This window comes from Chanos chanos, chromosome 6 (genome assembly GCF_902362185.1).
Source record: "Chanos chanos chromosome 6, fChaCha1.1, whole genome shotgun sequence".
In the NCBI taxonomy this organism is placed as follows: domain Eukaryota; kingdom Metazoa; phylum Chordata; class Actinopteri; order Gonorynchiformes; family Chanidae; genus Chanos; species Chanos chanos.
This window is the reverse complement of record NC_044500.1, coordinates 21,733,223-22,019,557: the sequence shown is the minus strand read 5'-3', so window position 1 is coordinate 22,019,557 and position 286,335 is coordinate 21,733,223. Positions and strand designations below refer to the sequence as shown.

At 41.3% G+C, this 286,335-nt stretch overlaps 4 protein-coding genes across 5 annotated transcripts in view; all 4 read left to right on the top strand.

Moving 5' to 3' along the window:
- frya (furry homolog a (Drosophila)) overlaps positions 1-6,098 on the top strand; it is a 79,811-nt gene extending 73,713 nt beyond the window's left edge. Inside the window, exons 55-61 of the mRNA XM_030778158.1 lie at positions 838-1,040; positions 1,677-1,826; positions 2,247-2,345; positions 2,889-2,972; positions 4,847-4,957; positions 5,308-5,567; positions 5,840-6,098. Coding sequence (XP_030634018.1) covers positions 838-1,040; positions 1,677-1,826; positions 2,247-2,345; positions 2,889-2,972; positions 4,847-4,957; positions 5,308-5,567; positions 5,840-6,098 — 1,166 coding nt within the window. The remainder of the gene's footprint in view (positions 1-837; positions 1,041-1,676; positions 1,827-2,246; positions 2,346-2,888; positions 2,973-4,846; positions 4,958-5,307; positions 5,568-5,839) is intronic.
- Positions 6,099-8,626: 2,528 nt separating this feature from the next.
- On the top strand, positions 8,627-27,251 carry brca2 (BRCA2 DNA repair associated). The gene is made up of 25 exons (XM_030778157.1): positions 8,627-8,660; positions 8,745-8,996; positions 9,488-9,516; positions 9,645-9,756; positions 9,865-9,920; positions 10,545-10,629; positions 11,033-11,707; positions 12,487-13,548; positions 13,984-15,372; positions 15,465-15,572; positions 15,658-15,727; positions 15,824-16,071; positions 16,359-16,549; positions 16,658-16,845; positions 17,094-17,264; positions 17,454-17,823; positions 18,119-18,274; positions 18,721-18,868; positions 18,943-19,055; positions 24,723-24,915; positions 25,267-25,433; positions 25,774-25,912; positions 26,137-26,390; positions 26,598-26,733; positions 26,881-27,251. Exons 1-25 carry the CDS (start codon positions 8,627-8,629, stop codon positions 27,249-27,251), a joined length of 6,717 nt encoding a protein of 2,238 aa, XP_030634017.1.
- A 65,158-nt stretch (positions 27,252-92,409) lies between these two features.
- Positions 92,410-192,002, top strand: dchs1a (dachsous cadherin-related 1a). The gene is made up of 20 exons (XM_030778156.1): positions 92,410-94,209; positions 169,364-169,552; positions 170,751-170,982; positions 171,317-171,553; positions 172,002-173,033; positions 173,949-174,136; positions 174,453-174,549; positions 175,390-175,547; positions 178,246-179,095; positions 181,117-181,356; positions 182,245-182,370; positions 182,594-182,803; positions 183,750-184,616; positions 185,033-185,146; positions 185,305-185,516; positions 185,863-186,014; positions 186,309-186,439; positions 186,812-187,098; positions 187,915-188,053; positions 189,412-192,002. Exons 1-20 carry the CDS (start codon positions 92,410-92,412, stop codon positions 192,000-192,002), a joined length of 9,852 nt encoding a protein of 3,283 aa, XP_030634016.1.
- A 50,521-nt stretch (positions 192,003-242,523) lies between these two features.
- Positions 242,524-279,766, top strand: arfip2a (ADP-ribosylation factor interacting protein 2a). 2 transcript variants are annotated; one of them, XM_030777713.1, is made up of 9 exons: positions 242,524-242,622; positions 248,968-249,076; positions 250,190-250,252; positions 252,068-252,148; positions 277,205-277,320; positions 277,574-277,795; positions 277,916-278,073; positions 279,062-279,236; positions 279,611-279,766. In XM_030777713.1, the coding sequence occupies exons 1-9, from the start codon at positions 242,524-242,526 to the stop codon at positions 279,764-279,766; spliced, it is 1,179 nt and encodes a 392-aa protein (XP_030633573.1). The 2 variants fall into 2 exon arrangements, with proteins under 2 accessions (XP_030633573.1, XP_030633574.1); XM_030777714.1 differs by lacking the exons at positions 250,190-250,252; positions 252,068-252,148 and having other exon boundaries at positions 248,968-249,064; positions 277,250-277,320.
- The last annotated feature ends 6,569 nt before the right edge of the window (positions 279,767-286,335 follow it).

Genomic DNA, 286,335 nt, shown 5'->3' with positions numbered 1-286,335 from the left:
CTTTATTGAATTTGAATGACAGAAATATTGATTGCACATTAGATAACCTATAACTGCCCAGTCCAATGGAAAAAATAATTTCCCAATGCATTTATGCATTTACCACCGCAGTAGCAGTGAATGACTTGATGGGCATAGTACTTTTCGGGTGCTAGCATAGCGCTTGTGCCTGACCCTTGCTCGCAGCATCGTGTTTTTTTTTTTTTCCCTTTTTCCCCGCCGCAGCCCTCAAATCGTAAGCTGGATAAACACATTCTTATTTTAGGTTAAAATGCGGATCACAGCCACACAAGTGGACACACAAGCACCTACCGAAGCAGAGTGTACGCTACCTCTTCAATGTACAAATATACATTGGACGTTGCAAAATGGTCATTGTTGGGGGAAATAAAATACCGGTAAAATAAAACATAAAAACTGTGCGCCCCCTCCTACAATTCCAGACATTCTGAGACATGAATATCAAAAGCTAAATGAAATACGTTCTAAGACTTTATATTTTACACAGATCTTTAAAAATGGTGGTTGCAATCATCGTATACCTGCGTCTGGACCAATGGCTGTACACCTACGTCACAAGGTTCCTATTGCGCTGCGAAAGTACCTACCCTGAAGTAGGAGCTAAGAAAGCCCCTCAAAACAGCGTTCTAAGAACTATGATCGTTCTAAGTTCCTGCGGTGCAAACATGCGAAAAAGGGGGTACTTTCTCCAACAGTTCTAAGAACTATGGAAAAGTTCCTCCAGTGCGAAAGCGCCTATTATCTCTCTCTCTCCTTTACAATGCACCATTTGGATGGATACACACAGTGAGTTTGGAAGTCACCGCACCCTTTCAGTGGAGGAAGAGAAAGAGGATCTGCTGGAGTGCCGTTCCTCTCCTCCTCCTTCTCCTTTCTTCTCTGCCATCCTGGCAGCATTCCAGCCAGCCACCTGTGATGACGCTGAGGAGGCCTGGCAAAGTCACATCAGTCAGTTGGTGTCTGACAATGATGGCTCCTGTGCCATTTACACTTTTCATATCTTCTCCGCCCTCTTCCAGGTAAAATCAGACCCCCTCTGCAGTACATTACATCAATAACTTGTTCAATTATTCAGTTATTAAGTATCTCTTGGTAAAGAATTGTCATAATTTGCATGACAACTACCAGTATATATCGCTGATCTTTTTGAAATCAGTGCTTTTGTTTCCATGAAGGCTGAAATCAACCTTTATCAAATTTAGCCCCAATCCAATTTAATCTTAATAAAAGAGGAAAAAATGACATAACCTTGATGAACATTGTCAAGACTACCAAAGATGAGTATACAGCATGTGTTTGTTAGATGAGTAAGACAGAGGTCCCGCCCGCCCTGAGCTGGAGGGACTTTGTCAACACCTGAGGCCTGATGTAACAAAGGGAACAGAGACAGAAACTGATCCTGTTTACAGCTCAGGCCATGAAGAATTTCTGAGTGCCATAAGAAAGGTGCACATAGGGTTAAAAGTATGAAAAGAGAGGACTGACTGCTACATAATCTCTGGATGACTCATTTAGCTGGTTTGCCTGGGTCTGCTGTGCTAAGCTGACAGAGCTGTAGTCCTTGGGTTCAATGGGCCACCAGTGTCTTTGACTCAATGTAACAACATCCTGGTCAGTTTTGGCGTGAGAATAACACACACTGTTCTGTTTTTCAGAGTATTCAGACCAAATTCTGCTCTTTAACCTGCGATGCAGCCAGTTACCTTGGTGACAGCCTGCGTGGTATAGGGACAAAGTTTGTGAGGTCATCGCAGATGCTGACGGCCTGCTCAGAGTGTCCTACACTCTTTGTGGATGCAGAAACTGTGAGTAGACGGTTTGTTTTTGATTTGCCACCCCTGCTGAAATGAGAACATTAATAATTTACACTGAAAATTTAAATAAGATAAAGTCTGAAATATTTCACTCAGTCATGCTTATTCTTGGAGCAGCAGTGGGCCTACAGCTTTTTCCACAGTGATCTATATAAAACGTGAACGTTAACAATCTGCATTAAACCCGAAAGTCCACCAGTCTATATAAATCTACCTGAAAGTAAACCATGATGAGTTGTCGCCACAAAAAAGTTTTGATGACTAGATCATATAACAGTGACTAGATTATGAGTTACAATAGTGACTAGATTATGAGTTATGACATGACAAGATTAAACCTGTAGACCCATCTCTTAACCAGTATGAATAGGTGCCCCTGTATCTTTGGTCAAATATTTCTGCCTGTTTCAGATCATCTCTTACGGACTTCTTGAGAAGATGAAATTTAGTGTTTTGGAGCTGCAGGAATACCTGGACACCTACAACAACAGGAAGGAAGCAGCAATATCCGTGTGTTTGATAAACCAATTTTTTTTTTTCTCCAATTATTTTGTTTTCTTGGTTCCTACATGAACTTTAGTTTCCAAGAATACCTCTTCCAGGGGTAGAGATTTCAAGTCAACTGATGATACTTGGAACATATTTTAGGTTTAGAGAAAATATTTTAAATTAAGTTTATATAAAAAACATTTCATAATAAACCCCTGACTGTTCACTAATGAGAGGATTTAAAGACAGATGTCTCAATATTAAAAAAGATTTGGGGAATATTATGGAGTTTTGAGAGATGGCATTCATCTTCTGAGTTCTAAAACAGTAACGCTGAATAAATTAAATTTGTCATGTGAGATACTGCAGATAGTTGTTTAACATTGTGACTCAGGCTAACAGATAACCTATTCTGATGAATGCCAGTGCCATAGGTTTGTGTGAAGATGACTGGCTGTGTCTGAGGCCTCATAGCCCTTTACAGGCAGAGACATGCAGCCTACACTGTGTTGCAGTTCCATCTGTTCTCTTATACACCACATCTTGATCCTCCTTCTCTCACAGTGGCTTCGTAACTGCAAGGCCACCTTTCCAAAATGCTGTGGGGAGGGAGAGATGAGGAGCCAGACCGCTGAATCTGAGGAGAGGGTAGGAGGTGTTCTTAACGCTCATAATGCCTCATCAAAAACATAATATGGTAGTCAGGTCCTCACAGTGCTGGCATTCTTTCAGGTCGGAGTACAAACAGCAAAAATTTGTTAATCTGATAACAGTTATGTGACCAGTTAGCATGACTATTTGTGCTGTGCACATATGAAATCTTACATTCTGAACAAACAATGTACCATATGCATGGCATGGTTACCAGTACATATATTAATATAGATTATGTGTATTAATAAAAATAAAAAGAATATTGATATTTTCAGTGATAATGGATCCAAATAAACAATGAAAACAGCCTTTCTGATGTGACTACTGATGGGAGAAACTTGGCTATTGTGGTTGTTTCAGATTCTGTTTCAATCTATCTTTTATATTTTCTGCCTTTCGATTACTGTGTGGTAGCTCAGTGAGTGAGATCCTTTCATTCCTCTGCACCTCTGACTCTTTAGCTTTGCACTTGTTTCCTAGCAACGCCAGACTGGCCCCACCCCACTGTCCTCATAAGAAATAACACAACCTCTGAGACTCTGCTGGGCTGGACAGAGTTTGGCTGAGAGAAAGAACATAGCTTGATAAATGGTTTCTAATTGACTTTCTGTCTCATTTCATTCTAGAAATAGATATTTGTTGAGAGATGTCACTGAGAAAGAAAAAAAAGAATTAAACATGAAAAGGTGTTAGAGGGACTTATCCGGTCCAGACCCTAAGGAAACTTACTTCTGCTCTTCATCTATATCTGAGCATTGATGTAATGAAGTTTTGATAGATGACGATGGACTTGCGTACTGTTTCTTATCTAGCTTATCCAGTTACCTAGCCAGCTCCTTTCTGGAGAATTCTGTGAACTCCCAAAAGGGTGCATGTACATAAGTAAAAATAACTCAGCAGAACTGCTGCACTGTTCAGTTCAACAGAGGACACAAGCTTTTGAAAGCTTGTTATGAGCTTTTCAGCTGTTTTTTTTCATCCAAATTGCTTCTTCACACTGTCTACCCATGCATGTGTCTTTTTATTACCTCCACTACCACCTCTGACTTCTCATATGAGCTTGCTAATGGATGCATGCCTTTCATTGATTTCCAAATCTTTCTCCCTCTTACCCCTCTCTTGTTTTGTAAACTGCCTGCTTTGTAGCAAATGGAATCTTTGGCAGTAAGTGAAACATTTATTCTATCCTTTCATCTTAGTAAAGTTCAAATGTTTCCTTGTTATATAGACCCTCTCAGTTTTTTTTATGTGTCTGAAAATCAATTTTTTCCTCTCTGCATTTTAATAATTGTCAGTCTGTGTCCTTATGAACATGATGAAAAAAAAAAAGCAAAAATGTTTTGAGGGGCACCCTCTAAAAGTTCTGACCGTTTATATTTTTACATTTTTGTGTTTGTTTAAAGAACACAAATACTCACAGTTGGGTGGTGTTTAATGCATCAAAGCAGTAGTCTGTGCAGTATATTTTATGTCCCCAAGGGTTTCACTGTCCCAAACAGAAACATGCATTAAGTAAAATTAATGTGTTCAGAACACCTCATCATGTTCCTAGAAATCTGCTGAAAAACAAAAAATAGCCACAATTATGTTTCCCTGATGTATAACACATTTCTTAAACATGGAGTTTATCATTTTGAATAGAGTTTAAGGCACTCAAACTGTGTTTGCAAACCATGCTGTCTTTGTCAAACTTGTTTTATTGAAGTATAAAAACACATGTTGTGTTTTATGCATTTAGTTTCATTAGGAGTTTCATTTGTACTGATTCACATGCTTAAGTCAGCATTTGAAAAATGCACTTGTGTTTTTTGTTTCTGTTATTGTGTTTAAAATCTGTCCTGATGATGTTTATTTCTCCCATTGTGAAGCAACTGGAGCTGTGTCAGCGACTCTACAAACTCCACTTCCAACTCCTGCTGCTTTTTCAGTCTTACTGTAAACTGATTGCTCAGGTCCATGTCATCAGCTCCGTACCAGAGGTAGACGCACTTTGCTGTTTGAATTTGTTGACTAATTTTGGTGTTGTTCATAGACATATTTCTGAATATTTTTTCAAACAAAAAACAGCCTCCTGCACTATTATACATGTTTGTCTTAAGGAGAATAAGTTGATATAAAGAGAGAACGTGAACAAATAAGTTGAGTTCTACAGGAACCAAGTCTGATACATACAAAAAGAACCAAGGTTTTTTTCCGTTTAAGTTAGTATGGAAGGACAAGCCTTCTTGATCAGTAAAGCTGATGTGTGAAGATCAGTAAAGATGTTTGGTGTAGAGTGTTTCTCGTTGCTCGGCTTGCTCATGTAGTGACTCTTTCCTGACTCCTTTAGCTTCTGAACATGTCCAAAGAGCTTAACGACCTGAGGAGAAACCTGCGAGAGGCAGCTGCCTCAGTGGCCCGTGACCAGGCTGTCCATGACAGATGCTCCTCTGAGCCCACCTCCTCTCAGCCCACCTCCGCCTTCTCTGAGCCCTCCACCACCTCCTCTCAGCCCATCTTCGCCTCATCTGAGGCCGCTGTGCAGGGCATCCTGGAGAGCCTGAGAGAAAACAGCTTCTCCACAGCCATCCGCTATATACAAGAGTGCAGGTAGAGCAACCACTGAAGGAAATGAATACTGCATGGTTAACACTAGCACTGTAAATTCAGTGAAGTTCAGTCATGATGGTGATGCTACTGAGTTTGATGAGTAGAGCGCCCATAGGAAAAATAATTATACTGAATATGGTAGGTAGGTTTATTTTTATAGTTAACACAGTAATGACTATGAATGACTACCAGTGAATGATAATTTTAATACTGATGATGATGAAGATGACAATGATGCTTGTGATGAAAGTAAAAGTAAAATGCTTGCACAGGAGACTATGGCCCAGTGACATCTTTGGAAGCAGCTCAGAGGACGAGACCCAGACCTTGCTCAACATCTATTTTCGCCACCAGACCTTGGGTCACACGGGCACGTTTGCTTTGGTGGGCTCCAAGCAGGACCTGTCAGAGATCTGCGGCAAGCTGATGGAGCTTAATGGAGAGATTCGGGACATGATCCGCCGTGCTCAGGGCTATCGGGCCATCACCGCCTTCCTCCCTGACTCCAGTGTTTCTGGAATCAGTCTCTGACAGAGCTCTCACGGTCACAGCCATAAGCCTTGTTTGACTTTCTGCTCCAGTTCAGGCCCCCTCCCTGCAGTCACTGCTGTGTTTACTAAGCCCCGCCCTCTCCATGGAACTGTGCTGCAGAGGAGCCAAAACAATCAGTCCTGTGTCTCAGGGGGGTGGTTAGACTCTGGAATCTCTACATGTTAAGCAATACCACAGGGAGCCAGTGGGAAACTCTAATGTAACTGACAAGCTTCAGTTTTTGTTGCACTAATGTTTATGGATGGTATGATACAGTTCCACCCTCTGTCTCTCAGCTCAGAGCTTCCCATCACACACAGTGAGGACATAACCAAGCTGAGTTTGTGTTTTCCTCTTCTGATCTCTGCTGTTTTAACTGTCAAGGGAAGATGTGCAATGCTTCACAAAAGTGAAAGACTTTTACTGTTTGTTTCTTGGATGAATGTTTTTGAACTTGTGTGCTTTTTAGGCTACTTGACTTGCAAACAAAATTATGCTGATGTTTTTTGTTTTTTTTTCTCTTCATGTTAGATGGAGCTGAGAGCAAGTATGTAAACTACATTTGTTTTGGGATGACCATGTGCACTGATTCACGCACGAACACGCGCACGCACACACACGGGTGTTTCATGTGATACATGCTGCAGATCTACTGTCACCTGGATGCTGACAAAGCTCTAGAAATCCATCACTTGCTAAAATGTCTTGTAACCTAACTATTGTTTGCTTTCTACTGTCTTTTTTGCTTCTAAGAGATTTATATATATTGAAGAGATGCTTTGAATGGATTAGTTTTATAGAACAAAACAAAGTATTCTGTCAGTATAAACTGCAAAGCATGCAAATCAGTGTACTATAAAAAGAATAGGAATATTTAAGAATAGAAGGAACTATTTTAACTTAAATTGCATTTGTATATAGTAAGTCATATGTCATATCCATGCTTTTAAGATTTTATTTTTATGGTTTTAATTTCATGTATGGCACAACAAATGTGTGCATGTAAGAAAAGAAAAAAACATGCAGATCTTCAGTGGCAATTGTTACCGTTTGTAAATATTTCTGCTTTTGTGTTGTGGCCCTTCAGATCTCTATTACAAAATAACAATGAGAATAATAAAAAAGATACATATTGCTGATGCCTGATAATGTCTTATTAAACTATACGGTGGAAACAATCATGAAGATTGTGTCAGGATCATAAAAACGTCCATAGACATTTTCCAGTCCTCCTTGTCTTTCCAACTCTTAATGGGAATCTAGGAATGCCCTGGTAAAAGTCTTGATTCCTGGTGAGTTTCCCTCATCAGCAGGTTTGTCCTTTCATGTCCTGACACTTGGCCAGGTCTCACATGATTAGCAGGTCAGGTTTTTGTAGTTGGAAGACAAATAGAGGGTGCGAAAACATGTTTGGGTATGTAAAAAAAAAAAAAAAAAAAAAAAAAGAAAGAAATTTGGGTATGTCTGCACCTTTAACAGCAACAGCAGCAGCAACAACAACAATAATAATATTACAATAGCATTTAAAGTTGATAACTGTTAACAAATAAAACTAATAAAAAGGGAGCGTGCCTTCCGGTCAGGAGGGTCAACAGAGCTTACGTCAGTGAAGTCTTATACTGCCCTCTGCCGGCGTACTGTGGGAGTTAATACGCCCACGCTAACCTGACTTCTATTGTTCCGCCAACATTTTATTTAAAGGATTTAAAGAAGAATTGTATTAAACAATTTTCTATACAGAGTTAATAAATGTATTTGTTGTCTCCCTTTGTAGTATAGACTTGACTGACGGTAAATTAACTTGACGTAAACTATATTCTTCGGCCCGTTCGTTTCTTATTCCCGCCCTCTGATGACGTATTCTGATTCTATTGGTTTAGCTAACCGGTCTTCCGTCTACAACATAAGGTGCACAGTGGCGGGACATGTTAAAACAGCGGGGTGTACACTTGATCTTAAAATTGTTTGAATTGGTATGTTTGAGTGTTTGAATAAGGATACTGCTAAGTCACCACGCTTTCTGAAGGTAAATATTATGTCTAAGTTAACTAACTCACTAATTAACTAATTCACTGAAAGATAGCTTGCTAACTGTAGCGTAAACAGCAGAGAACTTTTATTTTCGTATTTAAGAAACGAGGACAACATAATGCTGCTAAAGGCGCAAATGTTTGAACTCGTTTTACGGCGACGCCGTGTTTAACGCCTAGTTTCACTGACTTTGAAGCTCGGAGCTGTTTGCACATACCACTACTCCACTGGCATTTAATCGTGATTTTCTAATGCTGGTAGTAATGCCACCTTGGACTTTTTCTAAGAGGAATAACGTCACATCTGAAAACACAGATTCTTTACCTGTTGATTAAAGCAAATTCCGTTTGGAGGAAAGATTTGTCAGATGAATGAAGCATTGACTGACTAGAAATACTCAAATATGGGCGGTTGTTCTCTGATTTTGTCTTAACCCCTACAGTAGTCTCTTTTCAGGTCTTGTCTTAGGCTCTACGTTGAAGGGTGTAAAGGTCGTTATGTTTGAAGTGTTCAGTCAGCGTTTGGACACAGGTAATTATTCTTTTTGTATTAATGTTACTGTTTCACACAGATACAGTTTTAATGTTATTTCTCTAATGTGACTTCCCATTCAAGAGCTTGGGCAGATTAATCCTGCCTGGTTTGAGGAGTTGACTGCGAAAGCCTCACACGGGCATGGAGGTGCTGTTATTGCTGATAGAGCAGAGGTGCTCTGCCCCCTTTCATCATACGCACAGAATGATATCGGTAAAACTCCAGGGGGGGTCTTTGGCAGTCAGATGTTCTCCACACCCAAACTCTTTCAGCACAGGGGACTGTGCTCTCCGGATCTGACCCAGAATGAAGAGTCCCACACTCCAAATCAAGGTAGCGAGGTGTGATTGACAGTATGTGGAAAAAAATAATGTAAGGTGTCAAAGTCGAAACTTATTCAGTGTTTGTTGTGAATCACATAGGTCCAGTGGGAGCTTCTCACATGGTGCCATGGGCAGACTCAAGTCCATTTATATTTGGCTCTGCAAAAGACAGGTAATTAAGAGGTCAAGGTGTTTTCTGATGGATGGCAGAAAAACTGGTACTGGGGGAATTGTTTTGATGAGTATTACATTTGGACCCATGTATTTAGCATATGTATTTCCAAACTTTTTCAGTCAGCCATTTAAATCCTGTGGAACACGACAGCCCACTGAATGTTTAGGTAAGAGATAAACTTTGAGTCCAGTTGATAAGAATTCTGTGTGTTTTCAGCCTGGTTCCATTACATGATTTAAACCTCTCAGTGAAGTACTGTATTAAGGGGTCCAAAGGTTAAGGGTTCTGTGTTTGACTTGAATATTTGTGTTCATCCATAAATACAGGGCTGAATGACACACCAAAAAGCTCTCTGGTAAGACAGATGATTTTTGCCTGAAGTGTTAATGATGGTGTCTAATTATTAAATATTGAGATGATTAAAGGTATCATTAATTACCGTCACTCAAGTTTGTGGGTGACTTGAATCTTGCTGTGTTGAAGGCACAGTCTGCTAAGCGTATCTCTGAGAGCCTTGGGGCGCAGATCAACCCTGACCTGTCCTGGTCCAGCTCATTTAACACTCCCTCTGCCATAACACCCACCGTCATACTATGTAAGTAACACTGCTTAGGAACTCTGTGATCTCTGTGCTGACTGACCATTCACATATTTACTGTAGTATATTCATTTATTTACTTACTTACTTATTCTGCATTGGTAGCAAATAAAGAAGACCAGTCTTCTCCTACAAGACCTTCCCATGACAAGAATGTTATTGTGAGTATAGCTCAGACATCCAGTAAATTAAACATTTGTCAGTTTGTTTTATCTACATATTGTCTATGCTACATTATGTAACTTCGGTGGATGCGTTAAAAGTTGTTTATGCCTGATGTGTATACGATTGTTAATTTTCAGAGATATGTTTGGAATTACAGAGAGGATTTGGCAGATTGAGAGATTTTGGGTTACCCCTGGGCCTCTCCCATGCTCTCTCAGGGCCTCTTTCTGTTAACATTGCTTTGGTGGTGCTGAGTCCTGTCGTGCATCATACAGCATGTACACACTTGGCAAATGGCTATATCTGACCCAGCAGCCTTTGATATAGCTTTATCGGTGCTATAACTCTGACTGACGCCATAACTCTGACTGATGCTTGTTTAGACTTCACTGTAATTCAGCCTAATACCATACCTCAGCATTCTGCTGATCAGCTGCTTCACACAGGAACAAAGACTATCATTCTGTTTTTCCCACAAAATTTAAAGGATGTAATCACCTTTTCTGTGTATTGCTCTCTGTAAACATGGGAAAAGCTACAAGACTTTGTAGCTTTTTAATTTAAAGTGTTTCACTGTTGTTTGTGTTATCCCTTTATAAACATCTGTGTTTATGTTTTAGTTTGTGCGGGAACTTTTTCCATCAGTCACAAATAGCTGTACAGGTGCAAAGCCATTGACGGAGAACACCGCCACGTGTCCTGATGGTGAGTAATGCAACAGGAGAGTCAGGCAAAGGCTTTCTGTCACCCGCGTCTGTCACCCGCGTTTGTCTGAGTCGCACTTCTCTCAAATCCCCTTCACCTGATTGACCGTGGCCACTGCCGTCACACCCCAGCACTCACAGACTGCCATGGGTGAAAATGAGTGTGATTGGAGAATTCTCTAAAATGTGACTAAGTTAAAATTGTGTGTGATTTCCTTAATTAAAACTAGTGAGAGTAAATTGTTTCATACCATTGCATAAATTTGAATCCCTTCAACTGTACCTGGGTATTTCTGAATGTATCATCTGAATGTTAACATAAGGAATAAGATTTATAGGCTTTATATGTAATGGTATTGACTCTTTATTTTATGTTCTCTCTCCTGTGGTCATTACACCATCAGATGAGATTTGCCAAGATGATGGAGGAAAATTGTGTGGTTCTCCTGACAACATTAACAACGTTTGGGAGCAGAAGGTGCCACATGCTATTTCGGATGGGGATGTTCGCACTACTGTTGAGAATGTTCTGGATGGAGCAGAGGATGTTCTCTCCATCTTTTTCAGTAACAGTGGCCCGGCCTTACGCAGGGTTAAAAACAAGGAGAGAATTAAGAGAGCACAGAGTGAATCTGCCAAGGAGAATCCCCAGGCTCTGCCAGCGGAGAGAACCAAAGAACTAAATGAAACACCAAAGAGAGCCACGTACAAAAAACAAGGTTTTGCTGCTAGTGAAACAAATAATTCAGTGAAACTGACAGAATTTGGCTGTATACAGTGGACCCCAATAAGTTTATCTGAAATCTCAGACACCTCGGATCAGAGTTGTCCAACTCAGTCGGCTCCTCTAAACAAGTGTGTTGTAAATCAATCAGACAGACCTGATGATGTCACCTTTGACCCTGCCAGGAGCCAGAAGACCAGCCAGTTATCTGTCTCCATGGCTGAGAAGCTGAACTCTCCGGGGTGTTTGGTGTCCCCGTCTTCAATACTCATCAGAACTCCCAGGAGGTTTGTGTATCATGTTACAAGTTCCCATGCTGCAAAACCAGAAGTAAACCATGGCAGTCTTCTACCAGGTACATCAGCTTCAGTTTCACAGCAAGGTAAGGTCTTTCTCTGTTCCCGTGTACTTTGTTTAGTTAACGTATTGTTGGTGTATCCCTATATAAAATGTATTAATTTCCCCTCCCCTCATCAACAGGATATTTAAATGACAAACCACTGGACCAAAGGACACTTCTCTCAGCAGTGGCAAAAGAAAGCGGCGCAAGGTCAGGTTTGGATATTAGAAATGAACTTGTACAAAAAGGAAGTGCAACAAAGGAAACTGTTGTTCCCACCACTCTGAGTGAAGACTGTGGTTTTGACATGACCCAGCTTTGCAGGGCATTTTCTGAAAATTTCAGTCAAGATGTTGGTATAGGTGACAAGTCTGTGAAACATGGTAACACATCTAAAATGGAGGACATAGAAGGCAAAAGTCAAAGTCTTGATCTTGACTCCTCTGACCTGGATCAGAGGTTGGGATATTCTAGACATGTTGAAGATCAGTTTCATTCAGGGGTCAAAATGACAAACAATAAGATCATATCCCAAGAAGCAAAGGAGGGGACCAAAACATCATTGGATGAATTTCAGGAATACAGTGCAGCTCATGATTCTGCTTCAGATGGAAGCTTGTTTGCACAAGTGCAAAGCAAGCAGGCTGTAACCAGACTAAATCCTCAAAATGACTGCTCCCCTAATCACACATCAAAAACAATAAGCAAAGCAAAAGAAAGAAAGAGGGATGGAAGAATATCAAATCTGAGAAGTGATGTCCAGAAAATACAAAACTCTTTTTCTTCACTTGGAGAACGTGGTTTCAAAACTTTTGCAGATGGGATAAGGAATGGCTCATCCTCCCAGGAAGTAAAGAGCCTTTTCAAAGATATAGAACCCGAGCCTTTTTTAACATCATCAACTCACGATCTGAAAGGAAAACAATGTATTGAAATTTCTGAGCAGTTAAACCCAACATGTAAAAAAACAGCAGACATCAGGTCAGAAGAAAAAGGTTCTGGGACCCAGTCTCACCAGAACCTCACTCATCAGTTACTGACTGCATCACAGAAAGCTGATGTATCAGAATTGTGCAGTTTATTGGAGGAGGCTGACAGCCAGTACGAATTCACCCAGTTCAAAGCAGCAAAGCAGTGTTCTGACCCTCACCATAAGGGTTCCCAGCCTTTTGAAAAGGAGTGGGATGCTGACATCCTCTCAGGCATTGACTTTGATGATAGTTTTGATGAACAGTTGATGAGAAAACATCATGTGATGACAGGAATACTTAATAAACCCACTACCAGTCTTTGCGGTGAGCAAGACCAAGAAGAATCAAAACACAGTGTAGATATGAGTGGGTCACATGACAGAACAGGAAAAATGCGTGAGGAGGATGCACTCAGAGTGATGACTGGGTGTAGAATCACTCCTTCACCTCCCAGTGCTCACCTGTACAGTGTACCTGAATGTACTCGGGCTGAAAGTATTCAAACTACCACTAAAGGATCGTCTGATACAGATTTAGGAAAGTCATTTCATGTTGGCTTTAAAACAGGCAGAGGGGAGATTTTAAGAGTGTCGGAGAGGTGTCTCAGCACAGCACGGACTCTGTTTGCAGATTTAGATGAAAGCAGCGAGAGTTTTGCTGAAGCATATAAAAAGATGCCTGACATTGCAGCAAGGGAACAAGAGCAGTCCTGTCCCAGCTCTGGCAGAATCCTTTCATTACCATCAATCTTCAGAGCTGAGCTGGGTCACAACACTGAAAAAACCCCACAGGCCAGCAGTGTTGTGATCCATGCTAATCTAAAGCACTGTGGCACTGGAGGAAATTCCATGGGTTCTGGCACAAAAAGTGAACTTGAACTGACAAGTGAGATGAATCTGACCAAGGGGGACAAAAACGAAGACTTAAACAAGAATAGAATTACAAACGTTGGAAAAAAAACAGAAGCTGTAGACATAAAATCAGATTCAATTTGGAATCATTCTTTGAACAGCAGTTTTGCCTTCAGTACAGCAAGTGGGAAGATGGTGGAAATACCTGAGAATGCTCTCCTACATGCACAGTCAATTGTAAGAGAGGCTGCCATTTCTGAAGAGACAGAAATTTTGACACATGTTGGTGACAAGAGGGGGACAATCATTTCTTCAGAAGACCAACACAGCACCAAGCCAGTGCTAACAGCATCTCTCCGGGGTTGTCATATGCTTGAGGAAATGCTTGTCCTTTTGGACAGCTCAAATGAGACAGAAACAAAGAATGAAAGCGCAAAGTTACATTTGGATGTCTCTAATAATAATCCAGAGGGCCTTAAGCAGAAGTTTGGTAATGGATTCATGACGGCCAGTGGGAAAGGAGTGACTGTCTCAACAAAAGCCCTTCAGGAGGCAAAGACCATTTTCAAAGACCGAGACTTGGATTCCCCAGCCACTGCACAGACTGAACTGGAGAAGTCAGGTGTTAAATGTGATTACAGTAATGATAAGGGCAACTGTACAGAGGATGGGACAGGAGTGGCTGCTCCTGAAATCTCTCAGACAGCACAGAGTCACAGAGGTTTTAATGAACATCCCAGAGCAGAATTCACAACAGCTTCGTTTGAAATATGTTACTTTCGGTCCAGCTGTGGTTTCAGCACGGCCAGTGGGAGAAGTGTTTCTGTTTCAACAGAGGCAATCCAGAAATCCAGAACTCTTTTTGCTGATTTGGATGATACATCCTTTTGTGAAAATGTTAAAGAAATGAAAAAGTGTGAGAATCTAAAGATGGAAACCAGCGCTACTAATAAAGGAGGGGGTTTCAGTACAGCAAGTGGCAGAAAGGTGTTTATTTCTGAAACAGCACTACAAAAAGCAAAAAATATGTTCAATGAATGTGATGATAAAACATTTGAATCTGAGAAAATTCTTGTAGATAGTATGAAAAACTCAGCACCAGACCCTGGTCAGAAGATGTGTTTTGGTTTCAGCACTGCTAGTGGTAAAGGGGTGACTATATCAGAAAAAGCACTTCAGGAGGCAAAATCCATGTTTATGGGTTGCGATGATGATGATTTCAGTGATATTGGGGAACCAATAACATGGGGAACCAGTGGGGAAAAGAAACATTCAGACAGACACAGAGGACACCAGGAAAGAGCTTGCATCGGAGGTCCAGATGGTAAGAGCAGTAGTATAATGGAGAGAGTTCCTGTTGGTGCCAGTATTGTTCCAGGAATATCTAATAGCCTACAGGATGAGCACTTTGAGTCTGATAAGCCAGGAATAAACAAATTTGGTTTCAACACAGCCAGTGGAAAAAGGGTGTGTGTTTCAAGACAAGCCCAGGGGGAAGCCTTGGAGAGGTTCAGAGACTGTTCTGATCTTCTTGAACAACCACAGAAGTCCAAGGACTCTGTCCCTTTGCTCCCTAGTCTTACTGACAAAGGTTTTGCCCCACCCACTACTCAAAAAGACCTCTCCTCTTTGAAATCTGATCCAGTGGCTGCAGGTGTCGGCACCATCGTTGACACACAGCAGGAGTTCTCTCAGCTGGAGGCAGAGGCCTGTGCCAAAGCCCTGCTGGAGGATGAGGGCTTCAGGGAGCAGGCCACTTCAGTGAGCAGAGTAATCAGAGAGAGTCCACACAACCATGCTCCTGCCAAGCTAAACAATCGAACAAGAAAACGAATGCTAGATTCCAGCATTATTGAAGGTGAGGCTTTTTTGGTTATAGAGCTGTCAAGCTTATATGTTAGTACCTCCTGTATATTAATTATTAGTATTAACTGTTTTTCTGTTTTAAAGAAAATCTGAATCACCTTCCTTTGAAAAGACGACTTTTGGATGATTTTGCCCAGAGAACAGATGATGTAAGATGCTCTGATTGTATACCTGTGAGAAGCAGTCCAAATGGTGAGATTTGGTTTTGTAGTCCAGCTGTATGTTGGTATGTGACACTGTGGATAACATTCTTACTATCTAATGATTACTATTACAGGAACTCTTAAAGATAGGCGGGTCTTCAAATACACTGTTCCTCTTCGACCGAACGTCACACACCCAGACAGGTGAAATTTTATCTAACTGCTGTGTTGTCCTTTGTTCTCTGTATTAGATGAGATCCATTTGAAGTCAATAGGCTTCTTTCTCACTTTGTTCTGCAGGACTGCAGTGGACCACAAACCAAATAAGCCAGAAAGCTTTGCTGTTCTGAACAGCAAGCCTTGCAGTTCTAAGGCTGCATTTGTGCCCCCTTTTCGAAAAAATGGCAAGACTGATGTCCAGAAAAATTGTGTATCCCAGAAGGCAACCAAACACCCCAGTATGTTTGTTCCTCCACTTCAGAAAAAAGATGAGCGCAGTCTCCACAGTTCTCCAGACTCACACCCTATGAAGAGGCTGGAGTTCCAAAGTATCATCACAGATAATGATGAGAAGAAACTTGGAAATGAATGTAACGCTGAACAGAAAAGAGAAAGAGAAGGGCTTCTGGAGGAGCAGAATAATGAAATGGGTAACTCGTTTAAGCCCTGCATTTAACCAGAACAGACATGCTGAATGTTTGCCGTTGAATGTAATGTTATTGTTGAATGATACATTTTTTCCATGTTAGCCCAGCCTAAAATGTCATTTATGAATTGAAGTTGTACCATCATGTGTGAATATTTGTTACATTGTTTGTGCTTTGGGTGTCTGCAGGCCAAGCAGAGATTTTACAGTCAGTACAACTTGCTCGAGACGTGCAGGACATGAGAATCAGAAAGAAAAAACACCAGTCGGTGCAACCTGTGCCCGGCAGCTTGTTTCTAGCCAAATCCTCGGGGTTACCCAGGGTATCTGTCAGGGAGGCGGTTGGACTCACACGCCCAGCTCGGTACACGTCGCGAGAGGTAAAGTGTTTAGACAAGACTCTCTCGTTTATCAGCCAAAAGGCTCTGTGGGGACAGTGTTTGTCCTCATCGTTGGCTTGACAGTTGTTATTTTGTTGTTTTTTCCAGCTGTATGAGTGTGGTGTACCATACCAGGTGATTCAGGTCAGCAGTGAGAACGCTGAGTCTTTTCGGTTTCAGTTTGAGCACTTCTTTGGTCGCAATGTGTGTGTTGATGCTGGAGGTGTTAGGGTGGGAGACGGTGGATGGCTGATTCCAGACAATGCTTTGACTGTGGGAAAGGAAGAGTTCTTCAGGTTGTCATTCAATCAATAATATAGACTTATATTACTCTGTCAAGCTCTTTATACAAAATGCCAGACAAGTACATTAATACCTGCTGTTTTGATGTGTGAACTGATGAGGTTTCAGCTTTATTTAGTGGTGTTTTAGTCATCAGGGAAGGCTGGTTGGACTGCTAATTTATGGACTGTCATGTTGATGGTTAGACCACATGATTAGGACAGAGATGAAGTCTAATGAAATGAACTGTCTCCTTTAACAGAGCATTGTGTGACACACCTGGCGTTGACCCCAGGCTGATTAGTGAGGCTTGGGTGTATAATCACTATCGCTGGATAGTGTGGAAACTGGCCTCTATGGAGCGATCCTTCCCGGCCATGATGGGCGGCCGCTGTCTTACGCTGGAGAGAGTCCTACTGCAGCTCAAATATAGGTCTGTGCATTTCCCCAAAAACAACCACTCAGGAACAACACAGCACAGATCAGCATTCATTTACAAATCAGTCTCATGTTTTGTGACATTAAGACACAGTTTACTCTTGTTGGGTAGGTTTAGACGGTTCTGCAATGACTCGGTTGTAGATGGGTTTCCGTGTGGATCATATTGTTTTTGTTTGTTCAGATATGATGTGGAGGTGGACCACTGCCAGAGATCAGCTCTGAAGAAGATCATGGAGAGAGATGACACCCCAGCCAAGACTCTTGTGCTGTGTGTTTGTGGCATTGCCACATTGTCTAATGGCGCAGAAAACCCGAGCTATGCTGAAAACGGGCCCAGCCCAGGCAGAGTGGGCAGTAGAGGACTGTCCGCTATAGTCTGGGTCACAGATGGCTGGTACACCATTAAAGCCCTACTGGACCCTCCGCTCTCTGCCATGCTCCGGAAAGGCCGTCTGGCTGTCGGAGGGAAGATAGTGACACATGGAGCGGAGCTGGTTGGATCCCAAGATGCCTGCTCACCTCTTGAGGCTCCTGAATCCCTCATGCTGAAGGTGAGGACGCACTATCACTCCTTTGTAAGCGGGGTTTTCATTTACAGCCTTTGAGTCTATAGGGATTTTCCACCTATTCTTCTCCACTTGTCCCCAGTAGTTTCTGTCTGTATAGGACATATCTTAACCACCTTACCGCTGTTAACCATGTTAGGAACTCACCCGACATTCCCAGAACAGAAAAGACCAAGTAGATAAACAAGTAAACAGTATAACATAATTCAAGTTTCTAATCAGCAGTTCTCTATAGTGCAGAATTTGAGTGTTTTCCACAGCTGTGAGTCTGTGTATGTAGATTTGGGCAAACAGTACCAGACGTGCCCGCTGGGATGTCAGGCTGGGTTTTCAACGTGACCCGCGGCCGTTCCCACTCTCTCTGTCCTCGCTGTACAGTGACGGAGGTTCGGTGGGGTGTGTGGACATCGTGGTTCTGCGGAGCTATCCTACACAGGTGTGAAAAAGAAACAGTTCACACTCAGTGCTCTTTACAGTGATAAAGCACAGGTCTGTCATAACCTAAGAACATATTTACAGATGTTTGGACATAATCTCAGAGTGATGTATGGCCACTTACAGTCTGATGTAGAGGTTTGGTGGTAATGTGCACAACAGAAGACGTGTAAAGTTTCTCTGAGGTTCGATTTAACAGCCATGCTTTACGTTAACAAACACACTTCACAGGATGTAAAAATACAGAGCATACCTTGAGAAACCTTGAGTTCTTTCATTCTAGAAAGTAAAAAACTAAAGTTTGTGATGTGTAGTATTTAAGACTGATGTGTGGTTAACATTGACACAGATGGAAACAACACTATCATAAATAGCCCCCAGTTGGCATCAAGACCCTTAATCTGTCTGAACCTGCCTAGAAACTCCTACTCTTCTTGTGTCAAACAGTGGATGGAAAAAAAGTCCAGTGGAGTGTTTGTGTTCCGAAACGACCGCGCTGAAGAGAGGGAAGCCAGAAAACACAGCGAAACCAGACAGAAGGATATGGAGCTGCTTTTCTCCAGGATCCAGGCCCAGTTTGAATCTGAAGAGCGCGGTATGAATGGTCTTAAATCTGCCGTAGTTCATATGTATTTTCATACAGATCATTTGACCAGTTTGTTCTGACAGGGAAGAGTAAATGTCGTGGCCGGATGAGGACGCTCAGTGTATTGGAGATCGAGGCCATGCAGGATGGAGAGGAGCTTTATGATGCAGTGGAGGCTGACCCTCTTTATTTAGAGGTAATTATACAATAAACATCAGAGCAGTTTTTTTTTTCTTAATTGAAAATAATGCACAGTCTCTTGGTCCAGTCCAGTGAGTGAAAGCTGTGGTTTTGTCAAATGATTTAGATGTGTAGAGTAGACGTGAATCAGAGAGACGGTGGGACTGGTGTGTGAGCTGACAGGAAAGTGTTTAGGGATGTTGATGTCCAAACCTGTCAGAACAGTGCTGAATATGAATATGTTTAGATAGATATGTAACCAGCTTTGTTTGTGGACAAGCACAGTCCCGCTCCGGACTCAAACTCACGACCTTGGGAATGAGAGGCAGGCGCACTAGCAAACAAGCTAAAACTCATTGGTGCTAGCATCTGTTGCCAGCACACCTCTTGAGGTGTCGGGGAGCGTGGTCTACTCATTGCACAGCGCAGCATCCGCTGGCTACTGTTACAGATAGATAGATACTTTAGTGATTCTGAGGGAAATGTAGGCACCCAGTAGCTTATATGACACACACACACTAGAATAACAAAAACACAGCAGTGAAGTGATAGCTCTCTGTAGTGGTTCTGGTAGCCAGACTATCACTATGATGTATTATGTGCCAGTGGAGGTGGTGCAAATTAGAGCCTGACCAATAAATCAGCGTGCTGATATTATCACGTGATATTGAGCTAATTGCAGATAAATCGGTATCGGCATTTATAATGGCCAATAAATGACAATTAAAAAACAAATGAAGAGACAGAGGATGGTGTCTTGTTTCGTCCAATATGTACCTAGATTAATTCCAAACAATGACTTGCTACTACTCAAAGTATTTATTTGGTGTTTCGGAAGCAAACATGACTGTCTTGCAGGAAGGCATGTTTCACACACCCTGAGACTGTGCTGACAAACTATCTGCGTATGCTGTGGACCAAAAACAATCAACCATACTTTAGCATCCAATAGGGATACTTGTTACCATCTCATATTTATAATATTCCGTTAAACAAGTCTTACCAATATATTCTGTGTGAATATTACAAATGGATCCTTCAACCATGTTATGACACTCATGTCGGTCATGCGTGGTTTTGCTGCAGTAATGTGAAGCCGGTACTGTAACGTTACGGTAGTTGAGTGTTGTAGGCGCTGTCGACAAACTTGACTGTAGGTTTATTTGTGAAACAGTGGGGCAGTTCTAGCGAGTAAACAAACAACTGTCTTATCATTTATCCCTCATCACTTCTAAAAATGATCTGGCAACATCCCTTACAGCAGCTTATAACGCTATCCATTTCTAAATTAGGTTACAAACAAAGCTAGCTAATGCAGTGTTTCAGTGGTAGACCGCTAACATTAATGAGTAATTAAATGATAGAGTTTAAGTTATTCTGCCTAAATGAAGCAATGGTAAATATATCTGTGACTTGCATGTCTGTAGTTACAGTCGGTGCATTGGAAATTATTAAACCAGAGGACACATCTCAACATGGCTTGGTGGTAGCCAAACCAAGTTATCTAGCTTTTCTTTGAGATTGTGTAGTGTGAAATCCCAAAAGTTGCAAGTCGTAGTTGCAGACAATCAGGCATTCAACAGCAGCGTTTACTCTAGGTTAATATATTAGTTTACTGCATTATTTGTCAAAACTTTATAGTTTGACTTTTGTTCAGTGTACTATTTATGACAATGAAACAAATTTATTTTTAAACAGTATTATGTCATGTTGTCTTGCTGAGGACTCTTAAATGACTACACATAACAAATGTTAGGGAAAATCTTTGTTCATGTTATATGTTTCGGGAAGAAAAAAGAATATCAGCCCATATATCATTATCAGATTTTTAAAATCCTCAAATATCGAAATCGATATCGGCCTTAAAATGCTATATTGGTCGGGCTCTAGTGTAAATGCAAGGGGATTAACAGTGCAAGAGTAATATAGGAATGTAAGAATATAATATAATGTAATATAATAAAATATAAAATAATAGAATGTATGGCCTGGGGGACAAAAGACTTCCTCAGTCTGTCTTTAGAGCAGGACTGAGACGACAACAGTCTGCCACTGAACATACTCCTCTGCCTGGTGATTGTGCTGTCCAGAGGGTGGCGGTCATTGTCCATGATGGCCAAGAGTTTTTTAGGGTCGTTCTCTCTGCCACTGACATAAGGGAATCCAGCTCCATGCCAACCACAGAGCCAGCTCTCCTCACCAGCCTGTCCAGCTGCATAGCATCCCTCTTAATGCTGCCTTCCCAGCACACCACAGCATAGAGAAGAACACTGGCAACAACCGACTGGTAAAACACCAGCAGGAGTTTCCTACAGATGTTAAAGGACCCCAGCCTCCTCAGGAAATAGAGCCAGCTTTGCCCCTTCCTGTAGAGAGTATCAGTGTTCGCTGACCAGTCCAGTCTATCATCCAGCTGTAGCCCCAGGTGCCTGCACGTCCTGATCACCTCCACATCGACCCCCTCAGTGGAGACCAGTTGCAGTTGGCTCCTGGGCCTCCGAAAGTCCACCACCATCTTTTTGGTCTTGGAGGTGTTCAGCTGCAGATGGTTCGACCTGCACCATTTCACAAAGTCTTCCACCACGCTCCTGTACTACCACCCCCAGTCTTTCCCTAATACACCCCACAATCGCAGTGTCATCTGAGAACTTATGCATGTGGCATGACTCAGAGTTGTACTTGAAGTCAGAAGTGTAAAGGGTGAACAAGACAGGGGAAAGCACAGTCCCCTGTGGTGCACCAGAACTACTGAACACAGTCACAGTCCCTCAGCCTGACATGCTGTGGTCTCCCCATGAGGTAGTCTGTGATGCAAGTCACCAGGTGTGAGTAAACCTTCATCTCTGTCAGCTTGTCTCTCTGAAGGAGGGGTTGGATGGTGTTGAAGGTGCTGGAGAAATCAAAGAACATGATCCTCACAGCACTACTCCCCTTGTCTAGTTGAGAGTAAGCCCTGTGTAGCAGATAGAGTATGTCATCTTCCACACCCACCTTTTCCTGGTAAGCAAACTGCAGTGGGTCAAGTACTTTGGTGGACCTGAGGTCTAAGGAGATTGAGCAGCTGCCGCTCCAAGGTCTTCATTATATGTGACGTCAAGGCAACTGGCCTGAAATCACTCAGCACACTGGGGTGAGCCTTCGTGGGAACTGGGATGAGACACAGGCTGTGTCCGAAATGGCATACTACATACTACTCGCATACTAATTATGACGTAAAAGTAGTAAGTAGTATGCAGTACGTGAAAAATAAAAATTTTGCAGTACACTACAGTTACCCGGATGATGTACTACTCTGGCGAAAATTTCTAGTATACATCCCGAGCTCACTTCGCTGCCTACTGCATCCCATGATGCAACGCGGTAACCTCTAACTTTCCGAAAATTTTCAAAAAACATGGCGGACAGCAACAATGGCAATGTAGTGTAGTGCACTACACGAAACGTCTCATAATTGTACCATACTGCATACTAGCGTGGGGAGTAGTGTGCAGTACGCAGTGTATACTAGGCTAGTATGTAGTATGCAGTACGCTAGTATGCCATTTCGGACACAGCCACAGTGTCTTCCACAGTACAGGGACCCTCCCCAGTCGCAGACTCAGGTTAAAAACTTGTTTAAGGGGCTCCCCTAGTTTGACAACACAGGCCTTAAGCATTCTTGGGCACAACCTGTCCGGGTCAGCTGCCTTGCTGGGGTGGAGTCTCCTCAGCTCTCCCCAGACTTGATCTGCAGTGATGATGGGGGGAGGGGGGTTACATTGTCTGTGATGGCAGCCTGGGGGAGTGGTACATCTGCTGCTGATGGGGGAGATGAGGGGCTGAGAACTGGATAGGCGTCAGTAGCTTTGGGAAGAGGTGTGGGGGTGATAAGTGGGCAGGCTGTAGCAGCAGGAACAGGGCTATCAAACCTGTTGCAGAAGTGGTTGAACCGGTTTGCTCTCACCACATCCTGGTCTAATGCTCTACTGCTCTTCTTTTTGCAGTCCATGGTGGTTTTCATTCCATCCCAGACCTCCCTCATGCTGTTTTCTTGCTACTTCTGCTCCACCTTCCTACCTGTATGACTCCTTTGTTTCTCTCAGCTGGACCTTGAGTTCCCCCTGAATGTGCTTCAGATCTTTCCCCTGTCTCCATCTTTGAACGCTATCTTTTTCTTGTTGAGGAGTTTCTTGACGTCGCTGGTAATCCAAGGCTTGTTATTCGGAAAGCAGCACACAGTTTTGATGGGAACGACAACGTCCATACAGAAGTTTAGGTAGTCAGTGGTGCAGTGTGTGACTGCTTTTATGTCCTCACCATATGGCTCCTGCAGCATAATCCAGTCAGTAGACTCAAAGCAGTTCCTCAGAGCCTCCTTTGCCTCAGGAGACCATCTCCTGAAGGAGTGTGTGGTTGTGGGTTGCCTTTGTACACGTGGCTAGTACAGGGGCTGAAGAAGGACCAGGTTATGATCAGATTTGTCCAGTGAGGGCATGGGGGGTGGCACTGTATGCGTCCTTTACATTAGCACAGAGGAAGTCTATTGTCCTGTTCTTCCTGGTGGGGCAGTTCACAAACTGAGAAAAGGTAGACAGTGTAGAGTCTAGTGTGACGTGATTGAAGTCTCCAGAAATCTCAATGAAGACCTCAGGATGTTGTGCTTGTAGCCTCGCGACAGTGGAGTGGATGAGGTCACACGCCGTCTCTGCATGCGCTGGTGGAGGGATGTACACACTAACAACAATGGCGTGTGAGAACTCCCTGGGCATGTAATATGGTCGGCTCCTTGCCACCAGCAGCTCGATGTCCCGACAGCAGACAGTCTCCTTAACAGTTACATGTCCTGGGTAGCACCACCTGATGTCAATGAAGAGTGCGAGTCTCCTGCCTTTGCCGCTTAACTTAGTGCCCCTGTACGCTGTCACAGTAGTGAATCCAGGTAAATCCACATTTAGTGTCTGGAGTGTTGCTGGTTAGCTATGTTTCCATGAAACACAATAAATTACACTCCCTGTAAATCTTCTGGTTCCTCACCAGGGCAGACAGCTCGTTGGTCTTGTTGGCGAGTTCACGTTCCCCCATCACTACCAATGATATAGAGGGCTTGTACCTCCACCACTTTGCCACTAGTTTGACCTTAAGCTTAGCGCCAGCTCTGTAGCCCCGGGATCTGCACCTCAGTTCCTCCAGTATGGGCTAAACATTGCTGGCGTGCCGCGTTGTTCGGAGTGAGAGCAGCTGTGCCACTGAAAAAACAAGGTTTGTGCCACTGAAAAAACAAGGTTTACACCACTGTCTTACAGACAAGAAAAGGCCATTTCCATAGGATAGAACGAGATATAACTTAAATAAAAACAAACCAGTGAAGCTAAACAGACGGAGTGTGATCAAGTTGAATAATGCAGTTAACTAAGAAGTATGTAATTTCATGAACGATATTTGATCTCATTTAAAAAAAATGACTTGTTAAAAAGTTAGAAGTGAAAGACATTAAAAAAAAAAAAAAAAGTGAAAGGTCACACTACACAGACAGAGCTACTGGAGAGACTGCCTCTCATGCCGGCACCATGGCAACAATATATATACATATTTGCTATGCTAATTAAATGAATGGTGCACTATCACAAATTGTTGGAAACAAATACTACAGAAGTGCAGTTAGTGAGAGCAGGCAGTACCAGTGTGTTATGACAATGTGACACAGGCCCATCTAAGTGAGAAGCAGCTGGAGATTCTGAGCAGTTACAGGCGAGTCCTCGCGGAGAGAAGGCACACTGATCTGCAGGAGCAGTTTCGTAAGGCTGTCCAGGAGAATGAGGGGTGTTGCCCTGACAGAGACGTAACCCCTGTGTGGAAACTCAGCGTCCGTGACTCCTCAGACACACACTGCAGCAGTGGTGAGTTTACACAATAATGTAAAAACATGTCTTCCCCCAGATGTTTAGTAACTGGCTTTTTTATTTACTATCTGCCTCTGTTTTCACCTTATGTAATTCATCTGTCACTGATAACCACAGAGATGCTCTTCTCCTACATGTCAGTGGTGTATTAGGGCTATTTTCTCTGGATGTGGCTTCAGTCGTTGGTGGGTCTATATCTGACACTGTCTTTAAAACACATTTTCTTTCTTCGCAGTGTATATGTAGCTTTACCATCAGTGACTCGCTTTGTGAAATACTACAGAGCTAGGGGTCTGTGACTCTCAGCTGTTTGGAATGACTGATGCCATCATGTTGATTTAATTCCAGTGTACACACTGAATATCTGGCGCCCTTCTCCAGACCTGCGTGCTTTACTGAGAGAAGGCAGCAGGTATAAAGTCTGTCATCTCTCTACATCAGAGGGAAAGAAGCAAGCGGGCAAGGCTACCACTCAGTTCACCATCACAAAGAAAACCCAGTTTGAGCGAATGCAGGTAAGAGAGAGCATGTTTTTTCGGGATTGTAGTATCTGTGTGTTTGTTTGTCTTTGACCAAAATGCATGGTCAGATTCATTTAAAATAAACTCATGGAGGCGTAAACATAGGTGATACAGCATTGGAGGAATAGAAATGTAGAGAAATTTCATACGCTGCCTCAAACTATCAAACGTGGCTCTGTCTCCGAATGCCATTCTGAGATGTTAGCTCGTAGCCTTTGTTGTAGGGACATATTCCAATGGAAGTGGAATTTCTTTTGAGACAGTCCCTCTGTCAGACAGTGTTTATGCTTCTGTGCTGTCATTACGAGGTCATGATAAATGTCTGGTCACTCAGGTTTGTCCAGAATGGCTGCATCATCGTTTCCAGGCGAGACAGTCGGCCAACTTCAAAGATCTTCAAAACCCTGCCTTCCACAGTCCATGTGAGGAAGTGGACATTGTAGGATACGTGGTGTCCATCTTGGACAGACATGGTTGGCATCTCCCTAAATAATAAAAAACTGTTACAGCTTCTGCATATCACGTTTCCTTCTCAAAGGAGTGTGTGTGTGTGTTGGGGGGGGGGCTCTGTGTGTGTGTGTGTGTGTGAGAGAGAGCGAGAGAGAGAGTGTGTAAGTGAGGGAGGGAGGGAAGTGTCTATAGGGCTGTAAGCATGTAATACTTGATTGACCTGTTGTGTGAATTTTCCTGTGCTTAGGTACGTCTCCAGTGTTGTACCTGGTGGATGAAAACCACAACTTTGTCTCTGTGAGGAGCAAGAGCAGTCTCACTCAGTTAGCATTGGATGACCTTGTAAAGCCATTGGCTCTGCTGGCTATAAGTAACCTCCAGCTAAAACAGCCCAGGGCACCTATACCCTGTCTGTATGCAGGAGACCTAGCTCTCTTCTCCACCAGTCCCAAAGAGCCACACCTACAGGAGGCCACAGGACGACTGAAAACCTTTGCTCAGGTAAATCAGTCCCTTCCCTGTTAGAACTTTGTGTAATGTAATTTAATGAATTTTTTGTAATGTAATCTAGTGAAGTCATGTGATGTAATTTAATGTCAGTCACCACTTGTAGTAATGTTGAAAATGCGTTCCTGACTCTGTTTGGGCCTTGTGTTTGTCTGGTTCTGGGCCATGTGTTTGTCTGGTTCTGGGCCATGTGTGGAGCAGGGTCGAGAGTATTTCTTTACCCTTGCTGAGGAGAAGCTCTCCAGCCTGGTTCCCTTGGGAGGATCCAACACCGCTCACTTTCCCAGAACCCCAGGGATGCCAGTCAGGCTCAAACCAAGCAGCAGTTTTAACGTGAGTGTCTCTTTTTTATCACTTTTTCAGTGTTTGCTTTAAATCCAGTTTGATGGTTAAACACTGTGATGTCACTCAGAACTCTAGAAACCTCTAAATAATCCCACAGAGCAAACACAGAATTTCTTTGTTTGTCTTTTGCAGGGACCAGCTCCACAGGCAGAAACCGAGCTGTCTCAGTGCCTCCCAGTGAACAAGAGACCACACCCATCATTGAACACACCAGAGAACAAAGACCCTAAAACACTGAAGAGAAAAAGATCTTTGGACTACCTGTTGCGAGTTCCCTCTCCACCAGCCCTGAGCCCCCTGGGCACTGTCATCTCACCCTGTGTCAGCAAGACCTTTAACCCTCCACGGCGCTGTAAGACACCCCGGGTGGGGCACACTGCCCCTGCAGGCTGCACTGCACCCCCCCCAGTGGAAGATGACTGGGTAAACGATGAGGAGATGGCTATGATCAATACTCAGGCACTGCTGGACAGAGTGGGAGAAACTGGCGGAGCAGTGAAACCCAGTTAGCTTCAGATAGGTAGAGCACAAAGACTCCCTTTCCTGGGGTCTTGAGAACCCCCCCACAGACATAGGGTGGAGGATCTGTGTAGAGAGAGATGAGGTGCAGAGGGAGCTTGGGCGTGTTTCGTATTTAGGCCAGTCTTGTTCTGTCGTTGTGTTGTTAAATGATTGGGTTAGTGGAGGACTGTGTGGTTTCCATAGTTCTACTGTGGTGATGGGAGACAAAAGGACTGTTTGATATCAGAGAGGGTGTATACCATACATCCTCATTCAAAAACACTGCACTGTTCAGTTATAAAGCTTGTTTATGTTAACGACCATGTCAAAACTGTGAATTATTTATGATTAAAAGTGGTCTGTTACTTTGCAACTTCTCTTTTCTAACACTTTATCTAAAATGACATATGGTATAATACTGTATTAAAAAAAAAAAAAAAAGCTTTTAAAAGTGTTTTAGTTCTTAATCAAGTGGTAATGGGTGACTAAAGAATCAAGGTGTCTAGCTGGAGGATTCTTATTGCACAGAGGCATGTTGCTCCTCTCTTTTAACAGCAGGTGGCAATAGAGGTCCATTGCGGTCAAAGAAGATTGCATTCAGGGGGTTGTTTTTGTAGCTTAAAATGCACAGGATGATAAAATGTTCTTCCTTGATCCCGTAACACAAGTAATGAAAATGATATTGGAAAAATAATGTTTGACAGACTGATCTCTTTCCAAACCAAACTGACCACTATCTCATAATATGGTACATGCATCTTAGATCTTCTTTTTTTGTTTGAGAGCTGTACTAGGGCCAGTTTTCCTCTGCATGTTTGGTGTTATAGAATATTTGTATCTCTGATGTTTGTGTTACTGATCTAGATTTAGCCTCACAAAATATACAGAGGGCTGAGGCCACGTCGCTCCAGATAATAATCTGTTTAGAGCTTTTTAAAATTCAGGAACCCCATCATGTGAAGAATTCGTTGGAAAATCACAAATATGCTATATTTAACCAACCACAGTCTCTGTCAGCTATCTTCAGTGCCCATTGTCTTGCCGTTTTCAGTCCAGTGTGTGTTATCAAATTTTAGAGAATTAGCTGAACCAACATCCTCTCATTCCCATTCTCAGCAATGGCCCTTCACTTTCTCTCAGTGACAGACACCAGCAGGCCAGGGCCACACTGTGTGTTCTGACTGATCCAAAATTAGACTGAAGCCAGGAATTGGCAGAGCTGCCTCTGTGGTCTTCTCTGAAAATACCCGTGGTTGAAAATGGCATGTGTCATGACAAAGAGAAACCTAAAATCAGAGTATTTCAGGCACAGGGGTATTCTTTACCCTTAAATTGCAGAAAAACGCACAATTAATAAGGGTTTTGGGAGAGGAAACTGTTTCATACAAGTGTTGGAAAATACTTAGTGCAGTCATCCCTAGATTTCAATCATCCCTAATTCAAATTGGAGGATTAATTTGAATGCAAACCCTGTATAGATAAAGAATGAAGACAAAAAATTTTCAGCTGACGTTAGAGTTAACGTTTTATGAGCACATGTAATTGTTGGCGTTTTCTTAACCCAGTTGTTTTAGCAAGCTGGGCTTTCAGAGCGGTTACTGCTGGCATGTGACTTAAATATTCAGAGGTTTCAACTTTTCCTTCTTATCGTTTTATTGTTTGCCAGGGCAACTCAGTTTATTTTAACATTGCTTACATCTTCCCTAAAACATGGACCTTCACTAAACTGTAGCTGTTACCTTCTGTTGACAATGAATGCAATGATTCTGGGCATATCCTGGCCTGTCACTGTTTTACAGTAAATATTTTAACCAAGGTTGAGGCTAAATAGAGGGGTAAATTCATTTTGATCATTTTACTATTATACAGAGATTCAAGCTAATATTTTAAAAACCTGAATTGGACAGTGAGGGAGATCTTATTTCCCACTGACTGGTTTTCAGCCATTCACAGAACCTGAAACTCTGTTGGTTTAAAAAAAAACAAAGAAAAGAAAAAAAATTATGTATACACACAAACACACACACACACACACACACACACAAATACACCCCCCCCCCCCCCCCCCCCCCCCCCCACCGCAGATGCTCAATGTTTTATGTCTCAATGGTAAAGACTTATTTTTCAGTTCATTCAGTCAACCTAATCCTCACATGTTTATTCTGCTCTCATGGTCCAACACTGTGAGATGGGAGCATGAGATGACGGAGGTGAGAAAGAGAGGAGAGTGCAGGTAGGTTTCAGACAGCTGAGGGTTTCCTTATCCTGTCAGTGTATCTACACACTGACTCGTTTCAGTGATGACTACTCTGTTAGGATGACTGGATTACTTGGCCCCTCCACTGTAGTTTATGATGGTTTTCTGGATTAATAATCACTGGCTGAGAAATAGTACGTTAAGCGTTGTGTAACGGCTGCTAAGACCCATATCTACTTCTCACCCAAAGAGAAGAGACAGAGAGCAGGGCAGCCATATGCAACTCTTCCCATCTGCGCTGGAAGCATGCAGCAGGCCATGCATGTTATGAATGTTATAACGAATGTTATAGAATATGTGTACTATGGGAGGGTACAATGTAGTGAATGTTTTAGTGAATGTGTACTGTGGGAGAGTACATTGCATTGAATGTTATAGTGAATGTGTAACTGGAAACTGACAAACTCACACACAAGAAGAAAATGAAATGGCACGTGTAACTAACAAGGTACAGAATAACCAAACAGGGAAACTCAGAAAGCAACCACTGGAGGAATAATGTTTTACAAGGTGCACACCTTAGTTTTGTCAGTCACTTGGGCTAAGTTGTGATATAATCCTGATAACGCTGGTTGGGGTGGCTGACTCTTCCTGAGCAAGTCACCACAGGTTGTCTGCCACATGAATCACCTGAGGTGACCTCTGGTGTGACAAGGGGCCGTGTGAGTGGTGTAGTGTAATTTGGGACAGTTTCTGGATTAGGTGCTGCTGAGTTGGGCATTTGTGGCAGGTCGTACTCCGAGCTGGCTGGTGGGGATTCATCAACTTGGAGGAGCTGTCAGCAATTCCTGATGGACCTGGTTCCTTGGAATGTTATTATGTAGCTGTTAGCCTGAGGAGCTGGGCTCTCTACTCTTGCTAACCTGTCAAAACCACATGCCGTCTGCACCCTGACGGTTTGACCTGGCACTGGGCATTGCGGTCATGATATGCTTCCCCCCTTGTTCTCTTTTTGTGATAGTGGCTTTCACGTTAGTGTGGAAGGCAGGCTGGAGCATGGCTTTGGTTACCAGTAGAAATGTTCTGGTCTGTCTAGACAGAAGTCGCTGAGCAAGAGAGGGGAGTCCATCACAGGGAATGTTGCGAGCGTGGATGAGGGCAGCTTGATCCGTGCCATCATGGTCGTGCTTTTCCAGGAGATGCTTAGCGGATCTTACAGCATGCTCAGCAAGGCCATTTGATTGTGGGAAGTGAGGACTGCTACATATGTGTCTTAAGTCCCATCTGTATTCAAAGTCTGAAAAGTCCTTACCAGTGAACTGGGTCCCATTGTCAGTCATGACAGAGCGATGAACACCATGTGTCGAGAAATGTCGCTTCAGCTTTGCGATTACTGTGGTGCTTTTTATATCAGGGAGGTTGTCCAGCTCAAACCAGCCTGATTAAGAGTCCACGAGCACTAAATGCATTTTGGCATGCCATTCAAATTTGTCAGCTGCAGTGAGTGACCATGGTAGAGCTGGGATTTTAGTGCAGTTAATGTGTACTACGAGAGGGTACAGTATAGTGAATGTTACAGTGAATGTGTACCACGAGAGGGTACAGTATAGTAAATGTTACAGGGAATGTGTACTACGAGAGGGTACAGTATAGTAAATGTTACAGTGAATGTGTACTACAAGAGGGTATGGTGCAGTGAAATGTTATGGTGAATGTTATATTGAATGTGTACTGTGGGAGGTTACGGTGCAGTGAATGTTATAGTGAATATGTACTGTGGGAGGTTACGGTGCAGTGAATGTTATAGTGAATATGTACTATGACAGGGTACAGTGCAGTGATTGTCATGGTGAATGTGCATTGTTGGAGGGTACATTTCAGTGAATGTTACAGTGAATATGTACTGTGAGAGGGTACAGTATAGTAAATGTTATAGTGAATGTGTACTGTGGGAGGGTACATTGCAGTGAATATTATAGTGAATGTGTGCTGCGGCAGGGTACGGTGCAGTAAATGTTATAGTGAATGTGTAGTGTGAGAGGGTACAGTGCGGTGAATGTTATACTGAATATGTACAGTGGGAGGTTATATTCAAGAATGGAACTTGGTGCAAACAGAACTGTTTATGCCTCCAGAGAAAAAACTTACAGAAACAGGTTTGCAGGTCTGTAACTCTCAAACCTAGAGGAAGTTGTTGAAGTCTTAAATGAATTATTCTTGTGTTGTTAACTGGTTTTGTCATTCAGACATTGAAATGTAATGCCTTGTCTATAGGTCAGCATGTTTCATGATAATCATTTAAATAATGAATGTCTTTGTCTCTGCTCACAGACAGGTGACCTTATCCATCTACCACCTGAGATCTGGCACTGTAGGGCCTGCAGGATGACCTCTGAGTTGGCCTGGCCGTAAATCTCCTCTTGGTCAGGTTTTTCCTCTTTAATCTCATGAACATACCCCAGAGATGACATCTGGACATGTGGATGTTGAGTTTATATTTTCCATGAACAAGCTTTCTGTAAGAACCCAGGTCTGACTGCTCTTCAAACCCTTATCTCATATATGTAAGCACTGCCCATATTCTGTGAGTGATGTGACTTTTGTTTAGACCCATTAAGCCGTACTCACTCAGAGGACTGTGGCACTGAGACTGTGCTGGGGATGGCTAGCTCTCCATAATGGGCTCCAATGTCCTGGAAAGCCTCAAATACACAAACACAGCATGTGTGTGAAAACCTCCTACTGTCATCAGCCGTCAGCGAGTGCAGAGAGACATTAAAATAACAAACTGCAGGTGAAACGTTCAAATGAGGCCATAGAACAGGATCTTTAGAGCCCATTTTATGGATACTGTTTAAATGTAATTTTTTTAAAATGTATTTGTTTTATAAGCAGTAGCCACAAATGTTGAATTTTGTTGGGCAGTGTCTCAGTTATACTCTGAGGACTGTCTTATTTAGATATTTTTTGCTGTCAGTGGAATGATATTCATTTTCTACCTCTTACTCAGTACCAATAATAAATGTATAGTTTAGATATACATTTCAGTGGTTATGCCATTTCTTTAACCCTTTCCTGTGGTAACAGTCTGAATGCAATGCTTCAGGTCTGGGTTTTATTAAATGCAGCACTGAAAGTCAACCCTGGTCTGTACAGTGGCTGCCATTCACACTGCCCCTCAGTTGTTATGTACTGTGTAGAGTAGATACCTGGCTTGATTCATAAAGCCATGTAGCATAGCTAAAATGAAAAAAGAGAAAAAAAAAACATAACAGAGAGAGCAAAGCTGGCTCCAAGTCTGGAGTGGAGGACAAATTTAACCTCTCAGGCTTTACCTAACTGATTATGTCAGTAGGCCTAACTGTGTCAGTGAAACAGTAGGGCAATATCAAACCCTCCACTCCTGTGGATGTAGAGTTCGACAAATAACCACAGACTACTTTCTCAATCACTAATGGGTAGGTTCTTCTGTATCTCCCGCAAACATCTTCATTTCATTCAATCATCTTATTTTGTGTTGCTCTCAAAGGTGAGATATATGGGATGCATGGCCTGCACATCTCAGTCGGACTCTGTGGGTCTTCTTGGATACGTCACTGCCAATGTAACATGCCTGAGAACCGCCATTTTTGCCCATTCCTCTCAGTGAATTGCTGAAGCTGTCTCAGGTTCATGTGCACTATTGGTGGATGGACATTTCTCAAGTCCTGCCACAACTCTCAGCTAGCCTCTTGGCTGCGTCAGACTGTTTTTTTAATAGCCATAGTTTAGTCAACATATAGCTAGTGCAGTTTTGCTAATATGTTTGTTTTGATTGCTCTAGTGCTGCTCTGGTGAGTGACATGTTTTGAATCACTGGGTCCTAGTAGACTTCCAGGTCCCTCTCAGGCTACAGCAGGTTTTCCTCTAGGATTTCTCAATACTGTAATGAGGTTGCCTTCTATATTTTTTTTCTTTCCTCTGATGCAATGAAGCATCTCTATAGGATGATGTCGGCTCCTCTTTAATTGCTCACCGAGGGACTGCACTCAAATGGCTGATTGCACAACAGCTTGTTTAAGTTTAATAACAAATAGTGTAGTTTTTTCTGTTATTCCATTTTGTGTTTACAGCTCGTTTTTGACACTATGAAACATTTTTTCTTGATCACTGGGAAAACTCTCAATGATGGACATTATGATTCTATGAAAAGTGAGTGGAATAGAATGTGTTTGATAGTCACAGTGTGTAATGCAGCTCAGCATTGTTGTATTACAAAGAGAGAGCATTTGGCTATGTCACTTCATTAAAAACCGTTGGGCATGGTCAACAGTCCTATATGGACATTGAGGAGTTTGAACCTGGAGAGGAGAGATCAGAGAGCGAGAGCAGAGATTTTCCTGCCAACAGTGTGTATTTACTTTCAAAGTCCTGCCTCTGTGTTCTTCTTAGCCCAATTTACATCTCCACCAAAACCAAACAGGAGTCTGTTTCCCACTGAGAAAGAGATGGGAAGATGGCATGACAGGCCACACACAGTGATCACTATCATTAAGTTGTTGACAGTACTCCACTCCCTCCACACAAGAACTGTGGCAGACCCTAGGTGGTGCATTGTGGGACATGCATTTGTATAAGGACCAATGTGTTAAAATTCTCAGCATTGATTTTTAATATTTTCTGCAACTTGTAGAGCAAATTCAAGTCCTACTTCAACAGCATGCAGTTACTATGTCCAATTTTCCTCAGCATTTTAAAGCACCCTTACGCCGTTTGACAGTCTAGCTCACCCTGACATTAGCCTTTGGTGGAAAAGACCTCAGGTGTTTTTTCCCATTCAGTTTTCCCATGGAGACTCAGAAAATATTTGAAGAGTATTCAAACACCTGCAAGGACACGATGTTAATAAATCATTTTATTCATAAGTCATACAAGACAGAAAATTGATCTGTCATTATCAATAGCCATGATTAATTTTTTTTCAGAGAATACACAAAGTATGTCATCTATAATTTTTTACCCCATACAAATGAATTGCTCCTCTCAGAGACGTCAACTTCCCTCTGTTTTACCAGACTTACACAACATTGGGCATGTTTCAGTACTATATGAATATATTTCAAATAATTTGTCTGACAAAATCGTTTCTGGAAATGACTGGCAAGATCACATCTATGGCATAAATCACTCTGGAATACATATTTATAGTACAAGCGGTGGTTGAAAAAAATCTTTTATACTTCCAAGTCTGTCCTAAACATGTGACACTGCAGACGGGTCACAGACTCATTTTTTTTGGTCTCTGAAATTGGCTTGTACTGGCTGAAAATGAATGGGCTTTAGTGAGCACCACCCTTGTGTTTGGCCTCTCATGATGGGTCTCTGGATTGTGAATGAAAGCGCAGCCTCTGACACAGCCTTCCTCTTGATAACAGAGCTGACTGTGCTGTTGAGAAAATCAAAGATCAACCTTCTCGTGACTAAAAGTTTCGCACATTACCAGTTGCACACATCTGGGACCAGTTTTATACAGCTGTCAGTTCATAACCATATAGGCCCCAGAGTCTTCAAGATATGGCCCAGATGTGCAAAGACATATCTCACATAAGATATCTAAGGGTTAGGGAATCGGGCTTGTGGCTGAAGGGTCGCCGTTTTGATTCCCAGGACCAGCAGGTAAGCATCCACAGCTGTGGTGTGCTTGAGCAAGGCACCTAACCCCCAACCGCTGCCCACTGCTCCTGTGCCTGGTTTGTGTATGTTGTTCACAGTGTGCGATCACTGGATTCTTTTCGAATTGATTCTAAGATACAGGTGGTGCTATGGCATGGTTCAGCAGACAGCCCACCTGCAGCCGCAGACCCTGGATACTCAACAAATGTTTACAGTGGAATGCTGTGCCTTTAAATGTTTACAGTGGAATGCTCTATGGTGGCACATCTTCTATCATAGTTACACTAAGTAGTTATTTTTCATAGAAAGTGATGATAACCAAACAATACTTGAGATATTGTGGCATCTGGATTGAAGTGGGCATTCTAAAATTATACCCACTTCATGGGTATGTTTTAAAACAGTGGTTGGGAAGTCATCTTTAACATGCCATAGTAAGTAGCTTGGGGAGAGACCCACAGGACAGCAGATTGACAGCACATTGCAATGATGGCCAGAATCTGGGCTGTGGAACCAGCGTTTAGTGCAATATTTAGGGCTGGTTTTCTTTCTCCTTTGTTCGTAGCTGGAATTCCTTAAGTTGGTTTTTGGTACTTGCTCCATATAATTTCCACAAGGCATGATTGTATTTAGCTAATGCTTCACAGTTTGGAACAGTTGTGTCCCCCACATTTATTCAGTGTTTATAGTCTTTGTATCTTTATATTTTTTTAAAAAATAGTTATTTCTTGTTTCTTTTGTTGCCTTCTGGGAAAAATGATCAGAGTTATAAATTATGATCTCCCAAAATTTGTGTGCAGTAACTGCAAATATTAAATTAACTCTGAGAGCTTACATGATCTCACTGACATCAGAGTGTGACATCAGATGACATCAGGCTCTCAGATGTTATTTGAGACTCTCTGAGTAAAACTAACTCTGGCCAACATACTCTGTGTAATATGTGCTTTTTTTTTACTGAGTTCAAGATTAAAAGAAATATAGGGTGTTTGAACTCTCCCCTGAATGAGATCAGATTGTTTTTAAATGGGGTTAATGTGGATGGGAAATCTCTCAGGAACAATGGGAATCTAATGAATATCAGGTGCAGTGGGAATCTTTCCAAGAGCAAGTCTACAAAATTCCCCCTAAACCCACTGGATCTCTCAATCATTGCTTAAGTTACTGTCTGTGATTGCTGAAATAAATGTCTCAGTAGACATAAGAATTTTCCAAGTAAAATCAAAGTTCCCTCTGTTGACTGTGGCTTAGGTCAGGCCCTGTCCCAGTCCTCTCAGCTCCATTTCTCTATATCTATGCAGTGTGTCACAGGAAAAATTCTTTTCAGTTTTCTTTTTGCTCTTTTGAAATAACACACCTGCATCTGCTCACTTTTTGTCTGTGTGAGAATTATTATTTTTATATGGATCACAACAGCATTTTTTCTGCCAAAATCAAAATAAATTTAAGATGTGTAAGGTTGTGTAAAAAAAATGACCAATGTATATTACATATTTATTTATTTTTAAATATATTTTGAATAGTCCCTGGTTTGAGGGAAAGCAAGTGGACAGGTAATGAAATTCAGTCAAGTGAGCAATTAAAATAATTGGATTAATTAGATTAGACAGGGTATTTGCAGTGGCTGTATCAGGCTAAAGGCTAAATTAAGCCATGCCAATATATATATATATATATATATATATATATATATATATATATATATATGGCTACATCCACCAGCTCCTCCTGGGGGATCCCAAGGCGTTCCCAGGCCAGCCGAGATATATAATTCTCCCAACGTGTCCTGGGTCTTCCCCGGGGTCTCCTCCCAGCTGGTCGTGCCCAGAACACCTCCATAGAGAGGCGCCCAGGAGGCATCCTGACTAGGTGCCCGAACCACCTCAACTGGCTCCTTTCAATGCGGAGGAGCAGCGGCTCTACTCCAAGCTCCTCCCGGGTGTCCGAGCTCCTCACCCTATCCCTAAGGGTGCACCCAGCCACCCTGCGGAGGAAGCTAATTTCCGCCGCTTGTATCCGCGATCTCATTCTTTCGGTCACTACCCAGAGCTCGTGAGCATAGGTGAGGGTTAGAACAAAGATCGACTGGTAAATTGAGAGCCTTGCCTTCTGACTCAGCTCCTTCTTCACCACGACAGTACAACGGTACAACGACCGCATGACTGCCACTGCCACCCCGATCCGCCTGTCGATCTCCCGCTCCATTTTACACTCACTCGTGAACAAGACCCTGAGATACTTGAACTCCTCCACTTGAGGCAGAAACTCAGTCCCAACTCGGAGGGGGCAAGCCACCTTTTTCCGGCATAGGACCATGGCCTCGGACTTGGAGGTGCTGATCCTCATCCTGACCGCTTCACACTCGGCTGCAAACCGCCCCAATGTGTGCTGGAGGTCACAGTTTGATGAGGCCAACAGAACCACATCATCTGCAAAAAGCAGAGACGCAATCCTGAGGCCACCGTACTGGACGCCCTCCTCACCCCGACTGTGCCTTGAGATCCTGTCCATGAAAATTAAGAACAAGATCGGAGACAAGGTACAGCCCTGGCGGGAGTGAGTTTGATTTTGTGCCGAGAATACGGACACAGCTCTCACTACGGTTATTCAGGGACCGAATGGCTCGCAGCAGCGAACCTGGCACCCCATACTCCCGCAGTACCTCCCACAGGACACCCTGGGGAACACGATTGTAAGCCTTCTCCAGGTCCACAAAACGCATGTAGACTGAATTCCCATGATCCCTCCAGTATCTGTGCAAGGGTGAACAGCTGGTCCGCTGTTCCACGGCCAGGACAGAATCCACATTGTTCCTCCTGTATCCGAGGTTCGACAATCGGCCGCAGTCTCCTTTCCAGTACCCTGGAGTAGGCTTTCCCAGGGAGGCTGAGCAGTGTGATACCCTGATAATTGGAGCACACTCTCCGGTCCCCTTTTTTAAAAATGGGGACCACCACCCCCGTCTGCCACTCCACAGGCACTGTCCCTGACTCCCACGCAACGTTGAAGAGGCGTGTCAGCCATGACAGCCCAACAACATCCAAAGCCTTCAGCATTTCAGGGTGGATCTCATCCACTCCTGGCGCCTTGCCGCTGCTGAGTTTTCTAACTGCCTCAGTGACCTCTGCCAGAGAAATGGGTGATGACCCTCCTGAATCTTCTGGCCCTGCCTCCTCTATGGAGGGCGTGTCAGTCGGGTTAAAGAGCTTCTCAAAGTGTTCCTTCCACCATCCGACCACATCCTCAGTTGAGGTCAGGACCTCCCCATCCCTGCTGAGAACAGCCTGGACGACGCCCTGCCTGCCCCTCCTGAGTCACCTGACGGTTTGCCAGAACCTCTTTGAGGCCAACCGAAAGTCCTCCTCCCATACCCGAATTTTTGCTTCCATGACAGCCGTCGCTGCAGCTCTATTAGCATGCCGGTACCTTTCAGCCAGTTCCGCAGTCCCCCGTGCTAGCCAAGTCCGGAAGGCCTCCTTCTTCAGCCTGACGGCTTCCCTCACTGGCGGCGTCCACCATCGGGTCCTTGGGTTGCCGCCACGACAGGCACCGACAACCGTCTGGCCACAGCTCAAAGCTGCCGCTTCAACAATAGAGGCTCTGAACAGGGTCCATTCGGACTCCATGTCCCCAGCCTCCCTTGGGATCAGGGAGAAGCTCCTCCGGAGGTGTGAGTTGAAGATCTTCCGTACAGGGTCCTCAGCCAGCCGTTCCCAGTTCACCCTCACTATGCGCTTGGGTTTACCAGGTCTGTCCGGCAGCCTCCCCCGCCATCTGATCCAACTCACCACCAGGTGGTGATCAGTTGACAGCTCTGCCCCTCTCTTTACCCGAGTGTCCAGCACATACGGCCGCAGGTCTGATGAGACAACTACAAAGTTGATCATCGACCGTTGGCCTAAGGAGCTCTGGTACCAGGTACACTTATGAGCCGCCTTATGCTCGAACATGGTGTTCGTTATGGACAATCCATGACTCGCACAGAAGTCCAACAACAAAGTACCACTCGGGTTCAAATCGGGTAGGCCGATCCTCCCAATCACTCTCCTCCAAGTCTCTCCATCATTGCCAACGTGAGCATTGAAGTCTCTCAGCAGAACTACAGAGTCCCCAGATGGTGTCTTCACTAGGACACTTTCCAGTGTATCTAGGAAGGCTGGGTACTCTGAGCTGCCATTCGGCGCGTACGCCGTCACGACAGTCAGAGATTTCCTCCCTGCAACCCGAAGGCACAGTGATGCAACCCTTTCGTTCACCGGGACAAACTCCAACACAGCGATGCTCAGTCAGGGGCTAACAAGTAACCCCACACCTGCCCGTCGCCTCTCACCCCAGGCAACTCCAGAGAAGGACAGAGTCCAGCCCCTATCCAGGAGTTTGGTTCCAGAGCCAAGGCTGTGCGTAGAAGTGATCCCAACTATATCTAGTTGGTATCGCTCCACCTCCCGCACAAGTTCCGGCTCCCCCCCCCCCCCCCCCCCCCCCCCAGAGAGGTGATATTCCATGTACCAAAAGCCAGTTTCTGCACCGTAAGTCCAGTCCGCTGGGGCCCTCGCCCCATCCTGCCACCCGTGTGGCATCGCACCCGGCCCCTATTTCTCCCCTCGCAGGTGGTGTGCCCACGAGAAGGCAGCCCCACGTTGCTCATTCGGGCTGAGCCTGGCCAGACCCTGTGGCAGGTCCGACCACCAGGCACTCGTCTACGAGCTCCCCTTCCAGGCCTGGCTCCAGGAGGGGGCCCCAGTCTCCCTATTCCAGGCGAGGTGCCTGTATCTATGTGGGTGCTGATCATAAGGGCTTTCAGAATCGCTTTTTGCCCGGCCCCTCACCTGGGACCTCTCTGCCTTGGGTGACCCTACCAGGAGCTACATGCTCTAGGCAGCACAGCTCCCAGGATCACAGGGGCTCACAAACCCCTCCACCACGATAAGGTTGCGATTCCAGGAGGGGTGTGTATATATATATATATAAGTTCTCTGCTGTCTCACCAATCATTGTCATCAGTGTTGTTTACTGTGTCTGAAAGTACCTACACACACTGTTTCCAGAACCTTCTATGAAGGCTTTTTGAGAAGTGTAAATAAAATGAGGATATGTATTCATGGTGTAAAGACGATGTTTGAGTGTGTCTTTAGGTTGTGGAGATTAAGTGCACACCAAATGTATACCCACTTTATTTATTTAGGTTTCAGCATTTGATGAAACCAAGGCTAGCTGACTCTTTAGGAACTGTAAAGAATGGATTTTTAAATTAATTTGATTTTTTAAAAATAATTTTAATTAATTACATCTACCAGTTATATTTTTGTTTCTATTTTTCATTTCTTTTTATATTGAAAATAAGAAACCCTCACTGCCTTGAGTGCGTAATACCCCTCAGTTAATACTACATGGAAACACCTCTTGATTTGATGTCAGGAATACATCTTTAATATCTAATTCTCTACCAACTTAGTATACCTAGAATTTCAGGTTTGCTCCCATTCTTCTTTGTGGAGGAGATAAAGCTCTCTCAGCCTGTAGGGGGGGCTCTTTACTCATCTCTCAGCCAGTCCACATTAGTCATGGGCTGAGGTCTGGGTTATGACAGGGCCACTCTGAGGCATTAACCTTCCTTTTTTCACCCTGTCCACACTGGATTTCACTGTGTAGTTTTGATTAAATTCTCCTTTAATTAAGCAGAGCTGCCTTCAAAATACATTTGTATTTGGAACTACTGATTACTGTAACTTCTCAGATATAAGGTCTACTGTTATGCAGCACATTCACATTACAAGTTACATGTGCTGTAGTGAGTATACAATGTAACATACAGTTTACAAGATTATACAATATACTTGTACAAGATTACAAAATTATGTAACAAACTGTTAGATATATAATGCAGACAATGTGACAGTGAACCAGTTAATATACGCTGGGACAGTTGTATGTTGATGTCAGATTTGAAACACACAAATCATCTCAGAAAGAGCCATATGTGAACATAGAAGATGAGATATTGTAACAGTGGGGAATGTAATCTGATTTTAAGAATTGATTTGGAAGTGCAGCATGTGAATGAAAGAGCAGAACTGAGTGGAGGATAACAGAGCCTTCCGCTCCTTCAGTCTCCCTGTAGGGATTAAAAAAACAGCCGGAGGATATGACATTCTGTGATATTTTCTGTCTGCTGCTCTGTCTGTTACCTCTCTCTCTGTGTATCACTACAACAACAGTTCATCAGGGTTACCAAAGAGGACACCAGAGGTAACATTTATTCAGATATACAGTATGCCCCTATACACCTTATGACCCAAGACTGAATGTTATTGTTACTTTTCTCTTTAATCTCAGAGTGGTTTGTCTCCTGTCATTTTCATAGGAATGCTCCCTGTTCTCCTATTTCTATTGATAGCCTGCAGGGGCTGATGTGAAGCCATGTCACACTGTTCTGTTTAGAGGACATTGTGTCAAACCTCATAAATACTGATACATAAATACTGCATTTATTACGGTCACTTTTACCCCATGCTTGTAACTCCAGTGTTTTTACTTTTCTTTCCTCTATTATCACTTTTAAAAGTTAAAAGTGTCATCATATTCCTCAGTATGGGGATTTCCCAAGAAATCACAGTCTAAGATATGAATGAATCACAGTCCAAGTCATGAAAGAAGGAAAACTTTTATTCATCGGTGGACTGCTGCAGCCTTCTGCTCAGATTGTGACAGAGGATAAACTACACTGGTGTACTATACAGGTAAGGCCAAGGGCTGGCCAACACAGCCCACTGAACATGCTCACACACTTAAGTCCTTTTAGAACTATGGCTAGCTGTTTTGTTTATGACTTGGCTTGACAAACTCACTGATTTTCCAAATTACTGAGTCACAACTCCTGTTTCTACATGCCCATGACCTGAGTCCAAAACCAGACGACTGGGAAGTGATATAACCTCCTTCATCATAAGGGCCAAGGATACATGGAGGTAAAATTTCCACACACACCATTACTCTCCACCACCCTTCAAATGATGGTGTGTTTGGAGGAGGTGTAATTTTCTGATGTAGAAACCATACTGTGCATTTTTAGAGATGGCCTGGTCACTCAGGCTCATTGAGTGCTCCTGATTATAGTGTGTATGCGCACCGACATGCATGCAGCCTTGGTGTTGTCATAAGCACTCTTTCCATAAAACATCTGTGTGTGACTAATGCTGAAACGTGATATGATGAATGGGAAGACTTCCCATGGGCAGTATATTTATTATACATAATATAATTTTGATTTGACTTTGTTACAGACATGTAAAGCCCTTTGAAACTATAAATAGTGATATTGGGCTCTAAATAAACTTATTATTATTATTATTATTATTATTATTATTATTATTATTATTATTATATCACAGCCCCACCCTTCATGTTCTGCGCCCGCTGGTATTTTACTGTACTGTTTAATCATCTGTCAGTTATTTATAAAGCTCCGTAGGAAAGAATGGACTACAAATAACATCCAAAGGTATATTCATATTTTTCACAACGCAACAGTGGAGATGGTCTTTAAGTAGTTGAGTAACGGCTATAATACAGCTATAGAGAAAATAATCATATGGGTATACTCCTTGCAGTATCTTACAGTAATGGACTTAGAATAATGCTAAAAACGATGAGTGGTACTCCGCATTGGCATGCAACATCCTCTGGTCTCCCAGGTGACAGAATCCCATTAATGTCCCACATGATTCACTGCTTAGGCAATGCTAAACTGAATCGAGAGAAGAGCCTGCATTTGTCCCATAAAAGAACCATTAAAGAACAGGTGCAATGGTTTGATTCCTGTAAGAACCATTTGTTTTCATAGCCCATATGACAGGTACATGGTCACCATTCAGAACATGTAAAGACCAGGGAGGAAGCTGTTTTGCACGCTCATTGATATAACTTAGTAAATATTTCCAGTCAGCTCCTGTTTTTTGATGAATATTTTTTTCCTTAGTCCTCTGAGCTCTGCTTAAATTAAAAGTTTTCAGTGTGATTTATTGTGGGAGGTAATTTGAGCTGGGTCTTGGCTCCTTGGCTCCACCAGTAGACAAGGGACCGACAAATTCTACAACAATTCTTATGCCCAGGGACAATTTTAGGACAGTTCTAGTCTCTTCTTCTCCACTAGCAGTCTAACGGATTATTGTTCTTCATCAAAGTCATCTTTAAGGTGAAAATTAAAAAAAAAAACCCAACACAACAAAAAAAACACATTAAACAGTAACAGCAGCTGTTGAACGATATGGAAGCCCTGCAATGTGGATCTGAATACTTTCCAAGGATGGCCCATGGATTTGGATTAGCTTTTGGTACAACTCCAACCACTCTTGATACATTAAACTACCTCACTGCAGTTTTTCCATCTGTCTGCTCAACTTCCTTTTGTTGAAGTCAGCCAAAAACATGTCACTCAAGGAGGTCTTAATGGCTGAGCATGTGTATGTTACTCAGTCAACCATGTGTAATTTTCTGTTGTGAATAGTACATTCCACAACCAGTGCTTTGGGATGAGAATTTTCATTGACAGTGGTCTGACTGTTGGCAGATCTGTTTAGATCATTTCAAGCAGCAGTACTAAGGTAAACCACGGGTCAGTGTGTCCTCATCTCTACACAGTATATTTGTTTTATCTCAACAAAGGAAATAAAGACGCCAGGCCAGCAACACACTTTGCTGGACCTTGTTTTCCTTCTCTCTACTGGTCTCAACAGAGGAGCCAACAAAAACAATTTCCACACCGATTTCTGTCTGTCTTAATGGTAAAGGACATGGCTGAGAAAGACTTGCAATGAAGAGTGCAAAGGATGACAGATGTTAATTCTTTTCATTCAGCACTGACGGTGCCCTTGAGTCTTTCAAAGCCTTTTGGAATGATTACTGATTCAGTTCAGTTCAATTTTACTTGTGCTATAGTGCTATTTAGAATGGACATTGTCACACAGCAGCTTTACAAGGTAAAAGATCAGAAAAAATTACAAGAGAGCAGTAGATCACTTGGATACTGGGGAGCAAGACTATTCAGAGCATTGTGAGTGAGCAACTGTATTTGAAATCAATACAAAATTTAACGAGGAGCAAGTGTACAGAGGACAAATAGTGCTAATGTGCTCAAATTTTATGGTTCTGGTAAGGACTCTAACGGTTATATCTGTTTTCTCATTCCTCTCATTGGCTAACTAGCCAATGATGATATGATGTCATAATCTTTATAAGGCTTAGGTCAATGTTATGGGAGTATACATTCCCTGAGTATATACCCACCTCTATTTGCCTTTGATGATTAGTATTTCCGGCTAGTAATCCTGTCTCCAGTCACAGTTGATGAGCATCCCTTCCACTGAGTTTATGGGTGCCATCTTCACGTTTGGCATCCTGGGAGTACCAGTTTTGTCATGGTTAAGGCTATTTTGTCAGTCTATTCCTTATGTTTCTAGTGTTTCCCTTTTCCCTGTGCTGTTGGCTTGTCTTCTCTGTTGTGTGTGTGTGTGTGTTGTGTGTGTCTCTCTCTCTCTACACTTCCAGATTGCCTACACACTTGCGATCAGTCATCTCAACACGTTACAGTATTTAAACCCCGGTGTTTCATCCACTCTTTGCCAGATCGTTGTTTCAGCCTATGCGGTAGAGCTCGCTTCCCGGTCACTCTTTGGAATTCTATTACTTTTTTGTAGATTGCATATCTGTGTTTATCTGCCTGTTTTTCTCGTAAGGATTACCTCTGTGCCACTCGGTATCTCCAGTGTGCCCTTCGCCTGCCTGTCCCCCTTCAGCTCCGTCTTCTTAGTCCAACTACTCCGCCTCGCTCTCAGCTCAACACTGCAACCTCTCCCATCATCCATTTCCTTGCCTGCTGCCTCCTCTGCCTCAATTTCCAACACCATACTACAACGTGTCAATAAACTCTCATTCTTCAATCTAAACCTGAGTTGTGTTTCTGCATTTGGGTTACCTTAGTAGATTGTCACAAGTTTATGTTCCTGGTATTGGCACGTTAGTGTGGTGTTCCTTAGTATGCTCCCCTTTTTTTCTTTTTTAATCTTTGCATACTTTTATACTGCTACTTCCTTTGTTGATTGTTTTGTACATTTGTTCACTACTTCATGTTTTTTTTCTCTATATTTACATTTTGTTGATCTAGCATGAACTAGCTTTTGTGTCTTGATGGGTGAAAAGGAAAAAGGCTATCTTCATTTGGCCATGTGGTTTGACTGATATATGCAGCTATGTGTCATGTTATAACAATGGACTTTTATAGTATGTTTGTGTATAATATCATCAAGAGGCAGCATATGCAATGAGAAAAGCAGTGGCCCAAGCACTGAGCCTTGAGGAACACTGTATTTTACTTGATTGTGTTCAGGGGACTCACCATTTCTGTGAACATATTAGTAATGATCAGTTAGATTGGACCTGAACCAGGAGAGTGCTTGTCCACTTATGCCACTTATGTATAGCAGGATATCATGATCTATTGTTTCAAAAGCTGCACTTAGATCTTACAACATAAGCAAAGATATGCAGCCATGATCTGAGGTGAGGAGTATGTTGTTGAAGACCTTAACTGGAGCCGTTTCTGTCCTTTAGTGTGGCCTATAGCCTGATTGAAAAACTTTGTAAATATTGTTCTGCTACCACAATGAACATAGCTGATCGAACCTCTTTTCCAAGATTTTAGAAACAAAAGGAAGATTTGAAATAGACTGATAGCTGGACAAGTCATTTGAATCAAGATCTGCTTCCTGCTTTCTTTTAATTTTACAAACTTAGTTTTTTTCCAACAAAAAATTTGGTCTAGGGCAAATCTTGTCAAAAGTCTGTCACTCACTGTCTCTTACTGTTTTTTGTTTTTTTTTTAATTATAAACTTGCTGAAAAATAGAGACGATAGGTCGTAGACACATTGGGTTCTTCAACGCCTCTCTTTTCTTTGTCTGACTTTGTCTGTTCCTCTTTGCTTGATGGTTTGCATTGTCCACAACCTTTTGTGCACCTGACTGTCTGGGCCCTCTTTTTATGGCTGATCCTTCCAGTTGCCTTCTGTTTTAGCCACTGTGCTTTCAGCTTCAGTTTGAGGGTCTATCCTGGAACTTACTGTCATTGACTACCCTCCTCAGATGTGTCTGGTTCTACAGAAATGGTGGACATGTTGCTCACTGTCATTCACGTTTCTACTCACCACTCATCTTGCTGAGGCCAAAGGCCTTCTCCAAGCATGGTCTTGCCTTGTGTGTCTCCAGGACATGGCCTTTTGCCACTTAAAATCTATTTTCTGTGCCCTTGCCTGGCACATCATCATCAACACCATTCTCTGTGAGCTTGAAAGGTTTCTTTCAACCTATGCACATAAATAATTGAAAAGATAAATGTGAACTTGACTTATAAACTGACCCAATATAAAAATGAGGAAAATGTTTGTACTGATTCTTACACATGTTGCGACAGGTGTCTGTATGTCTGTCACAGTAATATAACACTGCAAGCCACAAAGTTGCCACACTTTGTGACAAGTTCTCCAAGTTTGGCAAGACTTCCTCCAGTGATGCTGAAGAAAAAGAAAGCAGTGGTACTGCTGATGTGGTCTCACTTGAGCAAAGTGTTCACCTGTAGGCTCACCTCGCAGGGCCAAAAGTGGCCATTTTATGATCTGTAATGTATGGGAAGAGACATTGAGAATGTTATAACATGGTTAGAATTTTTTATGGTAGAAAAATTACACACTGCTTATTTGAAGAATGAAAATAAATAATTCTTATTTTTTATACTTAATTTAATCAACAACAGAGAAATGCCAGAGTATTCTTCAACAAAATGCGTTAGACATTTGCATTAGACATTAGACATAGGCTTTATTGTCATTTCAACCATATACAGCTACTACACAGTGAGATGAAACAACTTTCCTCCAGGACGGTGCTACATAGAAAAGCACAGAACCACATGAGACCACACAGAACTACTACAGATACACAGGCTTACATAGGGCTACACAAAGTGCATGAGTGCAAACATGTCCAGACATGTATAACATGTAACAACAGCACAGACAGTGCTAGAAATACTAGGATAAGACAGTGCAAAAGACAATTCAAAAATTTCCAGACAGACAGCTACAATATCGGCTGTAATGTAAGCAGCATCTGCTGTAGTGTTAGCCTGAGACTATAATAAATAATGTAAACATAACTGCTGAGAATGTAAACGGGTACAAGTAATTTACAGAAAGTGCAGTATTAGCAGCAAGTAAAGTGTTGTACAATAATTAGCAGCAGTGGTGGACAGTGCAGTAATAGGAGTAGAATCAGTTGAGTGGAATGGTGTTCAGCTGGGTGTGAGCATGTGTGTAGGTGTCTATGTGTGTGTGTGCGTGTGTGTGTTGTGTGCGTGAGGTAGAGGGTTCCAAGTCCAGTCACTGGACTTTGAGGAGTCTGCTGGCTTGAGGGAAGAAACTGTTACACAGTCTAGCCATGAGGGTCCGAATGCTTTGGTACCTCTTGCCAGATGGCAGGAGGGTAAAGAGTTTATGTGAGGGCAGTGTGGGGTCATCTGCAATGCTGGTGGCTTTGCGTATGCAGCGTGTGGTGTAGATATGTGCAATGGAGGGGAGAGAGACACCGATGATCTTCTCAGCTGTCCTCACTATCCGCTGCAGTGTCTTGCAGTCAAAGATGGTGCAATTTCCAAACCATGTGGTGATGCAGTTGCTCGGGGTGCTCTCAGTAGTCACTCTGTAGAGTGTAGTGAGGATGGGGGGAGGGAGATGGGCTTTCCTCAGCCTTCGTAGGAAGTACAGACGCTGGGCTTTCTTGGTGATGGAACTGGTGTTGAGGGTCCAGGTGAGGTTCTCCGCTCGGTGAACACCAAGGAATTCTCCGCTAGGTGAACACCACAGGTGAGCCTTCGATGTTAAGCAGAGAATGGACACTCTGTGCTCTCCTGAAGTCAACAACCATCTCTTTAGTTTTGTCCATGTTCAGAGACAGGTTGTTTGCCCTGCACCAGTCCCATAGCTGCTGGATCTCCTCTCTGTATGCTGACTCATCATTGTAATTGATGGGACCCACCACGGTCGTGTCATCAGCGAACCTGATGACGTGGTTCAAGCTGTACAGTCATGAGTCAGCAGACTGAACAGCAGTGGACTGGGCATGCATCCCTGGGGGGTCCTGGTGCTCAGTGTGGTGGTGTTGGATATGCTGTTCCCGATCCGGACTGACTGAGGTCTTCCAGTCAGGAAGGTGTTCATGCCCAGCAGGTTAAGCTTCCCAATCAGTTGCTAAGGGATGATTGTGTTGAATACTGAACTGAAGTCCATGAACAGCATTTGAACGTATGTGCCCTTTTTGTCCAGGTGAGTTAGGGCCAGGTGCAGTGTGGTGGCAATGGCATTGTCTTTTGAGCGGTGGGGGCAGTACGCGAACTGTAGGGGGCCCAGTGTGGGGAACAACAGGGTCTTGATGTACCTCATGACGAGCCTCTCGAAGCACTTTGTGATGATTGGTGGAGTGCAACGGGATGGTAGTCATTGACAGATTTCTTTGGCACCGGGGACGATGGTGGTAGTCTTGGAGCACATGGGGAAAATGGTGCTGCTCAAGGAGATATTGAAGATGTTAATGAGAACATTCACCAGCTGGTCTGCACATCCTCTGAGCACGCTGCCAGGAATATTGTCTGGACCAGCAGCCCTCCGTGGGTTGACTCTGCATAGAGTTCTCCTCACATCAGCTGTGGCTAGACACAATACCTGGCACTGGGAGGAGGGGTGGTTTTCCTCGGCACTGCATCGTTCTGTGCCTCAAAATGGGCATAGAAGCTGTTCAGCGCATCTGGAAGTGAGGCATCACTGTCACAGACGGATGGTGTTGTCTTGTAGTTGGGGATAGCATGGTTGCGCTGCCACATGCGCTGTGTGTCCCTGCTGACGTGGAAGTGGTTGTGAATTCCTTGGGCATGTGTGTGCTTTGCCTCTCTGATGGCCTGGGATAGTTTGGCCCTCGCTGTTCTTAGGGCTGCTTTGTCTCCAGCTCTGAAGGCAGAGTCTTGGGTCCTCAGCAGCACACGCACCTCTGCAGTCATCCACAGCTTCTGATAGGGGCCTATAGTGATGGTCTTGGATATAGTGACATCATCAATGCATTTGCTGATGTAGCTGATCACTGATGCTGTGTAGTCTTCCAAGTTGATGAAGTCGCTGTCAGATGCAGCCTCCCTGAACATGTGCCAGTCAGTGTGCTCAAAACAGTATTGGAGAGTAGAGATGGCACCAGCTGGCCAGGTTGTCACCTGCTTCAGAGCTGGTCTGGATCATCTGATGAGTGGTCTGTATGCTGGGATTAGCATAACCGAGATGTGGTCTAATAGCTGAGGTGGGGGTGGGGCTCCGCTTGATATGCAGCGGGGATGTTTGTGTAAACAAGATCAAGTGCATTCGCCCCTCTTGAAGCAAAGTCCACATGTTGGTAAAATCTAGGGAGTACTGACTTGAGATTCGCATGGTTGAAATCTCCGGTGACAATAAACAGTCCATCAGGATGTGCATTCTGCAGGTCGTTAATAGCCCCATGCAGTTCGCAGAGTGCCGCTACAGCGTTTGAACGAGGGGGAATGTATACTGCTGTTATAAGGACAGCGGTGAATTCCCGTGGTAAATAAAAAGGTCTGCATCTGACAGTCATGAACTCCACCAGCAACAAGCAGTAACTGGAGACAAGCACTAAGTTCTAACACCATTCCATGTTGATGTACATGCACAAGCCACCACCGCAAGCTCCAGTGTCCATATCTCATAAGAGCCAGAAGGAACAACAAAATTAGCACCATTTGTATCCAGAGTGGCCACTGCGATGCTACTGCTGCGCCGCTACTACGGCGCCGCCATCTTGGCAAGTTTCTTGGCAAATTACTCACATGCTTCTATTAATGCTTCCTGTTAACCATGTGCTGAACATTCTGCATTAGACATGGATTAGAAGACCTGTAAAATAAATGGTCAATATAATGAAATCTGTTGACATCGCTTCTCAGTTTTTTTAATACTGATGACAAAATCTCTTCACAATAAAATGTAATTGTTATTCCTGTCGGGTGGACACTGTGTAGCTTTCAGAAAGAAAAGGACATTTGTTAACCTTAAGTGTTCCTTACTAATTAAAGTTGCAGTTGTGTAAACTCTCTCCCTCTTTCTCACCCTTCCTTATCCTTATTTCTATCACTCTCACGCTGCCTCTCTATCCCTATCCACTTTGATCCCAGTTCTCTCTTCATGGCCCAGGCCTCCCTGCGTGCAGGACCACTGCATACCAAAGCAGAAACCACTCGCTGTAACACTTAATAGACGCCAGGCTCGATGTTTTAGCGCAGCAACCCCCAGACCATTTGGTCAAATGCTGATAACGTTTAATTGCGAGGGAGACTAGATCACCTCGGGAGGTTAGTTTCCCTGTTCGTATAGTCATAAATACATGGTAAAACTTAAAAATAGCCAGGAGCCAAGTCATGAGCAGCTAACTGTATGACCATCGGTGTATCTGTGCTGTTTTTAATGATAAAGAAACCATATTTGGTCTTGTTCGGGAGCATAAAATGTGGCAGATACGAGTACGCAGATGTAATTTTACTATTCTTTAATGGGAAAAAGTTATGTAAAATTATTTCAGCTGAGCTCAAATTAATACTTCCCAAATTCAAAGTATAGATACACCTGGTCAAATATTACTCCAATACAAGTAGAAGTTGTTCACTTAAATTTTTACTTCTAGAGTTAAAGTGCTGGAATACTTGCTTTTAAAAATACCTAAGTATTCAAAAGTACATTTTCTTTTTACTGTCAATACATTGTTGTATTGTTGCCACAATACATTTACAGAGCCTAATGACTCTGAAACAACCTACTGAATGCGCTGACTTGCTTGTGGAACCTGTAGAATAAAAAGCTTGTGGAATATGCAACAAAGCCTATAGAAACACAGTTAAATCGAATGCTTCCTCCATAAAAGACGGTGTAGCTTCAGTTAAGCAGACCCTAGGTTAACTCAGTTTGTTGTAGGTTAGGTTCATTTTACTTCTACTACATAGCATTGCCTGAAATGTTGAACAGGTCGATGACCCTCATCACTGCTTGATTCCTGCCCCCCCCTCGTCTTATTGGGATCGGGTCCCTTTGTGTGACCTTACTAATAGTACTGTGCTTATCTGACAAGATTAAAACATATATTTCTGAAAAGACTTTTGTCAGTAACGTTAATTCGGCAGTGGATTCACACAGGACCTGGTGTTATGTCCCAAATGGCTTCCAAGCCAAAAGGTTTCCGTACGTGTTCACACGCTGTGTTAATGTGGTGCACCCTAATATATGCGCATTTTTGTGTCTGTGTTTTTTTTTTTGTTTTTCTTTTTTAAAGAATATTATTTATATATTAATATTGCCAAATTAAGTAGGCCTATTGTAGATGTACCTTACTTATTTAGTTAGTTTTTTGCTAACTGTAAGCAACAAAACACAAGCATTAGGCCTTAGTTTAGCTGTAAAGAGAAGAGCGGAACCAATGAGCCCAGCAGGTGTTGCGCACAGTTTTCCTAAGGTGGGGGTTTCTGCCCTCTCCTCAGAGATAATTGGGAAGAGAAATGGTGGTTCGCATCTTAACTCTTTCAGTTGGAACATTTGTGTTTTTCAGGTTAGTATACTGTGAAAACAACCAAAAACCTACCTCCCAAGGTTAAAATTTATGAAGCATGAGTGTGATGAGTTTAGTTAGTGAGAGTGAGTGTTAGTTTTCGACTGTACGAAAGTGTGAGAGTATAGAGCCGCCTAAAGCCTAGTTTATACATGCCAATGCCACCCTTACAAACGGTGGCGTGTGCCAAAAGTGACATCAAAATGACGTCAAGGCGGTGCGCTTTGGTGTTGTTTCGGCTGGTCGTGCACCTCTCGATTCTTGTAACCTGGCGCGCGCAGCGCATAGCATATGGACAAGCTGGAGGCAAGAGTCTGTGAGCAGGTCCGTCTTTAACAGGCATGTCTGCGGTCGAAAAATGTATTTATTTTCGGATGGACCTCGCCAAAAGTGAGCGGGTGCGACTTTCACGGTTCACGGTGTGACTTTCACGGACACCTCTTGTGTCACAACTGTGGCGTACTCAATGGTTTGTGATTGACATTTTGGGTGGAAGTAACAAAAATTACTGGCTGTAAACAATAAACCCAACTAACAAAAATTACTTGCTGTAAACAATAAACCGAAGTAACAAACATTGCTTCCTGTAAACGATGAATGTCAGTTGCATTTATCAAATAAACTGACAATTTAGCACTTATTTTTCAGTTCACATTCATTTTTACCCCTCTTTTTTTCAATTCACATGCATTTTCATCACCTCCATTTTTATCAGTTAATTTTTTTTACTTCCACCCTTGAGGCTACTTTCCTTAAAAGATAAATGACAATTTTGTGTTGTGAATGATGGATGTAAATGATGAAACATGGTTCTGTTTTCATCATATCACGACTCTTTTAATCAAATCACGAGATAATTTATCACTCTGTTTTTCATTTCACATCCATTTTACTGCGCTATTTTTCAATTCAGATGCATTTTCATTACCTCCATTTTTAATCGGTTAATTTTTGATACTTCAACCCCTCATAGCTGTTGAGTTTAACGAGATTCAGTGTTCGTACGGTCATGAAAAACCTGAAAAAGTCATGGAATTTGAAAATAGCAATTTCCAGCCCTAGCGAAGTTTTTGAAAAATAAATAAACGCAGAAAATTTTGGAAAAGTGTGACAGAGGGCTCTGTCTCAGGCCGTGAGCGGCGCCTTTTCCCCCCCAAACCAACCACTTTTCCATAATTGTACTTTGTTCGTCCGTGTTTGTGTCCTGTTACGTGTACGTCATTCATACATATCTATAATACACCCATTCTAATCACATATTGTGTTAGCTTCGAGGGTGCACACTCGAAGCACGCAGCAGGTTATCCGGTTCCATACACACAAACATTTCCAATTCACGTTCCATTCTTACAGTTTAAAACACCCTACAAACACCTCCAATTACACCTAAATGTTTGTTAGCGTCTTTACTGTTTGTTTTACCGTTAGCATCTTTATCAGGTTACACACGTACACAATTACCCAGATAAATGTTTGTCCCGTCTTTATTATACATGTCGCTTGGTTTGCATATTTGTATTGCGTTGTAGTGTTTGTTGGATTGTCGTGTCTCCATCTGTTTTCTCTGTTTGTCCGTCTGTTTGGTTGTCGGCGTTACAGTAGCCTGGGACTACCGGTGCAGGGGAGGACCAAACAGAACTGGTGGAATGCAAATTCATTTATTTGGTTTAGCTGGGGTGGCGCATGCGTGATGCACGTGGGGAAGGGGCCACTCCAGGGAAAAGGGGTTTTTATGTTAAAATGTAATGATCGGCTGTTACCAGCCAGAAATGGTGAAAGTGAACAATTACTGTGGAGTGTATATTTGAGTTTGTGATTGTGTATATGTACAGGGGTGAATAATTAATTGCCATTTTATTTTAAATCAACAAAGGGGAAGCTGGTATGTTCTGAGGGGAGGGGCTTACAGTACAAAAGGGGGTTTTTCATTATTGTAGGTGTGGGAGACAGGAGAAACAGAGTGTAGCTGTGGTGTAGTGAATTGAACGTAGTGAGAATTGATAGTAGCAATTTGTTTATTTGTTTATCTATATATTTTGTTTGTTTGATGGTTTATTTATTTGTTTATCTCTATATATATATTTTGTTTGTTTGTTTTCTTGTAACTATATATCCATTTTTTCTTCCTGTAAATATTTGCCGTTTTGGACATTTTTTTTTTCACTTTTCTTCACTTGGGACTGGATTTTTGTTGTTGCACTGTAAATAAAACACCGTGCACTTACGTGCTATTTGCGGCGGAGCCATTCTTTTTGTTTATTTTTGGTGTGCTTTGGGCCACCCGAACCCCTGTTCGGCGTCACCCTGCCACAAAAAGTCATGGAAATTTGCTTCGCAGACAGTCGTTTAGAGTAGGCTAAATGTGGTTCAGTAGGGCTGTAACAAATGCCACTTTTTGCCAACTGAATTTTAGCCAAGCTTTTTCGAACGAAGCTTCAAATGTCTCTGACGTGACGTCATCGTTTTGGCCTGTTGTGTCGGAATACTCAGTAATATGAAAAGAGAGATGATGAATATGAGGAACTACAAGTCTCTCTCTCTCTCTCTCTCTCTCTCACTCACTCACTATCTAAGCCGCTTATCCTAACTAGGGTCGCGGGGGTTGCTGGAGCCCAGCGGTCACAGGGCGAAAGGCGGGGAAACACCCTGGACAGGTCGCCAGTCCATCGCAGGGCAGACACACAGACAATCACACTCACACACACAATCATACCTAGGGACAATTTAGTGTCTCCAATTCACCTAACCTGCATGTCTTTGGACTGTGGGAGGAAACCCACGCAGACCCGGGGAGAACATGCAAACTCCACACAGAAAGGACTCTGGCCGCCCGGCCGGGAATCGAACCCGAGACCTTCTTGCTGTGAGGCGACAGCGCTATCCACTGCGCCACCGTGCCGCCCCTCTCTCTCTCTCTCTCTCTCTCTCTCTCTCTCTCTCTCTCTCTCTCTCTCTCTTTTTTTTTAAGTTTAACACTCTTTAATAGACATTATTTACATTATCTAATCCATAGTTCGCTGTCTGCGCGGTGTCGACGGTTGGCATTCCTTCCATAGCTGCTTAAACATTCAGAAATAATACAGTGATAATCTGCGCTGTGGGCTAAACTAAATTTAGCCGTAACTAACGATATTGTAGACCTTAATTTACTAAGATAAACATTTTACGAACTCAGAAATGAACTTACACTTTTCAGATGGTTTCCCTGATTTGTTGTTGAGTGATGGTACACGGGTTTTATCTTGCATATCTGGCTCTCCGCTTTTTTTTTTTTTTTAAATCGTCATTAAGCTTAAAATGCTTCCAAATTACGAGTCAGTATCTCCTAATTATGAATGTAGCTGCCCAATTTTCAAGTTCAAGTTCAAGTTTATTTAGAACCCAATATCACTGTTTACAGTCTCAAAGGGCTTTACAGGCCACAACAGTCAAATCAAAATATGACAATTTGCTGCGACCTCCCAATCTGCGGCACCCTATAGTGAACTATAAAATTATAAAATTCTGGAAATATAGTAGGACAGGAAAAATACTGAATTTGCTAATGTTAATTATCTTTTGAAAAATTAAACGGTAGAAGTGTCAAAAGAAGTTAAAAGTTGCCAGTAAGGGCTGAGAGCGTTACATCGGCAAACCAAAAATAATTTGGTGGTTTTCAATCCTGAAGTGAACTGTGCGTTCTTGCTAAGAAACAGTTGGGTTTATAGCAAAGTGCATAAACAATTTATGCCAGTAGCGAATGTCGTGCTTAGGCTACATTGAATCTTTGCAGAACAACACAGTACAGTACTTTAATAACATTATTAGAATTACAGGCTAACGCTCCTTCTCTGAGTGAATACATTGTGCGTTTTTTGTGCCGTAAAATGTTTGCATATGAAGAGTGTCTGGCATTGCCGGAAGCGAATTTTCACAATGTAGTTTGGCAGGGGAATGCTCATTAATATTCATGAAGAAGTGCCACCTGAACGTTGTATCGACCAAACAGGTAGCGCTTCTTTTATGAAGTCCTCCCCTGCCACACTACACATTTCAAAAATTCGCTTGCTGGAAACTATAACATAGTGCGCGCCTCAATTTCGTAATTATGAGAAAAGATCTCGTAATTATGAGATATTTTCTCGTAATTACAAGGTAAGGTGTCAAAACCTTTTTTTCTTTTGTGAATGCAATGCGCTTCCGTAGAGGTAGGAGTCACGAGCGAATGTTATTCCTAGTTTATGCACGAATTTACGACGCCTTTGATAGAGAGCAACACGACGTTTTCATTACTGAAATTCAAAAAGTGCAAATGTTTTTACTGGCAAAATTGTTTGTTAAATGATAATAGTAGGCCACTTTGACATCTAAATTTCTTGTATTTGTCACGCTGGTGGTGTGGTGCAGGACCCAAGTGCAAAGACACGATGATGAAGGTGACAAAACGGAGGACTTTACTTAAAATGAAGATCAAAATACAAGTACAAACTGAAACAAAACCGATAACAAAAGGTGCAGCATAACAGTGTGCTCTAAAACACAAACAACGATAGACAAGAGACAAGGGAAACACAAGGGCTTAAATACAAGGGAGAACTTAACAGGGCAAAGCATGATTGGTAGAAATGAACAAGGTTAATAAATGAGACAAACAGGAACAGGTGAGGGGCGGAGACAGACACAGAACAAGAGCACAAAGACATATCAAACTAAAAGTCCAAAATGGAGGTGCAGGCTGTGACAGTATTACCGCAGCGATTACCTTAAAACTGCAACCGAGCACCCTTCCTAATCTTAGACGGTTTAATTTCACAATCAAATGCCAGTTCAGTGAACGAGGCTTCAAATTTTTCAGTACAGCCCTATGGTACAGTTAAGATCGACTGAGAAAAATCTATATTGGTTAAACAATTTTTTAATATTCGGGCAGATCAGTCACGTCACTTTACTTTATGTTCTCTGCTTGGGGTAAGGCCAGACTCTGACGTGAGTTGCAGCTTGTACTTAAACGAAATGTAAATTCACGCAATACCGGGAAAATGGCGATTTAATCATGTCTGGCTTCAAACTGCAGAGCTTGTTATTAATTTTAGTTAAAATATAATGTAGTTAATTTTGACATGGATTTTTATTGTTATTTTTCATGTATACACAGACTTACACAGAGAATGCAGAGATAAAATTTTGCCGAAAAGTCATGGAAATCTATTGGTAAAAATGTGTATGAACCCTGGAGCTGTAAGCAAGCACAGTTTATTCTCGGCAGAAAAGCACAGTGAAACAGGGCAAAAATGACACAAGAGGGCAGTGAGTGGGTTGTGGGAGAAATCTGTTACACTAGACAGAAGTAGATTGTGTATTGTACATACATGTTGTCAGGGTTCCTGCATGAACTATTTCCCCTGTTGTGCCCCTGCTGGCCATGTTGGAGTTAGCTGTCATTTGTTTTTGGTTTTGTCATGTGCTTTTGTTTATTTTGGTTTTCCATGTGCCCTGGCCCCGCCCCTCACTTGTCATTGTGCTCACCTGTGTCTCGTTGAAGTTGTAATTAGTCTGTCTATTTAAACCCTGCCTGTTCTACCCTTTGTTTGTCATTTCGTACTGCTTTCCACAGTGTGTCGTGCCAGCCTTTTGTTATCTTGATTGTCTTCTGTTCTTGACCTCTGCCTGTTTTTTGACTTTGTTTGCCTGTTGGATTTTGCCTCTTCTGCCTGCCTGCCTTGCCCTGCACCTGGTTTTGAATCTTTTGCCTGTCTCTGGAATTTGCCTTTGCCTTCTGTTTTTGGATTGTTCACTTGCCTCTGACTGCTCTATGGTATGACCCCTGCTTGTTTTTTGGATTCCGATTTCGGTCAAGTGTATTGAAAGACTTTTGCCTGGCAAAATAAACATCTCATTAATTTCAGTGAGTCTGCAATTGAGTCCCCTGTTTTCCCTGACAACACGAACTGACCATAATGGATTCAGCAGACCCCAGCCAGCTTCGAGAGGTTCTCGCTCGACAGGGTGAAATGTTGGGAAGACATGAGGGCCATTTTGCCAGCATAAACCAATCAATGGAGGCCTTCTCTGCCACTCTGACCAGCATGACTTCCCAGTTACAACAGATCCAGCTGGCACTGAAACCTAGCCATGCACCACCAGTAACGTCATCCGCACCCCAGCAAACCACCCAGCAAACCCCTCCAGCTCAGCCGGCCCGAGAGCCCCGCCTGCCACCACCCGAATCATACAACGGCGAACCAGGAACCTGCAGGTCCTTCCTCTCGCAGTGCTCTCTGGTTTTCGAACTCCAGCCCACTACCTTTCCCACTGATCGAGCCCGGATTGCATATATCATCACTTTACTGTCTGGCCGAGCAAGAGAGTGGGGAACGGCAGTGTGGGAGACTCAGGCTCCATTCTGTAACAGCTACCAGGCATTTTGTGATGAGATGAGGCGGGTCTTTGACCGTTCCCAGCATGGGAGAGAGGCCGCCAGAGAGTTGCTGAGAGTCCGGCAGGGAGTCCGCTCAGTCTCAGATTATGCTATCCAGTTCCGCACTCTTGCCACCACGACCAACTGGAATACTGAGGCCCAATACGATGCCTTCCTGAACGGTCTGTCTGAGGCCATTAAGGATGAGCTAGCCACCCGGGAGCTACCAACTGGCTTTCAGGATCTAATAGATTTGGCCATACGAATCGACAACCGCATGAGGCAACGCCGTCAGGAATGGAGTACTGAAGGATCACGGGGTACCTCCAGGAGTCATGTGTTCACTCGCCAGCCTGAGTCAGGGTCATCTTCACCAAGTCATCTGTCACCATCAACTGTCCCTCCAGAGCCCATGCAGGTCGACCGCACCCGTCTGTCCGTCTCAGAGAGGCGAAGGAGGATCAGCAGCAACTCCTGCCTATACTGTGGTCAGCCTGGCCACTTTGTGTCCACCTGTCCGGTAAAAGCCAACGCTCACCCGTGAACAGGGGATTACAGGTGAGCGATACTCCTCTTTCCCGATCCCCTACCACACGTACTCTGTTCCCAGCTTACCTTGTCACTGACAGCCATAGACACATTATTTCAGTGCTCATCGACTCTGGGGCAGAGGGGAACTTTATGAACGCAGGCCTGGCCGCCCGACTCGGAATCCCTGCCACTCCACTGCAGTCCCCAGTGGAGGCCAATGCACTAACGGGAGTAAGGCTTGCTCGGATCACTCACACAACAGCTCCGGTGAGACTTCTCATTTCTGGAAATCACTGGGAGAATATTGTATTTCATTTGATTGATTCACCTCAGGCATCTGTTGTTCTAGGCCATCCCTGGCTAGCTCAGCACAATCCCCACATTGACTGGTCCCGTAATAAGGTTCTAGAATGGAGCTCCTTCTGTTCAAATCACTGCCTCCGTGCTGCTCAGGCTCCTTCAACCCCCGTTCCCTCATCTCCAGAGGAGCCTCCTGACCTGTCCTCAGTTCCTCCTGAATATCGGGATCTCAGCATGGTGTTTAGTAAAGCACGAGCCACTTCTCTGCCACCTCACCGTCCATATGATTGTGTCATAGAGCTGCTTTCTGGGACTTCACCACCCAGAGGTCGTTTGTACTCCCTGTCACCACCAGAGACTGAAGCCATGAACAGGTACATACAGGACTCTCTAGCAGCTGGCATAATTCGCCCTTCCTCTTCCCCAGCGGGAGCGGGGTTCTTCTTTGTGGCCAAGAAGGATGGGACTCTTCGTCCCTGTATTGATTACAGGGGCCTCAATGAGATCACTGTAAAGAACCGCTACCCGCTTCCCCTAATGTCGTCTGCTCTTGAACTGCTGCAAGGTGCCACAGTTTTCTCCAAACTTGATCTCCGCAACGCCTACCATTTGGTCCGCATAAAGGAGGGAGATGAGTGGAAGACTGCCTTCAATACCCCATCAGGCCACTATGAGTATTTGGTTATGCCATTTGGTCTCACTAATGCCCCTGCCGTCTTCCAATCCTTTGTTAATGACATCCTTAGAGATATGCTAAATCTGTTTGTCTTTGTCTACCTGGATGACATCTTAATATTTTCCAGATCACTCCCTGAACACATCCAACATGTCCGACGGGTGCTCCAGCGTCTCTTGGAGAATCAGTTATTTGTGAAGGCAGAGAAGTGCGAATTCCACAAGAGCACCATCTCGTTCCTGGGCTATGTGATCACGGCAGGAGGGATTCAAATGGATCAGCAAAAGATAAAGGCGGTGGAGAATTGGCCCCAGCCCACTTCCCGTCGCGACTTGCAACGGTTCTTAGGGTTTGCCAATTTTTATCGCCGCTTCATTCGCAATTTCAGTACCCTGGCAGCCCCCCTCACCTCCCTGACTTCATCCAAACTGAGATTTTGTTGGAACCCAGCTGCCGAGAGGGCATTCTCTGAGTTGAAGAGGCGGTTCACCTCGGCTCCCATCCTCATCCAGCCTGATCCTGCCCGCCAATTCATTGTTGAGACGGACGCATCTGACGTGGGAGTGGGTGCCGTTTTGTCTCAGTTTTCTGCTGTTGACGGAAAACTACACCCTTGTGCCTTCTACTCCCACAGATTAACCCCCACGGAGAGTAATTATGACATCGGAGACCGGGAGTTACTGGCTGTCAAACTTGCTCTGGAGGAATGGAGGCACTGGCTCGAGGGGACGAGTTCTCCTTTCTTGGTTTGGACAGATCATAAGAACCTTGAATATATCAGGTCTGCAAGACGTCTCAATTCCCGTCAGGCCCGCTGGTCTCTCTTTTTTGCTCGCTTTAACTTTACCCTGTCTTATCGCCCTGGTTCCAAGAACTGCAAACCAGATGCCCTCTCCCGTCAGTTTCAGGCATCTGAGGAGACGCCGGAGGTCACTACAATTCTCCCCGAGCGATGTCTGGTCGCAGCTGCTCGATGGGATATCGAGTCGGTGGTCCGATCTGCACAGCAGGGTGAGTCTGGACCCAGCTCTTGTCCTCCTAACCTCCTGTATGTTCCTCAATCTGTCCGCTCCCAGGTTCTCCAGTGGGGACACTCCTCAAGGCTCTCCTGTCATCCTGGGATCCGACGTACGGCTACCTTCATCACTCGGATGTTCTGGTGGCCTTCCATTAGGGACGATGTTCATAGTTTTGTCTCAGCCTGCCCAGTCTGCGCCCAAAACAAGTCCTCCAACCGACCCCCTTCAGGCCTACTACAGCCCCTGACAGTTCCCAAGAGACCCTGGTCCCACATAGCACTGGACTTTGTGACTGGATTGCCTCAATCTAATGGTAACACCACCATATTAACTATCGTGGACCGTTTTTCAAAATCTGTGCATCTGGTCCCTCTTCCCAAGCTACCCTCTGCTAAGGAGACTGCCCTCCTCCTCATTCAGCATGTTTTCAGGCTTCATGGTTTACCCACGGAAGTAGTGTCAGACAGAGGACCACAGTTCACCTCTCACTTCTGGAAGGCTTTTTGTAAGTTGCTTGGAGCAAAGGTTAATCTCTCCTCTGGTTTTCACCCACAGACTAATGGCCAGACTGAACGGGCCAACCAACAACTGGAAGTGATGCTCCGCTGCCTGTCCTCCCAAGAACCCTCCTCCTGGAGCCAACAACTTCCCTGGGTTGAATATGCTATTAACTCCCTACCCTCTTCCTCCTCTGGTCTGTCCCCTTTTCAGTGTTGCCTGGGCTATCAGCCCCCCCTGTTCCCTGCCCAGGAGGAGGAGGTCGGAGTCCCTTCAGCACAAGCATTCATCCGGAGATGTCTACGGACCTGGAAGCGTGCTCGGAGGGCCCTGCTTCGTTCCACAGCCAGGATAAAACTACATGCTGATCGTCATCGCCGCACGGCTCCTCGCTATCGTCAAGGTCAGCGCGTGTGGCTTTCCGCCCGCGACATTCCCCTGAGGGTGGATTCCCGCAAGTTGGCCCCTCGTTTCATTGGTCCCTTCCCCATCGCCAAGGTGATCAGTCCTGTCGCTGTGAGGCTGAGACTCCCCTCCACTCTCCGTCGTATCCACCCTACATTTCATGTCTCACAAGTTAAGCCCTTCATCCGCAGCCCCCTCTGCCCTGCTCCCAAGCCCCCTCCTCCCCCCCGCCTCATTGATGGCTCAGAGGCCTTCACGGTGCGCCGTTTATTGGATGTGCGGCGCCGGGGTCGCGGACTTCAATACCTCGTTGACTGGGAGGGCTATGGTCCTGAAGAGAGGTGTTGGGTCCCAGGTCGGGACATCCTTGACCCCACACTCATCCAGGAATTCCACCGTCTCCATCCCACACAACCCGTTGGGACGCCAGGAGGCGCCCGTAGGAGGGGGGGTACTGTCAGGGTTCCTGCATGAACTATTTCCCCTGTTGTGCCCCTGCTGGCCATGTTGGAGTTAGCTGTCATTTGTTTTTGGTTTTGTCATGTGCTTTTGTTTATTTTGGTTTTCCATGTGCCCTGGCCCCGCCCCTCACTTGTCATTGTGCTCACCTGTGTCTCGTTGAAGTTGTAATTAGTCTGTCTATTTAAACCCTGCCTGTTCTACCCTTTGTTTGTCATTTCGTACCGCTTTCCACAGTGTGTCGTGCCAGCCTTTTGTTATCTTGATTGTCTTCTGTTCTTGACCTCTGCCTGTTTTTTGACTTTGTTTGCCTGTTGGATTTTGCCTCTTCTGCCTGCCTGCCTTGCCCTGCACCTGGTTTTGAATCTTTTGCCTGTCTCTGGAATTTGCCTTTGCCTTCTGTTTTTGGATTGTTCACTTGCCTCTGACTGCTCTATGGTATGACCCCTGCTTGTTTTTTGGATTCCGATTTCGGTCAAGTGTATTGAAAGACTTTTGCCTGGCAAAATAAACATCTCATTAATTTCAGTGAGTCTGCAATTGAGTCCCCTGTTTTCCCTGACACATGTAGAAAATTATCTCTCTTAAGAGATATACCTTTTGACATTTATTTTCGTGTAGGAAAGTTAGGCAAGCAGTGCTTGTTTTGCTTGCCCTGATGGCACACCACTGATGGCTTTGTATACCTGGCCGAATATATCAACCAATGGAACTTGTGAATGTAGCATCAGAAGATGCACTGGCATGGCAAGCACAAGCATGACACACCCTTAAGAACAGAAAGATTCATAAAGACTCATTAAACTTTTTTGCCATACACTGGTTAACACATCAACAGAATAATTTTTTTTAGGAAAGCACATTTAATTTTGAGCAGCATAAGAATAATCCTGGGATGACAAACCACTGATCCGGGGCTGGAAGTACTAATGTCACTGCAAAGAATACACACATGTACAACCCCACACTTATTCACTCACACATACACACACACATAACACCGTACTAACTGACACACACGCATGCGCACACACATGCACGCACGCGCGCGCACACACACACACACATAACCCTACACTGATTCACACATACATAGGGATGCCCATGTAATCAATGGAAGTTGAAAAGCAGCGGCACTGTTTCAGTCAGTGAGGCCTTACCCTCTGTCTGACACACAACTGACAGTTCTCTTTACACAACCATTTTACATCCTGTGGTCTTCTTCATGTACATTTATGCACATTTATGAAAATGAAAGTCATTTAATTTAAAGACATTTCGTTGATTGAGACAGAAAAAATCTTGCACTAAGAAAATGTTTTAGTGTCCTTTAGTAAAGAAGGCCCTGATTAGGCTCTACCTAAGTGAAGGAGTTGTCTCCATATGACTGGAATGTCAAAACAACACACCCATTGTTTACACTGGCACATGAGCCGGCTGGCATCACAGCACTGCACAGTGCAAGAGTGGAGAATGAGTGACACTCACACTGAATACACAGCCTCATCCATGGACTTCATTTGGACAAAGCAAACCAGACAATTATTTACATTTCTGTGTCTGCCCACTGTTTATGGAAAGAAAAATGAGAGAAGACCAGTCCTTTGTCATGGCACACTCATGGCCATGGCTCTGTTAACATAAACCACCTACCTGTCTGAGTCTTTGTCCTCCTCTATACAATGGTCAACAGAACATTGTGTTGTCATCACGTGTCATCAAAGTCATGCTGTTCTGTAAAATAAAATGATCTGGGCATTTATTTAGACAAAAACAGGGAAATCTTGTGTATTGGTGATGTAAGAGGAGAGAGTGGGTTTGTTGATATGACATAGATGATCAGTGAGCTGAAAAATGTTGTCATACAGGCCTCCTAATTTCCACAAATGGTTGTAGTGGCGAACCAGTGGACAAGGGCCATGGGAAGAAAAAAGCCCCAGAATACCACCACTAAATACTCCCCCCAGCTCCTCTCCACAGTTGTGTGAGTACCCTAAACCTCACTCTGGCCCCTACAATATGTTGGATAGTCTAAAGAGTTCCCCTGACTTTGGCAGATACTGTGCAGGCCACTTGTGTGGGTTTAGGAAACCTTGGTGAAGACACAGGCTGAGATGGATGAGGCATCCTCACCTCAAAGGAGTGAAAGATCAGTCAAAGCCCAGTCCACCTGACCCGTCAGACCGGAGAACACACATCCATCACAATTCCAATTATGGAATCCCATTACACAGAGACAGATGGAGTTTTACTAAAGATCCCCAGCCAAACAGAGGCTGGGAATATCTCTATACTCACTTAAAAACACAGCTAAACTTACAGGCACAGAGAGGGGATGCCCTTCTGTCCGCAGAAATGTAATGTGAGTATATGGTACTTTATCAGTGGATTTATTTTGCTTGTTTGAATGAAGTCCTTCAGAGAAAAAGATTTGTAAAAGCCCAAAATGTAAAAAGGTTATTCTATTTTTGACTTGATGCAGAGGTCCAGAATTTAATCATGACCAATAATATAGTAACTGCCAAAAATCCAATAAAACATAATGTATTAAGTCCAGTAATGTGACAACTGGCCAGTGATATAATAAATATTAAGTAATTTAATACCATTTTGGTTGATAATGTACTTACATTAATGAATGTATTACATCATTGGCTGGTTATTGTACTATTGTCTTCATTACCATTTTTCTTTTAAAGAATAATGTAATATCGATGATACTATCCCATACCTACCTGTAGAAATCCTGGAATCTGTCAAGTTCACCCTTAGTATGGACATGACTTCTGATATTTAACAGAGTTTATAACTCTTCCCACGACCTACAAAGCCCATTTCTCCCTGTAATTATACATCTGAGATTCACTTGCTGACCATTTAAATATTAACAAGAAACGCAACAGCAAAAAACATTTTTACACGTTGTGTAAAAGACTTTTCACCAAGTCTTATTCTTACTCTATCAAACTTGAAGCATTTGACCTGTTTTATCTGAATGTTATACTGTCATTCATTAAAACCTTATTACTGGTATAATAATGTAATAAGTTGCTGATAATGTTATTTCAGTATTGGCCATGATGTTGTATTACCGTTTCATAATTTAATTTCATTATTGGCCAATTACTACACTACTGGTCTTATTACATTACGTTTTATTACATTACTGGCAGTTTGGCCTCCATACTAAGCCAATAATGTAATAACTTGCCCATAGTGTAAAAAGTTTTTACACCGTGGGCCTTATTATTGATTTCTGATGGGTGTTGTTTTAGTGTCAGTGACTGAGGGAGAAGCAAGCCGCTCGTGGAGATCTTTGATGAACAGGACTGTTGCTCTTCTAACTAACTTTGCAAAGAGGGTATTGAATGTATGTTTATAATACACTGATAAGAAAGCAAAAAGAATAAGCAAATGACAAAGTCTTGTTTATTCCTCCTTACCGCTCATATCTTTTAAATTCAGGGAAAGGCAGTTAGATGCAAACAGTTGATATGAGTGTTTTGAAGGGACTGGCTCTGTGAGATCTCAGACTCCATTTAAATAGGCCTGAACCCTGCACCCCACTCTTATGGGCCTGAACCCTGCACCCCGCTCTTATGGGCCTGAACCCTGCACCCCGCTCTTATGGGCCTGAACCCTGCACCCCGCTCTTATGGAGGAAACAGTCATTTCTGCCTTTTTTCAACAAATTTAGATAAGCAAAAAATAAAATATGAAGTTAGTCATGTGGCTGGCATGGATTCTGGGCCAGGTGCTTTTGATGGTGGGATCTTTCAAGAGGCTCTTTGGACTGTGGAAAAGTCCTCCGATAAAAAATGGCCTGTCTCTTCATGCAGTGCTCTGGTGTTACAGCCCAAATGAAAGGAGCAGTCTTTGGTCACGCATACTGAAACCTAACAAAACATTTTAACCTTGATCAAGAGTCAAACCAATCTCTTTATTGTTATTTTTCTTATGGAGACTCACTCACTCGCCTTATTGTCAGATAATAACTGGCCATCCCTTATCTGACATGGTCATATGACATGACCTAGATATACCTAATAAAAGGTCAAATGCAGTTGTAATTACTATACCACTGGTAAAGCTCAGTTATGAGACAAACTATTAAGGTATGACATAGTTGACTGAGCAACATCCATAGTAACCTCAGGGTGTCTAATGTGTCATAAAAACCTCTTCTATGTGTCTGAAAACACATATTGTGTGTTCTGTCATGATATGAGAAATATTCCCTCAGTTATGACACACTATGGTGTTTTCCCAAGCAATGATACTTCACAGGGGACAAAAGCAGTGAGTATCTGCCTGTCATGAATATTATATAAATCCCTGCATTTTCTGGCTACACGCAGACGGTGCGGTAGACACTGAATTTTCACTTATCAGGACAGGCCATGTCACAGAGAGATGAGTCAATGCTGGAATGTGTTGTTAATGAAACATTAACAAGCCTCACAGTTATCTGCTTCTTCCTCTTGTTTTCCTTGAGAGGAGTGTTAGTTTGTGTCATAACCAGGCTATGTCTCTGGCTGTGTACAGTTCTGCTTAGATGTGCTCTCTTATTGAATAAGTTATGTTGCGTTAATAACACAACCCTGTCCATTTGCTGCATAGTGACCACGTCAAATGAAGTGTTACCAAAAACAGTTATTTTTTTTAGCACCTCCAAACACTGAAAAACAACAAAATAACAGCAAAGCAAGATAACTGAAGCTGCGGAATTATGAGCCATGACAGAGGAGAGGGCAGGAAAACAACCCTAATGTAACATGAGCTGAACCATGCTCTATTCTTTTCCAATTTGGAGAAATAGTGAAATGGAGGTTGCATGAAAACACATCCTACTGTTTCTGCTCTGGTTAATCTCAACTCCACAGCTATTATTCCTGCACTCTGCATTCCCTCTTTTCTTCCATGAAGATTTATTGGTTCCCTTTTTTAGTGCTTCACTTTTCTGGGGCAAAATATAGTGACACTAAACAGGGAGCCTATAGAGGTGCTTTGGTCTGAAGATGACAGAAGGGTTAGAATATGGTTCCTATAACAGAAACCAGCTGTCAGCTCCTGCCCTCTACCTGTCAGGCTCTCTTTCTCTCTCTCTCTCTCTCTCTCTCTCTCTCTCACACACACGCACACACACACACACACACACACACACACACACAAACATAAACATACACATGTTCACACTCGCACACACATCAACACAAACACCTACTGACATTCTAGAATCACACCATGCACATACATCAGGAAACCTCTGTACATAGCTCTGAAAATAATTTATCAAGCCTTTTCATCCCAGGATGTGTGAGGTCAGATGTTTTCATGTCTCTTAGAGCCTAATATTCAGATAAATGAACAGATATCTGTGCAGGTCACCATGCTAATGTATAAACATCTCATTTCACTTTTAAAGGTCTAAGTTATGACATAGCAAAGTGTAGGGGATGGTGGTTAATGTTTACTGCTGTTAATTCAATTTGTGACTGGAGTGGACAAATTATGTTAATAGGCATATACGTTATTTACTAATAAGTTCTGAAGGAAGTAATGAAATCTTGAGAGTTAGCATAGCTTGTGGACAAGAAGTACAAGCTGACATGGATAAAATATAATGAAGATTAATGAGGATAATAAGAAATATAAATATGGGAGTTTTATAAATTGATATAATGTGAGTGAGAACAACCCAGGCCAACAAACTTATCTGCAAGCTAGAAATGATGGAATGCAGAAAGGACAAGAACAGGTCTCCTATCTGTCCATAAGACCTAATGAATTTATTCTCCTTCCTGTCAGTCAGATGTAATGGATTTATTCTAGCTACAGTTAGAGTTGTTATCAGAGGTGTTTGTTACACAAAGGCAGGAGATGGAAAGGCCCAGGCCATCTCTAGCCTGGAGGTTAGCTCCAAGTTCTTAAAGAGGATGAGACTGACTCTTGGTCTACTAGGGTATGGAGGTTTGATGATGAGGACATGGGGTCCCATTGGACCCCATGCTTTGCTGAAGCTTTGTCTGAGATAACGAAGAATTAGACACCAACAGCTTTGTTGTCTCAACAGGTCACTGTTGATTGGGGAGATATGCGACCTTGTTCCACGGCCTGACTGTGTTCCATGGGTAACAGATTTCGGTAGGGGATCAGACACAGCTGCAGATGGAGTCATTTGGACACTGATGAACTTAAACTCCTCAACCTCAACATAAAAAAGCTTATTTCCATTTTGAGGTGAACTGTGGGAGTGTTAGGGAGGCACTGTTCATTAGCTGTCAAAAGTGAAGATGGTGGGAGACACACCACACTTTTCACTATCATTGGCATGAGTCCATGACAGTTTGAGACAAGAGGTTCCCTTAAAACGTTCACGACACAAGAATCAAAGACTTATTTACAAGGCACATTCCACAATCTCTGTCTGGAATTCAGCTTTGAAACTTCAGCGAATATGTCACTCTGTAATGTCCCCCCAAACTCAGAACCCTGGCATCATGGTGTATCTGTGCTTGTGAACATGCAACGTAGTTCTGCTCTGTTGTAGTACCATTGTGAAACACAGCACTGACTTTGGATCATTGTAGGGATCATCACAAACCTGGCCAGCTCTGTGGTGGAAAATCTGATTGATGGTTTCCAGACTTTCTACGGTTTATGGGGTGGGGTGAGGTGGAGTGGGGTAGGGTGTGGAGGCTGTGGGTAAAAATGTGCCTTAGAAAATCTATCTGAATAAGACTCAGGAGTGAAAATCACCACCTCCTGCTTCTGGTTAGTGTTTGTCCATCTTAATAAAAATGCATGTGAGACTTTTCACAACACAAAAGCCTGTCTCTGAGTGACCCAGCCCCCATCCTAACAAACACCCTGTGTGGAAACCCCAGACTGGGCAGATGTGAAAACTATCAGAGGGGTATCAGAGCCAAGATGGAGCTGTCACAGCACGTTCAGGTGAGGACACTGTGTAGCACACTCTCAAACAGGATGTTTTCCTGGACACAGATGAATCTTATTTGTGGAACAAATTTTACTATTCAAGTGAAAATCAGTTTAGTTATGGACTAGGCTCCATCAATTTCCAAAATCTGCTTCAATCTGACACATATCTATGTGATTTAATAATGTAAAATAACTATAATAATTACCTGAAAGTTGTTCAGACTCTCACAGTTATTGTCTTGTTGTCATGTCCACGGTGTATATCTACTATTTATCTACTATTAGGTATTGTTTATGTATTCCACTGTTTCATCTGGTAAGGAGTTACATGGAAAAACTTTGGCAGAAAATTACAAGCAAGATGAGTTTAGTCTTTCTGTGAGTTGTTTCTTTAGAATAACAGAAACGAATGAAGTATTTTTATAAACTTCATGTTTTATTGTCAGGCAAGCTAACAGAAAACAGGGTTTAAAAAAGAGAGGTCTTCTCACTCAGGCCTGTAGGATCCACACATCCTGCTTTCAGACATATTGACCGCACATGGTCTCGTGATAGATATCTCTAATCAGTGCTGCCACTGTAATGACCCCAAGTACTCCTAACGTCAGATTTATCTTGCCCTAGACTTTCATGCTAGTTTGCTGGCAGTGGCAAGGCAAAAATGAAGCAGTGCTTTTTAACAATTTTCTGAATTTAAATGTTCAGTCTGTGTGTTAAAGAAATATGAATTTATTTTGGTCTGATTCTGAGTTTAGCTGCTATATGGTTTCACGCAGACAGATATTCCATGTGTGCACCAAGCCTGACATCATTGATTTCTACTGACTTGGACGGTTTCTCTTTCTAATTCTCACTGCACTCTCACTTGTCTCTAAGCATTTATCAGTGGCTTACAATGTTTAATTTATTCATCAGTTTAATAATGACTGAGACAGATTTCAAGCTGTTGACTTTATTTAGAAAGGTTTTATTAACATTTATTTTACTGCCTTATTAAAAACTTGACTAAAGTTGTGAAAGCTCCATCTGGCAGAGACAAATACAGTAATGATGCTTGTGAGGAATTGTGGCTGACAGTTTGGAGGGCTGCAGGGAAGTCTCCAGCGCAAACCATTTATGTTCTCTGGCCAACGTTCGAACAACTTCATAAATACAGCTGATAGAAAATAAAAGTTTTTGCCCTCATAAACTTGTAAATGGGACACTGCTGATAAAAAGCATAATATGGAAAACTGTCTGTTATGACTGTAATCTGAAACAGATCTTTCATGGCATCACAGCGAGAAAATATCTGCTACATGTTACAGTCTTGGAAGTATATCTCTCAGATTTCACAGGAAGGAAACAAAGTGATCGTTTTTAATTTAACAAGAAATAACTGTGATTCTGTGAATAAACAGAAGGCAAGGCAGGAGCAGTGCCACTATGACAGCTGCTATTTCTCCAGTTGATCCTATACCATCATCATGTTGAAGGAATATCTCTCAATGTGAGCTGAAATATGTGCCTAATCAAGGAACTGCTTTTGACAAATGCAGTACTCTCTTTGAAGAAACGTCATTATTTAGTAAAGAACACCAAAAGAGACATGAAGCAACAACATTGCACTCATTTAATCTGTGCAGCGCATAGTACTTGATTTTTTATGAGTTGGAGTGAAATGTTGTAGTGTGTGGTATGATCATATATAATCTCATGCACATATTGTTTATGCCAAAGAAAAAATAAATCAAAATGGAATGCTTTCTTTAGGACAGTACTCTTTAAAGCATTACAACCTAAAGGTTATGCTCGCAGATTTCTGAGATCAGTTAAAGCAGGAGTCAGACGAACATTCCACCATCCCAAAGCACAAATTGTGGTAGATGCTAATGAATTTATTCCATTTGTTCACACATATTCCTCTGACCTAAGCTCAGTAAATAAAGAAATCAAAATTCATTTTTTCAGACTTTTCAGACTCCCGAACTGATTCTAGCTGACAGACGCAATAAGAACCTCAAAGACATTCTGGTGCATGCAAAGCCGCACATGGAGTCCCAGGAGGCCAGCCCCTTTTACATACACCCACCATATATTTTTAATTCTATCCTGGGAAAGGGGGCACCTTTAGCAGATAAGATTTTGTTGAATACAAAGAATGTGGTCTATGTTTTAAAGTGTTGTTTTTGTGGGGCATTATATGAAGGTGAAACAAAACATTCCATTAAAGACAGGTTACAACAACATCTGCGTTTAATTCAGCAAGGGAATAATAAAAAAAAAACACTCTATATGTACATTTTCAAACCCATGGTGTGGATCATCAAAAATTTGGGTGTAGAGTCTAATAAGGATTGGACTACTCAACAAAGACAATAGGTGGAGATACAATAGATCCATAAATTGAATGCTATTAATTCATTGGGTCTCAACAAAAAGTATTAAAAAGATTAAAAACATTTAGAGGCTAAAAACTGAGCTTAGGACTTTTTTCTTAAAGATTTTGGTGCCATTATTTGCCTACACCGAGAAATATAGACTTTTTTTCCTTACTAGAACCACATTGAGAGATATGGACTCTTCTTACAAAAAATGTCCCTCCCCAACACTGACACTGACACTGACCTCCCAGACAAACTCAGTGAGTCCTATGGGAGATTTGAACAGTCTCCAATCAAACCTTACTCTTCCCCCACCCACCCCCTCCATTCTACATTCGGGAGGAGGAGGTGAGGGCCACGTTCAGGAAAATGAACAGGAGGAAAGCAGCAGGCCCAGACAGGATCAGTCCAGCAGTACTCAACCTCTGTGCAGCTCAACTGGCCCCCATGTTTACTAACATTTTAAATACCTCCCTCCACCAGTCTACAGTTCCACAGTGCTTTAAGGATTCAACCATAATCCCTGTGCCAAAATCAACCAAGATCTCCTGCCTCAATGATTTCAGACCAATTGCCCTAACATCTGTGGTCATGAAATCATTCGAGCACATCATTCTCTCCTATCTGAAATCCACCACCACCCCTCTGATGGATACTTAATAGTTTGCTTACCGTGCCAACAGGTCTGTTGAAGATGCTGTTAATCTAGCCCTCCACCACACACTACAACACCTAGAGTCAGCCAGCATCTACGCCCGCATCCTATTCGTCTACTTCAGCTTGGCCTTCAATATAATAAACCCGGTCAACCTCTTCCATAAACTGCTGGACATGAACATTGACCCCTGCATATGCCACTGGATACAGGGCTTCCTGTGCAGAAGAAAACAGAGGGTTAAGATGAACAGCCTTTTAACTCGCCCTCTGACCCTCAGTACAGGCGCTCCCTAGGACTGTGTCCTCTCACCCTGGCTCTTCTCCCTCTACTCAAATCACTTGGTATCCAGTCACCATTCTCAAATATGCAGATGACACAACCATAATTGGACTTATAACCAATAACAACGAGGACCGATAACGTGGGCAGGTAGCCCAAGCAGTCACTTGGTGCTTGGATAACAACCTCCAGCTAACACACAAGAACTCTTCATAGACTTCAGGCACAGACCCCCCCCTCCCCCCATTCACAGGGGAGCCCATAACCATCACGGACTCAAATTTCTTGGCACCCACCTCAGCAATAAACTCAAAAGTAACATTAATACTGACAACATTACCAAAAAAGCCCAGCAGAAACTGTTTTTCCTAAGACAGCTCAAAAAATCAAAGTAAAACGAAGCCTCTTCCTTCAATTCAACACAGCCATCAATGAGAGCATACTCACCTCATCCATAACGTTTGGTATGGCAGCTCGGAAAGTCACGCAAAAAACTGCAGCACATAGTCAACAGATCATACAAGATTATCAGCACCCCCCTCCCATCAACTGAATCACTTTATCACAAATGCACACTCAAAAGAGCAAAAAAAAAATCATCTCTGATCCCTCACACCCTGCTCACCACCTCCTCCTGATGATGCCCTCCAGGAGGCGCTATAGGTCCCTGCCTGCAAAAACATCCCATTTTAAAAACAGTTTTTTCCCCACTGCAATAAGGACTCTTCTCTTAAATCTCCTGTACCAATGTCATAAATATTGACCGTTAAATTTGTTTGTGGCATCTGTGAATTTTTCTGTGTCAGTCTTGTAAATATCGTTTGTGAATATTGTCTGAGAATTTTGTTGTATACCATCTGTGAATATTGTCTGCTAGGCTAGTCAATGTCTCTAATGTCTAATGTAATGGTGAATGATTAATGTGATGTGAACATCTGCCTGTGTTTGATGTTACTGACACTGTAGAAGTGAGCTTACCCACCGAAAGCAAATTCCACCAACCTTGGTGGTGTGGTCATTAAAATGATTCTGATTCTGATTCTCTTTGTATCATAGATACATACTTTTCCCATGATGCTGACTTAATATTTATGTACTTCATGACTGTAAATTATTATGGTATATAACTTTTTTTACTAAAATAAAAAAGGGGGCAGATTTCTCTTTATTTATTTATTTATTTTTTAAAGGACTTAGTGTTGATATGGGTGCACAAATAGGTAAGGGCCTGTAGTGACACAGTGGGATTGGGGGATGGCTGGCCATCGTAGGGTCCAGGTTCAATCCCCAGTGTGTCCTTTTTTTTTTTTTTCCTCATCCCCTGTTGGGGACCTGTTGTGGCGTGGTGGATTGAAAGGCTATTTGGAGATTTTAGGATCTGGGCTTGAATCCCGCTCTGTATATTCTTCTGAAAAAACTCTCCTGACCTAAACTCAGCTCTTATCCCAACCTAGGCCCTAATTCAAACCCTGACCATAATCCCAACACTGACCCTAACCCAACCCAGCCCTGACTGTGACCCCAGCCCTAACCCTAACCCAACTGGGACTAAAGAAAAGACAAAACAGTCGATTTGGCAAAGAAATGAACAAGAAATTAGACGGAAATGGATGAAGAGAGGACTGAGATTATCAAAAGAAGACAAAAACCATCAAAAGGTCAGCATTAGAAATAATGCCATTATTAAACCAAGAACAATAAAATAAGACAAACAACGACTTGTAAAGACTAGCAAGTCACCAAAAACCCAAGTGGACATGGGACACAAGTCGAGGATTGATTGCCCTTGGCTGGCCGCCTCAGAGGAGGGTGTATAGTGTTGAAAGGCTGAAACACCCGATGAAACTGAGGTACACTACTGATGATATGTCCTAAAATTTAATAAGGCTTAGGACTTCTCAACATTTCAAAATAGGATAAAATAGATTAAATGGAGTAAAATTCATGCCCTTTCAACCTCTAACTCTTTGAACTTGGGCGTGGAGGTTGAATGGGAGAGTAAGACATGCCAAGCCCGGCGTGGAGGGTGACCTGCTAAGCTTGCGGCCTCACTCCTCATCTTCACTCTTCTCATGTGACATTCTCCTGCTTAGGGGATCGGAGAGTTACATGCATCGACAAAAAATCAAGGAACAGGTGTTCAGTTTAACATGTGCCGACCCGTGCCTTCACTTCAACGCTCCATTGCAACCGCTTGGTCTAGAAGGACCAAATGTGGGGAGCGTCCCCGGACAACGTCCAAAAACCTAACCATAACCCTAAGCCAGCCTCAGCTGACCCCAGGCGCTTGCCGATGCCTCTGGCTGGAAGAGGGGCTTCCACTTGTCCACCGGACCTGCCGCCAGGCCTTTGGCATGTCCCCGATCCCACCTGTCCGGTTGGGCCATTTCCGGAGCCCGCAGGCACTCGCAAATGCTACCGTTCAAAAGAGCAGCCCTGAACCCCCCCCTCCCCCTCTGGCGCCTTCAGAAAAAAAGTCTCTAGCGCCTCCAGTCTCTGGCTGGAAGAGGGGCTTCCGCTCGTCTGCCAGACCCACCACCAGGCCTTCAGCGATTGCCCAATCTCACCCGTCCGGTTTGGCCGCTTCTGGAGCCCGCAGGCACTAGCAAGTGCTAACCGTAGGTTTATTATATCAGCCTATGTTAACCACAGGTTTATGATATCAGGCTATGTTATCATAGGTTAATGACAGCCTATGGTAACCACAGATTTATGATATCAGCCAGAGATGGGGACTCGAGTTTGCTTCTTGGACTCGCATTGCACTTAAGTCACACACACAGTGACTTGCAATTTGACTTGAGACTCAACAAAAGACTTGTGACTCGACTCGGACTTGAGATTTGGGACTAACAATCTTTATTTTATTCTTCATTTTTTGGGATTAACAATCTTTATTTTATTCTTCATTTTTTGGCGCATCAACATTAAGGAAATGTCTGACTAGTTGGATCTCATTCCCTCCCTCATTCTCACGTGTAACTTTATGCATGTGCGTGGCTACAGATGACTGTAAGCTGCAGCAACAACACCATAACCACGCACATGCATACTTGCAGCTGCGGTGCCATTTGTGATAACCTTTGGCTATGATGCCTTCACACAGTGCTCAAACAAAAGAATGACTATGCAAGGTGTGCGGTATCAAAATAAAGCATGCTGGATCGACCACATCAAATTTTATCAGGCACCTCAAAACGCAACCTGATAGGTCAGTCAGTCACAAAGACAGGTTAACGTTAGCACCTATGGACGGTTAGCAAACATGTTAGCTCAGCATCAGCTATCTAACATTAACTTGTTACTAGCTTTGTAACTGTGAGAGGTTAACTTGATTAGATTGGTGATTGGTGTATTTTGAAAAGATGAGTGAATGTTGCAAAATACAGTTATTAACTTTTTAAAGGAAAGCTTTCATTGTGTGTTTTTTTCATATTGAATTGCAATAGCCTGTTTAAAGTGATCATATAACAAACAACTAATCAATGCTGATGCTGCATGCTAATATATAAAGGAGTGATGATAATGCTGCACGTGCTTTGATTTCCTTAGATATGGCAATGCAGTGTTCTAAGCAGACCAGATGGCGTGCAACTTGATAGAACACTCTTTACAACCATAAGAGACTTGACTTGGATGCTGGCTCAAGAACTTGAGACTTGACTTGGATGTGCAAAAAATGACCTATGAGCATCTCTGATATCAGCCTGTGTTAGCAAAGTGTGTCTTCAAAACTCTATCCTTGTATTAGAACCTAACTTTAGAGATTATTTCTCAGGACAATATCCTGTCTTGACATACTAATATTATTAAATATTATTGACTATTAAATAACAAGACTGGACTTCTGTAAGTCGAACCACAGCGCACATGCACGAACCACGTGGTATGCATTGACACCTGTATAAAATAAACAACCCCTGAAAGTTCCAGTCTGCTTGTGACGTCAGTTCGCTGTTACACATCGCTTGAAGTAGTTTTTTCTGTTGTAAAAATGACATTCGAATGTTCAAAAAAAGGGGGAAATGCATCAATTTGAATTTTGTTGAAACTGAACAAAATGGCTACTGAAAAATGTATTCAGTCAATTCGGACAATTGTGTGTCAGTTGTGCAAACATCATAATCATTTATTAAAAAATAATAAATAACCCCATGCACACACACACATTTGACAGGGTTTCCGCCAGGATTTTTTCTTGCCAATCCAGTGTCTGGAAAGAATTTATTTTACCAGATGAATTTGAAACTTACCGGTCACATTTCAATAACAGTCTATGTTATAAACGCAAATATAATGTACACCTAGGTTGATGAAAGAGCCACAATGACCTCAAATCAGTTTGACTGTTAGTAACGATTAAGCAAAATAAACAGTAACGATTGAACAAAACCTCAACATTAGCAGCTAAAATGTAGGCTATTATGAAACATCTGTAACCTGTAACATCTGTAGCCTGCTTAAAAAAAAGGCTAGGCCTACATGGCATAAAATGTAGCCTATAGGCTACTAGGTAACTTGTGTCTTTGCAGCTTGCAAGGCTGTTTATATATATATATGTATATGTGTGTGTGTGTGTGTGTGTATATATATATATGTATGTATGTATGTTCACTGCCCCCTAGTGTGTTAAGATTAATAAAGGAACATAAACTTAAACTTACAAAAAACTTAAAAAAAAAAAAAAAAAAATATATATATATATATATATATATAAATAAATATATATATATTTATAAATATACATAAATATACATATATATAAATTTATATATATGTATACACAAACACACACACACACACATATATATGTGTGTGTATTTGTGTGTGTGTATTTTTTTTTGTTTTTTTTAAGTTTATACACACACACACACACACACACACACACACACGTGTATTTTACCAGGCAAAATCCGATAATTACCAGCTAACAGAAACCCCAAAGTCTGAGTATTTGAACAACAAAGGAGGAGCAACATGTAGATATGTAACATCAAACAGGAGAAAAATATAAATATGTAACATCAAATATCAACTCACCGTAATGCAAGGGTTAGCTAGAAGGGGCCCCACTTAGGTTTTTTTGGGGGGCAGCAGTGGTGCACTGTATAGTGCGCTTTATGGGGGGTTTAAGAGGGTTTACAGTTGTCATTGCAAAATGTGCTAATAGGAGCGGCCGTCGGGGGCTACTTTTCCCAAATTTTTTTCGGGGGGCCCCAAACGTTTTCCTGGTTTGCCTCTCCTGATGGTGCGCCCCTGGTCATCATTACTATTATTAAATTGTTATTAAACAATCATTAAAATTGAATTACAGCATTACAGTCTCATTATTTAATAGCCACACCTGGTATGCAATGTCAGTCTTATAAATATGTCTTGATATTTTCTCTTCATCCATTTGTCCTTACGACACAGCCACCAGATAGTACATGGAGGCTTGTAGCAGAAAAACAGGTTCATATCAAAATAGAATTATGATAGGGAATCCCACTGAATCCTATCTTGTCTTGACAGCTTAGAGCGGAAAGGCTAAGTCGTCGTGAACTGCTTTACACAAACATTTGCCCTTTAACTACCAGCTGAACTTTGACTGAATCCTTGCATTTAATGAATGATAGCAGCTGTAATGACCCTGATCTAGTAAATAGTTGAAGTGATTACTGTTGTGAAGAACTAAATGGTTTTGTTTGCACTGGATCTTGATTATAGCCACTTCAGGCATCAGGTCTGATATGAAATTGGCAGATGTCCAATGAAGAATTTCTTGGTCTCTAAACACTGCACTGTTTATTTATCTGTACTCATATACAAGTGTGTGTGGTCTGGATATGACAACAAATTTACAGTCAGAAATTTTGAAAACATAAAATGTCATATTATCAAGGTCACATCTTGTTTGTCAAAGATAAAAAAAAAATTGTTTATTTTAATCAATGTATAATCTAGTTATATTAAAAGTCTACTGCATATACTCATTACATGCAATATGCAACACATCACCAATGCTTAAAGAGAAATGCCACATACTGGCCATGTACACGCTGTTTAACATAAAACATACAACGTGTCTTAGGACATGTGAACTGGATAACTCTCAACAGATGAACTATAACAATGCTAAATCTGTAGCTGTGTAACCACACGAAGACCCCCATATGCACAAAGCAAATCCTAGTAGCTGCCATTGTTACAAAACACGCATAGATATGGCACATAAGAAAAGATACTATTAATCTGCATGTATGCAAACAGCCCTAAATAATCTACACACCTCAGAATAATAGACTAGGTCTTTATAGGTACTAATAATGTCATTTGTCTAGTGATTTACACCTAATGCTGATTTGAACAACATTGGGTGCATTTAGTATTTAGGCATTGGATTGCATTGCTTATAATATTGCAATACTAGAATACAGAGCCTATCATACTACACTGATTCTATGTCATTTAAAAACACAGCAGATAGTTTTATATTAGGCCTGCATGTTGTTTTAAATACAGAATGTATAGAAAACGAAACTTGAATGTCTAACTGAAACTGAATGTCTAACTATTACATTTCTATGGACCTTGGTGGACCTGGACCATGGTCCTGCAGAACTTGACAGTTCTCATCAGTTTTGTCTTGCTCCAGAATGGTGTTGTAACGACCTCGTCTCCTCCCGCACCGACTCCAGCCATTCAGCGATCGGCGTCGCCGGTTTACTAATCATCGGCTTGTCCCTTCATCACCTACACCTGTTTTCACTTTTGTTTTCCCTGATTTCCCCCTCTTTATTAAGCTCTCTGTTTCACTCTTTCTTTGCGAAGTCTACACGCACCATATGTGTATTCTGAGCGTCTAGAATCTGTTTTGGATACCGTCAGTATTATTCTGTGTTGTAACCCGTTTGTCTTCTGTCTTGTTTGGAATTCGTGTACTCGCTTGTTTTTTCATTGAAATTTCATCCAACTCTGCATTTGCGTCCGGCTACCTGGTGATCTCGTTACAGAAGACTTCGCCTTCACATGGACGCAGCAGAAATTCCCCTTCCCATGGAAGATGATCCAGCCCCCCCGGCGCGTCCCCGCCGAATCCAGCCCTGGCCCAGTTGGTGGCAGATCAGCAGCGTGAGTTGTTCCACCTTTGCAGCGCCCTGGGTGATCTAGCCCGTCATGTGGAACGTTTGACTGTATCGCTGCCTCGACCACCCCCAGCTCCTGCTCCTCCTCCTGCGCCACCTTACAGCAGGGATTTATCCGTCCTTCAACCTCTCCAGCCTCTGCAGGCTTCTTTGTTGAGAAGAAGGATGGAGGTCTCCGTCCCTGCATCGATTACAGGAGTCTAAATTCCGTCACGGTGAAGTACCGGTATCCGCTCCCTCTGGTGCCGTCAGCCATCGAACAGCTTCGGGGGTCCCAGTTTTTCACTAAATTGGATCTCTGAAGCGCTTACAACCTCATCCGCATCCGAGAAGGAGATGAGTGGAAAACCGCATTCAGCACAACCTCTGGCCATTATGAATATATGGTGATGCCTTTTGGTTTGGTTAATGCACCCTCTGTCTTTCAGGCCATGATCAACGACGTGCTGCGGGACATGCTGGGGAGATTCGTCATAGCTTACATTGACGACATTCTGATCCATTCTGCCACTCTCACCGAACACGTTTCACACGTCCGTCGAGTGCTGTCCCGCCTCCTCCAACATCACCTCTATGTAAAGGCAGAGAAGTGCAGGTTCCACCAAACCACCGTCTCCTTCTTGGGATACGTGATCGGTCCAGGGGGGGTGAGAATGGACCCGTTTGTCTTCTGTCTTGTTTGGAATTCGTGTACTCGCTTGTTTTTTCATTAAAATTTCATCCAACTCTGCACTTGCGTCCGGCTACCTGGTGATCTCGTTACAGGTGTGGAATTATCCTTGTTCTGAGACTTTGTGGAAACCAAAACTTTTGTTGCTGGTGACTAAAGACTCATGTTTTCAGATCATTACTAGAACATGGGACGGTTTTCCATGTGATGGAGACTTGCTGTTGGTGTCACGCTGGAGGTGTGGTGCAGGACCCAAGTGCAGAGACACAATGATGAAGGTGACAAACGGAAGACTTTACTTGAACTGAAGATCAAAATACATGTGCACAACAGGAACAAAAACCAATAACAAAAAGGTGCAGCTTGACAGTGCGCAAAATACAAACAACGATAGACAAAAGACAAGGCAAACACTAGGACTTAAATAGAAGGAGAAACTAAACAGGGCAAAACAGGATTGGGTAAAATTAACAAGGTCAATAATTAGACATTATAATTAGAATAATTAAACGGGAACAGGTGAGGGGCGGAGACAGACAGAGATCAGGCACACAAAGACATGACAAACTAAAAGTCCAAACTGAGGTGCAGGCTGTGACAGTTGGTTCTCTTCAATGCAACATAAATGCACTTCTTGCAGTAACAGTGCCATTAGCAACAAAGCTGTGTTCACACTTGAAACTCTCTTTTGGGGTTTGCTGCAGTATTGTATGAGTTGAATGTACACCTGACTGACCTGCTGCCCTGTGATGGCATGGTGTTGTTGATTCTATTACATGGAGATTATTTTGGATACCTTATTCTTATGCATGAGAGAACAGTTGAACACAGTTCTCTTCTTCCCACTGTGCTCTGCAGTAATGTGAAAAACATCGTGTTTCCTTCAAGGGTAGGACTGTTCCCTGTGTGCTCCTACTCACAAATCAATAAACCATAATGGTAGAATCACCTTGTTTCAAGAAAACAACCTCTCTGCTATAATCCATGTTATTGCCATATAGGAGTATTCTTTCTGGTGTTTTTTTCTCTCAGGGGGATATGGAGCTTAACTGCTCCATGCTGGACTCTAAGCCAAATATGTCACTAAGCACAACCACATGCCCTGATTCAGAAATCAAAATATTGCTCTGGATATGAGAAGATTTGATATTCTACATGGAACAATTTTCAACAAAGTATGACTTTAAGAAACCATGTAATGTATTTAGCAACAGGACAACAGGTTTTTGTTGCTGTTGTGGTTACCTTATTGTTCTTTGTTAATGTGCATCCCAGAAAAAGTGGCAACTTAAATTTTCTTCTTCCCTGGGGGTATTTGTCACAAAGCATAGCCACCGACTACTGGATTATCTAAATACATGTGGCCTCAGTAAGACAAAACTGTCCCAGTCAAGCTTAATCAATGTCAAAAGCCACCCTCCAAACAAATCAAGTATTTGTAATTAAATGAAATGGATGTTCATGTCTGTGTCCATAATTAGACTTTGTCCTGGAAGCTTGCTTGTCTGCCATGCACTAACCTAAATAGTTTGTGTGAAGTCGTGTAGATGGATGATACTAGCATTTTTTAATTTAGTACCAAAACATCTGTGCTTGATGTTGGTGCTGTTGATACCAGTGGGTTCTTCTACACTATGCATACTGAGGCAACCACAGGCCACTTCAGTGACAGCATGTCTTCTGACACATTTATGTTCAATGTCACAGTATAATGCATTACTCAGGCAACATCTGTCATGGATTCAGTATGATCTTGATGTCTGGGATGGTAGGCCCTGAAAGAAATTCCTGCAGTAAGCTGAAGTTTAAAGGCTGTCAACCAAGTCTCTGAAAATATTTGGTATCTAACACTTCTCTGTGGCAGTCATATGTAGTTATTAACCATTGAAATCTAGTCTCTCTATGAAAGACAAGTAAATATGCACAAAGTGATTTTTTCATAAGCTGTCCACAAATAAAGTGAGACAGACATCCTCTGCTTTACTGAGAACGTGCAGCTGATATGAGCTTCTTCTTCGTCTTCTCTGTTAGGCCAGTTTGTTGTGCTGATCAAAACGTGTACCTGTGGCATGTTTAAAAAGTTTGTATTGGCACTGTTTTTGCAATGTACAGCATTACTTTCTTGCACTGAAAAGCTGTGCCATTACAATGTTATGCTTTTTATTAGCCATCGTCTCACTTGTAGCTTAGCCGTGCATATCTTATTGATCTCTAACACAGCAGGTCTAACCTATGAGGCTACATGTCTTACATCCAAAAGAGACTGCTCAGGTACAGTCTTGAAACTTTATGCAGACTAATACTGAAATGAAAAACAATGGTTTCCTGAGGTAAGAGAAACAGATTTCATACATGAATGTCACAGTATGATGAAGTCTCATGCATGGTTGCATTTTTGTTTGGAGTGCAAAGGAGAAGCTTTTCACTGACAAAATTCATAAAATCAGTTTATCATCTTATCATTTTTTCATCTTATCATCATGTCTTACAACAACAAATTCAATTATGCTGTAAAACTTCAGGTGTACATATATGCATGTGCATTATGGAGCCATTGCTTTTATTACAAAAGAACAACCTCTAGTGATGTGTGGTTGCAATCCCAAGCATCCAAAGTAGTGACGGCAGCTGAAAAAGACCAAACGGAGTGAACAGCATGCAAAAAGCTGGCTAATAGGGAAATACTTACTTAAATATTTTAGGTGTTGCCCATTGCTGTGCGTGTGTGACTGTTGTGGCCATTTGCTGTGGAGGCAATGCCCTGGTGGCAAAGAGGCTCTTATACGGCCCTGCACAAACTGACAGGAATTCAGCCGTGAATCTGTGTCTTTTGAAAGAACAGAGCAGATCTTTTTGCCGCACAGTCAGTCCAGTAACCACGACGATCAGTTTGTCACAGTTCTTTGTCGTTATGCTTTTGGACCATACGTTTTCAGTCTGCTCTGATACATCATTTGCCTTCGTCTCCACAAATAGTTTGCGTTCGGTTTTGTATTTCATTCACTATAGAAGTTAACGTATTTTTAAAAGTCATGTCTAGACACATTTAATATTTGATGGTTGTTTCATAGTTTTCCGCAATGTAGCCTGTGTATTTTCGTTTACGCACAAAGCAGATGAAATCCACACTTCCCTCTCACGCAGCTTGGTGGCCCCAAAGTCTGGAAAGAGTAACTTTCTATTCCCCCTGAGCGCCCTTTCCCTTCACCGCTCACCGAGTTAATCTACACGTGGTGAATAAAATATTCAAATAAGATTGGGAGGGATTCTTCACTAAGGTGTAGGATTTCACTCAAGGCGCCCGAGCAAGTGCGCTTTCAGCTAGGGTTAGTGAATTGGAAACTGTTCCCTTTGCAGGGTAGATGGCTTTGTGCAAGTTCCAACGTTAGGACTATAGAGACAGCACCACTTCAGTGTCTAGATGCAAGTCGCTTCACCTTCTGGCCAGGACAAGAGAGCCGCAAAATAGAATAACAGTTTGGACTTCTATCCAAGCACTTTAAGGATATACTTGCTGCTTCAGTGAGATGGATATAATTTGAGTGGATATTCACCAGAACATTGCGTTTCTCGAGGGTTTTCTTCGTGGGCCAGTTTAAAGCGAAACGTGAACTTGAGTACACAGACGATATCAGTCAGCGGAGGTGTGTTGTACAGCAAACCAAGAACAGATGACTGTAAGTGCCCGTTACACTGATGTCAAGACTGATAAAGAACCCACACGTAATGTCAAGATCTCACTGAAGACGTCTGGGGATGTAGTCGCTGTCACATAGTTAATCTAGCAGTTTTTCGTTTATTTGTAATATTATAGTATCCCAGTTTTTCTAATATTGCAAAAATCTTTTCTGCAATTTAGAAACAATTTACAGGTTCTTTAGTGGTGATGGGCAGCCGTTCTCAACCACGTGCTGTACTTCGATACAGATGAATGGGCGAGAAATTTGGACGCTCTCAGAGAAATTTGTCAGTCTAAGTGCACGTCAAAGAGTATGTACTGCTTATTATAGTTGTTTGCAACAAACTTTCCGGCAGTCCTTGCATGGTTTGTGGGATGTCTGTAGCCCAGTATTTTGGTTTTGTGGAACAGCGCATTTAGAATGAACATTTTCCTGAACTGGTTGAAATCTTAAATGTAGAAAATGTACGATATGAGTCTGTCCTACCTCATTAAGACAGCTTGTTGCTGCTGCAGAGGTGATCACATTTCCTGACATTCATGTAGCCTATTCAAATACTAATAAACTAATATTCTCTCTCTCTCTCTCTCTCTCTCTCTCTCTGTTTTTTTTTTTTGAGAATTTTGTACTGTTTAAGGCAAATGCACAGTTGGAAGCAAGTAAGAATGAGAACAATGAGTTCTAATCCTTTTAGGTTACTGATACAGCAAAGTATGTTACAGTAATCAACCAAGACAATGCCACTCTGAGAGCTATGGGAGCTATACTGTTTTCACAGAGATGTATTGCCATCAGTAGTTTTGGCTCAGTTTATTCTCTGGAGAATCAGCTTCTTCTCCATGACTCACACTAGTAGTCACCCAGGTTGGTTTCAGAGAGAAAGGTGTGTGGGATATTTCTGCTGTGCAGTGTGACTCATTAGAAATCATGGGAAATAAACCCACGGCACTCTCATATCTTTACCACATTAATCAACATGTTGATGACTGGTATTTTCATTCACTTTAATGAATACATAATGAATACATAATTATGTAACTGCAACACAGTTGTTTTGACAGTCAGTTTCTTTATGTAAAGAAAGACTAAAGAAATCACACTGAAGTCCTCAGAAATGAGATTATCTTCATGCAGGTTATCCCATGAAATTAACTGAGCTACAGTATTAATCCTGAATTCATCAAATAACACACTTTGGATTATCACAGTCACTCAAGTTTTCAAGTGAAATTGGACTTGCAAAATAGATTATGATCCACATTCTGTTTAACCCTTATGTAGTTTTTGCAAGGTGATTCGGTGAACTTGGTTGACATTTCTGGGCATATGGATGTTTTTGTGGATGGAATCATTTGGAATCAGTGGAGTTCTTTTGTTAGCCACAACAGTCCCAATCCTCCTGGTAAAGTAGAGACAAGTAATATAAGGATGAATATTAATATTTGGAGAGTGAATTGGTGTTTCTTTGCCAAATAAATTCCTTTCAACTCAGTTGGTTTCCTTTTCTCCTAATTACTTAGCCTCATCTTCTACTTTAAGTTTCATCAGTAGAGGAACATAGAGTCTATTCCATCCCTCAGTCCATTCATCAAATACATTTATTCTCTTGTTTTGAGTATGGTGTGATTTTCAGTGACTGATTTGTGTATGTAGTTCTGAGTAATTGGAGCAATGCCAACCGTAAAAATTTGATTATACTTGTAATCACCGTATTTGGTTGTGATCATTCCAGAGATGATGTCATGTAGCCACACTTCTGAGTCAATAAGCAGGCTGTGCTGGCTCATTTTAATAATGTCTTGTTTAGAGGAGAGCTGCACAGATGTTTGAAATGAGCTTTGTAGTAAAAGTCAAATTCGTTATTTGATTACAGACTGGCCCAAGGAAATAAATTGGGGCAGGTAAAGCTAGGGTGTCCCCCATTTTAGCTCAGGTAGCCAAGTTCCTCCAACCTGAGGAAAAGTATTTCATTCTCAAGCTTGTGTTTACTTGAAAAGTTACCTTTTTATTTAAATTGAGTTTACAAAAAAATGTGAAATGAGTGAAGCAACTTTGGGTTCTGTGACAAACCTGGCAGGTTTATGACCCATGAGACTGTCAACTAATTTAGCTAATTTTGCTGCCAACTCTGTTGCTAACCATGCTTTGCCTTGGGCTTGCCACTTTGACTTTGAGTTTCTTTGATTATATAACATTTATTGTTATATAATCAAAGAAACTGGTTAACCCCATTTCCCCCCTGAATGCTAGGTTCTTAAGGCTTTTTCAAGATTTGCCAGACAGTAATGGTCTCTAGATAATTAGACACACCTCTGCTAGAGCCTGAGATCAGTCATCCTTATGAACCATGCAGTGTTTTAGTTTAAGTCCTCCAGAGATACTTAGCTTACGCTGCTGGAACACTACATGGCAGAGACTGTAATGCAGTGTCTGTCTTTCTCATTGAAAATATAAGGTGTGTCTGCACACATGTTTAAAGCAGTTCTGCTGAATGATGACAAATAGCTAGCACGGGAACCATGTTTTTAGTTGGACATTGGCATTTATGGGTCCACCCTTGTCAATGCTGGAGCCTCAAACAGTTATGACCACTCTCCAAAAGGTATTGCCTGACATTTGTGTTGTCTGACAGATTGAGCATAACTACAAAGGCGGGTTTTTTTTGTTGTTGTTTTTTTTTTTTTTTTTTGGACACATCTTTCAATGGCAAGGAACACAGAACACCAGTAAATCAACAACATACAAATGTGATAATTGCTAAGATTCAAATGCTAGGGGGAAAGAATTATGATAAGATAAGATAAGATAAGATAAGATAAGATAGAACTTTATTCATCCCGAAGGAAATTCTTGTGGCAGAGGTTGCTCAAAAAAATTACAACTACATAAGAATAAAACAATGGAGTAATAAATAACATCTGTGCCTAATACAATAACAATAAAAAGTGAGATAATTTAGTAAAAATAAGTACACTAAAACAAAAAGTAGAAAAGTGATATTGCACATAATATTCAGAGTCATATTGGCAGTGATATTGAAAAGTAATAAATAGTAACTATTGCACATGATATTGAAAAGTAGTGTCACACATGATATTGAGAGGTAAATATTGCACATGATATTGAAAAGTAATATTGCCAATGATGTTGAGAAAGTAATATTGCGCATGATATTGATATTATTGTTCTTAGTATCCGATTCTTCAGCAGTCCTCTCTACAGAAGGCTAGAAAGACAATCATTCTCGATGTCCGGTCAGAATATGTGGACAGTGCTTAAAGATGGGACATGGCTTGAAGTAGGAATTGCAATTTTCAATTTGTGGACTGAGAATTGATGGAATCAGTGGGGGAAAGATCATGAAGGTCTTTTGTACTTTCAGAGGTAACCTGAATTCCTCTCCCCTCACCTGATCCAATGGAGTAACTGTGATTACACCTACCTCCCTTGCTTAATGTAACACTGCTTCATCCCAGATGGCTCACTGTTTTCCATTAATGACATTAAAATGATCACGGTATAATAACTCCAGAGTGGGTCTCTTCAGATGATAAATGATGAGTGATCTGAAATTTACTCCAAACACACAGATGAATGTGTGACACTCTGTAGCTGTATTAATATTGTTTGTGCTTTTGTTGACCATTTTTAGGATGTCCCATCATTGTGGAGTAACTGTGTGATATGTGCCTCTCTGGCTCCTTTTGTTGAGTCTCCGGCATGTCTCCGTCTCCTGGCATGCTCCGTTACCTCAGAGAATGTCTTGCTCACAAGCCCAGAAGTTTTATTGGAATTAACTGGAATCACAACATGGGATTTGATGCTCTTTTGATAATCATGTTGACTGAGCCAGTCACTGTCTTTGATTTCTCATTGAACAATGCATAATCCCTCCCTTTAGAGAGAAATGTTTTAAAAATATTGTCACAATCCCTGACAGAGTGTTTGTACGAGATCAAGTGATATCCTCAGTGATGATGTAAACTTGAGTAGTGTAAATTTGGCTAACCATTTGGCCAGACCTTTTTTTTTAAATGGAAATATTTATATGGCTGAGCAGTGAGAGCGATTCTGTTTCTTTATGGTGGACTGAGGTTCCTCTCCAGCCAAATATGACCGCCTCATTTCCAGTACTGTTTCTAGCTCTTGCGTGTGTGTGTGTCTGTGTGTGTTTTTATCGTCACAGGAACCCTCTCAGGGTATAGACGATGTTGACAAAAAGGAACCAGAGGTGTATCTGCCTAAAACAATTCCAACATATTGTGGTAGCCTGAGCCTAAACAGAACCTCAGATTTAAGTAAAATCAGTGGTTATACCATATGGACATCTGTGAGAATGGAAATGTTCAATTGATAACTGAGCTTGCTTTTTCTGGTCTGTTTTATCTGAGTTTAATCTTCCTCAGTGAATACAAGATGTGACGGATTTATGTTGAAAGGTTCTGTTATTCTGATCTGTGAGATTGTTGGCAAGTTTCTGTGATATACATGCACTTTCTATAGGGGAGACACTGGCATTTGTTTAGTTGCTTTTGTCAGATTATGTTTTGAGCACTTTGAGACAACAGCTCAGCACTCAACACTAAAATGTTCCTGGCAGTTGGTGTCAAGGGCCTGCTAAAGGACCTCAGCTTTAGCAGTGTCATACTTAATCATGTCAAAGCTTTTGGCAATTACAGATCATTTTTTAACCCTGAAAAAGAAGTCACACAAGCCTCGTTACCTATAAAATATGAAGTCATCCATCAGTCCTGAGGAAAGATATATTTATAAAACATCCAAATTTTGTGATCATACAAACAATTAATTAAACGGTGATAAAAGCAAGACCTTGTGTGATAGAATTAGATCCTCATCCTTGTTTCATTGATTAAACCCCATGTGGTGGTTCGCTGGACATGCATTAGGGCTAATCCTAGATGAAAATTTGACTGTTGTACTGACCATTGATAAAGGTTTTTAGTCCTGACAAGGTTAACGCTGTATCTAGAAAACCTGACACTGTGATTATTTAGGCTCTACTCCATTGTTCTAAGTAGATACTTAATGAATAAAAGCTGTTGTTTCCTTTGAGCTTAATTTAGACTTTCTTTCCACAGGTTTAGTTAGTGCATCTTATACATCAACAGATATCCAGCAGCGTGAGTGGTGGCATTACCAGGGGCCTTTCAGTTTAACAGGGTTAACTTTTACTGTATCACAGAACTGAAACTGCATCAGTTTAATGGATGGATGGACAAATCAGGGAACAAATATATAAGTCTTTTTAATTCTCAGTAGATTCTATGACTGCACAGCCAACCATTAATTCCGAGAACACATTATATTTCTGTTTCCTGTGATTTGAGACAAATGAGCATAATCAAATGACAAATGTTGAGTTAGGACTGTACACACACTTTTGTATTGCAAGATTTACTGTCTCATGATGTGGTTTCAAAGCTCAGGATTAGCACCGAAAACTTTTTCCTTTAATTGTTTCAAGAGCTCACAGAAAGCACTTTGATCAGTCTGGCTTCTCGCACTTAAGACAGTTCAGTTTCCTAGACTCAAAGTCAAAATGGGAGTCTCTTTCCTCATACCATATATTTTAACAGGGCAGTAAATGAATAAGAAACATTTTTTTCTGAGGTGACAGCACATGGGTCTAGCCTGAAGCAGGAAATTGATTTTTTGGCTCTGTATAAGAAGAACATGCCTGTGTGTGTGAGTCTGTGAGATCTATTAGCCTGTGCAGACTTTCTGAGACCAGATAGGAGGGGCCCATCCCATTGCACTCACTTACTGAACAGATTTTCAAAATTAAAAAAAAAAAAAAAAATCAGTGATTCTGAGAGGCAGGAGCTTGGCAGTAAAGCAAATCACTACCATCAGATTTTTTGTGGATGTTGCAATTACAGAGAACTGCTCTGTGAATTGTACTACTTTTGAGTTTGTAGCAAAGGCTGCGGGATGAGTTTCACTAAAATAAGTGTTTGACACAGTTTAAATAAGTATTCGACACAGTTTGATTATGTATTTGACACAGTTTAAACATGCATCTCAGTTTTGTCTAAATGAATTCTACATTGTAGATTTATGCATGAAATTTAGAACTCAGACATCCTTTGTATTTAAAGGTATACTATTTAAATACGTTTACTGTGACATTATTACATTACTAAGGAGGTTGGGTAGGAATGGGGTGGTGCATGTAAAAATGTGTTCCCATGTGTTCACATATACCTGTGTGTCTTGTGGAAGCACATGTTTGTGTCTCGGTCCCAATGCTGACAGATTGAAATTAGCTTTGGAATCCTGTGTGCACAGGGCATGCCTCCAGGAGATCCCAATTACAATGGTGCAGAGCTAGAGTGAGCACAGGGCAGACTGTGTGGAGCCCTTCTGCCTGCTCCTTCACTCAGTCAGTCACACATACTCGTGACTACATGGTCCCGATAGACCACCATAATCAGACACATTAAAGGCCACACACACACACACACACACACACACACACACACACACACACACCATAAACAGAAATGTGTGTGTGCGTGTGTTTGGACTGTTGTCATCTTCTTGGACATTAATTGGCATCGGACATTAAACAGGGTTGATTAGTGCAGTCTGAGATCTTACATGAATGATAAATGAGATGAGAAAAAACCTCTTTGAGTCACTGATTTAAACAAATCCTGTTAAAACAACTGGGGGAAACTGCATAAGTTTCTGTGGTGAGGACGCCTGTCTATGTTTATATTTGAAGAATTGAAGAGGAAATAAAGTGAAATGAAATGAAGTGAAGATACAGAGCATATTCATTTAACTCTGATGATGACACTGGACAGGAGCCATCCTATCAGAGCCATCATATCAGAGGCACTGTGTAACATGGTCAGTTATTTCTAATTGTCTGTAACACATTTGTGGTATTTGTTTTGTTCTACGAATAGCTACAGAATTCTGAAAAAAAAAACATCTCTTCACTGTGTCTCTGTTTAATTATATTCATACCCTTGATTTATTATACTGGTTTCCAGCCAGAGCTCTGCAGCCGTCCCTGTTTTAGAGTCCGTCCAATATTAGACCATCTGTATCTGTTGTCTGTTAGCATTGCATGCTGTGATGCTGTTAGCATTGCTGCCTGTGAGGTTAACAGTGTACTGTGAGAAAAATGCCAGTGATGCACTTAGCTGTACACATGCAAGTAGACCACTAAAAAATCTCAATTAAAACAAAGGTTTGACAAATCAAGTAGTGGATTTGAATACGTTGTCAGCATTATATATATATATATATTTTTCTTAATTTATGTCTTTGTTTTGGGTAAAACAGACATTGGTATAGTTCATTACTACTTTAAAAACAAGTTCTGTCTAAAGTTCTGTTGCTTTTTAATCTCTTTTTTTGCTACAGAAATTTTATCCCACATTTTAAGCTCAAACCAGCTGAATGGAGTTTTTTTTCCCCCTAAGAAGTACATACAAATATTTAAGCTCCTGTCTTATGCTGTGTTTATAATTCATTCATGACTATCATAGCACTAATCCTGGAGTCCAAAAAAAAGACTTTCTCTGTTTTAAACAGCCTCACAGGCTTGTGAGTCCATAGGCTGCAGTTTTATGGATGGTAGATCACTAATGCACGGAGTGACGGAGTTTACAGGCTCAAGAGTGCATTGACTGTATTGATGTTAGGTCATTTATCAGATTTGGTTGAGTGGTATTGGGGCTTTATGAGAGTGATTAAGATTTGCATTCATATAGAACCAGGTTAACACTTGTTTATTTTTGCATCAAAGAGAGGTGGCAGTTTTATGCCTTTCCAAATAAGAAAAGTATTTTTGTGTGAGCTATACATTTTTCTGTAAGATCCTTTACTAATTTACTCTCCACAGTTTTTGCTGGATGAGGACATTCCCTAAATTCACAACCCAAAAAGGAACAAGTGACCTTGGAGCACTCAACCGAATGCAGGGGCCTCTCACACAGGTCACTCAGCATCAGGGCTCAGACCGAGCCTGTGAGTGCATGTCAACATTTAGTCAGGTCCCAGAGTCTGCATAAGAAAGACTCAGGCCTACACTGAGGTACCAGAGGGCACTTTTACACAGTAAAGCAGCCCTGAGTCGGCCCTGAAACCAGACTTGTTCTAATTTAATTTGACATGGATGTGGGGGCAATAAAATCCCTGCCTGTGTTTTCCCTGGAGACATATAGTAACCTTGCTTAAATTTTTTCTTTTCTTTTTATATTGAAGTGTCCATATGGGACCAGCAAGGTACTGGCTTGTTAAAGGGAGACTAATACAGGAGAACTGTCTGAGTGAGGCTGTTTGCTCTTTGATGAGAGCAGAGACCATGCAATGCGCAACAGACCTTTAACAAGCAGTCCATTTTACTCTGTGTTTTAACCCTGCATTTTAACCCTGTCATATGACTGAAGAGACCAGTAGTGTTTAACCTTTTGAAGGCATAGCTTCACTGACAACTAATTCTCTGTTGTGAGAATGCCTCTGAGATGAGACACTGTGTTGTAGTAGGATGGTGATAAACTGAGACTGTAGTTTCGTGTACAGTTCTTCCTGCTGTAACATCCTTTGTCTCATTCCTGTAGGTATGGTGAAAAGCAGTCAGAATGAAGCCATTGCTGAAGGGTTTAGTGAGTTCCAAAGCAGCTCCGTTTCATCGTGAGAGGACGTATAGTAGGAGGATTTTGTTGGTGCTCTGTGTGGCCTTAGAGCTCATCACTGTTCATTCGTCTGCAGTGCTGGGCACTCTTGAGCTGCAGTTGGATGAGGAGCAGCCGGCAGGCACAATTGTTGGTGACATCAGTGCTGGATTACCACCTGGTGTCACAGCGTCCCTCTTCTTTATCTCGGATCATGAGGGCACAGGTGTAGGAACTGACCTGGAGATTGATGAAAGCACGGGCATTATAAAGACAGCAAAGGTTCTGGATCGAGAAGTCCGTGACCGCTACAACTTTATTGCTGTCACTGTGACAGGTGTGGCTGTAGAAGTGACTATTTTTGTCAATGACATCAATGACCACGCTCCCTTGTTTCCCAGACAAAGGGCCACTTTCAGAATCCCTGAACAGACAGCCATTGGCACCAGGTTTCCCCTCGAACCAGCCTTGGACGCCGACAAAGACCAGCTGACCACTCAGGGTTACCTGATAGCGGACGGTAATCAGGGACAGGCCTTTCTCCTAGAGACCAAACGGGGCTCAAACGAAGTGCTTTACCTTGACCTTGTGGTCAATGCTATTTTGGACAGGGAGAAAGGGTCCTCCTACACTCTTCTTCTAGAAGCTTTTGATGGTGGTTCACCAAAGAAAATGGGGCAGATGATCTTAGATGTGACTGTGCAGGACATCAATGATAATGCACCTGTCTTTAACCAGAGTCGCTACGACGCTACAATCTCAGAGAATCTTCAGCCCGGTAATAATATCCTACAGGTTTTTGCCACAGATGCTGATGAGGGAGACAATGGCTTGGTGTTTTATGAGATCAATAGGAGACAGAGTGATCCCGACAGCTACTTTGTCATTGACTCACAGACTGGAATCATCACTCTAAATAAGCCTCTGGACTACGAGATGAGAAAGGTCCATGAGCTGGTTGTTCAGGCCCGGGATAACGCAACCCACCCAGAGGTTACAAATGCATTTGTGACTATCCATGTAAGGGACTATAATGACAACCAACCCACCATGACCATCATCTTTCTCAGTGAGGATGGCTCACCGCACATTTCTGAAGGTGCCCAGCCAGGTCAGTATGTCGCTCGCATATCTGTGACCGATCCTGATTATGGAGAATACTCCAATGTCAATGTATCTTTGGAAGGTGGCGATGGAAAGTTTGCCCTGACTACCAAAGACAACATCATTTACCTAATCTGTGTGGATGAGATTCTGGACCGTGAAGAGCAGGATTTTTATGAACTGCGGGTCATGGCCACTGACTCTGGCACCCCCCCATTACGGGCAGAGTCCTCTTTCACCATTCAGGTGACAGACATCAATGACAACCCCCCTGTGTTTGACCAGGTGGAATACACTCAGGTCATTCCTGAAGTGGTCTTTCCTGGGAGTTTTGTGTTACAGGTTACAGCCCGAGACAAAGATCAAGGTCCCAATGGGGAGGTCCAGTACAGCATTCTGCATGAACATGGCAGGCACTCAGAGTGGTTCACTATTGACTCCATCACAGGCATCATTATCACCCTCACCCAGCTAGATTACGAGATTGACCCCACACCCACTTTGGTCATAATGGCCACTGATGGGGGACGGCCAAGTTTGTCCTCCACCGCTGTGGTTAAAGTAATCTTACAGGATATAAACGACAATGAGCCCATTTTTGGGAGCAACTTCTACAACGTGTCTATTAAGGAGAACACAGCACCAGGAACCTGCTTCATGGAGGTAGGATTTCCAGTCACTTCTTTATGTCTGAATTATTTTATTTTTCTCTGAGCTTATTTTCCTACACTTTGCTTAAAGACTGGGAATAAACTCGACTTCTGTAAAAGCATGTAAAGATTCTCATAATACCTTACAGTGGAACAAGTAAGCATATTAATTTTAAGAAGTTAATTTGACCTCATCATCATTAATACTGCAACAGAGGTTGATTTTGAGAGGAAGTCTGTTTAGATTGGAGAGATTCAGCCAGGGAGTAAATGATCCCAAATGCTACTTTGTCATTGACTCAGAGTAGATTTGTTGTGCATTGGCTGTCCTCACCTTTACCTCTGCTGTGTTTTCATTGTAACAAAGACACTGCAGGGGAGTTGATGTGTTGTAATGTCTTTCTCTGGATTACGTAGAATAAGGATTTTTACAGTACTTACAGTGTTGCACAGTCTGAGGAGTCATTTCATGGTGCAAAACATTGCATGTCAGGAAAAAAAGAGGAGAAGCAAACTGTTGTTTAATTCCATTGATGAACTACAGGCTCTAAAACCAGACTGTGGCTGAACATAATTACATCTCATTAAGACTTATTGTTTTCTCAGGTTGTTGTCTGCTGAGCAGAAAAAAAGCTTGTTTTCTTTCTCTGCTTTTTATCAGTGGCTGGTTGGAAACTTCAAAGTTCTCCTTTAATCAGCTGCTCCAGTAGGGAACTTTGGAAAGGAGAGCACAAGAAGTCATTTTGTAGTAAATCAAAAAATGTGGAATTCCACAAAGTCACATATTAATTGAATTCATGTTTTAGTTGAGTTTGTGGAGGATTTACCCTGGCGGGGGTTGAGACGCACTCTGCCGAGCTGAAAGAGGGCCCAGCAGACGGGATCTTGGCTGTGGGATCTCCCCAGAGAAAGGGAGGAGTGTGGAGGGAAGAGTCTTCAGCACAGCCTGAGTTATTTTGGCTGTAGCAGAAGAGCAGAGGCTGTGCGGGGTCGCCATGTGGGTGACATCACAGATGAGCGAGAGCAGCGAAAAAACTCAAATTGTTTATGATATTCCCTCAGATGTGGAGCTAGAGTTAGAAATGGAGTATTTCTTAATGGGAGAATGAGAGTGTTATGTAGTTGTGTTTCGTCTGACCTGTCCCACTGCTTTTCTCCACTTCCATTTTCATCTTAGGGCATTGATGAACTGACAGCCAGGAGAGTCTTGGTTCTGTCAAACATTTTGCCAGACCTTGAGAGGAGGTTTGTTAATAATCGTTGCTTTGACTATCTCAGCGACTGAGCCAAGTGCAGGGCTAAAGTCCAGAGCTAGCTGTTTCTGGCCTGCCATCCCTGAGTAGCAGGGGATGGAAATGATACACAGGCTGAACAAACTCCTGCCAAATCCACATCAAAGTATCACAGCACGGCATTCGACAGAAGCCCTTTCCCCCTTCATTACAAATCTTTACAAACGTTCGCTCTAACTTTTTCTTTGCGAAAACAGCACAGTCCTTCCAGTTGCTTCTGGAGTAACAGCACTAAAGTGTAAACCCTGACTTGCACTTCATTATGGTTATAATGCAGTTTGGTGCCATGTTTTTAATTCATGTTAGATTAGGTCACTGAAGCTGTACCATTTTTATGACAAAACAATGAATTTTTTACAAAAGCATTGCATAGTCCAGTGGTTTTCCATCATCATAACAGAAGTTTATTCTCGCTTTGAAATTCGTGTGTCTTTGTGCATCTCTATGCATTTGAGATCTCTCTACGCAAGACACCGAGGACTTTTAGCCAGAGTGGAGGTAAGAAGGCAAGACAGAAAACATATCCGTCCTTGAGCTGAAGCTGTCATAGAAGAGAAAGGATAAAAGGCCTCTGCCTGGTAAAAAAGTTTTAGACTGATGTGGTCTTGCTGCTGTACTTGTCTTCTGGGGTAGGACACTTCACACTGTGAACAGGCGACCATTCACTCTGTGTGCCACAGCTAGCCTTGGCTGACCAAGCTATGCTGAACAGAGAATGAAGAGAAAGGGAGTTTTTCACTCTGTCTGAATCAGGCAGCTGCATAATTGGTACATTTAGTTGAGACTCCCTTTTCTCAATGAATTGAATCGAGAGAGCTGTGTGGGAGATGGAGTGTGGTTGCACTGTGGGTCATCTACGCACAGTAAGGCAGGAAAGGCCTTTGTCCCATTTGGATTTAGTGAGCACTTTATACAATGGCCCGTTAGTGGGGGCTTGTTAGTGCCAAGGTTTATTTCCATAGCCTCTTTTTTCTCAAGATGTATTTTCTTTCATTCCTCCAGCTTTCTTCTTTTTCTAGGTGTATTTCCACTTTGTCATTGCTTTTGTTTCTGGCATGCTAAAGGATCTCTTCACATGCACAGAATGGTTCTGTTTGTGACAAGTAGAGATGGAGCGACTGTGTTTGAGACTAAGAAAGGCCCCTCTGTGTGTTTGGGCTGTTTGACGATGGGGTAGCTCCAGTGGAAAGAGTAGAAGGGTCTCAAGGCGGCTCACGGCATGAGGTATCAATCCCAGTGAAACCCTTACAGAGGGGCCGGAAGTGACCTTGAGGTGGGGGTGGGACTGTTTTGCCAAATCCTTATCTGATCTCACTTCAGAGCTCATTACCAACGTGTGAGGACAGACTGAAGCCCCTCAGTTCACACCAACTCCTCACTCCCTTAGACTGGACCCATCATCACCAGGGGCCCCAGAGCAAGCTAAGAGGGGCCCAGCACACTTGTGAGTTGAATGGAAATACATTTGGTGGTTTCTTAAGGGCTGCAACTTTTTCTTTCTTTACTTTTTTCTTTTTTTTTCTTTTATCAGTTTCTCCCTAATGATGCTTTCTGTCTCAGCTGTGTCTTGGCAGTTCTAAGGCAGACTGAACTCCAAGCCCTAACGCTGTCCTTGAAAAGACATCACCACTCTAATGTTCCATGTTTCACTCAGAGGCTCTGATTGGCCATGTCCATTAAACAGCACATGCTCAGTGCTCTTTGGTCATGAGGCTGTGATACAGACCTGTGCCTCTTTGCCGACCTTTTTATTTTTCCAGTGTGTATTTTGGTTCGGGACGATTTGAAGCACATTGCTCATTTCACAGGATGCAGAGATGTGCTTTCTTTTGGGCAGAGATGTACTTTCTTTTAGGCAGCAAAAGCTTAAGTGATGGTGCTTTTTTCCCCTTCTCCTCCAACGTGAAAGAGCTCGAAGTACAGGAAAAGGCAGGAGAACAGTTTCAAAGGCCCTTGAGAGTTGGTGATAGCGAATAAGAAACAGAGAAAAAGAGTAAGGAAAGAGAGAGAGAGAGAGAGAGAGAGAGTACACCACTAATAAAAAATGGAAAGGGTTATTTAAATGATCTGTTTAAACTTCAACTCTTTTTTCTCTCTCTTTTTCGGAAATGTTTGCACATTTTATTCTGTCCTGAAAACTAAAATTCAGAGACCTGCATTTACTCTGGGAACTGAAAAAAATGAAGATTATAGATACAGTATTTTATTTTAGAATTCCAACTGTCATTGAATTGTTTCTATGCTGTAGTTTATAGCTGCTCTGCCTTTTACTGTGATTGTGTGAGCTCTCTACATAAGTCATCTGTATTGATGAAACGCTATAAGTTCTCATGACTACACACACACACACACACACACACTGGAGATGTCTCTGTATTTATTCAGTTCCATTGGAAGGTGTTTGGCATGTCTTCATATTTCTCTTCAGCTTAAAGCTGTAGCCTGAAGGAAATGAAGAGATTTCAGCAACTGATGTTTCACATGTTACTGATATTGAACCCATAAAGGGGAAGCAGCAGCTAGTATGGCTCTTTAAAGAGTTTCTGTAGTACTGTAAGGCTTAAAAAAATTAGATGTCCAGTTCCTTGTCATCATGCAGTATAGATCCCGACCGATAAATCGGGGTGCTGATATTGAGCTAATTGCAGATAAATCTGTATCGGTGTTTATAATGGCCAATAAATGACAATTAAAAAGGACACGGAAGATGGATCCTTCAATCATGTTATGACATTCATGTCATCCATGCCTGGTTTTGCTGCAGTAACGTGAAAGCCGGTGCAGACAGTCAAACATCAAAATTACATTTAATGTCACGATAGTTGAGTGGTGTGGACTAAGCTGTTGACAAACTTGATTGTAGGTTTAGTTATGAAACAGCGTGGTAATTCTAGTGAGTAAACAAACAACGGTCCTGTCATTGCTCCCTCCTCTCTTCTAAAAATTTTCTCTGGCAACATCTCTTACAGCAGCTTATAATGCTATCCATTGCTAAATTAGGTTACTGACAAAGCAAGCTAATGCCATGTTTATCAGTGGAGAACTGCTAACGTTAATGAACGATTAAACTGTAGCATTTAACTTATTCTGCCTAAATGAAGCAATGATAAATATATCTGTGACTTGCATGTGTGTAGTTACAGTCAGTGCATTGGAAATTATTAAAGCAGAGGGGACACGTAAATAAAAATGAGCTGAACAAGTATCTAACATGGCTTCGTAGCCAAACAAAGTTTCTCTTTCAAACGTGTCGTGTGAAATCCCAAAGTCCTCAATATGACATGACTACAGTCATGTAGTATTAGATGCATTCAACAGCAGTGTTTACTCTAGCTCACTGTATCAGTTCAAAGCATTATTTATCAAAACTTTAATATATTTTGTCATACATTTGTTCAAAGCACTACTTACAGCAATAGAACAAGTTTTTAAACTGCATTATATCATGTTATCTTGGTTAGGCCTCTTAGATAACTACACATAACAAATGTTAGGGAAAGTCTATGTTTATGTGATGTGTTTCTGGAAAAAAAAAGAAAAGAAAAAAAAGAATATCGGCCGATATATCCTTATCGGATATTTAAATCATCAAATATTGAAATCGGTATTGGTCTGATCCTATATTGGTAGGGCCCTAATGCAGTAGCTCCCGACACCCTCTCTGAAGCATGAGTGATTTTCTCAGTTTCCAATGACTTGGTCAAATGATTTTGTAATGAACAAAAAGGACTGTCATTTCCTAGCTGCACTTACCTCCAGCCAGCAGTGCATAATGGCAAACGTTTGAATTTTAAGTGTCTGAGTTTCCTCAATGACTCTTAGACTGGGTCAGGGAACAGTTGTGATTAATTGTATGAATTGGAAGCTGGAGGTAAATGAGAAATGAAGCCTGGATAGCTGTATGTTCACCAGTATAAATCAAGCACAAGAGCATGCACTCCGAATAGAATACTGACCATTAATTCTTCCCAAAGAATTTTTTCACACATTCTGGTCTGTTTTATTGCTTTGTCAGTCTGGTTTGACAGCCTAGACACACAAAGGAAATAGCTTTCTGGTCTTTGAAAAATTTTGTGGAGACTTGGGTGAGTGGATCTGAGAGATTCTTTAAAGAGCCCAGTACGGTCTGTAAAGAAGACATGGAAAAGTTTTTTGTTTTTTTTACAACTGAAGTGGTAAGAATTGAAAATTCAGTATGACTTCTTGAACAGCACACTGGTCCACTTTCCTCCTCCCTTATTGCTAAAGGTAGGGCTTTTCTGTTTTTGGTTTAGGAACAATAACGCTACCTCTGTGACTCCTATTTGTCCCTATTCCTCTTACCTTCTGTTAACAACTGTACCACTGTGACTCCTGTTTGTCCTCATTCCTCTTCGCTCCTGTTAACTACTGTACGTCTGTGACTCCTGTTCGTCCCTATTCCTCTTCCCTCCTGTTAACTACTGTACGTCTGTGACTCCTGTTCGTCCCTATTCCTCTTCCCTCCTGTTAACTACTGTACCTCTGTGACTCCTGTTCATCCCTATTCCTCCTTCCTGTTAACTACTGTACCTCTGTGACTCCTGTCTGTCCCTATTCCTCTTCCCTCCTGTTCGTTACTATGCTGCAGTGACTCTGGCTTATGTGGTTTAACAGTATTTATACAGAACAAACAAATTACAGGAAACTACACATACTACTTAATGTGTTCACAAATATAATACTTCCCCAAGCACTCAGTTCAGATCCAAGTTAGGCCAACAGAGCAAGTATAAACAGAAATGCACATCTGTGCAGGGCCTTCCATGTTCAGGTCGGAGAGAGCTCCACTCAGGGCTGCTGCATGCTTTTGTATTGTGTACACATGCCTGTTAACTCAGCCTGCACTATACACAGGGTCAATGTCAACAGAAGATTTCAATTTTTAAGTTTTGCATATTATAGTATGAATGAAAGCACTAGTGCTTCTGTGTTGATTACTGAGAAATTCAGGATGTTTGTGCTGTAAAACGATGCCGTGGCAACAGAGACGGAAGAGTTACACACATTTAGTGGTTTGGTTCTGGAGTGCCACAGTCGAAAATCTGAGGTTAAATCAAAAGTCTGTGCATGCCAGTTGATGACCAGTCTTCAATGGATCTCTTTGATGGGAACGGTGGTTTAGCCTGTGTTTGACGTAGCCAAATGAATGATAAATGTAGTCTGGTTGCTGAACCCTCAGAGTTATATCGACAAAAAAAAAGGCATTTCCTGTGTGCATATCATGTTTACATTTTTCTAGTTTAGTGCTACATTTCTTTTTGTTATGTTCAGCTCCTCTTGTAAACTATCATATTATGACTATTATCATATTAGAACATGTGTCCATATACACAAACAATCAGAACCAGTGAGATCAGAACATTTTTTAATGAGCTGAATAGAAAGGACAATGTGATCAATTTGCACAAAAAACTAAATTGATGTTGTAGTTGGTTCTTGATAAACCCTAAAGAATTGAGCTGAAAGTCAGCATGCCTCATTCTGAGGAGTAAGTGTAAGTGTGTGTGTGTGTGTATGTGTTCGTGTGTTTGTGTGTGTTGTTTTTTTATATGTGTGTGTATAATTTGTGCTCTGAGGAAACTGCTGGTGTGACTGTTCACTGCTGATCAAGGCACATGATAGCCACTGCTTTCTCCCTCTCCCCTCGCATCTGGAGAAACACAGGGAGAGTCGGGGCAGGGGGAGGGGCAGGGGGGAGGGTATAGGGGGCTGGCTCAGGGCTCTGTGGCCTGTGGGCCAGACTGTCTGCTGCAGGTGAGGCCAATCTCTGAAGTCTCCTGCCAAGTTTCTGTGGAAAGATGTAAGCATGGAGTGAAAGTGAGAGAGAGAGAGAGAGAAAGAGAGAGAGGGAGAGAAAGAGAGAGAGGGGGAGCGAGAGAGAGAGAGAGAGAGAGAGAGAGAGAGAGAGAGAGAACATGAGCAGGTCTCCAGAGGACCGGCAGGCCCCTGGCTGCTGAAGAAGAGCCTTGGTTCTGGATGAAGCTGCTGAAACATCTCATTGGTCTTGTGCTGAAGGGGTAGAGTGTCTTTTTGTTCTCTCATTTGCCTCTCATCTTTGTCCTTGCTTTCTTTTCCCCGTAGCACTCTGTCACTCCCTGTCTCCTGGTGAACACATTGCTTATTTTCATGCATGTTTTAAGTGCACGGGATTCAAAGGACTGTGGTGTGGAGAGAGCAACACACACACACACACACACACACACACACACACACACACACACACACACATGCACGCATGCACGCAGGCACATTTGTGCACATACTCATGCACATGCTTTTGTGCATGTGAACTGCCTCTCTCTCTCTCTCTCTCTATCACTCTCACTCTGTCGCATACATAAACATATGCTCATACACACAAAGATACACACATGAACAAATATACACACATACGCACACTGTGTACAGTGTCATCTCCAGATCACTCAGGGTCCGTTAATACTACTGGCGAGAACTATACTTGCTTTTAGTCAGTGTCCAGGTGTGCATGTATTTTTTCTGGAACTATCACACAGTATAAAATTATATCTAATCTTATCACCCCAGGATGACAACTGCAGTAGGCCACTCCGTCACCCATGGAACCACCTGTGGTTCCTTTGTTGGCAGTGTCTCTGCTGCATAGGGGACACCTCTCTCAGGCGTCTGGTAAAGATGAGGATATCCTCATTTTTCCTCAGGGTGATGGATTCACACTGCTGAATATGATACCTCAGGGCTTTGGCAGCAAACACTATAACCCACAGTTATACTGGTGGGTTGATGTTTTTGGTATGTGATTTCTTTTTTTTTGGGCGCGATTTTTTTATTAGTGATTTATTTAATAATTACTTTAAGAAAAGTAGTAATTCTCTGATAATTCATTCTCAAAGGCATCAATACTGCACTGATGATTTCTCAAAGTTCAAATGAAGAAAGCTCTTCTCTCCCAAACCTGCAAATCGAAATAAACGTTCCTCTACGTTTGTTATCTGACGCTCTTTGAATGACAGCCCAGACTGAGCTTTAATGAGGAAAAAAGTTTAACTCTGATGTGTATTTGGACAATCTCTAGACTTTCCACACTCTGCAGTTTGCTGAACAGACTCCAGGTACATGTTCATTACTGGGAGTGATGTTCCTCCTCACAGTTGAAATGTCTGCCCAGTCTGTACTCGTTTTGTGATTTACGGTCAGACTGGAACCTGTTTCCGCATGAGAAGCTGACATGAAGGGCATTTCACTGTGAGATATGTACATGAAAGGCTGTTAAATCTGCTTTTGTTCTGTCAGCTCATTGGCAGATACATCAGTAATCAGCCAGATTAGACCACATTGCCTCATATATTTCTGTCTGTGTAAAATCCTAACATCTGGCAAAATCTTGGTAATAACTCAAGCAATCTGCATGGTAGGCATTTGCTTCACATGTCACAGTTATCATATTTTACCAGTTTTTGGGCTGTGTTACCATCTGACATATGGATGTTTTCTTATGTTGATATTTACTGTGTTCCTCAAAACCTTTACATTAATGTACATAACACACAAATGACTGCAGTGTATCTCCTTTATAAAGAACATTCATTATTTTTTAGATAAACCATTTATTTGGGGGTATTTTTTTAAAAAGTTAGAAATGTCAAGCTGGTGTAACCATCTAAACAGACTCTCGTAATTCTTTTTATTAAGTTCTTAATCGGTTAATAGTTTGATATAAATTTATGGAACACAAAAACAGATTAGAAAAAACAGCATAACAGTCCTGGTTAAAAGTCTTATTATTTGACAAACTTTTGTCCAAAACCCTTATTGTATATTGTCAGTCAGTGGAAACAATATCAGCTAATTACAACTATGAGTTCCGAAAGTTTCACACAAACCTTAGTGAACTCAGTTACATCAGCTCAGGTTTCATAACCTCATGTATTGGAGAATGGTGTGTTGACCATGAAAACATTGCCGCATTATATTAAGCTGCCTCAGTTTATACCACCCCCCCCCCTTTTTTTTTTTACGCCTACTTACTATTCTGGTTTGTGTTTTTATTTTAGAAATGGTGTAAGCGCTGTGGTAGGAGTGAGAGATAATGAGCAGTAAACAGTGTTAGTAATTGTGTTTGAGAGAAGGTCTATGAGGTGTGTGGTCAACAGGGTGCGAGTTAGTGGCATTTGCTAACCTCTTTGTGTTTGTGCTACCAAGCTTAACATTAGCTCTTAGGTAATGACTCTGGAGAAAGCAATTACTGATTTCCTACTCTGTGATGATACACAGAACAGTGTATTGTGTGGGGGTCGACTCATTCAGTTGGCTTATTAAGTGTTATCTAATAACTGACTTTTTCACTGTACGTTAGACCAAAACTGTACAGTTACGCACATCTGACAGCATCTGACTGATAAATCAGATCAGATCAGCTCTTTTCTTTTCTTTTCTTTTCTTTTCTTTCTTTTCTTTTCTTTTCTTTTCTTTTCTTTTTTCTACTTAAATATAGTCTTAAAACAACAGAAACAGTATGAATAGATATTCTTTTTGACTTAAACAATACTTCCAAAACTAGAAACCATGATGAATACTGACAGAAAGATATATAAGGCGCATTTCATCACTGACATTTATGTAAACATCTGTGTGAGTCATTTGCCCTTATTTTACGAAATGAACATACTGGCGTACGGTCATTTCCATGCAAAGCTTGGCATTTATCAATGTGGATGTGAGCTGAGCGGGGGCTATGATCAAAGCTCACATCAAGTCCCAATTCATGTGCGCAAGTTTTCGACTATGGACTTGCAGTGCAGCATAGTAATATAGTAATAGCATCTGGCTGAATCTGAGAATTGTTATTAGACCATATATTCTGACTGGCATCTAAGCGTATGCAGCCACATATTCATCACTAAAAAATATGAAGCCTATGGCAAAATATTTTATTTTGTAAAGGCCTACATTGACTATGTGTCATATATCCCAAACATAAATAGGTATTTTCAAATTGTTTGCAATTAACAGTGTTGACAGTTTTTTGATATAAGATTAATTACTCTTTCATTTTGAGATAGCCTACTTGTTAGGCTTGACTCCTGGTGACAAAATTAGAAGCAATTAAATTTAAGCAATTGAAAACAATGGGAAGGCTAACCGATTTGCAATGTGATAGGTTAGATGCTTATTCAGTCACCTGTTTACGTATAATGTATGACTATATTACACATCCCCATGCTGTAAACTCTAGGAGCGAGGCCTCTAAACTGAGAAGATATAGGGGCATGATATTTAAAAGACAGTTGTTTTCAGACAACACATTTATCAAAGCCCGCACATTCTTATGCTTTGATTGGTGAGATACGAATGTTTCATGAATCACATGTGTACCTTGTCGTAAGATGACTGCACCTGGATCTGTGCTGGTTTCTACATTAGACTGATAAATGAGGCCCATTTTGAGCATGCCAGCCCATATCTGAGGTGACAGCTGATTTTCTAAGTGCTTTTTCAGGTTTCATTTGAAGGCAGCTGAGAAAATGTGGTCTTTGTTCAAAGCAGTGGCATAATTTCAGGCAGTGCTATTACCTAATATTGCTTGTCAAAAACTGATATAGCACTCAAACTGTACACTGGCCTAAACTCCTTAACCACCAGGCAGACTAGCTGTATAGCTTATCTGTATTGGCTGCATAAGAATAAAAAGTCTTTACTCTTTTAAAGAATGTGTGTATGCAGACTGCAAGCGACCTCAGCGACCCCCAGTCCAGCTCCTGCAGGTGCAGTAACGGAGAGAAAAGTGCTGCCATGCTCAGACAGCCTTGAGAAACAGAGTAAAGCATTTAGCCGGTAGTGTAGTCATACCATCCTTTCCTCTGTTCAGAACCACATCAGTGAAACTCTTGTGGAATGCTAACTCAGGACTGCAGTGGTTGCTAAAAGCTGATTAATTCATGAATGGTTTGACTCTGTTAAAATGGTAAGGGATGGAGAGGGTGCTAAAGGGAATGGAGGTATCAGTTCAGTTATTTGTCTCCGTTAATTTGCTACAGATAAACGATTGTATTGTGATACTGAAGGGATTTTTATTTGAGTCACTCGCACACACAGATACACACACACACACACACAAGAAAAAGGGGGTTTCATAGTTTTGAAGAGAGCCCTTCCATTTTAAGTAGCAGCTGTCACTTTGCTGTCTGGGCCTCAAACTCTGACATAACCAATTCTCTCTTTCTTTCTTTCTTTCTTTCTTTCTTTCTTTCTTTCTTTCTTTCTTTCTTTCTTTCTTTCTCTAGGCAACTGCGTTGTGTTGAAGATTTCCCTTAAAGAGACACTTGCTCCAGTGATACAGACATAATGACAACAAAGCATTAGGAAACACTCATAAAATAATTAGGTTACCATGAACTTAACTGACTGAAGTCCATTATCATGTAGCAGTACCCATTACAGTGTTTTCACTCTTGTAACAAGAAAACTGAAGAGAGATTTAGTATTTTTAAAGTGTAGTCTCTTCAACGGCTTATCTTCAGACTGTAAAATTCACATGATGGTTCTGATCCAGTGCTTTTATTTGATATGTGAATATGATAAAGACTGTGATGAAACACATTTCTGGTCTTTTAGTGAATGAACAGATTAAAGAAGTGCTCATAAATTTTACTGCTCACTTGTCAATGTCCATATTAGTTGTCTTAAAATGTTTATCATTGTGTTTGTTGGGTTAGAGTGGATTATATCTGCTCTGAGTTAGCCTGAAGAAATGTCAGCTGTAACATTTACATGCCAAGTTGTGAGAGGGAGGCCAAGAATGGAGTATTTTGGCTCTGGATTCTCCTACCATCTAATCTAATGATCTCACCATCTCACCTCTGATTTCATCTAATCTAAAAATCTCACTTCTCATTTCATTAGCACAGCTCGCAACCCATCTGAAAGGGCTCTGCTTTCAGTCCAGTCCTGAATCTCAGGCCATCCCTGTGTCAGGCCATATCGTCAGGCCATTCCTGTGTCTGGGTTTCTGTGGAGTGTGAAGTAGGGGCAAGGAAAGTAGGATATACAGCTCTGAGGTCTCAGCATAGAAGATGTGAGGAAATGTGGACCTTTCTGTAATGAGGTGTGTGTGTGCATGTGTGTGTGTGTGTGTATCCATAGCCTTGACTGATGGAGTGTAGGAGCTGGAAAAATTTATGATGCCCTAAAAAACAAACAACCAAAAAAACAACAACAGCAACAACAACAAAACAGGTGGGTCACAAATGAAGGCAAACTTACTGAGCCATGGCACTATCATCCATTCTTTTCTCCAGAGCGATAAACTGTCACTCCTCTCTCACAATAAATATGATGGACGTTAAACTGTCTCTCTCTTGGCGGGAGGAACCTTTGGACTCCTCACAGATCTGGAACTGAAAAGCACCCGTTATCCTTTTCTTCACCTTCTCTAACTCTTTTGCATAACCACTCCATTTTTAAGGACCAACTTAGAGGGCCATATCAAGAGTACGCCATTGTTAAATGGCTGGAAAAGTACTGAGTGACCCTGTTTCCCAGGTTTTCTTCCCCTCAGGCAGAATGGTTGGAAGACCAGGTAATAAAGTGTTTAATCATTGTGTTTGTGTGAGAAACCTCAGGCGTGGAGTAAAAGGGGGGGAGGCAGGAGCCCAGGCATCTGTTTGCAGTGGTCACATCTGGGCCCCTGCATTAAGACCACCCGCTGCAAAGAGCACCTGAAATCTGTGTAATGTATTCTCGTCTGCTCCATGCTCAGGGAGCACTGAATCTCTCTTACAGATCTGTCATCTGCAGTACCATCTGCACTTTGAAGTGTGGCTTCATATAATGCTGTCTTACTATTAAATTACTTTTCTTTTCAACCAGTCAGTTCTTCAAAACCATGCCTATCTCACCACATCTGAGTGCCTGAATGCTTGACTTTGCTGATGACGATAGGATGTGTAAGTTGCTTGGATGTATTGAACAGTCTCCTGCGGACATACGTGAAATTTCCGTCTCTCTTTCCAGATGTAATGCTATAGGTTGCCCAGAGAAAGTGCATGTGAATTAGTGGAGAGTCTGTTGTGCTAGAGCTCCAGTAGAACAAGGAAAGTGTCATGGTGTTCCAGAGGGGTGGAATGACTAACATTTCCTTACAACAATATTCTACAGATGGTGATAAGATCACTGGCAATATTACCAGCCCAAGTAATTTTTCTTGGTTCTTCTTAGATTAAAGTAAGCAGTCAACCCAATTCACACTATCAGCTATTTCCTTCATGAGAATCCGGATGTGATGTTTAATGCACAAAGCAATTTCACCTCCTGTTTGAAGTATTGTCGACAAGTGCGCTTACTTTTCAAAGCAGTTTTTTTCCTCTGTTTTTCAGCATTCATTAATCAGAATACGAGCCACATTTCATTGCCCTGACTCATCTGTGACTCTGATCAGGTTGTGACAGAATTTCTCATTATCTCAACAATATGAAAGACTTTTTAATGTTAAATGTATATTCACGATCATAAAGCTTCTTATTTCTGTATGCTTAATGTATTATTAGTGTGTCAGCTCTAAAGATATAAACCTCATAAGATGTTTTCCTTTTATGTATTATGTCTATTATGTCTATTATCTATTATTATGTTATGTACAATAGATATTAAAACCTTATAGAAAAATTAATAAAAGTGGATGATTTGTAAATTGCTTTGGAGCATTTTATATGAATAGAAAGACAAGAGTACAACCTGTAAAGTTTCTTTGAGATGTAAATAAGACAAGCCTCAAAGCATTGCTAGCATTAGCTTTGCTCTGAGTTAGCGTACCATAAATCACTGGAGACTGAATGCGTCAGTCAGCATGGCTGTCATCAGTGTTTGTGCACACTAAATTATTTATGAGATTGTTCTGTGTCAGTTTCTCATGTGTACAGATCTGCACATCTCTGAGAACACCATCCCAATCTCAAGCCAATGCGCTCTAATGGAAATCCACCAGTTCTGCCTGTTTTTGCTGCTTTGTGTAGTGAAAGTTACACAAATCCATCCACATTCTGTGGAGAGTGTGTTAGCATAAGTCAGAGGTCTACTCTGGGGGTGGAGTTATCGTTTCCCCTCTTAGAGTCTGTGCTGCTTTTATAGAGTGGTAGCTGTGGATATGAAGGCTGACCAGAGTAATCCTTCGGAGTCAAATGTGTACGGATGAGTTGGGTGCCAACTGAGGGAGTCAGTGCCATGATAAGCACTCAGCACGGAGTCATTCCCTGGAAGGTTGGAAGAGTTCATTCGATGTCTGAGAGACATGGGGGAGGGAAAGGGAAAAGGAAAAAAGGGGAGAGTTTGAGGAAAAGCTTGTGGGGTCTCATCATGCCTGCAGTCTCTGACTCATAATGAGATTTACAGCCCCAAATTTAGAAAAAAAAAGTTTTAAATATGACCAAGAATTTGTGTTAAGACCTGATCAAATGACACAGAGCAATTTATCACAGACAAACTGCCTCCATTTCATGAGCTCTCAGAGTAGCCACCCTGGGAAGAGAGAACAAGGAGAAAAATTAATTGTGAATGAAAATGAATTGCGAAGGCACTGGAGAGAAAATATGAGCTCAGGGAACAAAGAGCAAGAAGGGGAATGATTGGCATGCTGTTGAGAGGGTTCAGTGAAAACATGAGAGTAAATTAATTGAGAGAGACTCTTCAGAGGTTTGAGAGGAAGGAGGGAGGATGAGGGAAGAAAGTGATGGAGAGAGAGAATAACAGAAGGGTGAGAATTGGTTAGAGCTGGGAAGCCTTTCCGGAATGTTTGTTAAAAGGGAGGGGGCTGTTCTTAGGCTGTGTTTACCACATGTAGGGTGACGGCCAAAGCTTCCCGAGATGGAGCATAAGTGTTGGTTACCATGGCAGTGGAGAGGGAGGAAGGGAAGAGAGACTAAACAAGGAGCCCATCATTTTGTCAACAGGGCACATTGTCCCTCTGAGGCTGGTCTCCAGTGGAGAAGGTATTGTTAAAGATCTCCAGAAGGACTGTGTCTACAGTGTCTCTGGAGTGAACGTCCAAATATAAAGACCAGATTTAAAGAGTGCCGCACTAGTTCACCCACCACTTCTTTTATTCATTGTCACTGTTACCTCTCCAGTTAACTAGGAGAGCAAAGCATCCTTCTCTTTGTTGTTTGCTGTTGTGCTGAACAAGACTGATGTATGCCTACAGGTCACCCTTATCCATTAGAGGTTAACATCTCTGGTTCTCTATCTGGTTGTTATTTACTGAGACAGTGTGTCGGCAAGTGTGTACACTGTAAATCCTAACAATAAGCTTGATATCACGTTTTATGCATCTGCTGAATCTGGCATGGCTGCTTGTGACTTGTGAGGGTTTTGTTTGGAGTAGCATACTGTGAACAGCGAGCTGAGTGTGTTTATCTAAAACTGGTCTGATGTATGGTTGTCTGACAGTGGCATTGCCTTGACTCAGGCTGCAGAGAGGTAAGCTTCATCTCAGTCCCCTTCCCTCCTTCTCACTCTTTGTCTTTACTGTGTGTCCATCTGAGAAGTCCCACTCACCCTGTGAGTCTCCGCAGGAAACTGATAACACACATGGGCGGTCTCCCACCACACAGATTAGACTGAATTTGTCTCCCACTTTCTGGCAGACAAAGAACAGTTATCTGGACAGGAAGCACATCCCGACAGCCACACTGTATTCCTTAATCCCACCAAGCTGGCTCTGCCACCACTACCTGCTAGTATGCCACGCTGCAATAAACTTGTTCATGCAAAAAGTCTCCTCTATGATAAGTGAAACCAGTATGATCCACTATCAGTATGTAAAGGGCGGGCCAAGAGAAGGGCACAGAGACAGGAGTGGCAGTGCAGAATTTTGTTATTTTTTGGAGGAAGCATCAGTTCATTGTGAAAAAAGAAGAAAGTCCATTAAACATGGAAACCGAAAGTGAAACAAAATAAAGTGAAAAACAAAATAATTCTATACAACTAAACAAAGTCTGCTCTGGCCTCCGTTGAAAGAGGTCTAAAACCAGCAGAAACAAGTTTAGCCTTTTAGGAAAAATAAATAACCAGTGCTGTGGTACACTTTAACAATGGACAGGGGCAAAAAACAGGAACAAAAGACAGGGACAAAAAAAACAGGGAGCTCCCACACACATACATATAGTTTGGTGGCTAGCACCAAACAACAGACAGAGGGGCTGACAAACAATAGAGCATGACTAATATATAAATATATAAGGTTATAGTCAAACAAATGTATAAACTGAAATTTAATGTTATTTAACAAATAATCTTATTAAAGAAAACAAAGAAAAACACGTTAAGAACAATTAGGAAATACAGGGTGATGTTTGGTCCCCTCAGGTAATTAAACATGGTATTTCCCTCCACGTTGCCGCTTGGAACTCAATAAAAAGCTGGTGTTTCCACATGTACCCCATTCTTAAAAGTCTTTATCCTGAAGGACAACTATAAATCCATCAGAACTGCTTGGATAGTGAACAGAGCAGCAGTTGTTTTGCATTATGTTTCATGTGTTGCAATCAGATCAGTGCACCCAAGTGCACTCCACACGGGTTTCTGTGAGATCTCAGAGAGGGAAACGGGCAATGCGAGTTGCGTGCCAGTGTGTTCCTCTCTTATCCAGGAAGGTGGGACCAAGAGCAGTAGGGTTTGGCCAGTGTTACGTCAGCAAGAGAGTGATGCACTAAACTTGGCCAAAACATACAAACAGAGAAGAGTTCTGGGCATGGATCAGCAACAGACACAGCCCTAATCAAGTCAGACCTGCCACTGGCCGCCAGCCGGATCTGCTAGCAATTCGCTTCTTAATTGATTTTTTAGAGTGATTCATTTGAAAGGAGTAGGCATGGCTTGGGTGTTTGGATTGTGCTGTACTTGTCTGCTTTTCATACTCTGGAATCAGGACCTGGAGTCGTGACCAGAATAGTGATTACGATGATGATGAATATGGTGATGATGATGATGATGATGATGATGGTTATGCACACCGTCATTGTCTATAGTGGTCTTAGGGACAATCCATTAGCCACCAGTGAGCTGCAGTCCAGCAGTAAACAGCTTATCTCCTTTGTGTTGGAGTTGGAAAGGATCTGCTCTAAATGAAATACCATCTGTGCTGTATCCATCAGACCAGCTGTTTTAGTGGAGAGAAGCGTGAGTGATGGCCTGTGTTGGGTCACAGGGCATGCGTATGGCAGTGAGCAGTAGAGGAGAGAGGAATAATCAATAACACGCCCCAGGAGGATGTTACGATATGTGTTATTGTACAATAAGATCTGTGTTACTATACAGAGGAAACTTTTATTTACAGAGAGGAGGTGAATGTCTCAACTGCAACACGATGCCTTTGTAACAGTTCAGTCATTCTCTGAGTTGTGAAATGAATTTTCATTCAAGAACTGCAAAGTTCTGTGACCAATGCAGTTAACAGTGATTATTAGCTTACTGGCTTTCTCCCTCCAGATGAGAGATAAGGTATTGCATTCTCTTACACTTTAAAACTTATGTCTTTATACTGTATCAGAAACATGTAACCAAAATATGTGACAAACCAGACAAAGTGGGTTGCTTTTTTTTCAAGTCTTTGAAACTGATTCTTTTTCACACTGGTGGTCACAGCAGAGAGTGGTGTGGCTTTTTTTTTCTCCCAGTGTACGTATAGCATGTATACATGCAGCTCCCTGCTGTGTTCATTAGCCTGAAGACTTTGTCTTGTTTTGTTTTTTTTCATTGGCTCTGACTTTGATGTGATGACTTGCAGTGAAAACAGTTCTTTCCCCTGCTAAGGGCGTTTTTTCCACTCTGACTTCTGTGAAGTTCATGGCTAGCTTGTGTAATAAGGCTCATTATTTTCGGCTGGTGAGACAAGCCCTTCTGAGCAGAGGGACACACGCCTAAATTTGGTGTGGTCTCCTAAAAGACCCTGCTGTGTGGAGAGGGGGGATTAGCCATTTTATGTCAGAAGCTCTTTGAGTGGAAAGAGTTACATATGGCTTTTTCACAGACATATGCAGAGCCATCAGGGAAGACAGCGGAACATATTGCTCCTAACGTTCAAAGTATGGATATTTGTCCTCCTCCTCATCCCCCACAAATAGAAATAGGAGTGCAACTTTTTTCTTTTCTTTTCTTTCTTTTTTTTTTAATCTGCAAACACGTTTTTTGTTATTCAGACTGTAATGGTGCCTGTCTCAGCTTCCAAAGTGAGATTCAGCTGGGCCTACTTGACTCTACACAAACACATCATCTCATTTCCCTCCTCCACGCACATGTCTCTCCAACTGCACATCTGTCTCCCACTCCTGAGTTTCTAAAATTAAGCGAGAAATAGAGAAAAGCAGAGCATTGCATTTTATTGCTTTTATTGCTACTTCTCCAGCTTGTAAGCCCCAAATAATGCAAGTGCTCTTTAAATGAGACAATGCAATACACCCTAATATGGATATGAGGCCCGTGGCATCTTTGAGTCACACTACATTTTCATACATGTGACATACACCTCACTACATTCGAAAAGATGATGGCTTTATTTTGCAGTTTTGAGGAGAGTTCATGTTATTTACCACTTATTGGTCAATTAACACCCCCCCCCCCCCCCCCCACACACACACACAGTCTTGTTTAAATCAAAGCCTTTTTGTCACCAGAAGCTCAGTATGGCTTGAGAGCTGTGGATGATGTGTTCCTATTAGATTTGAACACCATCCCATTTGCCTTTTGGCTCATATCACAAGAGGTGAGTGATACCCAGTACAAAAGCTATTCATATGAATTCAGACAAGTCAAGCTCTTTCTGATACTGTCTACATGAGAGAGCCTGTTGGAATTATGTTGTCATGGAGACAATTGGCCACAGAGAGTAAAACTCTCTCTCCTCTTGTTTTAATTCTTTGCCTCTTTAGCTGTTTTCAGTCATTCTGATTACCTTACACTTACTTGAGTTGTTGGAGTGGGTGATCTTTATTACATTTGAGTTCTTTGTGCTGTAAAGGGATTGAGTTATATATTGAGTATATACTGAGTATATGTTGATTATATATTGACTATATACTGTAATTCGTAGGAAAATCAGCTGACGTGGTGGATGTGTATGACACAAGTGAAAGGTGAAAACAGTAATCTATACTTCTGCTCCTGAGGGGAAAAAATATAGAGGTGTTCCCACTTAGCCACTAAGATTAGCGTTTGTTAAAATGATCACTGCTTTGTTGCAAACGTTTTTAACATTTTAGCCTTTGTCATTATAAACATTTATTATGAAGTTTCACTGGATTATGACACATTCACCAGTGTCTGAGGTTTTAATGGTCTGAGGTGTCTGATCAGCTCATAGACAGACAGAGCCCAACACAGACAGTGAACTGTGTCTTTAGCTTAGTTCCTTTTGAGTTACACAGACAGTGAACTGTGTCTTTAGCATCTGAGTTACACAGAATGGTTCTACTTTCATCTCTGCCTCAAATGTAAAAGCAGAAGATGATACAATGGCTTCATATTGACTTCATTTATTCATTTCCTTTACTTTGTGAGAGATGGAAGAGATGAACTGGATGAATGTCTAGGTTATAATGGTTAAGATTAGGATAAAAGGTCAGGAAAGCTGATCTCAGGTCAATTGTTAGACTCACATTGTTACATGAGTTGGGGGAGGTTCCCAGAGAGAGCCCATCTAGATGCTTTATCTCACTGTCTGAGAAAACCAGGTCTCTGTCACAGCAGTAAGTCTGTTTGTGTCTGTCCAGCATGTGAAGTAGGATCATTGGCATTGTAATGGTAAACTCTACTTCGACGCTGCTCGCCCCTGACCAGTCACACATGTAACAACAGTCTACGTGAACTGACTCCTCATGCTGGATTAACTGGTTAAGCACAGCAATCCCTTTCACTTAGGCACTCACACATGACATTTAGTGCATTTGAATGGGACTCTGTGAAAGACCGTGAAGTCTTTTCAGCGTTACCATACCATCTTTTCCTCCATGCTGTTTTCTGTGACTGTCAATCGAACATACTTGGCAGCCTTCAAAGAGTTCACTTTCAATGCTTTTCTTTTTCTGAAGTATCAAGACATCCTTAAGCTTCAGGCCTATTCTGAATATTAAGGATGAGAGTGGAGCTACCATCCATGCTGGCAAACAGCTGATAGAGAATTCAGCAGCACATGTGCTTCAGCCAAAACCAGAGTAATGTATGTGTACAGCACTTTCCGCCAAGACGGTGACAGGGAGTGCTGGCTGTTTTGGCAAGTGGTGCTGCAAAATAAATACTTGCAGAGAAAGAAAAAAATAAAAAAGAGAAAGTATGAGAATGTGTTGAGATCCAAACCAGAAACTGATGCCTGTGTCATTTTCCTTAGTCACGCACAGAGAATCTGAGTCTGGGATCAAACAGCATGAGGAAAAGACTCAGTGGTAAAATCGTAGCTGGTAAGTGAGGTGGAAATAGGGTTTATGTAGCAGAAAGAGAAAGGCTGACATTGAAAAAGAAAGAAAGAAAGAAAGAAAGAAAGAAAAGAAAAGAAAAAGAAAAGAAAAAAGAAAAGAGCCTGGATGGATCTTGAAGAGGCCGCTTGCTAATGTAGCAGGCGCCACATTGTTGGCTCTCCCAGGCTGGGCCACTCTCTCTGCCATCTGCCAGTTAAAGCTGTGACTGGGCTGTAACTGGGCCCCACACAGACACCAGCACTGGGCTCATCTAGCCTCAGATACTGGACTGGTTTTTGATTAATACCCTCATCATTTTTTGGTTTTCTGGTTAACATTTGCTGTGATTTACGGTCATGTTCACTAATGATCCAGGATAAAAATGATCCATCTTAAATCTGAAGAGTGATCTTAGCATGGCGTTATTGAGGAAAAAAAAGAAAAAGGGTTTTCTTTTTTCACCATCATTTCCTATCCTTAAAAAGTTTGTATTAATTGCGTTCCAGTCATGTATGTGTGTGTGTGTGTGTTCAGCATGTTAGGTGCATCCTCCATGTTTTCTAGAGTTATTATAAAGTGGCAACATGATGTTATGCAGACATTTGACATACACTTGAGATTTTCAGGAATCATTCTCTTTCAGGAATCATTCTCTATTTTAGTCTTTGACAGGTTGTGCCAAAAAGATCACTTTCAAAAAAAGTTAGTTGAATGTTCTAAATATTCTGGAACATTGAATAACACTGGTCAGTGACTTCCTTGGTTACATGGCACAGTCCCCTCAATCTGCTCCCTGTAAATCAACATGATACAGATAAAGTCCTGGACAGGAGCCGATGGTAATCAGAGTCTTCCAGAGGCAATGGTTTTGTCTGCTCTCCTCATAGTCTTCGCCTGAAAGTGATGAATAGAATGAACCTGGTCACCTTTTCCAAGTGTGTCACACTGGATGAGTTTTACAAAGACTGGAGTGTTACTGTGTAATGATAGTAGTCCTGTCAGAGAGGGATGACACTGTCACAGAAATGCCACAGTTAGAAAGGAGGGGCAGCACAGTAGGCTTCTTCATCTGGAGTGCGTTTCAAGGAAAAATATTTTCATAACTGTTTGAAATTTTAGAATTTAAGTGGATTAAGGGGAATGTACACAACGGTTTTTCCTACTATCCTCCAGGAGACATCTGGATCACATTAGTCTTTCTATGGACAGTATTTCATTTCTCTCTGTGTGTCATTTTGCCCTCAGAGTGTATGTATGGATGTGTGTGTGTGTGTGTTTTGTGTGCAGTATGTGTCGGGGGAAGGGGGAATTGTTTGATTTTATTCCTTATCTGAAGATTAAGGAGAGTGTAAATAGGCAGTGCAGACAGATGTTTGCGCAGCAGTGTAAGTGGATCAGATTTTTTTTCTGATACTCTCGTTGCCATGGAACAATGCAGTAGTCTTTCCTTTCCAAATAATTATGATATAATTATGTTTCCTCTATGCGTCCTCTCAGACTAAAAGCATAGTAGCAGCTTGATAAAGCCGCTTGATAGTGTTAAAAAAAAGTCAAAGGATTTAATCAAATGGCTGATTAATCTGCAAAATATATGGTGTAAAGGACCATGTAAAAAGGTGTCTATGTGGGATACATTTAAAATAGATGCGTGTGTGTGTGCTTGAGTGTTTGTGTGGGTACGTGTATGTGTGCGTGTGTGTGTGTGTGTGCGTGTGTGTACGTGTGAGAGAGTGTGTGTGTGTGTGTGTACTCACTAAAGCATGACTTCCTTGCTGTTCTCTATTAGGAAGAGCAGGTCTCTGTGGATTAATGTATTACTGGGGACTCAAAGGCACATGTTTTGCTATAGGAATTTCAAACTTAATAACCTGTCCTTAGCTAAGCACCAGTTTCCTCTCTCTCTCTCTCTCTCTCTCTCTCTCTCATTCATTCATTAAACCCTTTAAAAATGCCCCACTTTCATCAACACCTCCAGTTCACAGGAGACTCAACTTGTACTTTTTCTCCACAGAACACTGTTCTCTGTGCTGTCTGCATTAATCTTCTTTTCTTTTTTCTCTTCTTTTCTTTTCTTTTCTTTTCTTTTCTTTTTTTTTCTTCACAACACACAAATTACTATGACACAATACACATTGTAACCCCCCCAAAACTTCACTGAAACTAGTGTATTTGCTTCATTGTGCCACATATATACATTTTTGCTTTACATTTGCCATTTTCTGTTAGCAATCTGTGCTCAGCAGTCCTGCCACATAGGTACTGTAGACTATTTTAATACTGGAGTGTAGCAAGTTTGTCAAAAGTTATTAGAAAAATCATATAACTGATATCAAAACGGTCCAGGCGATGAATATTCTGTGGTTATTCTTTACCTCTGTGAAATGTAGACTTGTGTAATCTGTCTGTTGGAAGCCTGAGGACACCATCTCAGAAATATCAGTATCATTAACCACCTCCTGTAAAAACCAATGCTAATATTCTTCTCCATCACACTGCATAGGCTGACCAAGAAGCCATCCAGTTATTGCTATAATTCTTTTATAATGTCATTAGTTTGGCATCAGCACTTTCAGTGAAGTTTTCTGGACCGGTTATTGATTCTATGATTCTATGGAGGAGACCCAGTCCTGTTATGAAGCAGAATGTTAAGACTCCTTCATCTGGTAGCAATCTCTCGCCCTCAGCAGTTTCAGCCACCAAAAACTCTAATCCATCAGCCTCTGTCATCTGCCGCAGCGGAATGGAGAGGGGGAGTGTAAACGCAGGGGAAGAATGGATTCTCATTTAAAGCAGAAGAATGCCAACATGACCTCTGCTGTTTGCACTTAATTGCAATTGAACCAGATGGGTAAAAGACAAACAGTCAAACAAAGACAAACAGTCCTGAGTGCCAGATATTTATTTAGAGATGGATGCCATCAGCCCAATGCAATGCACAGCTTGGGTCTGCGCTGCACATTATTTTTTATGACAACACTGTGAATTACAGTTAGAGGACTTCACTCTTCTTCTTCTTATATTGAACACATTGACTTTGACTGAGAGGCAACTCTTTCGTGTAACAGATGCTGTCACTATGGTCTGTTTGCTTAGCCCAGTGAAAACAGGTTACAGATTCATTAGGATCCTGTTTCAGCACTGAAGAAAGGTGCAAATATGATGAATGAGCTTTGTCAGGGAAAAAAATTGTAGACCTTTTAAACACACACTACTTACTCATAGTAAAAACACTATCATAAAATTTCGTCATCATCAAAATATAATCGTGGTTCCTGCTTGTCCATCACTCTCATACGAGAGTGTGGTTTGTACATATATCATCTCTGCTTGGTAAATTTGATAATTTTTTCATCTTTGGAATTTAGAACAAATCTGTGTCACGTTTTCTGAACCCATGTGTTACTATGTTGAAGTGTATGGCTCTAGATTGTAGGGCTCTGTGTGATTTGTAAAGTAGGAGATGTGTGATTAGTAATGTAGGAGATGTGTGTGTGTGTGTGTGTGATATGTAATGTAGCAGATGTGTGATTAGTAATGTAGGAGATGCGTGATTAGTAATGTATGAGATGTGTGATTTGTAATGTAGGAGATGTGTGATTTGTAATGTAGGAGATGTGTGATTTGTAAAGCAGGACATGTGTGATTGGTTGCTGAAGGGGACTAACTTAGCCCTCAACCACCTTCTCCAAATCTTCCCCGTCTTTTCCTCTCAAGCTGAAGAGCTAAAGAAGAGGGATATAAAGTAATAGTAGTATTCCTTTAGTAAAGATAACAATAATCACTCAGTGTCTCTGTCTGACTTACACACACACAGACACACACACACACATGCAGTGTTCTCAACAGATGAAACAGGCATAGTCGCTGTCTGTGTGTGTCTTGTCAGGATGTGCGGAGGTCAGTGCATGTTTCTGTCTTATGTGTGATGGGGGCTGGATTTCTGTCCTTCTCTGTGTTCGGGGAGAAAATGAAAGGTTTCTGAATAAAGACGTCCAAAATGAGGTAGTCAAAGCGATCCAAAGGAGTTCCTCCCTTTTCCAATCCGCAGGACAGCTGTAAGGTGCTGTGTTAGTCTCAGTTGTTTGAAACTCAAGCCGGTGTGCAAATGTGCCCTGAACCACTGAGTCTGTGTAGAGGTTAAACTGTTCTGTGTCCTAAACCACTGAGTCTGTGTGGAGGTTAAACTGCTCTGTGCCCAAAGGCAGGACCTCTCACTGAGAGACTTATCGCTCCCGGCGTAAGACATGGATGCCAGACAACACTGTCGGGTGTCATGAAAAATTATGTCGAGCTCATAAATCTGTATCCATCCATCTCTCTCCCCTGCTGGAGCGACGTCGCATCTCCATCCTTCTCTCGCTCGTCTGGTTCACCTCTGCTGTTTACAGAAACCCTTTGAGGTCTGACCCTCTATTTCTCTGGCTGTTTCTTTGGGCCTGACTGGTGTAGCTGTCAGTTAAGGCCTGTGTGATCAGATGTGGGCTGTTGTACTTATTACTATACTCACTTATACTATACTTAGTGTTTACTGTTGCAATTAATTAATTACAGTTTGATTGTGTAAACGTGCCAACTAGTGCTTCGTTTGAGAAGAATATAGCAATTACTTGCAAAGAAGCATGGTGTTCCCTAGGTTTGTTTGATATGTGGAAATCCAGAAATCCAACAAACTCTCTTGAATTCAGCTTTTTGTGTGCAAATGAATGTGAAATTTACTTGACACAGAAAAACTGCTCTGCATTCCTGACCTGCTGGTCTATGTTTTCTGTGCCCAGAGCTGTATGGACGTTACTTTACTGAAGGAGTGGTGTTCTTGCACAGCCTAACGTGTAATGTATAATATCCAATGCTGATTTACAAAGAATACAACAACTGTTATGGGAGGGCAATGTGTGTATTCCCACAATTATCTTAGAGAAAAAAGAAACAAAGAAACAAATTCCTTCTTCAAGAATGCCAGAGAGCTCCAGATGCAAACAGATGAGGTAAGCCTATAGCCCAGCATTTGTTTGTATGACACATACAGAAAAATAGGCCCAGAGCTAACCTGAAGTAAAGAACCACTGCACTCTGACATGGTTTTCACTCATTATGTCAACCCCCCCCCCCCACCCCTCCCCACACTAACAGCTTCCCACATCCTGCAGCGCACTTGGGGGTTGTTTGTAAAACGGTAGGAAAGCACAACTCTGGCGGGGACAGGGCAGAGAAGAGCAAAGTCTGCAAATCCAGCCCCACTCCACCCCGTGCCCCCGTCCCTGAGGGTTCACCCCTGCCAGAAGAGTGGGCGCCTTGTTTTCGGGCTGTCAGAAGGGCCGGGGTCAGGGGATCTGCATGTCAAAGTGAGTTAGTCCAGTCGTCTGCTTAGGTCTGACCAGACAGGGAAAAAATATTTTTCCAAGATTGTGCCCAAATCATAGCCTTGCTGTTCTGTGTGATGGGGATGCTACTGGAGCTGTGTCGCATTCCTCTTTCTTTTGTATTCCAGTCCACTGATCACTTTTGAGGGTGCATCTTTGGTTCAATGGTCCAAAAAAACGTCCTTCATGAGCACTGCCAGGTGTTATTTTCTTTTGCTGAGTGAGTCTTAGTGGAGAGCATGTTTGTGTTTATGAAATGGTGATGTTTTTGACTGATTAGTGACACAGTGGTTAAACATAGCTCTTCTGTTTGCCTGCTCTTTTTATGCGGTGGTCAGCTGGAGTTAGTTAACAGTTATCTGCAGGATGCACAAGTGTGATAATCTGTGTGCACTGACTGCACAATTCCCAGTTTGGCTGCTGGGCGGCCGCTGTAATAACTTCCACTGCACCAGTATTATCCTAAAGTCCATGACTTGGGGAGGTGTAATTGGCTTTATACAAATAAACTGTGTTTATGTCAGATTTTTGCTCTGTTTAAAGTGTTGTTGCATTTAAAGCTTCATCCATCATTTTTAAGTCCCAGAATGAGTGAATTTCAAGGATGAGATGCAAGCAGTGAGGGGCTGAAGTGTCACAGTGTTCTGGAATAGATTAAGATTCCATTAGAGACCATAAATTCAGTGTTTTCCGGGGTGGTGTAATGGAGCACTTTCATGCTTGAGTGAAATTTAATGTGTCTAATTTGCTCTTGACAAAAGAATTTGGATGTGTCATGTCAGCTGCCAAGACTTTAAATACTATACTATGGAGAACAATTCAGAGATAGATTCATTTAAATACTGGAGGGACATCTTATTGTTTAGGGTTTAAAAAGAGATAAGCATTTTCCCAGATAATACACACACTTTGTAATTAATAATATGGATACATCTGTGACATGACTGTGATGTCTGAGCATGCAGTTACTATCTTTCATATTTAATTCAACATTTCTTCTGATGTATCAGCTACCACAGACATAAAGCAACCAGAGTTTTTACAATCTTGTCAACACGTATTTTTTTTCTTTTTTTCTGCACAACAGTAGATGATTCTGTGGCTCCCTTGTTGTTTCTCTCAGAAGTTTCATTTGAACAGTCCGGGAGTGATAGGGAAGCGTGACATTGACCATGACTGTGACCGTGACCACGAGCATTATAGTCTGTCTGGCTTTTCATAACTCCTGTCCGCTCTTACGACAGGAATAAAGAATAACATAACTAGGAATAACCAGTTAACTGAAATAATAGCTGTACATTTTCTCTTTCTTTCTCTCTATCCTTCTTACTGGTTTTGTCATAACACTCAGCATAAGGGGGAGATGTAGCATTTTGTTTTTACTCCTTTGGCTCATGCCATCCAAACTGCATAGGACAGTGTATGGTGGTGTGGCGGAATGTAGGGTGATGTGGGGTAGTGTAGTGTAGGGTAGTGTAATAGAGTGTACGGTAGTGTGGGGTGGTGTAGTGGAGTGTAAGATAGTGTGGTGTGGTGTATGGTGGTGGAGTGTAAGATACCGTGGGGTGGTGTATGGTGGTGTGGTGGAATGTAGGGTGATGTGGGGTAGTGTAGTGTAGGGTAGTGTAATAGAGTGTACGGTAGTGTGGGGTGGTGTAGTGGAGTGTAAGATAGTGTGGTGTGGTGTATGGTGGTGGAGTGTAAGATACCGTGGGGTGGTGTATGGTGGTGTGGCGGAATGTAGGGTGATGTGGGGTAGTGTAGTGTAGGGTAGTGTAATAGAGTGTACGGTAGTGTGGGGTGGTGTAGTGGAGTGTAGGGTAGTGTGACAGATCTAATCTCCCTCACGTATGGACTGTTCGCGTGAACTGTTTAAACAAAAGGACTGGTTTACACGCACAAGCATACTCATTCACATTCACACTATAACATGGACTGAGTGCAAACTCTTATCAGATTATAAGCAAAATCTTTATTGATCATTGTCATTGTGATTTTGTTGCATGTGTGATGTCCAATGTCTTCATTTATCTTCATTTATTTTCTCTGAAAAGAATTGCGCAGAGAGACTAACGTTAGCAGTCAAAATACTTCATAACTCTATCGAGGTGTGCAAATTCTGTGCTAGAGTGAGAAAATAATTGGAAAAGCTATTGCAGGCTTTATGTCTTGTTTTCTCCTTGCAACAATTCTGTAAATAGTGTATATATTTTATTATTTTGGTTTGGTTTTTCTTTTTCTTATTTTTCCCTGTTTATTTGTTGGCACATAAGCAAATTCACTGGGCGACAATCCACTAACCACCAACTTGACTCCTGCTGCCTCTTTGCTTAAGACAACTCCGCAACAGGTAGTGTGAGTGGTGTAGGGTAGTGGAGTGGAGTGAGGGGTGGTGTAGTGTAGTGTAGGGTGGTGTAGAGTAGTGTGGGGTGATGCAGGGTGGTGTAGTGGAGTGTAGGGTGGGGGTGGTGTAGTGGAGTGTAGGGTGATGTAGTGGAGTGTAGGGTGGGGGTGGTGTAGTGTAGTGTAGGGTGATGTAGTGGAGTGTAGGGTGGGGGTGGTGTAGTGTAGTGTAGGGTGATGTAGTGGAGTGTAGGGTGGGGGTGGTGTAGTGTAGTGTAGGGTGATGTAGTGGAGTGTAGGGTGGGGGTGGTGTAGTGTAGTGTAGGGTGATGTAGTGGAGTGTAGGGTAGTGTGGGGTGGTGTAGAGTAGTGTGGGGTGATGCAAGGTGGTGTAGTGGAGTGTAGGGAGGGGGTGGTGTAGTGTAGTGTAGGGTGGTGTAGTGAAGTGTAGGGTAGTGTGGGGCAGTGTTTTGTAGTGTAGGGTGATGTAGTGGAGTGTAGGGTGGTGCAGTAGTCCTGTGCCTGGCTGTGTACAGTCAGCGGGAGCTGTGTGCTTGTCTTGCTAGTTCAGACAGGACTATGGGTGACTTTCCTGCAGCAGGAGTGCTTGGGCTGAGGTTTTTTAAGAGGATGTCTGTCAACAATGACCCTGTGTTTGCCAGCTGCTTTAATCACAGGCTCGACCTGTATGAAAAGGTCACGTCTCTGGACCTAAAAGCAGCTAATCCTAAGGCTTGCTCAGACTGTCAAAGTCGACAAACATCGAGATCCAGCTGTCATCTAAATTAAAACCAGATGTGTTCACGTGTTGTCTGAATTAAAAACTCATCTTTCATCCAGGCCTTCTCTAGGACTATTCTTTATTAATCAAGTGTTAGGATATGACTTTGTTAATAGTAGTGTTATGACTGTGTTAGTGTTAGTTTTAGAATATAACTGTATTAGTGGGAGTGTTAAGGATATGACTGTGTTAGTGGGAGTGTTAAGGATACGACTGTGTTAGTGGTAGTGGTAGTGTGCTGTGCAGAGATATTTCACATACATTTTTTAATTTTCTTTATGAGTTGTTTTCCTATTTTCAAGTTCAAACCCAAGGTCCTTGCAGTACTGGAATGGAGTATGTGAAACTGCACATATTGCCTCTCATGAGTTTTGAAGTTTGAACATGTGTCAAACTTTGGAAAACACAGAAGACAACAACTGCTCACACTTATGCCAGAGAATATACTTACGCAAAAATGGTTGTTCAGTGTTTACTTATTCACTCTATTATTCTCACTCTCTCTCTCTAGTTCTGGAGTTTCAGTCCAATGGGACTAAGCTTGGAGAGGCATACTCAGACTGAATCAAACTCACAAATCTCTGTGAAAGATGTCTACCATGGCCTCACAAATGTCTGAAGTTATAATAAAATGGATGTATTTCTAATTGTGAAATGGTTTAATTGTTTTAGTCAAGGAGTTCCCCTGCTGACCACTGCAGGAATCAGTGCTTAGACTTAGACTTGTATTTTCAGTGACAATATCTGTAATGTGTTGAGCAGACAGCTAAATCTGCCCTGTTTCTGAATGGTGATGGCAAACTGAAATGTCCTGGAATGCCTTTGTGTTATTACTGAGTAAATACAATGTCATAATCACTCAAACAAGCTCAGATTAGAAACATACATGTGTGGTGAGATGTTATTGAATTCATATCTCCCTGTAGACTGCAGTGAAAATCCTGACTCTGTTTCTGAATAAGGAGTTTATCCACGGTAAAATGATGAGAATCCGCTGGAGTGTCCGCAGCTCTGACACCCACAGCTCCCACTCATGGTAAACTGGAGCTGCCCTCCTCTCACTGAGAGGAAACAGAGATGACTGAGGAAGAGAGGCAAAGCGGGGAGATAACGAGAGAATGGAAAATGAATAAAGGCAACCCTCCAAGGGATACCTCCCCATCCAGATGGATAGGCCAGGAAGAAGAGGAGGGGAGAGCTGAATTTTTTTTTTAAGGGTGGGTCGGAGGGGGGCATAGTAATGGTGCTTGGTTTATGACAGATGGTCTTCCCAACGGCTCCAAAAAAACCACACCTTCACTCACTGACTCCCGGGAACTCATCCCTCACACTGCACCAGTATTAATATTGTAGATATCTCTTATTTTTCAGTGAACACTCAGACCATGTGGTATTTTTATACAAACATTGTTTCTGTGATGTTGTCATATTTTTTTCAGACCAAGTGAAACTGTGGGACTCTTCTACACTGACAAACATATTATACAGCTCTTTACACTGATCGTGTTTGTACACTGGACAACTGATTATGTTTGTATACTCTCTCTCCCTAATTCTGTCTCTCTCTTTCTTTCTCGCTCTCTCTGTCTGTTTTTTATTCTCTTTCTCTGTCTCTCTTTGTGCCATGTTCTGACTCTTTTTCAGAGCGGAGTTGTGTTTGTGCCCCGGGCCGATTCAGGCGGCCTTCTCTGGAACCGTGAGAAAATGCTGGCGCGCGATTGGATTAGCTTTTGAACACTGCGTGGGCTAATTAATGAAAATGACCCCGGCACAGAAAGCGAGCCTATTGTCTTCACTGTCACAAAGTCCTGGCCCCATCAACACAGAGACTAACAGGATTTATTCTCAAGACACGCCAGCCATCCCTAATGTGTTGGCCTAGGAGACCACTGGGGTGTTGGCAGAACTGGTCTGTTTGTTCTGGTCTAATGTGGTAAATACATTCAGTGCTGCCAGCTAGCAGTTTAAGTGTAAATGCAATAAAGTACAAGTTGAATTGTGTGATTGAAAACAAATGAGGTTTGTGGTGAGGACTTCAGAGCTGCTCAGTCAGAGACTCGGTTGGCCTGTGATATCAGACACTACTCATGTGCCTGAGGCTACAGTAAAGCCAGTAGGCAGCAAAAAAGACAGAGAGATCTAACAACAACACAGTTCTGAAATTTAAAACAAAATCAATATGTTTTGAAGGTTAATTTGAGAATCTGTGGTTAAGATCAAACTTTAAGTCTGTTTCTCTTTCTTTCTTTCTTTCTTTCTTTCTTTCTTTCTTTCTTTCTTTCTTTCTTTCTTTCTCTCTCTCTTTCTTTCTCTCTCTCTCTCTCTCCAACCCCCATTCTTTGTCTCCTGGGTAGACTGAATGCCTGCACTCTGATGGATCTGGAGGAAAACAGATCTGCAGGGCATATAGCAGAGCTTTGAGGAGGTGTTATTCTGTTAAATTCAGAAACTCTGGAATTACCTTTGAATTCAAAGGGCTCTTATCTCATTATGGCTGTATGAACAGTGAAATCAGACCAGGGTTGGGCTGCAGACTGGGGTGTTGATATGACTTGTACATGTTTTTTGTGTTCTTAAACTATACAGGTCTTTTTCCTGACTGACAAATCAGCCAGAAATAATACAACAGGAACAATGTCTCTAAATCATTATCTTCCATTAAGAACATTTAGACCTCTCCCAGTTATAACTTTCGTAATCTGGCTAATCAGGGGCTCAGTGATAAATAGACGACATTAATCATGACTGATGGAGGCGCTGACAGGTCAGACAGATGATGTAATTAGTAGTGAACAATGCATAGTTTGCATAGCTGATCTTTAAAAAAATCAACAATGGCAATGTTTAGCATAGGCAAGAATAGCTTGCTCAGAAACACTGAACTGAATGCATTCAGTTAGAGTCTGCACCATTAGCTTGTGTCAAGACATTTTTCATTCATTGTCAGCTGGTAAAGCCATGAGTTTGTCTTCATGCCCGTGAGGTATTAATCTATACTCTCAGAGGAATGTGTGGAATCTGGGTTTTCAGTGAAGTCATTATGGTTCAGTGCCCTGTTCATCTCTGCCAATGTCTGTGCCATTCACGTCAAATGCCCACTGAATGACAGCTCTGTCTCCTAGGTAACCACCCCATTGTTCTACTCAGATAACAAACTCTGCTCTGTTGGCTCTGCTTTTCTTTCACCATGCCTTCTGTTTTTGACTTTCTCTCTCTTTGTCAATGTCATTCTTCTTCTTTCTCTCTTTGTCTCTGTCTCTGTCTCTCTCTCTCTCTCTCACACACACACACACACACATACATTCACTATACTGAGTGTGCATGTAGAGGGAGGCAAAGATTATATGGTGAGACAGGACGCTGCTTTGAGAGGTTTAGGACTATTATGGATAGAGAGCTGAGTCAATGTTTTTCCCTCCCAGGTGTTTGACACTTTAATGTTCTGTCAGATTGCTGGTTTCTTAACATTTTCCAGTAGAGTGATATTCAATCCACATTTTCCCTGTTGCTGTATTAAATCAAGGCTTGAAGCCAAACATTTTAATTCACTCTTGTTGGAGAACTTTCATAGCAAAATGACACCAGCGTGAAGACCTTTTTCACTTCCTACATTCACAGTGTTAGTGGGGAGGTGCTGACCTCACAAACCACAAACAGAGATTATGTAGACAGATCACAGAAGCACTCAGAATGTGAGGATGTGAGTGTGGGCTCAGCCCCAGTACAAAAACACACGCACACATACACACACACACACACACACACACATACACACACACAAACTCTTATGATTGTTAAGCAGTGAGGGCAGAACATGTGGAGTAAAGCAGCCAAATATCTTCAATAACCTGCACTCAGTGTGCTTCCACTCTGCCTCGTATTGTCATTCCCTTATTGTACATTCACAGATTCTATTTTTGAAGTATTTTAACACTTTCATTTACCTGTGGTTTTGATGGAAAGGATTTCTGACTTTCTCCAAAACAATTTCAGATGCAATAAATCTCTCCGGGTCAGGCATTCAGTCCATTTTCAGTATCAGAACTGGCTGGAACAGTAGTGAAGAGATGCATCTTTGAGAAATGTGTGGTTATACAGAAGGGAAGGCAGTGCTTTGACCGGACCAGCTGAAGGCAGATGAAGACTAAAGACGTGTAGCAAGATTTTAGAGCTGACTGACTGATGTGGATGGTTGCATATTTATCTCGGTCAAAGAGAAATTGAGGACAGACTTTTAACCGTAAATATGACAGTCATGTGATCTATTAATTATGATTCACAGTTCTTCATACACACATTGATTATGTGTGTATGGTGCATTTCTGTAATTGACTGTAACTCCTCTCCAGACTACAAGTATAAACATAGACTTGTGTCTGAAAAATGCAGCACTGACTCTTTTGACAAGTTTTTGTGTTACAGCTCGAGATTTGGTAAAGTTTTTGGTAATTTATTATTAAATCTGATGTTCTTTAGATTGCAGTCATGTTGTAGAATGCGAAGAGAGCATAAGCTATGTTTCTCCCCACACTGACCTTATTTTGCATGACTCATATATCTTGCAAGAACACAAGGTGAACTTACAGATAAGTCACTGTGTTTAATGGAGAAGATCCAAGTCTCTATGAAAATCACATGCTCACAGACAAATATGACATTCTTGCATTAAGGAGCTTACATCTTCATTTCCCTGGTTAACTGATCTGAGTTAAAAACATTTATCACATAGGAGTTAGCACCACTGTTCATTGTGCTGCCTCTAAAGCAAGGGAGAAAAGCCCTTGAGATGAACTTTATTGCAAATGCCTTTATCCTTGTATTTCATTCACCTCTACATGATATGACGTCAAATGTTTCTTACATTCTAGCTAGTCGTAGCATTTCCTGTCATGAAGCAAGATAACAGCAGCCTTTATTGTGTGCGTCAGCGAGTTAGCGATAGTGCTGAGCTGTGTTAGGACTGAGTTAGCAGTTTGTTAGCAATGACTTAGTGGTGAGTTAGCCGTGTGTTAGCAGTTAGTTAGTGGTGAGTTAACAATTTGTTAGCAGTTAGTTAGCGGTGAGTTAGCTGTGTGTTAGCAGTGTGTCCCAGAGCCTCAGGCTGGCTTTGCTTTTTGTCTCAGTGAACAGTCACAGTATCACACAATATCCCACTTTTTTTGTGAGATATTGTTTTAATTTTATCACCAGACCGAGGACTGACAGCTTAAACATTAGACTATCATTTTACATGTATATCTATTGAGATTTCTTAAACTTGTTATTTAATTTTGCATATTCAGACCTGAATCAGGTTTTTATTGTCCAGGTTAACCACTGTTAGGCCAGCTGAAGACACACTGAAGACGTTTTTCAGACATTGTGTTGGGATTGATAGCATTCTAGTCCTGTGTTAAGTTTCGCTCTGTTCCCGCTCGGTAGTGTGGGTAGGAGGTTGTACCTGGACTGCAGAGTAAAAAAAAAAAAAAAATTGTTCTGCGGTCAAAGATATTCTTGAATGTGTTCACAGCACTGCTCCTTATGAAATATTGGTGTTGTAAATAAAAGCCAAACCAAAGAAAGGCTTATGGTGGAACTGGTCTCTCCTCAGGGACAAGGTTTGAAGCCTGTCCAAAACACAATGACTGGACACCTCAGGCTGTGTCAAATTTGTTTCACAATTGGGTTGTCCTCTGAACTTCTGCCCGCAGGGGTTTTAAAATGATGTTACAAGTCGTTTGGAATATCTAATATACACACGTACATAACCTCACATTAAACGCTAATTCCAACACAAACTCTGTTTTGAGTTCAGCTTTTGGAATTCAGTTTTTAAATAGAGAGGAAATGTATTTGTATCCTGTAGTCAAGGAAGCCCTGTACTGGCTTGCTTGTGGATGTGGTACATTTCAGACAATACTCATTTTTACCAAGCTGCTCAGACTCAGAGAGATTGTCCTTGGCTTTGCTTTAATGGAGGAAGCATGTTTTTGCACTGCGATCTCCAGCCCAAAGACTGTCCCATCAAACATGCTGCGTGTAAGAAGCGCATCATCTCTTTATTTACTTCACTGTACTTTCCTTATCACTGGGCTTCATAATCAATGGTTACCATGGCAGTCCGACATATTATGACAGATGCAGTCTCCCTCCAGCCTTCCCAGTCACACTGAGAAGAGAGGTTCTGTGTAACCAATGCAGATTAATGATTTAAGAGGTAATGAAAGGAAAACAGCCCATACATGCCATACACAAATGAGGCATCAGTTGGTCTCCTCAGTTTCTGGCTGTGGCGTGTACACAGTTCCATTTGGAAACATGGCATGAACTAGTTATGAGAAAGTAAATGGGATTTATACTCAAGAGTGAAGCAGAAGGAGGGAAGCTGTGTGTGACAGCCTGACAGGAGAAGCTATTTAATTGGTTTGAAATGATTGTATGATATCTCTTTCTGCGACATAATGAAAATGCATCACAGTCATGTTTTATCATAATAGCCCTTTATTTAAAGAGCATGTCATAAATTAAACACAACTGTGAGATTGAGGACAAAGCTGCAGTTGAAACAGTTGTTTTACTGTATTCTTCTCCTGGTTTTATCAGATCTGGAGGACAATGGTTGTCCCTCTCCATTCTGTCTTCATTTGTTGTCACACGAAAATGCTTCTCTTCACAAATGAACCCAACAGATTCTCCTCATGGCTCGCACCTGGTGCTCTCCCTCTGCCAAAAAACATGCCCCTCCCCCCACCCCAAGATCATCAGAATGAAGACTCCTTGAAAGGTCATTTACCGGGTTATCGTACACCCACACAACTTAGCTCCACCCCAGACCAAGCCCCACCCACTCCCCTCCTAAAGGAGCCCCTGGAACTCATGTGACATCTGAAGTCTGAAACTATCAAAAGACTTAAAGTGTTTTCTTTCTTTATTTTTTTCCCCCCTGTTGAGCCAAAGTTCGAGAGATCCCATGATTTAGCATTAATCCTCTCCTGTCCCTCCTGTTTTTCACCCCAGAGCATAATATGCTTTTTCTTTCTGCCAGTACTCTGTTTCTACTTTAACACTTTTAACACTCAGAAACAGTTCTCTCAGTGCGGAGGAAGTCAAATCCCTCATTAACCCAATTCTAACAGAGCACTGAAAGATTAGGTTTTCACTTGTTGTAGGATCTTTCTTATGTAAATTGTAACAAAGGCACCATAGACACAAATTAGAGTATAAAGATATGGAAACATATGATTTGAGGATACCAAGACCTAATAGAACAAAGATCTACAGCATGCCCATCTGTCTCTGTATAATTCTCTGTGGGTTAAGGCTCACAGCTTATATGACCTTGAAGGGCTGACCTCTCTGAGGATCACAGATACTGCAGGTAGAGAAGTGACTGAAAAAAAGAGTCATGGGTGGATGACAGGGTCCCATCAAGCCATAGTGTAGATGTGCCCATTCACAGGGAAATTCCCTTGTAATGCTGATATCAGTCATTTTGAGTCATTTTGAGAAAGAAAAACAGCACATATGCTATTAGCTAAGAGTCATGGAAGGCTTTGAAACTGAGACACTTGGTTTGGAAGATTAGATTTGTTTTTCTTGACGCTAACTTCAGGTTCTCTCTTTTTATTTTTTACTCCTTACACAGTTTTGCAATTTTCTTTGGTTTTCTAGATCAATTTTGTTCAGACTAAATTTCACACTGTGTTGTGTTCTGTCTCCAGGCGGCTGGTCTGAATGAATAGTGTGGCATTTTTCTCATCTCTCATTTGCTCCTCAAGTACCATAGTAAACTATTCCCTGTATCAAACAGCTGTCTCTTAGGGTGCTTTCACACTACAGCTTTTGGTGCAGACCCGGGTCCGCTTCAGCCCTTGGTACGGTTCGTTTTGTTGGTGTAAACACTGCTTTCTGAACTCGGGTGCGGACCGAGGGACCATACCCGAGTCCTCCAAATTCGGGGGTCTGGGGTATGGTTCACTTTAACTCGAGTGCCGTTCGCATTGGTGTGAAAGCTATCTGATCCAAAACCAGGAAGTAAATGCTATTGATGATGTGTAATTCGTTTTATTAATTAATAGGCAATTTTCAAAAAAGCTGAGGATCTTAAAAATAGTGACTAGAGGACAGTTACGTGGCAATTCACGCTTGTCGGATCTAAAAACTTTTCGGAAAACAACTGCAAGTAGCCACACTCTTTGCTCACCTTGAAGGTATGCGTGTATGCTCTCCAAAGCCGCTGTCTCTGCAAAATCCTCCTTATCCGAGCTGCTCGCATCACTCTCAGACAGCGGGACGCATTTATGGCAAAGTGAAAATACCGAACACGGTTATTTTGGTGCTGACACCATATTAACAAAAAGATGAATAAGAAAACAAATATAATTTGGCTTTCCATTTAGCCTCCCTTTTGCGTCGTTGCTTCGCGACATTGGTAAATAAAAGCTGCACGTTCCTTATGTGTTGATAGCGGAAATGGACCAGGGTCATCAACAAAAGATGTAATGTGAAAGCAGACCAGCGGAGGCGGGGGGGGGGATGGCACTCGGGAACAGACCAGCAAAACGGAACAAGTGTGAAAGCAGCGTTAGTGTTGGGCTATTCTCTGTCTGTCATTGATGTGAAAACACTCGTTTAAAATGTGTTGTCTCTTGGCTGTGATTATATTGTGGTTATATTGTACTTGCCAACACCTGAACACTGTTGCTAAGGCAACAGCATGAAATGTATCTGTTTAATAGAGCAGGCAGCTCAGACGCCCAGTTTACTACAAACAAATTCCCTCACACATGTTAAGAGTATTTATCATAGAGGGTTCCATCACAGGTCTGTCACATACTAGCCCATCGCTGGCGGGTTAAAGCTGGGTAAATGCATGGTTGAGGTTATGAGAATGTCATTGGAACATTCAAATGAACCGTCTGGCCACCTCATGATTATTCTCAATAATGTGAAATTATGGCTTTTTATGTGGTCTGATTTTCTGAACCCATTGCCCTCTTTGCAGCATCAGCAGTTTGCCCTCTAGCAGATGAAATATGAGCCTGTCAAATGACTAGACTGCTGTAATTCTGTGCTGTGAATTGGTCTCCAGCATCCAGAAACAGGAAATTTTCCTAAACATTAGCAGAGATAATAATGCAAGCATGATGATGTGAAGACTCTTCCACCAAAGCAAAGCTTTGCATCTCAAATCAAAGACCTGTTTTTCCTCCAGATTGTACACTCTGCTCTGTAACAGTATGAACCCTTCAGGTAGTCTTGCCTACATCTGCGTCTCTCTAAACATCATCTGTGTAGAGGTCATCCAGCTGCTTTTAGTGTAATTTTCATTTTTATCTGTGTAGAACCAAATGTACACATGGACGAGTGATTATTTACTCTAACCAGTATTCATTTTCTTTGCTTAGATTCTCACAAGATAATGAATGTTTAAGACCTGGTGGAAAAATCCCTCTGGCCTGTTCTCTGTGTGAGAGATGAGAGGAGCTGATGGTCTTATTGATGAGGTGTGGAGGGCCAGTTTATTTCAGCATGTATGTAGCGGAACAGGGTTTGCCAAGGTCCCCCTCTCTCATGCTTTCCTCTTTATCTCTGTCCACACCCTTTTACAATCTAAATCCAGTGCCCCCCCTTCTCTCCATTCTTTTCTTTCTTCCGTTTTCGGTATTAGTGGCAAATAAAAATAATGCTTTCAGGGAAGTGTGTGTGTCTGTGTGTGTCTGTGCTTACCCTCCTCCACAGTGGCCTTAATCGGTCTAAGTTGACTTTGATTAAGTTAGGCCAAGAGCTCTCCACTGTCACTGTACCCTCTCTCTCACTCTCACTCTCTCCCTTCCTCTTAATGAAAACTCAGTCTGGATACTGCCGTCTGCCTTCACATATCTCAGGTCAAAGCAGTGTGGAACATTCAAGGCAGTATCCGGACTGGAGAAATAACTCAGTTTTATAACAGAACTGCTGGCCCCCACTGAAAGGCTTCTGAATGGAACGTACAAAGCAAAAGTTCACTCCATGGCGTGGCCTGCTTTTCATGTCACAGGTGCTTTTAAAATCCAGCACGATGTCCAGTACTGATATAAAGAGCACATGTCATATCAACAGGCATTTCAGCTAAGGCCTTGTCCCTGGTTTCATAAATCCTATTCTGTTGTTAGTTTCATTAACCGTGAAAAACGCAGCTTTGACAAAGCACATATGGGGCATTTCTCATAATAAAATATTTTTGTTTTTTAATAGCTCAGGACGTGATAGGGACTGTGGCTCAGGATGAAAGGAAAAATACAGGATGGTGGGATGACCTTCAATGAGTGCATGTTAAGTTTCGTCACTGTTGAAATGAAGCACCTGACCAGAGCCCCATTCCTCCCTCTCCGCTGCATCTGTTTCCCTTCTTTACATCACCCCTAAATGCACAACAAACACACACACACACAATCCACTGCAATAACCCTTTCACACACGCACACAACTCTGTGTGTGGGTTCACAGCACTGACTCCTCCCCTTACATCCCTATCTGTCAATTCATTCAGTTAATCTTTCACAAACAAGCCAATTCTCATTTATTCCTGTTATTGTTTTCTCGAAGTGTGGGGTCAGCAATTTCTGCTGGGAATTCTCGCTCAGTCTGAAGGAACATTTTAAACAAACCATGTCCTCTTACTGTGTTGTTGACTCTGCAACGCACGATTGGAGTAACGTACAAAAGCACTTCATCACACACATGTTCATTATGTTGGGTGTTGTTGTGTTCAGTGACTGCCACTGTTATTTATATGATATAACTCCACACTAAGGAAACTATGTCCACACACTTTTATTGTGGTGCCTTCATAGTGATACAATTAACCCTGTTCTCTAAAATAGTATCACAATAGAATTTTGATGCCAAATCGGCATTATTCTCCAAAAGAACGTGTGTGTTTGTGTGTGAGCGTGTGTGCATGTGTGTGTGTGTGTGTGTCTGTGTGTGTGAGTGACTCAAATATCTATGTGCATGTGCATGTGTGTGTTTGTCAGTTCGTTTGTTTGTTAGTGTGCGTGTGTGTGTGTACATGGGTGTGTGTGTTTGTCAGTGTGTTTGTTAGTGTGTGTGTGTGCGGGTGCTCTAATGGCCAGAGGCATTGGGAAATGCGTGACATGGGCAATACTTCAGCTCTGGCACATTTCAAGGTCTGGACATCACACCTCCCGTCCTCCTCACTGATACCCATATGCTCTAACTCTCTTAACTGGCATCATATTCACTGTCTTGTCCTGTTAAAAACTGGCATCATATGCACTGTCTTTCCCTGCTAAAAAAATGGATAGTTTCAGTCAGGGTTGGACCGGGTCATGCAGTCGACCCAGGAGCAGAGGTGTCCGTTGGCCTACGCCCCCACCCGTTTTACACCCCAGCATGTATCCCAACATTATGTGTGCTCCTCAACACACAGATTGTACTGCAGAATTCAAACATTGCTGGCATTGTTTTTGATAAAGTTACTATGTAATGGATATAACAACCAAGCAAACAGGAGAAAATCTACTGACCTTGTCAGAGTTAGTTCTTGTGGTGGTCTCAGCATCGATTGGCTGCTGTCCTTCGCTCTCACAGAACATTACTTTACAGCCACTGGTGTCGCTCGTGCCGCTGTCACTGGGAGCACAAGAGATTTCCTTTCATTCTCTTTACTTTCATTTTTCTGCACTTTTGTCCATTTTTGGAACTAAATTTGTTTTGACAGGGAGCTAACAGCACATTATTTTCAAGGTCAAAGTGTGATTCGATGAGGCAGGACAAGACCGAATCGCATGACTCTTCAAAGTCAAAGACGTGTCATGTGGCCATATCAACCAATAAGGGAAAGAAACTAGCCCATCCAATTTTGCAAGGGTGGTTTAAAACAAATATCATATGAAACGTTACCACATAGTGCCCAGTGTCTTTGTTTTTTTTTCACCAGGAGACTGGCCTGTTTGGGCACTCGAGTTTTCCTGTCTCTCCCACTGGCCAGGCCCTGCCTAGTTTCTACTCTGTGATGTGTTTCTGTGGTACTGTGGGCTCTTGCATAAGCCAAAGCTGTTTAATGTAATACTTTTCTGGGGGGACATGATCAAATATGCTAGAGCAATAAAAGATCCAGCTGTTCACATCCAAGCACTGTGGCCTCAAAGAGTCGACAGAGCCTGGCTTTGAGCACGGATTTAATCAGAAATGTATCTGTTTTTACCACTGTGAGCCATCTGAGCTGCCCATGGTGAGGCCTCTGTGAGACAGTAACAAACACCTGCATGACAAACATAACCAGTATTGTTATGGTAATGTTATTATAGTAATGGTAATATTATAATGGTAATGATGTAATGGTCAGTGGATAGACTACACACAGTGAGATGAGTAGCTGTAATTATTATCAGTGAGTTGGTGAACTCTGCTAAGCTCTCCCTCATGATGAATCAGTTAAGACACAGAGCTGAGAGCTGATCTGACAGAAGACAGAGGCAGTCCTATGTTTGGGCTCCACTGAGATGGATTTGTTAGGAAGTGTTACTGGTAATTATTCACTTGATTTTTCCCTTGGAAAGTCTCTGTGATGTGGTACAAAGTTACTAGTAACAAATGCAAGAGCTGTGATAAAAATGTGCCAGTTGATGACTACTTTTTATTTTGTAGTCTATGACATTTTTTAGTACTCAGGTTTTAAATTACACTTTCAAGTTCAAGTTCAAGTTTATTTAGAGCCCAATATCACTGTTTACAGTCTCAAAGGGCTTTACAGGCCACAACAGTCAAATCAAAATATGACGGCACCCCCTGACTTAATCCTCATGGCGGGCAAGAAAAAACTCCCCAAAAAGCCAAAAGGGAAATGGGAAAATGGAAGAAATCTTGAGGAGGACCACAGAGAGAGGAGACCCCTCCTTGGCCAGACAGGTGTGCAATAGGTGCCAACCACGTGGGCAGTTACAATTGAAAGTAAATTGGGGCATGAACAAAGGGGATGGCGATGTAGACAGGAGGCTGACGGGGGATGAAAGATGATAACACCAGGATGGATCAGTCCACAGGGCGGGAGGAGTCAGGATCACTGGTGTCTCAGGGGTAGCATGTGTGGCTCGACAGAGAGAGAGATAGAGAGAGAGAGACACACATTGTTAGATGTTCATTTCCACATAATGGTTAAGGTAAATATACATCGTGTGCCGAGTGCAGGCAGAGACTCCAGCAAGACTAACTAGTACAGCATAGTTAAAAGGGAGAGCTAGAAGGTAATACGGACATGATGGCACTCTGGGACACAAGGCGGCCACCCACTCCACAGTCAACAAACCTGAGTGAACATGTTAGAGCGGGGGAGCGACAGCATCCAAACATCCCAGTTCACCAAACAATCTATGCCCGAGAACCCTCCAGATCTGCTCCTTTGCCTAGTAAAGAGCTGTTAGCAAAAGGCTTGGCTAAACAGATAAGTTTTCAGCCTTGACTTAAACATAGAGACTGTGTCTGAGTCTCGAACATTAATTGGGAGGCTATTTCATAACTGTGGGGCTCCGTAAGAGAAGGCTCTGCCCCCTGCTGTAGCCATCATAACTCGAGGTACCAACAAATAGCCAGCACCTTTTGATCTAAGTTGGCGTGGTGGATCATAAAAGACCAGGAGTTCGCGCAGGTACTGTGGTGCAAGACCATTTAATGCTCTATATGTTAATAGTAAGATTTTATAATCAATACGAGATTTGACTGGGAGCCAGTGCAGTGTGGATAAGATAGGGGTGATGTGATCATATTTTTTGGTTCTAGTAAGAACTCTGGCTGCTGCATTCTGAACTAACTGTAGCTTATTTATACACCTATTAGAACATCCAGACAGTAAGGCATTACAGTAGTCTAACCTAGAGGTAATGAAAGCATGAACCAATTTTTCAGCATCTTGAAATGACAATGCATTTCTTATCCTGTTAATATTTCTAAGATGAAAGAAGGCTATCCTGGTAATATTATCTACATGAGCTTCAAATGAAAGACTGGGGTCAATAATTACACCAAGGTCTTTTACTGCTGCACCTGATGAAAGAGAAAGGCCATCCAGAGAAACTATGTGATCGGAAAGCTTACTCCTAGTTGCATGTGATCCTAGTACAAGTACTTCTGTTTTTTCAGAGTTGAGTGAGAGGAAGTTCGTAAGCATCCAGTGCCTAATATCCTTTAGACATTCCTCAATTTCGTTAAGTTGGTGTCTCTCGTCTGGCTTCGCTGAGACATACAACTGTGTGTCATCAGCATAGCAGTGGAAGCTAATACCGTGTTTACGAATAACATTACCTAGAGGTAGCATATATAAAGAGAAAAGCAGTGTGCCTAAAATAGAACCTTGCGGGACTCCAAACTTTACCTCAGTATGTGCAGAGGACTCACCATTTACATCAACAAACTGATAACGATCAGTCAAGTAGGACCTAAGCCATAAGAGGGCCGTTCCCTTAACTCCAACAACATTTTCTAGTCTATCAAAGAGAATGGTATGATCAATGGTGTCAAAGGCTGCACTGAGGTCAAGCAACACAAGCAAGGAGACACAACCCTGATCAGAGGCCAGTAATAGGTCATTTGCAACTTTAACCAGTGCTGTCTCTGTGCTGTGATGAGGCCTAAATCCTGACTGATACAGTTCATGGATGTTATTCTTATGTAAGTATGAGCATAACTGCTGTGCTACAGCCCTTTCTAGGATCTTGGAGATAAAGGGGAGGTTAGATATTGGCCTGTAGTTGGACAACGAACAGGGGTCAAGGTCAGGTTTTTTAATTAGGGGTTTGATAACTGCTAGTTTAAAAGATTTAGATACATAGCCAGTGCTAAGGGAGGAACTGATTATTTTTAGAAGCCGTTCGATGACTTCTGGTAGTATCTGCTTAAGGAAACATGTAGGTAAGGGATCTAGTACACAGGTTGGTGATTTTGATGAAGAAATTAGTGAGGTTAATTCGGTCGCCTGAAGGGGAGTAAAACATTCTAATCGCTGATCTGATATAGTTATATTGTTATCTACAGTGTTAGTGATCAAATTATCTGGTTTAAAATTTATAGCCTGGATTGTTTGCCTGATATTTTCAATTTTGCTGTTGAAAAAATTCATGAATGCATCGCCACTGAATATTGATGGTGTGCCCGTTTCCGAGGTGCTCTTATTCCCAGTTAGTTTTGATACGATATTAAATAAAAATCTAGGATTATTTTTGTTGTCTTCTATTAGGGTGGAAAGATACATTGATCTAGCGGCACTAAGAGCTTTTCTATAGCTCAGGAGGCTCTCCTTCCATGCTAACTGGAATACTACCAATTTAGTTTGGCGCCATTTACGTTCTAATTTTCGAGTGGTAAGTTTTAAGGCGCGTGTGTGCTCATTATACCAGGGAGCTATTTTTTTCTCTCTGATTATTTCTGATTATTGGGGCCACGTTATCTAAGGTGTTGCGGAATGTTAACTCTAAAGATTCAGTTGCCATGTTCAAATTCTGTGGGGTGTGACAGTGTTCCAATCAAAGTTGATAACTCTGGGAGATTATTGATAAAGTTCTGCGTAGTAGCTGGCGTAAACGTACGTTTATTACGATAGCGTGGCGAGGTGCATATATTATTACTAAGAAACATTTTGAATGAGATGAGATAATGATCTGAGATAGCTTCAGATTGTGGAAATGTGACTATACTTCTTACATTTAATCCGAGTGTTAGTATAAGATCGAGGGTGTGGCCACCATTATGAGTGGGCCCTATGACCGTCTGATTAATCCCTACTGAATCTAGAATGGACACGAACGCTGTTCTCAGAGGGTCCTGTGGGTTATCAAAATGAATGTTAAAGTCTCCGACAATTAGAGCTTTGTCTAAAGAAATAACGAGGTTTGAGATAAAATCTGCAAATTCACAGAGGAATTCAGAGTACGGCCCAGGGGGTCTATAGATAATAATTAGTGTGATAGACTGGGTAGACTTATTTTTTGTGGCTACATATGTTATGTTTGTATAAAGAACTTCAAACGCATTGAATTTATGTAGAAGTTTTTGTATGATGCCTGGGTTATCATTATAAATAACTGCAACACCTCCTCCTCTGCTAGTTACACGAGGCTGGTGTATATAACTGTATCTGGGAGGACTAGCTTCATTTAATGCGACGTACTCATTTGGTTTGATCCACGTTTCTGTTAAACACAGTACATTAAACTCCTGATCAGTAATAATTTCATTGACAATGAGTGCTTTAGGTGTAAGAGATCTAACATTTAACAGTCCTAGCTTTAGATCGAAGGTGCTGGCGGTACATTCAGTATGATTTAAATCTATGTTAATTAGATTACTAGAACAAATTCTCTGAGTGTTTCTACATTTTCGTATAGGTCGGGGAACAGACACAGTCTCAATATAGTTTAACCCGGGTGACGACTCTGTGCAGCTAGCAGACGGTTGGTTTAGCCTGTTTGCCTGCTCCCTGGCCTTGGCTCTGGATTGTCACGGATTAACTGTTCTGAGACTATGAGCTATGTTACAAGAAATGAGAGCAGCACCTTCCCGAGTGGGATGGACACCGTCCCGCGCTAAGAGGCCAGCCTTGCCCTCAAAACTATTCCAATTGTCTGTAAAGCCCACATTGTTGTCAGAACACCACCTGGACATCCAGCAGTTCAGCGACCATAACCTGCTGTAAGCTACATCGCCTCGCTGGATTGGGATGGGGCCAGAGCATATTACTGCATCGGACATCGCCTTCGCTAATTTACACACCTCTACGATATTACTTTCAGTAATAGGTGTATATCGTTAGCTCCTACGTGAAAAACTATCTTTGAAAACCTGTGCATACTTACCACTTTAAGATTACTTGCTATGTCCGGCGCCCTGGCTCCCGGTATACAGCTAACTAAGGCTGCTGGTGCCCCTAAAGGTCTAGCTAATTTCACGTGCCGTAGAATGGAATCTCCTATAACCAGAGCTCTTTCAGGTTTCTCAGCGGGTGTTTCACTGAGGAGGGCAAACCTGTTTGACACGTGAAGCGGGGAGTGGTGTGTCTCCCGTGGGCGAGCCTTAGCGTTAGCTTTGGCTTTGCACTTATGCCGCCGAGTCGTCACCCATTCGCCCCGCTGTGAGGGCTCTAGTGCCGGAGTCGGGGAGCTGCTAACTCTTCCTGAGCCATCCAGATTTTCTTTTACAGGAACTAGGCTATTCTCACTCTCACTAAGCCTCTCTAGCATCTGGATGCACATCTCTAATGCTACAATCTTCTCCGTCAGGGAGCTAACTAATGCACATTTAGCACAAACAGAGCTATTATTAATGACGGAGGAAGAATGGCTAAACATCCTGCACTCGACACACTGAACAGGCTGAGTATTTGCCATAGTGAAAGTTTCACGTACCTTAGTCGGAGATTTAATTGGTTTTAAATTATTTAAATTAGGCAGTTCACGCGTTCATTAGTATACCTAGCAGATAGGCTACTCTCAGCCATCAAAGCTTAAATCATATAGTTCAGTGGTAGGCTACCAGTTGAACCAGGGTTCTGTGGCAATGATTAGTGTTTACTACACAAAGCTGTCAGATAAATCTGTGTTGGCTGGAACTACTGTGACACAGAACTACACTGGGATATGCAGCTGTAGTAAGTTCATAAATAAATAAAAAACAATAAAGTTCTGAGTGACAAAAGTCAAATGAGTGGAGGTAAAAAAAAACAAAAAAATATAGGAAAAAAATCTGACAATGGACTACAGCCAATAGAGAGAATGCATAAGAGTGGGTACACAGCAATGCACTGAATCCACTGCAGTACCTGAGTGCACTGGCAGGAATAAATAAAGTCAGTGGTTCATTACACCACTGACAGCTGAGGGCTTTGACCACTGGAGTGCTGAGCCAACCGAAGACAGGCAGCAGATGAGAGTGACTGTAAAGATGTCCTCTTGGATCATGGTTTGGTCATGGATGTGGACTCACTGGTGCAGTGTTCAGATTAGATTACAGTGCTCATGAATGTGGACTCACTGGTCCAGTGTTCAAATTAGATTACAGTGCTCATGAATGTGGACTCAATGGTCCAGTATTCAGATTAGATTACAGTGCTCATGGATGTGGACTCACTGGTGCAGTGTTCAGATTAGATTACAGTGCTCATGAATGTGGACTCAATGGTCCAGTATTCAGATTAGATTTCAATACCCATGGATGTGGACTCATTGGTCCAGGATTCAGATTAGATTACAGTGCTCATGGATGCGGACTCACTGGTCCAGCATTCAGATTAGATTACATTGCTCATGAATGTGGAATCACTGGTGCAGTGTTCAGATTAGATTACAGTGCTCATGGATGCGGACTAACTGGTGCAGTGTTCAGATTAGATTACAGTGCTCATGGACGTTGACTCACTGGTCCAGGGTTCAGATTAGATTAGATTGGTCATAGAGTCGTAGGCCTTGAGAATGGCCTGGAGAAACTTTGGAGCACCAGAGCACCAGAGCCACTGGTGTTGTGTTTATTTAGTCATTACATTAAAACTGTGCACATTTGGGTTTGGTTCCCTGTTACATTTATCCTAGGGCTCAGGAAATGACATGACCAGCATGTGACCTGGAACGGCACTGCTTTCATGAGGAGTAATTCATTCACAGAAAGATAAGCAATCAATTGCTGGCGAATGCACGAGTGTATATGCATGAGTGTATATGCAAATCCATGATGCATCAAATCATGGATTTGTTTTTGAGATTTTTCCATGAAGAATTGTTAACAGTTAACCATGCTACAGCTGAAATGTTAGGAGAGATAAGGAAATGATGCCTTATGAGTCAAGAGTGATGTCTGCTCTGTATCTGGCAACTGGTTGTGATGGGTTTCATCTGTGTCTGCAAAAGTAGGAGACGGAGTCATAGGAGCCTAAATGATATAAAATCAAGATAGAGTTACACTGCAAAAATGTACCACTTGGAAATGGCATCAGTTCGGATATATGTTAGACTGAATCTCTGCCCAGTCTGAGGTTTGATTTGTGTAGTTTAAACAATCCTTTCAGATTCAGTGATCACTCCAAAAAATGGACCACAGCATTAAGCTTCCATAAACATAACCATCTCACATTAAATCTTAAACATTAGATTTGTGCCCACTGAAAACTTTCCATCAAATGGTTTGCTTTAAATGATGACGTTAGTGTGGGTTGTTTGAAGATAATTTGCTATACTTAAAGGCCTCTGTGATATTATATGTTCTTCATTACAGAGGCAGCCCTACATGTATTAAGAATATAAAATTATAATGTGGACTTTTAGAGAGGGAGAAGAAAGTGGCTTAAAATGGCCTTTTTGGATCTAAGACAGTTTGGTGCCAGAGTGGTTGCAGTGATTGGATTACATGAGACAGGTTAAAATTGCTGTGAGAAAAACCCTGCTTACCTCCTAATGTAGATGTCATGTTTCTTCTTATTTCTCATGTCTCAGGATGATTTTCAGAGATAATGAACTCCCCAGAAGCCAAGTCCAGAAAAAAGAACTCAAATGCCAAAAGCAACCCAAAACACAGCCTCACGCACAGGCTGTCTGGTTACAGGACAATGACATGTTCAGTTAGATAATTGGGTTCAGTGTCCACCAGTCAATAGTTCATTTAAATTCAGCTCACAAACTGCAGCCACCCCCCTCATATTTTCCTCATATGTCATTGATACATTTGACTTTATTTATTTTAACTTCTGTGCTTCTGCCACCAACCATCACGTAATGTTCCAGTTTACAAGAGAGACCAAGAGTGCACTATCAATTCTAAAATCTGGTGTCTTAATCCATTCATTCAGACAATACTGGGTGTACTGTGCTGCGCATTTAAACACAGTACATGTGTTACACACCTCACTCATGAAGGGGAGAAAGGAGGTCACAGGTCACAGGTCAGGAAGGGGCAGCTGGCCATTTAGGTGACCTCTGACACTGGTAGTCTCACCCAACAAGTGATGAGATTAAGGGTGTTTCTGACCCAGCAAGTGATGAGATTAAGGGTGTTTATGACCCAGCGAGTGATGAGATTAAGGGTGTTTCTGACCCAGAAAGGGATGAGATTAAGGGTGTTTCTGTCCCTCTCCTCCCTCCTTAGAGACCATCTGGGCTGGACTATGTGTGGAGGGCTATCAGTGAGAACATGTGAGTCATGGTAACATGGCCTGTCTAACACAAACTACAGCCACTACTGAAAACTCACAATGGTCACTTATTAAACCCATTAAAAGTAGAAACAGTAGTAGCCTTCAAGACAATTCTTATGTCTAGTCTTTTTGAGAAGTCTAAGCTGCAGTGTCTGGGGTTCCAAATGTTCGCTGCAAATCCTTCTCACATCCTCAGGCCACGGTGTTCACTGCTGTTTAAAAAGTGGACAGTAATGCTGTGCCAGAGAGAAAAACACATTGGTCCATGCATCATGCACAGCTGAATGTCACAAGTCTGTGTTGTTATGACTGGCCAAAGTATTAGGGGGCGAAACATTCAGACAGTTTGCCGCATTAAATCTGTGTTAATTAAATCAACTTTGTTGATTGTATTTCCTTTCAATGTCCAAATGAAATCAAACCTAAGTTGTCATGTGCACACCGAAAGTGCCTCCAAACATGATTTGAAACATAAACAAATATCTCTATTTTGTTCTGGTCTTACGAGATTTCCAGACCAGATTTTCTTCTGCTTGTAAAGGGTAGTTACACTCCTGGTCTCGGTTGGAAGGGGCTCTAATCAATAGACAAACGGTGACAGTCTGTGTGTGTGATTAATCAGAGTTCAAAGCTGTGACACCCTGTTGTGTTGTTGGGAACTGATCTCTGATCAGTCTATGTTGAGTCTTTTTCTGCCATGATGCACTTCACTGGGACCTCAATTTAATACAGGAGTAATACACTAATACAGGAGTTTCTAGAAGCAGCATTTAAAGCATCATGGGTTGTATTTCACTACAGTTTTTATGACTGAGAACAAACCACAAGTTAGTGAGAACAACTGATTTTATCAGTGAAATTTTCACATCTATAATTCACAGTATATTGAAAGTAATTATATTTGTGTATGCACCAAGCAAACACCACTCAGACTCTGAAGGGCTTTGTCCAATTAAAACCAGGCATCTTGTCCTCTTTCCCCCTTCTCTACTATTTGCAGCTGGACAAGCAGTTAAATCTGAGACATACTACAGATACAGACGTCCAATAACAATCCAATCCAATAATAACGACTTCTCCTCCAGCTAAACTGAAAGAGCCTGACTCAGGGCCTCTGACGCACGTTTAAACAGAGGCTTAAGTGCAGAGTCTGCACACAGTCATTCCAGACTCACTTCATATCATTGGCTGACAATGCACTTAATATGAGGATTACAACTTAACCTTCACTATGTTAACCTTTAGTAATAATTTGTAAACTCTCTTGTAAACTTTTTCCTGGAGCTTAGGTTATTATTCGTTGTCGAACTATCTATCTATCTATCTATCTATCTATCTATCTATCTATCTATCTATCTATCTATCTGCCCGTAGTAGTGGGTGTCTGCATGTCTGTGTATCTGTGTGTCTGTGTATATGTACATATCCTCATATTTTACTCATAAATCATCTTGCTTAAACAGAAGTCCTGTTTTTCTCTTTTACTTTAAACACAAGTTTGTCATTGGTGGAATGTCCAGTTCGGGAGAGGCTGTATGACCCCTGTGTTGGAGATATCTGCTTCTTTACTCACTAGCATGTATGCCAATGAAATGAGATAATCTGATCTAAACAGACCCTCTGGGCTTTGCTTGACTTTGTGAGCTGACAGTGTTTTGATAAGGTGAGTTAGACTGGCCTCCTTTGGAGTGTATATACGGCTAATCGTAAAGCAGAGAGAGGTGGCATGAGCACGTGCCAGTGTTTGGTGCACTGTGTTTGTCGTTCAGCGGGTACAGCTGTTTATGCCATGCTCCCAGTCAGCTTGTGTGACGTTAATGACCCCTAAACCACTCACCAGAGTGAGGGATAGTCCTGCAGCCTCCATGTCACACTGCACGTCCCTCCTTACTCAATTTGAGGACTTCCAGATGCTCTGGAGCATTGAGGTAGTGGACACTTTGTTTTTTAGTTGCTAAAACCAGTTGTTTTGGGTGGTGCATTGTTATCTAACATGCATCCACAACAAGCTTTAAAAAAAAAAAAAAAAAAAAAAACTTAGCAGGCAGTGGGTAGTGTATACTCTCAGAGGTTTCTGGAAGTGAATGATCAACATTGGACTTAGGCCCTTTCTACTGTCTTTGCTATTTAAGAAGACAAATATTGGACTAATTTTCTTCCTTTAGCTATAATTCTAATTGATCTTCCACACATATTGAATTTGAGAATACAGAGATCTGTTTTTACATAATTTGTTTTACATAATTTGATCTCCTTTAAGTGACTGTAATTAATTTCTGTGATTTACTATTGGGACATTGAGTCAGTTTCCATTCTGGTATAATACCATTGTATTACCCTCAGCGCTGTGGTGACTAATAGAGTTGAACAACAGAATTCAAACTGGATTTTTTTTAAACCACATTTTTGTTTAACCTAGGCTTTGCTGTTCCATAGCAGCACCTCTGCAGGTTCACACAGAATAAAAGTGTATGATGGTCTTCCCAATAAGAATACGGTTTTAAGGTACAAAACTACAGTTAGACCTTCACATCTTTCAGGTAATGCTAAATGATTATGACCATACTGGACGCAGTTTGACAGCCAAAAGTTTTTAAACCCATGAATTGTGACTGGCACTTTGTTGACACAGTGGCAGCAGTCACCTCCCTTTTTACGAGTTTGGTGGTGAAATTTGGCATCTTCAGGACAGCAGAGACTGTGATTAAACTATCCTGCTGTAGGTCCCTGCCTAGCCCTAACGTAGCTTTCCATTGTTGTTAGGATCTTGAGCATGAAGAGCAAGAGGCATGACCAAAAAATAGGAGATAGGAGTTTGTTTGTGTGTTTGTGTGTGTGTGTATGTGTGTGTGCATGTGTTTTTGTGTGCGTGTGTGTGTGTGCGTGTCTTTGATCTTGTTTCTTGTCTCAGCTGAAAAGGTGTGCTGAATTTGGTAATGTTGATGTGAGAAATACTTGGTTTGTATTAATGTGTTGCTCTGCAGATGCTTCAGATTGGCAAGAGCTTATGATGTAACTGTTTCTACTGAACATAGGCTGCTGCATCCATGGGCTGCCAGGGCAGGGCAGCGTGAGGGAGCCTTAGACTCAGCGTTTTCAGACTGGCATAGGACAACGTTTTCAGACTGGTGTAGGACAGCGTTTTTTGGACTGGCATAGGACAGCGCTTTCAGGCTGGCACAGGACCGTGTTTTCAGACTGGCCGAGGACAGCATTTCTGAGAATGAATTGTGACATCAGCTTCACTAGTGCACACTGTAAATTTCAGCTTGTTCTGGTTTGATTTTCCTTCCTTCCATAGGTGATGTGTAGGAGTGAATGCACACACCCGGTATGGGTTTGATTCTTAGACTAAGAGTCTATAGTTCCATGTGTAGAGCGACTGGTCCATACAGTGTCTATTTGAAATGTGAACAGAATAGGGACCTCTCTGCCACATGTTCCACGCCAGTGAGAAGAATGTTTCTGGGCATTTCTTGAGAGAATTTGTTTGTTCTCTCATAAATGTATACTTTGAACCTAACTACAAATTGGAAATTACTATTGCAAATCCAAAACATTTGACAGCCATAACAGAACCATATTGCTAAAACCCACATTTACTGTAGAGCTTAAGCCAAAACGTCATGCTGAAAAAGACAGAGCCCATAGAAATCACGCATATTAAGCAATGAGTTGATGCACTCAACAGAAAATTAAAAAAGATCCTAAAATTAATTTAAGATGATGCCATCGGAGTTTGTCACCCACGCCAGTAATGCTGACAGACTGGGGAAGGACACTGTAGTGAAGATACATGTTGGTGTCTCCTGTGTAGAAGCCTGTGTCTGTTATGTGTTAACTTCCTGATACACATCATAAACAACCACACAACAACTAGCTGCTCCATTACCATCTTCTCTGATTACAGTTTTTGTCAAGCCCGAGATGAATTTACTATAGATGTAAACATTCCATAAACACAATCCTTTGGTTATAAAAAGGAAATTTGTGCTCATAAAAAAGATTTAAGCACTCAAAACGTATTAAAAAAACAGAAAAGAAAAAGGAAAAGAGAAGAAAAAAGTGCTCAGCCCCTCTCCAGGCTCTTGCCATTTCACAGTGGTGCTTTTTGGAGTAAGGACAGAGTGAGGAAAACCGGTTCAGATCTGGCTCCCTCTGCTGAACTGGACTCAGCCCCTCATCCCTCAACATTCACACTGTCCATCCAAAACCGTCTGCCACAACCTCCGCATACCAAGACTTATTCTAATTTATAGCAAACATTGCAGTAAACTGTACATTGAAGTTGCATGGACCCTTGAAGTAACACTGCTGTTCTTTGCTGAAGTAACACCGTGTGAGCCAGTATAAATTTACTGAGCTACTGTCCAGTCTTTGTCCTCCATCTGTCACACTTGGCCCTCCACCTTGGTTGCTTATTTGGGGGGTAGCAAAAAAATTGTCTCCGTGGCAACTGATCAGCAAACCTGTGCTGGTCTGTCTGATCTGTGCTCACACGTCTGTGGTGTGTTCATATACCATGCTTTGCAGTGCTGTGCTAAACCTAATCTGCTCTCTCAGTCTCCTCCATACACTGAGTATGGTTCTCATTACCTTGTTCCACCACTCAGCTTCACACACACTGCAAGTCTCTCCCCTCCTGGATCCACTTCTGGAGACTGAACTCCAGGTAGACTATTATCCTAGGCATACAAATATTACATAACACCTTTATGGGCCTTAAAAACTAAATTAAAAGATTATGTTGACATTATCACAGTATCATTGTAAATGAACTTGTGCTGATATTATCACAGTATCATGGTCAATGAAAAGAAGAGTACGTTAGAAAAGAGTTGTTTTCCTGGACATTTAAGGGTGTGAAATGCCCCTCTATTGTGCAGGAGGTTGATATAATGTTATAATGGATGGAACTGTTGATGTACAGACCAAGATAAACACAGCGATCCAAATGGGTTGGTTCAGACCTAGACTGTCAGCGGAGGGACCCTGAGGTTCAGACAACAGTTTTGTTCAGGATTATTTTCACTCAGGCCTGGTTCCTCTAGGCAGGCCCATTCATGGGTTCCATGCCTGGATTTCCTCCGTGCTGTTTGGTTCTCCACTGACCCGGCTGTCTGTCTCTGACAGTACCACACAGATGTGCTCTAAGGGAGTGGCTTGGTAACTAACTTCTGGGCTTGGTACAGGATGGCTACAGTTATGTAAGGTGTGTTGTAATGACCATGTCTTGCTTATATACATGTTTGAAAAGTGTTAAAAGAAAGTCTCCCTTACAGATCACCTGATTATATAGAGGGATAAATCTGTATGAGTCAGACTTGTGTTTCAAATTTAGCATCACAATTTATACACATGCTTCCTGAAACTGTTCTGAGACATATTTTCGAAATATGAATCACGTTCTTAAAACTTACTGCTGTCACCATGTCTCTTTATGACTCTGTTATGCACAGTGGATGTGTAATTGATATGTTGTGTTTGTATGGACGCAAGACACATATTATGAAGTTATGAAATTCACTTCTGACCATCATGAGCATGGTGATAATGCCATGTGTCATCTGCTTCTGCTCCTTCTCCCAATGTAATCCTCAGATACATGCACCAGACACACTGTCTCTGTAAGATGACGTCTCTGGTCATCAAGTTTCCATCACAGCATTTAAAGGCTGGGGTTGTGTATAACGCGGCTGTGAAAAACCATTGTCAGACCTCCGTTGAAAAATCAGCTTCTCTTCACTGTGGTTGTTTTTCTGAGATAAATGTCAAGATGAATACAGCAGACCTCATGTGAAGCTCTGGAAGTCATATAATAGCAAACAATTTTACAAGCTTTGGAAATGCTACACCCACTGAGATGACAAGCCAGCAACCCCCCCTCCCCCTGCCACCCCCACATCCCCTGGCCTTATTTTGCTTTGTAATACCAATGTCCACAGCTGTTCCAGGAGTTTGTTGTTTAAAATGAGCACTGAACAAAGACTAGTCATTTTTTATCCAGTGGGCCCAACCAGGGAACAGAGTGCTTGAGAAAATAACCAAACATTTCTTTTGCTTCCTTTTTTTTTTTTTAGAGAGAAGTTCTCTGATTCACAGTGACTTTGATGTTCATCAAAGCTGTGCTGACCCACAGCCTTGAGAGGGGTCGATATAAAGCAGCACATTTCTATAGGAGTTCTCATCATGTTTACAAATCCTGCCAAAGTAAAACCTTCCCTGAAAATGAGCTCTCAATGAATTGCAGTGGGAGGAGTTTGTGTGATGGGGCAAAGCAGGGAACATATTCATACTCTGGCGTGGTCTGAAATGAACCCACTTGACTGGCCATTTCCAAGACACTCCCTGCTCCAAACTCTGACTTCCCTCTCAAATCAGACAGAACAAATCAAACACTTACTGGACTGATCATCAGGCATGGTGAAGAGCACACATCCTCACTCCTGCATTTATCTCAGAAAGCCCTTGACAGACTAGCCATTCTTGGCAAAGTCAGTGCTGGTTATGAATCTTGCATAGATTTTTTAACTTTTTTTTTTTGTAGTAGTAGTAGTAGTAATTTATTCATTGTCTGTGTGTAATTTGTTTTAGATCTGTGAGAAGCTGGCATGTATAAATGCATTACTTTGTGTCTTATGCAAAAATAAGTGCAGAAAATTTACGTCTCCCTCACGAATCCTTTATCTGTACTCTTTCACCCCGCTCCAGTATCTCATCCATCTCTCTTCCCTTTTCTCTCATTTCTCTCCTTAAATGGTTTGATGCTTTAATCACCTCCAGCTGTGAAAGGCAGATGAAAGACAGACGCAGGCAGTCATGGAGGGATGAGAGGAGGAGAGAAAAAGGAAACCCAACCCCTCTGCCTGTCAACACTCTTCCCTCTTGTAATGCAACATTACCATTCCTCTGTTTTCTGACTAGGCACTTGCACTTTCCACCGTCCTGCACCAAAATGACAGATATAAACGAACAGGCCCACCTAAATGACAGGTATAAATGCACAAGGCCACCTAAATGACAGGTATAAATGCATAGGGCCACCTAAATGGCAGGTATAAACGTACAGGGCCACTATTGTGTTAGGACCACAGGAGCTCTGGAGACTTACATTTCCTGTTTGTGTCCTCAGTCTTCTGAGGTTGTTTGCAGCTCTAACATAACACTATAGACCACATTATTGTACACATTATTTGGGGCCATCAAGCTCTGTTCTGCTCCAAAGAGCAGTAGAGAGAACTGTTAAGATCAGTAAAGAGGTGCAGAGAGTACTGATATGAACAGTAAAGAAGAGGTGTTAAAAACAGTAAAGTTTAGAGAGAGCTGTTAAAAACAGTAAAGGAGAGTAGAGAGGACTGTTAAGAACAGTAAAGGAGAGCAGAGAGAACCGTTAAGAACAGCAGATGAATACTGCCTCTGACCCTAAGCAAAAAGGACTTAACATGATCAGAGCATTTGAGCACCATCCTGGAGGCCTTCCATGTTGTTTAGCAGCTGGCTGAAAGAAGAGAGAGGACAGTTGGGAATGATTTTCATATTGACTGGACAATGACTAATGATGGAAGTTCTGGCCAGAAGTGCATAACTCTGAGGCTTTGGGACAGAGTACAGCTACAGCATGTAAGGGATGAATACAGACACTCACTGCGTTTGATAGACACATGATGTTACACAGTGATAGGGTAATGCAGCAGGTCGGCCTGAGTGGACTTGTGGTCGGAGCATAGAGATTGACGTGTCTGGAAAAACGCTTGGGCCACGTCATGCCGATCCATTCCGCAGAAGGAACGCACTAAAATATGGTCTGTTAATCTGCTCTTCTCTGAGTGACCACTGGTCTTGGTTTGCTGAACTGATTTAAGTGCTTTATGTAAAGGACATTGTGACCCCTGAACAGTTAGGCCCTTGAAAAGGAAAATACATTTAAATTATGCAATGAAGGATGGAGAGCAGGGGCACCAGTGGATATATATGCAATGTTTATATCGTACACATAATCCCAAAAACCATGTTCTGGTGATCCTTCTTGTGATGCATCTGTGATGGACATTTCTTGCAGAGCTTTGTGTTTAGGCTCAGTTTTGACAGCTCTGCTAAAGGATGGAGGTGTTTTACATAAGTTGTCTTTATAACCACTCTCATGCTGCATGTTCACCTGCAGTGTTAGAGGTATGTGAGAAATCAGTCGAGATTGTAGAATTGGTTTTCTGTCGAGGTAAGAATGTGTAGTCATGAGATAGTGAAGTTTAGCTGTTATGCATAACACACTGCTTTGGCATGTATGCAGATCCAAGATCAGATTTTCAGTGAACCCAGTGTCACACAGTTGTCCCTTGCCAGTAAGTAAGCCAGGCCACCACAAGAATCTCAGTAAATCAACATCCTCATCAGGAATCCTGACTTGGTGGAACATTCCCTCGATGTCTGCCATCACAGCTACAGGTTCCTGTCGAAATCTGAGATTTACACCCAACAAGGTGTTCGTAAGGCCTGGACCTTGCAATAGCTCAAAGACATTCAAAGAAATGCTTTCAAAAAGGAGGAGGTACAGTCGAAGACCACATGGATTGTCTGTTTTCTTTCATGGTAGACACCGTAGTGAGGGATATACCACAGTCTTCCATCATTCCAGAGGAGATGTTCCTCAGGCACTCTTTCTGTATGTCCTTTAGCCAGGACGTCATTCATAAAGCTGATATAGTCATTCCGAAATGCTTCATCTTTCTGAAATCTTCTCAGAAGATTTAGCGCTCTCTGCTCTGCTATTTTCCTGTTATTAGCTAGGCAGATGTTATCCTTGCGGAACGGAAGTCGTGTCACGTAGTGGCCACCCTTTTTCATGATGGAGTTGTCAACAACTAAAAATTTCTTGTCCTCAAATGAATATTCTTGCTTCTCATTGTAAGCTATCTCTGAGAAGTCCTGATTGAATTGTTGAACCAAAAGGTCTTCCAGTTTAGCCACAGAGATCCTACTGGACATTATTCGTTCTCGGCCATGTTCATCTGCAGGTGCAGTTCTGCTAAGAGGTCCGTTAACGAACCATCCAAGACATGTCTGCACTGCATATGGTCCATCCTCTTGACTGTTAATGACCTTCAGTGGCTCCATTGCCCCAATCAACAGATCGACACCTGCTCTAATGGAGCTTAGATGAACATCTTTCAAATAAGGCCATCCTCTTATGTCCTCCTCTGTTTGGATGTTCTCCTGGCTAACAGGAATGGTGCTTTGCATGAAGACCTCTGGAATCTCTATGAAATTATTGCTATCCAGGCTGCTTACTTCCAGTCCGCTCAATCTATAGGTTTTCACAGGTTTTTCATGGCCCATTGTTCGGACTAGGACCTCGGTTTTTCTGCCTCTAACAAGCAACTGGTCCATTAACTTCTCAGTGCAGAAAGTTGCGGAACTTCCGGGATCCAGGAACGCGTACGTTTCGATGACACGGCTACCTTTGGCTGCCTTCACTTTTACAGGTAGGATCGCTAATTTACAATCCAATGTGCGGGTCCCTCTATGTTCTGTGGACACCATAGCAATGGTGACAGGATTGCTGCTTTTAATGGCTGTGCTGCCATTGTCTCTCTTAGCTGCCATGGGTGTTCTTATGTCCCCTCCAGTGCCCTCAGGTGAAACTTTCTCCATATGTAGAACAGTGGGGTGTTTCTTGTTACAGGAATGACAGGTAAGACGCTTCTTGCGTGTTTTACTTACATGTCCTTTGATAAGACAGGCAAAGCAGAGTCCATGTTTTTTTCAGAACATCGATTTTCTCCTTGTGGGGAATCTTTAATATTAAATGGCAAGATTCCATTACATGATCTCCACTACAGAAAAGACAAGGGTTGAGAGAGGCAGCTCTGTTATTGACTGTACTGATGCTTTCTAGCTTGTTTTCTTTTTCCTTGGTGTTGGATCTTATGTTGATTTCAGTGTTGGCAACAACGGGTCTTACAGCAGTGACAAAACTTTTCTTACAGCTGGATTTCAAGTGAAGCAGTTCTGTTCTGGATTTTATTATTTTCGTGCTCCCAGCCGGATCTTGGATGTCCCCGAAGACAGGATCTTGAATAATCTTAGCCTGTCTTTCTATAAACTTAACCAGATCATGGAACCTGGGTCTTTGCTGTGTTCGTTCTAGTATGTCATATACCGCTGATCTCCATTTTTCTCTAAGTTTATAAGGGAGCTTCAAGACAATCTGTTTCATATTGGACGGCAAGTCAAGTTCTGTCATGTACGGAAGATCCTGGGCTACGTTACAACAACTTCTGAGATAAAGGGCATAGCTGTGAAGTGCCTGTCTATCATTTGTCCGAATGGTGTTCCAATTTAATGCCTTTCCCATGTAGGCAGTAGTGATTTTGAAATCAAAGTGATGTTTAAGTAGGCGTTTTGCTTCAGCATAACCTATTTCAGCATCCATATGGAAACAGCTTCTAACCAGTTCCTTTGAGTGTCCAGAGGTGTACTGCTCCAAAAAGTACAGTCTGTCTTCATTACTGCTGGTTCTATCCTCTATGTTATGCTTAAAAGCTTGCATGAATAACAGAAAGGTAAGAGGGTTGCCATCAAACACAGGTATTTCCCTTTTTGGGAGTGAGACCTGTTTTTGTTGCATTGCAAGCAGGTCTGCTAAGTCACATTGCCTTCACATGATGGACATGAGATTATGGTTTTCCACTACTTCGTCTGTAGGAGCGTATTGTTGGGCAAGAAATTCTGTTGTTCATGAATGGTTCTCTGCAATGGTGGTTTATGTATAGTTCTCAGGTCCACAAAATCCAGAGATGATAGACCTGCATTTGTTCTGCTTAATGCAGGCAATTTTGGCTCCAGGTGCTTTTCTAAGACAGGTGGCTTGTCTTCCAAATGCCTTTCAACATATTTGTTCATTCCATCTGCAGGTTTAGAAGATCTTGTTGAACTGCATTCAGAATTTATTTCAAAATGTTCCAAAACTTTTAATTTGGCATCCGTAGCAGCAAGATCTGCATTCAGTTCCAGTGATTGCATTTTAAATTGTAACTGAACCTTTTCCATTTCCAGTGCATGTTTACTTTTGAGAACCTCAGCTCAGGCCAGCAGAGCAGCTTTGTCCGCAGCAATTTTTATATGTGCTGAAGATAAAGATGATGCACATGAACTGGTCTTTGATATTTTTGATGCCTTTGATTTGATTGAATGTTTTGATACATTTGATACGCTGTCATGTGGATCAACAAATGTGTGTAGGTCAGAGTGACATTTTAACCATGCATCAGCTTCATCGAGACATTAATTAAAGGTAACCTCATACAAGGTAACCTCATACAAAAGGTAAAGCTCATACCAGTGAAGTGTTTCATTTTCTCTCAAATCATCTGCCAACAACTTCTGAACTGACTCATGAACAAGTTTAAATTCATTCAGCACTTATTGGAACTCAACAATACTTTCTTTCACATTTTCGACACCAACATCACCTTGAATAATTGCTTTAATCTCATTCATTTTACGAGTACACACCCCAAGTTTGCCTCGGCGCGTCGCGCTGAGTGCTTTAAGGCACATCCATTTCAGCACTTTCATGTTCCTCAGTCATCATTTAATACTTTGTAGTTTTATTTCTGTGTGTGCAGCGATTTACTTCGTGTGATTTTATCCAACACTTGTTCCAATTATCGTCGATATTTCATCTGTGCATTTAGCGGTCCTGTGTTCGTTTATTGGTTCAGTATTTCAAGCATGAATCGCAAAAACTTTTTAAGTTGATTCTTTGCTTACTGAGCATTAATTGCAACAACACCAGTCTCACTTTTCAGTTCGAAATTTCAAACAATGATTTCTGTAACATAATCACTCCGTTGTGTAGATTGCTCTCTAGGCCTCATCAAACATTTCGAAACATTTGCATAATGTTTGATTGTGAACCAGGGTCAGAAAAGAACTCAGCTCTGAGCAACTTGTTCAATGCATCTGATGGGTTACTCACGATGGGTTACTTAACTTCATGTAGTGGCCTTCCAATGCCACTTCTGAGGGCGGTTAAATTCAGTCGACACGTATTCTTATTTTATGTGGGTTTATTTACAATAACAGAAGAAACAGCACAACGGGATCTCAAAAGAATTTCGTATTTGAATTTGCACGCTTGTATATACGTGGTCAAAAAACTGTTTGCCTTTACGCCCGACCTGTGCCACCTGTTATTCTGACCTATATAGAACAATTTAATAGTTCACGCTCTTTTAATGGTTACGTTAAACTAAATGGCCAGGCAAGACGTCATTTATGAATATTCACCAAAACATAAAAATTAGTTCAGTGATCATGATAATTACTCGGCATGTACCCAGCAAACACAATATTTCAAAAGTTCAAAATGGCTCCAACAGTTTGTTTGTCTGTTTTGTTGTTGTTTTAGATGCCACTGGTCTGGTTTTAAAAGCCAGGATTTACTTAAAGTTCAAAAAATAATTGTAGATTTTTGATCATTTTAAGATTAAACAGTTGAGAAAACCCATTGCATATTTTACAGCTCAAAAAAGCCAGTAGCCTTCTTAAGAATCATTATCTTAAAGAGCTATCGTTTAGTGTGTGTGTGTGTGTGTGTGTGTGTGTGTGTGTGTGTGTGTGTGTTTGTGTGTGTGTGTGCGTTTGTGTCTGTGTCTGTATGTCTGTGTGTGTGCACACACTATAATGATTGCAATTGTCACTGATTGCTCTTGTGTCTGTTAGTGTGCTAGTAGTGTGTTTAGTTGGTATGTTAGTAGTGTATTTAGGTAATGTGTTAGTGGTGTGTTTAGTGGGGATGTACAGAGAGCCCAGTATTTGTTTCTGTATTTGTTGTTGCAGCAAAATAATTTGTATTTGTATTTGTGCGAATGAAAGTGGAAATAGGTGTGACAATCCTGTTTCTGTTTTTATTACACTTCTAATTTTAGGATATGTAAGTGTTCATATGAGTGTTCCTCAGTAAACTATTATAATAATTACTACACTTAAACTATTATAATAACTATTATAAAGTATTACAATAATTATGAACACTTAAATGTAATATGGGTTTATGGTTTCTTAAACATAGCAACAAACATGTATAGCCATAAACATCACTGAAAAAAAATCATTTAAAAACTAACATTCAGTAACTAATCCACACTCAAACCAATAAACTAAACTCTAAACTAATAAATGCCAATGTGAACATTACTGCTAGAATAGCTATAAATAGCGCTCTGTTTCTGCAGTGTGGCATCTGCAACCGTATGACACACAGGCTGACTGACTGAGCGCAGTGTGTAGGTGAACTAGCTAGTAACTACACTGCCAGCTAACGTAGGCTAATCTCCTTCTCTCGGTCAAACAAACTCCGCTTCACATATTGCAGGTCCAACAGGAAAACAAAAGACAAGTAATGATATAATAAACTACCTCAGCAAATCAGTTAAGGTGGGAAAAAAAATCAAAACAAAATAGTGGCGTAGCAATGTACTATGTTTTGCCTATACTTTTAATCAGGCTGTGCTGCTCCTTTTCAGTCTATGCTCCCACTCCCCTGCTCTGTCCTATTGTCTTCCTGTCACGTCAGCACAAGCAGGCAGAGCACAAATACCCACCGCAGTCATAGTTGTGGGGAACACTAGCTTTTTTTTTCTTCCTGATAAAAAATATTTGTAAAAATATTTTTCAAAATAAATATTTGTAAAAACTCACTATGTGTGCTTTGCTGAACACCGTATTTGGATTCAGCTGCACCCCTAGTGTTTAGTTAGTGTGTTAGTAGTGTGTTTAGTTAGTGTGTTAGTAGCGTGTTAAGTTAGTATGTAAGTGGTGTGCTTAGTTAGTGTGTCAGCGGTGTGTTTAGTTGTTGTGTTAGTAGTGTGTTTAGTTAATGTGTTAGTGATGTGTCTAATTAGTATGTTAATGGTGTGTTTAGTTAGTGTGTTAGTAGTGTGTTAAGTTGGCATATTAGTGGTGTGTTTAGTTAGTATGTTAGCAGTATGTTTAATTAGTGTGTTAGCAGTGTGTTTAATTAGTGTGTTAGCAGTGTGTTTAGTTAGTGTGTTAGTAGTGTGTTTAGTTAGTGTGTTTAGTTAGTATTTTGGTGGTGTGTTTAGTTAGTGTGTTAGCAGTGTGTTTAATTAGTGTGTTAGCAGTGTGTTTAGTTAGTGTGTTAGTAGTGTGTTTAGTTAGTGTGTTAGCAGTGTGTTTAGTTAGTATTTTGGTGGTGTGTTTAATTAGTTGTGTTAGCAGTGTGTTTAGTTAGTGTGTTAGTAGTGTGTTTTGTTAGTGTGTTAGCAGTGTGTTTAGTTAGTATTTTGGTGGTGTGTTTAATTAGTGTGTTAGCAATGTGTTTAGTTAGTGTGTTAGTAGTGTGTTTAGTTAGTGTGTTAGCAGTGTGTTTAGTTAGTGTGTTAGCAGTGTGTTTAATTAGTGTGTTAGCAGTGTGTTTAGTTAGTGTGTTAGTAGTGTGTTTAGTTAGTGTGTTAGCAGTGTGTTTAGTTAGTGTGTTAGTAGTGTGTTTAATTAGTGTGTTAGTAGTGTGTTTAGTTAGTGTGTTAGCAGTGTGTTTAGTTAGTATTTTGGTGGTGTGTTTAATTAGTGTGTTAGCAGTGTGTTTAGTTAGTGTGTTAGTAGTGTGTTTTGTTAGTGTGTTAGTAGTGTGTTTAGTTAGTATTTTGGTTGTGTGTTTAATTTGTGTGTTAGCAGTGTGTTTAGTTAGTGTGTTAGTAGTGTGTTTAATTAGTGTGTTAGTAGTGTGTTTAGTTAGTGTGTTAGTAGTGTGTTTAGTTCTTGCAGTAGTCTAAGATCTCCCAACTCCCTCCCCCCTTTTCCTGATCTGCTTCTGCCACAGGGAGGGCTCTTGGTGGGGTGTGTCATATGTCAGAAACACTCGAAATGTCAACCCCTAATGAATCCCTGGGGAAAGCTGCTTTTTGCTGGAGTTCTGGACGGATGAGGGAGAAGGCAATGGGAGGCATGCAGTCTGCCCCACTGAAAACCCTCACCTCTCTGAAGTAAAGCCAGGACCATAGAGAGACGGAGAGAAAGAGCCATAGATCTGTAATAATAGCTATAATAATTCAGTGCCTTTACTCCACATCCACTTACACCATTCACTCTCTTCCCTTTTCTTTTTTACTCTCTCCTGTCTTTCTCATCTCTTTCCTCTCTGTTTCCTCAAGCTCTGTTTCCCCATATAGATTCAGAATGGAGCAGCTTTCATGGTTTCACATCTGTCATTGTCTATGACATACACTGTCCCAGCTCTTTCAAAACAAAGACATTGTTCAAAGAAAGTTTGCCACTGAACATTTAAGCCAGATCAGGAGACGTAGCCAGAGACAGTGTTCACTGGACTGTCAAATTGGAGAGGATCAGGTTAGTCTAGTAGGACCACTACATTGGTTACAGTGCATGGGTAGTGGGTTTTCTGGCTTAGAAAAGCATGGGCAGTTAACTTCATAGCAGGGTTAGTTTGACTTGACTTGTGTGAATAGTCATTAAACCATAACCCATGCTTTACATACAGTCTCACGAGCCTCTCAGGGTCCAGACCTATAACTTTTCTGCCTTTTTTTCACTTTTGGGGGTTATTTTGCAACACTGATATGCTTAAGGCCAACAGTCTTGACACTTGTTCCCAAAGCCTTGATTAGTATTAGACTGAAGGGCACCTTACAAAACTTTAGGCCTTGCAGACCCTCTGGAAACTGGACTGGACACAAAGCGTTTGACTGAGGTTTGACCAACCCGCAAAATCTAGTCTCAAGCCCCCAGTACTGGTAGGTTTCCTTACAGCTTTATCAGAGCAGTGAATGCAGAGGGGGAAATATCTGCTTCTCTCATTTGCTATAAATAGAAGCCTGCTCCTCCATGCTCTTCCAACCTCCTAACTACACTCAGCAACCACAGAGGAACCCTGGAACAGCCACAACCTCTGACACATTACCAAAAACCTAGAGGGCAGAAACATAGGAATCCTGAAGCTTTACAGCAGAAAAAAGAGTAGGCTGGAATGGTGGCTGAACCACAGGGCACCACTGTTGTCTTTGGATGACTCTGTCTTGTTTTACAGTCTATGGAGCACCTAGCCAAATTCTTCTCCCTCCACCCGTATGAGGACTCCCACCATGTCTCTGTCGTAGGATCAGAGTGTGGATGAAGAGAGACTGGATTCATGCTGAATTCAGCATTCCTTCTCTCTTTTTGGCTCTCCAAACGAGGACAATTGTTTTTGACAGATAGACTATATTGGGTAGAAAGAGTCAAGCATCTATCTAAAAGTGAGGGGTATTAGTATGACACCGCTATGAAGGCAGACAGTGGGAAGAAAGTGTTCTATGACCCAAAGGCTTTAGATGAGTGATTTAATAGACAGTATATATCCATCATCATCATCATCATCATCATCATCATCTATGTATCTGTTTCTCTCTTCCCTCCCTCACCCATCCCTCTCTCTTTTTCACACACACACACACACACACACACACAGAAAAGGAGAGGGGAGAGAGAGAGAGAGAGAGAGAGAGAGAAAGAGAGACCGCACCCGTTTGTGTACACCCTTCAGGGCCCAGAGGCTGCTGAAAAGACAGTCAGTAAGTCAGTTAGTATGATTTCTACCACTGCAGCACATTTTAAAACATGCTCTTAAAATCATGGGCTTGCGTTTCTCCAGAGCTTTCCCCCCAAATGTACTATATCCACATTTTTGGGTCGATGGAAAAGGAAACACAAAACCTTATTTTCAATTTCTGCTTTCAGTCTTCTGTCTCTTAGCAATCAGGTGCTAGATTACTGTGAGCTCATTTTTCAATTTTCCTATCATAAATGTGTAATGTGGCTATTGTCTCAATGCCAAGAGTTTTTAAAGGTGGTTTGCCTAGTAAAATAAACATCTCATGCCTCGTTCTGAGGCAAATGGAAAGCGACATGGAGCTGTGTTTTGCCATGTATAGATCTTTCACTCAGTAACTACCATGAACGGGTCAGTCGTTGAAAGGAAATATTTTTCTTAGAGTGCTGCTAAGTGAACATTTTTGTTTGAGGGTACCGAGGTCTATGTAACCCTCAGCTACTCTCCTCTCTTTCCTTAAATGCACCAGGCTTTTCACGCAAAACGGCCTTGTCCATGAAGCAGATCCCTGGTCAAACCACCATGCAATGTTTCCCACTTTGGTGCCTCAGAGCTCTAATGGTTTAGGCTCACTGGTGTCCAACTTCTGTCACGCTAGCATTAGAGGAATAAAGCAGAGTAGTCCAGTATTTATTAATATCTTATTCCCTACTACACTGTAAAATATTTGACAAAGCTCAAGGGGCACTTTTTTAAGATGTAACATCTCTGTTCATTTTGAGCTCCCAGCCCCTGTTTTCCTGTCGTTTATTTTTCCTTTGTTCTTTTCTGTTGCTTCTGCCAGGGCTTGAGCTCTCTGGCTCCAGTGCCCATCTCTGATTGGCATCAGGTTATTCTCAGATAACCGCCCTCTTCTCCGACAATAATCCCACAATGTTATTGGTAATATGTTGAGATCAAGGCTTTGAACCGGTTCAAGGAACTCAAACGAAAACCAGAAACAATCGATATTTCGCTAGGAACAAAAACAAAACCAGAAATGTTATATTTTTTAATATTCTGGAATAGAAACATTTACTTGAAATAACGGTAATCCGTTATTAATGTTATATTTTTCATTCTTTTATTTATTACAACAAATTAAAATATGTTCTGCTCGCTATAATTTTGGTGCAGAGTTTACTTCCTGTCTTCCTCTGAACGTCACTCACGTCTTCAGATAGCAGACATAAATTTGCCAGCGACACACGGTGATATAGCGTGGAAGTGAAATGTGGTGTGATCTCCCTGTTTGCAACCAGAGGAAGTAAATATGCTATGCATCTTATAAAATGGTCTTAGACATTGACTTCATCAATATTTGATAGATAGACTACCATGTAAAGAAAACTAATGTTCGAAATAGCTAGCTAGCTCCAGTTAGGCTAAACATAATGTGCATAGTTGGAGACAGCTATACTGTTATACTGTTTTGACCATAGAATGTTACTGTACCTGGTGTAAGTCTCAAGAGGTTTTAAAAAGGTGACTTCGTGAGATATATGTTATTGTCGGTTGGACCTCTACTTGTACTCCAGGTTGATTCGGAGTGTTCCTGTGAATAAAATAAGAAGTTTATCATTATTCATGACAACCTGTCAATGAAACTACATGGTGTCAGAAGCAGGATATCTCCCGGTGTGACCGGGTTTCTCGGAAAACTCATCTGAGCCGGTAAGAACAGTAAAACAGTTACCGCTCTGTCAAGCCCACATGAAATTGGCAGATGGATTCAGACGTCCAGACCCTCTAGTTTCTGATGGAAATGTGGCAAACTGGTGCAAATTTGAATGTGAATATGAAATATTCATTGCTGCTGCACACAATGATAAACCTGCCAAAACCATAGCCTATACTCCTCAATCTTGCAGGACCCGAGGCTATAGAGAGAGAGCTGTCATTCACTTATACACCTGGGTCGGTGGACGAGATCATCATGCTGGTGGAGTCCAGAGAGGATCCTGAATGCCTGTAAAAGAAATTCAAAGAGATATGTGACCCAGAGACCAATGTAATAATGCAGAGGCATAACTTCAATACCAGATATCAAAAACCTGGTGAAGCTATTGAGGCATATGTGATTACATTTAGGAACCAAGCTAAAACCTGTAGCTTCGGTGCATTACAAGATGTGCTCATACGAGACAGATTGGTTTGTGGCATTAGCAGAGACAGTGTCAGACGTGCCTTGCTTAAAGAGACTGACCTCACACTTGGTAAAGCTATATGCATTTGCCAAATAAGTGAACTCACTAAACAACACAGTAAAGCCCTCTCTGCACCAAAACACGGGACAACTGCTGCCAGTGTAGATGCTGTGCAAATAAAATGAAGCAGCAAATTCAAGGGTAAAATGAAACACATGACAAATCAGAAAATCCAGCAACAACAATTACAAGCTGCAAAAATTGTGGAGGCACCCACCCAGCCAAATGGGAATAATGTCCAGCTTTTGGACAACATTCTCACAACTGTAAGAAGCACAACCACTTCAAAAAGCAATGCAGATCTGCAAGACTGAGCAAATCAAGCAGACAGGTGAATCAGCTGTCAGCTGAAACAGATTCAGACAGTAATGACACAATTACCATTGAAGATCTGTCATTATATGACGACAATGACATAAAAGAAGGACATTGCTTTGTAACAGTTAATGACAAAACTCTTAAACTGAAAGTAGACGCAGGGGCCAAATGTAAAGTTATTTCCCTAGACACATACAAAGTCATTAGGTCATTAAGCACACTGAAACATTGTACTGGCCACATAAACAAGTTAGACTTGTTGCTTTTGGCGGAGCTATGATCAAACTGTTTGGCGCAATAACTCTACATTGCAAGCTAAGCGAGCAGCCATACAACCTGCAATTTCAAGTTGTGATTGAAAGTGTACAATCCATTCTAGGCCTGCAGGATAGCCTAAGGATGAAACTGGTTAACTTTAGCCGAGGGGTACACCACATAAAAACTGTTAAAGATCAAACTCTATCGCAGAGAGTGTTTCAGGAATATGCAGATCTGTTCAGAGATGACATTGGCGACTTACCTGCGACTTACTCGATGAAAGTAAATCCAAGTGTGACACCAGTTGTTAACCCCTCATGGTGCGTCCCTGCAGCAATGTAGGAAAAGATGAAACAAGAGCTTCAGAGAATGCAAGCTCTAGGAGTGATCAAGCCTGTGGATAAGCCCACAGAATGGGTCTCCAACATGGTTGCCACGCATAAAAAAGAGACTGATGACGTGTGCATAGAGCCAAGAGCATAGAGCCAAGAGACTTAAACAAGGCATTAATGTGCTCTCACCATCCCATGCGCATGATGGAAGAGCTAGCAGCACAGATGTCAAGTGCTACTATCTTCTCCGTCCTCGATGCTAAAAGCACCTTCTGGCAAATCAAGCTGGATGACGCCTCATCTCTCTGCACAACATTACACCTTACAATTCCTGAAAATGCCATTTGGAATTAACAGTTCCAGTGAAGTTTTCGAAAGAGCGATGGAACAAATATTTGCTGGATATCCATGCGCATAATTGTGAACGACATAATCATTGGTGGCAAAGGAATTGAGGAGCATGACAAGAACCTAAAAAAAGTGTTGTATTACCAGACAGGTAAAGCTCAGACTCAACCCAAAAAAGTGCAAGTTCAGGCTCAAGGAGGTGAGCTATGTGGGACACATATTCACAGACAAAGGGCTTAAAGTGGATCTAACAAAAATCACAGTAATTATTGAATTTCCAGAGGACAAGACAGCACTCCAACATTTCCTTGGGATGATTAATTACCTAGGCAAATTCATCCCAAACATAAGTGAACTGTCAACACCACTACGCCAACTGTTGGACAAAGATGTGGTTTGGAGCTGGATGCAACATCAATAGGATGCTTTTGACAAACTCAAAACATGTCAGCAGCCCACCTGTGCTTCACTATTATGACGTAAAAAAAAAACAGTGACTCTCACCTGTGACGCATCCCAGCATGGTCTAGGAGCTGCCTGCCTCCAGCATGGCAAACCTGTGGCATATGCATCACACATGCTGACCCAAACAGAGACAAGGTACGCACAAATAGAGAAAGAGTTACTAGCAGTGGTTTTCACCTTATGACTACATCTATGGCAAACCAGTTGTAATTGAAACCAACCACCAGCTTTTGGTCACTATCCACAACAAGCCCTTCCATACAGTCCTAGCACACCTCCAATGCATGATGTTAAGACTGCAAAAATTGAACTTGACTCTCATCTACAAAAAGGGAAAACACCTCTACCTGGCCAATAGCCTTTCACGCACACCAAGGCGTGATGTCTGCCCCCAAAAAGAGGAACAGCAAGAGTTTGAGGTAATGACGGTTCAGCTGATATCTCCGCAGCGGTTTGAAGAACTCCGCGAGCACAGAGCTGCAGATGCCACCCTCCAGACACTCACCTGCTTCATTCAGAATGGATGGCCAAGATGTGTATGCAGTGTACCTGTAGAGGTGAGACCATTTTTTAGTTTCCGTGAGGAGCTCACTGTTGAACACAACATCATCATGAAAGGAAGTAGAGCGGTTATTCCCACATCGCTGTATTCTGAATATTTGAAAGCATTACACAAGGGACACCCAGGTGTGGAACCTACAAAGAGAAGGGCAGGGGAAGTGTATTCTGGCCATCAGTAAATGTTAACATTGAGAGTGCCATTCAGGTTATGCAGTATCAGTAACAGCCTTAAGCCCCACCAACAAAAAGAACCACTAAAATTACACGCAGTTCCTCATCTGCCCTGTTCTGTTGTTGCCACAGACATATTTGAATGGAACAGCCACCATTATCTTGTGCTTGTGGACTCATACTCGGGATGGTTGGAAATTGACCAGCTCAGCAGCTTATCACCCCTATGCGTGATTAATAAGTTAAAACACCACTTCTCAGTCCACGGCATATCCCAGAAATTGTACTTAGGTAATGGCACTCAGTATGCAAGTCAAACCCTCTGTGACTTTGCCAGATCTTGGGACTTCCTACATGTGACAAACAATCCTGAGTAATCGCAATCCAACAGTCTCAGTGAAAGAGCTGTGAGGAGCATGAAAAAATTGTTAGAGACGACAAAAAGAGATGGGACAGACTTCTATCTGAACCTGCTAAACATATGGAGCATGCCCAAGACAAGATCCTGGGTTCACGCACACAAAGACTAGACGGACTTGAAGAACCCTGCCCATCTGCAAACAACTGTTGAAATCAGCAGCAAAAGCAATGACCAACATTATAGCCTAGCTCACAAAGAAGCACAGAGCACAGAAACACAAAACCAGCAAGCCACTAGCTCCCCTAACACCAACCAAGTGGTAAGACTCCAAACACAAAAAAGACATGACAAATTGACAAAATGGGAGTGAAGGAGAAAGTGTGACAAGCCACGTTCATATGTGGTAGAGTCTGAAGGAAAGGAATACAGAAGCAACCAATGTCACATTCTGCCAGTGGTGGAGCCACAACCTCCAAAGCCCATCACACATGCAAATGAACCAGACTTGTCACAACACACACCTGAACCACAGGTGAACAAAACACAAATTACTGAAAAGCCTGACAACACTGAACATATGCTATCAGGACAATGTCCAAAACTAACAAGTGCTGAAAAGACTCCCAGTACAGTGTTACAGAAGTGTGTAGAGACACAGGACAAAAACCTAGTTCAGCCTACTACTTCCACATATCTCACTAGATTTGGTAGAGTCTCTAAGCCAAATAGAAAGTACCTAAACTAGACAAGACACAAAGTGAACCTTAACATGTGAGACGAATGTGAATTGTTCCGTTTATGCTGTCATTCATTGAGCTATGAGTTTTGTTGCAGTGTGTAACTGTGTTATAGCAATGTACTTTAATTTTAAGATACCCATTTTCAGTTTCACTTTCAATTATAAGCCTGGCCAGCTGAATTGTTATTTTATAATACATAGTAACAAATTTGGGAGTATTTAGTGCAGTGGGTTTTTTTTTTATTATTATTATTATTTCTGTTTGAGAACCAAACCTAACGAAAGGGGATGTAGACTGTACTATTAAATTGTTGGCTGTACTATTAAATTGTTTTGACCCTAGAATGTTACTCTAACTGGTGTAGGTCTCGAGAGATTTTTGAAAGGTGAACTTGTGAGATATATGTTATTGTCGGTTGGATCTCTACTTGAACTCAAGGTTGACTCTGAGTGTTCCTGTGAATAAAATAAGAAGTTTATCATTTGTTCATGATTATCTGTCAATGAAACTACAATAGTCTGTTAGCAAGCTTGTTAACTGCGGTGTTAAAATGACATAGTTTCTCATTTTTTCATAAGTTTAAGGTGTAATGCAAAACCGGAAACGTTAAAATATCGATTCTGCTTGGAACGAACCGATTGAAAAAAAAAATTCTGGTTTGAAGCCCTGGTTGAGATTGTGTTTTAACTGCAAACTTATGAACATGAATAATGTCTGTCATCACTATAGCTCTCAGTCCTGTCAGTACAATCAGACTTGAGTTCAGTTGACTTAGATCATGTGGATTATCTCTTCATGCAAGAGCTGTTATGTAATACAATTAGACCCCTCTATTAACTTGTCCTGCATTAAAGAATTATTGTTCTCTTCTCCAAATTATGGGGAAAGAAACAAACTTTTAATCCTGTTGGCATCTCTCCCTCACAGAAGGTGCAAACTAATGCTTGTGAGTAATTATCTTACCGGGACCCGGGGCCAGGCTGTGATGGGTTCTGCTGTTTCTGGAAGTTATGTACTAGCTGGCCACGTAACCGCTGCCTCTCCAATGACTCTTCACAATTACACGTTACTTTTTCTCTGAGCTGTCGAGCTGAGTGCTGAACAGTGTCTTTGTAGTATTCATAGAGATCACCATTTACTACTGTATGTCTTACTGAAAAGTTTGGAACTACAACTGAAAAACTGGAGTTACCTAAATGAACAGCTTTGTGGATGATAAAAAAAAAAAAAATCATTCTGACAGTTGATGAGTACCAGTGATTATGTGGGTCATTCTGTCTGATTTACACATCTGGCACCTCAGGTTGTTCTCAGATCATTTGTTTGACATCTGGAGCAGGTAAAGTTTACCAAGAATAGTTGTCATGATGCCGTGGTGATTTCTGGTTGTGCCTGTCCCAGTTGTGTACAGTCAGACACAACCACTGACCTCGTCTCTGGTTGCGTGTGCAGTCTGTGAAAGTCATTCTGTCTTTCTTTCACTGCCTCCACCCCACGCGTTGCCAAGGCTATGTGCTTGGCTTGAGTTTTGACTTGGTTGCTTTGGGTAAATAAACATAGAGCAGAGGTGCTCTCCGGGTGCTCCAAGCCTGCTGCAGAAACAATATGCAGAACTGTTTTCTCATTAGTATTGCACTGTTATATACCCAGTAGGTCTGCGTTGTTAGACAATAATATTGGTTATTATTCTTGACTGACAGTATCTGATGTTACTGGACACAATTTACAGAGCAACACACAAGTATGGCTTAAGTATTTCTCACATCAATATTGTTTTTTTGTTTTATTGTAGCACAGGGATGACAAACAATACCCTCCATATTGATATACAAATTTTTTGTGCCACTTCTATAACATAAACAGCTCAAAGCATGCCAGCACAAAGCGATTTCAGTTTAACTGATAGCCTCTACTGATACTAGGGATGTTCATTTTTCAAATAAATTCTCAGAGAAAGTAATGACATGGTTTAATTGCCTGACTTTGATTAATCTTGTGGAATTTTTGAAATGCTAAATAAAAGCATGCAGACCCAGCAGTGTAACTGTATAAATAAATTTGATTGAGACAATCATCAGCACTTCTGTTCAATGCTGAAATGAAATTCAGCCCAGTAACTTACATACTGTTCACACATGTCGGAAAACCAGCAGTCTGAGCAGCGCACACTGCATCTGATATTCATCAGTTTGACTGAAATATTTACACTCAGCACTGCAGTGTGGAATGATTGCTGCCAGGCTGGTGTATGTATGACACTGTGAATGGAACCACCATTAATTACTGTGTATTACACAGAGAAAAAATTACACAGCAAATGACTCTCTTTACTCAGCCATTCATGTCCATGAATAATGTTTTCTTTGAGCTTTTCTTAGAACATACTTACATTTTGGAAAAAAAAAGTGATATGATTTTTATGAAATGACGTTTTATATTATGCAATTTCTAAAGGAGAAGCACGAAATAACGTCACAATAGAAATACATCTATTGCTCGCCTCCCAGGACACACAGTAACACAGAAAAAAAACTATTACCTATATATCAAGCATATTATCTACAGTAACACAGTTCTCATTTACATATCACCAAGAGTAACCCAGTTCTCATTCACATATTGCCCAAAGTAATACAGCGCTCATTTACATATTACCTACAGTAACACAGCTGTCATTTACATATCACCCACAGTAAGACATTTCTCATTTACATATTACCCACAGTAACATAGTAACCAGCTCTCATTTACATATCACACACATTAACACAGATCTCATTTAAATATTACTCACAGTAACATAGTAACACAGCACTCGTTTACATATCACCCACAGTAACACAGCTCTCATTTACATATCACACACAGTAACAGTTCTCATGTTCTCATTTACATATTACCCACAGTAACATAGTAACACAGTTCTCATTTACATATTATCTGCTGTAACACAGTAACACAGTTCTCACATATCACACACAGTAATACAGTGCTCATTTACCGTTTACATATCACATGTAGTAATACCCAACCCTGAGACCTTGTGAAGCACACGTTGGTGATATCATGTGCACAGATGTTCAGAAGAATTATTTTTGTATTTGATTCACTGAAATTGTTTATGAGAATAAGTCAGAGTATTGTCAGGAACAACTGCATGGACTCAGTGTTCTCTGTGTAGCTTTACTTCAAACTCTGTTCTCTATGTGGCCTTATTTAAAACCTGATTCTCTATGTTCTCTGTGTGGTTTGTTAAACTCAGTTCTCTATGTTCTCTGGGTGGTTTGTTAGACACAGTTCTTTATGTTCTCTGGCTGGTTTGTTAAACTCAGTTCTAGATGTTCTCTATGTGGTTTATTAAACTGAGTTCTGTATGTTCCCTGTGTGGTTTATTAAGCTCAGTTTCCGATGTCCTTTGTTCTGTGTATCACAGGTTACTGCCACGGATGCGGATGGTGGCTCATTCGGCTCTGTCACCTACTCACTGGGCTCTGGGATCAGCAGCCTGACCCCTCCTCAGTTTACCATCGGCAAAGACAGTGGACGGATCTGCACCAGCATGGTGTTGGACCGTGACAAAGGACCAGTTAGTTATGACTTCACTGTGACCGCCGTGGACGGGGTGGGTGTTTGAGTGACTGTTACTTTACTGTTAACCTAACTGCAGTAGACAGTAACCTCTGAAGAGATGTGAGAGTGCTGGTAGGGACTGCACAGAGACAATATCCATTTACATCTAAACAGGCTGTGAAAGAGGGGAAACAGGAGAGTGCCCTGTATTGTAACTGTACACTTAAAGACAATTAAAGTAATCACAGCTGAAGGACCCTTAAAGAGCTTTAGCCAGTAATATTTAATAAGCTGGAGACTTGCCCTGCACAGGCCTCCATGTCCAGAATGTGAGCGCTGTGATGTGATTGGCTCTTAAACTGAGACAGGCAGTGAGACAGGCAGTTAGATAGACAGTTAGACAGGCTTCTCTGCTGTGGCAGGTCTGCTGCCTCCTGCTGCCGTCTCCAGGGAAATGATCAGTCTACAGCTCTTCACCATAATAAGAGAAAAGTTCCAGTTTGTTTTTTTTTCACAGTCAAGTTCTTAAACTAAAACAGGTCTAGTGTTGGAGATTTGTTGCATTCTGCTTGCTTTAATAACTGAGTTTCAAGACACTAACAGCATCTGCAGCTGAAAACTCTAGAGGTATATGAGGCACGGTTTGGCTGGTTTATTTTTTGGCCTCAAACATCCTAATTGTTTCCAGCTATGAGGACACTGGTCACTGGTGTTAGCATCTTACAACTCAGACATCACAGTCTGAGGGATGTGACAAACCCACACAGTCAGAGGGCCTGCTGATGAGACTCTTAAGAACTGAATGTTGAAAAATCAAAAAGGACGAGCCTGCCTTTTAAGGAAATGTTAAGAAACCGTTGCTTTATGTGGTTTTGTGTAACTGTCAACTGTTAAATCATACTAAAAAAGTACCATCTATGGCATTGATGATGCAGAGGTTGTGTGTGGCACATTAGGAGCCTTGCAGAGGTTCTATGTACAGTTTGGCGTGACCTCCAAACTTCACCCCAAAACTGAAGCTTCATGGAGCTCTGTGGAGATACCACAGACATCACAAGGATAATGACTGGTTACTAACAAGAGTGAAACTAGCCAACCCTGTACATTCACAATTAATTTTCTTCAACTTTCTCAGTGGTCATGCATCAGCATTACAGCAGACAGCTCCAATGTTTTAGAGAATGCCTTGATTATCTATAGAGCTTTAGATTAAAATAAACAGTGTGGATGGGGCCTGTGTGTGTTCTCAGGGTGGACTGAACTCAATAGCCTATGTGAGAGTGGACTTGGTGGACATCAATGACAACACTCCGACCTTCTACCCCCTGACCTATGCCGTCAGCCTGAGTACCCAGAGTGCCCCAGGAACCTCCGTTGTCAGGGTGAAAGCGCATGACCCAGACAGTGGGGGGAATGGCCGCGTGACATACCGTACGGTCTCAGGAGGGAGCTCCCCGTTTTTCACTCTGAACAAAGACACAGGTGGGAGCATCTCCATGGCAACAGACTGGTCTTGTCAAAAGACAGGGATTTTTGTCCATAGTAATGGGTTTGTTTGGACTGATGAGTAAGTAAATATCTGTAGAGTGAACCATTTTCTCTATAGGCTAAGCATTGTAACAGACCTTAACTACAAGTCAAAAATAGATTCAATACTGTTAGTTCAGTCCATCTGCACTAACTGACTCCTGGTGTACTCGATCTAAGGCATCGCATTGGTTGGTGTGTTTTGATCTTGTGTTTATATGACTTCAGTGATTAACAGTGTGTGGTATGGTGCCTAATATATCCTCTGTCCTGTATTTTGTGGTTGCAGGAGTTATATCACTCTCACGCTCTCTGCACGGGAAGGCCAACTCTGTCATCTCCATGGTGATCTCTGCCCAGGATGGAGGTGGTCTGAGTGCCCCTGTCAATGCCACAGTGAACATCAGCGTGGTGGCAGGGCTGATGGCAGCCCCCGTGTTTGAGCAGATGCAGTACTACTTCACCGTGTCTGAAGACGCACTACAGGGCACACAAGTGGGCATCGTGCGAGCCAGCAGTAAAAACGGTGCGTGATCAGATACAAATATAGCCCTTTATTGGATCGATACATCCCGCACCACCCCTGCCCCCCCCCCCCCCCCCCCCCCCCCCCCCCCCGCCCCCCCCAACCACACACACACACACACACACACACACGCGCACCGCACACACACACACACACACACACATCTACTCACCTACACAGACATCTGTGTCTGTCAATCCAAACCATGTGTCTGGCTGCATTGAATGGTCTTGTTTGGTTTGACTCTCCATTGTTCACACTTAGATTTGGCATCAGTCATATGTTCCATTTGGCCATTTTTAACCTTTACTTTGGACATCTGAGTCTCTCCAGTACAATCTTTAATGATGAAAATTAATGTGTACTGGTACTAGGCTGCTGCGTCTTGGGGCCGCTGTGGACAGATCTGTTTCTGATGGGTTTCTGGACATCCTCTTTCTCTCTCCAGGTGTCTCTAAGGATATATCCTATGCCATCTGCTCAGGAGATCCCAGCGGTTCCTTCACAGTGGACACCGAGACAGGAATCCTGAGGACCAGTCTGCCCTTGGACCATGAGACCCAGCCCACCCTGGAGTTGGAAGTCCAGGCTCACAGCGGAACCCCCCCGGCCTACAGCCAGACATGCGTGCACATCACCGTGGTTGATGTGAATGACAATGCTCCTGTCTTCCTGCCCTCGTCTTCTGAATCACTCATCCTACAAGAGTTCACCAAACTGGGCACTGTGGTGTACAAGGTCCTGGCTGAAGACCGTGATTCCGGACTCAACGGCCAGCTGACCTTTGACCTGGTCACCAGCAGCCCGCAGAGAACCTTCAGTATTGATCGCAGCAGTGGAGAGATCCGTCTGATTGGAAGTTTGTCCTATGAGACCATGCCTCGCTATGACATGCAGGTAATAGCCAAGGACTGTGGGGCTCCACAGCTTAGTGCCACCCTAATGCTCATGGTGCATGTGCAGGCAGAGAACAGCCAAGGCCCCGTGTTTGACACCCTCATGTACCGTGTGGAGCTTATGGAAAGCACCTCCCTCAACACTCACTTCTTGCAGGTGCGAGCCCTGAACAGAGAGGGCACAGGCGGTACAGGAGCAGGTTCTGCCTTGCTGCAGTACCACCTGCATCCGGATGGGGATGCAGCAATATTTGGCATTGACTCTAACAGTGGGTGGCTCTTTGTGAAGAGCTCTCTGGACAGGGAGGCCAAAGAGATGTATCTACTCACAGTTCTGGCCTCATCTGGACAGGGCGAGCTGAAGAAAACCGGCAGTGCCACCGTGCGAGTGTCAGTAACTGACGAAAATGACAACTCCCCAAGGCTGAGCCAGGAGAAGGCCTTCCTGGCCGTGCAGGAGAACCTCCCCGCTGACACAGGTTTTGGCCGTGTCTCTGCGACTGATCGTGACGCAGGCCTCAACAGTCGCCTTACTTACCGCCTCCTGCATCCCAGTCGCCACTTCCAGATTAACTCACAAACAGGTAGGAACCAGTACAGCCAAGTGGTTTGACAGGTGCTTGACCACTCATTGTGTTTATAATGACTTAGCACAATAAGTGATGAGTTGAATGAGGAGCGGTGGAGTGATGAGTTGAATGAGGAGCGGTGGAGGGAATAGTTGAATGAGGAGCGGTGGAGTGATGAGTTGAAAGAAGAGTGGTGGAGTGATGAGTTGAATGAGGAGCGGTGGAGTGATGAGTTGAATGAGGAGCGGTGGAGTGAATAGTTGAATGAGGAGCGGTGGAGTGATGAGTTGAGAGAAGAGTGGTGGAGTGATGAGTTGAATGAGGAGCAGTGGAGTGATGAGTTGAATGAGGAGCGGTGGAGTGAATAGTTGAATGAGGAGTGGTGGAGTGATGAGTTGAATGAGGTGCGGTGGAGTGAATAGTTGAATGAGGAGCGGTGGAGTGATGAGTTGAATGAAGAGTGGTGGAGTGAATAGATGAATGAGGAGCAGTGGAGTGATGAGTTGAACTAGGAGTGATGTTGAATAAGGAGTGGTGGAATGACGAGTTGAATGAGGAGTGGTAGAGTGAATAATTGAATGAGGAGCGGTGGAGTGATGAGTTGGATGAGGAGCGGTGGAGTGATGAGTTGGATGAGGAGTGGTGGAATGGTCCACTGTACTGTAATCAGTCTGCTGTAGCTGCGGGCACATTCTCTAACCGCACTTCTGTCCCCACAGTGACTGAACAGGGTTTGTCTGAGCAGCTGAGGCATGCCATCTGTGCCATCAAAGTCTCCTTTTCTACACATTAATCTCTCATGCCCATCTTATGCACATCCGTGAATTCAATCATTCATTGATCCACACATCTCGGTCTCTCACTGTCTGTCTGTCTGGCCTCCCCTGCCAATCTAGCTCTCTGTTAATTATTCATTCATTTGTCATACAGGGGAAATAAGTACCAGGATGGCTTTGGACCGGGAGAATCAGTCGAGTTACCAGTTGGTGGTGGTGGTTCAGGATGCTGGGATGCCTCCTCGCAGTGCCACAGGGACTGTCTTTATTACAGTGCTGGACGAGAATGACAATGCACCTGCCTTCACTTACGCTCAATCTAGGGGAGAGATATCTCTACAGGTATGAGCTCCCCAACCTGCAGATACCTTATTCTTATTCAACACCACAGTGAACTCCCTGGTCTTCCGATGGATTTTTTCAACCAGCAGAATATTTTATGAACTTTGCAACTTTACAAAGGATCAATAGAATTAATAGTTATTATTCTTTTGCAATTTTTTTTTTTTATCTAAAGCTAAGCTATTGTCTGAGTAAATTCCTGTGGCACTGAATGGCTTTGCTCCTTTTCCTGCTGCTCTCAGAAGCGTTGAGATGTCCATCAGTAGGGTGATTGTGCGTGTTGCAGTACTGTGCAGTCATCTTTTCCTGTGTGTAGGTGATGGAGGGCCAGTCTTCTGGGGTTTTGCTGGGTACCTTACATGCAAAAGATCCAGATGAGGGGGAAAATGGGACCATGTTCTACTCCATGTCAGGTGAGAGAGGGGGGAAACTAAATGACAACATTTTTACTTTCGAAATTTTCCCCAAATTCTAAAGTAGTTAGGTGATAAAACAACCAACTTCATAGGGGTTTGGGGGCATGCAACTATGTAATGTTGTCAGTTAAACATAAAAAGCCATCATAAGTGATCAAATAGATTCACTGCACATTGGTAAACAATATGATCCTTGTAACAGTAACTTAGTTTAGTAGACTTTTAATATGTCATACAGCATGTCTTAATACTAAGTCCCATAACATAGACATACCTGCCTATGTCCTAACTGTACAGAAAATATAGCACATTGGTTTAAAATTTCAGTTTTAAGATAAACTAAATCTTTTCCTGCCTTGTACAACACAGCACAGAGATGCATCACACTTATTAACAATGTGTGTGTCATGTTGTTCACCCAGTTGCTTGAAATTTTCATTTTTGTCAAATGAGTTTTTAACAATTTAGTGATATTTATGCCCAAGAGTAAACCAACATGTACCCAACTCAAGTCAGTTTCCAGATGTATACCAGTGGCCAATACCTGTGGAAAACTGTTTACTTTTGTGTACTCATTCTTTACAAATGAGCCATTAAACATTACATAACATCGCATTACATCAAACATTAAAATGAAACATTCTCGTGTAATAAAAGTGTTACAACATGCTATTTCTCTTCATTAAATTACACTCACTCTGTCCTTTGATTAAAGATATGATCTAATGCTTAAGTTAGGGCAAATAAGGGAGAAGCCAGACATGTCATACTCAGTATGCTGCGGAATATAAAACACTGGTCTGGTAACACAGAGTTTGCTTTTTTCCATCGCTGCAGGTCCAAGAGCAGAACGTTTCTCTCTGAACCCAAACACCGGGGAAGTGCGCTCCTCCTCTACTCTCAGTTTTTCAGAGAAAGCTGAATATATCTTCAGTGTGACAGTCATGGACTGTGGCACACCTTCCCTCAGCTCAACCAGTACTCTCAGAATACAGGTGAGCCCCCCAGGAGCCAGCAGCAGGCGAACACCCAACCCAAACTCTTCCACACCGATCCCAGCCAGAAACACCAGGTGGTTTAGATGTTTGATGTGCCTAGTTAAGGCATTGTTAATGATGCAGAGGTGAATCCTCCATCCGTGCCATGGTTCCAGACTGTGGCTGCATTCCTTGGCTGGGTGTGCTAGCCAGGGATCCTCCCTGTTGTTGTTTAGGTTGTTGTGACTGCTGTCGTGCAAACAGAGGTTTCCTCCATGTTGTTTAGCTCAGCAGTTCTAGCATGGAGAGCAGCTCGTAATGTGGAAAGATGACTGAGTGGCTTCAGATGTACTGGAGGAAGTGCGTGTTAGCTTCATTCTCCAAGAGTGAGGATGCTGCCACAGGGGGAGAGGGGTGGGGTGGGAGATATTATGAGTTTGTGGGTAAGTGGACATGCCTCTCTTGGAGATAAAATGGAGAAAAAAGGGATATTTCAAGCAATTCAGTCCTACTTGTTTCTAAATGACACGCAACTTTAATAAAGTTGTGCTACAAATTTTGGCTGAAACACTCAGCATTGAATTACGTGACATTGTTAGAGTTGTGAGTCAGAAGAATAAGTTTTGCAGCTCTGTGGACTGTGGTGTGAAAATCTTTGTGAGCAGCTCAATCACACCCCTGTAATTTTAACAGATCCTTATGTCCAAATACCTCCGTTATCCCTCTTCCTCTCTAAAACCCAGAATTTATTGTGTGAAAGTGATCTCCCTAAGTCCTGCCGGGAAAAGCATTCTAAATTTGGTTGCTCAGAAGGATGTTGAAGCCCTTTCACGCAGAAGTGGTTTACTTCTCTCCCCTGTTTTGTTATTGTCTGTGAATTTTCAAGAGTGATATTGCCATGTGAAATGTTGAAAGCAGGTCTGACTGAACTATTCCCAGCTGGACTGCGATGTGTACCAGCTGTAGTATTCTTAAAACAAGGTCAAGGTCAACAGCTCCAGTGTTTTTCTATATGGTAGCCTTTTGAACAGACCTTTCTCTTCAGATAGTCCTGAAAACTTATTTGACTCTCACTAGTTCATGAAGAGGGTGGTGATAACAGCTACTGTTCATAATTGATATGTTTTTGATTAAAAAAGAGCTGGTTAGGCCAGGTTTAACATGCTTTTTTTTAGGTGTCATTGATTTAGACTCTCGTTCCAAGAGCAGCCAGGCACGGAGGACATAACCTCATGTTCACTTTTTGTGAGAATGTTCTCTATCATTCAGTTTGTTTCTTAATGCTGAGTTAATTAATCCATCATAAAACGTCTGAAAAACATTGAGCTCTACGCTGTCATGTTGTTGAATGAGCCAAGGCTGCAGGACTTTGTTTTCTTCAAACCACTTTATAAAGCTTCTTATTAATCATAAACATCAGAGAACAATAAAACCACAAAGGAGTGGTTAGCCAGAATTATGAAATATGTGCTGTTTTACAAATTGACATTAATGTAGTAATTAATGTCAAATTGGCATAAAGAACAATAATTATTAATTCAGGCTTATGACTACTGTTTATGTAGTGAATATTCATAGCACTGAATATATGTTGGAGTGTCACAGCTTGATTAAAAATCTAAGCCATCGATAGGTGATCCTGACTCCTCCCGCCCTGTGGACTGATCCATCCTGGTGTTATCATCTTTCATCCCCCTGTCAGCCTCCTGTCTGCATCGCCATCCTTTACATCCTTTACTTTACAACCAGAGCTGGGTGTCAGCTACGGAAAGGATACATATTGCATGTTTCCGTAATTGGCAGTTAAGAATTTTGCTTTGATGTTTTCTGAGTGCTCATCACATGTTGTGTGAAATGAGGTTACGTTGAATTATATGCCCTTCTGCTAAATTTAAATGCTCTTGCAATTTTTTTGTTTTGATTACATTTACTTTAATCCTTCATTATTTTTTCCTGGCAGAAATTAACCCATTTCATTAAGTCTGATTAATGCCAGCAGGCATGTTGCTCAAGCCTGTTAAAAATTGCCACAAACTTTTATTCCTGAGACAAAAAAATAGAATATGATCTACAACGTCTCCATTTTTAATTTGACTGTAGAGGTTTGATTTGATTAGAATTAGAACATTAATTTATTGACATTAAGGGCAGTTTCAGAAAACACCATTTTAGACTCCATGGGCTGAGTCTGGCTGTTGGTGCTTTACTGAGAACAGCTTTTATATGAGTTCATTACTTAACATAGACACTAATTATATTAACAGTCAAGTCTTTTCCTATCAACCTTTTTTAAGAATCAATAAGAATCTGGCCCAAACTTATTATGACAAACACCCCCCCCCCCCCCCCCCCCCCCCCCCCCCCCCCCCCCATTTAGTTTATTTTTTTCTGTTTTCTAGCCATCACTCAGCACCTGTAAACAGTGTTGTGTTTATAATAAGGTTAGCAAGAAGTGGCATTATTTGTATTTGTCAGGAATGGAGGAAAGCCAGCTCTGCATAGTCTATATTGAAATTCTTGAGAGAACTCCATGGGGGCTTTGACCTGTATATATTAATTCTTTGAGTGATATAATTCAGTTGATCAAGTACCCTTAGATCGAATGATTGATTAACTAAATGAACACGTTGGCATGGCGCATAATTCAAAACATTCTTGTTGATAGAATGCTGCAATTTTAAGAACACAAAAACCCTTTTCTTCCACCTGTTAACAGGTTTTAAGTTCAAGCAAAAGCTCTCATCAAACCAACACCCGCTCTGTACACATCAGCTTAGTAGAGGGAGCTAAACCTGGATCTGCGATTGGTTCTGTGCGATCCCATGACACACAGACACTTCCTGAACCAGGGGTGATCACCTATACAGTTGTTGGGAGCAAAGACCACGATGGCACCTTCATGGTTGACCGTCAGACGGGACATGTTTACCTTGCCCGAGAGCTGGACTATGAAAAGAACTCTTGCTACACCCTCCAGGTTGAGGTGGATGACTTTTCCACTCCCTTCCCCAGCAGCCATCTTGTCCTGCTGGAGATCACTGTGCAGGACAGCAATGACCACTCCCCACAGTTTCTGGAGGACCTTATCACCATTGTCGTCCCTGAGAACATGGAGCCTGGGTCGTCCATCTACACCTTCCAGGCCGTGGACAAGGATGGGAGTACACCTAACAGCGAGCTGCTTTACTCCATTCAGCACCAGTGGCCCAACATTCAAAATCTCCTGATTCTGGACCCCAGCAGTGGGGTGCTTTCCTTAGGGCAGGTTCTAGACCATGAGGCCATCTCTGCAATCTTCCTCGTGGTCCAGGCCACCGACTCACCCCTTAACATCAGTCAGCAGCTCCGTGGTTCTGTGACAGCTCGAGTGTTTGTTACAGATGAGAACGATAACGCGCCTGTCTTCACCTCACCCAGCATGGTCAGCGTGATGGAGGACCAGCCAGTGGGGTTTGTGGTGCTCCACATCATGGCCAGAGACACTGATCTGGGCGAGAATGGCCGAGTGTCTTACCAAATCCTGTCTGGAAATTCTGAAGGGAAATTCAGTCTCAATCCCAACACTGGTAAGATGTTTCATGAAACCTGCATTCTCATCAACCACTGTAACACTGTGTCAGTAGCATTGCTCAGGACTAGCATGAAGCATTAGTAGAGCTGAAGCAGCCTGGCAATCTTAAATGATTTCCCTTATGTAGTTTAAACCCTTCTAAAATGATTGGTGTCTGGGAGGGGCAGGAAATAGGCCAACGACTCAGTAAGTGTTGAAATGTGGAAGAAGAGGATGTGCTATCAGTGCCATAAAGCTTTTCAATCACTACACAGCTTTCCAGTCCAGTTTATGAAGTGTGTTAGTGTAATACATATTCTTTATGACCCTCCGATGTCTCTGACTCCTCTTCCTGTCCTGACTCCTCCTCCTTTAAGGTGCCGTTAATGGTTCCTGTGCTTCCTAATCCTACTGAACTGAAGCACTATCTTTCAGCACTTGTTTCTTTCAAGCCAAAGAGCCAAGTGCTTTTCCATGCCAGCAGTGTAACTGACACACACCCTTTTGGCTCCGTGTGTGTATGTGTGTTTGTATCATTCCCAGAGAGAGAGGTGCTGCATGCTCTCAGCTCTGACTGCTGGTAACTGTTTCCAGCGGTCTCTCACAGATGTCTGCTCAGAGCTTTCTGCAAACACGATAACTTAAGTGTGGTGCAATGTTTTGTTTTATTTTGTTTTGTTTTTTCATTGAACTTTATTGTAGTTGCATGTCAGCTCCGCCCGTCAGAATGCACCACACATTGCCCAGAGCATGGAAAATGTTTAAATATTCTTCATTCCCAAACAGGTAACAGAGATACTGGTCAAGCACTGGGATTACCACAAAAGATGTTGTGTAACTGCTGTTTATTGATATAGCATGGGTTACTGTGGCTCTCCAGAGACTACATGACGTCACCCTGTCTTAGTTACGTTTGTTGTTCCAGGAAAAGTGAGAGTACTTGTCTTTCAGTTTCCACATAAATAGCATTAGATTCACAAGATGATCTGTCCCATCTTGCATTAACTTCACAGACTAGCAGACACTGGAAAGCAGATCATCTCTGTTTCTCAGTTGTACTCTCTCTGTTCCCATCTGTTATCACTGACAAATCGTATGGGAAGATTGTTGGGGAGTCAAACTGACTGAAAATGTTTGAGCCCATAATTCCAACCACATTAAAAGCTCAGGGGCAAGTTAGCTCAGCAGTTGGGAGATAGAAGAAGGAGGGTTAAAAAAAACAAAAAAAACAAAATGAAAACAGCCCACAGTGCCTTTATTCCCATGTGTTTCGCTCCAGACTGGTGGTTGTGGCTCATTTTAAGGCATGAAATTGAAATTGGATCAAGGGGAACACGGCTCTCACAGGATACACAAACGATAGGGCAAGAGCGCCCTTAATTTCTGCAGAGCACGGCAGGCAGTGCTGTTGCGTGTCTAGAGAGAGTGTTTACTCTTTGCCTGCTTGGGATGTGGTGTTCGCTGTGGAAAAACTTGTAAACTGCAGCCAGATAGTTAAGCTCTTACTTAGGCTAGACCACACTCAGGTAGACATGCTCAAATTGAGGTTATTCAAAAACTTGTTTTTTTTTAATCATACTTTCGCACGTCTCTGTTTACACACCTCGTTCTCTACTCCCTGCGGACTGTGTGTGAGGTCACCTGCTGTGGTGTCAACCTCAATAATCTTCTGAGGCAAATCACACGGGAGTGTGCTCTGCGTGGTCTGGTATTGCAGGTTTACATGTGTGTGCATGGGGAAAGGCTTGTGGAATTTGTAACTATGCTGGATGTTGAACATGAATTTAAACGGTAGTGCTATTATACCCAGGATAATGATTTGTTCAAATGCAGCACAGTGGTTTTTCCTCCTCACATTGCTTCCGTTGTCCATTTGGTTCTCCGCCTTATCATACCTTTCACCCAGGAGTAATTGTCATGGTTAAGACACTTTTGACTGGTAGGAGATCCCCATATAGCACAGTATACTGGAACGTAAACCCTGCTGTGGTGTTTTGGGGAGCTGTTGCTGAAGTTGGTTGACTCACCTTTCTGCAGGATCTCTGTCAATTCTCAAACCATTGGACCATGAGCAGCAGGACTTGTATAATCTGACCATAGTATCAGAAGACCATGGAACCCCACAACATTTCAGCACCCAGCTGCTGTCTGTACAGTTGATCGATGTGAATGATGAAGTTCCTCGATTTGAGAAGAGTGAGTACAGAGCTTACATTAAGGAGAACCAGCCCCCAGGAACCACTGTTCTTGTTGTGTCAGCCACAGACCTTGACCAAGGTAAGTGAAAACTCTGCCTTACACTGTGGCCAGTCACTATGAGATGCCAGACAATGACAGTTATACATATGGACAGTGTCACTGTGTTAGTATTACCATGACTGCAGACCCATTGTCATATTTGGTTTAGGATTTTTTTATGTCTACATTAGCAATTGATTATGCAAACTGAACAAGGGTTGCTTCAAATCTGTCATTCATTCATTCTGTCCGCAGAGAGATGAGTTCAGATGTATCTGTGATTAATGACATTATGGAAACATCAAGGCCAGATAGTGACATTAGCCTGAATTTCCTCTGAGAGGAAAAGTTCAATAAAACTTCTCTCAGCTAGCACGACACAGGAACAATCCTTTCACTGTCTGATTGTTTATGACCTCTTGGCTCTGTCCTCATGTGCACTCATGCATTCTCAAGCTAAGCACATCATCTTCAGCAACATTGCATGTTTTTAATTGTCGGTGATGAGGGAGGGCAATTTGGGAGGGTGGGGGAGAGAGCATGCATTCTCCTGGCCTTAGTCAGGGACACATAAAACAAGCCTTATAAAATCGCTCCCCAGGAGCAATTAATGGAGTAAACAGGTGACGCTGCCAGGGTACTCGCCGCTAGCACGCAATCTGGCACCCCGGCACCAGGGGGAGGTCCGGCAAAGCCAACTGCCTAGGCAGCAAAAATAAACTACAAACAAATAAAACAGGGCATGCTGCTGTGTGTACCCTGTTCCATGAGAAATGTGAATTTCTTGCTTTTGGGGTTTTTATGTTTTGCACACACGTTTTCTTGTGATCTGTGGCACTCTCAGTAAAGTGTTGTATCCACACAGCACAGGTTATGTACTGACAGTGGGGTTTTTCTGTTTTTTTTTTTTATCGCTCTTTTCTACAGGGACCAATAGTCAGGTGACATATGGAGGTATTGCTGAAGATGGTTTCAGTATTCATCCAGTGTCAGGTATCATAGTGACAACTAAAGCACTGGACAGGGAGATGCACGCACACTACAATCTGACAGGTACTCCCAGCAGGCAGATCTGCTTATTTGCAAGGGAAAACGTGCTCTTCTCTTGCCAGTTTGTCAAGTGTGCATTAAACAGCCTTAGTGTGTGAATACAGAGATTTGATAGTGCCAGTTTTATGTCTTAGCAGTATACTGCTGTGGCTTTAATCACAAACAGAGAGGGTTTCTCTGTCACATAAGGAAAAATCACCCATGTTCTACTCTGTCCTGTAAACAGTGTATGCTAAGGATGGTGGTCTCCCACCTAATTTTGCCAAAGCCACGGTGCACATCACAGTTGAGGATGTAAATGACAACAGGCCAGTGTTTGGGAGGATGTACTACAGCCTGGAGGTGCCTGAGAATGAGGAGCCAGTGGCCCTGTTCACTCTGAGAGCCACTGACCCAGACTCTGGCCACAGAGGAGTGGTACAGTACAGAATCATTGGTGAGAGTCACATCTCCTTTACCTGCATAATTATGATGTGAATATCTTGTAATTGCTTGTGTGTGCCTGTAGTAGTCTCACACTTGAGACTGATTATAAAACATAAGTATATGAAAACGATACAAACAAGAGAAGCACTGTAAGTCCACCCATCAAATATGTGTAAAACTCCACCCATTAGACTATAAAGTAGAGGTGTAATGGTTCACCCTATTCACAGTTTGGTTTGTGCCTCAGTCTTTGAGCCACAGTTTGGTTTGTATCACAGTTTGGCTTGAAAGAAAACTGGACATAAGAAAGAAGAAAAGAAAGGTACATAAGAAAAACAAGTTTCCATCAGGATATTAGATCTCCTTTATTTGTTTATGTGGATTCATATGTGCCGATATGACATTATTTATGGTCTGACTAATATCACCTTGTGTTTTGTTGTCATTAAAATGGTTGACATCAAAATTAAAGCTGTAGTAACTGTCCACTCGGTTAAAACACACACACACACACACACACACACACACACGACACGTTAAGCATGGCACATATTTTTCTCATAGTGAGAAATGAAAAGAAAAAGAAACAGTTTATCGTCATTCTTAATCATCAAAATCTTGAACAGTCTGGAATGTTCTTGAACAGTCTGGAATGTTCTCCTGTACTAAGAATACATTTTTGCAATGATTTGGGGTCATGTTTGAAAGAAAAATACAAAGAGAACTTCGCTTGCACGAGCTGAGGTTCGAAGAAAAAAATCTGCAGTTCACCACATATGTGTTGTCAACTAAACCAGGAACTACAGAACTGCAGTTTTTGGATTTGATACAAAACCATTACACACCTACTATGAAGGTCTTTTTCTGGCCTGGGTCGTACTTTTGTAATACTATATTTAATATGTACCTCTTCATGCATCCTTAATATGTACTCATTTGAACTCTTGTCTCCTTAGATGGTGACCCCTCACATGACTTCCATCTGGACAGGAGGTCAGGAATGCTCTCCACCTCCAGACCTTTGGACAGGGAGAACAAAGACAGATATACTCTAACTGTAGAGGCCCAAGATCAGGGTACACCTCCTCTAACTAGCACTGCTACCCTGGACATCAGTGTCCTGGACCTCAATGACAATAGCCCTGAGTTCCAGAGTAGCAGCTACATGGTGGAAATTCCTGAGGACACCCCAGAGGGCTCTCCAGTCCTGGAGGTAACAGCCACTGACCAGGATGAAGGTTCCAATGGCCAAATAGTCTATTTCCTGAACCATGAGTCCCAGGGTATGTTCATAGCCGACCAGCACACGGGCCACATCATCACCGCAGCGACACTGGATCGGGAGAAGAAATCCTTTTACAGCTTCCACATCTATGCCATAGATTCCTCCGCCACTAATCCTCGCAACACTTCCACACAAGTTACCGTCCACGTCCTGGATGTTAATGACAATGCTCCATTCTTCATCACAGACCCCCTCATCATTAATGTGTCCAGCAGCGGTGTCTCCAGCCATGGGGTTTTAGCCACCATGAGAGCTGAGGACAAGGACTTTGGGGCCAATGGCTCAGTGTTCTACCGCTTTGCCAACGCAGTCAGGAGTTTCACCATTAACTCACTCACAGGGGACATCCAGGCCACTGAGAAACTCCACACTCTGACCCAGAGTCAGCGAACCCTGATTGTGGAGGCCATGGATCAAGGCAGCCCTCCTCAGTCGTCTCTGGGCGTAGTGGTAGTCCACATCATGGAGCAAAGCTATAGAGGGATCCAGTTTTTGCGCAATACCAGGGACGTGAGTCTGCAGGAAAATGCAGTCAGAGGTCTGGGCCCAGAGCTTTCACTGAGTTTTTTTTTTTTTTTTTGCCTTGTGCTTGACAGCTTTACGTGATTCGAGAGGCCAACATTTGAATATGTTTTAAGGCTTTGCTTTAATAATAGCATAATGAGCAGCTAATATGTTTAAAACACCTGATCCACTTGTATAATAAATGGGCCAGTCTTCTGACATTTTTAATTTGCAGGTGGGCTATCCACAGACTTCCTCATCCAGTTCCCCTTCTATGTCACCATGAAATGAAAAAGTGGAGAATTAAAGTTATTTTAATGTCAGCAAAGGCAGACATGATATTGTAAATAGCTTGAGTAGTTCTGTTCCTGTTTTTAACTAGTGATTTCTTTTTTTTTTTTTGGCTGAGCAGTTAATAAATTACATGCATATCCATCTGTCTGTATTCAGGCACTGCTGTTGTGCAGACACAAGCTCAGTATCCAGATGGCTCCCGCAGTGGCATTACCTACAGCATTTTCAGCGGCAACAAACTACGGTCCTTTAGCATCAGCCCTACCTCAGGTATAGCAATATGGTAATACTTCATATTTTGAGTTACTTGTAGATTTATTTAACTTCACATCAAGCTAGAAGGTCCGTTTTACTTTGGTGACTTTGCATACACCTTCTCAACAGGTAAACTGAGTTCGTTTTGAACTGTGCTAATGTGTTCCTTTCAGGTGAGATATGGGTTGAGAACTCCACCAATTTGGACTTTGAAGAAACCCCTAGACTCCGTCTAGTGGTCAAAGCTGAAACTGCATCTTCCAGCTCCTTCATGGCAGTCAACCTAATGCTGCAAGATGTCAATGACAACTTGCCTCGCTTCCAGCTCCACAATTATGTTGCTTACGTTCGGGAAGCACAGGGCTATGATTTCCCCATCATTCAGGTACAGCATTCTTTCCCTGATGTTTCAATTTTTTTTTCTTTTTAGTGTGAAGTTGTGGAGTAAAAAACCCAATTGTCCTTCACTGGAGAGATCTGGACATTTTCAACATAGTCCAATTTTCTCTTTCTCCTGCTGTTTCTCAGTGTTTTCGTTGCCTTAGCTGAACATACAGTCTCAGCTGTTCTTTGTGGCTGCAGCCCTTTTGCTTTCTCCACTTTTTATTTTTTTTTAACTCAGAATCCAAGAGTTCCAAGTCCAATATTGCTCAGTGGCTCAGGTTACACCAGAGCAGCTGTTGCAAATCTATCTTTATTTTCATTTGCTATTTCACCGGCAATTTCCTCAGGTGCTAGCTGATGACCTGGACCAGGGTCAGAACGGGCAGGTGACCTACTCCATAAGGTCATCGTCCAGAAGTGACCTTTTCAGGATAGATGCTCTGACTGGCAGTGTCACAACTGCAGCCATCATGGACAGAGAGATCTGGACAGAGACTAAGTATTGGCTTGTTTCCTGACTTTCCCTTTAAGAAAGCCTGTTGTGTTGTGTCATCCTTTCTCCTCAGAGCTCCTCACCTTGATTAATATTGTTTGGCCAATGTTTCCAAGACAGGCGTATGAATCACTTCCTTACTTGTTGCCAACATAATTTTGAAAAACTGAGCTTTCACTGCTTTCTTAAATGGGTATGACATCAGCTGATAAAATAAAGTAGTACTTGTGCAAAATTTTCCAGAGTTTGATTGTTTTTTTTTTTTTATCCTAATATTTTTTATATTGTGTACAACCTCAGGCTTGTTGTCATAGCGACGGACAGGGGCACTCCACAGCTGGCTGGCTCCGCTACTCTGACTGTGATCATAGTGGATCTGAATGACAACAGCCCCACCATCCCCGTGCCCCGTGAGGTGCGGGTGCCTGAAAGTGAGTCACCTCTTCTGTGAGTTCCACAGAACAGATGATATCAAAGAGTTACAGCTGTTCTCTGTTTTGGAAAAAAAAATACATCAGTACACTTGGTGGTGAAAATCTCAATGAATTATGAGTCTACATTTTATTTTTTATTTTTTTCCCAATTTTTCCCCCCATCATCATGTCCTATACAACCAGTGTAGTGTCAGATTTCCATTTGTGAACATTGATGGGAACATGTTGTTTTTACATGAATAATCAGAAAATGAAATATTCAGTCAGTGAAAATACATTGTACATAATGTCTCTGTTGATTAGCATTATATTGTATTAACTTGATATCCAAATGTGCAAAACCTCATTATCAGTTTCCTCTCAATCTAGGCACTCTAACTGGCACAGTTATCACCAGGGTCACAGGAAATGATGTGGATTCTGGTCCAGCCCTTTACTATTCCCTGAAGCTGGACCAGAATTCCCAGGGGAAGTTTGAAATACATCGATATGGAGGAGTAGTTTCTCTGACTGCCCCTCTGGATTTTGAAGAGAGGACATGGTACACTGTGACTGTACGGTCCTCTGATTCTAAACACCACAGTGAAGCCAATCTGACCGTTCTGGTGGAGGATGTGAACGACAATGCCCCAGTGTTCAGCCAGGACCTTTATCAGGTATGGTTAACGTACATGAGAGAAGGTGATCCCCTCAAAGAGTTTTTTAAAGTTTTTCATTTTGTGATTTAATGGCAGGGGTTCGGATGTCAAAATGAAAAAAGACCTAATAATCCATGAGATTCAGTGTAGTGTCCATGTACAGAATACTTACATAGAAGGCTGTTTAAAAAAAGACATTTTTTAAAAGAGGATGTCTGTAAAACCAGCAATTGGTGTTAGTACAAGTTAAATATAGTTTTCATGTGGGTTGAGCAATCATGGCTATGGTGAAAGATATGTGACATTAAAGAACAAGCCTGTGGTCAACACTCCAGTCTTCAGGCACATCTCTAATCATGAAGGCACCCATAGTTATATTTATAATTTATTATATTATATTCACCTTCTAGCCCTGGCCAGGGGAATGACTCACCAAGGAAGTTGAAATTTGTGTGAAATCCATTGCTACATAACTTGAACACAAACGTTAAATGTATCCATTTTCAGAGATCAGTTGTGATGATTCCAGAACATTCAGTGCAGAATTCTTAAATTCCACATTCTTAAATTTAATAAATATTGAACCAAAGCATTAAATAATTTTCCCTTAACACCTTATGCTCTTGTACACTTATACCTTACAGTTCACTGAAACCTGGATGAACTCACTATCTTATATCTTATTTGGTTTGTAAGTTCAAGTTGTGAAAGAATGACATAGCTTGAATATCTGCACATTTTAATTCAGAACCACTCTTTTGGCTTGAAAATGTCCATTTTACAGTCAAAAGTGTAGTTTTGTGAATTGTGTGATTGTTTGTGTTTGTCTGTCAGGTGACACTAGCTGAGCATTCAAAACCTGGAACTTCAGTGATCACGGTTACAGCCACTGACCAGGACTCAGGAGAGAACGGCAGGATCACATATAGAGTAGTATCAGAAGGAAAAACATTTTACATCGACCCAAACAATGGTAAGGTTGAGCCCATTAATTTTTTACTTTCCTTCTCAGAATTTATGTATATATTTCTTAACATTCTGTTCTGTAGGTTGGTTTCAACGACATGCCATTTTTTGCAATATTTCAAAAGCAACAGGACTTGGTCAAGTACCATGACCCTGTTACATTTCTAAAGTTTTTAATTTCTTTAATCTTCTTGTCATAACTTTTGATGTGACTGGGAGAATAATATGAGAGTAAATGACATTTGAACCTAAAGTTGCTCTTAAAATTACATCCTCTTGAAAATGAACTAATACAAAATAATACTAACATACATTGTGGTTTTCCAACAGAAGGAAATAATTTCCTTCATTAATTACTAATTTGAATCAACTCACCTTACACATTTTTTAAATTGTGTTCTCAAATTTAATGTCATGATTACCGATATCTTTGTTTGCAGTACTTCCAGTACCCTTCTCTTTCAAAGATAATGACCCAAAGCCTTTTTCTGTAATGCATTTTGGGACTGGAGATACACACTGTGATGGATCTTTGGCCATTCCTTAGTACACAACATTTACAAATTTGTGATGTGCCTTAGTTATGACTGCCCTCTGCAGTCCAAACCAAAGCTTTTTAAAGGGGCTTAACTCTGTAGAGTGAGATAGTCATTGCAAATTGTAAAATGTTGACTTTGTCAAGACTTAACTGTTCCTTTGTGTATTTTGGTGTGTTCTTGGGGTCACTGTCTTGCCAAAAGATCTAGTTGAAGTTTCAGGCTTATTGGAGATCCAGTCAGATCTTCTCTAACATGTCTTGGCACTTTGTGAAGCTTGAAAGGCCCCCAAGACCTGTTCAAGCAAAACAGCCCTGTACAATCAAGGATTCAAAACCATATTTTACCATAGTTTACAGTTGACAAAATAACCTTATCTCATCTTACTATAATACTTGCTTTGAAACTGAATGCAAATCTGGTTTTACAAAAATCAAATATTTAGATTGCGTTTTTTCGTTTACTTGTTTTTCTGTCAGTTAAGTCTTCCTTTTTATCTGACAATAATTCAAAAGAGCCTTGGCCCTGAGCTTTATACTTAAATTGCTTAAGCATACGTTTAGTTGCAGCAGGCGAGTTTGTTTGGTTTTAATTATAAGTTGGAGAACGGTAATTTGGACTTCTCTTTCTGAGGAAAACATCGCATCTTACATTTATTGGTTATTTTATGCAGCCTTTTGACCATCTTCATCAAGATAATCAACAGTAATTGTTGCAGGGGACTGTATCCTACCTCAGAGCTTTTCTCTGCGATCAAACTTTTTGAGTGCTCACGTCTTTCTTTTTAGCTTTATCAAAATACCACTTAAAATTTAATGTTTTCACACAGGTACTCTGTTTATCAGACAAAGGGCTGAATTTGACTCAGAACATCCATCCTTCATGGTGGTTATTGAAGCTCATGATGGAGGCATCCCACCACTGACTGCAGTTACCACTGTTCAGGTACAGGTGTCTGATGCCAATGACCATCCTCCTGTATTCCAGCAGACTGAGTACAGAACCACTGTGTCTGAAGACAAAATCCCAGGATCCATAATCCTCACACTGGAGGCAATAGATGAAGACCTTTCCAAGGAAAACTCTGGCTTTGACTTTGCCATTGCTAGTGGAAATACAGGAAATATCTTCCAAATTGAGGGCAGTGTACGTTTCCTTGAAGGCAAGGGCTTTCAAACAGTTGGCACCCTAACCTTAGCTGATGGGTTAGACTTTGAAGCAGTGTCTCTCTACAATCTCACTATTGTGGTTTCGGACTATGGGATCCCCCAGCGCAGTTCCAGTGTGTCAGCCTTAATAATAATAACTGACACCAATGACAACCCACCTGCCTTCACTCGAGCAGACTACAGTGTTGTTCTGAGTGAGGGGGCGGAGCCGGGCTCAGAGATACTGCAACTGTCCGCTGTAGATCCCGACTCTAATGACGAAGTCCATTACTCCATCAGCTCTGGAGATGAGTCTGAGCTTTTCTCATTAGACCAGAGAACTGGAGTCTTGCGCCTGCTGCAGCCCTTAGACTGTGAAGGACAGTCCTCCCACACACTCATTGTCCAGGCCTCAGATGGGCTTGGACACTTTGCTCTTGTTCCTGTCAGCATAGAAGTAAAGGATATCAATGACAATAAGCCATATTTCGCATTAAGCACATTAACAACAAGTATTCGGGAGAACCAGCCACAGAATGCTCTTGTCACTAGGCTCCATGCTATTGACCATGACACAGGTACATATGGCCAGTTGAGATACTACATGATGGACAAGTCAGGCAGTGCCAAGGAGTCTTTTGTGGTCGACCAGACTTCTGGAGAGGTGCGAGCTCGCTTTCCTTTTGATTTTGAAAAAGTGAATTCCTTCAGTTTTGTTGCTTTGGCAATGGATACAGGAAATTATTCTGCAACTGTCACAGTCCAAGTGTTTGTGACAGGAGAGGATGAGTATGACCCTGTGTTCACTAGCTCAGAATTTTCCTTCTATGTGCCTGACGGTGCAAAGAAAGGACAAAGCATTGGACAGGTGCAGGCCAGTGATGAGGATGGGGGAGTGGATGGCATTGTCCTCTACACTCTCTCTGACATCTCACCCTACTTTGAGGTCAACAAATCTACCGGAGTCATTTCCCTAAAGATGGACAGCTACAGTCGGTATGTGAGTCGCTCCAAAAGGGAGATTCGCCAGATATCCCTAGATCTAATTGCTCATAGTCCTTTGGAGAATTCTCGCACAGCTTCAGTCAAAGTGACCATTGATGTCACTCACACATCGTTTGGCTTGGACACCAGCATAAATCTACTTGTTGTTAGTATCACTGCAGTTTCTTTAGCTGTCGTTGTCATTTTGATCCTCATTGTTGTGGTGCTCTTCTTTTTGAAATATCATCAGCAAAAAGATCAAGATGCACGCAACAGATCGGCACCCCCTGGTACAGTACTGGAGAAGCTGGAGGAAACAAAAATCCCTGGTAATGACAAGATATATCATCAGACCTTGCCTGGATATGCACCAGTTCAGAGTGGGAGCACTGGAGGTTCCTATATTCGGGGAGGTTCTCTAGATCCTTCCCACTCCAGTGGGCGAGGCTCAGCAGAGGCAGCAGAGGATGACGAGATCCGGATGATTAATGAGTATCCGCGTGTTTCCAGCATCTCCTCTTCCATGCAGGAACACATAGCAGCTCGTGGACCTGATTCTGGTATCCAACAGGATGCTGACCAGCTATCTGACATCTCCGGGGATCCAGGAATGGATGCAAACCAGTGGTTCAAAGGGAAGAAATTGGGAAGCCTCAGTGGGACGCTTGTCTCAGGCCAGCTTCCAGTCTATCGGGACGAGGGGGGTGGATACCTGGGTGTGGGAAGAGGCCTGAGCATTTCACATCCTAAAGACTACACTTTCCCAGAAGATGGGAAACCTTCAGCGAATGGCTCTTTAACAGCAATAGTGGCGAGTGATGAAGAATTGCGGGGCAGCTACAACTGGGACTACCTCCTTAACTGGTGCCCTCAGTTTCAGCCCCTGGCCAATGTCTTCACAGAAATTGCCAGGCTGAAAGATGAGAATGCTCCGCCACATCCCCGCCGACCTTTCCAGCCCAAAGCAAAGACTGACCCCAAGCCCAGAATTGATCCCCCACCCCTAATCACCTCAGTGGCTCACCCTGGAGCCAAAACTGTCCCTCCAAAGCCTGCCATCGGACAGATTTTCCCTCATTTAGCCCCCTTGCGGCGATCGCCCACTACCCATGATAGCTCAGTGTCTACTGTTGCTATGCCACCCAATTTTTCTCCTTCTGTTGCCCCATTAGCTACCTGCTCCCCAGCCATTTCACCCTTTGGAGTTACCCAGGGTCCATCTGCCTCCGTCATTAGTCCCAAAGACAGTTCTCTGGAACAGAGTGAAGAGGCAGAGCTGAGAATTTAAATTTTTACACAATATGTATGTATATATACTGATACTTGCATCAGCAGTCAGTGACTGACTTCAGGCCCCAAATATGACAAAGGATACCACTCAGATATTTGACTAGAAATGTTTCCAGCATGGCTGCATTATGTACAACACATACAATGTCGCCTCACTGGCTGGCCAGGGTGTGGTGCATGATTCATGAAGTGTAACTCATAAACTAAAACTTCAGTTCTGTTAAGTGCTTTCCTTACCTTTGGGCATTAAAGGATATGCTCAGCTGCTTAGCATTTGCACATTGAAAAGGAGGGCCAACATTGATGTCATTGTTTTATGAGAAAAGACAGTTTTGTATTTTATATTTTTGTACTGCTGTTTACTTGTTTTTGACTAGAAGATGACATTACCAATGTCTAAAGGTTGTCATAACCTCTTATCATATTGACATACAGTATTTGTATATTTGTAGCTGTAAAGTATGTTTGAAAGGACATTTGTTCTAGTTGGTCTAATTAAGTCTGCATTATATTGTGTTCTATACCATGCTCTCAAAAATATGAAACTCTTGATTTGTGTTTGAGGAACAGTATTGTTGTCTCATCAATATTTATGAGCAAACACAGGATCCTTCCTTGGGTTAATATACCTTCACAGCATGTTTTCTCAGTGTGAGGAGTGAGTCTGGCCCAGTACATTGGCTCTGCAGTTCAGCATTAACTGGGAGCAGAACACAGTACTTATCTTATGTCACACATTGAAATGAATACTCTAGAATTTTAATGGCAGCTAACAGCTAAAGTTTCACACATTTTACACACATTTCAGAGTTTAATACTGTACCAGGTACACTGTGTCTACATACAGAATCCCCAAACTCAATTGAACTGGAAAATGCTTTTTTGGAGTATTTTTGACACTACTTCAGACATATATAAGCAGAGCTGGTTGTTTTATCTTGACTTCGAGCTGAATGATTTTTAGCTGAAGATCAGTTTATGTTGATTCATAACTGATCGATTGAAAATCTGAAATTGATCTGTAAGGCCAGGAATGATCCCTGAATTCTTCTGTCATGCCAAAGTTTCTCATCCAATTTGTCTTAATTAGACTAGAATTAGAGTAAGAAATGTGTTGTAGCAGGCTTTGAACTTCACTCTAACTCCAAAGCCAAAGGGTATTTTTTATATATACAACTGTATTTCTTTCTTGTTTTTTCCTTTTTTTTCTTGTCTTTATCCTCAATTAAATGTGTTCAAGACAACACGTGGTGACGACTGTCATGTGAGCAGTGTTTTGGAAATCTCAGGTGAAAAATAACCTGTGCCACCCTTCTGTGCCAATCAAGACAACCATTAAAAGTTTTAATAACTGATTTTTGTCTCAGGTTTGTAAGTACATATATATAGCCTCTAAGTTGGTCTGGATACCATAGGTCTTCATTGAAACAGTTTAACAAGCTTTGGTAAGATAACCTAATGTGTGTATACTCACCACAGTTTAAGTGTTAGGTATGAAGGAAATATGGAGATTTATCAGCTGGTTTTGAGTGGGGGAAACCTTTGGTTATAAAGAGTGCCATTAGAAAAAAGAAAATAAATGTTTTCAAGAAAACGTCTTTGACGCAGTTCAGTGCTGCAGTTATTTAGCTAATTAATTATATTGAAATTGTCAAAGCTTAGTGGTAATTGAAAGAAAAGTGTTATCACTCTGTTTTTGTGATAACATTTCCTGCCATCATCTATTATCACACAGGTTAAACAGTTTCATAAAGTTTTTTTGTATGTTCCCTGTTCTGCAAACATCAATTTAACTGTGAAATATGCCATATCCGTGCTGCCTCCTCTGAAAATTTATTATTTTCATTTATCTGCCTTAATTCATTTCACCTTATTCTACCTTGTCTTACCAAGATTAGAGTGTTGTGGTCTAAAGTTTACCCTTTGATTTTAGTGACATTTCACCATACCAGTTATCACAATCTGTTTTATCTCTCCTTGTTTATTAAATTAGATCTTGTTAGAGCTTGTGTAAAAAATTAATTAAAAAAAATTCATGTCATCTAACCCATTACAAATCAGAGGAAAACATTTGTACTGTAAAGTGCCTGATTAAAATACATTCATAAGTAATATATCTGTATCTCACTGCTTTCCTTCAGTTGTTTATGAGGGTAAATAGGTAGGACAGTAACATATGTGGCTTTAGTCAAGCTTTGAATATATAGTGTTCTTATGGATGGGCAGCCCGTGTAGGAGATTTTATTGATTCTACAGGCTCACCTGTTTCCCCTTTAATCAAGAAGATTTGAACTCCAAACCTGTAAGTCTGATCCTCTAATCCACCTGCATCTTGTTGACTGTCCTTGTCTGGGAAGGCGGTGAGGCCTGTCCTTGTCTGAAAAGGCGGTGTAGCCTGTCCTTTGAAGGTTTTCATAAAGAATGGAATGGTAGCTAAGTCTGACAATTCACTGTGGCATGAACACCTCGACCCGCAGCTTCAGCAGAGAGCCAAATGAACACCAGATGCACAGCGCCTAGCTGAGTGAAATGTACCTGTAGAATTTGTATTCTTCAGTTATATTCAATCCGTTATGGTGAATCCATAGTCAAAATATGAAATGTTTATTGCCTGTATCGTAAACAAAAAGACAGATGCAGAAATTCAGGCATTGTCATTTGGGTAATATGGATTTCCAGAAGATCTGGAATTTCATGCTCAAAGAAACTTACTGTAGCAATGGACCCATAAAATATCCGATTATTCTTTTTGTCCTCCAGACGCTTGAGAATGAGGTCCCTCAGGATGTGACTGCTCCTGAGGTCGAGTATACAGTAAAGTGGACTTGCCATGTTAGCTGTGAAACCTGAGTCTGATAGTTACTGCACCAAGTCAGACAGTAGCTGCTGTAAATTAGCATAAACTCCAGCACAAAAGGATAGGTAGTAAAAGATGTTTGCTTGCGCTAGTAGTTTCAGTCAGTGATGTTTTTACGCCTCGCTCCCTCTTGGCTTTATCATTTGGTATCTCTGACATAATGAGTCTTTTACTCTTACCTTAAAATCATAACCTTAGTGCTACACCAGGTCAGATCACAAGCCACAACCTGTCCAGTGGAAATAAGGAAGACATACACTACAGGTAACGATTTTTTTTTTTTCTCAAAATAAATTCCTATTGTACACACGTCCATTCACTCATTCATTCATTCATTCATTTTCTAAGCCGTGTATCCTAATTAGGGCCGCAAGGGGTGCTGGTGCAGGGAAACACCCTGGACAGGTCACCAGTCCATCGCAGCACACATGTCCAGTTCTCTAGTTTTGTGTGTGTGTGTGTGTGTGTGTGTAAATAGGGCTGAAACAATAAAAAAATTCTCAAATAAAAACCGGGTCTCAAATAATGTCTGGGTTTCAAATTATAGCCGGGGGTGCTGCTTGTTTGGGCCAATAAAGGCCGGTTCCAAATAAAGGCCGGTTAAAAAAAAAAAAATACAGAAAGGCTCAAGTGGTAAATTCATCATATTTCCACAGCATTATTTACATCAGTACAACAACATACAGTATTTATACTCACCACTCTGTTGCTATTTGTTTTACTTTTTAAATACCATACCGTTAGGGTTCTAACTTACATGGATTGTGGTCACTGTAGGACTATGTGTGTTAATGGCCCATTGTTAGTATTCAGGGACATCACTGCAAAGACTCTCTCTTTCCTATTTCCTATGCGTTATGTCATTATTCCTGTGAGTTATTTCATATAACAGCACGTCTTTACAATACTTGGAAAAAGTCACGAAAGGGTAAAATGTCTGATTTTAGATGGCGTAGGCACATTAGGGACATGTCGGCCAGTGAGCTAGAAACAGAGGAACAAATTTTACCGACAAGTAGCCTAATGGTATATCTGCCATGCGCTTTATTTTTCCCAATAATTAAAACATTTGTTTTACAGTCTGTAGTTTGTGATCCAGTATTTTATTATTTGTGCATTTGTGGACCAATACAATTCAATATGAAATCGAAGCTTGATTGTTTTGTTTGACTTTTTTCCATTGGATATCTCATAGACATTACCATATATTATTCTTTCTTTGCCTGCTGTTATTATCAGCACCATATCATTATAATCTGACACAAACTGCCTGTAGTAGACCTGATATTTTTATTCTTTAAATACAGTACAATATAGGATATATCTGAGTAGTAGGTATACCCATAAATCCTTTAAACAGTTAAACATTACTTCAATAATACAAAATACACTACTAAAAAAGGACAAATCATAAATGATGGCCTGTCTCTAATAATAGCCTGTCTCAAATAAAGGCCTGGTTCCTTCTTCGGTTTAGGTAAATAAAGGCCCTGGCCAATATTTGAGAATTTCAGTGATTAAATATACACTAATTATTACTACACTCAAGTTTGTCCTCCCACTCAACAGAGCATCAAGGTCAGGTGAGGCATTTACACCACATCATTCACACTAGCAGGTGAATACCAGTGATAGAACCACACAGCCAGACGAGACATGACTGAAATGAGAAAACTCCATCTGCAATTCTGAAACTTTGCCCTTTTAGAGCATACAGAACCCAAGTCCTAGTAAGAGCTGACGGTGGTTACATGCACATCCGCTCAGCATGCTTTGATCTGGTCGGACGCTTTAATCAGCGTGGGTGGAGTGACTGGCAGAATTCTTCGCATAATGTAAGCTCATTGCCATGACTGGCCCTGTCAGCCCACTGTGATGTCTAGGATATGCTTTACACTGGAGTCCTGAGGTTAACTTAGGCAGTGCAAAGCGTGCTATGCTTCTATCATATGATGGGTCCCGGGTCATCATATGCTGTTCGAATTAGAGGGTGCAAGCAAGCCCAAGTAGAACATATCATTTTTATGTAAAGTAAAAAGACCCGGTAGGGGACCAGAGCTCACACAGTCAACTTGTACACAGAATATATATGTTGATATTTTTGTATTTTATTTTATGTGTCATATTTTTGTTCAAATGAGGTGAAACCTTTACTGTTAAAGTTATTCATGGTTATCTGTGTCAGAACTTGTAGTAATAAACTTTCTCTTCTTGGTATTAGGAGTAATCAAAGATATTGAGATTCCCTGATTAACAGAGTTTTTGTTTTTGTATCACAGCCTCTAACTGTGCCATGATGAAGACAGCTAAAATGTGAGACATTTTTTTATCTCTGCACTTCGAACCCCTTCATGGCTTCTCATGGCCTGTGTCAGTGGAGAGGGCTAAAACATATCCCTCTGTTTTTTCGTTCCAAAGGCTTTTAAGTTCCCTGGCTGAATGGAGCTGGCATAGGCTTTAAAAGGTAATGAGTTTAACTACTGGTGCATATGATGATTTTAACATGACTTGTGCTGACCGATCCCTGTCAGCCTTTTGTCTCATTTTTAAAAGAACCTCCTCAGAGTGACACCAAGCTAATCACACCTGGCAACAACTTGATGTTAAGTCATCCCAAACAGGTCCTCTCTTTCAATACAGGATAAATATGACAGGGGTGTTCTGCGCTTTTTAATTCTTCTCATGAAACAGTGGATCATCTAGCAACCCAAAACGGAACCATATGAACCATATGAGCCTGTCCAATGGCCTCTCAGAGCAAGGAGCCACACTAAGTATGAGTTTGTCTGTCTCAACATAGATGCCTGTGTTTTAGAAGGATCTTCAAATTAGGGTGGTGCTTGTGTTGTAGCAAATACGTTCCTATGTTCTTATCCCTCTCCCTTTTTGGATGGTCATCAGGAGTATCAGGTATTAGGGATTCACAGGCCCTCTTCTTTTTCCCAAAGAGCCTTGGGAGGGACTTTGGTTTCATCCTCTTGTCCCCCCATTCCCCTCCTGTCTTTTTCACGATTTGTTTTTTCCTGCCTGCTCTTCAAGGTCTTGTCAGGCTACTTTGCGTGACTACAAGGAGTGAAAAAAACTACTCTCCAAAACCCATTGGCACGCGATGCCTAATCTATTTTTGGAGCCTATACTTTTTTCTTTTTCGTGAACAACTCTGGAAAAAAAAAAAAAAAAACAGCCAAGGGGGAAAGAAAGCCAACGGTGGGGTTGAGAGGGGGTCTGGTTCTCATTTCAAGACTGCCCTGCCTCTCTCTCTTGGCCCTGCCAGTGCTGGAACCACAGCAGTGGGGAGAAGGGTGGCTGAAACCAGGGAGGTGAGCAAATGAGCAGGCCTAGACTCCAGGGCTGCAGCCGAAGCCCTGTCACCTAGCAACCACCGCTGCCTGGTTCCTATTAGCATCTGCAACTGCTTGTGTTTCAGGCCTCTACACTTTGCTGTATTTTGACTCATTTTACCCCCCACTCATCTTTTTTGGTGAATACTGGCTCCCCAGTTTGCCGTGAAGATATTATTGCATTGGTGTACTTCATTCACTCTCAATTCATTTTCATTAGCTTGCCTCTGGCATAGGAAAGGTTGATTCAAAGCTGGCAGTGTGCAACATAAAGAAAACTAAAACAAGTTTAGTAAGTCATAAATGCATAAAATATATGAATATTAATCTATTTTATCATTATTACCATAAATATAGGCTACATTACTAAGAGTTAAAGTTTGGGGTGGCCTAGAGATATTCATGTTTTTTTCACTTTCGCAGAGGTCCTGCACCACTAACCCGCGCGAATGAGGAGGGCCAACTGTATGTTATTAAATTAGACCTGGGCTCTTAAGCCAAAGACTGAGAGCAGGACACTGTTGCTTTGAGGAATGTTTCAAACAGAAGACAGGTGAGAAAGCATAAAAACATATTATGATGTAGTAAGATAACCAATGATGAGATCTTGCAGAAAAACTGTCTTTCAGTTGAGGTAATCTTCAGTACTTACCATGCCAATCTCTCTTGACAGCTGACTCACATATTTTTGAGAGTAAACAGTCTAGTCCAAAGGTCATGTTTATGACAACATATTTAATAATGAAAAGGGAGACATTTCTATAAGTTATTTGGCTGGCAGATCTGGACTTTGGAACATGATGGTTTCTTAACCAAATCATGCAGAAGTGTGTGCTCCAGAGCATGGCAGCAGTGGAGTGAAAATGGAGATATTTGTGGTTGCTGAGAATAAACTCTTACAACAGACCACCAGCGCCTTGATGACGCCACGTGTCCTCTCAGCACCCTAAGGATGATCCTCTTGATCTTTTTTTTTTCCAGACAAAACCACAAAAACCACCATGCCCTCAACTGGCTCTGGTGAAGTCGAACCAAATGCTTGGTGGGAGTTTGTCCGCCTCAGAGTTGTAGAACTGTTTACACTGTAGTCAAACTCACAGAGCTTGACACACTTACCATTCGCCTTGATTATTTTCAAACCACTTGGCTAATGACAAGAAATACACTGGAGTTTCCACTGGTATCATAGGTTCACCATGTGTTTATTCATTCAGAGAAGAAGGCAACATAACATTTTTAAAGAATCTTGTTCTCCATTTGAAAATCTTCAGGAGAAACTTTAGCTCAGGTGCTCACTGCAGTTTACCAACAATGTGTTTTTTTTTAACACTACAAGACCTCATGTTTGCTACATATATATATCTGCATGCACCAAAGCAAATAACAAACTATCTGACCCCATGCAGACTGTAAGAACAATAACTATTCCCACAGTTGTCCACTTCTCAATCATAATCTCTATACTAACAAAGCCAAAATAGTTTAAGAAAGTAATCCTTTTTTTCTGGGCAGCTTTAACTTCTTTAAGAGGCGTTGGCTTTAGAGTCTCTTAAAAGTAAGTTACTTTATTGTCATGTTGTTTTTCTTGAGTAGCTCCCATGTTGATTTAACCTTGCTAGTAAAAGTTGGACTTGTTTTCTTTAGTTCTCTATCTCCATGGGACTCTTATATTGAGCCTGGCCTTTTGGGTTTGGGGAGAGAGTGAGATTGATGGAGTGAGCACAGACAGCTTCCAGTTCCCTTCACCATGCAGTCAAATGAGAGAGGAGAAAATGAGAGAATGATTGTTTTGTTCTCCATTGGAGAAAATGCCACTTCACGCAGTCTGAGAGAGGAAGATATTCAGCATGATGACATCTCCACCCTCCCAGTCCTGACAAACATCCCTGTGACCCTGCAGACAGCTAAATATACCTCGTCTTTTCCAGAGTGTTTTAAAGGAAGTGGTTTAAAATGTGCATTTTCATAAAATGGGCCTTTTATTTTGGCTCCCAGGTTTTACAAGTGGATATTGTCAAGCCACCCTCTGAAAGGGCCCACCTGCTCCTGACCAATCTCACCAGCTTGTGTTCATACCTGGATTATAGCTTTTGGCTCACACACAACAGGATGAATTAGTGCTGTACTGTTATGCGCTATGTTATCCAGAAGAATTTCCATTTCTCTCTTGTTTAATTCATAGAGTAGACCAGTGTTTCCAAAATTTTCCCTTTAGAGGCCCCACCCATTTAGCTCCTTTCCTTTTCCCTTACCACCATGTACGATTATAGTAAGTGTTGTTGGCAATATCATTCATAGTAAAGATAAACTTAGATGGAGCTAATCTATGAAATGTTTAAAACCTCCCATGATACAGACAAGAGAACAATGGCAATCTACAATCTGATGACATTTGTTGCAATCTTTTGTTTTGTTGCAGTGTTTACTGCTTGTCCTGATTAATTAATGTGTCAGTGCACCTTCCAGTACAAACTGAACTAAGACAGTTTTTTTTTTTCGTGGAACAAGGTTACTGGTTATCCTTTTAAATGTCAAACCGACTGAGAAGAATTTGACTTGGCTCTTGAGACTACAAATCAAGATGATATGGCAGAAGAGCAAAAATGAGAAAAATAGAACAATGCTGGAAGACAGCTCAGCAGGATTTGTTGGAAAAGAAGGCAATCAAATCCCATGACACATTCCAGAAAGTTCAGAGCCATCACTTTTTTTTAAACTCATAGTAAAGTGTTTGGACCACAGATCATGTATCTGCATGCATCCACAAACCCCCCCCCCCCCCCAAGGAACAGTGATGTTATATCTTTCACATGCAATACTGGAAATCTGACTGATAATTGTGTTAATAAGCCTTATTCACGTAGGTAATATTTTTAATGAATAATTAATAATATATGTTTCATATTTAAGAATTCAAACCATGAATCCCAGCTGGACCAACTTTCTCCTGGCTCACAGGAAAGGAGAGATGCAAACTCTGGTAAACTCCTCCACATTGGTTTTAATAAGCAAATTTCTCTCTTGGTCACTGTTAAGGCTTGGCATTGCCAATTGTGACAGCTGCATTCCTGACGCTGAACTTCCCAGATAACTCTTTGTGAACTGCACTGTGGAAAAAGTTCTTATTGTCATTCCTCCTCTTATTGTAATTCCTCTAACGCTGTTTGACTGGCATGAACATTATTGCTGAGCTGTTCAACTTCTTATACCCATCTGAGTTTTTAAAAAGCGACTGTCATGGGTCATTTTTTATTTGTGGGGTGAGCTTTTCCAGACTGGGTCAAATTTACCCAAGAAACCCATTATGGGCAAAAAGTTTCCATTTTGATGTATGCCTTTTTCGATGATCCCCATGTTCTCGATTAGTTGAGGTCAGTTTGAAAGTAGTGTGGCTCAGGGCTAATGAATCAGCTTACCTTTGTTGTCATCTTTCTCCCCCCCTGACAGTATTTTCATTTCCTGGGTGAGATTAAAGTACAGACATGCTAGACAAACCAGATGAAACCAGACCAAATTAAACAAATAAGCCCAAACTAAACCAGACATCCAGGGAGGCCCAGTCAAAGGTGCATTAAGCTGTGTGGTGCATAAGCTGTGTGGTGCAAGGCTGGCTTCAACATCCCTACTCTGAAACTTCACAAGAAGTTCACAAGAATCCTCACTGCTTGTGAATTCAGTAATGTCTAAACACTGTATTATAGTGATGTCTAAACACTCTATGTTATAGCGATACAGTGTCTGAACACTCTATATAGTGATGAAGTGAAATATAAATCCTGAAAATGCACTGATCTCCTTCATTGTTAATTCAGATGCTTTGTTATTTTACCTTGCACACCATTTCACAGGACTCATCCAAATGCAAAGTAGAACCTGAGTAAATTAGGATGTGTGCATTCAGTAAAAGTGACCCAGTTTTACTGATTCTGCCTGACGCAAGTCGAATATTAATATTACAAGCTCATTTTTCATGGCAGATGGCAGAAAGGATTATCCTGATTGGAGATCCCATTAACATGCAGGTACTCCCACACAGTCAGGTAGTTTATATCATGGGGGCTTTTGACCCACTTATAATCCACTCTCTTATTTTCCATGAGCATTCTTGCCTGTGTATCTGGTCTTATACTGAACTTGGCGGTGGCACTTATGCAGCAGCCAGCTCCATAATGACTATTTACTTAGTTTGTGTTGTATCACACTTGGAAGTCACTTTTGGATAAAAAACATCTATTAAATGAATAAACGTATTGTAATGTAAATGTTATGTAGTCAGAGAAAGCATCTTATTTAACTGTAATAAAGAGAAGTCCCTCAGTCTGAGTAGTCTGTAGTTAGTGTTGGTTTGCATCCATAAGATTCATCATTTTATCTTACAGTGTTGGGAGAAAAACAATTCATCTTTGTAAACCAAGGGGAGACAGGAGCTGGGGGAGTTGTTTGCTGGGAGACCACAGACACCATAATCCACCTCTGGTGATTTCGCCAAGTATCATATGCATGTGCTGTCAGATGAGTGAGAAGTTTGACGTCTTTGATTTTTGGAAATTTACTCTGCCAGCACATAATTCTGAGCATACTTATTGATGAAAAACCCTTTTTCTGTTCTTCAAAATTCAGCACAGGTTTCAATAAACTCAGTTCAATGTTGGTGAAAAACATAGCTATTGAATTTTTAAGCCTTTCTTTGCATTGATCATCACTGGGAAAACACCCGTTTTTACCTTGTCCTGGAAATGGCCCTTTTTGATTGGCATGGATTATTTAGATAATATTTTGAACCTCACTGGCATCCATAGGAAAATTGCTGTGCTCACCTGCCACATAACTGAGTGTGCAGCTCCACAGGACTCTGTCAATCATATGATTCAGTGTCATTTGATTCACACTGTGACTTAAACAAACCTGTAATTTTTGGGAGCTTAGTTTTAAACTTATCCTTTTTTCTCATTTTAATACATATAATGCGTATACTTTTATGTCTGTATTCATTTTCTTGTTAACCTTTTTCAGATAAAGGATTAACAGTTACTGAAGTGAACTGACGGGGACTTCAGGCTTGGTCAGTCAGACCTATGTAGGAGACATAGCACTGATAGCTCTGCCCAATATACAATACAATATGTTTCTTTTGCTTTCAGCTGAAAACAAGTGCAAGTGTGTAATCTATCTGAGCTTGAACATCTTGAATGTTCACAGCTAGAACCATTTGATGCTTGTTTATTTAACTCTGTCTGTAATGACAAACAACAGTTCTGCTGTGCCCTAAGCCTCTAGCTCATTAGCCCTGGAGTAAAATCCTTACCATGCTTTACCCTAATCACAAACTCAGAAGCAGCCTTCTCTCCTTATCTTCTCTGCATTCTGAACACTCTTTGAGACGAGAGCAAAATGGATGAGAGTAAAGATCCAGAAACATGATTGGTTGTACCCATTTGGCTGTTAGAGACATCAATGTAAAACAAAGGAAATGAGGCAACATGAGGAAACCCAAGCAGGGTGTTGGTATAAAGCCATATTGTGAAAGGCAGACTGACCCAGAGAAGGCCATCATACCCTTGGCATTTTAAATTCTCCTTTATTCCTTCCAGAATGTTTTCTGTCTCTTTAAACAGTTGTGTTCGTTTGGGTTTGTGGTGACCGTGTATCTCTGACCACTTAACATGTTGAATATACAGTTCTCTCAATGTTAATGGAGCTGTTAACCATCCGGATTGCTTCTTTAGACTTTTGTTTCCAGAGGACCGCAAATGAGGAGCATGTTTACATCTAAACTTGCTTCCAGTATTTATTCCAGGATATAATCTCTGCTCTCTAATATCAGCAAAACAACATGCATTTACTGCCAAACATCCCATGTACAACACTGAAATAAAATTTTGGTGTGGATAATTTTATCTCAGTTTTCATGGAACAAATAAATGTTAAGTCCAATTTTTCATTATTCCCTGTAACATGTAAGTTGAATTAAAACCTGAACTGATGAAAACTACATCTATATATTTTGTCTCCAGACAGAAGTTTTAATCATTTTATGGAGTGACTTACCAGTCTCCTGAGAAAAAAGCCCTCACTTTAAATTTCATAAGTGCACTCTTGGCCCAGTCATCTCACCATTGGTTTGGCACAGACGCAGAGGAGCAACCCCTTAGCGCCTTTGCTGACTGACTGGGGTTTTAGCTGAGAGTCAGGTGAGGTTTCAGCTGCTGTGGAACAGATACGCTGAGTTGGAATGGAAGGGGAGTGAGTGAAAGTGTTAGTGTAGAGTGGTGGTCGACTGTTCAGGCGGCTTCTTGAGGACTCTGTGAGACAAATCCCTCAGCACAGGGACCTGAACATGTGAAATCAGTCAGCCAAGCTGAGAAAAGCAGCCAGATGATCACAGATGGATTTTCCATCGCCAGACAAAGGCAAAAAGCCTATGCGTACTGTAGGTGATATTTCTGTAAAGACAGGCTGGGTTCCTGTTTGTGGACCGTTTGTGGATTAAACAGTGAACTGAGTACAGACTGTAACTGTATCAGGAGAAATGCAGTACTTATTAAATCAATTACAAAATCTTCTGAAGTGGCAGCTCAATTATTGTCACTTTGCATTTTCACTGTCTTCATTATTCAGTAATATGTACCATCGCTTTTTTAATCAAAGCAATTCAGATTGAATGAGATGCTTTATGTCAAGATATGTAGTTTCAAATGGACATACTTAAAACGCTTTATGTGCGTCTGTAGCCAGAGGACAGAGTGGGAAAAGGCGTCTTGAAAAAAAAAATATATACCTTGAATTATGTTTCACTGAATTAAGTTTTTGACATATTTTGAATGTAACTCATCCATGGCTGTTTGGATATATTCTTAGAGTAATGCACAGACAGTTGAATAGATGGGCTTACTAAAGCTACATGAATCACTTCACTATGAATATCTCAGAAATGCAGCTGTGTTATAGCTCTGTGAGTTTACCTGAATGTTGTAGGTTGCAGAAAATTACGAAGTTTTGACAGTCTAACACCTGTATAGCTCAGGCTGTAGGCTGTAAGGGTGGACTCAGCTGACAGTGAGGAGAGAGCTGGATGTCTGTTTGGTAGCCCTAACTCTGACTTATTGAGATGATTAAGTTCTGAATTAAAGCAGTTTTTCTTCTTCTTTTTTCCCACACACAGGGAAAGACAAAGAAACTTTGATTTTAAAGTTTGTCAGAGTTTACCTATACATGTCCGGCAAACACTATTCTATTATATACTGCTTGGCTGTGCACTGAACAAAGAAAGGCTGACATCACTTTTTCTGTTGAAAATGTGTACTTATTAATATTATGACATTCATGAATGAAAATGAAAACAAGTAATTATTGATTTCCTTTGGGAAACACTGAACCCAAAGGACAGGAAGGTTTTGGTTTACTTTTGGTAGTAGGTTTGTGTGACATGGACAAAAAAACCTCTCAGTGTTTTCAAGAAATCTGTCAATAACGAAACGTAGAGATTTTGAGAATGAGATCTCTGTTCTAGCAGAAGGAGATGATTTCTGAAATAAAATGTTGATAAAAGCTTCTTCCATGTGAATTCTTCTGCTCTTGGTGAGACAAAACAGAGAGACACTCTAAAATATGCTGTGGTAAATGAGTGAACCACCCCCTGGGGTCACTGTTTTGGGTTTTGAAGAATCTAGGGATGACTCCCCACAAGTTTACAGGATTAGACCCTAGTCTCACCCCAGTCAGAAATGCAGGTGTCGACTGCCTGGCATTGTGCTGGTGAAACTGTCTACTGGAGACTGTCTGTTCATCAGCTATCTCAGAAATAAGAGTTCATTGACCAATTCAGTTAAAAAAAAATATTTCTGCTGTATTAACTGTGTAGATGCTGAATGAAAGAACTGTTTAAGGTCAACAAATGTAATATTACAACACCATAAAGGCAACTTTTAACTCACCAATTCCTTCTGAGCATTGTTAGATAGTTAGCTGGGTTGGGAGATCCATCTACCCAGCAATGTTGGTGTAAAAAGCATGACATAGATGGTTTAAGACATAGAAATATCATTATCCTGTGTTGATTAAATTACATAAATGTGTAATTTCACTGACTAGCTGTTACTGAGCAGTTATTTGTTGTGGGCATTGCTGTAATTTGTCTGGGTTGATTGGTCATGGCCTACATAATGACTTTTAGAAATGTACTTTTTTGCATCGGTGAAACTGCTTTTGGAAGATGCAATTAACTACAATTCTGCTGATACAGTTTGTTCACACATTATGTTCACCCAGGAACTCTACAGAAGTGATCGAGGGTAGAGGCTGGGGTGTTGAGTGCTAGTGGAGTGTTTATTGTATATGGTGTGTATCGTGTGTTCAGGTGTGTATCGTGTGTGTGGTACATGCAGTTAACTAGATGTTTGTATAGTATACTTGTGTCTTCATCGTATTTGCAAGTTTAGGCTGATTACTGTGGATATAGTAAAGAACTTGAGCAATGCTTATCAAGACACGTGTGTGTGTGTGTGTGTGTGTGTGTGTGTATGTGAAATTAATGTTTGATGTTAACTGAGTATGTTTAAAGTGTGTTGTTTCCAGTGCATTTTATGAAGTTTTCATGACTGTGTATCTGGTGTGTGTATGCTGTTTATAGTTTGAGTTTTGTGTTTGTGTTAATTATAATAAGCTTAATACAGTGGTGAGGGGCAGTTTTTTGATAGCGTCAGCATTGCTGAGTGGTTACTGTGGCAATATTCTTCAATGGATATTTACAAGAAGAAGAAGAAGAAGAAGAAGAAGAAGAAGAAATGATAATAGAAAAACAGTTCATTCAGCCTTAATCTAACAATGAGTTTCATAATTTGAAAAAATCACTTTTTCAAGCTGAATTATTAATAATAAGAAACGCGAATGGAAAGTTTGTGAGCAAGCTTTGCGTTGGTTTGAAAAAGCTAAGCATTTAGAAGCTAAAATAAACTTCCCAGCCTTCCTGTTGAGACTGGCAACATTGTTGGCTAGAGCTGTAATTGTGATGTGTTAAACAGAAAGTGATATTTTACGAAAAACAAGCCTAGTGTTTAACAGGGCAAACAAAACATGCCATAATCTTAAACATGACATGAACTTAAACTAAAACTGAGGATGCACCTAAATTAAATCAACTCACATGTTTGAAAAAAAGGAGGGAGAAGAGGAGAAAAGTGTTAGCGTCTTCAAGTTACACCAAAACCCAGTGATGTAAAACTGCTTTAATATGGTTCAGTAGGGACCATAGAATAGCTTGGCTTACCACAACATTATACCACTGCTTCACAAACCTGCACTGAAACAGACAGACTCATGTTTGGTTTCAGGTTTCGGTAGTGGCAAAGACCATAGTGTACCGTATTGCTTGTGAATCCTTAACTGTGTACAAATAAGCAAGAACAAATAACATCTGTGTCTAAATTCATTCTCAGCAGAAACAGGCCTGTGCTTTTGAAGATCAGTATCTGTGTGGTTAGTTTAATGGTCTGAGATGAATTGAAGAGCCCCTGTTTGGTAAGTATCTGTGATATACAAACGTGTGTGGTCATCAGCTTAATGGGCCAGCAATAATAATAACTTAATGTGGGAACTTGAAAATGACACATCATGTCATTCATTATCATGAGCTCAAGTTTGAAGTTAAGGGCCAGAGTTCTTGAATGCATCTTTGACATTTAAAATATTTTTCCAATATTATGGTTAGCACTGTACATGAACGGTTCTTGCTTACTGAAACAGAGGTTGGGGGAGTATGTGTTTGATTTTGTGGAGATGAAGAGATGCAGAGTGAAGGTGCCTCACTGAGTTCTGTGGCATGAATTGTATGCTGGCTCAGTCTCAGGAGAAGTGCAGTGTGGGGAAATGTTGAACGGCAACTATCCTGAGAAAAACTCCAAGACCTGTGAAGATACAAATTTGACAGCTGACTAGATGTTTTTCTCTTCAAGCTGTTCAATTCTGAAAGCATGATACAGTGTGCTTTATCCAACATTGTGGGGCAATAATGAGGTGAAGACAGACATTCTTTCAAACATATATACTTAATATCCTAAAACTGACCAAATAAAAATATTATTTCTGGAATACAGATCAGTTCAGTCAACGATGACTTCCATGAATCTAAGCAAAAGACTTTGCAAAGGTCCTAAGAGTTATATTTACAGCTGACTAACACATCTCTAAGTATGATTAACTTTCACGTTGTCTGAAAACTGCAGTATCTCCATGTTTAACCTGGCAATATCTTGGCTTGACTGATAAAATTTCTCAAAAAGTGAAAAGAGGAAATGGGTTTCCTGGATTTTACAACAACATATCTGTTGATAATTTGGTCTGTCAACCTTGTAACTGTGCAATGCCTGACAAATTGTTTACTGGTTTTCCTACTGTTGTGCTTCGAGGCAGACAATGATCTTTACCTTCTTTCCAGAATGGATGTACATCCAGAATGGATCTCACCCCCTACATGTGGCCAGTAACAAATTCTGTTTTCCTGATACTGAAATACTTAGTGCATCAGCATATTCTCTTCCACAGTGACAAAAAAAAAACAAAACAAAAAAAAAAAAAACATGAAAAAATGAATTTTCTAAATTCTAATTTCCCAGTTTGGAGATAATCAAAATAAAAAAGCGTTTTTGATGTGCTGAATTATGTTTTCAGGGACTTCAGTGTATTCAGGACAATGGAAATACCAGTATAAAGTGTTTGTGTGGTGCTTCAGCGATTATAGAAAGGTTGGGGAGTCTAATGAAAGTCTGCAGCCACAGTCCTGCATGAGAAAATTCCATCATTTGGTGTTTTGTTAATGTGGTGTAAAACAATGTCCCCTCCACAGCTCTAAAATCTCCCTTAAGTGTTGTGTTCTATTAAGACTGCTGTCTGAGACAGATATGTCATATGGTTTACATTAGTGTCATTCTCCTCATACCATCCACTGACCCCCTCATTCAGTGTAACCTAGGGTATTGTCATCATGGTACAGACTACTCCCATCACTTTAGAAATGTTTCACAACAGTCTATGATGTGGATTACAAAATGGCATCTTCCTTGACCTCTAATGGGCTTATAGTAGATATAAAGTTATCCATAGTAGATATAAACCATGCCAGGAAAGGACTCCCTGGTTCTCCATAATGGCAGAGTGGCCTTAGTCCCTTCACTGTGGGAAACCTTGGGCCTGTAGGTTTCTTCAGGTGTGTGTTACACTCAGACTTGTAGGCTTCTTTAGGCATGTGTTACACTCAGGCCTGTAGGCTTCTTTAGGTGTGTGTTACACTCAGCCCTGTAGGCTTCTTTAGGTGTGTGTTACACTCAGGCCTGTAAGCCTCTTTAGGTGTGCATTACACACAGGCCTGTAGGCTTCTTTAGGCGTGTGTTACACTCAGGCCTGTAGGTTTCTTCATGCACGTTACATTCAGGCCTGCAGGCTTCTTTATGCATGTGTTACACTCAGGCGTGTAAGTTTCTTTAGGTGTGTGTTACACTCAAGCCTGTAGGTTTCTTCATGCTTATGTTACACTCAGGCCTGTAGGTGTCTTTAGGTGTGTGTTACACTCAGGCCTGTAGGCTTCTTTAGGTGTGTGTTACACTCAAGCCTGTAGGTTTCTTCATGCTTATGTTACACTCAGGCCTGTAGGTGTCTTTAGGTGTGTGTTACACTCAGGCCTGTAGGCTTCTTTAGGAGTGTGTTACACTCAGGCCTGCAGGCTTCTTTAGGCATATGTTACAAATGTACTGACCTTCTTGGTGAGATTAAAGTGAAGGATGACTCATCTGATCATGTGACTACACTGCTCAGTAGAGCACTACGTGTGTTATCACCATTTTACATTTTACCTGTTTTGCCATTGTAAGGGATTATACACTACAACCCAACCATTGTATTCCTCCTTGTGAAGGGAGGAATCCTTAAGCATGACGATAATTGCTTAATTAAGTCTGTAATCACGCCTATGCTAAAGCACCTGCTTCCAGTTTACTTTGCAACCTTTACTCATGCACGTGTTTCCTTTATTTTGGCAGTAACCTGTAGTTTCCTCATATTTTAAATATATGACTTGTTTGAAACCTAATTTCAAGATAATAATGGGAAGGTTTGACACAAAGGATAAGGAACCAGCAGAGGGAATAAACAAACTCTCAGTCTACAGTAGGGAATTAATGACTATTGTGGTAATCACATTATTTCCCATTGTCTAAATGTGTGTGTACTTTTAATGTGAGTCTTGCATGGAAATTTTCTGCCCTTCATGTTTTGTTTTATTTTCCATCCACATGTTCTCCATATGCCAAAACTGTTGAACTGGCTCTTGCTCTCACTCTCTCTCTCTCTCTCTCTCTCTCTCTCTCTCTCTCTCTCTCTCTCCCTCCCTTTCTCTATCATTGTTTTAGCAATGTATCTGAATGCGAAATTCTTTCCATTAACTGACAGTGCAGACAACAGTCTGAACTTTCGATGAGGTGCATTATTCACTGGTCCTACTTGTTTAATGACACAGAACGCAGCAGCCTCTCCCCAGCAAGACCTTTTCCCATACTACACATGCTTTCCCACTGTGAAGAAGAACTCTGTCCTTTAAGCCAGCTAACAGAAAGAAATGACCAGAGAGTAGAGTAGCTCAGACCACACTGCTTTCCTTGGATAACCGAGGGAGGGAGGGTGGTTGTGAGGAGATAAACATTAATATTACTGTTTCATCTTTAGGAATAAATCAGTAATCAGTGATTTGTACATATCATTGACAGATTCACTGGACCTGTGTTAGATAAATTGTTTTCAATGTCTTCATGTAGCTAACAGTCATCTGAAGTAGCAGTGTGGACTCAGCCTTATGAAACCTTTTGTCTCTTCTCTAACTAACAAACTTCTTCTCCCACCTAATTGATCTTCTTAGTCAGACCAATTTAATGGCAGTTCTCCCATTCTCGTTTGTGGTTTGATCACGTTTCCAGTTGCTTTGTGAAGGAAATGAAGCTATTCCAGAAACTCCAAAGTCCATGTCCACTGTGAGCCAAACAGATCTGAACCCAGGACTCCCTCGAGAGGATAAAGCGGTAAAATTTCATTCCTGGCAATAAAGGCACTTGAGTTATTTCTTCACTAATGGTTTTGAAAGAGGTGGTGATGGCTTGTTCATCACACTGGGATAGTCCTTACCCTCATCCAGACTGGACCCTGTTGTGGAGAAGAAAATAATCGGGATTCTAACCGGAGGGGCTGTATGTGTGAACAAAAATGTCCGAATCAGTCGACTCGGATTCTTAACGGACTTTATTCTCCCTAGTAGAAACTCCGTTTTCTCTTCATTTGGGTCCATGTGTGAATAGAGTGGTTTATACACCGGAGTATGCACAGCGAGCAAGTGGGCATGTTCATGCCGTTTCTAACATGCGACTGGTGTGAAACTGGAAGAATACAAACATCCAAGGGTGAAGAAGAGGGGTCATTTACATGAAGACACCAACGACAATGTCTAACTGGAGAGACGAGGAGAATCGGGAACTTCTATCGGTAAGGGCCGACGCCTCGTCTGCTTTTTTCGATTAGTTGTAACCAAAACACTACGATTTTCACAGAGTACTTTTTGCGTCATGTCCTGCCTCCTGCACGCTCTACCCAGGCACCCCCCCCCCCCCCCACCTAAACCAAACGGAGTATTTCAAGTATGTGTGAAAGCGTCTGACTCGGACTATCTGCTGCTGTGTGCTGCATGTGTGAAAGGGCAACTTCGGACATAATGCTAACCTGATTCTGCGGTTATAGTCTGTAGTGCATATGTGAAAACAGCTTTTTATTCTTATGTAGGCAGAGATACACTGAGCAGAGGTTACAAAGGTCCATGGTTTTACATCCACTCAGCTCCCCAAGAGTTAAATACAAATCCATTCAGAGTGAAGACCTTAATCCTAGGGTAATCCTTGTGTATTCAACATGTTTTATGAGTCATTGAACATAAAATAATCTTCAATGATACCCCATTTAAACCTTCAGTGAATCAAGTCGTTTTGAACTTGTGCTTTGACTAAATTCTCAGTTGCACATATAGAACTCCTCATATAATCATCTACTGTGAGTCCCTTCTGAGAACTTGCATGACTCAGGAAGACATAAACTCACCATGGATTGTGTAGAATGACAAGGCTGCCATCTCTAGTTTTAAGCCTTGGGTCTTGTGTATAGAGCAGGTTATGCCATGTTAGTCTTAGAGGAGTGCCTTTAGGCCGAATTCACATGGTCCACATAGGTCTCAGTGCACCAGCCTAGAACTGACACTCCGTGCAGCCCTTAACAGATGCCAAAGGGACAGTGACTGGTCACATCAGTATTGGGAGTAAATCAAGCTGAAGTAAAGCTTAACACTGCATTTGGTTCTTTCACAAGTTTCTGCTCTCACAACAACCATAAATACATCTACATGCCTTTTGTTACTGTTTTCTTACACACTTGAGCAACTATGCAGATTTGTGTGTTTGTGTTTTTAATAGCGTGTATCTTTCTGTCTTACAGTTTCAACTGCATCAGTCAGAACTTTTCCCTTCTCTGGAGACAGCTGGTGAAAATCTCCAACTTCAATTATAGAAACTCCCAAAAGCAGAATAATCACCTCTGTGTTTTAACTGTCTCAGTCTTACATGGATGTTGGTTTGTGATCAACCTTTGAAATTTCATCGATCAGTGGTATTTGGAGATTTCCCAACCCTGCCCTCAAAGAAGTCGTTTTTTCTCCCTTTAGTGGTTAAAAAGGTAATGTTGTATCAATTCCTAATGAAAAACAGTGGTGTGTGGCTGAAAAATGTCAAGATGGCACACGTTATTTGGACTACCTGTGGCTATATTTTTTATATTGATCTTTTAATGATAATATCCTCTCTCGCACTCTTACAGCAGGTTCTACGGCTCTAAGACTCTGCAGGGTCAAAGGAAAGATTAAATTCAAAGTCTCATAGTATCCAGTGTGTTTTCAAAGCTGAATGGATTCACCAATGGCATATGAAGGAGTGGAGATGTAACTTAAACAATACAAGACAACAGGTTAAAAAAAAAATTAGCCAAAGCTTAAAATAAAACTCATTGTCAAAGAAAGGAAGAGAACATCTCCCATTTCATCCACTACTCTCACTGTGATTTGAGTTGGTTTATGGTGCGAGCCTGCCATGCCCTGTGTGTGCATGTCCTCCTAAACTACATGCTTCACAGGCGTTTAAGCCCTGCTTTAGGCAATTAACCTCACTACCCCAGCCTGGAACCAGCACCGTGTGCCAAGCTTCTTGTCCGTCTGAAGGCTCTGTATCAGGCCAGGGACCTGGATCAGGCCCAAGCAAGAGAATACCGTCCAAACAAGTGCGGCAGACTTCAAGTGGAAAATATTCCATCCTGCCCGCCCATATGTTTTCACTTTACATCTCAATTCTCCACCTAAAGTAAAGATGCTTTCTGTGTTGGGCTCTCACTTTCATGTCCTCCAGGAGGAGACACAATGCGTAATGTCTATCAAATCTTTAAATCTTTCACATCTAGTGTCTCAACAAACAGAAAACAAACCATTTGCACTTGTATTATTGAAAGTTCTGGTCTGAAATAAGAGTTGTATATTTCTCTGCTGTGTTCCTTCAACACCATTGTATTCCCCCCACCCCCACCACCAAACCCTTAGGTGCTCTGTTCTCTGTTCTGATTTTACTCAGGAGCCAGAATATGTCACTATCAATTCATCAGACAGTACAGTAGACTGTTGTGAGTCCATAAGCTGAATACAGGCCAGTATTCACAACAATGCACACAATTAAAACATACAGTACATCTCACCTCTTCTGCCAGTTTCTACATAGGTGGTCTACAGACTGAGCTCTGTGCTCAGATCTAGTAACATTTGTTAGCGGGCTTGGATATGGTTTTGTTGAAACCAAGACCTGGATAATACCAGCTCCAGAATATTCAGAATATTGTATCTTAACCACCCAAAACACACAATTCTCTGTACCTGTACTTCCCACTTAATATTGTGAGAAAAGCCATTTTTCTTTGCACATCAGATGGAGCTTTGATCTGCAGTGAGGTCTGAGAACCCAGCCCTGGTCAAAACCTCTAAACCCATTACATGCTTTAACACAAATCTTATTCAGACATCTCCATGGGGATTCCATCCTCCTTTGTTGTTTTGAAGAAAAAAAAAATAGAGGCGATCCAGAAGGCCTTACCATCTCGTGGAGTAGCTCCAGACTTTACCAAGGAACTGTAATTGATTTTTTTTTATGTTCATAGGGGATTTTGACTGTGCCAAACTGATTTACCGTGGACAGAATCAGGGTGTTCCTACACAAAGACCAGAAAGGAACACTGGTAACTGATCATGTTTTGCAGTTCTCCAGAATCTTCTTTGTCTGTGAAGCCACCCAGGATGAGAGAGGATGGCAGTCTGCTGCATTCAGCTGTCTGAAACTGAACTGACAAAGACAGCTGCCCTTACAAACAGCCTCCAGCCATGGCCCAAGGCCCAGCCAGTTTGGAAGAGAAATTTCTTCCTGGATGTTTGTTCAAAGCCTTGCTTTGAACTTGCCAGTTTCTTTCATAACTGCAATTGTTGGTTCTTATGGCCTCACTCACATGTAAGAGAACATAAATTCTGTTTTGAATTTCACACAAGATCTCATAGTACATCATAGCAAACCACTGGCTGACAACTTACCTTCATGCATGTGACAGACATATAAACAGTCTGAACAGCCATAGAATGTGTTACTGATCCAGGCCCATGCTAATAGTATCCATGATTTAGTACTTATAAGCTGACTGGTCCAGGCTGAATCATGCAGTCATAACCACAGGTACGGCTGCTAACGTTTAGCGGCTAATGAACACATCACATGTTCTGTGGTTCTCTGATGAATATTTTGTTCTATTGTTCTGCCATCAGAAAAAGAAACCGTTTTTAAGGAAGCTAATAACATATGTATTCTTGTTTTCATATATATATATATATATATATATATATGTGTGTGTGTGTGTGTGTGTGTGTGTGTGTATATATACATATATATGTGTGTGTGTGTATGTGTGCGTGTCACGGCCCTCTGGGCTTTGCCCCTTTTCCCCCAGGCCGTGGTATTGGTTCTTTGTGTTTCCTGGTAGGCATGCTGGTGGTGTGGCAGGAGGCAATCAGCCCAATTGGGTACACCGGCGCGCAGTTGTACTCGGGTTCAAAAGCTCTGCCCCTCCACCTCTCCCTGCCCCTCCTCTCCTTTCTTTTTGTTCGTTTTAGGTTGCCAGGGTGGACGTTCATTTTGGAGGTGGCCGGTCGGACCGACGTGTTTTCGTTTATTGAACTTCTTTTGGGATCCTTGATGGCTCGCATTCGTTTTCTTTTGTATTGATTAAATAAATTTTGTTTGTTAAGCCTGAACCGCATTCTCTCCCCCCTTATTTATTGTTGCTCTCACCTTGTGGGCGTAACAGTGTGTATAATAAGTTGTTATTTAATATAAGATTTATTTTTATTTATCTTGTATCAGATCAAGTCTATTTAGTTTGCCTCTCCGTACAGTCAGCGCTCATAACATATGTAGCATATATTATATGTATGTATATTACATATACCATAAAAAGAAACAGGAGAGTGGAAAACCGTTTTGTATGGATAAGCGCTCTGAGTTTGTACTGAATTAAAGCAAACTCTTATACACTTATTCATACTTATTCACATGCACAGATAGTTTAAACAAACCATCTCAGATTTGGGTAGCAAATCTTCCTGAGTTCATGCTAGCCCTGGTGACCTTAAATTAGGCATGCATCAGTTCAGAAGGTCTTAAACTGTGCTTTGTTCAGTCTTGTGGGAAAGAAGACTGGGGATTCAAAAGTATGAGGAAAAATAATAATACAGATAGTGTTTAATATTACTTCTTGACTTGTGAAAATACCAGTGTTTGGCTTTTATCTTTTTCAGTGAGGAAGACATCCATGGTGTGCCTTGCTGGAATTTCCATGTTGTCTTATGCTGTGTCTGTGCTCTCGTGCCAAACACAACATTATGGCGAGATGTAAATTGCGACAGAGGGGGAGGAAGACACATGTCTGAACCATCAGGGCCAAACACCTACACTGAACTTGGCCTGACAGGGTGCTTAGTACTCAAGGAACATTCTGGAAAGATGGAAATGAAAGATTTCCTTATGGAACAAAAAGCCCCAACTTGGCTCTCACTGCAGCTCTATAAGCAGGGCTGAAGGAGTGTGGCTTTGGAAAGAGCCAGTAAGTGGAGAATAAAAGAAAATAAGTATACAGTCTTTCCACACCTTATGAACACAGGTGTGCTGTAAGTTATGACCACTAGTGGTACCACTTTACATTGACTACATTAACATGAGTTATCCATGAATGCATCATGAATGCTTAACGTAAAAGTGGTTTATGTAAAGCATTACCAGGTTAGATCTGAATACTGCCATAGATTAGTACATTGTATGTACATTAAAATATTCTTTGACTCACATCAGACACTATAAGCAATTAACAGAAAAACATAAAAATGATAAAAATCACATGCATAAATGCCCATGTCCAGTATCTGAAAAATTACTACAAGACCCATTATTTTGAGTTTTAGCATCAGCAGATAAGGAACTCATTCCGTCTTTCTTCAGCTGAGAGGCAGTGAAGACCAGCAGCGGCAACAGTTACATCTCAAAATGAAGATGGTTTTTAAAGGTTGATTGTACACATTTCTTAGAAGATAAAGTTGTAAGTGATACTGGAATTCTGTTGACACATTAGAATGACATGTGATCTATCTCTTCCTTTGGCACCATTATGTTAAACAGCACCGAGAGAGAGATTCGAGCCACCACAGAGATGCCATTACTGTATGTGTGTGTATGTGTGTGTATGTATTTGTGTCTCTGTATTTGCATGACAGAGAGAGAGAGAGAGAGCAAGAGAGAGGGAGAGGGAGAGACAAACAGAAAGAGAGAGAGAAACCGAGACAGACTGAGAGGCAGAGTGGCTTTGCTGTGGAATACCTATGCGCTCTAGAGCGAATGGTCTGTGGTAGACAGGGATATTTGCTAAGAAAACTCACCTGCCTCTGTATTCACTGAGGAGGAAGCCAGCCAGCTGCAGACCTTCACCAACTTCTCATGTTGAGTGTGTGTGTGTTTGTCCAAATCAACTTTGATGGCAACATGTCCCACTGAATCAAACCAAAAAGAGGATCTATTGTTACTGGGTTGATCCAGTCATTCAGTGACCTTTAATTCATGTAGGAATCTGTGTATCTGTGATGCATACTTACAGGAGGTCTTAAACATGTGTCGGGATAAAGAAAAGTCATATTTGTCATGTTTTGCTCCTGAGGGCATATGCTTGAACAGAGTCTAAATGAGACTGTCAGATCAGTGTGGAAAGCCAGCTTCAGTGTAAGGAGGCCAGAACGGGAGTAAACTTTGCATGAAATCTCATGCCAACTAACCACCAAAAAATAATAACAGTCTATTAAAACAAGGTTAAATAGTTTTTGTCTCACTTTGAACCTTTGTACCTAGAAAAACCAAAAAGTGCACAAACACAGTGGCTTGAGGAATAAGCATTTCAGTATTTAGTCATGTATGTAGTGTCCATGCACAACTATAGAAACGTCACATTATGACAAATGCTTCCTCAAAGCTATTAGGGTATCACCTTCATCACAGCAAACATCCTTTAAAAAGTGTTGTTTTCATCATCTGTTCATCTCAGGTTAGTTGACAATACATGTGCAAGTGCCCCTATAAGAATAAAAGGTTATGTTGTGGACAGATGCTAGCTGATCTTTTGATCTTTTGTCAAGGTAGTGAAAACTCCTGGCAATGTGATCTTTGGAGGCATTGTCCCCTTAAGACTGTAGTAGCAGTAGTGAAAACTCCTCGTGATGTGATCTTTGGAGGAACTGTCCCTTTAAGACTACCGTAGCTGTTGCAGTAGCATGCTGACCCGGTGCCGTGCGAGCAGCAAGGCCTATAAAACCTGAGCAGTGAGAACAAAACACCACCCAACAACACAGCTGCCTCTGCGGCCATAGCAAGGAGCTCCAAGTCCTCCAATTAAAGTCACCTGCATAATCAAAAGAGTGAGCAATGAGAGGTCACAGACAAACATATTAAGCTGTTACAGAGCTGTAAATGCCAGAAAGAGCTTGTTGGCATTTTCATTTCTTCATATGGTTGTAGTGTGCTCTACTTGCGGTTGGCCCTAGACACACTGAACGTGCAGGCGGGGAGCTGAAAATGTGGGTGATTTTTAGAAGCTCTTCCTGTAAGTTACACACCATGTTCCTTACAATTTACACACAGCTTACACGTCATGCTCTTTACAGCTTATGCATATCCTCTCAATTTAAAATAATGAAAGTGAGTAAACCAAGAAAAACAAATAAAAATGAAAAAGGACACAACTGGACTGTGTTTACTTTTCTTTATGGCTGTAACACACTTCTAAAATATACTGCATTATATTCACTCACTACCACCATCATCATCATCATTATTATTATTATTATTATTATTATTATTATTTTTATTATTATTATTATCATTATTACATATGTATGTGCATGTTTAAATGCAATAATAATAATAATAATAATATGTTTATATATAAATGGGAGAGTGAGTTGTCTCACCCTTTCCTCGCCTAATCTGCATTCATTCAGGAGCGTGAACTTTTTAAAATAAAACAAATAACGCAGCAGAGCAGGGAGGGAATTACTTACCGTTACTGTGACCTAAAGGCTCCGAAAAAAGCACTGGAAATTTGAACAGCTTTACCATTTACCTCAGGAGGCTAGAAATTTTACTCAGGTTGCCAACTGTATTTAGCACGAAGTTAACGGAAAAAAAGAAAAAAATTGGTTTTACAATGTTTAAGTGTGTACCTTCCCCCTTAAAATGCTAGACCAACTTAATAATTTATTTTGTGAATTTTATTCAGAAATGGTAGCTGGTATGTCAGAGTGAATATACTGATAAAGTGATCGCTGTCAGCTGACATAAAATGAGCGTATACTACATCCTGTTTTATAGAGTCTTTCAGTATCGTTTGGTTAATATTGAGAAGGTATTGAATTTTGTGTTTCTGGCAGTGGTGGAGGAAGTACTCAAACATCGTACTTAAGTAAAAGTACAAATAAACAGACAAAAATGTACTCTAGTAAAAGTAAGAGTACCACATTAACCTTTTTACTTGAGTAAAAGTAAGTAAGCACCTGCTTTTATATATACTTAAAGTATTAAAAGTAAAAGTACTTGCTGAATGTATACCCTAATGCTATGGTCTACAATATCATTAAGTGTGCCTACTGTATGTATATTTTGTTTAATACATCAATAGTATGGGCTGTGCCATTTTAATTAACAATGCTGCAGATGATGCTACTGATAACACTGGCAAACAATCTCTTATCAATTATTTGAAAGTTTATTGTTTTTATTGTGTTTACCCTCTGTGACACAGTTCACACTTGGACTTACGATTCTGTGAATCAGAATTTCAGGGGTGATCTGCAGAGTTAAATGCCATTAAGCAAAATGAGAAAGAGGACTGATTATACCTTTGAAAGTTTTTATTTAACTGTAAATAAAACCAAACACATTATAACACAATGCAAAACCATTGTGTTATATTGACTGCAGTAAACACATTCAAGTCAAAGTTGTCTGCCTGAAAAAAGGGGCATTAAACACACCTAACAAAGGAATAGGCACTGATCCTAACAAAGGATTTCAACATATTATTTATTACAAAATTTACACTTTTGCCAGACTGTTCTTACAGGAGATGGAAATTTGATTTGGCTCAATATAAGCATGCCAAGTAGGGTTGACAGTCTGACTTTTAAATTCCATTTCAGTGTAATTAAGACAGAGGTATCTTTAAAGTAATTACTACGATGTTAATCCTGTCATTCTATAATACCAACTAATTTTAAACCTTAACTCTGAAGGAGCACAGGGCTAAAGAGCCCCTAGCCACACGAGCAACATAACCACATAACCACAGCTGTTCCCGAGATCTAGCATCCAAGCAAACACCCAGGACCAAGACTACATTGCGTTAGCATCATGCATGTGTTACTTGCCAGTTAACGCTAGATTATAATAATTTAATCGTGTTTACTTGTTGCTAGTGGTGCATTTGAACAAGAGGTTAGCTAAGGTTACATAAGACTTCTCTAACCTAAATTAATTTAACATGCAAAAGTCAGGTAGCGTTAAGCAACTTAATTTACCTCAATATGTTTCTTCAAATTTGACAGCGAATTTTTGAAAGCTAGTATCTCATGTTTTCGAGGGAGACAAAGATGGCACAGGAATCTCCATGAATCATTTTTAGAACCGGTTATCTCAAACAACCCTTTTAAATAAGGCCATGGGTGGCGCATGTCTAATGGCTGAATCTCCGCGGTGGCCTCTCTCGAATCCATTTTGGGTGTTTTATCACCGGTAAGTGCTGCTGCTGATGCTGCTGCTGCGGGCGCACCAATTCCCCTCTCGCCATTGATTACTTTAAAACTAACAAACAAACAAAAAAACGCAATGTGACTGTAACGTGTAACGCAACGCATTGTAGAAATGTTTGTAGTGGAGTAGAAAGTGTAGATATTTGCTGTAAAATGTAGTGGAGTAAAAGTCAAAAGTACCCACAAATAAATCTACTTAAGTAAAGTACAGATACATGAAAAATGTACTAAAGTACAGTAACGAAGTACTTGTACTTCGTTACATTCCACCACTGGTTTCCGGTTTGTTCCTGTGCGACTCTCTATGAGTGAACTGCCTCTGCTCTATGAGTGAACTGCCTAATTTCAATACCAACACCTAATTTAATACCAATCAAATCTCCGACTAAGGTTCGTGAAACACTCACTATGGCAAATACTCAGCTTGTTCAGTGTGTCGAGTGCAGGATGTTTAGCCATTCCTCCTCCGTCAGCTCTGTTTGTGCTAAATGTGCATGCCCTGACGGAGAAAATTGTAGCATTACTGAACGTTCACACTGAGAGCGGCAAGAGCGTCAAAAGTCGCTCAAACCTCCCTGCCAACAATGCTGTTGAACACTGTGGACGATCTGACGTTGATGAAATAGGCGGGTACAAGTTCCTTCGGAAAGCTTGGTTATGCAAATGTTTTTTAAAGGGGCCACAAAGAAAACAAACAGGTCGAGCAGTATCTTTGTGCTGACTGACCACCAGTAGGCTATAAGTTAACCTTATGAGATATTTTAAATGTGAAGGTGAGAAATCGATCGATGACAGAAATAAATTAACAATGCTAATTACATATTTCTTAACAAAATAAACTAACGAAAAACACTACTCAAAAGCTTTTTTGTTGTGTGTCTTTTGTGTTAATGCTAGGCTAGGTCAAATTCCAGCATGGAGTTTTAGGACACATTTACTAGCCTTGGTCTTTAATTAACACTAACGTTTGTGCATAACCTACATTATAGTACAACATGGGGAAACCTGCCACAGATATAATCAGTTTCTCCTCCATTTTGCTTAGGACCAAAAGTTTTGTGGGAACAATAGTTTATACTGTTGTGTCCTCTAAAATTCTCTAGAGCGGAGCACTTCCAAATTCCTACTGGTTGCCGCCAAACCACGTTATATCTCACTACCATAAAGTTAACCGAACTTCAACTGTGTTTTGACGCACAAACTGCCCTTGCTGCGACACCCTTTGCCGCGACGCTCTTCGCCGCTTAAAGACGCTGGCTCTCATAGAAAATGACTTCCGGTCACTTTGATGCTCTCACCGCTCTCAGTGTGAACGTACAGTTAGAGATGCGCATCCAGGTGCTAGAGAGGCTCAGTGAGAGCGAGAATAGCCTAGTTCCTGTAAAGGAAAATCTGGTTAGCTCAGGAAGAGTTAGCAACTCCCAGACTCCGGCACTAGAGCCCTCACGGCGGGGCGAATGGGTGACGACTCGGCAAAGCCAAAGCTAACGCTGAGGCTAGCCCACGAGAGAAACACCCCTCCCCGCTTCACGTGTCAAACAGGTTTGCCCTCCTCAGTGAAACACCCGCTGAGAAACCTGAAAGAGCTCTGGTTATAGGAGATTCCATTCTACGGCACATGAAATTAGCTAGACCTTTAGGGGCACCAGCAGCCTTAGTTAGCTGTATACTGGGAGCCAGGGCGCCGGACATAGCAAGTAATCTTAAAGTGTTAAGTAAGCACAGGTTTTCAAAGATAGTTTTTCACGTAGGAGCTAACGATATACGCCTATTACTGAAAGTAATATCGTAGAGGTGTGTAAATTAGCGAAGGCAATGTCCGATGCAGCAGTATGCTCTGGCCCCATCCCAATCCGGCAAGGTGATGTAGTTTACAGCAGGTTATGGTCGCTGAACTGCTGGATGTCTAGGTGGTGCTCTGACAATAATGCGGACTTTATAGACAATTGGAATAGTTTTGAGGGCAAGGCTGGCCTTTTAGGGCGGGACGGTGTCCATTCCACTCGAGAAGGTGCTGCTCTCATTTCTTGTAACATAGCTCATAGTCTCAGAACAGTTAATCTGTGACAATCCAGAGCCAAGGCCAGGGAGCAGACAAGCAGGCTAAACTGACCGTCTGCTAGCTGCACAGAGTCGTCACCCAGGTTAAGCTATATTGAGACTGTGTCTGTTCCCCGACCTATACGAAAATGTAGAAACACTCAGAGAATTTGTTCTAGTAACCTAATTAACATAGATTTAAATCATACTGAATGAACCGCCAGCACCTTTGATCTAAAGCTAGAACTGTTAAATACTAGATCTCTTATACCTAAAGCGCTTATTGTCAATGAAATTATCACTGATCAGGAGTTTAATGTTCTGTGTTAAACAGAAACATGGATCAAACCAAATGAGTATGTTGCATTAAATGAAGCTAGTCCTCCCAGATACAGTTATATACACCAGCCTCGTGTAACTAGCAGAGGAGGAGGCGTTGCAGTTATTTATAATGATAATCTAGGGGTCATACAAAAACCTTTACATAAATTCAATGCGTTTGAAGTTCTTTATACAAACATAACGTATGTAGCCACAAAAAATAAGTCTACCCAGTCTATCACACTAATTATTATCTATAGACCCCCTGGGCCGTACTCTGAATTCCTCTGTGAATTTGCAGATAACATCTCAAAGCTCGTTATTTCTTTAGACAAAGCTCTAATTGTCGGAGACTTTAACATTCATTTTGATAACCCAGAAGATCCTCTGAGAACAGCGTTCGTGTCCATTCTAGATTCAGTAGGGATTAATCAGACGGTCATAGGGCCCACTCATAATGGTGGCCACACCCTCGATCTTATACTAACACTCGGATTAAATGTAGGAAATATAGTAACATTTCCACAATCTGAAGCCATCTCAGATCATTATCTTATCTCATTCAAAATTCTTCTTAGTAATAATATATGCACCTCGCCATGCTATTGTAATAAACGTACATTTACGCCAACTACTACGCAGAACTTTATCAATAATCTCCCACAGTTATCAACTTTGATTGGATCACTGTCACACCCCACAGAACTTGATCAGGCAACTGAATCCTTAGAGCGTTCCGCAACACCTTAGATAATGTGGCCCCACTTAAAAGGAAAATAATCAGAGAGAAAAGTAGCTCCCTGGTATAATGAGCACTCACGCACCTTAAAACTTACCACTCGAAAATTAGAACGTAAATGGCGCCAAACTAAATTGGTAGTATTCCAGTTAGCATGGAAGGAGAGCCTCCTGAGCTATAGAAAAGCTCTTAGTGCTGCTAGATAAATGTATTTTTTCACCCTAATAGAAGACAACAAAATTAATCCTAGATTTTTATTTAATATCGTATCAAAACTAACTGGGAATAAGAGCACCTCGGAAACAGGCACACCATCAATATACAGTGGCGACGCCTTCATGAATTTTTTCAATAGCAAAATTCAAAATATCAGGCAAACAATTCAGACTATAAATTTAAACCAGATAATTTGATAAATAACACTGTAGATAACAATATAACTATATCAGATCAGCGATTAGAATGTTTTACTTCCCTTCAAGCGACCGAATTAACCTCACTAATTTCTTCATCAAAATCACCAACTTGTGTATTAGATCCCTTACCTACACGTTTCCTCAAACAGGTACTACCAGTAGTCATCGAACCTCTTCTGAAAATAATCAATTCCTCCCTTAGCACTGGCTACGTACCTAAATCCTTTAAACTAGCAGTTATCAAACTCCTGATTAAAAAACCTGACCTTGACCCCTGTTCGTTGTCCAACTACAGGCTAATATCTAACCTCCCCTTTATCTCCAAGATCCTACAAAAGGCTGTAGCACAGCAGTTATGCTCATACTTACATAGGAATAACATTCATGAAATGTATCAGTCAGGATTTAGGCCTCATCATATCACAGAAACAGCACTGATTAAAGTTGCAAATGACCTATTACCGGCCTCTGATCAGGTTTGTGTCTCCTTGCTTGTGTTGCTTGACCTCAGTGCAGCCTTTGACACCATCGATCATACTATTCTCCTTGATAGACTAGAAAATGTTGTTGGAGTTAAGGGAAAGACCCTCTTATGGCTTAGGTCCTACTTGACTGATCGTTATCAGTTTGTCAATGTCAATGGTGACTTCTCTACACATACTGAGGTAAAGTTTGGAGTTCCTCAAGGTTCTAAAGGAACTGTTTAGAATTTCGAGGGTGCAGCCAGGTAGGAAAAGTTTCTTTTCCATGTATGTATGTTTTTTTTTTTTTATTGTTGGTTGGTTGGTTTGTTATAGGGCTGAACAATTAATCAATTTCAAATCGAAATCACGAGGGATATACATTATCCCTTACATGATTGATTGTTCTATGTTCTATGCCAATTAAAAATGTAATAAATACATGTTGGAAGCAATTCCATATCTTTAAGTTATCATCTATGCATTAGAATATAGAGCAGTTAATATTTTGATGGTATCTCATGTGGTAATGCTCCATCACATGTTTTAAACTATTACACAGTGAATATTGAACTGAAGCTTGACCCTTAAAAATTATATAGAAAATCAAATTGAAATCGCAATATCTGTCAGAAAATCGCAATTAGATATTTTCCCCAAATTATTCAGCCCTAGTTTGTTATAATAAAATTCAAGGTTCTGTTTTAGGCCCACTGCTTTTTTCTTTATATATGCTACCTCTAGGTAATATTCTTCGTAAACACGGTATTAGCTTCCACTGCTATGCTGATGACACACAGTTGTATGTCTCAGCGAAGCCAGACGAGAGACAACAGCTTAACAAAATTGAGGAATGTGTAAAGGATATTAGGCACTGGATGCTTACTAACTTCCTCTCTCTTAACTCTGAAAAGACAGAAGTACTTGTACTAGGATCACGTGCAGCTAGGAGTAAGCTTTCCGATCACATAGTAACTCTGGATGGCCTTTCTCTTTCATCATGTGCGGCAGTAAAAGACCATGGTGTAATTATTGACTCCAGTCTTTCATTTGAGGCTCATGTAGATAACATTACCAGGATAGCCTGGATTTGTGACGGCTACAGCAGGGAACAGAGCCTTCTCTTACAGAGCCCCACAGTTATGGAACAGCCTCCCAATTAATGTTCGAGACTCAGACACAGTCTCTATGTTTAAGTCAAGGCTGAAAACTTACCTGTTTAGTCAGGCCTTTTGCTAACAGCTCTTTACTAGGTAAAGGAGCAGATCTGGAGGGTGCTCAGGCATAGAATGTATGGTGAACTGGGATGTTTGGATGCTGTCACCCCCCCCACTCTAACATGTTCACTCAGGTTTGTTGATGGTGGAGTGGGTGGCCGACTTGTGTCCGAGAGTGCCCTCATGTCCGTATTGCCTTCTAGCTCTCCCTTTTAGCTATGCTGTAATAGCTAGTCTTGCTGGAGTCCCTGCCTGCACTCGGCACACGATGTACATTTTCCCTTAACCTTTTTGTGGAAATGAACATCTAACAATGTCTCTCTCTCTCTCTCTCTGTCGAGCCACATGTGCTACTCTTGAGATACTAGTGATCCTGACTCCTCCTGCCCTGTGGACTGATCCATCCTGGTGTTATCATCTTTCATCCCCCTGTCAGCCTCCTGTCAGCATCGCCATCCCCTTTGTTCATGCTCTAATTTACTTGCAATTGTAACAGCCCGCTGGGTCGGCACCTATTGCACACCTGTCTGGCCAAGAAGGGGTCTCCTCTCTCTTTCTCCCATTTTCCCATTTCCCTTTTGGGTTTTTGGGGAGTTTTTTCTTGCCCACCATGAGGATTAAGTCAGGGGGTGCCGTCCTGTTTTGATTTTGACTCTTGTGGCCCGTAAAGGCCTTTGAGACTGTAAACAGTGATATTGGGCTCTAAATAAACTTGAAACTTGAATTTTATTAAATGGTTTTCGATGTTGATTGAAATGTGAATGTATTCATCTTTAAGTATTGTTGGGGTGCTTTGTTTTACTGTCATTCACACTAGTTCTTACAGCCCAGATTATCTAACCAGGCCAGATTTTTAAATCAGACTGAGACATACTGTGAGGATAGAGCATCTGAGTCACCCATGAATATGTTCCTGGGGGTCCAGGCCGGAGGATGCCGTACTGAACTTTGGGTTGGTCGCCTGATTCCTGGTATGGCAGGCGAAGACTACTGCACTGACTAGACGTTGCACTAGTTTGATGTCATCTCTCTTTTTATGTAAAAACATACACTGACAGTGTAGATGGACTGAAAGAAATCACTAGGATTTCTTAACATATTTATTTAATGTTAATGTAGTTTTATCAACAGTCTCATGTTTAACTGTGTTGGCAGAGTTGTATGTGTATGTATTTTGGATGTTAAAGGAACTGTTTAGAATTTCGAGGGTGCAGCCAGGTAGGAAAAGTTTCTTTTCCATGTATGTATGTTTTTTTTTTTTTTTATTGTTGGTTGGTTGGTTTGTTATAGGGCTGAACAATTAATCAATTTCAAATCGAAATCACGAGGGATATACATTATCCCTTACATGTTTGATTGTTCTATGTTCTATGCCAATTAAAAATGTAATAAATACATGTTGGAAGCAATTCCATATCTTTAAGTTATCATCTATGCATTAGAATATAGAGCAGTTAATATTTTGATGGTATCTCATGTGGTAATGCTCCATCACATGTTTTAATCTATTACACAGTGAATATTGAACTGAAGCTTGACCCTTAAAAATTATATAGCAAATCAAATTGAAATCGCAATATCTGTCAGAAAATCGCAATTAGATATTTTCCCCAAATTATTCAGCCCTAGTTTGTTATAATAAAATTCACTGTATATGGCTTAACTCATCATTTATTCTTGCACAATATATTTGGCTCCTTTTTGTAATTCTCCTATGTTTTGCATGTTGTGTCACTGCTTCAGTTATCCAAACTAACTGGCCCAACACAGTGCCATTTGGGAGGACATTTCAAAGACAGGCTACTTTGTGTCATCATAGATGCTACATATACATATCATACATAGATGTAAGTATATGTGTGTATAGGTATACTTATATATGTGTGTGTAGGTATACTTATATATATACTTATATACTTATAGGGATTCTCTCGAGCTGCTCTGGAAGACATGAGATCAACGTTACAGGTATGGTCAACACCTGCACCAAAGTCTTGTCACAACCTGCACCGCCATTTTGGACTTTTAGTTTGCTATGTCTTTGTGCTCTTGCTGTGTCTGTCTCCGCCCCTCACCTGTTCCTGTTTGTCTCGTTATTAACCTTGTTTAGTTTCAACCAATCCTGTGTTGCCCTGTTTAGTTCTCCTTCTATTTAAGTCCTAGTGTTTGCCTTGTCCATTGTCTATCGTTGTTTGTGTATTTTGCGCACTGTCATGCTGCACCTTTTTGTTATCGGCTTTTGTTATTAGTTTGCACTGTATTTTGGTCTTCATTTTAAGTAAAGCCTTCCGTTTTGTCACCGTCAACCATCGTGTCTTTGCACTTGGGTCCTGCACCACACCACCAGCGTGACAAGTCTCAAGCACAGCACAGCCATCGGAGGCAGAGGAGGGCTGTGAATACTGATTAGAATTAGTGACTAACTCAGGACAAGGGAATACTGTCCTGGGGTATTCATTAACCACAGGTCCGCGATTATGTTGGCAGCATAATCCAGCAGGCAAGGGGAAAGGTTTGTCATCTGTCACTCAACACAATGCCAATGATATCACAGTTTACGTGATGTGTCACTTAGCACTGGCTGCCATGGAGCTCGAAACGTGCAAACTGACCCTTCAAATGAGGGCAACACCATCGGTCAGAGCAGCAAAGGGGACATGCAAGTAACTCAGACTTAAATAACCAAACACATTCTGTAATAATTACCATACTAATCCATTGCTTTCAAGTTCGCAACATAGTCATAGGAATAGTGATATAAATGATGATGATGAAGACAAACAAAACTGTTGGTTCATTCACACATTCTTGGGACTCACCCATTTCGGCATGTTAGTATAAATGCCATTATAAATTTGATGATGTAAAGTGATGTGTAATCTGTGAAAGAGAGAATTTTCTATCAGAACAAGCACAATGGTGCTGCATTAAAACTGCAAGTTGCACTTGTCTTTGTTAAATAGTGACCAGAAATTCATACAGGAGTTTAACGACAAGTGGTGAGTAATTCAACTCATTTTAGTGAACCAGTTCTTTCCAATAGTTCGAGAAACTGCAAGATCCAACACAACCACCATTTTTTTAAGATTTCATACATTTCAAAATGGTAAAATAAATCAATGTATCGATAAACGTGCATAGCCTAAGACACGTCAGTTTAACATCAAACAATTACATGCATGTCCTTAAAATCCTTTTATTTATTTCCTTTGAACAAACAGTGCTATTATTTAATTGTTGAAAAAAATGTTTCGAATATCAATCAGGTAACATAAACCAATACGTCGCATTTATCGGCTACACAAATATTTCTATTTAGACACACAAAAGCGAGCCTGCATATCTTTAGTCTCTTACCTTGTTTCCGAACTGTCAAAGGTTGTATCTGCTTGCTAGGTCTTGTGGGATACTGGAACAGTGTATCCACTGTATCGACACTGTAACGACCCAGAACATGAGTTAAGTCTTCGGGTGTCTTCGGGAAGACTCATCTCCTGCATTGGTGTATCTACTGAATCGACAGAACAACCTAGAATATGAGTTAAGTCTTCAGGTAGACTTGTCTACTGCATGAACCGTCGAACTCGAGCTTTCGAACTTGGTCTGTCTGAGTTTGAACTCGAGTTTTTGAGTTTAATTCGAGTTTTCGAACTCGGGTTTTCGAGCTTCCTGGTTACAGAGCTGCAGAGCTTAAAGATTAAAAAGATTAAAAATAATTACTTCACTAGAGTAAATATAAGCACTTGTCAATTTAGTAAAATAATTAGTCAATTTTCTTAAGAGATGGGCATTACTGCGACCTATTTGTTGGGGCGAATTAGTCCACACTTTCTTGCTCTTTGCTGATTGTTATTGGCCTGTTGCTGTGCACACTGCGGAGTGATACCAATGGTTTCTGACCAACTGCGTGCAGTTGACTTGGAGCAGCTAAATTAGAAGAGAAAAAAAGAACAACTAAAAAAATAAAAATAATAATAATAAAAAGAAAGACTCCGTTATGCTGGTGAACTGGTATGGACGACTCACTAAAAAGAGTAGATCAAAAAGAACTGCACACCACTATTAGTGACAGCATTCACTTCATCTGTTGGTAAACACCAAACGTTAGTAAACTCGCTGGCTACAGTAACTGGATTGAAATACAGTGAAGTGAAGTGAAATGAAGTGAAGCGAACTTAGATCCTAACCTGGGCAAATTTAACTAACATTTAACCTTGACATGCAACTGAAACATCTGATTCTCTCTGCTCTCGACTGAACAAACACAGTCAGTTACTGTAAATTGTTGCAATGTACACAAATCTGACCAACCTTCAGGCAAACGCAACGAGGGGGACTCAGCAGCCTAAAATGTCACCTGATTACATTTGAAACACAAGTAAAATCACAATCAGAAACATAAAACATAAAATGATATTATTATTATTATTATTATTATTATTATGAAGAGAAAAAAGACTATGTAGGCACCCCTGACATAATCATCGATATAGCCAGTAGCGACTTTCATTGGGAAATATAGCTGCAAGCAGCTATGAGGGGGCCAAGCATGCTGAAGTAATTGTTGAATTGTTGTGCAGACCTCAGGATCAAAAAAGGCATGAATTGAAATAACAATCATGATTTTAGACCAAATGTGAAAAGTAACGAGCGAAACCATGTTTTTCATTAATTAAAGTGCCCACTAGTGGTAAAATTGGGCAATTTCTTTCTGGACTCCTCTTAGGTGGGGTCTTGAGTCAGGCCATAAAGTTTAGTGTAAATGCATCAAAGCATTGATGGGATATGGGCTCACTTCCTGTTTGGCGGCTTCACTGCCGATTTCGATTGGCTGTTATGGTCGAATGCTTTGGAGAATCAAAAACCCATTTGATAACTCTTGTGAGGCTTAGTCTGAAGAAGATCTTTGACAAATTTGGTGAAGATTTTGCAAAGTTTGTCTGAGGAGTAGCGAAAACCCCCCACTTTTTTTTATGAAATCCAAAATGGCAAAAAAATCCAACATGGCAGAAATTGATGTCATTGATTGCGATGATCTCAGCTTGATGTAAAGAATCCAGCATTACCTCATTTTTAAATTTTTCTCATATCCTTCAAGAGTCATGTGTGAATGTGCCTCCAACTTTGAGCCGTTGGTGGTGCTAGAGTGCTGGATGGGCAGATATGAAATTTCCTGGATAGAATCAGGGTAGGAGCCCTAATCAATGTGCCACATTTCACAACTTTTTACCATACAGTGCTATGAAACTGCCTTATTTTGTGGCCTGTGAAAATTTTTTAAACATTTTGATAAAATCCAGTGTGGCAGCCACATCAATTAGGCTGACAAGCTGCCATGTATTGGCCTTGGGACCTCCCACGGTATGACCAGACACATGAATAATTTATTTAAGGTGAGCACATCAACAATTATTAGCCAAAACACATCTTTGCTTATTATAGCGCCCCCCAGTGGTCAAACGACAGAGAATTTTGTTCTTCCTCAGAATAGGGTCCTGAGTTCATATACCAAGTCTGGTTTTGATACATCAAACCATGGCTGAGTTATGACCTCACTTCCTATTTGGCAACTTTGCGGTCAAATACAATTGCAGAACAGGAAATGGCAACATGTCCAGACCTCAGCATCCACAAAGGCATGACTTCAAATGACAATCATGACTTTAGACCAAAGACATGAAGAGTAAAGAGCAAAAACATGTTTTTTTGGGGTTTTTTTTTAATGTAGCGCCCCCAAGTGGTAAAATGGGGCTATTTTTTCTGGACTCCCTTTGGGTGGAGTCTTGAGTCTGTCCACTGAGTTTGGTGTTGATACATCAAAGCGTTACTTTGCCGCCGAATTTGATTGGCTGTGACAGATGAATGGTTTCAAAAATCAAAAATCCATCTGATAACTTTTGTGAGGCCTGAAGATCATCTGTGCCAAATTTGGTGAAGATTGGACAAAATTTGTGGCCTATGAAAATTTTTTAAACCTTTTTAAAAAAAATCCAATTTGGCAGAAAATCCAACAAGGCGGAAATTGATGGCATGGGATGCAATTCGGCTGGACCCAAGGAATCCAATGATACCCCATTTTTGAAAATACGTTTCAAAAGTTACGTGCGTAAATGCACCTCCAACTTTGACCCGTTGGTGGTGCTAGAGCTCTCGAAGTGTGGACATGAAACGTGGTGAAAAGAATGAGGGCACTGTACGGTTCTAGGGGCTGCCATAGACTCCACTGGCAGAAGAAGAAGAAGATGATGGAGAAAAGGCACAAAGGGTGCGCACGCAGCTTTGCCCCCAAAAAGAAAAAGATGTGGAAAAAAGGTAGAAACTAGGGATGTCTCGATCAAGTTTTTTGCCCCCAATCCGAGTCATTTAATATTGAGTATCTGTCGATACCAAGTCCCGATCCGATTCTTGTATTTTCCTAGGTAATATAGTTGCACAGTGCACATTTCAAGTACATTAGTTATTAAAACTGATTCAATGTATATGCTTGACAACTGAACAGCAAATGCATTAAGAACAAAAAATTGCCTGCGGCCAAGCTGTACCTTTTTTTATTACTTTTTGTATTTTACAAAATAAAAAAGTAAACCTTCTTGTGAAGCTCCAGTAGAGCAGTGTCTGAAATGTGGTGTCAAGAGGGGTTAAGTTATACCAGAAAATATATGTAAGTGTTCAATTTTATTTAATCTTACAAGAATTCAAGTGGTTAAGTTGTCTAACGGTCAGGTACGTTGATACTTTTTCTGAAAGTCTCTTTTTTGTTTGCTATCATTATCAATCCTTAGCATTAGTTAAGCGACTGCATTGCTCTCTGTGGTCGTTAGTTTAGGTTATCTCGCATACATCTCATACAGCTAAAGCGTTAGGTGTTTCAATTTTGAAATGATACCTCTGTTGTTATTAGTAGCCTTGAGGATTAATGTTGTCAGAGTATGCTGACCTAAAAAACGTTCAAATTTAAAAGTTAAAAGAAAACCCATTTGCCTCAATTTGCCGAACACACCTCTGTATTCACTACCACATGGGCTGGTCAACCAAAGCGATTAATTCAATTACCCTCTCGGTAATCTTTTTGGCCCTGTCGCTGTCTCGACGAAATTTCTCTTTCCTTTTAAAAGTATATCCTCCAATGTGTTTTGCTTTGGAGCAGCCTTTGCCTGTGTTACCTAAGTGAACTCACTGTGTTCTGCTGAGTGTTTATTTTTTAGGTGCCATATCAAAGTGGTAGTAGCCTGTTGAACGCCGCTCTGTGTTACTACTGCCTCGCGAAATGGTCGTATTGCAAACATTACAAGTGGCTGTTGGACTGCTTTCGTTTCCCAATTTAAAACATATCCACACTGCAGACATTTTAGTTGCGTCCTGCCACATATTATGCTCTCCATTTATGACACCTGTGTGACAGCTAACGTAAAACAAAGGATCGGGCTTAGGGTGGTGCTCAGTAAAGCCGATACCGATCATTTAAAAAATGCCTTGATTGGCCCTGATACTGATCTTTGAGATCGGACCAGGACATCCCTAGTAGAACACAATGGGGGCCTACGCAGCTTTGCTGCTTGGCCCCCAATGATGGAGAAAAGGTAGAAACACAATGGGTGCCTATGCAGCTTGCGTTGCTTGGCCCCCAAAAAGAGGAGGAGGAAGGAAAAAAGGTAGAAACACAATGGGTACCCACACAGCTTCGCTGTTTGGCCCCCAATTAGTCAGTCACAATAGTAGTAGCCTACACAATAAATGCACACAGCACGCCACACCTAAAGTTGACAAATTGGATTTAGTCCTCAGTGCTATTTTGAGCTTTGTGCCCCGCTGAATTGGCAAAGTATACGGAAAACTAATTCTGTGAGGCAAACCAGAAAACAAACATACGGTGAATCAATGCTGATTCATGGTTAGTCCTGTCAATTTTGATAATCAGCTCTTTTTCTACGTTGAATCGACTTTGGATTTCCGACAGGTTTGGATTTGACAAAAATAGTTGAAAAGTTGACATTGTTTCAACACTGAAATCAGTTTCACCTTTTCTAGGGGAGAACATAACGTTCAGTCAATGGTAAAGTTTTATCAATCAGTTCAGTAGAAGTGAGCGAACCGAACCCTTGAGTTGCTACAGATCAATAGGAAAAACAATGTTTTTAAATGACCACTCTTCCAGACTAGATACTAAGTCAGTGAACACCCTTAAGTTCATTCTAAAATTATAGCAAACAAGACTGTCTGCTTTGGCTCCTGTCACTTTTGTGCTCTGTTAGTGCTGGTGCCCACTATATTTCCCTTACAGGGTTTTATTGAACCTGTACCACTAATCATGGACCAGGCTTTCCATTGCAACTGTCTCATAATTAGACATGCATTTTACTGTGAACATATCCATTTTGCACTGTCACTAGGTGTATATCTACCCAGGTACAATTTAAGATTTTGATGATGAGAGCTGCGTCTTCAAAACAGTGAGAAAGAATGGCATTAACTTTTTTTTTCTGTACGAGATGATGTCATCCATTATAAGCAAAATGTTATGCTTAGGCTGTCCCACAGCCTAAACCAGTCACTGAGAGGCATATGATGTTGGATGGACTAGAGTATCATCCATGATGGATGACAGGATGTAGGTCTAATGATACTATTGGGCATTTTAGATCGACCATGTTCTGCTTAGCTTCAAGGTTAGATTCTGTGATTATTTGTTAGAAAAGTTATAATTTTTCCTAAAACAAATGTTGACTGTGTTTTTGTTTGTTTCACATACTGTATTTCCTTGACATGTTCAGAAAACTGAAAAGTTAAATCACTTTGCTTGTATTTAAAAAAAAAGATTCTTGTCTAAAGGATTAACTAAATCAGTTAATTTGATACATACCAATACCATACATTGTGACATACATAGTAGTGTTGGTGTGCAGAATAGTCATTCTGTGTGGATATTTTCATCCAGGAGAAAATTCAGGAGATAACTAAGCCTGACAGATTGTGCTGTTTAGGTTTGGCTGGTAACACTTTACATCAACTACATTTACATGAAGCATTCATGAATGCATTCATAAATGACACAGCAACGTTGCAATACAATGATATCTCATTTTGACACATTTAGTAAATATCTTCATTAATGTCGAATGATACTGTAAAGTAACGGAATAAAACCACACTCACTGATGCCTAACGTACACTTCATGGTATGCCCACAAATAAACTAAAATATACATTTCTTCTTTTCAGGGAGTAAATGTGACTCCAAGCACATGGTACTGAAATGATATCGATATTACGTTTGGTACTGATCCCCTGTGTTCATGATTCATGACTCATATAAAAGCTGTGCAATTCAATGATATTTCATGTTCCTCAACGTTAAATGAAATATTCAGTAACGCTTTATGTACTGACTTGATATAGTAAAGTCACTGCTGTTGATCATTGAGAATATGTTCAGTAATGCTTCATTGTACTACAAGCCTTCAAAATATTTTCAGTAAAGTGTCATGAACTAATTCTGATGTAGTTAATGTAAAGTCATAGACATTCCATAATTCAGAATACATTCTTTAACCTTTCAGTGAAGTGCTTCTCAATATGTTCAGTAAAGTCTTGTGAATTCATTAAACCAACTGTACTTTGCCATAGCCTACTCATCTGTCCAATTTGAGAGAATATGCCCTCATCAGTTGCACGATTGCATCTGAATGTAATTAAAACTATATCAGAGGATGCACACTCATATGAACTAACAAGCCACTGTTAAAGTGGGCATATTTGTCCTCACAACTGTAAGTGACTATAGACTATATTACCTTCTTTCTGGACTATCATTCAGTATGACGTATAAAAGAACATACGTGCAAAATGATAGTACAGTAATCACAAAAGACAGTTGTCCATTGGCACATTAAATGCCAATAAGTAGAGTTAATTTCCAAACACTCCAAACTGAACACCATCACTAATAATCTTACCTTTGGAAGGCCCAGCTGCACAGTCTGGATGTTACTCAAGCTACTTCCACAAGAACAGCTTATCTTCAGTCAGCTCTGTGACTTGTTTCTCCAACTGTCCTATTCTGCTTGTTCAGCCACTGAAGCCTCAGTTTTGTATCTCAGCTGAAGCTGTTGGTGCAGTTGGATGGGAGACATTGGTGCTTAAACAGTTTCAAAGTTGAATTTGTTTGACATCACCTGTGGAAGATCTCTGCTAATTTGTTTTTACAATGGTGTAATACTGTGCAGTCATCTATATTGGTTAAAGCTTTGTTAGTAATAGTAATTTGTAGTAGTAATTTGGTTTGGTATAACCTACTGTACAAAGCAGGTTATACCAAACTGCTAGGCCAGATTAAGTTGAATCAACTTTTAAGTAAAAGACAATACTCAGCATTATATTCAACACAAACACTATCAAGCCATCTTTTTAGGCAACTGGCTAACTATATGCTACATCAGTTGTGCAAACTGGTTGCTTGTCTTAGCCAGGGTCTTATCAAAGTCCCTAAAAGACTGAGGTGTTAATGATCTACTGTGCAGAGGTGAAGAGTTCATTCATGAACTTGAATTGGCCGCTGCAGCTGTTGTTTGAGACTCAGCAGCATGTAATGGGTGGATCACACCCTTCTTTTGTAGATCACACCCTGCCTATGGGGGTATTAGTAAACAGCTTCTTACCCTGGACAACTGAGAAACCAATGGGTCTGAGTCCCTGTCTCAGTACCTCAGTCTGGGGATGTTTATGCCAGTCCTGCTGTGTGAAGTGACCAGTGTGACTCACTGATGTGTGAATGTATAAGAACCAGCTCCTAGTAGATATGGTAAGGTGGGATTTAGCAACTGTAACACAGTGATAGTGACTCACCAAAGTAATAAATATATATTGTATGAATGTACAGACCTGACAGTTTGTCCCTCATTCCCCAAACCTAGCAGGACAGGTGAGACATCTCCATGAGGGATGCACCGATCTGACTTTTTTCATTCCTGATACCAGTACCTGGGGTTTGGGTATCGGCCGATACCGAGTACCGATCCGATAGCAGTGTTTAATTAATAAGCTGTATGCCTCACTGTGTGGAAGAGACTGGGATCACTCTTTTATGTGTAAGGCAACATCAGGCTTGACTTAAACATTGCCTTCCTAACTTTGTAAAACAAAATGTAACAAATAAATTAAAAAAAAAAAAAAAAAAAAAAAAAAAATATATATATATATATATATATATATATATATATATATATATATTTATATATACATATATGTATATATGTATATAAATGTATATATACACACACACACACACACACACAGACACACACACATAAATTTATTGAATTGTTCTTTGTTATTAAAAACTTTTTCTGTTATCTTTGTCACTTTCACACTAGGGGAGTTTCTCGCGTCTTTGCAATGCACCCGACAAAGTTAACTGCTTCTTCTCGAATCGTCGTTTTTGTTCTGTTGAACTCATCATGTAATTTGGCACAATGCTTCTGGAGGTTCTTGCCCTGTCCATACTAACCTGGGTAAATTTGAAAACACATATTTATTTCTCCGTTTACCCCCTCTATCCACACTAAAACAGTGTTTTCTGGCACCAAAACCTATACTTTTCTAAAAGACCCTCTGAGGTGCATAAATTTGAAAATGCCGGGCTCACGTTGTGATGTGGACAGGGAAAACGGAGAGTTTCAGAAACAATGATCTATGGTTGCCATGTGGTTGCCATGACACTGGCGAAAGTTTGTGCCACCAAAACAAACATGATGGGAAAAATGCATTCTATCAAATTTGCTAATCTTCAACTACAGATCATCAGACTGTACAATGCATTGCTCCAACGTAGAAGATGTGCTTTATATTTGCTGTGTCTAAGAGATGGAGAACAACCGCAACGGCTATTCATACACACATGGAGCGGTGATTTTGGACGCGACCCGGCCAAATAAATAGTTGGTGGGCTCAACTTCATAATGGCGTAACAACAAACACTAAGGCATTTCAGTGTTTTGGTACGGACGCAGAACATTTGGAAAACGGTACGAAAATGATAGTGCGGAAAATAGAATTGAACAGATCAGCCCCATAGATTGGCCCCACTGTCACCGATACCCGATCCAGCTTGAGTCAGTATCGGACCGATATCCGATATCAGTATCGGATCAGTGCATCCCTAAGCTCCACTCCAAGGCAAGTACGCATCTAGTAAAGAGACAACATTCACCAAAACCAAAATAATACTAGTATATATTGTTTAAACAGGCTTTTAGTTTCAAACAGCTTTTATCTTGATAAAATAAAACAATGAACTAAAGTCACAATAAAGTCATAAAGTCACAAATATGTCACAAAGTAACCACAGCAGCCATAAACACAAGACTGCTTATCTAAAAATCCCTCCATCATTTAAATATTTCTCTGAAGAATTCCATGCCTTGATTCAAGGAATAAGGTTTAGGGCAAGGGTGTCCCCTTCTCTTGAAACAGTCGCAGATGAGAAATCAAAATTCACAGCCCTCTTCTGCCTCCTGTGACAGAGGGGTTGAGACTTCGGAGCAGTAATTGACTATACCTGTACCATGGACCTCACATCCTCCAGAACTGTTTGAGAGAAACCCCCCGAGAGGACCAGGAATCCAAGCTGCCCGACTGAGTTACAGCTGCTAAACTATGCTGCCAACTCACTCGCGGAGCTTGTTGCTGCATTGATCAGGGAAGTGCTAATGAACGCAGTTCAAGTCTGCAGCAAGTAGAGGAGACAGAGTAATGTTTAAAGTAGAGGTTTAAAGTAATCTTTTAAAAATAATGGTGTCATCAACACGCACACATAATAATCCTTATATGCAAACATGCATTTATACATAATACTATATATAAGCATACCTGCACACATACAGTATACTTACATCTGTGTAATATATAGGCACACCCACATGCATGTATACTTACATGTCTATCTATCTATCTATCTATCTATCTATCTATCTATCTATCTATCTATCTATCACTTTAATATATATATATGTATATGTGTGTGTGTGTGTGTGTTTGTGTGTGTATGTATGTAGCATATAGATAGATAGATAGATAGATAGATAGATAGAAAGATAGAAAGATAGATAGATAGATAGAAAGATAGAAAGATAGATAGGTAGATGAAGTAGCACTTAGCTTTAACAGCATACTGGTATGGGGACCAAGGAGATTATTTGGCCCTGGGCCCACGAAAGTCATGAGAATTTTGCGAATTTCACTGTCAAAAGCAATTGAAAAAAAAAGCACAATGAATGAATAATAAGAATTCATGTAAAATCAGTAAGAGAAGAACATTAAGTTTCATTGGTGCTTGTAATCATATGATGTATTTTTAAAGGGGATTTTGAGTTTGATGGTCACAGTAGGAGCCTGGATGTATATTAATGATAAATCACTCTGGCTCTGATTAAATCACCTGCAAGAGAGAGAAATTTGACAGCATGTTTGAAATGGCATGTTACTAAAACTATTAAAGGATCCGCTCCATATGTTATAGACTGTAAACACAGAGCAGTGTTTGTAATTGTTTTCCTTGGGAATAATGACATAGCAGACAAGGCGTCTTGGACAGAGTGGTTTGCCATGTTTTACTGCGGTCCTCGATTCCTGGTGTCTGTGCTGATTGCTGTGGAGGAACACAGAGGACTGTGTGAAGACGCATACCTCACTCACATCTGGGGGCAGGCTTAATGGTCATTAAAACACAAAACAGAATATTTACTGAATGAGAGTAAAGGATAAGTGGAGCAGCTGAGTTTTGTGTTAGGTTTTGAAGACACGGAATCAGTAAGGGACATGTGTCTTTGTAGAGCTTCCAAACATGAGGCATTTAAACTTAAGAGGGTTGCTTCTGAATTTATAAGAACCACTAAACTTCTACATCTACTTTGTGTAGCTTTTCATGTACACAAACGTCAGTCTGAATGTCATCTCAGGCCCCAGGTCTGAGCACTCAGTGTTTACTGATAAAAAGAGAGCTTCATACCTTAACGGATATTCTCTGTTGGTGCTCAGATATCATTACATAAATAGTTAAGCTTTTTTCACAATGCTATAATAATCAGGATGACAGGTTTAATGTATTGAAACTGAGGGTATGTATCATTTATCACAGTAACCACAATATCAAATGATCTATACATTTCAGGGACACATATGAAGAGATGCATGTGTGATCCTTTTACACAGAAGGGTGGTGTATATTTGTGTCTTCAGTATGTTCTGACACAGGGAGACTTTTTGTCAAAGTGGGCTAAACAACTGTGTGAGAGTGAAGTGGACTGTTTGACATTCCTGAGTAATGTGGAGGTGAAGGATGTTAAGTGTAAGGAAGCTCTGATATTCCTTTAATTCATTTGTTAAACAAAAACTCACTCTTTCAGTTTCTGTTATAGCACCTTTAGCTCCAGGCACATTCATCTTTCTGAACCAACTGTCACCATAAACAGACTTAAGACAGCCGTCTGTGCATTGTAAACTGATAAATTTCTGCATTGGAAATATTTTGGCAAGAATAAAATTGCTAGCTCAACATGGATATAATGCCTCTGAAGCGATTTTCACACAACATCCAGATGAATATGTTTTTGAAATGTGAGATTCTTGGATTTGAATGGTGTAATATCAAAAGTACTGTCTTTGAAATGAGAAAAGTAAAAATGAAAATATAAGATATTGAGTACCAAGAGTCCTTTTCTTGATTAACTTATTATTTACTCATCTCAGTCACATAACCTGTTGACTGCTGATCCCTGTAGAGATCATGACATATACTTATGTTTGTCTTTGCTATCAGTAACAAATGAACATATATCCTTGTGTGGAGTTAATATAAAATGTCTGTCTAATCCGTACATCAACATAGATACATCAGTGCATTTCGTCTGGGTGATACAACTGTTACAGGTTTACTCCTATTTGTTCTTTGCAATACTGGAAGAAAAATATTACCCTCTACGAAAATTTCTTCACATCCAAAAGAAATAATGTTATATTTTAAACTAGTTTTGGCCTAGTTTTAGGGATATTTCACTTCGACACATTAAAAAGTTAAAAAAATCCAAGTATATGAAATCAATACATAAAATATCTGATGAGAGTACAAGCCTGCCTTTCTGTAAAACCACAACGCATAATTCCATAACGATGTCTTAGGAGAGCGTTTGTGGTTGTAACTGATATTCACGCATCCACAGCATAAAAAATAATCTTGGCCAATCACATGAGCCATTACATAAAGACAAGAAGCTGATGTACCCTCTAGTAAATACGCTCCAATTATTCATCAATCAGTCGATGTTCGTATACTGATTAATCGGAAATCTTGAGGTTATCGGTGTAGACTTCCTCTCGCAGAAAATTAAGCTGATTTTTCTGAGGCAATAGTGACACCATCTGGCCATGAAACGATATTGACCACGTCACACGTTTGGACTACGGTTATGCTTTGTCATACTTATTTCAGTTTTCAATATTACACGCGCTGTTATGGCTTCACAACTATGCCAACAAGGTTTAGTATTTAAATCGGCTATGAAACGGCCATTTCTGTCGATATGCGTGGCCAGATTTACTGGCAGAGAGTCGGAAAATAAACCCTACGGTATTCTGCCGAGGAGGAAACTCGTGTCGTCAGTTCCGTCAGTACTGGAGAGGATTTGTATTCGAAAACCTATGAACGATGTAGGAATGTGTCAAATGGAAATATCCTAATTAGCAAACATTCAGTAAAGTCCAGTGAATGATCTTAGATGTAATGCGGTTTTTTTTTTAATTATTTATTTAAAACGTGTGCAAACGTGAGCTAGATACTATCTAGTGTTTTAGCCGAATCGGGAGCTGGACACAGGTAATACCAGGCATCACCACAACCTTTGCAGGAACCGCTGTGTCAAAACTCGCTCAAAGGGAGACGATTTGTGTCGGTAAGTCTGGCTGATGCTGAAATAGACTGACCACAGCCAAACATTTCTGTCTTATTCTTCCAGTTATTGCATGGAGTTGTAACACCCTCGTTGTTTGGAAAACTGTTTGTATGAGTTTTGCCTTCTTGCACTGTTTAAATGAACATTTGAGGTTTTCGCAATCAGACCCTATAAGCTTGCCTCGGTCGCGCAAGCTAGTTACGTGTCCGTGACAGGGGAGGGTGAGAAACTGGATACGTGTCATGATCTCGAGCTGCTCCTATTTAGAAACTACTGGTATTGGCTGTCGCTTCATTATATTGTAAGAGACTGCCCAAATTTCAAGACAATTGTTGTGCATAAATGTATTATACAGATGTGTGCTCGCTAAAGAACAACTGACCGACATTAAATTTAACCACTGTCGATTAGCCAATGAAAAAGCCATATGATAAGGAGTGTTATTTATTATCATTAACACATACGAGAGGAAAGCTACCGGTTTACTGTCAGACCCCTTGGTTGTGTAAAAGATCTGACAAACATGGGGCCTCTTCTAAAACAGTACATTAAAGGTTTACAGTATCCGAAAATTACACATTTACGCTGTTGAAAATGCATGGTAAGCCTATTGTAAATTATCAAGAAACAGCCTTGTTTTATGTTATGAAGTCAATATGTTTGATGTACATTTTGTTTGTAGAAGCGTATCATGGCAGACAGCATACTGAGTAAAGCGGCCACCATGGAGATACCCATCAACAGTAACGGGGACGCAGGAGCCCTCACAGAAGATGACAGCCTTGAACAAGTGTGTAACTCTAATTTTTGTTTATCATGAATGACATTCTTCACATGACAGTGCACAAATGTTTAGTAACCACAAACTTCATATATATTTATGATCTACGTGTGTGAGGCCTGAGAAAGGTTTGGTTATATGTAGAGGATGAAAATGACTGTGTTAATACGGAGTGTCACAGTGTGACAGTCACGTGTGATGTTTCCCTGAGCATTCTACCAATGACCTTTAAGAAAGGAGAGAATCTTTAGTTGTCCATCCCAAAGCTGGTGATAGTATGACTCTGAATGTAAGAGTATGATGCTTTGTTTTCACTTATTTTCTAAGTCTCACTCAGCTCCAGGCTGCATAGCCAAAAGACCCTATTTAGGTACTGTAATTCTTCTTCATTTTTGAACACTGAAGTATTTTTCATCCTTCTTCTCAGAACGATGTTGAGGCCTTTGTGGTGAGAGCATGCTGGTTTTCAATAGGTCTGTGTTATGAGGATGGCAGATGTTTAGCAGCAGTTTAATATTGTGGCAGAAAATGTGAAACAGGAACAGATTAAGGGACTGGGATTTCACTCTCCTGATTTTCATTCGCTCTCTTCATAATCTTGTACCCAAACTCATTATAAAGCATTATTTCATACTGAAAGGTACTGAACTTTACTTCCCTCCAAACTAACTACAAACCAGATCCATCAGCTATAGACATGTTAGACCTGCTTTATGAGTTTTAGTGATTATTAAATTTGTCTGTTTTTGCCAGATCATACATGATGTCATCTGTTGTGTATAGGGTTTCATAAAACGACCTCAGTGTGAGTGATACCATATGTTTGTACAGTTTAGTTCACAGGTACTCTAAGTTTGAAACATAATAGCTTAGTTAAATCTGAGTGATTTCAATAGGCTTTCTCTATGTCATGCAGTCACAGTCAAGAATGTTGGTTAGCATGTTAGTTTGTCTCTGTCCTTTCCCTTTCTAATCTGTGCTCTGTTTTCACTGTGTTAGTCTGTCTCAGATATTTGTTCTGTTCTCTCTGTTACTCTGTACCTGATCTGTGTTCTGTTCTCTGTGTTAGTCTGTGTCAGATCTGTATTTTGTCCTCTGTGTTAGTCTGTGTCTGTGCTCTGTTTTCACTGTGTTAGTGCTGGGCGGTATGACCAAAAATATGTATCACGGTATTTCTTAAGATTTCGGGGTTTTTAACGGTATTGTTTTTTTTTTTCTTTGCATGAAAGGGCCTTGATATAGATTTGTATTGGCTTATTCTACTGTCTAAAGCATTTTAATTTCATCATGTGTAGTGGACGCTATGGACATAATTCATTCATCTGTTTTACTGCACGTTCCACACACACAGTTATATTGTGTGCCTTCCTTAGTTAGATAGTCATGAGCCCTTTAAGAAATAGCATTTTCTAGGTTACTATAGCTGCATTTGTTATTGTTTGAGCAGTGCCATTTTCGAGCTCAGTTTTGTTTGTGCTGAAATAAAGGACGTGCGGCCGTGTATTCAAAGAGAAATTGTCCATCTCTGTTTTCCTGACTTGAGACTCACCTGTTGAAAACTTTTGAACTTTCTGACACTGAGAGAGCCAGCCGGCTCTTCTCTCTACAAGGCCTCGGTGACAGCAAGCCGTCTAAACTCATATACAGAATGCTGGATCTCCTGGGAGAACACAAGCCCAACATCCTCTTCATCCGACTGATTCTTCAACAGTTACCTTCTTAGGTAAGGGCTGCTTTGGCCAGCAGCACCATCACTGACTGCCGTGCTCTGGCTGAGGAGGCTGATAAATTTTTCCTGGCTGGTCAACAGCACTGCGCAGCTGCGCTTTTTCCTTCTCAAGCCTTTTCACCACTGCCTGGACACACAACAGTCGCTGCTGCTCAACGGCGGCAGGACCCGGCCTGTGTTTTTATCACTCAAAGCCCAGCGGTGCCGATCTCCATGCAGTTTCAGTGTGGCAGTAAACACTGGGGCTGGCACTCAGTAGTGGCCATGAGCGTCAGCTGAACTGGCAGGCTGCTGTTCATCCAGGACAACACGTGGCCTTCGATGATGCTGGCACCACACTCCTGTGTGACATCTCTGCAGGTCAGCCCCGGCCCGTCATTCCAGCTGGATGGAGGTCGTGTATTTTTGACACTGTCCATGGCCTGGGCAGGAAGACATCCCAAAGACTGGCAGCAGCCAAGTTCGTCTGGCACAGGCTCAAAAAAGAGGTGATGGCCCCTGCCACTCTCCCACGGTTTCACTTACCTCCTCACCATGGTGCACAGGACCACTCAATGGCCAGAAGTCATGCCACTGTCGATGACGATGTCCACCAAGGTAGCCTGGATGTTCATCTGGACCTGGATTGCTCAGTTCAGCACACCATCTGACTTCTCCTCTGACCAGGGCTCACAGTTTACATCCGGGCTCTAGAACGCAGTCCCAGAGAGCCTGGGGATGCAGCTCCACTGCACCACCGCATACCACCCGCAGGCCAACGGGTTGTGCGAGTGGTTTCATCGATCTATGAAGGCTGCTCTTCGGGCCACCCTCAAGGACAGCAGTTGGGTTGACAAGCTCCCGTGGGTCATGCTGAGCCTCATGACCACCCCTAAGGAGGACCTCCAGTCCTCATCCGCTGAACTAGTTTATGGCTAGCCGCTGTGGGTCCCAGGGGATTTCATTTCCAACACCATGACTCCCTGGTCTGTAACCCATCAATGGACCATGCTCCTGGATAACGCCACAGTTTTTTCTCACCAGTTGCCACTTCTTAACACAGCCTCCCACAGTCTCACGTCCCTGCAAGTCTGCTGTTGGCAGAATACATTTTCATCTGCCACGACACCTGCTGTGGATCTCCGCAACCTCCCTACAATGGCCTGTTCCTTGTCCTGGAGACCGGGGACGAGTTCTTTGTGGTTGACGTCAGCATCAAACTGGAGTACATTTCCGTGGGCCGCCTCAAACTGGCCCACCTGGACTTGGACTGACCTGTTGGACTGGTCCAGCCCCCTTCTACCCTGATCCCACCCCCCAACAAGGCCCCTAAGACTCCTCCTGCGGGCGCCCTGGCCCCCGCTCCTGTTCGGCGGAACGGTTATGGCCAGGCCATCCACCCCCCTACACGTTGACTTTTTCTAATAACTGCAACGGAGTAAAAACAGAACTTAAAGATAAATAGATATGCCAACAACTGTAACACTGCTTCCAGTGTGCCAGTGGTAAAGATAAATTTTGGTTAATGGTCCTCTGTTTATACTAGATTAGTTAATACTATTAATATTAATATCACTTAGCTGTAACCACAACCTTATTTTGGAACCTGAACCCAGTAAAATTACGGTTATCCTGAAAATCTCTGTTTATAGCTCAGCACTCTGAACACTGAACCTAGAAATTATTCAGAATAACTCTTCATCAGCCATACATATGGTAAATAACAGCATTGAAGTAGCAGGTACAGTAATACTCTTCGAATTCAATACTTCTAGCCAACTAAGTTCCTGACTCACCACATTAAGTAACTTGGAAATAATTTATCACATACTTAAAGAGTAGGAATGTGAGCGTACATGTTTATTACAACGATCATATTCAAACGGTACAGAATGAATCTAATGTTGAATAAATTGCGATTCAGGTGGAATTAAGGCACATCCACTATACACACACACACATACAACAGCATCTAAACTACTCACTAGAAAACAAACAATTAACGGTATACAAGAACAATACCCTCGCTACCTAAAGTATGTATGAATGAACAACTACGCGAGTGTGAGGCATTACTCATGAAGAGGTACACCACGCTTAACCCAAAGAACTATCTGAGTGATGTTCTAGTGGAGTTACTTATACATGAAAGGATAGTGAGGGAAGGAGAGGAAAAGGGAAGAAGAAGAGCAGGCCCAGCCACGTTCAGGTATGGGAGACCGGTTTCTGAGGTTGGCAGTAGGAGACCGTGAGCGAGACTTCGTGTTAGTGACAGGAAAGTCTTTTAGCATCGCAGATCTTCTGTAGTGGTGAGCCTAGGCCAGTTCTTCACAGAGACGAGCAGGACAGAACGAACGGACTTTCGGCTGATACAGCCGGAGCTCAAATGAAGCTAAACCAAATTGTAGTGCATCAGAACCCAAAGCTGAACTGTAAGATAGCAGGAGGTTTGACATTTTATCTGATTTGCAGATGGGGGTGGGGGGTGGGGGTGCGCAGCTATCCTTTTGGGGGTGTCTCTGCCTGAAAGGAGGAGACATTCCTTGGAACTTGGAAAGTATTTCTTTGAGCTCTGTTGAAATAATTTTACATAACTTGTTCCTATTAAAGTATAGTACATTACATTAGCTTACTCGTATCTGCGTTTTATGCTTCCAAATATGGTTTATTTATCATTAAGAGCAGCACAGTTTCACCAATGGCCAGATAATTTGCCACTCGTTACTCGGCTCCTGTTTATTCTTAAGTCTTACTGTGCTTCATGTCTATAGAAATGGTTATGGTTAGTTTAATTTTCCTTTTGTTCTACCTAGTTTGTGCTCGAGTGGAGCAATGCAGATGGGGCCTATGGCATGGTCTGAGTTCCATTCTCACTTCCCAGAGGTAATCTTGTCTCCCTTGCAGTTAAATGTTATCAACTTTTAACCAAATGGTACAGGGGTTGCTGCGCTAAAACATTGTGTTTGGTGTCTGTTCGGTGTCAAAGCGAGTGGTTTCTCTTTTGGTGTGCATTGGTCCTGAACGCATGGAGGCCTGGGCCATAAAAGAGAGAACTAGGATCAAAGGGGATGGGGTCAGAGAGGCTGAGTGAGAGTGAGAGAAAGAGATAAGGAAGGGTGAAAAAGAAGGAGAGAACTGTAACTTTAATTACTAAGGAACACTAACGGTTAACAAATGTCCTCTTCTCTCTAAAAGCTGCAGAGTGTCTGCCCAACATAAGATAGTTCTATAAACACTATTAACTGAACTACAAACCAACAAAAACAAATATCCCCAACTGACAAAATTAGCAAGGGCATACTTGTGTGTCCCCGCAGCGTCTATGCCGTCACAGAGGGTGTTTTCCACGGCAGGACTTACAAACAGACTGTGGTCCTGTCTTCAACTCGACCATATGTACATGCTCATTTTTCTAAATAAATGGAAAAGGCTGCAGGCCTGAACAGTTGCTCAGATTAGCCTTCATGAAGACAGATTCCTTAGAAATGAACATTCATGTCATCATTGCCATCACTTAGGTATGTTCAGAATTTAGTCATGTTCAAAATCACTATCTATATCATTGTGGCTTAGGTGAGGTCAGCTGTCACTATATGAGAAATACAGAAATAAGTCTATCATTTTCCTTTATTGCGGGCAATCTTCAAAGAATGGTCGAACAGTTCCCAGTGAATATCGAGTAGTATATTTGCTTGAAATGCCCATCCCTATAATTAATTGCTGTGTTCTAAAGTTATAATCGTTAGTAAGAAGGGTACACACAGTTAATAAGGGTCCCCTCTTAATACACTCTTCACAGCGCTCCATAGCACTTCTATCAGCGAACAGTGTTATGTATTTTGTTGCCTTGTGAAGTGTTACAGCTGTTGTTTCAGCTATGCTACGGTGTGGCGGTATATGAAAAATCATACCGTACGGAACATTAAAACCGGTATACCAAATGAACCGGTTTACCACCCAGCACTAGTCTGTGTCTCATCTGTGTTTTGTTCTCTGTGTTAGTCAGTCTGTCTGGTCTGTGTTTTGTTCTCTGTCTGTGTCTGATCTGTGTTCTGTTTTCACTGTATTAGTCTTTGTCTGATCTGTGTCATGTTCTGTGTGTTAGTCTGTGTCTGATCTGTGTTCTGTTTTCACTGTGTTAGTCTGTGTCTGATCTGTGTTTCATTCTCTGTGTTCGTCTGTGTCTGATCTGTGCTCTGTTCTCTGTGTTAGTCTACTTTTAGTGTGTGAGATGGGTCTCTGATGGGTCTAAGTGAGTTGGTATGTGTCTGTTGTTTACCTGTGTGTAATGTAGTGAACAAAACGGCTGCATGAGCGCCAGTCACAGAGAATTCACTGAACGTGTATTTTGGACATAGGGCAGCTGTGGTCTAAAGGTTAGAGAACTGGGCTCGTGACTGGAGGATTGCCGGTCTGATTCCCAGGACCAAAATCCATGGCTGTGTGCCCTTGAGCAAGGCACTTAACCCCAATGCTCCCCGGGCGCAAGGCATGCTGCCCACTGCTCTTGCATCTGGTGTGTGTGTTCACTACTGGTGTGTTGGATGGGTTAAATGCAGAGGACAAATTCACTGCTCACTGTTCACAGTGTGTGTGTGCAACCACAGACATTTACATTTACATTTATGTGTATTGTTCTCATACAGGACTTGCAGCAGGTCATGGTGTCGGGACCCAACCTAAATGAGACCAGTATTGTATCCGGAGGGTACGGAGCTGCTGCCGAGGGGATCATACCCACCAGCTCCATTAAAGGTGCCCTGCCCATTTTATCTTTCACTTATCTCTGCCTTCACACAGTGTCAGGCCCTTGGATTAGGAAAAATTCAGTGCTCTTTTGACTATTTCCTGACGGTTGTGTGAGGGGAAGTTTGTGTGACAGGTGACGGAGCAGCTTAGTAAATGAGTATAGTGAGTTAAAGATTAGTGCTGGCGCACTGTCGCATCTCCCTCTGATTGTGTGTGTTTGTGTGTGTGTGTCTGTGTTAATGACAAACTCAGTGTTTATCTCATTGTTAGGACGCTCACACAGTCCTTAGATTTGGAGATGGTGGATGGTACTCTGCACTGTGCTGACATTTGTCCCTTAATTTCTGGTGTTGTTTGTTTTTTAAATGCACTGAATTCTCAAAACAAACAAACATAAAACCCAGGGTATGTTCATGAAAATACATTAAACAGTATCATCTCACGCAGTCAGTCACATGCAGGGAATTTCTTTCAGGACTGAGACCTGCTGTCTTGAGGATAAGCTGTCTCACAGCAGTTTCTCTGCTCTTGTCTGTCTGCTGAATACCTGCCCCTGATATTATTTTACTTTTGTGTTGGTTTTAATGATTAAATTTCTGTTAAAATAAAGTAATTGTCATAACCTATGGATGGAAAGATTAGCAGACCTCTTTGGTTGTGATTCTGTTCACTAAATGTCTGGCTTTGATGTAAACTGCATTGCGTCAGATTAGTGACAGAGTTTATAGACAGTGTTCATATTTCCAATGCACATTGTAAGGGTCTGTATGAGTGTGTATTGATTGAGGCATAAATTAAATTCTCGTAAAAAAAAAAACAAAACAAATTGTTGTCTTTGGTGTGTACTGAAAGAGAAGGAGCATAGAACAAGACATGTTCCTCTCATTTCTTGTCACATCTTACTTTCATGTCCAACTCGTCTCATGAACAGCCAGGATATTACTTAGCTACTTCATCTGTTTGGATTTTAACAGAACAGTTATGTACAACAATTTAGAGCCTGGCTGTTTTAAGGCACATTTGAAAATATTTTGAGAATTTGGGCTATTTGAATCCAGGCCTGTGCTCATTTTTTTCAGGCTTTTTTTCCTAAATGTTTTTTGACAAATCTCTCCTCAGGACCAGCTATTCACTTAAACCCAGTGTATCTGGAGCGGAGACGGGGCAGTACGCACAAACCAGGTGCCTGTGCACACATGCACTGACCCACAGAGAGCTTGTCTCAGCTCTTTAGTGTCACTCTCAGCCTCTTCTGTCACAGAGCCTCTGAATCAGTAGGCGCTTTCGGACCGGACGAACTTTTTCATAGTTCTTAGATCTGTTGGAGGAAGTACCCCCCTTTTTGTGTCCACACTGCAGGAACTGAGGACAATCATAGTTCTTAGAATGCCGCTTTGAGGGACTTTTTTTTAGCTCCTACTTCAGAGTAGGTACTCTCCCAGCACAAGAGGAATCATGAATAATAAAAGTGTGATTGGTGCAGACGTCTATGTTGATTGCAACTGCCATTTTTAAAAATCTATGTAAAACGTTAGCTATGCAAACAACAGCTCTTTATGACGGAGCATTAGGGCCACATTGAGGGGAAATTTTTTTTTAGACAATTTCGAGAATAAGGTTGTAAATTACATGAATCACGTTACAATTTAATGAGAATAAAGTCGTGATTTTACAAGAAAAAAAGTCAGAATATTACGAGAATCAGGTCGTAATTTTATGAGGAAAAAGTCACAATATTAGGAGAATGAAGTCGTAATTTTAGGCTATGTATTGTTTTAGAGGGGAAATATCAGAAGACCTGCCTGCCTCCATGGTGCTGATGTGCCAAAAGATTGAGTATTTCATTATTTGTGAAACCTAAAGTATAACTTCACAAGAGGCTCTACATTCCTCATTTAACACAGGCGGCAGGCTGCTCTTCTGATATTTCCCCTGTAAAATAACATGTAGTCTAATATTAACGACTTTATTCTCGTAATATTATGACTTTTTTTCTCAATTACGACTTTATTCCTGTAATATTATGGCTTTACTCTCGAAATCTCAGATTTTGAGTGAAGTCCAGGCTTTATTGAGGAATATGCGAGGAAATACAACGCAATTTTCATGTGTCTAGGCAAAATATAAAAATCTTCGCTAGCATTTCCTCTCAACTTGCCACATTAGGCATCGCTATACCAACAGCTGGCCCGGCTTATGTCACTTCAGTGTCCCTACTGGCGGTGCGCATGCAATAAGAAAAAAAGCCCTTGAAGGTTTGTAGTTCCCAGGGGAGCTCCCCAGTGGTTAGTTCCTCTCAATGAGTCCCTAGATCTGTTTGGTCCAAAAGTGGCTAGTGCTTCAAACAGACCGTTGATGAAGTTAAAGTTGTCACAGGAGGTCTTTGGCTTTTTTCTACAGAATGCACTGAAAAGACGCATGCTGTGTGATGATGTGGAAAAATTAACAACACTAACTTTAAAAGAGCACGGCATTTTTTTGTGTGGAGATGTTTCTTTGAATGGTGCAATAATATGGCTTATGTCTGATATATGAAGAAACATAGAGAATAGGCAGCTTAGCAATGAATTTTGTAAATGTTAAAAAGCATGTTCATGTTAAGTTGATAATCACTTTTTTTCAGCTCAGATCTTTCTTATCATCTTTCTTATCATTTCTCTCCTCTCTATTCATACTTGTCTCACAGCACAGCACTCTTCATTCATTTTCATCCTTTGTTCTTTTCCCCACTCCCTGCATGAAAAGATGTTCATTTTCACTCTGTGTTAACTTGTTAACAATGTAAAAATTTCTGTACAAATGATACCGTGTATGATAATTCAATTTTACATTCTTTTACATATTAACGTCCTCTTCTAATGACGTCTGGTTGTCTGCATGAGTCATGTCCATACTGTTTAAAATCAAAGCTGAAATGATCAAAGAATCAGTTCTGTCAAGATTAATTTGAACCATCATGCCATCTTCACCTCTCCATCTTTCTCATAACTGTTCCAGTCATCCGCTCAAAATGCACAGTTGTCCCTGCCAGCCAGTCAGCATCCAGCTGGGTAGCCAAACAACCAGCACATTATCCAGGTATTACCTTGTCTTTGTACCACCCCCACCCCACTGTATTTCCCCTCTCTCCCTCATTTCCCATCTCCACATCTCACTGTCATTCTCCTATGTTACACCTCAGACTGTCTGGAGTATTAGGCCAGTGATTTTCCACTGGTAATTCACAGATAGAGGCCAGGTTGGGTTTGGTAATGCACACCTGCTAACAAGGCAGTAGTAATTTGTACTATATTCCAGGATGGTTTTTAAGATGTCTGTACCATAGCTTTGGTCGTAGTTTACATAAAGAATCCTCAACTGTCAGGGCTGTCTAACTGAAAAAAAATATTTATTGGAAAAGTTGAGTAAGCTACACTTTACATGACAAACATAAGTAGATTATGCTGTAAGAGAATTGTCTGTGTTTTAAGAGAATGGACTGTGCTGTAAGAAAATAGCCTGTGCTGTGAGAGAAAAGACTGTGCTATGACAGAACTGTGCTATGACAGAATGGACTGTGCTGTATGAGAATGGGCTGTGCTGTAAGAGAATGGACTGTACTGTAGGGCTGGGTGATTAATGAAATTTTATTTTCAGCGATGATTTTGGATTCCAACAAACAAGATAATAGAGATAAAACAATTATTGTGCCACATTATTTATTTAAATGTATATATCAGGGTTTCCGTTAGCCAGTAACTACCCGTTTTTGCCAGGTAAAATTTATTTAAAGAAAAACAAAAGATGATAAATTAAAAACTTTCCGGTCAAAATGTCCAGTAATATATATATATATATATATATATATATATATATATATAATTAAGATGGCGCTGCAAAGTCATCTGGAGGAGGAGAGAGTGACAAGGCTTATGCACATTGAAAGCTGCAAAGACACTTTGGACAAGTTTGATTTCAAGTCGGCAGCAGAGGACTTTGCCACAATGAAAAAAAGGAGAAAATAAAATGTTAACTGATAAACTATAGGCTACATTTGATGCCATGTAGACCAATCCTTTTTGTAACTGTAACAGGGGTGTGTCTCTATCTCCTATCTCCACCTCCGTTAATGTAGTTTCTGTAATCTGCGTTTTGTTCGATGGTCTGCTTGACTTTGTCAGGGTAATGATCACACTGATGATTCCAGTTGTTGTCCAGTTTTATTCAAAAAGAGATACCGTCTGCACAAGTTAACACGGAACGAAAAAAAAGTTTGACATACAGCCCTCACATGCACACCCACAGGACATCAGCAACCTCTCCTCAGTTCAACAATCACAGACTGACAATTAACTACATAATAATGAATGAACACAACATACGTGCACAAATTAACACAAAACGAAAAAAAAAAAAACTTGACATGCAGCCCTCACACGCACACCCACAGGACATCAGCATCCTGATAGCACAAGAAAGCATACAGGAAACCTCCTAGCACCGTATGAAACACGTGTCTAACAGTAATTGTGTAAAATATGAAACTACAGTATTTGTATTTGAATAATAAAATGTTTGTATGTTCACTAACTTTAAATACACAAGTATGGCTGCACTGTGTAACATTTGAATGCTCACTCATGCTTGGTACAAATCGGGCAGCAATAAGTAGTGTTTCCAGTTACGTAGTTATGCGCATGTCCAGACTGGATTGTACGGACAATTCAGGGTACGGACGGGGTACTTACAGGTGTAAATGCAGTCTCACAGATTACATGACACGCCCATTTTACTACACAACACACGTAACCCACAGCCCTAACCATAACAATAGTGGGCGTGTCATGTAGTAGGTGTGTGGTGTAGTATTGCAGGTCTGCAGTTAGACCTACTTGAAAATAGCTTTAACACTAGAAGCGCCGCACCGGTTTGACCTACTTATAGCGCAGCTAGGCGGTATACCTTGAAGTTAACGCGTGCCGGTCATTTGACCGCTGTGACTACCTACTAGGAGCGCCGTGCTGGTTTTACCTACTTATAGCGCAGCTAGGCGGTCAAAAGACCGCTGAGTCATTAGACAAGGACACTGTTACTGACACATAATGATCGCTAGATGGCGCTTCTTGCACAAAGCAAATAGTTTGCTTACAAGATCAACTCGCGTTCAGCCAATGTATCATTCATTTCAGTGTTAATAGTCGGTTATTGTTTCATTAGAGCGTTTGTTGTCCAGCCCTTCCATCATTCATTCAACATAATGTTTTGATTACTTATTTGTGGCAACCGTGTTTCCAAAGGCATAAATTCCGGAAGAAGTCTTGATCAAATTTGACTGAGAAAACCATCTGAACAAGACTGGTTCAGGCAACTTTTTCATAGTATTTGTTTTTTAATATTTAATCTTCTACCTTGGAGAATTAGTTTATTATAAGGGATGTCACACATGTTGCGAGTTAGACTGCGGTTGGTCTGTAAATACGTAGCCTGATTTTATCAACATCCAGTTGTCAACTGACAATGATCACGTCATTGTCCCTAGTGATTAATTTATTGTAAGGGCACGGTCCAGGTAGTGCAAAAAATTAGAGACAGTTGTGATTGTAAATTAACTATTGTAGGGAGCGATTACAGATTTGGACATTCAAATTGTTGGGCGACATGTCTGGGGACGGAGTAAGCTATAAACTGGACTTCATGCTTACTCAGTATAACAACCTATCGGAATGACAAGACAGGCAGTAATTGGTTGAGAATTTCAATGCATGTAAATCAAAACTTATGGAAGTTTAGAGTGTGAGACTGCTTTGGGTGGTGCTGGAGAAGTAGACTAAAGCGTTTCAGTTTCGAACTCGTCTGTCTCCGTGAAATTATCGCTTATACCACATAATAAGCCCAGCCAAGCATATCAAGCTTTACACTTGCATTTTAATAAATTGATTATCTACAACTAACAGATCATTCTATGCCATGATAGAAGCAAACACTACGACTTTTCAAGGCATTCAGTGGGCTATGAGTAGCCTAACACCTAGCCTGCCAAGTAACCGATGAGTAACACCTCCCAACCCCCTCCCAATAGAGTGCCACAGTCCATTGTTAGTCTCCCGCATTAGAATGATTTGGCCAGAACTAGTTCATACCACGAGTAGCCTACCCCCGTCTATCAGCTAAATCTCAGCTAATTCCACACATGTAATAGAAAATGTAGGCACAGCTTAGAAATGAATAAATATGCATGGATGTTGTTTTTACAAAATATGTATGTTGCAATGGAATTTCATAAACAAAGCTGTGTCGGGTGTGTAGGCTTTTAGAATAAATAGCGTAGCATAAGATGGCCAAATTTTTACCATTTATTGAAACTAAATTACAGCACGAAAAAAAACCCTTCTTTTTGGTAAATCGACAGCTGTGTAGTTTATTTACAGTAAATACTTAAAAAAGAATGAATTATACATTATACAAGATAGTACATTTTTCACTGTATGCACTAAGTAAATAAATAGATAACAAAGTACTTTTCGAGCTATTTAGTATCCAATGTGTCGGGATGCTGTAACCCCTTTTACGCAGCCTGTTCAAGCAGGGAATGTTGTACCTCGCTGTTTTGTGTTCCCATTTCAAGTGGAGAGATATTCGACCGACAGCCTAGAACAATAGCCTAGGTGTGATCCCAACCCCCTCCTAACGACCGTGTCATGAATCACTTGGTCAGCTGACCAACTCACAAGTTCCCTTCAACGTAGACCAAAAGATTGTTTGCCAATGCCAACGAAGTGAAGAAATTTTCGGCCTAGTGCCAGCCTACTGTTATCTTTCCCTAGATAGGGAATTGCGTTCAACATGTATTTTGTTTCAACGTCAGCAGCCACCCAGAATTTAATAGCAAATTAGCCCAGTTTAATGGCCATGTACTGTGTGAAACGACACAGTAATGACTTGATAGGGAACAATTGTTCATCTACAGTTATGTTCTCACTAGGTGTGTAAGAAGCAATACTTTATCGAAAATCTAATATCGAAAATTGATCTGTCACAAGGTGGGCAGCCCTTGTATTCTTGTCATCAAAGCGCAGATAGCGCATGATATGTTGGAATCTTTGTCGAGACATCTGTCTCTGAAAATGGGATTTCCCAACTTAGCAGACCAGTAGTCGTCCGGGTTCATGCTTTTACTGCCCGTAATACCTCTCAAATAAAGGAAACCCACAGTTTGAACTTATCACCATCATTTCGATCAATTTCTGCTTCAGAGTATTTCTGAATCTTTCACCACATTTCTGTGTCAATCAAAAACACTAACCTGCTCAATGGACTTGTAATATTGTCCTTGGCATAACATGTGGGGCCTGGGGTTTCCCTCATGATATTGCACTCTTGCGCTCTACCACGAGGGTTGCCAGCAGTTTGTTCAACCTATACTGTGCCGTCTCTTGCGTAGGGTGTTATTATATTGAATGAATTAGCATTCGCAATTCCTGCCAACTATCTAAGTCATATAATAATTAGTTACGCCCCTGTACGTGAAACAAAAATGCGTTTATTATACGTTTACCTGCTTTACAAAACATTTGCATTTTAATATTGTAAATTATTGTTGCAGCTCTAAAATAATGTAATGTCATGACGTGAGAATAAAGCTTACCATAGTCTACACACGAACTATCAGTCATATGATGACTAATTATGCACAGTTCAAGTAGGCTAGTGCAAAAATTAGTGACAGTTGATATGCCCATGTAGGCCTACATGAAACAAAAATGCGCTTAATAGTTATTAAATTATTGTCGTCATTTTTGCACATTATGTAATATTAATTTATAACTCTTATAACTCTTGATAGATATATATAAAACTCTGATATATATATAAAGACAGAAAACTAGTACGAGCGAACCCTTGCAACATCTGAAAAGAGAATCGCAGCCCTGAAAGGCAGGGAACAACATGGCCGAACGAGAGGCTGACAGCAATTTCACAGAAATAGGAGCAAAATAGCTTTAAATTAGCTTGTACCGGGGTGATATTGAAAATTTAAGGATGCTGGGTGATAAAACGCACAAATCTAGGAAAAGTCATGAAGGGAGGGTCCTGAAATTTGACCGAGTGCAAAGATTTTATTTTTTTGGGGGTCACTGCGGTCAGATGACCGCCGCTCGGCGCTTCTAGTAAGACGTCACAGCGGTCAAATGACCGGCGCTCGGCGCTTCTAGTGCTAAGGAAATCCCTGTGAGTAAGGGGATTTTGGAAAAGTGACAAAATAACGCCCATGGTAGTAAAATAACTGCTTGACTCGCATTCAATTCAGTTCAATAAAATGCATGTGGTCTCTGTAAAGACTTTAGACCCATTATATCTCTAAAATATGTCTGTTGCCATCCCTCTGCTAACAGTGAAAAACAGGACAACAGGTCAACATAGCAAGCCACTTAGCTAATGCGTCACCAATTTCACAAGGTGAGCAGAAGCTAACCTTGCTAGCTTTAGAAGCTAGCTTTACTGTTCGGGGGTCACAAGTGTTGTCACAACAACCATGCAGTTAACTTAAGTAAACATTGATTACCTAAAGATTTTTTTTCTTCATACATTATCAAAGACAAATGTGATCATACACCAACACAGAGCTTAAATGATATACATTTTTGACACACAAAACAGTTCACCTAATTACACCATAACCCATGATTAAAGCAACTTAAAAAGTCACACATGCGTGGAACGGATCCGGCAGTGTCGTAAAAGAGATTAAATTATGCGCCTGTAGTGATTTTAGTGCATGTGCAGACCAGATCATGCTTCTGGGAACAGACGGGGCACTTACAAGACGCCTCTCGCTATTTTGCTCGTTCAACCATGTTGTATCATGACTTTCACAGCTGCAATTCTCTTTTCTCCTAGCAGATGTCACAAGGGTTTGCTTGTGCTTGTTTTCTGTCATTCAGACATGTGAATAAGATTTGTATTTATAGCAGCAAAAGAGTCAGCGATTGGAAGAATTCAATATCTAAATTTCAATTAAATTATGGACTGGCTCTGAGTTGAGTTTTTCGGATATTAAGTTATTAAATCGTAACTTTGAGAAGCCACGCTTGCTAGTTATGCGCGTATTTTGGATTTAAAATGATACAGATTAGGAAGTAACTCTAGAAGTAAAACAATATAATTTTTAAAAATGGACAAATGTTCTTGAAGAATTTTCTTTTTGATAATTAACAAGATGGCTGATGATACTAAAAAAAATGATGGCACACAGGTGCAAACTGAATTGGAGGAAAGGGTACCTGTTACAGAGAAATGTGAATCGGTTTTGCGAAATAGCAGAAAGATCAAACTTGGACAACTTATACGCAGAATGAATATTATCAATGGACTGATGACAGCTGATGCAAATGTCAACGAAGTGAAAGAGAATGTATTAAAATATAATGATTTGTTGGAGGATTTTGAAATTATTCATCTTTTATTGAGTGAGAATGAGCGAAAAAGCAATCAAGAATTGTGGTATACACCTAAGAGAGTCAATATTGAAACGTTTGTGGATGAGATGGATCAATGGTTATCTGCACGTGAGGATGTTGTCACTGAAGATTCTGAAGCCCATGATGTCGAAGTAGATCCAAACGACAGCGTTTCTGTGGCGATTCCTAAGAACACAGATGATATGAGATCACAGATCGCTAACCTATTCAGCTTTAGGACGCACAGAAGCGGACAAGGCTGCGCTAGAAGTGAAGGTGGCAGAATTAAAGGCGAAACATGCCATAGAGGATGAGGAGGAAGAATTGGCTAAAAGGCAGGAAAAATTAAGGAAACAAAAGGAAATGTTAAGCCTTACAAGCAAATTAGATGCAACTAAGGCAAAACTTGCTTTATTAAGAGAAGTAGAAGTTAAGAGTAAAGTCTCATGTGGTGATGGAATGAATATGTATTTGGAAGAAATGCTAAAATTACAGGAGACAAAGGAACTCGTCGGAAAGGAACCCGGTGAACTAAAGGTGAACAGTATGCATGAACACGCAAAAGGAATCCAAAATATTAGTGTTAGAACTAAAACTCACTCCTTCCCTCCTCAACCAGTGCAACTTCATGCCCTGACAGAACATGTGCAGCCTCATTCCCTCTCTACAGTGCTGCCCAGTACCTTGCTCTCTCAACAGATACAGCGCTCTCATACCCCTTCTCTGCAAACTTTACCTCAACAAACCAATCCACATCTCGTTTGCAGCCAAGCCAACAGTCTAGGGGTGATGTGCAGTCAGTGGTCACCTACTCGGATGGCACTCCTTTGGGGCCCTCACAGGACAATGCTCATTTTTACAATATTCTGCAGAAGCAAACTGACATTACAGCTTCTCTGATAAAACAACAGGACCAGTTGTCCTTACCACGGAAGGAGACAAAGGTGTTTAATAATGATACAATGGAGTACAGGTCATTTATCAGGTCATTTGAACGCATTATAGAGAGCAAAATCAAGCATGCAAAGGATAAACTGTATTATTTAGAGCAGTGTACTTCAGGTCAATCCAAAGAGCTGGTGAGAACTTGTCTCTTCTTGGAACCAGAGAGAGGCTCTATGAAAGCCAAGGAATTGCTCCAAGAGCATTTCAGAAATGAATATATAATCTCCAGTTCATACATTGGTAAGGCTTTGTCATGGTCCCCCATCAGAGCAGAGGATTCCCAAACCCTGAAATCATACGCTCTGTACCTCAGAGGTTGTTTAAATGCCATGGAGGAAATTGCTTATATGGATGAGCTAGATTTGGCTTCCAATCTAAAAGAGAGAGTAATGGAGAGTAGTAGTGTGTAAACCTCAAGAAATGACAAACAGTAGAGCCAAATTCAAAAACTTAGTTGAGTTTATTGAAAGACAAGTTAAAATCCTGACAGACCCTGTTTTTGGCAATATACAAGATCCTTCACCTAGAGCTCGAAGCATAAGGCCTACACACACAAGATCTGTGAAATCTAAATTCACTGATAAAGGCTTTACAAACAATGCAGCTACCATTGATTAACCCTACATCTCCCAAACAGCGGAATAGCGGCTCAACAATCCATAACACACCATTTTGCCTGTTTTGCTCCGGAGACCATCTATTGAGCAGTTGTTCTTGGTTTAAAAAGAAACGACATAAGGAGAAGATCTCATTTTTGAAGGAAAGAGGCATTTGTCTTGCAAGTCTCATTTCAGGTCACATGAGCAAAGACTGCACCCAGCGTCATTCATGTACCGTTTGCACAATGCTGCATCCTACAGTACTGCAAATAGGAAAAGTTGAACAAAACAAAGGAGCAGAAAGCCAGGAAGCAGCTAAAGAAACAAAAACAGAAAACAGCACATTGCCAGTTTCTCTTGGGGCATGTGGCCATAACGGGGCCGGTGGAGACCGGTGTCATGTCCATCATACCTGTGAAGGTAAAATCAAACAAACGCAACACAATAATTCAAACATATGCATTCCTTGACCCTAGCAGTTCTGCCACATTTTGTATAGATAAATTAAGGCACCAATTAAATGTAGAAGGGAAAAGGACAAACATTCTGTTGCGCACAATGGGCCAAGAGAGAATTGCATCTACCAATGTCATCTCCGGTCTGGAAGTGAGTGGACTTCATGACAATGTGTTTATAACCCTGCCAGAAGTTTACACAGAAGCAAAGATTCCTGTAACGAAAAATAATATTCCCAATCAATTTGAGTTAAAATGGCCTTACCTCAAGGATGTTAAAATTTTCACCATTGATGCAGACATAGACTTGTTGATTGGTACAAACACTCCTAAAGCAATAGAGCCCTGGCAAATTATAAATAGCCACAGAGAAGGTCCATACATAGTGAAAACATTGCTAGGATGGGTAGTTAATGGTCCATTAAGGGCGGGAACTGGTAATGACATTCCTTCTCATACAGTCAATAGGATCTCTGTTCATAATCTGCATGAGCTGTTGATAGCTCAGTATAATGCTGATTTCAATTAAAGATCTTGCGAGGAAGCAAAGGACATGTCCACTGAGGACAAACATTTTTTGAAGATTGCTGATGAGTCAGCCAGAATTGTGGATGGACACTATAGTATAAAACTACCTTTCAGAAAGGATGATACTGTACTTCCCAATAACCGCTGCATTGCTGAACAATGTTTAAAGAACCTGAAAATGAAATTCAATAGGAACCAAGCATTTAAAAAAGAATATGTCATGTTTATGACTGATGTGATCACTAAAGGATATGCTAAAACAGTGCCAGAGGGACAGCTGACAAGAAAGGATGGAAAATTGTGGTACCTGCTCCATCATGGGGTTTACCATCCAAAGAAACGGAAATTAACAGTGGTTTTTGATTGCAGAGCATCTGTCTGTGGGGAATCGTTACACGCAGAATTACTCAAAGGCCCTGATTTAACCAACAGCCTCATAGTTCTCAACAGATTCCGTCAGGAGCCAGTTGGGTTGATGGCAGACATCACTGCAATGTTCCATCAAGCGAAGGTCAGTGACACTGACTTCCTGAGGTTTCTGTGGTGGCCAGAGGGGGAAGTGTCGCAACCTCCTGTGGAACACAGGATGACGGTTCATTTCTTTGGGGCAACTTCATCCCCCAGCTGTGCAACTTATGCACTCAGGAGAACAGCTGAGGACAACAGAGAGCACTTCAGACCTGAGGTAATAGACACAGTTCTAACTTTTATGTTGATGATCTATTAAAGTCAGTACCCTCTGTGGAGAAAGCAACGCAGCTCATTACTGATGTCACTGCTGTCTGCCATAGAGGAGGTTTTTATCTACCAAAATGGACCACTAACAGCCGAGAGGTGCTGTCATCCATTCCTGTAGAAGAAAGAACAAACGAAATGAAGGAACTAAATCCGGACAGAGATAAACTCCCAACAGAAAGGGACTTATGTCTACAATGGTGCATTGAGAGTGACAATTTCACGTTTAATGTGTGCCCAAAACCACAGCCACTCACAAGGAGAGGAATGTTATCGATGGTCTGTTCAATTTATGACCCCCTTGGCTTCTTGACCCCCCTCACATTAACAGCTAAACTTTTACTACAGGAACTATGTAAGATGAACTTAGACTGGGATGAACAGGTGTGCATCTGTGAGCAATGGTTAAAATGGGCAGCTGGTCTGCATCAGATCTCAAGGTGCAACGGATTCGGATTAGTAGTGCATGCACAATTACATCATTTTGCAGACACCAGTCACCAAGGTTATGGAACTGTAAGTTGTTTGAGGCTTGTGAATGATAACAACAACATTTATGTCACCTTTGTATTGGGGAAAGGACGCATAGCACCCCTCAAAAGAATGACAATACCAAGAATGGAACTTGCTGCTGCTGTCTTAGCTACAAAAGTGGATAAGCTACTCATATCCAGTTTATAGCTTCATCTTGACCATTCCATGTTCTGGACCGATAGCCAGTCTGTGTTAAAATACATATTGAATGAACACGCCAGATACAAAACATTTGTTGCCAACCGAGTTGCAGCAATCAGAGACGCACAGACTGTCCTCAGTGGAACTATGTTGATTCTAAATCCAACCTTGCTGATGATGTGACGAGTGGTCAAACCATAGACAAGTTCATAAACACAGAAGATGACTCCATGGTCCAGAGATTCTTTGGGCAGAGAAACAGAATGGCCAGTCGACTTTAAAGCACAACTCCAACTTTCACAGGATGAACCCTGAGGTAAAAAGAACACATACGTAAATACAATCTGCACCAAGGAAGAAACAGCAACACAGAGACTGATAACACATTTCTGGACGAAACTAAGGACTACAGTTTCCCTGTATTTAAAACTAAAGGAGACATTGAAAAGGCTGGTGTACAAAAGAAAACTGAGTGAAGAGAAAGTGGTACAAGAAGTATGACAAAAACATAAACGATCACCACAAAAAACATAACCGGTCAAAAGTAAGGCTTGAGGACTTAAAGAAAGCTGAAGTTGCCATAATTCGTTATACCCAATCTCAATTTTTCCCAAAGGAATTAAAATGCTTACAACAAAAAACATCTGAAGTGAAGAAGGAAAGTGCACTCTACAAACTTGACCCAGATGGCATGATAAGGGTAGGGGGTTGGCTGAATAGGACAGTTATAGGGGAGGAAAGAAAATTTCCTCTTATAATCCCAAAGAACTCACATATATCCACACTCATTCTGCAGCATGTATATAAGACAACAGGGCATGGTGGAAGGAGCCATATGCTGTCCGGACTTCGCAGAAGGTATTGGATCATTAATGCGAATTCGGCAGCCAGGAAAATTTGTCTAGGTGTGTTGTTTGCAGACAGATACAGAACCGAATTGGAGAACAAAAGATGTCTGATTTGCCTCAGGAGAGACTCCAACCTGACTTGCCTCCATTCGCCAACACTGGAGTAGACTGTTTCGGACCAACTGAAATTAAACGAGGAAGAATTCTTCTGAAAAGGTATGGTGTACTATTCACATGTTTAACAAGCAGAGCAATACACATCGAAGTAGCCAGCTCTCTAGACACCAGCTCGTGTATCAGTTCCTTGAGATGGTTTGTTTGCAGAGGGCAGGTGAAATATATCAGATCTGACAATAGAACAAATTTTGTTGGAGCAAAAAGAGAACTTAAAGATGCATTCTCCACAATGAATCAGGATAAAATTCAAAGAACGTTCATAGAACGAGGCATACAGTGGACCTTTAACCCACCAGACGCATCCCATCATGAGGCATATGGAAAGGCTCATCAGGTCCATAAGGCAAGTGCTCTGTTCTATTCTGAAACAATAAACCTTGGACGAGGAGGGACTCCACATGGTTTTATGTGAAGTGGAGGCTATTTTAAACAGTCGCCCTCTAACGATGGTTTCAGATGACCCACAAGATTTACATGCACTAACACCTAATGATCTTTTGCTCCTCAAAGCTAAACCCATTCTCCCATCTGGTGTCTTTGACAAAAGTGATCTGTATGCCAGACGCTGCTGGAGGCAAGTACAATACTTGGCCAACCTGTTTTGGAGACGCTGGACACTAGAATACCTGCCACTTCTCCAGGAGCGCCAAAGGTGGAACAAAACAAAAAGGAACTTTTGATGTGGTGATATTGTTTGGGTGGTAGATCCAGCTTCACCAAGAAGATCATGGATTTTGGGGAGAGTACTTGAAGCCTACTCTGACCATAAAGGCCAAGTACGCATTGTAAAAAATTAAAAACCCAAACTAGTGTGATAGAAAGGCCAATTACCAACGGTGTCTGATGTTAGAAGGTGAAGAATAAGAAGCCCTCAACATCCAAGATGACTCAAAAGTGTTTGGTATTGTACAACATTATACTTATTGTTTATAAATATTAAGAGTCATCAATTCAAGGCTCCTATTTTTATTAATTTTGTAATTGTTTTGTTCACCAAATACAGTTAGGGGCCGGTAGTGTAGGAGCCATTTATTTGATCTTTTATAATGCTTAAATGAATAAATTCTTTTGCACTTCTGTTCTGTGAGTATGTTCCCTCTACAGGTCAAGAGGTCTTTAAATAGGAAAAGGAGGAGGCAGAGGGTGTGGCTGACTAGGAGCACACAGCTTTTGACCTCTACTTTAATTTCATTTTATTTTACTGGTTAAATGACCTGTCACATTTCAAGCATGCAATAAACCAGATCTTAATTTTGGAAATTCCGATGGACCTCATTTTTGCAACAAACAAGCATCAAGAGATTCCCTAGTCAACAGCAATTGTGGCTTACATATGGAAACAAAATTAGGATAAATGGTCACTTCAATATGTTTAGTTCAGGGTTTCCTCTACGATTTTTCCTTGCCAGTCCGGTGTCCAGAAGGAATTTATTTTACCAGACAGATTTGAAGCTTACCAGTCATGTTTCAATAACAGTGTATGACACAGGAAGAAAACACATGATTTTCGTAAGGGTTTTTTTTTTTTGGTGAAACACTGTGTCATCTGTAGTTGTAGAGAGACCTCCACTGATTTTATATATATATATATATATATATATATATATATATATATATATATATATATATATATATATGTATATATATATATATATATGTATATGTGTGTGTGTGTGTGTGTGTGTGTATATATATATATATATATTCCACACAATGTGCAAAATGACAACACTACCTTAATTTAACAACTATCAAGTGCATTTTTATTACATGTAGGCCTACATGCGTTTATTAGTTAGTCTCTAATCTTTGCACTACTTGGACTAACTAATCATCATACAACTGTGATAGTGACTATGTCAAGCTCAGTTGTCATGACATACCATTATTTTACAGCAATTTACAATGGGAAAATTCAAACTTGTTTTGAAAAGTGGATAATTAATATACGCATTTTTGTTTGACTCAATTCTCATGTCATGACATAACTTTTTATTGCAGCACTAAAATAAAGTAATCGGACAATATTGTGATAGTCTGGTGGAGCTTTTCCTGGGGAAAGGAGGAAATGTGATAGACAATTTTCTTCACTTGTTTTCATTGGCAAACAATCTTTTGCCAAACAAAACTACCATTTTGGCTCAATTAATAAAAATAGACAACAGATGTCACCCATGTACACAGGCACAGACTGAAAGATTTTCTACCATGGTCCTGAGGGCTGGAAAAGTCAGACTCACAACTTACCAAGCAAAACCAAAGAAAAATCTATGCATCCTGAGTTTTTGTCTAATCTGTTGGCATTACTACATCACAACATCTCCTTTTACATATAACTGAAGCCTGGAACCCTGATCAGTGTGACTACATTCTTACCATAGAAGTTATAACTATTGACAGAGTGAGAGTTCAACACAACAACTCTCTGTTTGCTAAACTTAAACCTTAAATCTTATGAAACAAAATGTATTTACTCAAAATTAGTAACACAGAGAATGTGTATGGTTTAAGCTAACATAATTTGCATCTCCATCCCACCCAGGTTTTTGTGTTTGCTTATTTTTTAGACAACATAGTCTTTGGAATATCTTGCTGATACAGATAACTATGAATGTTTGATCTGGTTTTGGTGTGTTGAAGGGGTGGGTTGGTAGGTGGAATGGCTATGTCCCTCGCTTAAAATTGTGTAGTGTCTGCAGGGACATCTGAGACAACTCTAGTGTCCCAGCTGCCATCATCTAGGGTAGGTTGGCTTTCATTAGGGCTTATCCTGAGGTGTTCCTGCACTGGATGAATGTCTCTCCTGTTCTGGCAATATTTCTTGCCTTTCACCAGCATTACATATGAGTGGGCACTGAGTTGGTCAATGCAAATTCCAAGCACCCATGTGCTAGTTGGATTGTTGGGGTGGAGAGGAACCTTTACTGTCTGTCCTTGAGTGATCCTTGGCAAGTCACGAGCATGAATGTCATAGTGCTCAGAGGGGGATTATAGTATTAAACGCCCATCTGAAATCAATGAACAGCAGGTGTGTATAATTCTCCTTGCCAACGTCCAGGTGGGAGAGGGTAGAATGGAGGACATGGGAGGATGGCATCATCAGTACTTCTATTGGACGGTAGGGCGAATAACTAAAGGGAGTCTAATGAGCTGGGCAGAGATGAGCAGATGAAGTCCTTTGATGAGTCTCTCAAAGCATTTCATCACTACAGAGGTCAGAGCTACAGGGCGGTAGTCATTTAAGGAGGCTGGGTTGGTTCTCTTGGGTACAGGGACAATGGTGGATGTTTTTAAGCATGTAGGGACAACAGAATGAGCCAGGGACAGATTGAAAATACAAGTGACATCGGGGTTAGCTGGTTAGCACATGATTTAGCACCTGTCCAGGGATGCCATCAGGGCCGGCTACCTTCTGCTGTTAACTCATCTCAGAGCTCTCATCAAGTCATGCTCTGAGACATAGAGTGGGCAGTCCTCACTAGTCAGGTTGCCTGGTTCAGTTGCATTAGTGTTAGCTGCGATGCTAGCAGTGCTAACACAGTAGCGCTCGCGCTGCTGGTCTTGAAGCATGCATAGAATGTTTTAAATCTTCCAACAGTGAAGAGTCCCATGTCAGTGTGTTTTTGTCCTCTATAATCTGTGATCGTCCGAAGTACTTGCGACATGCGTCTGCTGTCGCAGTCGCACAGTTGAGCCTCCATGTTGTCCCTGTACCACCTCTTGCCACTTTCACTGCTTGCCTGAGCTTGGTAGGACTCTGCTTTGTATTGTGAAATGTCACCAGAGCTGAGCCAGCGGTGTGTGCTTTCAGAGCCTCGCGGATAGTTTTATCAACCCGCGGTTTCTGGTGAGGAAAGACCGTAGCAGTTACCTTGGGAATGATATCCTCTATCAATTTGGATATGAAGCACATCACCACATCTGTAAACATGTTGACGTCATCAGAGCTTACCCGGAAACATGTTCCCAGTCAGCGTCACTCCAGCGTGTCCTGTGGTGTGGCCTTAGATTAGGCAGACCAGTGTGGGGGATGTAGCTCCAGTGGGTGGGGGGATGTAGCTTAGTAGTAGTAGCACATGCTTGCATGTATGAGGCCCTGGGTTCAATCCTGCCTTAGCCTGAGTTTGTATTTCGGTATGAGAAAGATGGCAGCATGGTCAGCCTTACTGAAAGCTGGGACAGGAGGTGGCTATTGTAGCTGTTTTTGAACAGAGTGTAGCAGTGGTCCAGTGTATTTCCACCCCTGGTTAGACATGTTACATGTTGAAAAGGTTTGGCATAACCTGGGTGATCTTTGCCTTATTAAAGTCCCCAGCCACGATGAGGGCTGCGTCTGGGTATTTGGCATAGTTTTGGTATAGAGTTTGTTGATAGTATCATGTAATGTGAATAGAGCATTGTACATGTCCGCCCATGGTGGAATATAAATGGCAATAGTGATGATCGTTGAGAACTCCCAGGGCAGGTAGAGAGGGTGACAGAGGATCGCTATGTGTTCGAGATTAGGTGAGCAGGAGCACGACAGAACAGAAATATTCCTTGGATCACACCAGTTGTTGTTGGTCATGAAACGCACTCCATTACCTTTAGATTTGCCAGATTCCTTTGTCCTATCCATGTAAAATACAGAGAATGTATCGGCTGGTTGAACAGCATGATCCAGCACCGCAGGGGAGACCCATGTCTCTGTAAAACAAAGGATGTTGCAGTCCCGCATGTCCCTTTGGAAGCAGACCCGGGCCCTGATGTTGTCCAGCTTGTTATCCAAGGATTGAACATTAGCAAGCAATATACTGGGCAAGGGTGGATGGTGTGCACTCGCCCATAGTCTGTTTGGAACTCCGGCACGTTTTCCTCTGTGTTTCCTCTTCCTGCTTTTCCACAGAGGCTCATTTCTATTGTCAGGATCCGCGTCCTAGAGGTCTCTTTCAGCCAAGTGGGGCAATCGCTTGTGACTTCAGAAAAAAGGTATGAAGTTACAGTTGCAAAGTTCAGAAGTGTGCTGCGGTCAAAGGTGATTAGTGCAACGGGGGAGGTAAAAGAACTCAAAAAAACTACATAAATAACAAACAAAAAGCACAGTCTAAGCGGAGCAGTCACGACAGCAACTGCTCTCACCCGTGCCATCTTGAATCTTGAACGTCCCATCCAATATTCAAAACAGTGTTTGTCCCCACCCAATCTTTTCCACGATTTTGCTTTTAAAAAATATGAATAATTTGTCGGTAGGAATTCAGTTTCTCAACTAACCTACTGACAGAGGGGACAAAAAACTTTTAGCTGACAATTCAGTTGCATAAGCATAGATGTCTCTGTTGTTATGGCAAAGTTTATCAATGACCCAGAGCAAGCAGCATTGATAGGGATTGTGGGGATAGTGACATCTTTCCATGCACAAGTTTTCCATCATGGATAAAAAGGAAGGGGAGAACAATCTGATGCAGACTAGTCCTACTCAATGGCCATTTCACCCATATTGTTCTCAAGGATTATATATTTGTGCTTGATTTTTATTTTATTTTTTTCATAGTTTCTCTTTGATGTTCATATGGCAGGCCCATGCAACACACACAACACATACACCATTTCCTTTAATGTGCATTAGTAGTAGTAATCTATAGTTTATAATGGATTTGATTTTTTTAACCTGTTTTGTATTTTTATACCTTGGACTCTTATTTATCAAAACTTTATTTTGTTGTATTTTTGTTCTCTTTGACAATAAAACAAGTTTATTTTAAACTGCATTGTGTCATGTTATCTTGGTGGAGGACTCTTAAATAATATACACATAACAAATATTAGGGAAAAATCTTTGTTTATGGTATGTTTTTCTAAAAAAAAATAATAATAATAAATAAATAAATAGATTAAAAAGAATGATCGGCCGATATATCATTATCGGATTTTTAAATCCTCAAATATCAAAATTGGTATTGGTGTTAAAATCCTATATCAGTTGGGCCCCATTTGATGCTGCTGCTATGGTTTATGTGTTCTAGGTCTTCTGAGGTCAGACCCAAGGCATACACTGAGGATGGTATCAGCATTTGTGAGTGTGTCGTGTGTGCTTGTAGTTCTTTGCCCAGTCTATACAGAGGGTGTAGCTGGTATCATTGTAATCTGAGCAACATTTGTTGTAGTCTCTTGGGTTCCATGAGCAATGGTTTTTTGAAAATTGTTTCAAGGGGCTTGTGATCGCTCAGGATGGTTATGTGGTCTCTGCCATACAGGTGCTGGTCAAATTTGTGACATGCAAAAACAATAGCAGGCATTCTTTTTCTATTTGCTCATACCTCTGCTCTGTTTGGGTCAGCGTCCTGAAGGCAAATGCAACAGGATGTCCTTTGTGCAGAAGGGCTGCTCCGCCTTTCTCACTGGCGTCACACTGAAGAGTGGCTTCTTCATTGAGATTGTAGTATTTGAGGACAGGGTGGCGTGTGACTACATCTTTGATATTATTCAGGGCCGCATCATGCTGTGGAAGCTAAGTCTATGCAACGTCTTTGTCAGTCACACGCTGAGTGGCTCACACAACATCTGATAGGTGGGGCGGAATTTGGAAGATAGCTAACAAATCCAAGCAGCCGCTTGAGATTTCCATATCATATGCTATTTACATGTTCTGGATAGTGGCTACTTTGTCTTGGTCAGGGTGTAAGCCCTCTGTTGTGAGTAGGTGCCCCATGTATGTCACAGTGGGACACTTCAGCCTGAGTTTCCTTTTGTCTAGCTTTAGACTCACTGCCCCAGCCCTTTGTCGGAGGGCTGCTATGTTTTTGTTGTGATCCGCCATTGCGTCCTCTGTGGTCTCACCACACCCATAGAAAAGAATGTCATCTGCAATTACGGTTACACCTCTGAGGCCTTGTTACACCTCATGCTGTCTCCTCTGATATTCTTCAGCTGCTGGCTTGATTCCAAATGGCATTCTGAGCCATTTGTTTCGGCCTAGAGGTGTCCAGAATGTGGTGAGATAGCTGCTTGTCTTGTCCGACTTTATTTGCCAGTAGCCATCTTTTGCGTCTAGGACTGAGAATACTTTTGCATTCACTATTTCAGGTAAGATCTCCTCTATTTTTGGCATCGGGGTAGTGTGATCTGAGTAGAGCCTTGTTCAATGGCCTGGGGTCAATACAGACACGCAACTTGTCATTCTTTTCCACAACCACCATGTTGTTGATCAATAGTGTTGATTGTCTGACTTTTTTTATAATCCCCCATTGTTCCATATCTTGTATTGCTTTTGCTACTTTTGCTTTAACACTTGAAGCGCCGAGCACCGGTCATTTGACCGCTGTGACATCTTACTAGAAGCGCCGTGCTGGTTTGACCTACTTATACCTAGAAGCGCCGAACGGCGGTCATCTGACCGCAGTGACCCCCAAAAAAATAAAATCTTTGTACTCAGTCAAATTTCAGGACCCTCCTTTCATGACTTTTCCTAGATTTGTGCGTTTTATCACCCAGCATCCTTAAATTTTCAATATCACCCCGGTACAAGCTAATTTAAAGCTATTTTGCTCCTATTTCTGTGAAATTGCCATCAGCCTCGCGTTTGGCCATATTGTTTCCTGCCTTTCAAGGCTGCAATTCTCTTTTCTCTCAGCAGATGTCGCAAGGTTTCGCTCGTACTAGTTTTCTGTCTTTATATACATATATCAGGGTTTTATATATATATCTATCGAGAGTTATAAGAGTCATAAATTAATATTGCATAATGTGCAAAAATGACGACAATAATTTAATAACTATGAAGTGCATTTTTGTTTCATGTAGGCCTACATGGGTGTATCAATTGTCACTAATTTTTGCACTAGCCTACTTGAACCGTGTGTCATCAGAGTCATCATCAGAGTGCCCACCTTGTGACAGATAAATTTTCGATATTAGATTTTCGATAAAGTATTGCTTCTTACACACCTAGTGAGAACATAACTGTAGATGAACAACTGTTCCCTATCAAGTTGTTACTGTGTCGTTTCACACAGTAAATGGCCATTAATGAAAAAGTTGCCTGAACTAGTCTTGTTCAGATGGTTTTCTCAGTCGAATTTGATCAAGACTTCTTCAGGAGTTTATGCTTTGGAAACACGGTTGCCACAAATAAGTAATCAAAACACATATGTTGAATGAATGATGGAAGGGCTGGACAACAAACGCTCTAATGGAAACAATAACCGACTATTAACACTGAAATGAATGATACATTGGCTTGAACGCGAGTTGATCTTGTAAGCAAACTATTTGCTTTGTGCAAAGAAGCACCATCTAGCGATCATTATGTGTCATTAACAGTGTCCCCTTGTCTAATGACTCGGCGGTCTTTGACCACCTAGCTGCGCTATAAGTAGGTAAAAACCAGCAACTGCGCTCCTAGTAGGGTAGTCACAGCGGTCAAATGACCGGCACTCGTTCGCTTCAAGGTATAAGTAGGTCAAACCGGCACGGCGCTTCTAGTGTTAATGGGAATAGGGATCCGCCTGGGCAGCTGCTGTACAGCAGAACAGAGGAATCAACCTTTAGGTGGAGCTCTCCTGGAGGCAGCCAAAGGCCATCAAACACATCTTCATAGTTGGATATGAGTTCTGTTCTACCTAGTGTGTCCCACGTTGCGGCTTTTCCAGCATCAACACTGTTTACCACCTGGTTGTTGCTTATTTGGAGTAGGTTGAGTCCTCTGACAGGTTTCAGCTGAGAGCAAAGGAGTTTGTGATGTCTCCATCACTTGAATTTCAAGATGTGTGTGGAGCCATCATGTTCAGCTTTGAGATCACATTCCCCTTTGGTCTTATAAGTGTACCATTTCAACTTTTATTTATTTTCTCCTCCTAACACAGTGTGCAGTTTGTCCCACCAGCCCGGATTGTCTAGTCTTGTCTGTCTTGCCCCATCATGTCTTGTCAGTCTTTTATGTTTTGTTGTTCAACCTTCATACATAAATACATATATACAAAGAATGATGTATTTATCTTATTTATTTGGTTGTTAATTTTTTTTTCCTTCCCCCTCTTTTTTTTTTCTTCCATCTTGTTTTCTTTCCCCTTCTCTTCCTTTTTGACTTTATTTGTGGTTGATCTTGTTGTTGTTATTGGGTTTTTTTTGTTTTGTTTTTTTTGTTTATTGTTTGTTAGTTTGTAGTTTGTTTGTTTTGTCTTGTGAAGTATTGTTGTACTTTGTATTTTTGTTATCCTGTTTTCAAATAAAAAAAAAAAAAAAAAAATTATAAGTGTGCCATCATACAACTTCAGTGTGGCTTTGCTGGGTAGTAAAGGTGAGTTGCCATGAATTAGGTGTTTGAGAGTACGAAAACCAGTTACATTGACAGTGGAACCTGTATCTAGCTGGCATTTTAGGATGTGGTGGGGGTCATAGTTAAGTGGTTTGTCACTTTGTGCTTGTTCGCTTGCATGACATATGTCAATAGCTTTGATCAGTGTGAGTTTTGGTTCCCATAACAGGCATGCTTGTGCGCCCTAAATCCTTCATGCGTATAAACTAATCTATCACAGATTAAATCTTCTCTCAGTTCGCCAAAATCACGTGTCCACTAACTTTCTTAGTTTGGCCACATATTGTTCTGCCGTCCCACACTGGCTTTGTTCGCAGTCATTAAACACAAACCTTTCATTAATCACATTACTGGTCAGTTCAAAATGCTTTTGCAATTCATCCAGAATTTTTGTCAGGTCATCCTGATCTGCTGTCAGCATATGTAGGTAATGTTGGAGTTGGTGGCATTCCTTTCCCATCACCGATAAAAGTGTGGCAAGTCATAATGTTTCTATCCTTTTTGTCTAGTTTTCCCACTGTGCATGAAAGAGCATCTAATTGTTGTATGCATCACCATTCGTCCATGGCCTCGGGGACAAAAATGTGATATGCCATCCTTGAGCTGATTGCTTGTGGGTTTGTGGTCGAGAGCAATTTGCCGGTTATGGATATCTAAGCCTGTCAAACTTGCTCACCTGTTGCTTGTTCAGTCAATGTAGGCGTGTGATGTTGGTCCAAACTTCTGACATCACGTTTTGTGATGCCAATACAGAGGCAGCCACTTTAGTCAAACGACACAGCTTTATTTCAAGCATACTACTCAGGAAAGCCATACACACAGAAACTGCTGGAACTGCTACAACTGCTTGATTTCCTTTTATGCCTGGCATTTCTGCTACCACTTTTTGTTAGAACGCCATCTATTGGCATTACTTCATCACAAGACGTAGCACAATGCATCTTACAGTTTCAACTGATGATGCCGCAAAGAAACTGCCCGAACAATTTCCACTACAACAGCACTAAAGTTATGGATCAAATGGCACGGCTGTATTCGGTAGGGAGGCAGCTGCCATTGGCCTGTAGCTGTGTTTTAAAACCTCTTAGACCTGGCTGCATGTACAAACAGTGCATGAACGTTACCATAAGCAGAAGGAAATTTATTCTCGAGCTGGTGAAGGAGCTGTATGCGCAACAGAGAATGGTAGCAATAGCATGGTATGCGCAACAGAGAAAGGTAGCGGTGGCAATAGCATGTAAGCGACTTTTGCCGAAACTCTTTCCTATGCCTGTGAAAGGAGACAGTGTCAAATGGCAGATGTTCAGGGAACAAAACTTGTGACATCTGCCAGACATGTAAGCGCTTTATCTGTGGTAAATGCTCCAAGAATGCACCAAAGCTGAAATGTTGAATAGAGCGATGTATGCATCGTGAGCACAGTTTAGTATATTGTAGGGAACTTGAGTTGGTCAGCAAATCAAATGATTCATGACATGGTCATTACAAGCACAATGCAGACAGCTGCAGTTGACAGTGGTGCAAAGAAACTGATAGAGACTATTTCCTTACTGTATCAAGTCGGCAGATGTTCAGGGAACAAAACTTACATTTCTGGAAGATATGTTTTGGTAAGCCAAATGTTCACTGTCTATTATCTGTTAGTTGTGGTAGATAATTGATTTATTCAAATGCAAGTGTAAACCTTGAATCCTCAGGTGTTATTATGTGGTGTGAGCAATAATTTCACGGATACAGACGAGTTTGGATCTGAAACGCTTCACTTATCCAGCGCCATCCAAAGCACTCTCACATTCTGAAAACATCCCAGCAGCCCCCTTGTTCTCCCAACTCCCCCGACTCCAAAACAAGGCAGTATGGGAAATGTAAGCTGGTCAGTGATGGGCAAAATTTAGAAATAGACCCATTCTCAATTCTTACACTACTTCCCCCTTTCGGAGAATAAAATGTCCTCGTTTCAAATACATCCTGCAGTAATTTCACAGAGAAAGACGAGTTCGGAACTAAAACACTTTAGCCTTCTTCAGTGCCACCCAAAACACTCTCACTCTAAACTTACGTAAGTTCCATTTTAGACAAATTGCAACTCTCAATCAATCACTGTCTGTCTTGTCATTCCAAAAGGTTATATTCAATAAGCATAAAGCCCGGTTTATAGCCTATTCCATCACCCGACATGTCGCCCAACAATTAGAATGTCCAAATCTGTAATCTGTCGCAACAATAGTTAATTTACAATCACAATTGTCTCATTTTTTGCACTACTTGGATCGTATCCTTACAATAAATGAATGACTAGGGACAACAACGTGATCATTGTCAGCCGACAACTGAATGTTGCTGAAGTCGGGCTACGCATTTACCGACCAACTGACCAACTGCAGTCTAACTCGCAACGTGTATGATGCTCCTTATAATAAATTAATTTTCCAAGGCAGAAGACTAAATATTAAAAAAAAATACTACGAAAAAGTTCGAGTTTATCAAGACTTCTGGAATTTCTGCCTTTGTAAATAAATAAATACATAATCAAAATATTATGCTGAATGATGGAAGGGCTGAACATAAACATTCTAATGAAATAATCACAGACTATCAACACGGAAATGAATGACACATTGGCTGAACGCAAGTTGATCTTATAAGCAAACTATTTGCTTTGTGCAAGAAGCACCATCTAGCGATCATTATGTGTCAGTAACAAAGTCCTTGTCTGAAGACTCGGTGGTCTTTTGACCACCTAGCTGCACTATAAGTAGGTAAAACCAGCATGGTGCTACTAGGAGGAAGCCGCAGCAGTCAAATGACCAGCGCTCAGCAATTCTAGGTATATTTAGGTCAAACCGGCACAGCGCTTCTAGTGTTAAACAAGCTACAGATGTTACAGGTTACAGATGTTTCATAATAGCATTTTAGCAGCTAATGTTAAGGTTCTGCTTAATCGTTACTGTTTTGCTGAATCATTACTGTTCATTAAATAGTCAACTTATTTGAGGTCATTGTCATTCTTTCGTCAACCTAGGTGTGCATTCTCTTTGCATTTGTAACATAGACTGCTACCAAAACGTGACCGGTAAGTTTCAAATTTGTCAGGTAAAATAAATTGTTTCCAGAGATTCGACCAGAGAGAAAAATTCCTAGTAGAAACCCTGGTATATGTGTATATTTGTTATTTATTATTTACTTTATTTGTTTATCTCTTCTTTTTTCTTTTTCAGTTGAATTATATGTAAAATTCAAGAAAATCCACTGTTAAAAGGACCAGTGTTTTTTAGAAGTTCAAAAAATGCATGATTTTCCAAAGTCAATGAGTAACTGTGTTAAATAATCACGATTTTAGTATTGACCAAAATAACCATGATTATGATTTTTGCCATAATCAAGCGGCCCTTCTGTGTTGTAAGAGAACGGACTGTGCTATAAGAGAATGGTCTATGCTGTAAGACAACTTACTGTTGTAGGAGAGTAGACTGTATTGTTAGAGAATTCACTGTGCTGTAAGAGAACTGACTATACTTTAAGAGAATGGACAGTGCTGTGTGAAAATGGACTATGAGTTGAAGTTTCAAGTTTATTTGTATAGCGCTTCTTACAATCAAAATTGTCTCAAAGCAGCTTCACAGCGATCAGTGCCTAAACCCCCAGTGCGCAAGACCAAGGCAACAGTGGCAAGGAAAAACTCCCGACTGAAGTGAATAGGAGGAAGAAACCTTTGGAGGAACCAAGACTCAACAGGGGGAGTCCATCCTCCTCTGGCTAGCACATAAAGTAGACATTTACAGAGTAGAATCAGTCCAGGGTAAACGGATTCAATGATCTATACAATTAAAGTTGAAACTTGACTTTCGCAAATTTTCGCAAATTTGTGTGGATTCGATTATTCGAGAGTCTTCCATCGATAATTAAATGGGAATTTTATTTTAGTTTTGTGGCCTGCTGCGGAAAATCACAGAAGACGCACATAGACTAGAAAATGTAAAGAAAACTAAAGAAAAGTTTATTAAGTCATAAATGCAGTACAGTGTATTGTTTTACTTTTTTTGTGGGTGTTAGATATGGTCAGCAGTATCAAGAGTTAAGGTTTGGAGGGGTCTAGAGATATTCAAGGTTTTTCCACTTTCGTGGGGGTCCTGCGCCCCAATCCCCCCTGAATGTGGTGGGCAGACTGTATTTACAGTATACAGTGATTTGTTTACAGTATAAAAGAGTTAATATACAAGGTCCTAGGAGTTCTAGGCTGTATCAGATATAGATTAATTTGATAACCAAGGAGTACTGATAAGAGAACTACAAGAGAACTGCTTGGCAAAGGGATTGACTGTGCTGTAAGAGAATGGATTGTGCTGTGAGAGAATGGATTGTGCTATAAGAGAATTGACTGCTAGGTAAAAGGACTGATTATGCTATGAGAGAACTGACCATGCTGTTTATTCTTCCTGTTAGCCAGCAGCATGCATCACAGTAACAGTAACCCATCAATGACATCAGAGGAGATGACACGAGGCATCGCTGTGGAGAAGTTTGACACCATGAAGAAATGGAGCATCAACACCTACAAGGTACAGACAGACCTTATATGTCTTGTTGTCTCTGTCCTCTTTCATTGCCATGTGCCTCTCTATTTCTGTCCATTCCATGCTTTCTCACTGGTGTATCCACCTTCATTCCAGTCATCTCACTTTTTCAGTTTCATATCACTGGCTCCATACTTGATTGTTGTTATCAGTCAAGTGCTCTCCCCTTTCAGATATCTCCTCTGACTGTCTATGGTCCATATGTTTTTATTTTTCCTCTTCCTTCTCCAAACGCCAGTGCACGAAGCAGATGTTCTCGGAGCGTTTTGGGCGTGGTTCTCGTACCGTGGACCTGGAGCTGGAGGCTCAGATCGACCTTCTGCGCGACACCAAGCAGAAGTATGAGCAGATCCTCAGACTAGCACGAGTGCTCACCAACCACTTCTACAACGTGGTCCAGACACAGCATGCCCTTGGAGACCTTTTCACCGACCTCAGTCAAAAGTCTCCAGAACTCCAGGTACATACATGCTAAGAAAAACTCAGACAGGTTTGGATCATGCTGGTTTTGAATATACTGTTCATGCTAGTTTTGAATATGATGTGCTGAATGATTTTAACTGAATTTAAATCTCCCCAGGATGAGTTTGGCTACAATGCGGAAACACAAAAATTACTATGCAAGAATGGGGAGACATTACTGGGAGCCATTAACTTCTTTGTTTCCAGCGTCAACACACTAGTCAACAAAACCATGGAGGATACTCTGATGACCATCAAGCTGTATGAGAATGCACGGTAAAGCCCTCATAAGACTTTAATATATTCACATATGGGAATGGACTGTAAGACATAGTTATATCCATATATGAGAATGAACAGTAAGGTTACTAGAAGACAAAAATATACTCACATGTGAGAATGAACAGTAAGGTTAATATGAGGCATAAATATATTCACAAATAAGAATGAACAGTAAGGTTACTAGAAGACATAAATATATTCACAAATAAGAATGAACGGTCAGGTTACTAAAAGACGTAAATATATTCACATGTGAGAATGAACTGTAAGGTTAATATAAGACATAAAGTAAATATATTCACATGTGAGAATGAACAGTAAGGTTACTAGAAGACATAAATATATTCACATGTGAAAATGCAGGGTAAAGTCATAGTAAGTAAATATATATCTGTGTGAGGACACATTAGAAAGAACATTAAATTGTCCTTACACGAGTCCCTCCACAAAGCCTTGTTGTCAGTCCATTGTGATTGGGTCATCTAGAAACATGCTTGTGAAATGTTAATTGATAATCATTATGTTTTCTTTATTGTGTGTGTGTGCATGTATGTATGTGTGTGTGTATCCCTTAGCAGAGTAAACCTGTAATAAGTTTTCCATGCCATAGACTCAGTGACTTCTGCCATGCTGTAGAAACAGACAGTGATGTGTTCTATACTGTAAAAACAGACAGTGATGTGTTCTATGCTGTAGAAACACACAGTGATGTGTCCTATGCTGTAGAAACACACAGTGATGTGTTCTACACTGTAAAAACAGACAGTGATGTGTTCTATGCTGTAGAAACACACAGTGATGTGTTCTATGCTGTAGAAACAGACAGTGATGTGTTCTATACTGTAGAAAGAGACAGTGACGTGTTCTATGCTGGAGAGACAGACAGTCATTGATTGATAGCAACAGACAGTGAGATGTGTTGTGCTGTAGAAGGAGTCTTGGTGTGGAGGTTTCAGTCTGAGCATCCCCTGTGTTTTCCCAGGCTGGAGTTTGATGCATATAGGACTGATCTGGAGGAGCTGAGTGCAGGCCCGAGAGACGGCACAACAATGATGCGTATAGACATGGCCCAGCAGCAGTACCACATCCATAAAGACAAATATGAGCGTTTACGGAGTGATGTCACCATCAAACTCAAGTTCCTGGAGGAGAATAAGGTGAGTGAGTGAAAGACCCCATCTGGTGTTTTTCACTTATCTGGTTTTGGAGTTAATTTTTTAAAAAAGTTACGTTTTTTTAAAATCCTGCTCTTAGTAGTAAGCATTATTTGTTTTTTGCTTTAGACTTGTTTTGTGTCAGAGTATTAAACTATGCTGTTGTTTTTTGACAGAGATTCAAACTGTGTCATTGTTTTTTTTTGTTTGTTTGTTTTTTGTGTTAAACTGTACTGTTGTTTTTTGTTTTGTTTTTTTCTGACAGTGTTAAACTGTGTTGTGTTTTGTTTTGGATTCTTTGATAAAGTGTTAACTGTGTAGTCTTTTTTTTTTTTTTTTTTTTTTTATGAAGTGTTAAACTGTGCCATGGTTTGCAGGTGAAGGTGATGCACAAGCAGCTGCTGCTCTTCCATAATGCCATCTCAGCGTACTTTGCTGGAAACCAGCAGCAACTGGAGCAGACCCTCATACAGTTCAACGTGAAGCTCAAGCCCCCTGGCTCTGATAAACCCTCATGGCTGGAGGAACAGTGACTCCACTCTTAATGTAGTGGACACACAAGATTACACAGAAACAGATGGATGATACATGGATGGATGGATGGAAAGAAAGATAAAGGAAGAAATGGGAAAAATATATTTGTACGTACAAAACCAGTGGGAGGTTGAGTTTTGGCTAGTGATTAAATGAAATGATGAGGAGGAAAAAGATTCCTGTCTTTTCTGTTCCTCCCATTTCTGGTCCTCCTTTTTGTTCCATGTGTCGGCTGAGCTGCAGCTTCAGATGTGTTAATGACTGTTAAGCATGAAGTATTACTGACTGTATTCCTGACAGTATTCCTGATTATATTCATGACTGCACTCCTGATTGTTTTCTTGACTGTATTCCTGATTGTATCCCTGACTATGTTCCTGATTATATTCCTGACTGTGTTCCTGACTATATTCCTGATTATATTCATGACTGTATTCATGACTGTATTCCTGATTGTATTCCTGACTGTGTTCCTGATTATATTCCTGATTATACTCATGACTGTATTCCCAACTGGAGCAGGCATTACAAGGATCTGTAACAAAGAACAGTTTTTAGCCTAGTAGACATGAAACAGAGAAGGTGTTTCCTGTATCTATAAATGAGAGAGTTATGAACAACATACAAGCTGTAAAAATGAATCAGTAGGTCCTTACCATACACATGTATGTGAGAAAACAGACAAAGCTTAACCTTGAACATAAAAATACAAGAGAATATAATTTTATGATACACAGTAGCATCCTGTTTTTATAAACCTGTTCTGTGCAGTACATTTGAATGAGAATTACAAGCATGAAGAGGATGGTATGCAGCATAAATACCAGTCACAGGAGTTTGAGAACTGTGCTCTTGTGGTCCATATACAGAATTTGTGTTGTCCCCATTCAAATGCAAGCTTAACTGTGAGATAAAAGGCAATGAGTGCCATACATTATGATTTACCATCTCCAGTGGTATTGACTCTGCTCACACATTGGTGAACGTTCTCTCCACAGGTAGAAAAACACATCTGATCAGAAGTTTACCTCTATAAACACATGGGCTGTGATTGTATGAGAGTATGAAACCTTGTGGACAGACCTAATGATTGACTTTTGAATGACTTTCACTGTTTTATAATGGACTGAAGTCTCTCACTTACTCAGCTGAGCTATGACTGCACATTAGAGGAACAGTAGAGCCAGAGGAGAACACCAGGCCTAAAGCTGGATCAGGTGGTATATTTCAGTAAAACACACAGATATCTGTTACCCGGTGGCAAACTCATGATTTGTTTTTGTTTTTGTTTTATTTTATTTTATTTTTTTTTTACACCAAAAGAAGAGTTTGAGTGATTTTTCTTTTCATCAAGAACCGTGATATGCCAACTTTATGAGAAAGACAGCAGGACATTCGTTTTTACAGAGCAAAAGGCTGTTTGCCTCAGTTACCGCTGTTTGTCAGAACGCAACACAATCACAGTGGGGAGTTTCTGCTCAGTGGGGATATTGGGAAGATCATATCTGCTCTGCTGGTTGCATGTCAGCTGTCTTCTCTAGCTCCATACAGTAGGTCACTTTTTTGGATGACATGTTAAGCTTTACACAGATCTGACCTTGGGCTTTTAATGACCAGCTTCTAAACTGGTGCTCAGAGAAATCTTCTGTTTTATTAGGTTTGATTTTAAAAAACCAAGACACATTTGTGAGGTGGTCAGTAGTGGGATGGTTGTGGAGATGACACAGAGGTCTGTCGTGCCAATGGTATAGGGAAATTTTGGTTAATGGCTCACTGTGAATATTAGACTTAATAATAATATCACTTAGCTGTAACCACAACCTTATTTCAGAACCTGAACCCAGTGAAATTACAGTTATACTGAAAAACTCTATTTATAGCTGAGCGCTCTGAACAGAATAACTCTTCATTAGTATAATAAATAACAGCGTTAAAGTGTCAAGTACAATAATAGGCTACTCTTCGAATTCAGTACTTCTAGCTAACGAAGTTTCTGGATCACCACATTCAGCTACTTAGAAATAATTTATCACATACTCAAAAGAGCAGGAATACCGGGAGCGAAACTTCGTGTCGGTGCAGGAGAGTCTTTTCGCGTCGTAGATATTCCGAAGAGACTGCCGCAGAGACCCGACGGAACGGATCCGGACTACATGGTTGACACAAACGGAGCTTCACTGACGCTAACCTGAGCTGTAGTGTAACTGAACCTGTAGCGTACGAACTGTAGGATAGCAGGAGGTCTGGCATTTTATCTGATTTGCAAGGGGTGCTGTTGTCCTTTTGGGGTATCTCTACTTGAGAGACAGTCTTTGGAACTTGGAAAGTGTTAATTTGAGCTTGGTTGAAATAATGTTACGTAACTTTCCGTCTTAAGGAATAGTAAAATTATATTAGCATACTCGTATCCGCGGCATTTTATGCTTCCGAGCGATATCAAACATAGCGAACGGTATTTTGACGAGTTGTGCTACCTATCCATATGTGCTACTTAGCAGTTCTGCGCATGCGCTTAGGGTTAGGGCTAGGGCAATCGATTCGCGCTACGGTAGCATTTCTCGACAAAGCAACACAACTCGACAGAACAACGGCTTAGGTTCATTGACAGCTGGAGAATCAACTGTTGGTTAACCGGTCAGTGTTATCTAAAAGCCCTATAGCACGTTTACGGTTATATCATTGCGAACAGGTTCAATATGCGCTATCATTCTGTAGTGTTGTACAGGTTAGTTTACTTTTCTTTTGTTCAATACAGTTGGTGAGTGAATTCCATTCTCACAGGGAAACTAACCCCTGAGGTGATCTGGTCTTCATTGGGATTGATTGTTATCAACTTTTGACCAAATGGTACGGGGCTTTTGCGCTAAAACATCAAGCCATGGTGTCTGTTAGCTCTAAGTGGTTTCTACTTTGTTATGCACTGGTCCTGAATGCAGAGAGGCTTGGGCCATAAAAAGGGTCAAAGGAACGGAGGGGGAGGAAGAGAGGGTCAGAGAAAGAGAGAGAAACGGCGACCTGCGGAGAGTCTGTACAATGTTAAATCTCAGAATAACCGAAACATTTATTAGCTCAAGCATTGCAATGTAAAAAGTCTCTCCTCCACTTGCCGCCCAACAGGTCAGAGCTGTGATATTTGGGAGTGGACAGTGGGGTAATTTCCTTGGCCTGGCTGCTGTCATGCTTCACCTTTTACTAACAGCCAAATTATCAGCTTTCTTTAGCCCCAGAGATCCATGGTGTGATTTAAGCCACTCTCAGCTCTAACACATCACATTCAGCATCCTAACTAATAATTAGGTTTATGAGTTGAACAAGGGCTTTCAGAGCAGGTCTATATAAAACTATCCTCTGAATTCCTGGGACCATGGGATCCTGGTCTGCGTGATGAGGGCCTGTTCAAGCACTTTGAGTTTTTCTGTCTGTCATTCAGGGTAGCTGCAGAATGAAAAAGCAGTAAATCAGTTTATTGAAAATTAAGGCCTTAAATGATGTTAAAAAGTCTGAAATACAGCTCCCAGAGATCTTCAATATGTAACTCATCATAACCTTATAATTGACTGATTGCTTGGATATTTAAGCCTGTCAGAAACAATGTTACAGGCTACTCTGGAGCTTTCTAATGAGATTTGGGAAAAGTAACATGAGCACAGTACAGACATGTGTCGTACTGAATCCTCACGCCCTGCCAGAATTGCAATCCCTTTCTCCGTTACTTGTGCACGTGGTGAATATCTGCGATTTTTGTCGTTCAAACATCAGTACTTGCAGTTTCAACAAACTTTGAAATATATGTTAGAGTGAAACTGAGATGGGCAGTGAACAGTCAATTCTCATCATGCTAATTTAATCAGAATGAGGGTGACATACACTAATTGGGCCTCATTCACCAACCGTTCTTGAGAAGAAATTTGTTCTTAAAACCTACTTACACAGTTTTCTGACATTCAGCAATGTTTTCTTATTTGGGATTTGTTCTTAGGTAAGAACATAATCTACACACACTCAAGAGCACACAGTTATGCACATTCAACTGCTGACATGTTTGTGCAAAATAATTGTTTATTGCGTTTTCTTCAATTCTACAGTTATATTATATTGTAGGATTCAAATACAATAATATTTTTTGTCATTTATAATATTTTTTAATTATTATTTTCATTATTTTACAAAGCGTTATGATCTTTTAAAATAAACAAACACTACACTAACGCTTCGTGTAACAATCCAGAATGTAGTGCATTTATTCATACTCTTGTACAATGAACAAAAAGAGCAGTATGAGAATATAACAGTTGATGGAGACTGTGATAAATGAGCAGTAGTTTTACATACACTACTTACGGGTTATCTCATCTGAAACCAGACAGGTTGTAAAACAGGTGTTTGAGAAACAGTTTTACTTTGGATATGGATAAATGTTAAAATACCTGGACAGAGCAGACGCGGCCATCGTAGCCTTTGCTCCTGTCTGCTACTGTACGTGCGTTGCATTGAATAATTAAAGTGGGAGCAGAAGTGGTGGCTCAAGCTACTTGTTGGTTGTTAGAAAGAACTCATTACGAGAAATAAATTACGAATTACCCGGGACCTTCTTGCTGTGAGGCGACAGCGCTACCTGCTGCGCCTCTGTGCCACCCTGCAATTAGGCAGTTTTTTCTCTTTTTTTAATGTAGCTGAAACAGGCTTTCTGTGTGTGCACATCTCCCTGCAGTCTCATGCCCTTTTATGGGGATTGGCAGGATGTTTACCTATGCCAGTTTGAACAACTGGCACATGCTTTCAGTTTACGAGGAAAACAGGATTCATCATTATAAGAACAAACATGCAAACAATTCTGTGGTTTAAGAACACGTCATGAATCTGACATTGATTTTTTTTTTCTTAGGACCTTTCTCAACTCCTCCAACAGCATTTCTCACAATTTCAGTAAATATTAGAGTATGTTACTGGGAAAGTAACATGAGCTCCGAACAAGCAACTTATCATGATGTGAACTTATGTTTAGTCAGAACGAGGGTGACTTAGCTTACGTGCTTATCGTTTGGTGAAAGCCTCTCTGTGTGAACGTAGGCTATTTTCTGTTGTTTCTATGTTCAGGAATGATAATTTTGCACAGCACTTGTAAAGCTGTTTTTTGTTGTTGTTGTTTGTTTGTTTTTTGTTTTGTTTTTGTAGGGGAGGCGAGCCATTTTCCTCAGAATTCCCTTGGGCACACATGAACAGTTGTGACCTATTGCAACGAAAGGGAATACAGCCCCTTCCTCACCTGTCCTTAGGTTCATTCAGAACTAGGCATGTAACAGCTTTTAAAAATACACAGAGCCCTTTGACTTTACTCTACAGGGAATTTTTTGGTAACAAACCTTTGAGTTAAAAGCAAATAGAGGGACATCAGAGCTTCTTGAGCTTGTCCGAACTGGACCACGTAGTGTACTAGACTAGACTGTACTAGAACTTTGTCTACTCTGTATGATATGTTTAAGACACTATGTTACTGGGCATGCTGCTCAAAACTTGTGTTTGTCCTGATGAATAGAAATGTCCAAATGGGTTAGTCTGTCATAGGTTAAGGAGAGCCAGACCATGTTCCTTTGAAAGGGACAATAGGGTGTGTGTACTTTATAATTAGTGATGAAGCTCAGACACATACTGTATCCAAACAGATGTGAGGTGGTGAAGATGTAAAGTCAATCTAGACTTTATTTCTGATCCTGTATTTCACTCAGCCCCACTCTGTCTGCAGGTTTGTCCGGTTGGATTCAAAGAGATGTGTAGTTCTTCTAGCATTTACAGACATGGTTTTGACTAAGTTTTTACTATTTTTCCACCTCAGGTATTGATAGTTATTTAATTAATACACTACAGAAGATAAAGGACAGGCTGCCAAAGCTGGCAAGATTAGTGGGAAATGTCTCGAAATGAAACATGGTAAAGGTCACGGTGCCCAATGACATTAAGCTACCCCTGCAAAGGTAGCAGGACACTGACTTCTTGAAGAAAAAAATCAACAACCCTCAGTATCAGAAAGATTTAGTGAAGTAATAAATGCCTCTGTTAACTCTAGAAATTATATGTTAGATTAACCGTCTTTTTCCTTTACAAATCCTAGTTTTTAAGTGTACTTCCCTCTATGTTAGAGCACCTGTCTCGGGGACCATTTGTGGGTGTGAGATGTAACAAGGAGAATGTTCACAATGCTGACTGGTCATTTTTCATCACTTGGTTGAACTGGAAAGACAAAAATAATAAAAGACATTTTCAAAACCTGTAGCTAAGGAGGGTGGTAACAAGCACATCTGAAAAATTCACAGATTTTAAATGGGGACTAATTTTCACCACTTCATATTTAATTTTTCTGACATTTTCTGACTGAACAGATTTAAAAGAGTGCTTAAAACTCCCAATTCCTGACACCAAGGGTCTCTTAAGCAAGCACCATTTTATTTGAACATTTTAAGTGAAATGCAGCATCAGTTCAATATGAAAACAAAAATATGCATTTATATAAATTCACTGTAGAGCCTAACATATTAACAGATTGCACACACGATATGATCTTTTAGAGGCT

Excerpts from the sequence above, each read along its gene's own strand:
- brca2 (XM_030778157.1), top strand. The coding sequence starts at position 8,627 with ATGTTTGAAGTGTTCAGTCAGCGTTTGGACACAG. Across the intron at positions 16,550-16,657 it reads CTCGGTACACGTCGCGAGAG|CTGTATGAGTGTGGTGTACC; the intron begins GTAAAGTGTTTA and ends TGTTTTTTCCAG. Across the intron at positions 25,434-25,773 it reads CCCAGTTTGAGCGAATGCAG|GTTTGTCCAGAATGGCTGCA; the intron begins GTAAGAGAGAGC and ends CTGGTCACTCAG.
- arfip2a (XM_030777713.1), top strand. The coding sequence starts at position 242,524 with ATGGCAGACAGCATACTGAGTAAAGCGGCCACCATGGAGATACCCATC. Across the intron at positions 277,321-277,573 it reads GGAGCATCAACACCTACAAG|TGCACGAAGCAGATGTTCTC; the intron begins GTACAGACAGAC and ends TCCAAACGCCAG. Across the intron at positions 278,074-279,061 it reads AAGCTGTATGAGAATGCACG|GCTGGAGTTTGATGCATATA; the intron begins GTAAAGCCCTCA and ends GTGTTTTCCCAG.
- dchs1a (XM_030778156.1), top strand. The coding sequence starts at position 92,410 with ATGAAGCCATTGCTGAAGGGTTTAGTGAGTTCCAAAGCAGCTCCGTTT. Across the intron at positions 170,983-171,316 it reads CACTCTGAACAAAGACACAG|GAGTTATATCACTCTCACGC; the intron begins GTGGGAGCATCT and ends TTGTGGTTGCAG. Across the intron at positions 187,099-187,914 it reads TCAGCCAGGACCTTTATCAG|GTGACACTAGCTGAGCATTC; the intron begins GTATGGTTAACG and ends TTTGTCTGTCAG.